Raw genomic sequence first — 288,358 nt, 5'->3', positions numbered from 1 at the left:
CAGACCCTTAGATACAGTTGCTAACACTTCTTTTGTCAAAGAATTATTCAGAAAGATGCAATAGAAATCTTCGGATAAAATTCAAAGAATTCTTCAAATGGGGTCCTTAGGAATATGAATGTTTCTAATGTCAGACATTAAACATTTAGAAACCCATCTGATTACTGTATTTTTAAGGGTAATATGGCTAGAATCTGGTCCCACATGACAAACCATTTTTAAAAGTGGATTTTAATCTGAAAAGTGGCCTATCAAAATTTTTTGGGGTATTAGGAAAAAAAATAAAATAAACAAAATCTGGAAAAGTAGAGTTAATATGGTCTCTGTCTAAAGCATCAGAGACATATAAAGATTACACTCAAGTGCACTTCCTTCCTTGTCATGCTTTCCTTGGAAAGGAAGCACATCTGCCTGGAACAGTACAGAGTCATGGTGTGCTCTGCTTTGTCTTGCTTGTTAGCTGAGGAATCAGGGTTCCAGGGAACAGCATATTTCATGCAGTCCAGATACATGTTTAGAAATTGTCTCTTGTGCTATTTTAGCTTCTTTTTCCTATGTCAGTACCAATTTTAATGCAGAAAATTTAATAACTTCATGGAATTTCAGAGCAGGTGTTTCATATAAGTGTGAAAAGATGCTGTTTCTTTGTTTTAATTGTATTTTTACATATTGAATTAATGATAATGTCAGGTTTCAGAAACAGTTATTCCATAACACTCTCTTAAAGAAAAAATAGTAGTATCTTTACTCTACTGTGCTTGGAATCTACCATTGAACCAACAGAAACAAAATACCAAACAGAATGATGGAAATAAATGGAAATCAAATATTAGGAACAAAAATCCAACTAATTTTAATGTAAAGTCTATGAGAATTTCTAAGAGAATTATATCATGTAAATGACTGCAATAACAACAACATAGATGTTGACACTCAGGTTTCTCTCTGGTGCTTTGTACCTGTACCTTTCTGCATCTTCACAGCAGCAAATGCACTTTTTTTTCTGTTTCACTATTTCCTCATATTTTTTTCTAGTGTGATAATTGTAAGAAAGAACCATAAGAACAAATCCCTGGTTTGATTTCTGAAGTGAATACTATGTATTATTTCCAGAGCTGGCTTTGCAAATGCTGTGCAACCAACAAAACTCTGTCACCCTCATTAAGATGTCTTTCTCTTAACAATTAATAATATCACTTAGAAGTTCTCTGGCTCACCTCCTGTCACATTCAGCTTGACTTTAGCAGCAGAGTGTTGAGTTTAGCAAATGGATGGAGCTGCACTTGTTTTTAGTGCAAAAAGGTGCATTATTTAAGTCAAACCTAACCTGCCAGTGATTGCTATGACTAGACTGTGGGGTCACTCTCACACTGCAATTGTATGTCAACATACAGTTAATAAACAAAGTGACACTTTGTGATTATTGCACAGCAAGTTAGAAGTGAGGTGAAATTTCCTGTCTTTTCTGTAGAAAATCTATGATGTCAGTGACACCAGCTTCCATTTTTTTTAACCATAAAAACTGAAAGAGGCTGGTTGGGTGATTAGATGTAGGAAAATTAGTTTTTGACGAAGTGTTGGCTAAACATGCCAAGTAAAATTCACCCCTACTATATGTCCATTGAGCACATGGGAATAACACCAAAGACTAAATTTTTCTAACCTTAAGCCCAAAATTTTCTTTTACTTCTTAACTCTAGCCTTCAAAAATCCTAACTGAAGTTCAACTTTTCAGTGTGCCTGACTCTTCTACATAGTGAAAGAACTTTGCAGCAGTGACTTTGAGGCAAATTGGCTTTTTAACACAAAGCGTATTAGCAGATGAGAAATTCTGTTGTCCTTTGTTCATGAAAGTCACAAGTGCTCAAGTATTTTGCTGACATCTTGCAGAATGGAGTCATCAGCAACACTGGAGTGGGAACATCCATCTCCACATAAACAGCTGAGGCTTTATTACTCTTTACAGATGGGCATTGTGTCCATGGCATTTCTCAATCCTCCTTCTAGGCAGGGAGGATTTGGGATACTCAATCTGTAACTAACCGTGACTCACCAAATCTTTAACTTATCAAGAGTGTTGTCAGATGTCCTGGAGACACATCCACAACTCAGGATGTAAAATGAAATACATATGCTGCCTGATCCATTTTGCAGAGAAGAAGTGAAGGTGCCCAGCTTGTGTTAGCTGACCTAGTTTCACTGATGTATATGGAGGTGGCATGATCTATAGCATCAGCATGTAGTCTGTGTGGTGTTTAGATTGAACATCTGGTCTTGTGTACTTATCAGAGGTAAGAAGAAGTAATAATTAGTCTGATATCTGGCCATACTATAGTATACTAGCCGTGTGCTATATGTGGTAAATGTTGAAGCTTCAAAAAGAATGAAGGAGTTCAAGCCAGCCTGATTGTCTCCTTACCCAAAGGTTCTTAAAGAATGTGTGTGACTCACCCTGTAAATCAGGTTGGAACTTTTATCAGTCAGTTTGGAACTTTTGCCATTTTACTGGGAGTATCACCATATTTCATGGAGACTGGTCATCAAATTAAGCTTCTACTGACTTGAAATATTATGGGAGGAATGAAAACATACCACATGTCATTGCTGTATGTGCTCTGCCATACCTTCCCACCAGCTAACCACCCTGAAGATATGTCTGTTTCCTAAGATATTTTAAAGTCAAATTCTCAATGTTATTGTTCTGGTGGGGTTTTTTTATTATTTATTTATTGTGCCTAGTAACTTCAAAGAATTATATCATGGCTGTTTGCATAGAAAATATTTTAGTTTCGTATACACATGGAAATATTTAAAATGAAATACTGGTTCAGATAGCTGGAGAAACACCAAGTTCTTGTTATGTATGCTTCTTGGTTTCTCTGTACAAACACAAATCTAAAGCAAACCAATAAGCATTTGTATATGAGCTTTCCTCTGAGCCTCTTTAGAGACCATTTCAAATCCACTATGTGTATTAAATTATGAACCATAACTTACTTCCCCATATCGAATCCAACATCCACAAGTAACTGTTCAGTTATTTAATGCAACTCAGATGAAAAAAACAGCACGTCTTATTCATGTCAAAAAGTATCACTGGAGAAAATAGTCCCCCACACTCAAAGCCAGCAGAATACTCAGCTTATATTGATGAGGACAACTCAGACTTTTGTATCCTATTGGATCACAGATGTTATAGGATCAAGAGAAATGCATACTGGCTAGTAGACATTTTTAAGCAGTTACAACTCTCCTTCTTAATAGAAGAGTACACTTGGTTTCAGAAGGCAAAATGCAGACATTTCGCTGACACCAGTTCCCCCAAACTCTTTCTTTTAACATCCCCTTGGATGTTTTCTTTACTTGAAGGAAAGCCAATATTCATATACTCCTTATAACCTCCTTTACATCTGAGGAACCCACAGGTATAGTTTTTACTCGATTGCTTTTGCTTTTGTAACTTCACAAACTTTGTTTTGTGGATTTGACTTGTTGTCACTGAAGTCTTCTTGGATAGCCACACTCATTTCTTTGTAAATAATGACTCACCATGATTCATCCTCTGACAGATAGTATTGAGAGTAGACTAAGTGGAATCAGAAACCAAGATGTTAAATAATCACCTCTTGGATTCATAAGGGACTTCCAAGAACCTATAACACAGTCTCTTTCCAACAGACTTAACAGAGTCAGCCAAAAGACTTACACATCAGGATTAGGTATTAAGTGGGTGTCCAATCTAAATCAGCATCCCATCATGTATAGAATGGATAAACACACCACTCCCAGTACTCAGCCTAAGCACACACAATACAGTCAGGTGAACTTCAGATTGTTTATACAGTGATTTTCACATGAATAAACTCTGGAATCTGCCCTGAGATTAGCTCTTCTGACTTAAAAGAAATGTAACAAAAATCCTTTATCTTTCTTCACAGGTCATATTTTTTTCATTCACCCTAGTGAGTCAGAGCTCTGGTGTTCAGCCTCAGGCCTGCCATAGCTGTGTTTAATGCAAGTTTCTAAGACTGGAGGACAAAAGTGGGGTTTTTTTTCTTAGTGCTTAAGGAAGAGGTTTGATACCAACAAAGATAGAATTCATATCCCACAGTCTGGTGGCTTTGTTTGAAGTGATGTGCCAACTGGGTTTAACATGAGGCATGTCCCATTAACCCTTGATATGTTCAGCTCCTCTGCTGACAAACTGTAAGATAGCCAAAATTTTCCTAGCCAGGCAGGCCCATGATGGAGCATTATAAACTGCCTTCAGGCCTGCTCTCCTGAACGTTTATGCTTCCATGTGCTTGGGAACCTGCTGTGTTTTCTGCACGTGTACAGCCATAGATCGTCCAGAATTTACAGCACATGCTTGCCTTGCCTGCCCTGCATGTTTATCATGATGCATGTAATTACACAGGTCTTTTAAAAGGTAAATTTGATATTTTTAATAAGCCCTTTGAATTCACTACTTCAGGTCATTTTCTAGTTATTGGCTGTTTGTTCATTATTTTGGGTATCTCTTTTAAAAATTATGACTGCTGTGCACTTACACTGCAATATTTTGTTTAGTAGAGGGGTTTTTTGACTTATTCTATTAAACACACTCTAAAATATAACTTTGTTTCCCCACATGCAGGTGTTATGAAGGTTATTTGTATCCTAAAGCTGTTTATAGTATATGCCTGAATGAAATTTCATATTCTCCTCTCCTTACAAATTAAAAAAAAAATTGTTATTAATCATGGTTTAAATTTGTCTATTTAATGCATCTCCCAGGAACTTGAAACACCTGCTGTGTTAACCTATGCCTTATAAGAATAGAGAGGTTATATATTAGATTTAGGCCTGTGGATTAAAATAAAGCTTTTCTTTATAGGAGTTCCACCTGGGAATGGCTGCTCTACAATTCTATAAAAACCATGAGAAAATTTGTTTCCAGCCCAAATGAGTTTATAAAATAGAAGACATTAACATGAAAATGTAACTGAAACAAAATTGACTAAAAAACTAAGTGCCATGGGAGAATCACAAATTTCACCCTGCCAATAACATTTTGAGACCTGCTGTTTTTCCTCTAGGTGTCCACATGGCTCTGATTTTCCCCTGATTAGAAAAAAACATAAACATTGGCAAAGGCAGTGAAGAAAGAGTGCTGACCCCACTCTGTGAACTAGCACTTGATGCTGTCGGCCTTGGTTGAGTCTCAGTTTGACTATAAAGATATATTCATTTGGTTTTAATTTGAGGAAATTTTATATTTCAGTAAATTCAAAATTAAACTCCCTTTGTTCAGATTAGTAAATTCTGACAGTTGAGCTTCACATAGATTTGTTGACAGTTAACCATAGCTCTGTCACTGCTTCAGTTGTCTTTTTTTCCTTAATATTTAAAAAAAAATACATAATTTTGTCAAGAATATTAAAAAAAAAGTAAAGAAAATTGGAGGAAATCTATAGAACAGTAAATCAACACTTTTCAGTTTTCTCTGTAGCTTGTGTACAATGAGAGAATCAAATTTAAGGTCATATTCACTTCTGTAGGCAGCTACTTGCAAGAGACCAGGTGACAAATTTAGTCCTAGAAAACTTTGGCCTCCTGGTATTGTGGCTGCAGTTGTTATTTGGCTAAGCTGTGGTGTTGGCAGTGAGAACAGATTTATGCACATAAAGCTGCCATTCTATCAGGGCTTTTATAACACAAAGTGCACTTCTCAAGTTGTACCTTGGTCTGAAAAGAGCTGAAAGAAAGAAGCAATTGAGCACCGGGAGAATGGTACCAGATGCTGGCCTTTTGACACCAACCAGTGGGCCATGGCTGAGCACTTCCTCAGCAAGCCCTGCTCTCAGCCACTTCAGCTACCTAAAGAAATCCTCATAATAAAAAACACTATCAAAACTAAGGAGTTTCATGAGCTCCATGTGACAACAAAAAGAAAAGGAGAAAAAAAAAAGACTTAACTAAACAAGAAGGTGATAAAACAAAGCATGCTGCTGTATTTGGATTCCAAGCTAGCTGTAGGTTTTTAAAGGACTGTTTTTACCTTTCTAACAGCAGTAAAAATCAGTAATTAAACTGAGCAGTGGGAGGATTGTAGAGAGACTCTGCTAACTAGAATCTCATCTAAATTAAGCACTTGGGATAGTCTTTAGGAGATCTGCCTTTATATCCCTGCATCTGCTTCTCCTTTTCTGTGCATCCTAAAACAAATATGTTGTTCATGTTTGAGTTCTTTCTCTGTAAAACAGGGATGATAATTTTAAATTTCTTCCGGCCTTTCATCTGTACTTTCTGCTCAGATGTAAGTTCTTTGGGGCTGAGTGTGTTTTTTATTTCTCAAATTCCACAAGGGTAAGGTGAAAAACCTGCTCATAAACACAGAGATGCACATTAGGAATTGACTCCTGTAATTTCAATTAACTTCTTTACACTTTTACAGTACCTTTTAGCCAAAAATCTCCAAGTAGTTTACAAACTATGACAATGCTATGTTCAACCTCACCATACTCTTATGAGTTCATTAAAAATTATTGCAGTTCTGCAGATGGAAAAAACAGGGGCACATAGTCTGTGACAGAAAAATCATTAGGCCACAGATTTTTCAAAGTGCTCTGTCATAGTGAATGCTAAAAACATCTACCATCCCTTCTCCCTTGCCCTCTGCAAACATATTTGCAAATAATTGTATGGAAAGAGAGTAGAGATGTGTCAAACAATAAGTGACACTTCCTCTCTAACAAAACCCACAAGCATATATTGCTATATTATTACAACACCAAGATGTAAATACTGAGTCATGAAATATATGGAAATCAGTTTCAATGGTAGAAGTTGAGCACACCCTTCCATGGTTTTGACAGAGAGAGAGTGTGATAGTTTTCTTTAATGGAGTAAAGGCTCCCTTATGTATCTATGTCAACTTCATCCTTAGAATTAGAGAAGGAGAATGAAGTAAAAATGGGTGACTGAAGAGCAGAAACAGAGTGAAGGTTGAGACATCCAATTTCTAAGTGTTGAAGTCTTCAACACTATTCTGTAGATTTCTACGCCAAAATAGATACAGTACTTACTTTCTTTTCCCTCCAAATTTCTTTTCAGAGATGAGATTAGATAATTATATTTCTTTGTTACACTATACATTCTTCATTATATTACATAAATCTATACCTTTGTTATATATTTTGCACTATATTACATAGTGTTTCTTCAGGGAAAGAAATTATGTCATACTGAAAGCTGAAATCTTGAGACCTGGGTTAAGTTCCTGCCTCTGCCATAGGCATCTTATGTCACTTAATTAAATCCTCTCAGGTTTTGTTCTTTTTTTTTGCTCTGTATGTTACATTATTCCTTCGAAAATGCCATAACCAGTTAAAGCTGAAAAATATTTCCTTCTGCTAAAAAAACTATTCCAGTACAACTCTAAATATGTTCATGTGTATTTATCCATATCCAAGCAATCAGCACAAAAACCCAAACTCATAAGTGTGTACATGTCTGCATAAGTTTATATATTATAGATAGAGACCATTTACTCCAGTGGGGGAATTTGGCCAGCTCTCAGACACAGATTGGTAGATATTTTCTGCTGGCAATGTTTCTTAAGGAAGAGAAAGTGAAGAATGGCTTCTACAGTTTGGACCTCTTGGAGAATCTAAGGCAGCATAATATCATTACGTAAACTGGAAGCAAGCCAGGACACCGGGGTTAACACCCCTGCTCAAGTGAAAGGAGCCAGGGGACCATTCACAGCTATAAAAGTGGTCAAGAGCCATGGTTTTAGGTTACATCCTAAATACAGGTAACTCAAGGACATTGCTAAATGCATCACATTGAGTACAAGCTTCACTTCTGTAGAATAGCATAGCATAGTTTTAATATTTATGAATACTTGAAGCACGCTTTTTCAGTCGTTACTCTTTGTGATACATAAAACTGAAGAAGTTAAAGGCAGAAAGAGAAGTTACATTATGTCCAAACAAGCATTCAGTTGTGATCCTGGCAAAACCACTGGGACATTTTCCTACTATTGAGAAAAACATCAGATATGGTTTCAGTTTTATTATGCACTGTTAGATGCCTAGGAAATAGAATGTGACTCTTTCGGTATAGACATCTCTACATGATGAGTATGTTTTCAGTTTGGTTTTCTGTCTTCTGTCTGTTTTCTAAACACACACAAAACTTGCTTGGGAATAATATGTTGTTGTGCTAAAAGCAGCTGTACAGTAAAACTTCAAAGCATTTAAAATTTTTATATAAGGTTTGGGAAAGAGATTAGTTGTTCTGTTGAGCATTTTCATTAACTTTCTTACCTTTGCTCAGGTGAAATAAGATTGTTTGGGATTCAGAAAATGCATGCCCTAAATGAAGTATACTCATGGATTTGTCAGACACCTTTAGATCACATCTAACTAGACTAACTTAAAGCAGTATTGACATACCTTCTGATGTAATTACCAATCATTGCAGTATTGCTTCAGGAAAGACAGGACTCCTTGTTTCCACACCACAATACTGTCTTTTGTGATGTGTTCTGGGTGAAGGGATTTTTTATCTCTCCTGATAGATTATGACCAGCAATGCAGGAACAGGGGTCACCATTCTTAGGTGCCCGTCTCTAGAAATCAGAACACTCAGCTGAGAAGTGGAGTCCTGTTTCTATGGTGAAGTCTGCTCCTCATTGCCTACATTATTTTCATCAACCTAGTGATGTTAAATGAGAAAATACTTTATGTAAACTGTCTAATCCTCTCTAATAAAATAGCTAGCTTTTACTGAATAGTACAGGGCTTCCTTAGCTGACATGAATGATTTTGCTCTTAAGAGGATGCACAACACTTTTGTGCTCTGTTCCAGAGCCACTGGCTCATATTAGTGTTGCCTATAAAGTGATGGGGACAATAATATCTCACAGTGGGACAGCTGTTTCCTCAGGGGAAGTCAGATCACAAATTGCATAAACTGTGGAGATGTGCAGAGCCAATTATACTGACAGAGAACAAGGGATGCTACGCACTTTCAGAGAGGAAATGACTGTGCAGAAGTCTTTGGAAAATGTCCGTGAGTGATGCTTGTCTTCCATGTATTTGAACCTCGTTGAATTTTGCTGCCTTTCCCTTCTTTCCCAGCCAGACATGATCAGTGTGGCAGCACTCTGGCATATACACCATGGAAACTTTAGTAGTCCATGTACAACTGTGCTCAACAGACACACAGGTGCTTCTGCCTGTACTTTCTGTCTTGCCAACACTGGCAATGTATTTTTAAAGGCATTTTTGGCAATCCCACTCAGATTTTCTGCAGCTAAATGCTGAGTGGAGCCCACCCAGCAAGAACAAGTACAATCATCATTGTTCCTTACTGACTTCCTGATCACTCTCAGCCTTTGAGGAAGAAGTCAGAGGGGTCATTTGAATCACTGAGGAAATGTTTCTGTATTAGCATGCTTATTTTGCTGTTTTGTAGCTTATCCTGGAAGGCCTGGGCACAGCATCTGGTGTGCAGTGAGGTCCTGCCTTTCCCCAGCGGTGCTGTTGGATTGTTGAGGCTCACGGAGGTCAAGAGACTGTCCACAAGGTCATCCAATGACTCAAAGCCTCAATTCAAACTCAGTCCCAGCATCTGCTTGACTCTTGATTTTTTGTTCTGACCAGGAGAGTCAACCGAAATTAATCGGTGGAGAATTCAGTGCTAGTTGGATTAAGTAGATCCTTTTATGTTTGTGACAATAGTATGTCAGTGCTTTTGTGATGAATAGAAGAAATCTGGTACGCAGCATCAATCCTTACAGAAAAATTCAGTCCTATTAGGATGATCAAGCTTCAGAAACTCAAACAACAACACATACACAAACAAAGGAGAGACAGTCTTGGGGCTATTTATCGATTCGTTCAAAGTTTTCTTTGCTAATAACTCTTGTGTTTCTGATGCATTTTCTGCTGTGACCAAGGTCAGCACAACATGGCAGAAATCACTCTGGTAGGAAAGAACAGTGTCAGTGTTGGTTTGTATCTTTCCTTTTTCTTTTCTCATGGTGTTTTGACCCTGGATGGATGCCAGGTGCCCATCAAGCCTCTGTATCACTCCCCTCCTCAGCTAGACAGGAGAAAAATATAACGAAAGGTTCATGAGTTGATAAAGGCAGAGAGAAATCACTCATCAATTACTGTCACAGACAGAACAGACCTGTCTTAGGGAAAATTAGCTGAATTTATTACCAATGAAAATCGGAGTAGGATAATCAAAAGTAAAACACCTTGCCCCGCCACCTGCTTCTTCCTAGGTTTAAGTTTATTCTTGGTTCTCAGCCTTGGGCAAGGATGGATGCATCTTGAAGCCAGCTGGTATTGGCTATGTTGGACATGGAGGCAGAGAAGCCACCCCTGGACCTCTCTCCCTCCCATTACCATTACCCTTGCTATGGAAACTCAATATATTTCTAAATATTTTTTTTTCCATTCTTTAAAAATAAAGGTTACACTGAAGTTATGTCTAAAATCCTTCTTAAAGTCCTGAAAATGTGAATATTCAAAGTTTGAGAACATAATGCTTCTTCTCAAAAGAGGTCTTTAAGGCACAGAAGAAAAAAAAGTACTCACCTTGATTTATGGATTTGTTATATTGCTTTATGACAATACACAGCTCTGTTAAATGTGGAATTGAGTTGCTATTCCATCAACAAGCTGATATCATCCAGAACAAATTGCTAAAGAGAAGAAGCTAGAACAATTTTTTTTTTGTTAATGGAGTTTCTTGAAGTCTGTCTTTTAAGCCATTAGACCTTTGAAGAAACCAGGAGTTTCAATCTTACTAATATTTATTTGTTTTTATTTAGTGAATGCTTTCAAGTTGTTAGTGTCAGTTGGATATAGACAGGAAAGAGTTTTTGGGAATGGGAGGTCCTATGAGGATGAAGTAACTTGAGGTCATGGGGTGTTTTTTCATAGCCAGCTCTCTCAAAAGAGAATTTCACAGGTTCATCATGTGGTATTGAGGATATAGCACTTTAAATCAAGAATATTTGTTTCTTTTGTAGGAAAGGCAGGTAATCTTACACTTTGCCTTTAAATACCACCTTTTCTTTCTGTCTTTGCTGGAGCCAAAAAATTGAGCTCTGTTCTAGATTAATCTCAGGGTGTAAATTACATGCACACAAACCATGAGAAATCTCACTCCTTTCCACTCTTTCTGGCAATAGTCCTCCCTGCATTCCTCCATAGATTTTGAACAGTGTGGGCATTTAAAACTCTCACAAAGCAACACAGCAAAGACAGTTCTGGGGAGAAAGTAGAGAGAAGTCACCTATGGCAGGCGTCTGTCATATTGCCTGATGCAATTTGGAGAGAGACTAAGTTCCTGAAATGATAGGTGTCAAGAGCTTAGAAACACTATAGCAGAGTTTCTAGGCCTTTGCAACCTGCTTTAACAAATAGATAATTTTGATAATATCTTTCAAACACATTTTTATGATTTATTTTTTGCTGCAACCACACCTTATAACCCCTTGATCCTCCTGCTTTTCGAGGTATGGGACTAAGTTTCAAGAAGTTAGAAGCATCCAAACTTTTTGTATTCTCAGATGATCCCATGCATAAATACTTCTCCCTCTTTAAATAAGTATTTTTAAGCAGTTTCTCATTGAACTTTTTACTAGCTGTTTTTAAATGCCTGGGAATGAAATAGTCAGCTTGCAACTAAGTGGCAGCACTTGTCCTGGAAATGAAATTCACATTGCTAAAGTGTTTATGGAATACCTGGAATGAGAGCATATAAATCATGGTCTCTCTATGTACAGTTCAAAAACAGTAATTTTAAACATTGCAGGTATTACAGTGAGTTGTGCGGGAAAATAAGGCACCATTTTATGAAGGTAGGTGGGATGGTACTGACAAAATTCTTGCCATGTGTACCAAAAAATATCTAATTTTATATGCACCTAAATAAAGAATACACTCAATCAAACTTCACTCTTTTAAAAACTTCAAAGATAGCACTTATCACAGCACTGAGACATTGGTGGTCTGAAGATCACACAGTCTCAATTAGCTCAATTAGCTCTCAATTTAAAAAGGGAAAATAGAACACCTTAATTATAGTAAGAGAAATAACTAAATTTCCATGAAGAATGATTCAGAGTTGAACAATTTTTTCTGTTTTTATGTTGGGAAAACAGTCAATTTTCTGTTCTTATGTTGGGAAAACAGTCAATCTTTTGATTAGTTTGATTTCTCTGACAAAAGATGCAAGTCAGATGAGATTATAATGATGTCTAGTCTACTAATTTATAAATTAATTATACATTTCCAGAAATGGTGTAGAAAGGCTGCTTTTGTGAATGCAGTTCTCAGCAGCCATAATCAGATGGAAAGAAATAGCAGTTTCAATGGATAGAAAATAGAAATTATTTGTCATAAACTTCATATTTGAGACTCTAAAAGAATGAACTCCACTGTAGAGATAAATATAACTTTTTATGGTATTGCTTCAAATAGCATAATTAGTTTATACTTTTGAACTAGAAGGTTATACGGAGTGTTTTTTGATTCTCCTTATCTTCCATTTTTTTATAAAAATGGACTTCAGTTTCAAGCCAAGAATACCTGAAGTCGGTTTCCACATGCTGTTCCCAATTGCTGCTAGATAACTGTTCAACAGGAGAGTATTTGGCTTCTCACTGTACAGTACATAAATCTTATGCAATTGCTGTTTCAATTTTTCTCTTTCCTTTGAACTTTTGAATGGAGGGAAAGAATTTCTTAAAGAGTTCAGTAGGAATGTCCCATTACAAAACATCAATCATCAAATGCCTATTGTACATGGAAAGTGAGGTGACTGTAATAAAATTGACATAACTAAGCAAGCAGCATCTGACCTTTAGGAGCCAGAGCTTATGATCAGAAGACCCAGTCTTCCAAACCTTTAGGAGTTAAGAGTTATCATCTCCTGCAAAAAATACCTCAGTAAATGAAGTGCTACATATGAATGTATGTGATAAAAGAGGTGGAATAAATTTTTCCCTGACCCTTAGTAGGGGAGTGTTGACAGAACAGAGGTAGAGAGTGATTTTTGAAAGGAAGGAAAAAAGGAATGTATCTTTGGGTCTAGATGGGAGCAGCTGCTCCCCTTATCCTACATCAGTGTTAAAGTAGTTGCTGTTCCTGCCGTGTCAGCCAAGTCACAACACAGAGTGCAATGCTGCCTGCAGTTGATCCAAAGACCCAATGGGTACCATGAAAATGCTATAGCCACAATATGAACATAAATCTTTTGCTTTGTCAACCTGTTTGCTTTTGTCTATGTTCTGTTTTCCATGTAGCGTGCTGTCACTACCATATTAGTCTTCTTGAGCTTGCCAGTTCTCCAAGTATTTCCAGGGCTGGTTAGAGGAGACAGAGCCACTGAGAGTTCTGACTCAGCATCAGGCTGCTGAATTAATGTCTTTTTTGTACCTGATTTTTTTTTTGTTTAGTTTCTCCCTCCTTTGCCATTTTATTTAAGAGGAGTCAACTATATACACAACTGATGCAGCTGATTAGTGCAAACCAAAACATTCAATGTTTTAAAACTTAGCAGAAGGCCTCAGCTATCCCTGGAAGGGATTGCCCTTCCTATTCAGGTGCTGCATACTTTTGTAAAAATGAGTGTCCATAGAGCAGGATGCAGTTGACCTCATGCATATACTTTGACAAGAACATAAAAGTTACAGGGTTATGCCAGACTCCTCCTAAAACTTTTGTGTATATTTATACTACTGGTCAAACGAAAATGACAGGAATTTAGAATTTAATATTTCCAGAAATCCTTGAGGCAGTTCTTTCCCCACATCATGGAGACCCTACTTAAATAATCTCTGAGTCAAATATTTAAGCTTTTGATTAGATAACCCATTAAGCCAATATACAATAGAGTTGAACTGCTTAGGGACTTTCATTATAAAGTAAAAATTTCAAATGTTTCAAAAATGTTCAATTTCTAAAACAACCTTACCAAAAAAAAATTCTCCAAAAGTTTGATTTTGATGTGCACTTAATATTTATTACTTCCCTTAGGTTATTCTGTTAGAAATAGTCTGGTGATTTAGGATGACTTGACTACTAGCTTCTGAGGTGGTAAGCAATATTTCCTTATTACTCCTTGATCTGTGAAAGAGGATGGAGATACCAGAGTGAGAAGAAAGTAGTAACAGTTAAATCTTTCTATTCTTCTACCTTGCTCTGAGAAATATTAAGTGCAAAGAAAGAAAAAGGGTAGGTTGCCCTCTCTGTGTTTTTGCATCCATCCCTCTGTCTCCATGTTTACACGACCTCCACTCCTGAGGTACTACAGGAGGATCTGACAGTTCACATAACAAATTCAGAGAGCGTTGTCTGGCAGAGAGTTACTATGGTCTCTGTTTTGCAAACAGGAAACTGGAACTAAACTGCAGAGCAGATCATCGAAGTAAGCCATAAACAGAGCAGTACATTAAATTCTTCCTTGGTCCATCAGTAAAGTTCTACTTGAAAGAGCACTTCAGGAAGTGCTTATCTGGTTCTCTCTCTACGTTTTCCCCAAACACACTTTTTTTTTCTCATGGAGCACAATATTACAAAAAAGATCTTTCATTTGGCCTGGCTTGATAGTGTTTGTGTTCGGGGCAGATTATTAAGTTTCAGAATTAAGGATATTTATATCTCACAAACAAGTTTATGAACAAAACAAAAAGAGGAACTAACCATATGCCATCTTCCAGTTTGTGTTGTTAGAGAATGTATTTCCAAAAGGTCTTTGAACTTGTGAGCTAACATGCATTTTTTACTCTGCAGATGTTCCAGCAAACTATAACCCAGCACTGCTTCTCTGGAGTGTGGTGTACTGTGGCTTTAATTCAGCCAAGTACAGCATGTCAAATGTCAGCTTGTTATGACAGCAATAAACTTGTGATTCCCTTGAAGCAGATGTTTTAATTTGTTAGGTGTTTTTTGGGGGAAAAATCTGCTTGCATTTAAATAGATGTTCAGATTGAGAATGGAATTTTCTTTAAAACATCTTTTCCACCTGTATGAAAACTGTATCAGGGAGGCTTATGACACATGTGTGAAGCGGTGAGAGAAATCATCACAAAGATGGCCAAAGGAGAGAAATCTCCTTCACACCTGAAAGATGACCTTTCTGAAGTCACTTCAGTATAGGAGTCAGATCTAGACCATGGAGGACTCTGTTTAATGCATTTCATATTGCACTGAAATCCAGAGTCTGCTGAGGCATCTTCTTCCTGAGGTGGTCCATGCTGCTGTGAATTACCACCATACTTTTCTGATCTTTCCCTTTTTAGTGTGCTATTGGTCTTACCCCTTTTTGTATCGATCAGTGAGGACTACAGTTTTAAAGCAAATGCCGAAGGAAAAACCTTTGATGGTTTTTCAAAGACAGGGAAGAATTATGCACCTGTCTGAGCTTCAGGTAAAGAATGTTACAGCTGTAGGAGTACTATTTCAAATAATTAATTGATCTCACTTTGCAGTGAAATATTGGACCTTACTCTGTCCTTAGCAAATGGTAGGATTTTCCCCAGGCATAAATTTGACACTAAAGTTCATATCTTGCTGAAACCACAAGGAAAGCAAAAATTTAGGGGACACTTTGCCACATTAAACAGTACAGAGACAGATGCACTCCAAAGATCAGTCTAGAATTCCTCTTTTTCTGGGATTCCATGCTTCACACGTGTTCATTATTGTGTCATATGTGTTGGCAGTTCACATTTTTTGCTCTAGTTCTTTATACAAGTTGGTGAAGCCCCGGTTGCTGAGGAACATATGCTCTTTAAATTTCAGACTTTCTTCCTTTCTAAAATCTGGTACCTCCAAAAAAAGTAAGAAAATTTAAGCCTAAAACCAGGCATGAACTTTTCTAGAGTTTTCTTGAAAGAAATACAAAACAAAATGAAACCCTGCTTTGTTTAATGAGTCTCTTCTGTCTGATAAAGTTTTTAGGAGTTAATTCCAGTTCACCTAGGCTTAAAACAATTCAGCAGAAGCAACTGTGCAGAGTTAAAGCCCCACAAACTAGCGTAATTTAGCCCAGTGTAGACTGATCCCAGAATCACACACTCAGCAGCGTTGTAGGGGCAATGTAGATCCATCAGGAATGGCAGTACAAGAATTTCTCCACATTATTTTGATTTATTTGTTGATATGTCTGCCTACTAGATACCCTAAAAACTAAGCAATGGGCCAAGTTACATGGTTGGATATCTCTTTTTTTTTCTTATGTTTAAACAATTCTTGCATGTTCTTTTAATTTCAAAACTTCTGACCATTCATACTTGAAAGGAACGGTTAAATCCTGCAGCAACAGCCACAGAGCCAGAATAGCCAAAGTCTTTGGAAAGAAACTTACCTTTCTTGTGTTTTGAAATGTGTTTGAAAGAAGAATTTGGGTAATCTGAAGCACTAATATTAACTTAATGGCAATTTACTTTGGAAACTTCATTTTCACCACATAATATGGCTAATATATTTCCTAAGACAGCAGACTTGATGAAAGACAGACTTTAAGGCGAGGGAACTCTCTCATTTCTGCTTTCTCCCTACCCAGGGATGCCCACACATCTGTGGGAGTTTGAAGATTTTAAAACTTCACTAAATGGATGGCCTCGCAGATCCATGCATCATTGCTGTTTTGCTAGAGTTAGAGTTAGAGTGTTTATAATTAAAAACCATGACATGTGACCTTTAGTCCATGGCCACAGCATAATTACATTCTCTTTACCTTATTTATGAACGCAAATCAAGTCAATTTAACTCAGCAATATGTTTACTCTGCATATTTTTAAAAGACATTTCTTGCCACAGCTTGTCTTTCTCTCAGCCTCCTGCACTTTGTGGTAATTGCAGAGCACGCTGTCACACTGGAATTGCAGGTATGGATAGTTTGAGTGGTGATGGAGTTTGAGTGGTCTGGAGATGCCTTGGATCTGTCAGCAACCAAAAGTGATGAGAGAATTTGAATGGCACAGCTTTTTCTTTGAATGGCTAACAATACTCCGAACGAGCTTTAATGAAACTGATATACCCTGGCAATAAAACGAATACATCTCAACTGAAGTTATTTGTGCTAGTCGAGGATCAAACTCCCAGCTTGTTATACAAAAGAGGAGACTGCAGGTTTTGGAAGGCTCTGCCCCCAGAACTTGTCTATGGAAAGTCATTATTCATTGTGCCTTTGAACCCACACCATGCCTCGAGGTAAACTCCTCCCAAGTGCCAGTGGATTAAATAACCCTTGTATGGAGGTACACAGGGAAAAGCAAGGGGACTTTCAACTGGTCGTTATCAATCACAGAGCACAAACAGTTTGGAGAAGTAATCAGTCTCTCTGTCCTTCACACAAAGAGGTTTACAACACCAGAGGAGTTTATTATTATTGCTGGCCTAAGATCATCAAAGTCATTTTGCTTCGTCTTGAACAGTAGTCAGAGGGGTTAAAGGGAGGTTAAACTGCCTAAACAAAATGGAAGCAATTACACAGTGGGATCATGGATGACTGTTTGCTTTAACCCTCACTGACAAAAAAGGTACTATAAGAAAAAAGTTTCCTGACTCTTCACAATCATTAAAAGCATCTGTCTATTTAAGTTCATGCCAAGCTTCTTCACCTAAATCTTCGGGGGAATGTCACTGCTTTAAACACTATCAGCTTCCTCACAGTTCCCCACACAGCCCCCATTCAGTGTCTGATCTTTGCAGCATTGTCATCACTTTCCAAGCCGCTGTGCAGGGCAGGACTTACATGGTGCTAGCGATGTGCCTGTAAAAGCTGTGACTTCGCTTTTCTACTTAGAGACTTGGCAGGAAAAGACAAAGCTCTGTGGAACAGCAGTATGATGGGGAATGCAGATTTGGCCTGCTCCAAACTTTAGATTGCAAGAAGGGGAATTGACTCTTCTACTCCATTCAAGGTTATATCACAGCTGAGTTGTCAAGCTTGGCCTTCCACTGACCTGCATGTGAGGGGATGAGATCTGCTCCTCACTAGTTTTGTTTTTTTCTGTTCCTCAAATATGGAAGGTAGTAGCATAAACAACTTTCACTTGTAGCATGAACACTGCTGCTATTGTGGGGCTAAATGCTGTATTGAAGTCTTTATTCCCTCTAGCTCCACCACTGTTAATTTTAAATAGTCCTGGAAACATGATATGTTTAAAGAAAGCATAGGAAAAAGGTTTTAATTCCATAAGCAGGCATTGAAACAGTGTTTATTGAAACTTGTCTTTCTGAAAGGTAACTAGGGCTTCTACAGATAACCCAAATGAAGAATTGCATGTCGAATTTTATCATTATGTAAGACACTTGCAAAATATACCCTGGAGGAATGTTACTGAAAATGCTTCTTTATTGATGTAAATCTTTGCAAAGTTAATGGTGAAATATTTCTGTGATCCTGTGTCACACCTCCAAACTTGAGGTGACTCCTTCAAAGAGTTCTCTGTATCCTGTGAAATGTTTATCTTGTTTGAGCTTGTTGCAAGGCTTAAGGAAAAAATCATCAGGGAATAGGACAGGAGGAAAGCACTGGATTTACAAATTTAAAAGAACTTGCAATTATATGGCATATCTTCTGTTGAAAAAAAAACCAAAAAACAACAACAACAAAAAACCTAAATCCCAACAAACAAACAACAAAACTTTTTTTTTTATAAAGCGTAAGCAATAAAAACAGCTTGTCGATGAAGCCAAAATGTTCAAGCACAAAAAAGATTTAATAGATTCACAGACACAGAACGAGGTTGCACAGAGATGAATCAGGGTCTTACTTCTCAAAACATTACTGTAAATGGTAAAGACTAAATAATATTCTTAGACAAATATATGTGCATCTCTGATAATTAGCCACAGCCTGCACATGAAGGAACATTTTTTCTGTCTGTCTTGCTGCAGATTTAAAGGAATGGAAAGCTGTCAGAGTCAAGGGGACTATTCTTTGTTTAAAACTCTAGAGCTCCATTGTGCTATTAGGACAGGCTTATCATTTGTGAGCATCTGCTATGAAAAGGTTGAAACAATAAATAAAAATATAGGTAAAGTAATCTAAAACTGCCCTGATTTGGCTGAGGTTCTGAGTGGATGGAGGAAAAGATTGGCACCTGTCCTATATGTTAAAGAAAATAAGAGTCTGATTTTTTCTGACTTGTCTGAGACAAGGCAGTATGAAGGCCTAGTGGAAATGTTACAATTCAGAAGCATTTGAATCTGAATAGTTAATACAAAAATGTCAGTTGCCTGTGTAACAGCAGTGTAGTATGCCACTTGCTTAATTAAATAAATTTCCTTTCCTTCTTCCAAATTAATAGACTACTGGACCATGTCATGATTTATGTATCCTCTAATGCTGGCTCACTAGATGCAAGGACATAAATGTGATAGTGCAGGCATTGTTTTACAGAGAAGGAGACAACTAGATATGAGAACACAAATAGGAAATGCTTCCATCATATAGCAAACCTGATGTCAAGACACTTTTTTTTGTGTCATGTCAGTGTAGTGTAGGGAGAGCCTTAATCTTTTTTTGCCTCCAAAAGCAGGATATCCAAAAGATGTGTGAAGCTGCACCTGAGCTAGGAAACCTGCACAAGTTCATATTCAGCAGCTTGTTTAATCACGGGATCTTTCTGTCACATTTCCATCAATGCTTTTCCCTTGTACAGTCCTAAAATATAAATTTTATTAGCCAGAATAGAACTGAAGGCTACCCTGGACGGTAATTCAGCCTGGCAGGGGTCAGTGGTGCTTAGTGACGTTCAGGCTATAAGTTATTGTCACTGTCTCACTGCTGACAGCAGAAAAAAGAGCGACTGAATTGCCCTGCATCTTCCAGTCACTGCTGCACCTCCTCCTGCTCAAACCACCTCCCCACTGCTGCCTTGCTTAAGTAAAAGGCCGCTGTAAATTACTGTGCTGTATAAAATAAACTTAGGTCAGAATAGGATGCACCAGGAAATGCTGTTGTACAGACTAAAGTTACTGGCAGGACTCAATCCTTGAGGCAAAGAACATCTCTGAGAACAGCATGTGGGTAGTGTATTCCAGTCTCCTAAAGATGAAATTTCCCAAACTTTCTCTGAGGAGAGATGTTGAGTATCTGATGCTGCAAAATTAGGTTACTCTCAGCAAACACTGCGTGTTACTAATTTTGCTGCTCTGTACGATCTGGACATCCATCTTCTGTAAGCAAGAGATCAGAGTGGTTGTGCTGCCTTCAGGATGAGGGACAGTATTTTTGTCCTTCGTTCTAGCACCAAGAGGATGTATTTATTTAGAAGAGAAAAAGAAGGAGTCATTTTTTCATTTGAGCTCTTTATTCCTGAGGCATACTAGCTTGTGCAGAGAGGAGAGATGAGACTTTTGGACTGCTCCCCAATAATTTGTTCGGATTTCATTCTTTCCCCTTAAATGGACAGGGAGGAAAAGACTGACAGATATTTTCAGGGCACTGCTTTGAATTAACAGTTTCAGTAGCAGCTATTATAAACAGCCAGTCTGGGTTAGGATTTCTGATCTCACTTTCTCTTTAGAAGCTCTGAGGCCAGCCAATCTTTTTCTTCTTCCTTTCTTTTTCTTCTTCTATTTTTTTTTAAATATTTTATTTCCTTTCACAAACTGATTCCAAAGGATTCCTAAACTATAAAAATGAAATTGCTCCCTATAAAATATAATTGGAGCTGCATTGTAGTTCAAGTGACAACCAGATGCTGGAAAAGAAACCAACAAACCGCCGGTCCAATTATATAAGTTTCTTAGTACTCACTGCACAAAGTCTGGTCCAAAAGAGATTTGCTTCTGCTAAGACCTTGCTGGTAATTTCTATTCATTCTTAACAGCCTTTTTGATAGCTTTTCTCCTTCTGTTTCTACATGTTTTCTCAATATTCAGACACTAAAACTTGTGTGTGTTCTGTAGGCTGGGAAGCAAATTCTGAAGTGCGATAGGTATGAGAGCAGTTTATATAAAAGCAATAGTGGCAACTACAGGGGCTGTATTCTTACCATCCCTTAAAACACACAAGCTACCTCACCAGGTCAATGGATGTCCATCTATGTCTAATAAATGCAAATCAAAGAAAATGAAACCACTTAGGTTTGCAGATCTGTATCATTTTATTGAGTGAAAAAAATGTGGGTTTCCTGCTAATTAAATATAGTGGGGTTTGATTTTGTGTACTGTGAAGAATTCCTGTCTCTGGCTTTGAGTGGCTGCACAATGCACCCAAATTCTGTTACAACTTTTCTAGTTATCTAAGCTGAAAACAGAGTTAGAAAATTTGCTTACTTCCAGGTGGTGGCAACAAGCTGAGTAGAATGGTTGCCCTGGCATTTTTAGCATCACTGAGCTGGTGGCAATTTTTTTTTTCCAAAGACTTGGAGTCTGTGCGCTTAGCTCCAGCAGTGGATACAGGTATAACAAGATATAGCTGAAATGGAGATTTTTGGACTTTCCATTGTCTAACTCCAAGTTCCTTCCATTTGGTCATTGTATGAATTAGTACCTTGACCAAGGTTAGTGAAAGGGACTGTAAAAACTCAGTGTAAGTACTGGGAACATTTTGATGAGAGAAAACTTTGGAAGTGATTAGGCTCTTGCAGTCCCAAGTCCAATGACAGTCCAAGTGAAAGTAAATGTCCTTTTATCAAGTGATAATTTCAAAGTCACATTCTTCCAAAGACAACTGGTATTACCTAAGGTCAAAACTATAATATAAAAATATAGCCTGGAATGTTTCAATTTATGCTTAGCATCAAAGTTGTTTCTGTATTACATATTTCTTGTAACACTGCTTTAGAAGCAGTTTCAGAGTGCTTCATAGGCATAGTCAGAGATGAAGAGCTGAGTAATAATTCAGTTGTAAGTTAATAAAGACATGAGTAGTGGTTGGATGGCTGGAGTCCCAAAGCAGGTGTCACATCCTGTGCGTGTGCTAAGCACGTGTGTGCCCTTTGCAACCACTGCTCTTTGGATACAACAGTGTAGTTTGCTGTGCTCAGTGGGCAAGTTCAAGGGCCTTTGGAGAGCTCAAGATTTCATCCTTCTCATTAACTGAGCATTCATACAACTCTCCTGTGTCTCTTGAAGCACACAGAGGTGACCGCAATGTCTTTCAGTCTCCGCAGGCCTGGAATAATACTTTTTTACTGAGAGGGGAGAAAATGTTAGAAATGGGTGAATGTAAAAAGAGCCTTTGGATGTTTACCTTAGGCTGCTTTTGAATGAACTTTAACAACCCGGACTGCAAAACCACAAACATCCAACTAACAATGAAGAAAAATCAGAACCACTTGTTTTCTGGTGACTGAGGTGACTTGGTATCTGGTGTCAGAAGTAGCATTAAAACAGGAAAAATAATTCTAAAAAATAAAAAAAAAAAAAAAAAAGAGGAAAAACAAACCAAGAAAAGCAAATTGCTTTGAATGGTCAACAAGACATGTGACGTTTCTTTGCAAGTGTGTATTTTCTATATGATATACACCATCTGCAGCATGAGGTGTAAACAACCAAAAGCAAAGTCAGGGATGCATTTGCTGTGTTTTTAACAGGACTTCTTGATTATTTTTTTATTTCATACTTCTTGATAATTTTAGCAGGGCAACTTGTTACCAGCAGTGCAGACCAACCTAACGCTATCAAATTTTGACACTGGAAAGACATTGTGTGTTCAGACATACATACACTTTGTACCTGACCTGTCTTCCTATGTCCCTCCAAAACTGTATGAGATTGGAGCTGTATCACGTTAAGCAATGTGACATACTTTTCATATCCCTGCATAACTGCCCTGTGTGTCCTTGGGAATTTGTCTTCTATAAAACTCTCTCTAGGTAAGGGTAACTAGGGACAACACCCAACCCCCTTTGGGGATTGGCCTAAATGATCTTTAACGATGCATTCCAACCCAAATCATCCTCTGTTTCTAAGCAAACAAAATCAGGGAACTCAGAATATTCAAAGCAGAATTTGGGATTTATTTTTAGAGTGACAGCATCAGCACCTGCATCTGGCTGGAAGTTTGAAATTTATATGTGGAAGAAGATCTTGCTTGACAAGATTTAATGATCATTCTGTTTACTTCCTTAAAGTCTCAGTGGTGAATGGTAGACATTTTTTCATTTGTCTTTTCTGATTCCAAATGCTACTACTGTCTTCAGCTTTCAGGCACAAGCAACTACTTGCTTTGATATCTGTAGGTCTAAAAAAAAGTCTCAGTTATGCACTAATGGTTCAGAGGTTTATATTGCAAATTATTTGGGGCAGGAATTCTATATTCCTTGGTGTGTGTAACATCTGAGTCTCTGAGGACCCTGGGTCCCAGTGTTCAGTGAAAACAATTGGAATATAATATTTTGCTTAACTGGGTTTTAGATGAGGCTGTCTTGTTAACTGAAATGCAAAATGCAAATAGAATTAATAATTTTTTTCACTCACCCTTTCCAAAGAGTGCCCATAATCAGAATGTTCTTTGTCTTAAAGTCAGTCATAAATTTTATGACAGCGTACATTCTAGAGAGCTTTGCACATAGACACATTTCTCTGTTGTCAATAGTGGTTTGTGTCACAGTGGGAAATTTGACTGCTGTCTTCAACACTCAAATATAAGTGGCAGAACCACAATTCACAGTCATAATTTTATGAATAAATTTACCTTCTCTTCAGATCTCAGGGAAATTACTTATTTTGTTTGGACTGAGCACAAGCTCTTTTGGATGGCTTATATTTAAATTCAAGACAGTTCATTCATATGCAAATACTGTGCCAGGGGCAAGTAGAACAAAGTAGCTGACATCCTGTTTTGCTACCCAAAGGCTGGTCCATGAGGCCATGTTTCCAGTCCTACTTAACAAAAGTGTTCCTGTAGCACTTGTTTCAGAAGTGAGCATACCATTCTCACATTTAAAAAATACCTGTATCCTTCCCTACCTTCTGATATGAACCATATGCCATGGACTGATGGTAATACTTTTCACAGGTCATCCTAAAATACACAGCTTCCGAAAGTCACATTCTTGTCCTTCCCATCCCATAAATTCACAGTGTAGCTAAAACACAGAACAACAGAAATACAATAAATCATCAAGATGGTTGTGATTGCCACAAAATATAACAATATCTCAGTATGAATCTATCCAGGATCATTTTTTCCCCCTCAGACATTCACGAATGCATCAGATAGAAACTCTTTCAAGTGTTTGCCAAGTGAATATAAATATGAACAGCTGGGGTTAGGGAGGGAACCTTTCCTTTTATTTTCCCCTCTGCTATGCATCAGTATTTGATTGGTTTGTTTATCTGCTTTTGGGCCTTTTGTTTTCTTGTTTGTAGATGTATGAATTTTAATGAACAGAGCACTCTGCTATGAACAGAATATCTGGAGACAGCACAGAGGAGTGGTTAAGAGACAGTGTCAGTGTTCAGGTTGTTTAGATCCCATTTCAAGGCCTCTCACCTCTCAAAAATCTCTTCATTCTATTCTAAGCATATGCCCATCACCAGGCTTTCTCTCTTCTCTGGTTTTGCTTATCCTGTTTTCGACAATTCTCTTTGTCCCTATTTTTTGCTACACCTAGTTCCACTGTTTGGCCTTTTCTTGCCATGCCCAGTTCAGGTCTTTTAACCCAAAAGAGTATAGAAAAAGTCAAATTTTGTTTAACCTAGGGCTTAGGAGACCACAGCAAAATTACCAGCTAATACACCTTTTTTTAATGTGGTATCCTTTTGCACATCCAAAAATGGCATAATTTGAAGCCCAGTGCTACTGGATTTTGAGTCAAATAAGTTAAGAATAAATGGGATAAAGCAAAAAACCATGGAGAAGAACCCTACCAGCTGTGCCCTCAGAAAATATGATTATACTGTGCTGGGAAGATGGTTCCCTTTTTCTTTCCATTTTTCTTATAATATTTTCATAAATGTCGACTGATGTCTTTCACAGAAAGGAACTGGGCTCTTGATCTGAACAGCTATGGCAGCTTTAAAAGTTTTAAGTACAGAAAGATTAGAGGAAAAAATGCAATGATCAAGGTGAGGAAGACATTCTATCTTCATTAAATAGCTATTGGAAGAAATCTTACAAGAAAAACAAAGCAAAGGGAAGAAAAATTACAAGGCTCCACCAAAAAATATTCCAGTTGTCTTGTCACATACCTGGTTTAGACTTATTCCTGCCAATAAATTTCTTATAAAGAGACCAAACTGAAACACAGATGTCCCATCTCATCAAATGTATATCATGACTGGCTTTAAGCCATGCTGGATTCTTACTCATAACTGATTGGGCATTTCAGAAATCCCTGTGTCTCAATTGGAACAAACAGCTTTAGGAGTAAGACTGTGCGTGACCGGGAGCTGCCCTTCAAATACTGCTGCTGGTTTTTTTCTTACCGTGTACACGTGAGGCCAACCATAGCCTGAATCTAAAGACACAGTGCAGTTGAAACCCAGAAGTTAAAACCTGCACAGCCCTGATGAAGCTGTGCCTGGACTTTGCAGTTCAATTTCACAGTGCTTTTACAACCATAGCAGGAAAATATATTGTTTGGCTTTCCATGTCCTTGCTGAAGAGTATTTGAGAGAACTTGTTCTCACTCCCACTCTTTGGATAGGCTGGCCCTGCAGTACACAGCTGACTTTGTGGGTCCTATGACTTCAAGTGTCTTACAAGAGGTTATACAGGAGCAGAAAACCTTTTTTTCCTCTTTTTTTCTGTAGTAACATGATTATCGGGGTGAACTTTTGTAGCACAAATAGTGCTTTTGTGGGGATAGAAAATGCCCCAGTAGGTTTCTCTAATCCTTCTTGAGAGAGACATCCTGGGGCAATCAACTCATTTATACATTCTCTACATTTTTCCCCCCCTTTTTCTTGAAGAAAGTGCTGGTTTGCTGCCAAGACCTGTTTAAGTGGTAACCTATGCAATTCATTCTAAAAACACTCATTTATCATACCCAAATTAATCTTGTAACAGGATAGCTGCTCTTATTTTCATTGTCATTTTGCCCTTTGGATAAGAGATCATAAACACATAGATATCCAACTCAAAGATTCTAAAAAGCATATATAAAAGAAGGAAAATAGGAATGGCATTGCTATAATTATAAACAGAAACAAGTAGACATACATCTTCATTTTTCACATATCACATCTATTAATAATAGAATGAAATGTAATTTGTGCTGAATATTGCTCAGAGTCTTGTGCCAGAAGCATAATTGTTTTCAATCAGATTGGTAGTTGGAAGGAAAAGGCTTTTTTTAAACCCACAGTAAACACAATTTATGCAAAATGATTAAAATATTATATATTCCATTTTTTTTCTGGAACACAGAATGCATTTTGACATGAAAAATTATATAAACAGTGAAGAGTTTGATATGCAACTACTGTACAGAATTTTAAAACTATATATGCACGCTGTTGTGTATAAAAAATAATATCTTGGCACTGGCAAGAGCAGCTTGCTACAATGAAAAAGTTATAGATGTAATTTTTTACTGCAAGCGCACAGCCTTTTTAAACCTATGTCTTGTAAAAGCATTGCAGACAAATTTAAATGAAGGGTCGAGGTTTCTGTGGCAGGCTTGGACTCTTGATTCTGCCTTTTTTGGGGGGGTGGGTGTAAAATTTTATGGGTTCTGCTCACACACTTAGAGGCTTTTCTCTCAAAGGACTTTCTTGTAGAGGAACACACTGCAAAATGTGTGATTTCTGACACCTCTCCTGTTCCCAGCAGCACAGGCCTAAATTTATGTTCTCTGTCCTGCATCCCACTCTGCAGGGACATGAAGAAAATAATGTCTTATTTTTCCTTCATTTTCCCCACACACCCCCTTTTCCCTTATGTGCCAACATATCTCTTCAAACTGACTTTCCTTGTCTGTGGATATTGGATATCTCTAAGTGTTTTTGGAAAGATGGTCCATATCTCCTTGCATAGTTGAAAGGGTTTGAAATTGTGGTTTTTCAAACAGACTTGAAAGTAGGAAGCATTCACCAAACCCACTAAACCGTGATTCTTTCCATTGTTTACAATGAGCTTCAGACCAAGACTCAATCTTCATTCTTCGTCGTTAATTTCTTTAAAAAATTAGTTTCTTCACTAAGCTGTGAGTTGTGATTCTTTAAACAGTTTATGCAAACAATTTTAAGCTCATTGATTTTTTATTTATTTTATTTTCAAGTGAGAATTTGCTTCTTTCTCCATCACTGTCTGCTCACTGGTTTGTCTGTGATGGGTCGCTGAGGTCAGTGGTACTTTTTCTGCTCCATGAATGGAACGGCTCAAGTGTTTGAAAGAGACTAATGACTCTAATAGCCAACAAAGGATGAATTTGCTTATGTATAAACATCTTTGTTTGTGTGCCAGTTAGGACATTTATGCACAGTACATCTATTCTCCCACCATAGGTGTATGCAAATTGAAATAAAGCTGGGGGGGAAATGGCAAATGGAGCTTGAATTTCAGATGGAGAGACTTGGGAGCAGCCCAACTCCCTGGCGTGGTACAGTAGGCGCCTCCGGTCCCCCTGTCTGTGCTCTGGGTTGCCCACAAAAGAAAATTGCTGCAGGTCCCATCCAGTCTGCATGTCGCAACAAGTCCCTAGTTAGGGTGTTTGGAGCAGAAGAACTGCAGGGCACAGCACCACACAGGCCCACAGGTCACATTATAATGAGCTGGAGATGATCAGAGAGATATTCTGGACACCTCCAATTCCTGAAAACAGCTTGAATGTGTTTCTGATGTGCATTAGAAAAAGAAAAAAACAAGCATAAAAGCAAAAGCCTTTCAGAAGTCTTTGCTACACCTCCAGAGTTGGAAATGCTGTAAAACATATTTTCCTATCATAAGGGTCTGCTTTTCAGTACTTCCTTCCTCCTCTTCTTTTTCTTCTCTCATCAGAAAATGACCACAGAAACCTTGAAACTTAAAAATATCATCAATACAGAGATGCTTCTGTGGAACATCTTAGTTTAAACAGGCTAGCACATATTGACTAAATTCTCTTTGGGTGAAAGTGTTCCAACTATATACAAAAGCAACCCTCTTCCAAAATTATTTTTCAATTGAAAACATTGAAATTATCATTTTTCATTCTCTTGTGGGTTATTTTCTTCTGTTTTTGCATAGTTTGAATTATTTGTATTGGTTTGTTTGTTTTCTCAGACATCTGATTTCTTTTTATAAGTGTATCCAGGCAAATGTTACATTAAAAAAGAAAAGAGAGGAAATATCTTACTTTAGACCAGAGACTACTTTGGAGGCAGGGGGTAAAATTTAACTTAGAATTATTGCTGCATGTCTGAGGCACAAGCAGCAAAAAAAAAAAAAAAAAAAAAAAAAAAAAAAAAAAAAAAAAAATTGCATTCATTCTGCATTGAATGCTTTCTGATATGTTTTTGTCACATAGCGCACTTCCTTGGTAAACCACAAAGCAGACATTGGACCTCACATCACAGAACCTTCTAGGGCTCCTAGGGCCAGACAAAGCTTTTAAGAAGCAGAAGTGGAAGCAGCAGTGAAGGACCTGTCAGTCAGGTGAGAGCATCCCATACCCAGCCCCACCTCATACCATCAGCTGAGGGCAGCACTGCTGAGGGTCCTTACAGAGGGACAAATGATGTCTATTAGTGCTTCAAGTCAGACCTGCCACATCCAAATATCTGTCTGAAGTGAAACATCTCATTGGAGCTGAGCAGAAACATTTTCTGAGATAAGCAAGATAAGAGTGCCAAGAGCTAGGACCACCATCTCCTCCAGCTCATCGGGATGCCTGTCTGCCTCCATAGCACATCCAAGCCAGTGGGCTCAACAGTCTGGAGCCCAGAGTTCCAGTCCAGGGAAAGCTTAATGTAGATATTGCCATAGAATGCCTTTTTTTTCTTCAGTAGTGGTGATTCCAAGCTTCCACCTACAGCCTGCTTTAATGACAGTACTGTGGAGGACAGTGACGCCCACAGTTTGCTACTAAGTCTGTTGTCAGCTCTCAAAGTTTCTCACAGAGTTTAGCTCAGCTATTTAGGGCTGATGAGATCATGCTGTTTAATAGAGCAGAGACCACATACGGATGATTTACCAGCACACTGGAGAACCACAGTTTGAAAATCGTTGAGCACAGCTAATCCCAGAACTTGATTCTGGCAGGTAAGATCGGTCACTGGAATTGCTCCTGTCTAAGAGGTGCAAAAAGCCTTGACTAAAGCAGTATTTTGTGGATTTACTGTTATGACTTCATTGATGCCTGCAGTAATGTATGGGAATGAGAGAACAAAACCAGCCATGATTACCACAGATCCTGTTTTTGGCACTGGTGCTTTCAGAAATGTACACTTCTTGTTCGGTACCTGCTCGCAGTTTCTCTGAAGATGTCTCTTTCTTACAAGCCTCTGCTATGCCTTGTCCATTACTGAATGGAGCTGTGAATTCCCCATAAGAAGGGATCTATCCCTCCTGGCTGAATGGATATTGCTGGCATTGTATAAACAAAAAACTAAAGGAGTTACTGTGATATAGGTGATTTCTCACAACTCACTGAGAGTGCTTGGTCATGCTGGGTGTTGAGAGAAGAGGATCTGGCTTTCTTGCCAGCTGTCAGTGAGCCCCATGGATGTTTCTGCATCAGAATTAGTGCAAGTACCTGTGCTGCTGTGGGTTTCCATGCAGAGGTGTCAGGGCTGGGTGCATATAAAGCACCACAGCCGCTGTGTTTGCCTAATGCTGTTCAGTGCAGATCCCAGCCAGAGCTCGGATTTGTGGCTGGGCTTGGAGCCTGCAAAACTAAGGATTCAGGATTTGGCTTGCATCTGTCTGTGTATTTATATGAAGACAGAAAAAGCAAATTCCTTACAAGCAAATACGAGTCAAAACAAAAACACTGTGAAGGTCAGCTAAGCACAGCAGTGAGATGATGTTATCCCAGCCACACTTCAACTCTTAAGCTGCCCTACCAGCCAGAGGAACTCCTGGGCAAAAGTCCTGAGAAGATGCCAGCTGGGAAACCACCCACCAACACCCAGCTGGCTGCTCAAAACAACTAGAGCCTCAGTGTTTGACACTCTGCTTGCTCCAGGCACAGCTGCAGGGCATAGCCCAGCCACAGAGCAATACCAAGGGCTTCTCATCAAGTTTTCCAACAGAAATACTGCATATGGGAAACACTGTTACAAATCCTAATTGGTAAAGATTTTATTTTTTTTTAATAAGATGAACAGCAATATTTTTAAGGCTAATATTTTTTTTTAAGCTAGCTGGCATAATATTAATCCAGCAAGTCAAACTCTGGTTTAGCGTTGCTTTTTTTTTCCCTATAAATGTATTGGTTAGCATCTCACTTTCAGCCAAGATACTATAAACAATTCACAGACACAGATCCAGTCCAAAGTTAATTAAGGCTGATCAAAGCTTATGTGCAGCCCTGAACTCCTAGTGCTGAGGATAAAAGCAGAGGTCTTTGTTAAGGATGTGGTGTCCTTGGAAATATATATCCCCTCCTTATTTGTTTGGAATTAATTTAATTTCATTGTAACCTCATGTCTATAAACGCCCTTCCATTAAGTAACAACAATCTCTATGCAATTCTTCTTGGAAAAGTTTTGAAACTGTCTAGAGGCATTCACCATAAATATCTATTTCATTTTTAGAGATGTAGTAATGTGTTTACTGTAGTAATTTTGAGAAGTTACATTGCATTGTGATCATTTTTCTTGTAGGAAGGCTCCAGCTTTGACCAGTTCCATTGAGTTAGGCACTGTACTTAGATACAATCAATATCTGGAAAAGTTTCCAGGCTACGTAACAAGACAAGCAGGAAGTCCTGTGCACATTCTACTGACTGAATGTAGAGACACCAGAGCTGAATCTAGAATTAAAATCTAAAGTCCTGGCAACAGGGCTCTCTGCCCACCCCCCCCATCCATTCTGGGGCAAAGCACCAGATGGACATGCACCAGCCACCTACACTTGTGTTTTTCAGGTGAATGAGAACCAGACCCAGCAAGGGGAGGAGAATTTAGCAAACAGCAGCTGTTGCAAATAATTTGCAATTTGCATGCTACATATTTGCTATTCTGTTTAGAGAAAGCCAAATCAGTTAAAATCTGGACTTCTAATAATACCCTTGTTTCTTCAATGGCAGACAGAATAAGTTGGTCATTCCTCCAGTATGCATCAGCTTTTTCTCTAAACTGGGTTGCCTTTAATAGATAGAGACTCTTAGTACAGATGATAGGGCACTTCAGAGTCCCTGGTAACAATTTTAAGTTGTTTTACTTCCTCACTATTGCAGGAAGCATTACCAGAAGTCAATCACCTCTGCATTACCAGAAGTCAATCACCTCTGCATTACTGCCTAACAGGTGCTAAACCATGCTCATCTTTATGACCTTCAGACTATTCTGGGCCTAAAGCAGGTTTGTTCCTGAAGGGCTGTACACAGAGAATGAGGATTCTCTACTCAGGGCAGCAGTTTTGTCCGTGAGGGCAGAATCTGGCATGGAATTGCCCAGCGCCCCCTCCTATGACAGGACAAGCTCTCACATGCAGGAGCCTGCAAAAGAGCTCTTTTGTGTTATGTACAACTCTGTACCAAATGTTTTACCCTGATAAAATGCTGATCGGGTTCTGTTTATGCTTATGTTGGAGGACAGCTTCTCATTAAGTTGGTGTAATACAAAATAAATAATTTTGGCTGCATATAGTTTTCTCACAGAAATGGAAAATAGAAAATCCTATATCCAGCCTTGCTCACTCATTGTGAATGGGGCAGGAAACCTCTCCAAAGACATCAAAATTGGTCCATTTTTCTTTTATGCCCATATACTAAATTAAACAGATATTTTGCTTTACTTTTTCTTCACTTTTTTTCATATATGAGTTTTGCCAATCCAGTTATCTTCCGGACAAACTCTCCTTACTCTATAGCGTGGGTAGTTCCTCACAGTATTTCCATCATGTGTTGAGGTAACTAAATACTCTATTCCTACTATTAAGATTTTTCAGTATGCCCCTGAGGGCTTGATAAACATCCCCAGACTTATTCCAGTGAGCACATGGGACACTGAAGGCCATCTCTGCCCAAAGCAGAGTTTCCATTTGGAAATGGAATATGATTTTGAACTGGGAACTCAGAAGCAGAAGGATTTTAATTTCTATTGTTCTTAGCCTTTCATTGGTCTTCAATTAGCCTTGTCAAGTGGAAAAAAAGATTATAGTAAAGTGCAAAGCAAAATGTCAGATTTTATTGCCTGCCAGGTTTTGTTGTTGTAATGGGAGCTGAACAAATTGGTAATGGGTAGAAGCCTTGTGCTCATAGTTACTAGAGAGACAAAAGAATTGGTGAACTTTGTGCTCTACCTAAAAAATCACTCTGGGCTATGTGGCTACTATTATACTGTGTAGAAATAAAACTTTTTTTCCTTAACTCTTGAAGCAACAGAGGTATTCTCCTCTGCCATGGGAAAAAATTAGAATGATTCCATCACTTTGTTAACAGCAAATCTTAAGTATTTCATAAATTGTAAATATTTTCCTTAGGTTATATTTAAGGAAATAAACCAAGTCCTTGGGTTTGGATGAATTTGCACTTAGAAAAAGTGATTCTATTATCTAGTGAAGATAAATGAAAAATTAGTTTCACTAGTGGAAACATGACACAACGAAATGTCCTGTCAAGTGTCAAATTTGAAATAGGAGAAAATGCAATTTTTTCAGCAGATTTTTTCCATCTAGATTTTTCTGAGAAGTCATTTTCTGCTGGCTTTAAGATTAATTTCTGGTTTTGTTTTCCGTTATAAATTACTTATTATCTATTAGTCCTCTCTTGCCCATAATCTGCAAGAACAGCTCTATATATGTGTGAATTCTTCTGGTGTTTTAATTGTTTGTGTCTCCACTGTGATACCATAAGTCCCTCATTTAGCATCAGCAGTTCAACATCCTTTGGAGCAAAGTGAACCAATGACTTAATTAACTTCCACTTGGGCAGTTATCTGCTCTGGGAACCTGCAGGAAGTATTATTCTATTTGAGGGTGACAAATGAACATACATGAGGTACCACACGCCACCCAGTGGGAGATCTGACAAGAAACATAATTTATTTCATTAGTGGTGCCAAAATGGGCTTTCAAGCTGAAAACCTAAATATGTAGCAGTGTCTTAGAAGAGGAAACAGCATGGGCTTTGTCTGAAATAATTGATTGTGTACAGTTCACAACATATATTTCCATGGGAAAGTTTAAGTTTTCTGCCAGTCTTCATCCATCATACTGAAGTTTGTTAGATGTCAACCTAAGTGGTGTATAAAATAAACAATCATAAATACTTTTGGATTTGGTAATACTTATCAATTACATTATGAAATATAGATTTAAAAGAAAATAACTAGCTTTGATTCAGAATTAACTTTGGGGTTTTAGAACATATTTATAATTGCTCTGAGTATTGTAGATTTCTAAACACGGCTACAGTCTCCAACATCCTTGGCTTTCTTCAGATTTATTGTAATTTATAGAGTAAAAGTTAGTGGCAGCCTCTAATTACCCACAGAACGAAAGTTTCCTGAATGAAAACGTGAGATCAAAGGGCATGAATAATAGCCTTAAAGGCATCTCCCCTTACACAGGCTACTCTTAGCCCCTCTGCTGTCCTTTGGTATAAATTAAGCACCTTAGGATGAATAAAACATGAAGCACAGAAGGTTTAGATTTCACAGAAGATGAATGGTTGGATTATTGATGGGAAAAGGAGCATGGGAAAGTATAAACCATGTAGATCTAAAAATTTTAAACTCTGTAAGCAATCACCTTCGCTTCAGTAATTTTTTAAAATTTATTTTTCGTCATTTTGTTCAAATCCTTTCTGTTGATAAGGCAGTTGGGTTGTTCTGTGTCACTGAGCTGCACTTTTAAGCAATCTCAGAAGCCTTTCACAGTTCATTCTGTTGATTTCAGTGGGCATATGACCAGGCCATAAAACCACAAGAGCAGTCACTGGTTGTTAAAAACCATACAAGCACTTACATTCAATTATAATGAAAAAGGTGCATACCTCTTGTGTCTCATGAAACTCAGACTTGAAGGTTGTTTGATTCCTCTTATATATAGCATGAATCCAGTTCCTTCCTGATGTAAAGTTCATTGCCTTTCACTAGTGTTACACATGCTGAATTTAATTCATTTCATATCCCATCATGGTATAAATGTGCGTAACTGTAGGAATTAGGAAAACAGGATCAAAGCCCTTTCTAATGTAGATGTTTATTCATAGACAAAGATTTTCCAGGATGAATGGGTACATGAGGCAAAAGCTGTGTGTTTTGAGCAAAATTCTGTATTTGCTTTCTAGGAAGAAAAAGTACAAAAAGAAAAACCAGTACCAGCTTTGGGAAATGGTAAAATAAAATGTTTCTCCATAAGCTGGGAAAATGGCTGACTCTTCATCTTGGCCTTAATTTGTTAAGAATCAAAATAATAACTTTCTGAAATTTAGACTTTTGAAAAGTTATTTATCTTGTGTTTACCTGAATTGAAAATGATCAATGAAAGCGGTCAAATGCCCAAATTACCTTCCTTTGTAAACCAGGGAGATGTATATTATAATTATATCTCATTCAATCCTATTACCCAGGTATCAGGACAGTGAGGCAAACCAGGAAAAGGGGCTCACACACTCCTTACACTTGATTAATGCGTGGGCTTTGAACAAAGCTCATCTGGTTTCCAAGAAGTTGATTCAGGCTTTGTCTCTCCTCTTAAGGCTGTTCCACTTTTTAGAACACAATTAAAAATTCATTGGCCTCGGAAGGGAACCCAAGTGTCTCACATCCCCTGGGATGGGTCTAACCACTGTCTTATACAGTCATTTTCACGCTCTCTTGCTGTCTCAATACATATTGAAATATTTTATGCAGAATGAAGGATCCTCTGCATGAGCAATGGAGAAAAAATGCATTCAAAGACTGCTGTAGATTGTGGTGGTTGCAGCAGCCTTGGAGAAGGGCAGAGTCCTGCCTTTGACCCTTGCCTTGAACTAGGAAAAAAGAGGTTTGAACCTCTCTCTCCTCATGCTGGAGTGTGCTTATTTTTGGAAACTGGATAAAAAAATAGAATTTTAAACAAAATTTTGCACTGTAAAGATCTTGTGCTACCTCTTGGGCTTTCCTCATTACAAATGCAGAAATAAATGCTATTTAGAAAATTGTAATGGCAAGGTTAGGGATCTGGGTTTTTTTGTTTGGGGCATGTTGAAATTTGGTATAAAATTTTTGTTCGGTTCCGTTTAGGCAAAAAGTCTTAGACTAACCTAAATAACACTTCTTCATAGAAATATTTGTTTTTCTTTAAAGAAAATAAATACATAATCAACTAAAGAAACAGCTCAAGAACATTTCCTTGCCTTTTCTATGCTTTCAAAATTTTTTTCTCAGGTCCATTTATTTGAAGGAAGAGCTGTGGGTTTAAGTTTTTTTGATTAGCTAAAAAATTGGGTTTTTTTTCCCCTGTGAAGTATGACAGGAAGAAGTACCATTTTTCAAGTAGTTTTAATCTTATCTATGAATAGGTGTAGTTGTACTTAAATTGTCATGTTTCAGGAAAACTTTGAGCTCCCAAAGCTGATGCAAAGCCCTCTGAGTAGGTGACAGTCTTTCTGTTGACTTAAACTGTCTATAGAGGGGAAGCTATCTGAGCTAAAACCCATGGTCTGAGAATTTGTGCCTGTGTAATCTACTTTATTAAGACAGAGGTTTACAGGAAGGAGAGATACCTCAAAGTTACCTTAATATTGCAGAAATTTGATTAATTATGCTTTGAAGTACGGAAACTTTTATTTACTGTGTGTGTTGTTTGGGGTTTTTTCCTCCCTGCTGTGGTCTGGATATAACACATTGATGGTGAGGACACTGCAGAGGCCAATGAATTCCAATCAATGTGAATGCTCAGAAGCCCTCAGCGGCCAAAGAGCTCTGGCAAACAAAGCCATTCTATAATGCATCGGCACAGACTTCACATTGCCCTGAGGAATAGAAAGGGTAGTTAGTTTAGGCAATCATGAAAAAATAAATCTCAAGGAGCAAATATTCTCACTTACAACAGTTTTCTGACAATAAGGCCATTTCTGACGGGAAGGGAGTTCACAGGTCATTCTTATTAAGTGCTTGACTGATTTATTTTAACACAACTCTCCTTTCTGCTGGAGCTGGGAGAACTGAGGTCTATTTTTCCTCCAGAAAAGCCTTCTAATGCTGTGCTGTGCTGCTAAGTGGAAAGGGTGAGCACTGCTATCCCATCGTATCAATTGCAGTATGCTTCCATCAATGCAGCCAAAATGCTCTGGAAGGGAGAATTCTCCAGCTTGAATCCACTCAGTTACTGACTCTCCCTGACCTCTGGAGTTTGCCAAGTGCTCTTTTAGGAACAGTTAGGTGGCAGTTGTGCTTGTCCTTGCAAACTGGATAACCTGTTCTCTCTACCCTCTGCACTTTACTACAATATTTATTTAAGGAATTAGGAACAGTCCAATTCTCCCTCTAGAAGATGCCAATTTTAAATTTGCCTTAAAGCATTTGTGATGTTTCTCAAAGCCAGACTGTACTGAATATTAAAAACATCATACGCGGTAATATTCCTCACTCATATTATAATCTATATCTTTTGGGACCCCAGCTTCACTTTTAATTACATTGTTACCCTAATTATCTTATTAACGTCCATCCCTTTATGGAAGAATAAAATAAAGGCTTTTTTCTTTGCTCCCCCGCAGCAGGCTCATGGGCACATATTCAGAAGCTATTACACTAATCATTACCATTTCACTGTTAGCTTCCACTTTGCCCATTTGTTTGCCCATATCCACTTGCTTCCTGCCACTTGCTCTCTGAGGCAGGGTATCTCACAGAGCTTTGCATGGTGCTGTCTTCTGACTGGGGTGCGTGGGTGGCAGAACTGTTACAGTGATTTGTTTTCCACATTATCAGTAACATAATTGCATTGTATTAAGTTGTAATATTTTTGCCAATGCATTTTCTTAAAATGCATTTGCCAATGCATTTTCTTTTCTTATAATCTTGGAGTACTGTGTAGCATCTCCAAAACAAGTGGGAGCAGCAATTTATTTATTAATTAAACAGATTGATAAATAGCAACTGAAGCAGTTTGGGTACGATAAAGGCAAATGTTCTGTCCTTTAGTGATAGACAATCATGAGCTTAACACACTTTGCAGAAATGGAAGCAATGAAAAGAGAATTTGATTATGTGTTGTCACTCCAATTCATTCTTCTCACTTCCCACAATTAGTTTAGGCCCTTCATCTATTCATGTCATCCATGCAACACTTCTACACTTGTTGTTTATCATCTCTCTCTTTTATTCCTGCTTTGCAAATGGGAAATTTTTGCAATATTGCTTCAGAGGAAATTATAGATCAGATTAGACAGTCACACTTTTTTTTTTCTTTCCTTTCATTTATAGCAAGAAGAAATATGAATTGAAATCCATGTTCATCAAAGAGAGCATTGGGTTGAGAACACTGGATGCTGGTTGCAGTAGTAAAGGAGTACAAGCTGAAAATATGATACAGCTGTGCAGATAGCTTTGTGATTATTTTGAAAAGCTGGCTATCTGCCCCATCTGACAGTCTGTGAGCATGGCAAATAATTTAACATTCATACTGCTCCTGTTTTGGCATTATATATATGAATCATGTGGTCACCACTTTCCAAATGGGTAGTAGATCAGAAAAGAGTTAATGACTAAAGTTTTGGTCATGACTTGTTCCATTGTTCCATAATAAAAAACATTGTAAAATTAAATATCAAGGCATAAAGGACATTTGTGTCATGACTCAGAGGTCATGGAGAGCTTTTTTTTCTAGGACATCTGAAGAAGTTATTTCTAACTTCGGAAGTTTCCTGAAGAGATGATCAACTGCTGAATGCCAGGCATGGTCTATGGATTCTTTTTTGACACCATAGGCTTCTACACACCCAAATAACCAGTCATTTACTGTCACTTCTGTGGGCTGGAAGAGAATATGCAAAGTCTTATTTCATCTATGCTTGAAAATTCTATGGAAGATTTGCAATTAGATTTTCTCAATTAAAATAAAAACAAAACTGTTTATTATTTGCCTGAAGTTTGGGTTTGGGTTTTTTTTTTTGTGTCACTGAAATATGTGAGAAGGGAAGCTCTCATTAAGTTACATGGTGAAAGGATGGTTTTTATCCTGCTGGCTTTATCCTCTTTGCTCCAGCAAGGAGGTGGAGGCTTTTTGTTACACTTACACCACTTGTGTTAAGCAAGTTTGAGTGTGAAATTCCCCCTGTGGTGTAGCACTCTTGATCCTAAGTCCACCTTGGGACTGTGCTTATGTGCTGTCACTTTGGAGCAAAGCTGATAACATAATTAGATGACGTGCTGGGCGATTCTCAACACAGCAGTGAGGCAAACCACCTCACCAGTTCTTCCTCCATGATTCAACATTTTCTCTGAGCACATGGGTGACCCCAATAGCTGTCTTGAGATGAGCTTCTCTCTATCAGCATCAAAAATTTGTCCTCTTAGAAAATCATGAGTGTCTGCTTATCTGAATTTTAGCTTTTGTTCTTTATTATGGCTGGACTAGAAAAAGTTAAAGGCAGGGGTTTGTGCAAAGACAGTTACAGTCAGACTTAATGCCAAGTAAACTTGGAGTTTTCACGGCAGGGAAAGCACAAAAGGAGAGTGAATACTGATTGAGCTAAGGGAGACATGGCCTGTATTGATTGCCTGCTTTGCAATCAGATACGTCATAAGAGCATGAGAGAATATCACATTTACAAACAGGGGCAGGAATAGGTTATCTTTATACCCATTAGTGCAATATCGAATTTCTTTCCTTATCTGCCCTATAAAGGAGCAAACACAGTCCAGGTTCTTGAATGCACAGGGAACAAGGAGATAGAAAACAGTGTCACCAGCCTTGCTAGTGACACCATGGAAGAGCTACCCTGCATTTCAGACTAAATCTTGTGAGCCACGATGCGACAACCTCTTCAAAGACACTGTGGGAATTCAGATGTCTCATCACTACCCAAATACTTGTCTGCTTATTTTGTCACACAAGGTTCCTAGCTTGCTAGCTGTTTGTGCAGAACACATGGATACACCTGCCAGACATTTCACATCAAAGGCATTGTAGAGCTTATGTTCCAAAGCAAATATACAACTGATAGCAAAACACAGCAATCAAAAGCAGACAGTTCTTCAATTTGATGCAATGTAAAAAACATGAATTTGTATGAACTACACTGATTTTATTTTTGTCTTCTACTGCTATACAAGAATATTCTTTTGATGATAATTTGAGCAAAGAAGTCTGTTGAAACTTCTGTAGTTAGAATAGCAGGAATTGTATAACAGTTTTGGCTTGTGGCGTTGTTTACTTGTTTGTTTTTGTTACTGGTGGCAAGTGGAAATGTTCATGTTACCCGAAGTGACAGGGAAAATTGTCAGTATTGCAGCAGTACCCATTGCCCCCCTCCATGAAGGAAAAATTTCTCCTTATCCATCTGAGAAAATTCAGCTTTGATTGGAGATTTGCAAAGTCAGTTGCTTAGGATTAATGATGTTGTTAAGAATCGCATGAGAGGCTTGGAATCCTTGATTCAGACTTTATCCACCTGATATACTCAATCTGTTTTACCTCTCTCTAAACAGAAATTTACCTGCCATATCTAGGATTAAAATAACTCCTGAGCCATACAGTAGACATTAGAAAGATTTTAACATAAATGGAAACAGCCTAAAATTTAAGGGATCACTTTAGCTTCCTGCTGTAGCAAATTCTATGTCTGACTGGAAGGTTAATAAAAGGAAATAAGGATTTAAAGCTTAGAAATTGAAAAATTCTTTGAAGTTGTCTTTACATGAGGATTTTTTTAAATTCAGTAGTTAGCTCTGTCAACATTTCCCTTTCAAAATATCATATTGGTGTGAAAATAGCAAGGAAAAAGGCACAATAAAGCAAAGGTTTTTTGACTGTAAAATTAATCTCCATAGAAATATAGAATTCCCAGCAGAAATGAGTAAGAAATCAATAAAAGTACTGAAGTGATAAAACACAATTGTCAGGGCAGGAGGTCTTGAAGTGCTATTTAGTCACTCTAGTGGGATTTTTTTTTTGTCTGCACACAGCAGTCGAATGAATAAGGTTCTATAGTATAGATGAAATGCAATTCATTTCATCCTCAATATACTAGTTGGTATATCGTTATCATACATGCACACATTAAACTGTAACCAGATAATTTCAAACACAGTTTTGAAACCTGGGTTGTACAGCTGGAGAATGAGGATTACATGGTTTAACTGTAGCCAGCAACTAATTACCATGCACTGCTTGTATAGTAATATTAAAAAAAAAACCCACAAAATAAAGAAAGGTAAAAGTAAAGAAAAAAACAAGTTAAAAAAAAAAAAAAAAGAAAAAGACAAAGAAAAACCAAGACAAGTGCTGCATAATGCAATTGCTCACCATGCACTGACCAGTGCCCAGCCTGTCCCCAGGCAGCTCCTGACCAATTCCCCCCAATTTCTGTACTGGACATGATGCTGCGTGGTATGGGACATCCCTTGGTCAGCTCAGGGCAGCTGTCCTGGCCATGCTTCCCCCTCAGATTCTTGTGCACCTGCCCACTGGCAGAGCCTGGGAAACTGAAAAGTCCTGGATTTAGACTAAGAATTACTTAGCAACAACTAAAACATGTGCGTGTTTTCAACAGTTATTCTCATATGGAATCCAAAACACAGCACTCTACCAGCTACTAAGAAGAAAATTAACTCTATCCCAGCTTTGTTATGTATGAAACCAAAACTGGGCAGAATTTTTTATTATGATCTGAGGAAGCAAAAATAGGAGGCTATCAGTGATACTTCACAGCAGGATCAAACCTCCAGTTATGTGAAATGCAGAAGCTACAACCTGAGCAAGTACTTTTGTTGCATTTACAAACACCTGAGATGTTGATGATGATGATGATGATGATGATGATGATGATGATGGAAGTAGAATACTCGCATATTTTAGACTCTTGGACTAAATGCCAATTTTTAAAAGTTAGATGTAGCTTGATATGACAGTGAATGAAAGGCCTGAAAACAATATATGAACCAACTGCAGCTGTTCTGGGAGAGATGTTTCTTTATAAAATGAGTGGCTTGAAGATTCATTGTCAGGAATATCAGAGGTAAGAATCTATCCAATCTACACTACCAGTAATACTCATCAGTGGGATTTAAAGAAGCAGAAACTGATTCATCCTGCACCAGTCATGTTTACCCTGGTGATGCTAATGCTACAAAAAGACAACTGGGAAAACAAATTATAGAAAGAGTTTGCTAGGGAAGTCAGAGTAACATTTTTCAAATGTTTTCAGAAGCAGTACTAAATATTTCTAAAGTTATCAAGGGTATAGGGAATTTTTTTAGATAAGATTAAATGGGTTGTCTGGGAGACACTTAGACATTTTTATTTTTGTGTTGCCCTGGCTCCTTTATTGCTGATATTTTAACCATGAACTTCAGTCTGTTAATCTACTTTTTTATGCTTCTCTTAAAACTCACTCTCAGATGGTCAAGAGATGAGAAATTATATTGCCCCACCTCTTTTATAACTTATAACTTGTTACTGCTGTATTCCTTCAAAATTGCCCAGAGTTCAGATATTTGAGTAAACTGTGCAACATTTAGCTTCTGGTGTTTTGAACTGAGCAGTACTACTTGTATCAGATACCATGTAAATTTAGCTCTAGCTCAACATACACGTGAAGAGACTTACTGAAAACACAGAATCGTACTTCTTTTCCCAGCAGAACATTAAAAACATCAGAAATCATTGTTAAAATAACTCAGAATTTCAAATACACATAACCTCTTTTTATTTATATTTTATTCATTAGTTGTAAATGATCTGAAGTGACCAGCAGCCTTTGACATGATGTCCCAGAAAACTTCCTGCTGTCCTATTGGGACCATCAGTCCCATTTATTTTTGTTTATGCCATGCCCACCGGTTTCACTGTGTCAATTTTCTGCTACTCTTACTCAAGTGACACTTCCTTAGGGAAAATGACCTTTTCAAACATCTCTCCAGGAATTGTAAAGACATCACTCTTTCTTTAAAGTTTGTGTACAGTTTCACCCAAAGTATGCCACTGGTGACTAAGTCTCACAACATATTCTCATTCCATTTTAATAAAATGGTTATTTCTCTTGGTGACCCCAGGTTTGTATTTTTTCCAGACTCTACTTTTAGTGTTGTTGTCTGTTTAGTGACAGACAGTCATTGTCTTCTATTCCCTGTGGAACAAATAACACTTCATGGCAGACTCATCATAGCACCCCACAAGTTAGTCATGCTTAGCATTGTTAGGAGCATAGCTTAGCATTGTTAGGACTCCACAGGTTTTTTATTAGTTTCAGGGGGTTTGGTGCTTCAGTTTGGGTTTTTGGGTTTGGTTGGTTTTGGTGGTTTTTTTTTTTTGGCACCATTTTCTTGCTTACCTATAACATTAGGGATAATATCAATTAGAGGTTGCATTCTATACCTATAATGAAAGTGCTTAAAATAACATTAACTAAATTCTGGCAGAATTTACTATGCAACAGGTTTCTATTAGATGTAGAGCTGGTTTAGCAAAAAATTACTTAGTACATGTGGCTACATGTTCAGCTGCAGTATTTTCTCTGAAAGTCATCTCCTGAGATGACTTATATTGTCAGAATTATATTCTAACACAAGTATATTTATCCTTACCAGCTTAAGCAATAGCATCTATGTGTGTTTTCCTTCAAGGTGCTGATTTTCCTTTATCATTAGCAGGAATTTATCACTCTTTCACTTAGTTTTGGCTCAGGTGGTAATCCCTGCCAATGTTCTTTACTTCACTGTTCACTTTGAGTTGTTATAAAATATTTTTGCTCTTCCTCTAAGGTGTTTTTGGACCATCACATGACTTTTACATGTCCTTTTGAATACATATATTCCTGTAACACCTTAGAAATTGTGAGGTTGTTTCCTTTAACAAAAAGCCCATGTAGAACTGAACAGACTCCCTTGCAAAGCTCTTGGAAAATTCTGATCCTACCATCCCATGCTGGTAACTTGGATGATTTCCCACAGTTCTATCTCAGATGTAGTTCTGGCAACTTCAGTCCTCATCTACCCCAAGACCTGAGTTTGTTCATGAATTGGCAACTCCATAACTTAGTTATAGACATTGTTCCACTACATGTTTGCCCCGACAGTGCTACTGTAGATATTAAATCTTTCTCCCTTTTTTATCAGTTTGACTACAAAACTTTGTATCTGAAAATCTAATAATTTTCAGGTTCTTGAACACTGGAACAGTTTTTCAGATCCCAATCTGACAGCAATAAATAATGGCTGACCAATTTCATGTTAAAAGGGCATACAGAGTTAGAAAGAATGAGTTGAAGCTTCTTATTGCTTATTGCTTAAGGTCAATGCCTTCTTTTGAGCAGACTGAATCTCAGTTTTGGCTAGTGGTTATGTGGTGAGTGTGATACATGAGCTATGGCTGATCATTTTCAATCACACTACTGTAAGTAGACTTTGCCAGAGCTCTTCCTAGAACTTTCATTAAAAAATTAGATTTCTGCTTTCTGACATATTAGGTATGTATTACTGTGTCTTTTAATAACCCATCAGTTTTAGAACCTCTTTAAGCTTCTCCTTGATAGTCATTAGATTTTCTTTGTAGAGTTTAACTTAGTTAGGAACATTTATCACAAATTTCCTGGTATGATTTAGCATTGAGAAGAACTTGGAAAGCTTTATGTGGCATCAGGCATTTCACTGATAACTTCAGCTTTATTATAAACTGCACATATACCTAGTTGTGTTAAGATCTAGTTGTGTTAAGATATGTTATGTCTGATTATGAATATTCAAATTTGGGCCACAATCTCTGTTTCTTTTCAAAATTCCAATAGCTCAGAGCTGTTAGTCATAGCTAATGTTTTATTTTTCTTTTCTAAAACAAATATTACTTGGACAAGCCCTAGAATTGTCTATAGCACAGATGTACAACTTGTACTATATAAACCAGCTATGTACAGCCTAAAGAAATACATCATTTAGTCCCTGGCCCCTTTATATGTTTTCTCTTTTCCAGGATAAGCTGGTAAAAGTCTAATGCGAGACAGAAGGATTTCCCAGATGATGCACTAGTCCAGGTCTCTACCTTCCTCAATAGTCTCTTAGGTCATTCTCTCTGTCATGTCATTTAATATGTGCATAATGAATGTAATTCCTTTTTTAGAAGTGATCTGTAAATCCATTTTTTGGTCAGGAAGGCCAGTTTTAATGAGGATGCACTGTACTTTGGTTCTGCACTTACACAATAAATCTGATATTCTTGGGAAGAGTGTACAGCATAACTGGAGAATGAGCACAGCAAACAAAGGCCTCTCATTGCTCATCATTTAGGAGTGGGTGCTACATCAGCTCAGTGGTGACAAGGACAAATATTCAAATATACCCAAGAAGAGAGCAGGGGAAGCAGACAGAGAGCTCCCTGAATGCCACCTTCTCAAAAAACCTTCTTTTCTTGGAGTTATTCTTGCAAGGGTGATAGGGGAATCACTCTGTTTTCAATAAAAACTTTATTTTTACTACCCCATGCCTCTTTGGGGAAGAAATATTGACCCAAGCCTTTAGCAACCAAAGTATATAAACTCTGATATCAGTGTTAATTATTCTGCTAAAGTTAAAACAAATTTAGATTTCTTTCCAAGTTTACATTGAAAAATCCCCCCTCGTTTTAAAATCTTTAAAATTATCAACTTAAAATTTAAAATTGTTGTGCTTTTGCTCAGATATACATGTTCAAATGATTTGTGAGTCTCACTGTGTAGGGTGGGAACATTTAATGTGAAGACAATTTAAGAACTTTTCCTTCCTATGTTTACCCACACCCAGATTTATTCAGCTACTGGAGCTGTACTGCTCATAGTTATTCCAGATTTCTTTGGCTCCACTACTGCACATGATTCCTTTATGTCATGGGACTTAGGGTATAAGTAACTGCAATACATAGATTATTCAGGGCAGCTTCAGAAGCTCCATGGTGGCCTGGTACCTCTAGCCTCAAAAATTAGAGGTGACTGAGAGGGCAGGGGGCAGGTTGGATATTGATAACATTATTTATCACAAGTTTGATTTTTTTTTCCAATGTTTTTTGTCTCCTTTTCAGGTATCACAGTTTCCTATTAAGGCTACAGCTCTTGCATATGGCAGGTGAATTATTTCTCCTGGGCATAAATAGGATCAACCTTCCAATCCTGCTGTATTTTATATCCATATCTCAGAGCCATCTCCACATACAAATGAACAGAGAAATTAATCTGTTTTTCAAAGTAAAACTGTAAGACAGCTTTTACTCAAGCAATCAGATTTCCCTGATATACACTATTAATTACTACTTTTCATTGCTTTAAGGTGATTCATAGAAATGTCACCTGACAGTAGTATTCCTTTTGCGTTACATTTACATAATTCACAGCAAATAGTTCACAGAGCATTTTGCTCTGCTGCTAAAAACTATTACAGAGAATATATCATATGCATTCTAAACACAGGTAACTAAAGGCTGAAATTCATATAAAACTCTCAAAAAAATAGTGATTAAAATCTTATTAGTATTTATAGAACTTTATTTGTTGTGAAACAGCCCAGATTCCAAAGGGTGTTGGAAGAAGACAGAGATTATTCTTTATTGTTGATTTTTTTAACTATCTGCCTCCCCAGAGCTGAAGGCTGTTTATTTCAGGACAGTAGAAACACAGAGCAGAAACAGAAAAGCTGTGGTAACAGTAGGAAGAGAGAATCTAGACATGATTTTCTTTTCTCCTGAACTGACTCTTCATGCTCCTGAGATATTGGGGAAACATTTTTACTTTTGAATAGTACGTGAAATTGAGTGCATGAAATGTTCTTCCTAAAAAACAGATTCAGTGAACCTAGGGTAGTTTTTGAAAGGGAATTTATTACTCACTGAAGAATAACATCCTTTTAAATACATAGTTAGAAGCAGCAGAAATACAGATAGCAGTGTGAACATTAAATCTTGTCCCATTCACTGTGTTGTGGATGCATCACCTGCTAATACATAATAAGAACATGTTTAGGCTTGTGCAGTTTTTGTTTCTCCTTTGACAATCAGTGGTATACAGATTTTTTTGTAGTGTGAATTGCTGTCACAGAAAAAGCAGAATAAAATCCTTTAAATTATAAACTCCATCTGCCTTGGCCACACTCTTTAGCTGACTCATGATCTGTAACCCATACTATTGGCTCTTCTGAGGTGAAGTTTGTGTTACTTCTTTATCAGTACATTAACCTGTCTTGTTCCAGACACTGCTGATATTCTGCTTTACATGTGTATAGCAAAGGCTGCCTTCTGGAATGAGAGGTGTCCCAACATAAATTGCTGAAATTAAATTGCAGCATGTCTACTAACTCCCAACTTCTGTTAAGGAGGCAGAACCCTCCTTTTCTCTCTAACACCATTTTCTTGGTTCCTGAAATCAGCTTTTATCTGATGCTAACTGTGGTAGTAAAAATCCCAAGTCGGAAGTGGATAACAGCCAACTCTTCCACTTGTGCACAAGATAAGTATGCCATTAACTATGTCTCCTAGAGTTATTTATCTCATGCAAGCAAATGAGTTCAAAGCCTTCCATTTACTGTTATATGATTGTAGATACCTGCTGTCAGGTCTTCACTGGTTAAAGCTGGGCTCTTGACAGGGACAGAAGCAGAGTATGGCCCACATATATAGATTTTTTGCAAAATAATATGGCAGCTGGTAAAAACGTATGCCCATTTTCTTTTTTCTCCTCACTCTCTAGGTGTATACAAAGCACAGTATCAGCAGCAGCCCCCTCCTTGACAGGTATGTGTCGTGTAAGTTGTGCTTTCCTCCATCAATTTGAGAGTTCTCAGAGACACAAGATGGACCAGTGTATAGAATACGCACACTGATTTGAGTTTATAGCATCTCATGAGAGAATTTCTTCATCTCTGTTTTTCCCATCATCTGTCTCTTTCAGACTTTTTTTTTCTTAGAGAATGTATAGGATATAGTACAAATATCAGCTCAATGCCAGTACGAACCACAACATTCTCCAGAAAAAGTTTCCATTTCTTTTCCTACCACTTGGTCTCTGAACTTAGAAAGCTAAGTTTTGGGGATTTTTATCAGTTCCTTTCTGCATCATCTTCCCTTTTGCTTCTGATGAGATTTCCATCTAGACTCTTTAGTGATGGGTAAATTGCTTCTGCACTGTGCTGCACTGACAAGAGTAAGGCTTCAGCAGTGAATAGTTACTGTGCAGTGGAGGCAAAAGTAGACCCAGAGGTGTTTTTTGCATTGGTGGCAGAGGTATGAGCTCACACATTTTTACCATGAACTAAGCACAGGCTGTGTTCACATAATCAGATGTTGCACAACAACTCACAGTCTCACAGCACTGTACCTCAGCCCTACAGCCTAACTCTCAAAACATGCAACCTGCTGAGTAGCCTTAAGATGTTCCATATGGCAGAAAAATCCCATATATATATAATTACCCATGTACTGAGCTACCTGTTCTGCTCCCCAGACTGTTTCCATACACCTGGAGCTGTTCCTAGGCAGGTAACATTAGTCCTATTAAAGCCTGATGTTCAAAGGAGCTTGCTACACCCCACTTAGGGTGAAAAAATACTCCTGATGACTTTAAATGCAGCTCCATTCCCTAAATCTTTCCATGTCTTGCTTTAACCTGAAATTAGCTTTGAATAGGCCTTTGGTGCTCTAGCTTGCATGAATGATAAAATCATAGAATGGTTTGGGTTGGGAGGGACCTAAAAAATCATCTAGTTCCAACCCACCTGCTGTAGGCAGGGACCCCTTCCACCAGGTTGTTCAAACCACTATCCAACCTTACCTTGAAGGGATCTGAAAACCTCTGTGGGCAACAGGTTCCACTGCCTGACCACTATCATCATAAAGAATTTCTTTCTAATATCCAACCTAAATCTACTTTCAGTTTGAAGCCATTTCCCCTTATCCTATCACCACACACCCTTGTGACAAGTCCCTCTCCAGTTCCTCTGTAGTCCCTTTGGAAAGCTGCACTAATGTCTCCCTGGAGCCTTCACTTTTCCAGACTGAACAATCCAGTTCTCCCAGTCTTTCCACACAGCAGAGGTGCTCCATCACCTTAATCATCTTTATGGCCTTCCTCTGCACCTGCTCCAACAAGTCTGTGTCCTCCTTGTGATGAGGACCCCAGAGCTGGATGCAGAACTCCAGCTGGAGTCTCACAAACCCCACACAATGAAACCTATGAGTGCAAAGGAAAGGTTTCCACAGAAGGTACCAAAAGTCCATAGAGAAATATGTTCCTTGTAATTTCAGATACTGAAAAGAAGGCCCTTCCTTATTTGTCTGCTTGCATATAGAGACCCCACAGGACAGAATTTTAAATCGCTTAATTCCCCAAATTTAAACCCGCAATTAATGCTTTCCAAGGGGTTTCCAGACATGGTAGCTAACTTTATTTGGCTCCAAATGTAATATTCTATGAAAAACAGTTTTTAGGACACCCGTTACTGCAAATTCAGGATCTTTTAATTTGGTTCAGATGGAGGCACTCAGAATTAATACATACTTTTGAAGATGATGGTACATATTGCACAAGAGCAGATGTGTCAAGGGGGCCTATGTAATATAGTTCTAAACTGCCAGCAAGAGGATGCTAATGATGTGATTGTCAGCAACTACATTGTTTTAATGTAGCTGCTCAGGGATTTTTACCTGTAACATGGTAGGTACAACCATTATAATGCTAAGCAAGAAAAATGCTTGAAATAACAATAACAATAATAGCATCACTTTACTCATCTTTAATCCAAATGTTAGAAAAAAACCAGATCTTTTCTAGATCATACACACATAAAAGATCTAGAATGTTTTATAACACAAATCAGCGCAAGATAAAATTGAGGTCAAACGTGTGAAGAAGAAATAGCGTGCACAGAAACTTGCAAACTATTTTTTAGTTTCCAGACTTGAAAATGACAGAGAAGAACATGTGGCAATTACAGAACCACTTTTATTGCTTTAAAGCAACATGATTTAATTGGTTTGATATAAACATAGGAGCATATCTCAACTATGAGCAAAGCAGTGTACTCAATCATGTTACTTTTAATGGAAATAGTCTTGAAAATAGATTGTATAAGGAACATTTGTCATAATGGCTGGTCTAACAAATCATGCAAGCACAACTAGATAAATAAGGTAATGTGTCCTGCCACTTGTAACTTAATCCTCCAGTGTATTTCATTAGAAGGATCTTAATTTTCATCTGAATGTCTCCATCTTAATGAGAATGAGACTAGAGTTTGGCTGGACCCCAGATCAATTTCATGCAATAACAACAGTAACCATCTCAAACTTTGCCTTTCCAGTAATTGAACTATATAATATGTTAAAAAAAAGAGGAAATACACAAACAACCGAACAACTTAATCTCTATCCTAAAATATACTTTGGAACCTTTCTTTCAGGAATCTTGAAAACGTGATCAGTGAAGAAATACAGCTTTTGAGGCAGTGGCTGTTTCAGATTCAAAATGTTGGAAGAGATTAGTGAAATAGCTTTTGCATTTTTCATGCTGATTCCACTGGAGATGTGCTGAAAGCCATAAAGATATGCTTCTTTCTCCAACTCATTTATTTCACATATACAATAATTTGCGGTCAATAAATCTAGGATGGATATGCATGGTGAGGCATTGGTGTGGCAAACGGAATGGATAATAACTTTATCCATAATGTGGTTGCGGTATTTTTATAATCAGTTTTGTCATGTGATATTACTGGAGAGTATCATCAACCAGTATTCAATATGAAACAAAGTTTTCCAAAGCAACACATGCTATGTACTAATTCATGTCATCAGAGATCCATCTTCTGGTCTGTGAGACTCATCTTGTGTGCACATGGCTTTCATGGAGATGACAGCACAGAGAAATTTGCTTTAACAGTTCTATAGCTGGGCACTCCAGATGGATCATTTTACCATAGCAGAACATCTTACCTGAAAACTCCTTCACAGGCCAGACTTATCTTGATTTTGCAAGATAAAACTTGTGGGAGGGTGGAAACTTCTGAGATCTTTAATGAGAAATAACAAGTTTAAAATAACAATTGCAGTAGAAATTATTAACAAAGTATTAGCTTACTTCTTTCATGTGTTCATTTGTATGTTTAGTGTCTTACAAAAAGCAGAATATTTAAATTAAGGAAGTTATTTCCTTAGAAATATCTGTTATAGAGGAAAATATTGAAATCCAGTCCTTTAAACAAACCAGAGTTTAATATTTGTCAAAAACAATTTACAGTTCAAATCTTGGTATAATGGTCTACTTACACATGAAACTTTGAGATTCTAGAAATCTTGGTCCTGCATCTAGCTGAGTTAGTCAGTAGGCTTAAGTTTAAGCAGTCTTCAATTTTCAAGTGCTATCAGCTATCAAGAAGGTAAGGTTTAGTTTACGCACCATCTGATAACCTGCTTCCCTAGATACCTATTTTTCCCAAAGGTCCTTCCTTGAAGTTTGAAGTGCACTAGAAAAGAAAACTTGGCTCTCGCTGATTCTGGATTGTGCTGTCTGTCCTAGTCTTTACAAAATTTCAACACACATAGGCACAGATCCAGCAAACCATGTGCATAATTTGAAACCCATGAATAACTCCAGTTAAAGCTGCCAAAGATGGTAGGATGAACAGAGAAACCACTGAATTTCAGAGCAAAAATACAGGATGAAACTGTATCCTCAAACATAAGACTGCAAACTTTAGAAGGGTACTCACTCAGCACTTGTCAAGAAGGATGTTGCTTTTCAAGTTATTCACATAAATCACTATGGTATCTGAAATTCATTGAACAATTCATGAGAAATATATTTGCATTTGATTTTCCTTTCCTTAAGCTTCTGTTTGTTGCAAATTTTAACTGCTGTGGGAGACTGGACTGAACTGTATATGCAATGTTTTCTTCTTAAACAGAATCATTAGACTTTTATCACCAAGCATTGGGCAGAAAGTGGAAATATTTTTAAAGGTCAAATCATAAAACTGTGAAGTCTGGAGGAATTTATCTCTAGAGAGTTATACCAAGTGTACCACTCCCCTGTATGAAAATTTAATTGATGTCACTTGGTTGAAATTATTATCTCTTGAGACAAAATTTGATATGACATTATGTAAGATATCAGAGTAAAAGGCATTTTTTTGGATCAGATTTTAAGCCCAGCTTGTAGAATCACAATTGGTCATTGTAAAAATGATTATTATATCACAACCAAGAGGATTATGATGTCAGGTGGGGAATAAGTGCAGAAGCAGATAAATTCTTAGGAAACAACAGTGATTCTGTTTTAAAACACTGTCTTCAGAAAAAATGACCAGAAGAAAAGAAGTACAGGGAAATAAACTGCACAGAAGAGTGCTTGTTTCCAAATAAGATATTTCATAAGTTTTCCATAAGGTGACAGCTGCTTTTTCAAGCACCATATTCTGCTCTCCGTTACATCAGTGTGAATCCAGAGGAATTGGATTTGAATTGTTTTTCTAGGGACTGACATCAGGGTAAATGACAGTAAAATTTGGCTTTAATACATTTTCTCAGAAATAGAACCTAATTATTCCCTTCAAAATAAAGAAGGGAGAATTACCACACATCATATGATGTCATGTATCATTCAACACTTTTGAAGAAAAATGGGAAGCAAGATTCATTTCAAGTATGGAGTGCTGTTTCTTTCCTGTTATCCTTCCAAATTTCACAATTTATTGTGAAAGCCCCTATTGCTGAAGGACAAAATAGACTTTTTGGGCACAAGGCATTTCTCCTAACAGTCAGGTCTGCCACCACAATAAAACCTTTAAGGACACTAATTCTAGGCTTAGGCACACTGTTCCTTGTTAGCCCCATCACAGAAGTAGTTTCAAGGTTCTTGATCAGCAGCTAAAAGGGTGTGTTTAGACCAAAATTGTCATTGGCAAACTTAAGTCTGACGGGGAACATTGCTGCAAATGGATAAAGACTGAGTTTTTGCACGCATCACATTTTGCAGTTTCATGTAAAATAACCTTCCTAGAGTGGCAGTGTTTTCTTTAACTTTATCCTGTGGTGTAGGGGGAAGGAGCAGAGTGATATTTCAGTTACTAAAAGCAAATGACAAGTAGCTTCAGAACCTAAGAACTCACACACCAACATGCTGCCTTCATTTGTATTCAAAAGATGCCTCAGTTTTTTCCCCATCACTGACTAGTCTGTGCTGATCAGTATAAACAATGGAATTTTTCTCTTCATGAACATATTTTTGTTCTGTTTCACTTGAAGGTAGAGACAAACATTAAAAAAAAAGAAGAAAGAAAATATAGAAGAAAAGCAATCTTCATAAACATTTATAATTTAAAAAAAAACCTGATAGGTAAAACTTTAAGAAAGAATTAAGATATTTAAGAATTTCGCTGAAAGATTCATGAAACTGGCACATGATGTTATTAGATTTAAACAGAAAGAAAAAAATAGCAAAAAAGAAAACCTGAGAGATTAATCTTTGAGATATTGTAAAGTGCAGGGGAAATGAAAATGGCTAATTATGCTAATTATGGCCTACTACCAATATGGAACATGTAATGTCTTTATGTGTGTATATATAGATACATATATCATATATATATATATATATATATACACATAGTGTACATATATACATAATGTGCCATATGAGTCCAGCCTTTTTCCATTACTCTTTTGGTAATTCATATCATATCATATCATATCATATCATATCATATCATATCATATCATATCAATCTCTTTTAATTAAACTACTTTGCATGAACAGAGAAACTGGCTTATAAGTATATAATTTTTTCCTTCCTATTCTGATGACAAGTCACTAAGGTGTTGCTAAGTAGCTAATTCTGGTCCAGAATTAAGAATTTCCACTGTTGTGGGAAATATTTACTGGCAGTAAATATCTTTGTCTTTCCATCTCCTCAGTTAAAGGGAAGAGGGCAGGCTCTGAGAGAGCAAGATGTTACACAGTGTCAGCAGAGCTACATTATCATACAATCTCCAACAAGGTGTCAGGCTGCCTTGGTGCAGCGCTCCTCCCTACATCTGGCCATATGTTTCCTTTCCTTTGCCACTTTTACACCTCTACCACTACTGTTAGTCTCCACTCACAGGGTGAGATGCTCCAGGGAGTTCTGAGCAGCTTCGTATCCTGCCTGGAGAGAAAAGAGGGAAGGGGGACTGCAACTGTTCAGACTTGGGTTTGACTACACTTTCTCCAAGACTAAGTACCAGTGTAAAAATCCTCATTGTCAGAGTCAGGGATGTTTGTTTTACTACCTGATGCTCTTTGTACTGATTCTCTCTGTGTGATCATACAATTGTCAGAGTACCAAAGTATTTGAAATATTTCTAGAATTCCTGAGAAACAGAAACCAAGCTAAGTTTTTAGTTATTCTCCTAGAAAATTGCTCTAATGGTATATGTATGTGCATGTGTCCAACCTACGTTTGGATTTCCACAAACAAGATTTATGTGACTGACTGGTTCAGCTCCATCCTAACTTTGTTTTGGATTTCAACACTTCAGGAGAGAGGAGTCTTTCTTTCCAATGTCTATATTTACCTGCCTAAAATATCATGGAATCTGATGTCAGAAAAGCAAATAGAAAAATAATGTAGTGTAAAGATTTTCTGAAACAGTTACAAATGCAATCTAGAGGAGGGATAAAGTTCCCCTCCCCTGCTGAAATCCCTATTCACTGGGGATTCAGAGAGGGAAAGAGAGTTAGTTAATGCTTTCCTAGAGCTTGTTTTTCTTTGAATTCCCCTCTCTCCTCTTCTAGCACACATTTGTACATATTGCTGACTCTAAAAGCAATCCCAGAGGTCAAATTATTGAAAGTTCAACCAAGTTTTCCTAAGTTATCACAGTTTACTTACCATTCCCAGTTTCCACAGGCTATCTGAGCAGTGATTAAATACCTATCAGTTTTGGAATCAGAAGCCATAAACTGACTCTTTAGCTGCTATGTTTGTGTGATATTGTTCGATCTTCCAAATACAATTTGCACCCACAGGCTCTATTCAACAGAATCTGACTTGCAATTTGTCTATGAAAAAAAGCATCCTCATGAAAAAGTTTTCTAGTCTAGAAAATCAAATAGGGAATATATATGAAGATGACAGTTGGTGGTTACATTTTTGTTGGGTTTGAATTTTTGTCACATACTAACGAACCAGTCAGCACAAGAAGAAAAAAAAACAGAGAAGAAATGTTCAGAAAATAATGATGATCTTAGCAGATGCTGCACACGCTTGCAGTTTGTGGTTAGCTGCAATTCACCTGGACTATTTAAAAGCCTGTGATGAATGGGAGGCACAAAAGATAGTGTTGTGTCTTTCAAGCCCTTGACAGTTGGCACTAAATGTAGCTAAGCAAAATTACATAGGGCCAAAAGGTTGGCCATGATGGATCCCAGATACAATAGAACTGGGGATTTTCTGTATACGGAGTGATAAGGAGGGACTTTTAGGGTTGACAGGAATGACTTGCATCCTATGACAAATGACGAGGTAAGGATGTGGCTGTTGGTATAGTACGTGAGAAATGCGGGATCAATTTCTCGTCAAGTTAACGTCTCAGTGTGCGGCCTTGAGGAAACCCCTCAGGATCACACCTTGAAAGGTATACAGGGGCCTAAGGATGCAAATCAGAACAGAAGACAACTTTCAAAGACAAGCAGAAAATCCTCACCTTATTTATGTCTTGTTTTCTTGATCATAGTAGTTTGTTGGGTTTTGTGCAGGAAAAGATGTTATGTATTGTCAGTTGTTCCAATTTGGAAAAAAGTGGGTGATAAAAGCCAAAATTGGATTTGACGGCCAAGGTAGCTGAATGTGTAACACATTTGTGTGTAATACACCTTGCAAGTTGTCTCTATAGCCAGCAGTGGAGAAAAGGACAGAACTGGTTTATAATCTGTCTTTTCAGAGATCCACCAACCATTAAATCTCTTGGGATAGATGAGCAAGTGATTCTGCAGCTGCTCATTTGGGAGGAGACCTTCCGCTTGATTAGACTTCCCCCAGCAAGCTGCTGTTTCTTTGGTTTTCCCTTTCCCTTTTCCCTTCCCCTTGATTTTTCTTGAATTGGCTTTTTTTTTTCCTGAAGAATTAGAACATCAAATATTTTTTTGCATTTCCCTCATCTCCTGTAAAAAAAACATATGTCCAGTATTTCCTCAGTGAAGGCTCAACAGCCAATAAACATAAGCAATTAGAGGGACAGAAGTCTCTGTGCTTGGAAGTTAAAAGACTTGGAAGTTTTGTTCAATTTGCATGAGTACCCTGGAGTTAATCCATTGAAAACAGAAGCTACTGACCCATACCAGGAATTGGCAAAAATAAACGTTTTGTAACTCATATTAAAGTCACATGCCTGGCACTGAGCTGTTAAGGTGGGTTTCTTACCATGGCTCTGGACATCACAGGTGCTGCACATCTGTGTCTGAGATGAACATCAGGCAGCAGAGGCCAAGGGAATGGAAAAAAATTGTTTAGGTTTGAAGAGCAATCTGAAAATGTTGCTGTTCAGACAGGCATATAACCTGTCTACAGAACAGGATGCAAAGAAATTTTTTGAAGAATTTAATGAGGTGTTTAATAGACCTGAATGCATTGTGAATAAAACACATCATACTGATACAGATCCCATTATGCTGCCAAAAGTACTAGCATCACACAGAGTACAGTCTCATTAGTCCTGAGAAATGAAGGAAAAGTTGATTGTGACAGGATGGCAAGATGCAGTGTTATTGAGAGAACACAGACACTGACTGGTGTGGTTAGCAACCCAATCACATTCAATAATAAGAAATGTTACAGATTTATGTAGATTGAGGAGATTTGAATAAGGCTACCAAATGCAACATAGCCCAAGGGAAAGCTGGGAAAAGACATGTCTAGACTTCCAAAAGTAAAAATATTTCCAGATCTAAATGCAAGCCTGTGATTTTGGCAACTCCAATTTCACAAAATTTTAAGCTCTACACCTGCACATCTCTTTTTGCCGATGCATGTTTAAATAACTTTGCTCTGTGATTGCTTCAGAACTCAAAAAGTGCCATTCAAGAGAATTTTAAATCACCTAAAAAAACAGGTGGAAACAGATACTTATAACTGCTCAAGATAATGCGATAATCATCAACACTGTAAAAATAATAGCTGATATCCAGTTCAGCAGGTCTGGCTATCAGAAGCATTTTTCTTCCCTGTATAGGCCTTTTATAGGTTTCCTCCTTTTTGTTTTTTTTTTTTTTTTCTTCCACGAGAGAAAGAGACCAACTGTGTCAGAGATAAGCTTCATGTTAAATAGATTCCAGGTCTAGATTCCTGTCTTATATAGGCAAAGGACTTGAACTTCAGAGGTAGTACTTCATGACATGTTTCCTTTAGAAGAAAGGCCAACATCCAAAGTTCCTCTGCATTGCTGCTTTTCCACAGCGCCACTTGATGATTCTTTTTACTCCATTAGCAGGTGCATGCACTGAAACTGTGTGAAAAACAACCCCTTTCATATGCCCAAAAGGATTATTTCTAAACATTCTTGTTCACCATGTTTCTAGCATGTTCCCACAATAAGTTTGTAGCATCCCACATGAGAGAGCGGCAGCCTGTGACATAAGGGTAAAACGTGGTAGATGATGTCTGGATATTCTTACAGGAGATTTTGCTTCTGAAGTCGTTAGGTTGTGACACTGAATTCTGGGTCTCTCACGCATCAAATGAAAAATGCACTTCAGATTGTTTTCTAGTCTAAGCCTCCTTTTGGACCAATAATGATTCAGTTATTTGAAAGTACTTTCAGAGAATTACTATATTTACAGCTGGAGAATTTCAGAGGGACCCTTTGCAGAACTGTAAACAATCTGCTTATCAAGCAATTCACCTGCTGTAGATAAAAATAGCCGGGAGTGTATCTGAGTTAAGATTTCACATTTCCTGCATGAGTGTGCTCTCTAAAGAGGTTGTTAGCAATCAGATGCAGAATGAAAAGGTTTGGGTTTTTTCTCTGATTTTAGACAGAAATTGCACACTCGACCCAAGAAATCTTTGTCGCAAAGATTACTTGATTAGTATCAAGTGTCAAAACCGGATTCTGGTAATTCCTGCGTAGTTTTGAGAAGGACCTGATCACATCCATATAAACAAGTAATGACTCATCCACACCACAGGAAACAATCCTAAAAACAGAAGTACATTTCTAAAGCACACTAATGACTTTCTTAGAGCAGTTAAGCTTTCAAGAGCTTCTAAGCATAAAATTCACAGCGAGCAGCAAGGTTTGAAGTAATCATGAGTCAAGTAACACTATTTCTGAGTAATGAGAAGCACCAAACGATGCCAAATTGTAGGTGATTGTTAGAGTAATTCTGCTTGGATGGTCAACAGTGAAAGCCCAGAACCATCCAAGTATAACTTTTTGTGAGATCTATCAATGTGAAGTTGCTGCACATATTGGAAGGTGGCATAAAAAACCTACAAATCATAATGCAACACAGCATGAGAGCAGAAATGTTAAACAGAGCTCACAAGGGCCTATCTGGGGTTTGAAACATAAAACACTATATAGAATGTCTTATAAATACCATTACAGAAAATAAAATCTGCAACAAATATGGGAAAACATGTAGAAGTACTATTATTCCTTTTGAACTTGCTTCCCAATAATAGAAAAATTCATTAAGGTAATAACAGAGGTCTTCATTTCTTCAGGGACTAAGGGTATTATCTGAAGAACTGAGAAAGTTTGGATTTTACTTTTTTGCCTCTCTCTAAATTCAGCAGCTAGATCTCTTTTAAAAGACCAAAGAAAAAAGGTGAATAGATTGTTATTTGAGAGTGAGTTGTTGCCCACCCTAAATTCCCAGAGTTGACGTTTCTGGCACTGGCTGTAAGAGCGTTGGCCAAGTCATTCCTTCCAAGCAGAGCCCAGTTTCGCCTTGGCAGAAGCACCATATGGCAATGGGTGCCTGTGAGATATAAAGCCTCTTCAAGCACCACTGAAGTGCTGCCATTGCCCCTCTCCTTATAAGGGGGTGCAGCATATGCTCTCCTGACTAGTTGATTAGCACTACTTAGAGCTAAATAGTAGAAGGATCAGGTTTTACCCTTTTCTATGTCTTTGGGCTATCATATCCCACAGAGGAAGGCAAAAAGTGAGTGGTCTCTCACATGAAGGATGTAGAAAGTCTCTGTTATCTCTCCTTAAATAATGCTGTATTATATTTCTCAGATGTAATCTTGGATAAGCTAGTGTTCATTATATCTAATCCATACATTTTCTGAGGAAAATATATATTGACTGAGGATGTGGTTTGTTTATTTGATTGATGTAAAATAGTCTGGAATGTTACACTTTCATTTGACACGAGAAAGATAGGTTTTTAGCTTTGTGTTATCTTCTTATAAGAAAAAAAATAAGTATCTGTGCCTTCTTTATGCAACTAGAAGTAAATTGAGTGTAATAACTTCATTGTAAAATGATGTGCTTTATAAAGTCCTGAATATGGTGCATCTTTTGTGTTTTGTTTCTAATTGTTTGCTCAATACAAAAGGATAATTCATTAGGCCAATTCTCCAAATAATCTCAAAGTGACACGAATTCCTTTGCAGAGTGAATGTCTGTAGCAAGTAATCCATGGAAAACAGACAGGCGTCTCTTGTCATTTTGGAGCTCTAATCCACTGCCTGGAGCATGAAAATGCTCAGGATAACAAATGTGGGAATGACCAAAATCAACATTATTTTTTTCTTTTCTTTTCTTAACAATGCTGCTGATCAATAGAATTGCTGAATCTGGCAGATACAATGCCACAGGATTAATGAATTAAGCTCAGGAAGCAGAAGAATTTGTTAAAAAGGAGAGGGGAAAAGCCCCTTCTTTTCCACTGGTGTGTGAATATCAAGCAATGAAAGCAGCAATGACAGAATTTTACCATAGTACCAAGCCTTGTTCTGCACAAGTCTTTACATTTTAATTAGAACTATACTGACACCCGCTTTTTCAACTATGAACTTCACTTCTAAATTGAAAACTATTTCCTAAGTGATGGTTTAGCAGCTAGGTCTGAACACAGAAGAGAGATGCTCTGTTTGTGTAATTCAGCATGTAGTGTGGTCACCATCAGTGGAACTAGATAATTGTTTTTTAAACCACAATAAATAGTGGTAAAAGGAAGGAAGAGACGCCCACTGAAATGCCATAGACTGTGTCACCATAAAGCACTCCCATGCTCTGGAAAACCGAAGAATGAAATACAGAGGGATCATCACGCTTTGATGATGCCAATGTTTTAGAAAAGTCGATTGCCACTGTTTCTGTCAATACTGCATTAGGAATGTAACACAGGGTACATATCTGTGTAAGACATTACATTCCAAAATACACATTGCATTGATATTCAGCACAGCATGGAGATTTTAATAAACCACCACTGACTAGAAGGGGTTTGCTCAGATATGTGGGAGGGGAGAGCTTGAGTTTGTTTATACGTTTGTATTTACACCTCCTTAAAGACCTCTGGGGATTTTGTGTGTCCTTTTGTCTAAACAAACAAACAAAAAATCTTTATCTAGTTAAATTGCACAAAACTATATTACAAAAATCACACAGTCCTAGAAATTGGAAGGTTTGGAACATTTTCAACTTATAAGAACACTTCAGAGAATAGTCGTGTGTAATTTATGAGCCCCTATAGACCTGTCCATGTCTTGAACTGATTGTTGAAGTGGGCTTTACTAGGAATTTCTTGTCTTGGAGTAGTGCTGGAGGTGGGGAGGGAGGGAGGTTAGAGGAACCTTCCCTAACAAGGCTTTAAAAGCTTCAGTGGTAAAGTTATGCTGATGGGAGATTTTGTTACTTGTTTTTAACTGGGAACAATCCGAAGAGGATTACGCTATGGGCAGGAGCTGTTATTTAAGTGGGTGGCAACGTCGTGGGCTGTGTTGTGCTGTTGTTGTTTTTAAAGTGGGACGTGCATCTTTTGATAAGAACTGTAAAATGGTTTAAAAAAAACCCAAAACCCCGAACATCCAACCAAACAAACCCCACATAACCCAAACCAAGCAAAACCAAACCGAACAACCTGGACAATGACATGAAACAGCTGGTGAAATGTCTAGCTCCGTGCCTTCCCCAAGCGCGGCGGAGCGGAGGTTTCTCTTCTCTCATCTCTGCCGCGATGTGCTTCTTTTTTTCCTTTTTTTTTTTTTTTTTTTTTTTTTTTTTTCCCCTGTAGCTCTTTGCATGTGCTGTGACAGCCGGGGAAGGGGGGTTGGGGGGGTCGCGCCTGCCGGCGCTCCCATTGTCAGGCGCTCCGGGAGCGCGGGCAGCGCCGGTGTCGCCCGCGCCCGGCGGAGCGCGGGGAGCGCGGGGCCGCCCCCGCCGCCGGGACCCGCCCGCCGCGCGGGGAGCGGAGCGGGGCCCGCCCCGGCCCGGCCCGGCCCGGCCCCGGCCCCTGCCCCCGGCCCGCGCCGCCGCCGCCGCCCGCACCATGCCGCCCCCCCGCCGCACGCCGCTCGCGCCCGGGGGCTGCCTCCCTTTCCGGCCCGCGGCGTGTGCGTGAGAGGGGCTTGAAGTTGCCCCGGCGGCGGCGGCGAGCGGGGGGCCGGGGCGGCAGCGGCGGCAGCGGCAGCAGCGGCGTCGGGGCGCGGCGGGCGCGGAGCGGAGCCCACCCCCATCACCTGTTACCTCCGCTCCCCAGGTTGCCTGAAGTTCCCCGGCGGCGCCCGGCAGGACGGGGAGCGCCACGGCTGCGGCTGGCGGGGACCCTACAGTGGCTGCTGCAGCATGGGCTGGCTCAGGGGGATTGCCTTGCTTTCCTTGGGAGTATTACTAGCAGGAAGAGTCAACTGCCAGCATGTGAAGAATAATGTGCCAAGGCTCAAATTATCGTATAAAGGTAAGTCTGTTGTTCTCTCTTATTCTCGGTTTTCCTCCGAACCTCTTTTCTCCTTGCCCCGTCGCTCCCTCCCTCCTCACCTTCCTCACTGCTTTTCCTTATCTTGCAAAGGGGAAACTGACATTGGAAGAAATTCCTGAAAACATTTTCTTGAAAAGCCCCTTCGTGCTGCGGTCGGTACCAGGCAGTTTAAACCCAGACAAAGAAGAGTTAGTTGCGATTGCAGACGAGGACTCCGGATCGTGCTGATCCCTGTTAGAGCATTTTTTCAGTCTTGTGCTATTTCACCGGACTTTACTCCTCAAGACGATGAGTCGCGTTTGGCCACCCAGCTCACCTCCCCCGTGCTGGGCGTGCAGTGCAGCCACAATTCTAGATCTGCTTTAAACATCATGGAATGGATAAAGATTTATATATTTTTTTTTTTTCATTTTATATTTTAGGCATGAAGTGGTTAATTTTCAAGTCATGAATATTCAGTTTGTACAAATCTGACAATCAGATGCCTAACATAAGCAGTAGATGGTGGGTTTGCCAAGAAACTATAAACTGAAAGGAACAGATCAGTCCAGAAAAGGAGGAGAGGACTGCTAGGCACCAGAAAATGCTGCCTATGGATGTTTAATGCAGTGCGATTTATTTGAACCAGTGTTGTTTTCGGTGTAGTCTGATGTGTGTCATTGGAGATCACAGGGAAGGTGTAACTGAAGAAAGAGAGCTGTGAGATTACGTTTATGTTTGAAATTGTGTAATGCCACTCACGCTGCAGTTGTCAGTAATTAACTTTTGTATAATAGTGCCAATATTAAAGGAGAACAGTGAAGTAGACAGGCTCTCCTCTTTATCAGCATAGTTCCACTCTAAGTACATTTTCAGAACAATTCATTAAATCTGGAGAATGTACAACTGGGAAAGAAGTTTAAAATGCAAGAGCTGTATTTTTTTTTTTTTTTAATGGAGAGCTGTACACCTAGGTACATACACAGGTCTCTGAAGAGCTGCCTGCTCATAATTCTTAGATTACTGATGGCTGAGAGAAGGAGCTGCAGCTACGGTTCTGAAAGGAGAGAAGAAAAATGACACATTGCTTTTATAGAGGGAAAAAGAGAACATGTGTGTGCATGCCTGGTCATAGATGTCAATCTCAGTTTACAGCATAGTGTCAGTACATCTCTTGCCAGTAGAAATACGTTTTCCTTCTTTTTTCATCTTTCTCGTGCTGCAAATGAGAGGGGGAAAAGTCCTCTCTGATACAGGGCAGGCGTCATTTCACACTCCAGATGAAATAAAGAATTAAGCACCTGCAAAACTTGGATGCTTTGTGTGAAATAAATGCATGTGCCGGGTTTCTTAAAGAAGACATATGTGCATATTTGTGTGTATTTAAACTTGAAAATATATGAATGAAAAGAACAGTTTAAGGGGTTCAGAGTCTGTTAATGAGAAAAAAAATATTTAACACAAAATTGACTTTTTTGAGTAATGGAGTCTAAAGAAAGCTTCTATAATAACTACATGTCATGCCAGAAAACTCAATAAAAAACTCTTAATTGCTTCCAAACTTCTACAATCATACTGAAACTCAGATTAGTATACAGAAGCATAAATTCTATAAAAACATCCTGTAAAGGGGTTTAATGGCTAATTAATTATGGTTTGGGTTTTTTTTCACCCTTTTAAAGTTTATCTATGACTCAAGTCTGCTACCCCTGCTCATATTGGCTAAATGCACAGAAACTAATTTCAAAGAGTTGCCAAATGTGACTGATGGTGATTTTCTTTTTTTCTTGTCTCTTTTCTCTCTTAGTTTTTTTTTTTCCACCCTGCTGGTGCTGTATCTGTGGACCCTTTAAAAAATATTTTGCTACCCCGCCGATTGGTTGTTTTCCAGTTCTGCTCTTGCTGGGATAAAGAGTCTCATTTTCATTTTTTAAAATATCAGATATCAAATTTTGCAGTATGGTCAGTCCTATATGAGCAAAACAGGAAACCGAGTTGAACAACAAAACTCTTTCATATTGGTGGGTCATTGTGCAACAAAAATGTGTTCAAATGGTGAGCAACCCTGTTTCCTATCTAGTGAAGACAGTAAATGTGCACTTAATCCAAAGCAAGTTGAAGACTTACAGGAATTCACACTGTAGCCTTTGATTCATGTATTTGACTTCAAACGTGTAACTCTAAAAATCAGATCAGTCTGCTCACATGCTTAATGTTAAGTTCTGTTAAATGCTTGGCCAGGTCAATGGGAGAATGCTGCTGCATTGATCCCCAGGTATGGGGATATCATTATTAGTCAGGGAAGACTAAGCCTCGTCAGCTGGTGCTTTTCCAGACAAATTTTGCTTCCAGCACAGTGCTCAGTGCACAGATCAATGTTAACACCTTGCGTAGGAACATCCTTAAGTGCTGTGGGTATTGAAAATACGTCTTCTAGGCACTGACAGAATACCTCACATGCTAATACTTATCTCTCTGGATATACTTCACTGCCATGTGACTACGTGATACCAAGTGATTCATCTCTATTTAAACTGCTTGCAAGTAGAAAAAGAAGCTACTCAGTTACTTACCCATTTGTCATCTCCATGAAGAGATGTCATTGAGTAAAATAAACTTACAATATTGGAAAAAAACCCAAACATGCAAGGTAAAAAGAGTGACCCAGGTGACTTCACTTTTCTGTGACCGTAGTTGAGCTTTCTTTTAAAGATGTATGCTTGTTTGGCTAAACAAGTACCTTGGAGCTAATCATCAGTGCTTTATTTCAAAAGAAAAACAAGGATGTATTTTAACTTCTTGTTTGTCTTGACTAATTAGATGTCAAACATGGTTAAAAAGCTCAGGCATTTGCTTTAAAAGTTAGCAAAATGAGTCATGAAGGGTTAAATCCCTGCCAACCTTGATTTCCTATGGTCACTTGCTTTCAAAGGCCTAGTATTAGCTCTGCCATTTCCCTGGATGCTGGACAGAAGTTTTGGTGAACTCCTGTTCTTACTTCCTCTTAGCTTCTTATCGTTCAGTCTTGCAGAAGATTAGAAGCATCCTATAGCACATGGTATGGGTGGGAAATGGCAGATAAAATGTTGAAATGCATACATTAAGGCCACATCTGTGATCTGAAAAGGTTCTTTCTGTTCATTGTGAAAAAGTGCTGGTTATTTGGTTTACATCACCTGGATTCTGCTGGCATATTAAAGAAAAGAAATTTGAGGAGAGCGGTAAGGAAATGCTTGTCCACCTGAGATCTGTGGTGAAGCTCCTGTTCAGTAGCTTCTGGGTTTTGCCCGGTACTTTATAAAGTTTCCAAGCATTTTCATCTTTGTGCCTGGATTGGAAAGGTTTTGCTCAGATGATACTCATGTCCTTATTTCAGTCAAAAGGAATTAATATGATTAAAAGCCTGATCCAAAGTTCATTGAAGTCACTAAATGCTGGATCATAGCCTAAATGTGGTAAAACCAGCCATAAAACTGAAAGCTCAGTTGAGCTCTTCAACCACTGAGCTCGTCTTCTTGTGTCCTTCCAAAGACTTTGTGTCCTTACTGTAGAGTAACAAGAAATGTCATTGTTGATAAATCAAAAGAAAAAGAATCTTCCCTTAAAGAGTGTAGGGGGCTTTGTTCTTGCCTTTTTTTCGTGTGTGTTTTTTCTAATATCATTGACTTCAATTCTGATGTTGGTTTTAAGTCTCTATATTGTGTCACCAGGTCACAGATTCTGTTCAGGAAACTCCTATTGAGCACAGAGTTCTCAGAAAGATGGTGATCAAGTTGAGTGTACGAAGTTTAAAACAATAAATACAACCTTAACTCCAGATGGATTTCTTGTATTGTTTATTGTTTTGTATTTTCTTTTGCTGTCCTCTGCACGGGGAGGTAACAGCACAAACCGAGATGGAACCAGCTATAGTACCCTTTAAATATAAACAAATAAGCCCAATGAAAGTTTCCATTAACAATTCCTTGATTTCCAGATTTTTTTCATAAAGCAGCCCTGATTTTTGCCTCCACATGAGTAAATCTTGTCAACCCAACTTTCTCAAATCCATCTGTCACCTCTTATTTGTCTATTGAAAATTACTAAATGCTGTAAGTATGTTTTGCAAGAGTACATGTGTGGTTCTCCTTTGTTATTGTTGCTCAATTGGATACATATTACTTGAGAAAAAGTAAGTGGAAAAGCATTGCACACAGATTTAGCTCTATTGCTCCCTGGCTTCAATTCAAGCCATATTAAAAGTAAGTGTCTTGTTTAAAGTTGCAGTGATAGTGACAACTACTCCATCCTTGATGTGCAGTTGATTTACAATTTTATAGCATGGATTTTTATCCAGATGAAATCCTGGCCCTAGTGAAAGCAATGGCAAAACTTCTGTCTGTTTCAATCTGTCCCATGTGGGGTGATGAGGGAGGAATGGCACCACACCGAATTACCTGTATGTACACTAATGTAAATATGATACCTGGCTTGTAGTTTGTTCACCCAGTCTGGTTGTAGTTGATGACCTGCCAGTGGGTTTGATTGTGGTTTTTCCTTTCCTTCAAACTTTATAACTCACAATTCAGTACCTCTACAAATATTGAGAAAGCAGGACAAAGTGGGAGAAGGAAATGGGGAGAGAAATATTGGCAAGGGAGCCTGTTTCTCTTGAGCTGGGACCAGTATTGGAGTTTGTCTCAGATTTCAAGGTGTCTGCTTAAAAACCTTTGCTTAAACTAACTTGTAAGAGTACTGTCTGAGGGAAAAGCCTCTCTGACATGCCTGAAAGTGAGAGAACAGCCCTGACTTAGGAGGAAGACTCTGAAGGAAAGTAAACCAGGGACATTTGCATCTCTACCTTCTACCATTTGTGACAAAATTTCTGCACAGCTCCCGTGCTCTCAGTTCAGTAGTGCAGGAGGCTGCAGGACAAGTGAAGGTACCAGATGCATCTACAGCCACGTCAGCTTTTTTTATTTGCCCGAAAATAATGAATCTTTCAGGGAGGATCTGTGTATTGGTCTTTCTATCAACTGGTTGATTGGGGTCTTCCCAAGACCTGGGAACTCTCAGGGAGATGGTAGGACTACCCTGCCTGGCTCTGACAGCTCACAGGCTGACAGGAGGGAAAAGCTGATGAAGGAAGTGCCTAAGCTCAGATCTTGCCTATATAGGGAAATTTTCAGCTAGCTAATTAGGGCCTGAGACAGGCAGTGTAATTGGAACAAGGAGGGTGAAAACCTAGCCCAGCATTCTCATTTTGCATTTCTAACTTTCCCATTTAATTTCAGTGGAAAAAGTGGTTTCTGAATTACAGAGCCTCCCTTTTCTGAGAAGCTGGAGTTCTCTATAATTATTTTTACTGTATGGTTTGCAAGTGACTGAATTATTCATGGAAGGTGCTGTATTGACAGCGATGGAAACTCTACTCTTTTGCTGCAGTCAAGGTGTGCAGCACTTACTTGTATTGTTTGTAACAGCATCTTTAAAACTCTGACCTAGTGGGGAATTTAAATATCCATAGTTACACTGAGCTCAGTAGATCTTCTGATATGTGAAATCTGCCTTAACATTTACTTCTATGCTTCAAGCTTTTGATCAGGACTGAGGTACTCATCTATTTGCTTAGAGTTTATTCAGGTGTATACTTATTCCATAACATTTAGCAAAACAGTATTTAAAATGAGAAACCCAATCGTAGCAGGTTGTTACAATGTAAATGGGTTATTTTTTATAATCTTTCCTGCAGGCGACTCTGTATGCACAGAAAGCATTTCCATGGAGTTCCCACCTGAAAAGAAACCATGAAATGATTTGTATTTTTAACTCATTCTTTTTTCTTGGAAGTGTTTTTCAGTTTTAATTTAATGCATTGCTATACTGTGATCCTTTTAATATGGTTTTGGTTTGCTTAATCACTGATTCTGCATATGGCCTTTAATGCCCACAGCTGCTGCTAGAGAATCTTCTTTATTTACTTCCTCTGGCCTACAGACTTTTCTCTCGTGTATACCTGGAACACTACAATGGAAGCGCCTGCAATACAAAGTTGTTCCAGTATTTTCAACATTTTCTTCATCAGTTGGAGCCTGAGTCGACCCCGTTCAATCTGAAGAAAAATCACATCTTCACCTGAGGCAGTGCCTAAGTGGCTGAGAAGAAAACAAATCCTTCTAAGTGGTGTCAATGGTTGTGACATTTTCCAGTTGTTTGAAAGCTAAAAAGGGTAAAATTGTTTTCAGGCTCCCACACACTTATTTTTAAGCAGATGTGTGGGGTGGACCCTGGGAGCTCTATGTCAAAGTTTTAAATGGAGGTACCATAACCTGTTACGGTGCTCTTGTTAACTAAGGTTACACGTAAAAATTGTTGCTGCTCTTGTGCTGGTGGGCGATTCAGCGAATTCCTTCCCTTGCAGGACTAAAGCTCCCTTCAGAAATGTCTGCAAGTTCACGGTCCTCCCACATACAGCCTTCATATAGGTTAGCTGCTCTCTTCCAGTAACAGCTGTGAATAGTGAGAATAACTGCGGGGATAGTACTTTTACTTGACTTTTCCTATTTTTTTCAAGTGGGATAGTGTCTGAATATACAAGAGAGAAAAGGATGGTCACAGCTGTTGAGAGCATCAGAAATCTTAAGAGTCTTGTAACCTTTCTCTTGCACCACAGGAGGTTCTCTGTGGTGTCTCTTTCTTTGTGACTGACACGGTCAGCCACTTTAGGCTCTTTTCACTCTCAGGGGAAGGAGAGGTACCTCCAGAGAGCTAATCTTGGGTTAGGCAGACTGAATGAGACTTTAAGGGTGCTCATCACTTGTCATTGACTGTAACAGGAATTAAGCTTCTTGTTCATTTATTTAGTTTCTTTCTCTCTGGGAATATATCAAAAGAAGGTACTAATTAACTGCTGTGGAAGAACTTAGGCTGTGTTCTGATCCTAATTTAAGAAACTGTTTTTGCCTAAATGAGTATATAAGCAGTGTAAAAATTGAGCTTATTTAACATATATACAACCTCACTATCTGTGATCTTGAGGTCATCTGTGACTCTGTCTAAATTTGCGCTAAACTTACAGTATAGAAAGAAATAAACAGCACTGCTACATTTTTCATATTTTTAAAACAATTACCTAATTTACTTCTCATGTTTCCCATGTCTTTCCTCCTTAATAAGCTCATCCCAAATCCAGTGACACATGCTGGAAGTGACTGTCTGGGGCTAGAGAGCTTTACTAATTTAATGGCTTAATCATTTAGAGCTTTCAATAAGCTGTCCCCTGGCTAGCTCCATTACCGTCTGAATGTTTCTGTGCTTTAAAGAGAGAAACATATTCAAGATTCAGTTTCATAGAGCGTGGTTTGCAAATAAAAATCCTTGTGTATATGTGCAATTCAAAGGACAGGTGTCTTTACCCCAAGTCTACATTTTTTCAGCTGAACTATTTCAATAGCGAGAGTGGGATGAAACCTAATTTATTAATTTCTAAAAATTCTAAATAGATTTAAAGTTTGGGGTTTTTTTTCCCCCTTTGGGGATTACAGATCCCCCTTGAACTAGACATATCTACAGCAATCTGTGAAATGTGTGAGCACTACTCTACTTTGTGACACATCTCATTTTCATCCTTTGCTGTTTGATAGCCAAACACAGTAAAGTCAGAAGTTTTTGCCATTCTTCTAATGTTTTAAAGTTGTTTGACATTTATTGGGCTGCCTGCTTATCTCTCCAGCTGGATGTTGCAGAAACTTTAGAAGCAAGCAGTCAAATAAAATTCTCATCTCTTATAAATATTTTCATGCAAAGTTGGATCTTGCAGGGAGCAATCTGAGGAATGAAGTAGTTATTTGCTTTCATCTAACTTGTGGAAGGAGGAAAAAGAAAGCTGTCCTTTACTCCTCACTCTAATGAAGCAAAGCTCATGTTGGTTCTGACGGCCCCTCTTCGCTCCTTTTGAAATTCCAGCCTTGTATGAGAAAAGGACACAAAAAAACTCTGTGAGATAATTTAAAGGATTTAGAGTTGCCTTTCAAGGGGGATGGGTTGGTGGTCTTTTCTAGAGGAATCACATGATAAATACAGCTCACAAGCATCCAAAAGAGCTGCAGAGGGTGCAGGATACAGCTTTCATCTCCAACTGATGCTGTAATAGCAAGACTCTCCTTTGCTAGACACAGATCCCATGTATGGCCAGGACACAGAATGAGGTCCCTTAAGATGAAGTGGTGATTTCAGGGTGTTAATATTATGTTGAATTTTTTCATGGATTTCCTAGTGCAACTTCATTACTTTTGCATGAATGCGTAGTCTGAAAGGGTTCTGACTCCTAAGGAAGCTCTTTTTCTCAAAGCACAACAAAGGTCATATCAGTAATGAATAGTGCTGATTTGTAGTATCTGTAGGCCAACTTTGAATGTCCTCCACTACACCAGGTCCTTTCCAAGATCTCCATCCTGCTAGGCCCATGTGATAAATCCAATTCCTGTTGAGTGATAGGAGGGACAGCAGAAATGATGTCTGGGAATCTGGGAAAAACAACTTTATCTTCAAGATTGCGTTTTTCCCCATATTCACTTCTACTACAGCAGATGCACTCTATCAAAACTTCTTGCTCTGATGGCCTTGTAGACAACAACATAAACATTGAGGTACCTGCAAATTGCATAGTTAGGAAATTGCTTCATTCTGAATTGCTGCTCTTCCAAGAAGTGTCCACCCAATAAGATCAAGTGTATATTCTGTTGTACAGAAAGGTGTGATAAGATTTTCAAAGAGCTCTAGTTGTCACTTCTCTGCAAGGTCACAAACATCAGCAAAGCAGTATTCCAGGGTATTGGCTGTTGGGTTATCAGTATGGTAAACATCAGTCTATGTTTTTGTTCCAGATGTGTATCCCTAGCTGTTTGTTCTCTAGCCATAAAAACTGACCTGCAACAAGCTGGCAAGAGAGATTTCTTGTCAAGTGAAAAAATGCAGGAATCTGTTAAAATTGAAGGAATCTTTTCATACCTCATTTTAAAGGAGTTTTATGAAGTAAAGTATTAACAACAATATTATATGTTGAAAATTTTGCTTTTCTCTGCAGCTTGTAGTATTGAGACCAAAAATTACATAAATTTCTGATTCTAATTGTTCAGATTTTTTTTTTCATCTGTAATGGGAAACTACCAGATAGTCTACATCCTTTTCTTGCATCCTTTTACAAATTTGTGTGTTTCATTATTCTTTAAACCTGAATTGTGGCTCACTTCTTTACTGGACAATAGTCATAAATCAGGAAAGTTTTTATTTAATCTCACTTACATCACCTACAAATGGAGGTTAGACATTAACAGAAACCCAGCACCACAGCTGATGATACACAGAAACTCTGTACTGTAAAGGCAATCAAAGAAAATACCATAAATGTGAAATCCTATTAATTCCTTGGCCGTTCTCTGTCAGCTTCTTCATGTGTAAAGTGGTATTAAGTGATTTCATGAGGAATTGCTGGAGGTCAGAGACTTGCCATGCTTATTCAGAGCTATATCCTACTCTCAGAATAATCCCATTAATGTGTGTACTCAAAGTTCAGTGAGAACTTATTTTTGATCAACATATAAAGGCCTTACTGGTGCTTTAAAGTGATTATAATAGTAATATTCACAGCTGTGTGTAACTGTGACATGAAACACATCCCTATTATTCAGGAAGCATATCTAAATCAATTCTATTTGGATTTCCAGACAATTTTAGACAGGAGCCCTTCAAAATGTTTTTTGGAATATTCACCTCTATCTCAAGCTAAACACACTGTGAAGGTGATTACAGATGGCTCTGGAGAAGAGCCTTTGTGTTTAGTCTTTGCAGTATTGTCTACAAATGGTGTGTGTGTGCTTCTGAGGTTCTGGTCAGTTTCTCTGAGTTTAAGCTAGGGTTTTTTTTTATCATGGCTGATAGTCATATTTTAAAACTAAAAGGGAATAAAAAGTGGTGGTGGGGGGGGGTGTTTGGTTTTCTTTTTCTTGTGATTATCAGACAAAACTTAAACCTCTCTTGGGGCATTTTCTCCCTTTCTACTCAGTCTGAGCATACCTTACCAAGCCACTGGTGCTAAACACTCCCTGGCTCCTTCAAGTGTATGTTTCCTTCCCAAGAGATTTTGGAGAAAAAACTTTCTCTTTCTTTGGGCACACATCCTTTTTTATGGCTTTCCATATCCCAAATGTTCGCCAACCTTCTCCAGGATGAGGGCAACCTTTCCTAGACATTTGGGGAAGTATTCAGTAATCAGTTGAGTCAGTTATAATTGCCTATCATTTGTGACTCACTCACTGGAAAACTGTCGTTTGACAGCCCTAGTTCAGACCTAATAATGAGGATAAACTGCTATAATAAATTCATAAGTAGAATTTTGCATCTCAGAAGATTCACATCCTCATTCCTAAAATAAATAAGAAAGCACCTGTTCCCTTTGTCAGCTTGGCCTATGAAAATATTGTGTTTCATATATTCCACATACCTTAAATGCAGCATTTAAATTTTATCTTCAGTGAATTATCTCAAGGAATGTTTTTCTTTGCTTTTATACTTCCCCGTGCCACTTACATGATGCAATTGTTGTTTTGAATAGCATTCTTTTTCCGTAATAACCTGACCATTTTCATGCCATTAATTAAGAAATACAGGGAAAATACAATTTTTTGTGTGATTTTGATGTACTTTTGAACTTCAGACACAAGTTGGTAGTTTAACATGTTAAACCATGGTGTCTTACTTGTCCACATGTTACATAGTTTTGGGGGTTGAGTTTTTTTTTTCTTACAGTTTTGCTGGTGCTAGAAGAGCCAAGTTCAGTTCTTCAGGTTGGCAAACAGGCCAGCTGAGAGCAATGGAAAAGGTCCTGTTTACTGGTGTCAAAAGACTTTTTCATATGTTTGCAGAGAGACAAATGTCAAGTGTCATGTGTATTGTTATAATATATTAGAAATTTTAAGCAGTTATGAACTATTCTGGTGTAAACCAAATGTAACATCATAACTGTGACTGCAGTGCTGCATGTTTAGACCCCTGATTCTGCTAATTGACATTTTACCAAAGGGAATGATGACATGTCTGAGCAATGCATCTTGTAGCTTTTTAATGCAATTTCCATAGCTGAGACCATAAACAGCCCCTTAAGGTTGTTTCTCATAACTGCCACTCTCTTAAAATTGTTTTCTGCCAGTATGTAGGAATATGATAAATACTGAATTTTGTTTCACTGTAGGTTCACCCCCATTACTATGCATAGAAACTATTTTACCTTATGCCAGACATATGGAAGTGATCAATGTATGTAAATTGTATGAGGAGAGGTGAAATACAGCTTTCTAGACAAGGAAATGTGTACTTATTTCTGGTTATAAGATACTGAGAGCACACCAGAAAAGACTTTTAAGTCTTAAGACAAGTTTTCATTTAAAAGTAAAAATTGTCAAGAGGGTAGAATAGTGATGATTTTTGATAATCACCATGAAAACACAGTTTTGACCTGAGCTGAACTGCCCAGTCAGATCTCAGGGTTTAAGAGGCAATTGCTTGCATGTGCAGGGCCAGGCCATGGACCTCCTCCTGAAATGCAGAGGTGAATTGTTCTGGGACCCACTGTGCTCAGTAGTACAAGGCAAGTTTCTTCAAACACAAGGTTTAACTGTTTAAATGTCTGCTTTTCATTTTCCTCCTCTGATGTCATGGTGCCCACAGTACAATGACTTGAGCCTATTCTAAAAATCAGGTTTTGAGGGGCAGAGTTATTTTTTCTGGAGGAAAAACCAAGAGCTTACTTCAGTTATGCTTTTCAAATATGTTTTAAACTTACTGTCCCCCAGATGGTAACTAAGAAATCAATACTTATTTTATGACTAATAGGCATTCGCTGTGCTCCCCAAATTTTTCATTCCAATAAAGTCGGATTTTTTTTTTTCATATTCAGTATTGCAGAATAAGAAACTAATCTAGAGTCTGGCAGGCCCTTATTCTAAGGCATTGTCATAGCTTTCATTCTGAGTTGAAAAATGGACAGATCATTGGGTTTCATAAATGTGTGGAGGAGCTGTCAAAGTTGCCATTTGCATGTGAATGGTCAGCTGAGGTAGGAAGGGGGGTATGTAAATAAATCTCTAGCTAGCTCCTGGCAAAGATCATTGCATTTCAAAGTACTGTGAAAAGCAGCACCATAAAACTTTAACCTATTCACTCGTATGGAAACTCCCACACCTTAAATTGATCTGCTCTAATAATGACCACTTGGGGAAAAATGAATCTTAAAAAGCAATATCAGGTCTCCAAGTACTATACATTTTCTGCCTCTTTTACTATTTCATAAAAGATAAGCTAAAAAAAGCCACTCTTCCTTCTCCCCCAGTGAAGGGGGGGAAAATAGGGAGAAAAAAACCACAAGATCTAAGCTGTAAGCAGATGTAGACCTTCATTGAAATTCTGGCAGATTAGTGTGATAGGAGTGAAAGAAATGTAAACGATTTGAGTATTATTCTGTATTATGTCAGTATCTGACCCAGGAGCCACCCAAAAAAATCATTACTTTAATCTTCCTTACAAACTGTGCAGCATTTCACTATTCTGTTCTGCTGCTGTGCTTCAGTATATGCTCAGCTAGGTAAAGCTGAATGTTGTAGTTTAAGACCAAATGTGTCCTTCAAAATACACAGTTCTTTGTGCATCCAAAAAGGCAAAAAAGTAAAAGCAAGCAGTAGAAAAATGAGGAACTCGGAGTAAAACAAAATCTTAATAGGCTCGGAGTCAGTTTTCTACATATTTTTTGTGCCTCATATCTGTGTAGATAGAATTGGCATGTGTATATATGGAGAGACAATGATTTACTAAGCCCTTGATGCCTGAAACAGCTTCAAAACCTGTGATTAGGTAGGCACAAGGGCTACAAAATGTTTCCAAAGTAAAGTTCACCTCCAAAATTGATACGGGTTATGTACCTACCCCTTGATAATGAGATAGCTTGGGACTGTTGCTGTAGTTTTAAAATTTCCCTGGTACTGTTTTGTAGTCTCCATCTACTTACCTTAAAATACCATTATGTATTTCATTCAACCTCCATATTTCAGAAAATAATTTATGTCACCTCTGTAATCATTTACAGTGCACTCCTTCTTTCTCACAAAGCTGCTGTGCACTTGTTTGGTCTGGTTACACTGTTCCAAAAAACTTACAAAGTTAAATGCAATTTAATTCACTAAATTTACAAAGGGCAGTTATTCAATGGCTGTAGGATTTGTTCTATTACATAATATTCCTGTAATGAAATGTGATTTGTCTTGGTATTTACCAGGAGATTAAAAACAACAACAAAAAAAGACTGATCTAACAAATTCCTATTCACATGAGTAGGAACTTTTGATTTCAATGTACCTGGCACTTGCAGTGTGAAGTGCCCTTTGAGATGCTATGCAAGTTATTCTTCACTTGGAAAATAATCAACCAACAAACCCAAGCAATTGTAGGGATCACTTGAAATTTTTGAGCTCAGTCCATTTAATGGGAAGAAAAGATGCAAAAACTGTTCAAAATGTAGTTCTACTCAAATGAAAGTTTTCATTCAATAGTAATGCCTCTTGATGTGTTTTATCCCATGTTTCTGCTGTGCTCCACTAGAGGAGCATTCCCTGCCTTGCTGTGGTTGGTTGTATCCTCATGTCCGCTGGGACAAAACATTAGTTAAAGTCACTATGAAGGACACTTAGTCTGGTAGGTATTTGAGTAGGAATATGAAATGTGATCTGATTTTTTGAATGGCCAGGCAATTTTAAACTGAGTTTTTGAGGAAAGGAATGTCATATCTTATCCAAGCCCTGTCCCATTTTCCCTGTTAACAGGTCTTTCCATTAAACCCTCTGTGCAGAAGCCCATCTGTGTGACTGTATGTGGAGCATACATTAGGCAGTTCTGCTGATTCAGGCACAGTAACGTTTGATAAAGTAATACCACAACACTGGAATGTGGTTTCCACAATGCAGCAGTTCTGTTTCTATAACCATTCCCAATTAATCAAAAAAGGGCACAGCATTGTGGAAACTTTTATCCTTTTACTGGATTATTACTTATTTATTGTAGCTATGGCTCCAGGCACTTTGAGTGAAAGTTGCTCTGACTGCTTCTCACATGAGCTCATTGGAGAGAGCCCAGGAGATCTCCCCACAGCAGGAGAATCCAGAGCTGCTTTCCTGCCACTCCAAATAGCTGCTAAGGCTAGCAACTGAGCAAGGAATCCCTGCTCCTTTTCAAACATCAGTCTGACAAAGTGGGACAGTGAGCATGGGGCCATGTGCTCCCTCACCCCAGACATCTTGTCAATGGGCTCTCAGTGCTCTTTGCAAAACAGCAAGAGGAATCTCAGATTGCAGCCACTCAGATGTAGCCACTTGTGCAGACACTTCTATTACCCTAAAATTTATTGTGGTCCGTGTCACATGTTAAAGAAACGCAGAAAGTCTCAAATGCAGTAGAGGGTGGTGAGGCAATAAAATTTTTCACATTTTATGATAGGTGTGCATTTAAAGAAGAAAGCAAAAATAATGTTTTCTATTAAAAATAGGAGCAGAAACCATTTGTGGCATAGGACCCATTGGGAAACACATTTACAAAGTTCTGGTTATGGTGCAGTTGACTATGAAGTTCTTTGGTAAGCTGTAAGGGGCATCAATTTAATTAATGAGAGCTGCTACTTAAATTATATTAGCAATCAGTGAACAACCCACAGAGTAGCTCATGAGTAAGTCTATGATGTCTTGGAACAGAGGCATCCTAATGCTTCTGTAATGCTGGCCATGGATGATGTTGGAAGGCAGAAATTGCATTATTTATTGCCATACATGCAAGAGATTCATATACAAGAAAGGCCACGTGCCGTAAGGGAGCCCCTGAGCCTGTTCAAGTGATAACTAAAGAACATGTGACCACCAGAGATCTGTACAAAACTGTCAGCCCAGTGGCTGAAGGGGTGATGTACTCCATCACCAGGGTATGTGGAGTGTAAAGGCGACATGAGAAGCTCCTTCCTTCTCCTGTTCTGTCCTACTGAGACCAGAAGCTTTCTCCCAGTTCACTACTCTTGCAAAAAGATTTTTTTTGGGTCTGGCTAGGCTCAACCTATCCCTCTGTGATGCCAAGCAGAGGGAAGAAACGTACCAAATTCTGAACTGTGGAAATATCCTTAGGTGCATGCATGCATTTATCTACATAATGTATACAAATATGAAGCTATTTACACACCCATACTTGGCCCAGATCCACAGACAGTACAAAATTACACCACACCCCACTGCAAGTTATTTTTAACTCCTCCTCAATGTAAATGTCTAGTTCATAATTAAGTTTCAAAATAATGAATGATGTGTTTTGTGTTTCAGTGGGTATAAATGTTTTCATTGCATAGTGAATGATTTAAGCATGAAAGGTCTTGCATTCCTAAATCTGTTACAGAATGTGGGTGGGAGGTGGATCTTTGCTCATACCAGGAAACAAAGACTGAATGAATATTTGTCATGATGTTTCATCGAAGCAGTATTAATGTTAGTTGAAGATACCTTGTAGCAAGACTGACAGCTTGCTTACTGTAAAGTTTTCTGAAAACTGGGGCATTTTAGTATTTGTAAGGGGTATTAACAGTGTTGGTACTTTAGCCACCCAGCCATGAGCCTTGTGCAGCAGGCAGTTAATTAAGCCAGAAATGAAGGAGATCAAATGCTATTAAACTGCCCCCCCCTAAAAAAAACCCCAAAACTCAAACCAAAGAACAAACAAAAAAAAAGTCTGAACCCAAAAAACAGCAGCAAAAAACCTAAACCTAACTAAACCCCCCCCCTCCCCCCCCCAAAAACCCAGCACAATTTTCTTTAGCTTTGACATAAGGGCTGCTAGGAATGATGTCTTATCCTGTCCTCATGTTCTTTCCTTCATCATTTGTGGCTGGTCTTCAGTATTAGGGTGGCTTCCTCATGAGGCTGCCTTTTGGTCTGGCTGGATAGCCCTGTTCTGGTGTTCCCATCTCCAAGATCAGCGCGGACATTTTGCCATAAGTTCATGTACTGAGTCCTGCACCTAGAGACAAGGTGATCCCCATGTACACCTGCTAAAGAGCAATTGCAAGACCAAGGAAAGAAAGAAAGAAAGAAAAGAAAAAAATCAACAAAGAAAAGGAAAGAAGGGAAGAAAGAATAATAAGAAGAAATAAAGTGTTGTTTTCTTTGTTTTTTTCAGCAGCGTCCGTATGACTTAATGGAATGTTATCCTTACATGCATTGAAAAAAACAGTACAAAACAAACCCCACAACAACAACGAAAATCCCAAGGAGAGCTATTTCTAATAAAAACATTACTCATACTAGGATCATAGCCCTGACCTTACATTTATTGGCATAAATGCAAACTTAGAAAGCTGTGTGGATGTTTGCCATATGCAAATCCATCCATCCATAAATCAGCATACAGACTGGAGACTGCACAGCTGAAGTGACTGTAATGGTAAATGAAACCTTTCACCACCAGGTCAAATGCAGTTCAGCATATGTGGTAAATGGAAAAGCACTATCATGCAGGAATTGATCTGTGGCGTGTGTAAAACGAGTGACTGACCAGTTCACACTGTTTACCACCACAGCTGGCTCCCCAGGTCAGAGCTGGCAGATAAGTTGGAGCTGCAGTGGCAAAACAGTGAAGCAACCTGGCAAAGAATTTGCCTTATGGGACGGTCTGGTAGTGTATTACAAGGATTAGGCAGGCGTTTTTCATCAAAATGAATTGTCAATGAAAAAGGAAGTTTCCGTTTGATCCAAATTTTCCACCAGTTCTATCCAAATGAAAACATTACTTTGGACGGTGGTGCTGATCTAAGGCACATAATATTATATTCATCTGACATAAACCTCTGTGTGTTCAGGGTAGCAGCAGGGTTTGTAAAATGTTTATGTGATTTTCTTGCTTTCTTGCCCATTCTTTTCTGAACAGGACAGTTAACTCTCATTAAAATCTTTGAGAGTACTCAGCAATCAGCATAAGGCTTATATGATAGCAGGATAGCAAAAACCATATAGCTCTGTCTCAAATCCTGGGCAAGAGGCCCAAATCAGGGATGAGGCAGGTTTATCATTTGTATAAGGTAGAGTTCACTGTCAGAGGGTGCCATGTGAGACAGGACACACCCAGAAGCATTTCCAGGCTTTTTGATTCTGGGATATGACTTGGCCATGGCTGAACTGTAGAGTGTATTTTTCCTCCTTACAATCTAAGGAAGCTGGACACCCTGACCAGGAAAAACATAGATAAAATTATAAAAACCAAGAGTCACACATTCCTGGATTTTTTTTTTTTTCCTAAGTTGTCACTCTGAGAAGTTCAGTATTTTGACTGTTTGACTTAATTTGAAAACAGATGTTGGAATATTGTAATTTCCCTTGAGACAAAAAAAAAAAAAAAATCCTTTTCTCAGCTTTCTTTATTTCTGCTATGAAACCGTGTTGTCACAGAGAAACAGTGCTTCGTAAAGCTCCTATGTGAGTTGTGAAGCTCCAAACCAGCTTGACACATTCAGCTAGGTGTTAATGTCAAAACATAGTTCTCAACATTTATTGCAGCTAAAACAGCATTAAAAATTTATGTCTGATTCTTTGATATAATTCAATATGTTATTTTAAAAATGAGTTATTGGTTATAGTTTGCTTAACAGAACATTTGCTCTACTTTTAAAGAATAAATCTTTTAAGATATTGATAAGTTGAGATATGTGTTTGCCTTCATGTTTCAAGGATGTTAATAATGCCAGGAAGATTGGTCTTGTGGCTAATGTGTGAATGGGTAGATGTTCTTCAGTTCCAGGATCTTACACAAACATTTTAAGTAATGTCAGACAATATTCCTGTGCCTCAGCTTCTAATCTGTACAGGCTTTTTGTACATTGTTTTATTTTCAGTGACATTTTATGTATTTTGAAGGCAAGGACTATGCTTTTGCGCAATGAAATTCTATCTGGTCTTTTCAAAAGAAGTAGTACAACTGATAAATAACAAGATTATTTAGTTCAAGGCTCAAACAAACATCTGAGCACTAAGAAAATGACTCTTCCTTTCTGGTATAAAGAAAGAAAAAAAAAATTTTGAAAATTCTTTAACAGTATAATCAGATTAATTCCACAAGTCCAAGAAATTTAGCTACTTTAGCAACTTTAGTTACATTTGTTGCCTGATACCTTTTTGACTGCAGATTTTTGCTACTGAGAAGTGAATGTCTTTAGGAACCTATTCCTTCTATGGGGATGGAAAAAAAGAGTGGTTTTAGTTAAAAAGGTTACTTTTTCCTTCTATCTTAAAGATTCTTTAAGTGATAATGCCACTACATATAAAATGCAAAAGCTGACAATTTTCCTCCTCAAAATTTTTCCCTTACAGTCTTTTTCATGTTATGCAATTCTCTGGATATAAAGGCTGGAAAATTATTCAAGTTTGTTACACACATACATTCATTCCAATATGAAGAGATATGTCTGTCTTACATTTCTGGTGAGGAGAAGCAGTTCCCATTTCATTTTGATTGGTGCTGAAACTCTTTATTTGTGTCTTTGTGCATTCTCTTTCTTCTTCCTTTTTTTTTTTTTTTTGATTTTTTTTAAATTTTAGTCTGTGGTTTCAGGTGTAGTTTGTCATATCAGTCGACTGGAACACTATAGATTATCAGGGGACTTCCAGGTGTCACACAAGAAGAATGACTGTTTTCCAAAACAAGCTGTGCAGTCCTCTAGGCTCTGGCATAGATGAATATGTGAGTGTTACTAGGCATAGAAAACAGTTCTGAAAAGGTAATCCCATGTTGAATTTGAATGTTAAGGAAACCACCTACTCATTCTGAGGGGCTTAACCTTTCTTCAGGAGGTAAGACTGGAACAATGGTCCTTATTTACAAAAGGTTTCCTTTATTTTCCATAAGGAATACAAAACCAGAATTTCTCCTGTGCTAGAGTTGCTCCTTCCTTGCAGTAAGTATGCATTGCCATTGTTAATTCATTCAAATACAGATTATTACAGTAATAATTAGTGACAAGTTATGTGTTATTTTGAAATAACACACATTATGGTTCACATCATGTCTTCAGAGACCCTAGCAATGTGTTGTTTCACATTGACAAATGCTAGAAAGTGTTTGCACTTATGAATAAAATATTCTCCATGCATTTTGACTTTCAAGTGTGCTTTGTGCAAGAACATTAGGATGTAGCCTCATCACAGGCATCCTAAACCTCTGTCACCTCCTGCCTGGATTACTGCTCCCCCTTCTCTGACACTTGTTGCAAGCTTTTGAAAAAGCATCAGTGGACTTTGATCACTCCTTTAAACTGGTTGTGCCTCTGCCTTGATCCATTTGAGGTTCTGGATGGGATTCAAGTCCTTGGTATTGTTCTTCGGAGGTGCAATCTGAAGCCTATTGAATTCAGTAAGAATTTTCCTACTTATTTTGGTTCTTTGCAGACCAGGCCACAGTCTTTAGTTACAGCTGATGTTCCAACATGCCTTCTCTTTCTGACCTCAACCCCAAGAGCTTGCCTTACCTGCAGGGACAGCCCAAGGTGTGATACTATTTGCTTGCCTGGGCTTAGTGACAAACTCTTTTAGGTGATACATCAACAGCTATGCAAGCTGGAAAGTGCTTTAACATACAGGAATGATGCAAGTGCCAATTTTTGCACGTTCGCTTGCCAGTTAAATGCAGCCCTTACTTTGGTCCCCTGGAACTGAGCTATTACGTGTGTGTGACAGCTGAAAATTAAGAATGGTAACATAAAGCAGTGTAGGACCTGGTGTTACACAAGCTACCTCAGGCCTGGAGTGAAATGTGTTGTGTCACTGTGTCTTTCATTAGACTGTTCAGGATGCTGCAGGTCTGCTGGGGCAGATCAATATTCAGTCCAAGCGTGGCCAGTGGAGCCTTTTCCATTGGACTGCTGGTGAATTCATTCTCACTCAAGAAATATCCAGGACTGTATTTTGTAGCAAAATCCAGAAAAAATGTGAATCAAATCATAAGCACATCTTTTCCAGTTCCAGTGCAATTTACCTCCTACATAATGTTTGAATATAGAAAGTATTTCAAGAGGAAAATCTCACATGGATTAATGTTTGTTGGTTGCCAAGGCAATAGTTTGGAGACCTCTCTAGCACAAAACAGATAATATTATAAGCAGAAGTAGATTAGTATGAGGAGAAAATTTATTGATGTGAGGGAAGACAATGAGTGAGTGTCTGTTATACCTTTCAGAGATCACATTAATTTTGCTTTGGTCAGTTTTCCACTCATTGACATACTTCTGTACTGTTACTTGAATGTCAGGAGAAGTCAAATTTCCCCATGAAGGCTGATGCCACTGTACAATGGAAAACAATATTTCTATGTGGAAAACCTGACAGTCCATTTAACAAGTCAGCCTTAAGGTAGGCTGGGAGCTGAGATGCTGTCGAAATAATGGTCATGCCAAGGTCATACTGTGACTCCTTGGGAGACATGGGAAAAGGACACAGCCACATGTATCCTCAGTTATTCAAGTCTTGAACAGGCAAAAACTAAAAAAGCCAAACTGAACTCAACCAAAACTAAAAAAAAAAAACCAAAACAAAAAAAAAAAACAAAAAAAACCAAACAAACAAAAAAACAAACTAAAAAAAAATTGATCTATTTTAATTATGAGGAATAAAATGTAAGGCACACTAGCAGGTGCTACAGAGATTGAAAGCTGACAAAAAGCAGCTGATATATAAAATGGAAAATAAACTCTGAGAATTTCTGTATTTATTTATTTTTAGCAAGTTGTGTCTTTAAATTCTCTTCTGTAATCATAAAAGAGCATCAGTATATTGAACTTTTCCAAACCAAACATGACCAGGGACCTAACCAAAAGAAGGCATCAAGACAACATTCACTCTGAATCATTTCAAGCCTAGTAAGAGATTACAAAGACATTTCTGACAGGAATGGGAGCTATATCCTGCGCAGTTCTGTTCCAAAGTACATCTGTACCAGCTCTTCCTCCCTCTTTTTATAGTCTACCTACCATCATGATCCAATCCATGTTATAGAAGAAGGTGTAAAGTAACCATGTTCCTTTATAGCTGAACATCCTTGACTTCTTGCCATTTACTACTTGGTTTTGTCTCTGCCATTGTACCTCTGCAGCTCTCTTTACAGCTCTTCTAAGCAAAGTCAGGACAAAGTGATAATGAATTTTTATATTCTTTGATTGACTGATTTCAAATTATATTCAGTTTTATCTTTACCCTTTGATATTTCTAAAGCAGCTCAGAACCTCAGTTTTTCAAAGGTAGCTTGTCAGCAGAAGTGTTGGATGTTTAACACCTTTGAAAGTACTGTCTTCTGAAAGACAAACCATATCAAAATAATACTGTTCATTCATCCTTTAAAAGTTGTGTGTTCTTCTCATCTCTGCCCCACACTATACATTTTTAAAATCATGTCCATAGATCACTTTTAATCAGATGTCCCAGTAGTCTCTGTGCCTTCTAGTGTATATATGCATGTGTATATTCTGATATATATATATTATAAAGTAAGATAAAAATATTTCAAGTACATTATATTGCAATGTCTCCTGGATAGTAGAGAGAGATAGAAACAAATAAAGAATAAAATAAAAAAAAAGAAATCTTGAGCCATTTACCAGAAATCCAAGCAAAACTTTTCAGACTTTGAAGCATATTACCTAAAGTTTTTTGTTTTTTTTTTTTTTTCCTGTAGTATTTTCTTTTACTTGCTGTAGTGGTTTTCACTGACCTGAAGAAGTAGCCATACCAGTTTTCTGATAGTTTTCACTCCACTGGATCAGAGGACTGCCAATCTCTCTTGCCATGAGATTCTATTTGCATCTTAAGTAAGAATTTTCTGTCTTATCATCTTGATTATTTGCTTGAGAGACTTATTATTTACCTGGGAGACTTTCAGGTGATATCATCTCACTGCCTTCATCAGAGAGATCTGGCAAGGTGCTAATGTTGTCTAGCATTTTCCAAGGACGGTATCCTTACAGAGTCTAACACATTTTGATGTGTAATTATCAGAGAACTCAGACTTGGGATGCTTTCTAACTCAACTGAAGATTTTACAATTTTTATTTTGTACAGAGGTTTCTTAATTGTTCGTTACTGTGGTTCGTACTACTCCTCAGCTGTAATTATATTGCACCAGTGGGTGTTTTCTCCTGCTGCTTCTGCCCCAGATGAATTCGGCATATTTTTCCCTGGAATGTGGGGGGCTGTTTCTGTTTCCATTGTGGGTTTGGGTCAAGGTCATGTTTGGCCAATCAGGAGACAGTGGCACCAGGCATGTACTGAAGTTAGATGTGTTTGCACTGCATAACCCAGATGTCCAGTCCTTAATCGTGATACTTTTGTTAGAGAAGCCTCCCAGCATGAATGTCTGTTATGGATTATGACTGGCTTTTTGCTGGATAAATAAGATGTGTATGAAGGTCACAAGGATTCCAGACAGAGCTGCCAGAAGAAACCTGCGTATTACAGGGCTCTGGGAAAGCAGTTTGAGTCAGGCTCCACTCATGCCACTGTTAAGATCCTGTGTATGCAGTGAACATTATATTTTCTTGCATGAGGGGTAGAAAATTACCCTAGATGTTAGTCTGTCATGCTTGAGAGGAAATGTATATAGGCATGTTACAATATTCCCTGTGATCACAAAACTCCCAGGAAATGCGTGGCATTATGCCAGCTGCATTCGGTGCAGCTGCAAAATGTACTCAAAGATCAACCATGAGGTTACCAAGACAGCTCATGTCAGGATGTTTTTGACTACAAAATGACTAAGAAAAAGGAACTCCTTCTACTGTTCTTTCTGTGAACAGGCATACTAAGCCCAGAATTTTGGAAATTATTCCAGTTATCCTGTCTCTGCTGGTGGTGTCTGATGAAGTAGGTGTTGACTAATGGTCAGGGCTAGCAATACATATGGACTGACATTGATCACCCTGTGGGGTAAGAAGCAGAATAGGACGCAGCGATCTGTAGTAAGATATACAGGCCTAAAATATTCCTATGGATGCAAATATAGTTTTTCTACATAGGTCTTGAAATAAAATAAGTTTTAGAAAGTAGAAATGGTTAATGTAAACCTTAGGAATATGGCCCTATATTGTAAAAATCCAGAATAAAGTGAAACCAGACACTGGATTCCCCATCTTTCTATTAAAAGCAAGTGCAAAAGGAGTGTATGGGCTTTACAATATGAGTTTTCCATAGAGGTTAAAGCAGCAGGCTCCCAGAAGTAGAGTGCAAGGCTTCAGACCAGTTTTCAGGAAGAGGAGCCAAGTCTCAAACCATGATTTGTACCTTCAAAACCAAATTAAACTTCATGTTTCAACTGTTAAGTGGAGCTAGTGCTATCAGATCATCTTTGAACCGTGTCTGGAGGCTAAAGGGTGAAAAGTATTGATATTTTTAATAATAAATAATAATGATAGACATTACAGATGATTTGTCTTCACTAACTTAACTAAAATTCTCTTGAGACAACTACACTGATATTAGACTCTGTTTACCACATAATGCAGTGGTTTGGAGGAACACTAAGTTAAAGAGGAGAACATTGGGAAGCCAAAGAATTTACAAAATCTGAAAATTAAACCTCTCTACCACAATTGATAACGTACCAAAGTGCCTGTGACCTAAATGCTGATCAGATAACATTAAAAAATGGAAACATTATTACTGAACAGTTAGACTGTGAATTCCTGAAAAGTTATATATCTCTTTACCAGGGCAAAGTTTGACATTGTGATATTACTTCTGAAAGTAGGGCACCTTGTGCAGCATTCACATGAACACGTTACACTTTTTTCTTAAATGTGTTGATTTTTAACAGTAACAGTTTGTTGTTTCCAAAGTCTAAAGGTATAAACAAAGCAAGATTTTGAGACAAAAGAGAACTTTTTTTAAAAAAAACTGGAAGGATTGGAAAATTATGTTAACATACATGTATAGACCTTCAAATCTGCGGTAGGGAGTAAGGACTCTTAAAAAAGAAAAGTATAAGGTTTTTGATAGATTTTGCAATACTATATGTTTTAGAACATTACTACTAGAACGTCTGGCTTGTGGGTGAAGACTGTGAAAAGGGCACCTTTTCACTTTTTTTGCGTCTCTTTTACATTGCCTTGGATTCCTGTTTTGAATTCATGTCAGGATCTGTATTGAAAATAAAAGCTCTAAAAAATAGAGTATAAACCAAAATAATCAGATATGAACTTCAACAATGTGAACCTCTTATACTGGGTGTAAGAGCCTATTTAACGGGATTTCTGTTCATCATGCTTTATAATTCAGTGTGATATTGTATTCCATCACCAGCAGCTTAATTTATTTCTTTCACCATCTGCTCTTTTTTTTTTATTCGTCCATGCCAAAAATTCAATAGCACTCAATGAGCAAAGTGAAACTATTCTGTATTTCAACTAAACTGGTTTTATGCCGTTGTTATTCAGAATATATTGGCCTGTTTCTTACACTGGTTTTGTTTAGCTAACCAAGCCTTTTGTTTTCTAAACCTGCAAAATGTGAAACAGTAAATACTGTGTGAGCTATTAGTGCCAGCACTTCTGTAGCCATTACTTTATGAGAGAAATATCAGGCCGGTTGTTTTTTAATTACAGGCAATAGCTAAAGCTCAATAAGTGTGACTGTCCTTGCCACAGCTCTATCCAGCCCATCCCTTGCACAGAGCAGGCTGAGCCACTTGCACAAACACAGACCAATAGTCAAAGCACTCTCCATGCCAAGCCTTGTTAATCTATCAATATCTCAAAATGTCCTTGTGTGTTCCCTGAGCCACCAAAATAATTATGTAAGTTTTGTGAGCTCCTAGAACTACAACTGTGCTCTCATTAACACCTTCTGTTCCTGTGGAGATGGAGAGATATTATGAGTCTTCAGAATACAAAGTATTTGATCAGACCACTTTGCTCAATACAGGACTAAATGAAAACTAAAATCAGTAACACAGAAACTTTCTTGGAGGTCTGAAATAGAGCAGTGGTAAGGACCACATCAAGGCAGTGCCCATCCGTCTGTGATAGGCTTACATAAAGGGTTTCATGCCACATATTGCAAAGAAATTATGGAAAATGAGTTTAGAAACTTGGTTTTGGGGCTTCCAAACTGCCGTTGCTGTTCTGGTCTGAATAGGTCAAATATATAATAGGTCATTTAACCATTCATGTCCCACAAAGCACTATAGTATTTAGGTTGGGTTGGACATTAAATTCTATAATCTTAATATAGAAGATTCTTCTTTCATATAACATGATGCCACTAAATTTCACATCATGGTATCTTTAAATTGGTACTTTCAGCTGACTAGTTCTGAATGACATGCAAATGGTAGAGTATATGATCAGTCAAAAAATGCCATGGCAGAACTTTCTTAGTTCTTCCAAGATAGGACTCATGCTCTTTTGTATAAGAAACAAAGGATAATAAAACATGTTTTACTAGGGAAAATAGAACTAGCTGCACAGAATTCCTTTCCACAGGCACTTATAATTTAATACAATTCTTTCTTCTACTAAATACTATTACTGTAATGCCAGGAATTATGTTGGATTTTGGGTTCATATCCCAACTGTACAATTCAGGATATGCTTCAGACCTGTTTATTCAAATAATTTTATTCAGACTATGGCTAACAAAAACAGAGAAGCAATTTAAAGAAACTTGACACAGGTTATTCTGAAAGTCTAGTAGGCATAATGATTAATATTTCCAGGAAGGCTGATGATTAGGAAAAAATAATGATATAGAGAAGAGCTTAGAGGAAAAAAAAAAAGAGGAAAAAAAAGATGGAAAAGTAGTCTTACTGAAAATTATTGGTAACCTAAACCATCTGAAAAAATAGTGTTTGCAGTAGAAGCCCTTAAAGTTATAACAGAAGTGAAAATAATACAATTATTAAATTAAGGATAATTGTGAGATAAAATAATGTGATTGATAAGTGGCTGTTGTTTTTCCTCTCTGATTTCAAACAGAGCACAATATTAATTTAGGATTCATCAAACACATGTGATGAAAGACGAAGAACTAGTAGGAAAAATATATTGTGCCTTACACAGTCATCAGTATAAGATGTAGCTCTTTGTCAGCTACCAATTTATCAGCACTGAGTGCTTGCCTGCTGCACCTAACAACATCCTCATGCCAACAGTGCTGTTTTCTCTTCAAGTCTCATTTATCTTCCTACACAGGTCATTAAAGTTTGAACCTGCTTGCTTGAAGTTGTGTCTATGGTTGCCACTTTATCCACCCCCACAGTGTTCTTGTGCTCCCGAGATATCTTTATTTCAACAACAGCAGCAGCAAAATTACTGGCATTTTCACTGACAGAAAATTGGGGAAAGCTTTTGTGTTAGTTTTCTCTCAGTTTATAATTTTAACTGGATGGAATAGTTTTCTCTGAACTACAGTTTTAGGGGACTTGATCAACCTTAGAGTTTCTTCTGTCAGCTGCATAACACATGGCATGCATACACTGCTATTATCTTGGGTATCTTAGCTTGTTTTACCCCACTGATTCTGCTTTAGGTGCCTGTGTGCCCTGACAGAAAACCCTAATTCATCATTGTGATTGTTCCTTCCTACTTGAGGAAAGAAGTTTACCATGTAGACTGCTGTAGAAGTGGCATGATATGTATTTTAAACAAAAAAAAAATTATGCCTGTGTGAAAACAACAGTAAAAGAGTAAGTAAGAGCTTGCTTTACCCTTATAGATGATGACAGTGGGCAGGTGTATCATTAAAAAACCAGAGTAATTTAGGTTGGAAAGGGCTGCTCCTTTCCAAAAGGAAAGTCCTTAGGTTTAACATCCAGCCCCTGCCCCAAGCAAGGCAGATTAAATCAGGTTGTTCAGGGCTCTCTTCAGGCAGCTTTTGAGTATCTTCAAGTTGGAAATTCCAGAGCCTCTCTAGCCCTCTGTGCCAGTGGTTAACTGTCTTCACATTGAAGAAGCTTGAGCTGGTTTTTAACCAAAATTTGTTGTGCTGACTCTTGTTACTGGGCACTTTAGTGTCAACCTTTTCTGCAGCCTCCCATTCAGTAGTTCAAGCCAGCAATAAGATGTTGCCATAGCAGACAACCAGTGTGTGTATTTAGGGATCAGTACTGCAATATACTGTAGCAGAAAATAATTGTAAAGATTACAGGAGATCAGCTAGTACAGAAAGTGCCAGCCCAGTTTCTGACTCGGAAAGAATAATTATGCATGTTCTGTACTGATATGCTGACTCCTGGATGACATACAAACTAAATTCCTTGACTTGAAAGCAGACAGCATTTAAATCTAACATAATTCTATATTATTATTATTTTTAATAAAAATGTAACTGGATTCCTGTAAAACGTAGGTATTTTAACATTTTCCTAGTTCTCCTTTGTTTTGATAGACACAGTGTGTATTTTGATTCCATGTCTTTTTTCCTAGTATTGTGCTACTAGAGTTGTTTGGCACATGACTGTTCCAAATGACTGGCTACCTGTATTCCATCTCTGGATCACATATACTGTATATATGAGATCTGATTATTCTGGCACTGCTGGGACTGCATCTGGCTTCTGGGTAACATCACCTCTTCCTGAACATAAATTGCATGGAGTGAAGCCAACAGTCCCTCAGTTCCTTCATGCTGTCATTGCTCATTTTGACTTCTCTTTGTGCAGTGTAACTTTTGATACCAATACCTTCTTACCAGGATGGACAGTGGGGTTATTGTAGCTTGTGTGTCTGGTGTAGAATAACTTAATTCTTACAGTTTTCTCTTTTACTACACTGCTTAGTTAGGTAAAATGAAAATAAATCTTATTAATAGTAGAGACAGGTTTGTTTCTCATTCTGGCTCAGAATTCTGGAGATGCTGAAGGAAGACAGCTGGTGTAGATATACAGTCCAGTAAGTCAAGGAATTGAGGAAGAACATCTGTAGGAGATACAAGAATATTTGATTTCAACAAGGCAGACATAGAAGTGTCATCTACTCTTAGCCCAATGACTTAAGAAAAATTTGAGAACATTACTATATATTATGCCCTTTGGAACAGTATGTAGGAGTAATTCAGAGGAATCTGAACAGGCAAACTGACTGCTCTGTTCTCCACATGAATACTTTTTAATTACTGGAATAGGCAAAAAGGCATAGCAAAATCTAGCTTCTGTGGCACATGTCTTTAAATGTGGTAAAGAGGAGCTCAGGTGTGCCTTATTAGAGCTCTAAAAATATTACATACTCAAAGCATTCCAAGATTTCTTGGCTTTATGAGACCACAGTTGGCACATATCACATGGAGTCAGGCTTTATTTCCTCCTGCCTTCATTTGATATCCTTTGTTCAGGAACCCAGCTAGGAGTGTTCGTCTCTCCTGGAACCACAGTACAATTTTTTTTTTTTTGGTAAGAGAGCTTTTACTCTCTAGCAGTTTGCTTTTTCATGCCATGTATTCATAAAGATTTCCTTTTTAGTAGGTAAAATGATCACTTGAAGAGCTATGGAGATTCCTAGTTTGTGCTATGATCCTAATGATGATGTTACCCCATGCTCTATTCTATTTCCCAACTAAAAATCAGAGGTTTTGATTTTTATTGGGTCATCTACTTCACATTTTTTGCCACAATCATGGAACTTACTTTCCCAAAGGAAAATTAAACAGCAGAATTCTATTTCTTTTTAAAAATAGTTTAAAAGAATAAGACATCTTGAGATATATCTTCTTCAGATTGTTGATACAAATCAAGTTGATGCAATACTGATGAAATACAGGTTGATTACGTCTATTCTAGACAAGGCTGGAGCTGTGAGAGCTCAGATTTTGAGAAGCCGCTGTCTGAGAAATTTTCATGGGAACTATATGGGAATCAGTCCTTTCCACCTAGTATAGTGCCTTATCAGATCCTGCAAGCTTTTAAAAATACCATTAGGAGCCAGATTTCCATTGTGAGGATTTGCTCATCACTAGAACTACCATCCATGGAAAATGACAGTAGAACATTTATTAACCTTGAATAAATCTGTTCCTTCAAAACATATCTCTAACTGTTGCTATGAGCCCTGCTTCCACTGCTGCAGAATCTATCTGGAGTCTGAACTGTCAAAGGAATTTAAGACTGGTTGAGCCTGCTCTTCCCTGTATACCTCTGTGTGTGGGAGTCAGGAGAGGGTGAGATCATTCAGTGCTCAGCAGAGCCCCAACAAAGACTCCTGACTTATGGGGTCTGAACTGACATTTGTGGGTTTAACACACACCCCAGAGTGAAACTGCCAGAAACAGTCTCTTCTCAGCTGTTCTTTGCTAACTGATTCTTCTTTTGGTATCTCTAAGGTAACTGGAATCTTTGTGCTTCTTATCTTCTAGCACATCAAATATATCAGGTAATAGTTAAGTCAGAGCAATAAGAGATGAGATGCTGTGTCAGCATGTGGGCTGCAAATGGAACAAAAGAGTTTTCTTAAATTCAGTATGTTCTGAAAATACAAAGTGGCAATGTTCAGCCATGCAGTAACAGGCCATAAAAGGAAAAGGACTTAAACTCTTTACGCTGCAGTTCTTTTGTCTTCTGTATCAACATTCCCTTGTTTTTTTAATAGCCACAACAAATTACACTCTGAACTCTGTAAGTACCTTCACTATTTCTTCCAGGCTATTCTTCTGCAAAATAGACTGTGAAACCATGTTTGTTAAGTCTCATTGTGTTTATGACTGTGGTGCACATGCTGTCCAGCAGCTGGAGTGAGATTTGGGGAATGCTGAAGTCAAAAGGACACAAATCTTTCCAGTGTGTTGCGATTGTTACTTAATCACCATTAAGGTGATGTTTACCTGTGTCCCATTTATTTGCTATTTACCACTTTGTCTCATGAAATTTTTTCATGTGGATCTTTAATGTGGTCATGTAATAAGCATATAGCACTAATACATAAAGGACTATTTTGTAGAAAATATCAATCCAGAGGAACTATTACCTGTTCATGTTTGCATGTTTTATAAATGCTTTTACTTAAAGAGAGATTGTGTTGTGAATATGAGGGGACAACAAATGAAGATGTGATAAGTAGACTAAAATCTACATAGCTATATTGCCATCTATTATGCTATTTGAGAATCTGGCCAAATTTGGATCTGAATTCCTATATTTGACATATCTAACATGCATAAACTGTAATACATTTTGCATTTCAGTCCTCTTTTAGGAAAAGCTAATTTGCTCAGTAAAACAGAAGCTGTAGTATTTATGCTCCACTGTATCCCCCAGCTGCTTTACAAGGACCAAAGTGTGCCATATTTCCTGTTGCCCATTTGTTTGCTTTCTGCTCTTACTTACTGTAAGGGAATTCTTACCCTCAGGAATACCTCAGGAAAAATCAGCTTTAAGATGGATTAATAAGTTTTGGAGGATTTTTTTGTTTGTTTTAATAACAAGAGGAACTTGCGAATAATGTCCTGGGGGTTTTTTGTGTGTGTTTTTTTTTTTTTTTTTTTTTTTTTAAATCCTAATTTATCACCATGAAATCAATATATTAATATGCATAGGGAAAAAATATGATTGAAAGGTTCTAATTCAACCTCCTGCTTAAAGCAAGATTAAATTCAGAATTAGATTGGGGGTTTTGCATCTAATTGTGTCAAGTTTTGACGATATCCAAGAGTGAAGACTGTAAACTCTTTGGTTATTGTTGCAGTTAAGAGTTTTTTCTGTATATCCCATTCAGCATTTCCCTGACTCAACTTGTGCATGTTACCTCTTGTTCTTTGACTGTGCCCAACAGGTAATCAAAGGCAACACTTAGATCACCCCTTAGCCATCTCTTTTTCTCCACAGACATTACTCACTCAGGCTCACCAAGTTCCAATCTTGTGGTGCTGTGTCAGCCTGAAATGGCGCTTGGTTTTTGTGGTTCAGCACAGTTCAGGTCAGCACAACTTTAGGATTTTTTGCTTCATGTCATGGAGATAACCCACAATTAGGATAGTACAAGAAAGGTTTAAAACATTTATTTCAATCTTGAAACTCTTCTGCACTGCCCAAATAAGTGACTGACAATGAGACTTGGGTCCTGTTGTTTATTAGATTGTGGTTAGATCTCTGCATGAAGGGGAATGCACAGTGTAATTAGTATTATTAACTGGGAAAATACAAATGTTTACTAAACTGGCATCTAATACACCTGGGCTATAAATTATGCTTTCTTTCTCTCGCACAAAATTCTCATCTTCATATTTACACTTAATGGGTACTCCAATGAATCAGACTCTGGAGTGGAAGGATTGGACACAATTAAAGTATTAATTTTAGATAGTAATTGCCAGCACAGTTAAATGTTGGTTTATTTAAATATAGCCACCAAATTATGATGGGCTCTAATGTATGGGAGTGAATTGTACTCTTGTTATGTTCAGTGAATACTTAGCTATATCCTTTATGTAAACATCCTACTCACAGTAATCCAGTAAGGACATAAGGTAGAGTCTGTTTATTTTAAGAGGTAAACCACTCAGGATTATACAGGAATTAGGATGTGCATGCATATATGGAGGTTTCCGATGTGAGGAAACTACAGGTTGTCCATTTCATTCTGCTTTTACTCCATGGTAAAATGTGGAGTGTATTCCCCTACTTATTGAACAGTCTATATTCCTGACTTGCAGAAACATTTTAGTGTGTAAAATATAAATTGGGATTTAAATTCTGAATTCAGAAGAAAGGTGTGTTAAGTTTTAAGGCTAGAAGTCATATGTTTCCTCATAATAAATGCCTAATTGTTTGAACACTAATTAACTGCCTGGTATTTCCTGTGATAAATTGATGGTTTTAGTTTCTCAAAATGTGTAACACTCTGGATTGAAAGTTTGCATGGTGAGTGTCTTGCTTCTTTCTATTTGGAAATTTTTGGCCAACACATTCACTTGGGATGGAATCTGTGACTTAGAGCCTGGACTACTAATAAGTCTGAATTCCAGAGAGGAAACCTTTCTCTCCTCACACAACTGGAGAATTCAGCAGCCCATTTCATATGCAGAAGTATCTTGCAACCATTAATTACACTTTTTTTTCCCTGTTATTTCTGTGGCATTTTTGAATCTCTTGAGCAGTATGAGGCTGGATAAAGCAGCAAGGTGAGGTCTGTGTGTAACACCCCTACTTCATTTATTGCAGATTCTAGTCTGATGAGTGAGACAGGGGACAAAACAGATTCCTACTATTCTCAAATATCGGGGGTTGATGAGTCAGATCAAATGCCTATTAGTTCAGGGTAATTTTGTTTTCTCTCTTCTTGTGCCTACATAAGTTAGGAATCAGAACAGCTTCTTTTCAATTGAATCATGTAGAAACATGACATGGATTTTTGCCTTGGTATAGGTGAAAAGCAGTTTAATAATTCCCCATTCCAGACCAGCATTTGAAGGGTGTGTAGTCATTAGGAGAAATAATGAAAAGCTCAAAAAGAAAGATAAATTTGATGTTTCATCCATTCTGCACATTGAACAAAGTAAAGATAACATACAAAAAACATGCATTTGAATCTGTCATGATAATAAATGAATATCTGCAGTTAAAATACTGTATTCCAGCTTAATGCTGAGGTCTCTTTTGCAGAATAAAATGGTAGTTGATTAATTTATATTCTTAAATATAGGCAGACTTGATCTCTTTATGGAGATCCTCAGGGGCACCTCGCAACTTCCACTGACCTACATTAACACTTATATTCAGCAAACTGCTTTGTGACATAGCTAAAGCTTGGGCCCAGATCAGGTATCCAGGTTAGGTGTAGTGCACACCGTTTGTTATTTTAGCATTATTTTGAAATGGAGTTCTCAGATAGCATGGCAGACAGCGGGACATGCAAGGAACGTATTTGAACCAACACCAAATCCTGCTTCCTAAAGCCCACTTCAGCTCAGGTGAGTTGGACTAAGTCAAAATAGAAAATTCACGCTGCTTATATTTTCCTTACAGAGATCATTGAAAAGCATGTCAGCTTGAACGTTTAATCACAAAATGAGGAATGGACTTGGAGCTCTGTGCATAAGAGTGTTACCTAGTGACATCCATTGGGACCCTGTGTTTTAGCTTAAAGTACATACTTTAAAAAAAAAGTTTCTGAGGTTATAAGGGTAAATGCTTTGGAGGAGGTTCCTGAAAACATAGGTCCTGTAGGAATCATACCCTTAATCCATTGGCTTGATGCAGTTTTCAGCACAATCAGTAAAATCCCACTGCCTTTGCTTGGCTTTGGATTAGACCTCAAGGGTCACAAACTGGTTGAACTAAGCAGTGGAGCAGATGCGAGCTTCCTCAACTTGCAGACCTTTCTACCAGATTCCTGTTCAGACTTGTTAGCATCTGAATCTCAGGAGAGCTTTCTGGAATATACATCTGCAGAAACCAGCAAACGTGTAAATTATTCTCTTAAATCTCAAAGTTTTACTTCTAAAAAGGACAAAAGTAACTTTCCTTTTAAGGAACTCAGTACTACGTTCACTTACACCTCCAAGCTTAAAGACCTCCTCTTTTGTGGGGTGTTTATGCACTCTTTATGCAGCTGTCATACAACAGTTTAATTAAGCAATACTGCACTGAAACTGCAGTCAGCCACTATGGCCAGGGTATGTTTCCTCTGCCCACCGTGGAGAGTTGGCTGTTCTAATTTCATTTGTTCAAATTAATGTGTTAACTCCCTCTGAGGAGGTAAGTAGCATGTCACAGCTGGAGGCAGGACCTTTGCACATGAATCCTTTTAGTTCATAGCAGGATTCAGGCATGCAAATGTTGACATTTTGAAATTGTTTCCCCAGAAGGTCAAATTAGTATAACTGGCTACAAAAAGAAAACACATCTACCCTGATGCCGTTCATAATTAGACTGGCTAGAAATAAACCCAAGTGTTTGCCATTATACTCAAAGCCGTGTCAACTGCTACTGGAATTACATTTGTTTATGGAAAAAAATAAAACAAAAGACTTGATTTTGAATATTTCTATGACTTTACAGGAAACAAATGGTTGAAATAAGTTTTGAAAACTTTGTAAAAAGTAGTGTATTTGTTGTACACTGATGCACTGTTTTCAAGACTGTGAGATATCTATTCCTGAAGGTTTTCAAATATATATGAGTCAGTAGAAAACTTCTTCATCATCAGGACACGGAGTCATTTTCCCAGCTATCTTAGAAGTATGAATGTGGTCTGCAACAGAATGTCACGATGCTGCTTTGCAATGTCTTTCTTGGGTATTACTTAGTCTTCATACATTATAAACATGTAGGAACTATATTATGACATTAGTTTATTCCAAATTTAATCAAAATCTTGCTAGACAATAAGAAGTTTTAGAGACGTGTTTAGTACATTTCAGTTAAAGTTTTTAACTTACATCCACATCTGCTGTAAATTAATTTGGGTGTACTAAAAGCAATAAAGCAATAGTTATATCAGTTTCTAGTCTGCTAAAATGTGGCTTTAGAATTTATTTGGAACCACCCAGTGCCTACTAATTTGGAAACACTGAATCAGTGTCCTGTTCAATTTTAGGTGAATTGTAACTTCAATTTTTTTAATTCTCCCTCCCACCCCAAAATCTCAGGAGTGTACCATTAACCACAATGTGTTAGTGTATGAGCATCAAGGAAAAATGTGAGTTCTCCTTTAACTTTCAGCAGGGATTTTGTGTGAATGTTCCTCATCTGTCAACAGTGACTCATGGTATCTTGGATCAATGTGGGCATTTGGAAGCCTGTGTGGCAGTTGACATACACATACACTGGAATATTGCACCCAAAGGAGCATTCTTTTGGAGGGAAATTAGTAGAGTAGCCAGTGGAGCTGCCGAGAATGAATAATATCATTGGGTCTGGAAGGGGAACTGGAAAGTGCCCTGCCTTTTCCCCCACAACATTCCAAGTTTTAATGCGCCCTTTACATGAACCAAACTTAAACTGAGGCTACACAACGTGTGTAAGAAATTCATTAAATTCACATTGTGCTGGCGTGGCAATATGGTGCCAGTGGACAATGTTTCCTAAATCCAGGTGAAAAATGGCCCTGCTTCAAAACGTACAAACATACATAAAATGCAGAGTGTGGAAAAATAAACTAGGTTAAAATTTACAGTACATTTTGCAAAAATTGTTAGATATTGGTAATTCTCATTTTACATAGTAAAGATAAGAAGGCAAACTCTGCTTTCCATTTCACTGTGCCTGGACCATTTCACTGATACCTTCAGTCTACAGATCAGTCTCTAAAGGCTTCTGTTCTGACAGGGACACAAAGTAAATGATATGAATGTGAGCTCTGAGTTCTGTCTTCGTAAGAAAAGTGCAGTTTTTGTGGCTTGAGGAAAAATAATATAATGATTCTCATTTATATTCCAGTGGAGCTTAGGAAATAAAAATTTCCATTATTTTTCTTTCCTGATCCTAACACTAAGGATAACGATGCTATTGTGTTGATGCAAGAAGAGCTACCATTTATTTAGAATGATGAGACACCTAGGATCAGTGGTGTAGACTAGATCACCTTTCTGCTAGTTCAAAGAGAGTAGAAAAGAATAAAACCTCTGGAAAAAGATGGATATTTAGCACAGCAGGCAGCCACACCAGCAGCCACACCTCCCCTCCAAGTTAATTTCATTGAACATACTATTGCTTGGTTTTTGTTACTTTTGGAACAGTATTTTAATTTTTTCTAATTTGTGTGCTTGTCACCTCCCTCTTACTGAGATTTGCTGCAGGAGGTGGGAGGAGATGGGGCTGGACATGCTGCAGTTGGGCCCTGTCAGCTGAGAGCAGCCACCAGGAACCTGCTACGAGCCAGTTCAGGTGGGACTGGCGGAGTGGTCTTGGAGTCAAAACATCATAAAGTTACTTTCAGTTGTCTTTGGATCCCCTTCTGGGGCTGCTCTAAATAGAGGCTGATGTACCAGGTGATTTGTTGTTCAAACAAATCCAACTGTATTTACATTGACTTGTCTTTGAGCAAGTGAACCTGTGCTCTGAGGTCAAGCACCGTGAAATTGTATCCAAACCTCATCGTGCATTAAGCGCAGCCAGACAGGAGGTGCTACCTGAGTGCTGCTGATAATCCACTCACTTTTTCTCTTCCATCTCTACTGGAAATTGTTGATGGGTCTTTCTGAAATTCACTTAAAAGATCTAATATGGACAAGTTATTTCAAAACAAAAGGCATTTAAAAGGAATTAGGGGTTGAAATGCTGTTACAGAAACTGAATTCAATCATTATGAAATTATGCTCTTTGCAGATACTTCCACTCACCCGGGAAGGAGCCCAAAGGGTTGAGGAGGGGAGGTGGAGTGGGGAAGAGGAAGGATGAGGGAGGTTCCATGGCCAGCTGAGAAAGGAGTTGCAGCATTCATTTTGCTGAATTAGATTTCAAGTTTTGCATCTTCACTTTCCTTGTCAAAACTCAGGTCATGGCTGCATTTTTATCCACACACGATTAGGAGGGAAATATGTTGTCTCCAGCCACAGCCAAAGCAAACACACAGTATGGTGTTTCCAAAACCAGGGTTCTCCACAGTAGAAGATAACAGGGTTAGGTCAATCAGAGAGTGACAGTTCCCCAGAATACTCTCGGAGTTTTCTGCAAGTTGAATTCCTGAACTTGGTGAGCTAGAGGCTGAGTCTCTAAATTTAATAGCCTCTTAAAGTTTTCTTTTTCTTGATTTTGCCACTTTACACCTTGAAACTATAACCAATTTTACCATTTACAACAGCCCATGTCAAGAATTTCTGCAGCTTAACTTTGTGCTGTGTGCAGTGGATTAAGACAAATTTTGGGTGATTTTAAAACTATTTAAAGCTCTTCACACTGTAGCTTCTTGGTCTTGTCAGAATTACTGTTGCAAGTTTGCTTCTGTTTAGTGAAATTGTAGGTAGAAATGCATTCCTCCCTGCCCCTTTAAAGTATGCCCAGAACCCAAAAAAATGAATGTAGAAATTGTAAGGTTTACTTTCCATTTTGAATGTAGCAGTTAATTATAAATTTCTTGTTTCTTATTTGAGTGTGTAACAATTATAAAAATAGTGAAAGTAGATCTAATTTGGTTTGTGTAACTTGAAAGACATTTAAAATTTTGATTGATAGAGCAGTATCAGGCATGAGAAAATTCACTTTGATTTGAGATATGGGGGTTTGCTGCTGAATGATTAATTATGTTTATGACATTTGGCTAGAAGGGAAAAACTGGAAATTCCTTTTTGATGCACAGAAGATTGTAGGTGCAAGTCGGAACATTTGATAAATAATGTTTACTAATTTGTTCTAATGAACAATAAATATATTACACACATTGCAGAACCACCACAATCAGAATGTTTTATCCATGGTGTAAATCCATTGATTTTCATTAGGATAAATTAAGAGCAAAATTGGGCATCATCACTTTATTTTGGCATGGAAGTCTATGCGAGGAGTGTCAGGGGTTAGAAATCCCTGCTGTATTTTGCTGCAATTAAAGTGCACAGTGGAGCTGTGTGTATCTGTATGTGAGCTACACAGACTGCTTAACTGCAGTCATTGATTTCAGCCCCTTGCTGAAACTCATCCAAAACCTCACTTACAGATTAGAAGAAACAAGAGCTATCAGAAGAGAGAAGGATGTAAATCCAAGCATGAGTTTTACTCATCCATTCTATTAATGTTAAAAGACAATTCCTTAAAGTGCTGAATATGTGATAAAAGTCAAGGGTAGATCCATTCTGGAAAAAACAAAATTTTAACAGGAGTGTTGATAGCTATGTCTGAAATTAAGAATATGAGGTCAGTGATATGTATCCATATATGAAAACCTGGACACAGTCCATCTAAGCCAGCTGCTATATAAATTACAATTATTATAATGATTTACCTGCTAGCAGGACTCACCCAAGGTCCTTTTTGCGTCTTACTAATCAGAGGACTTTGAAAAGTTGTTATACAGATAGAGACAAGAGTTTCACACATGATTTTCGAGCATAAAAAGACCTTTTTTGAAGCAGGTCAGTTGCATCTTCCATCATAAGTCTGCTGAAAACACAAGTGTTACTTATTCTATTTTGTAGTTTTGCATATGCAACTAGATTTCCAGGGAATCTTCCTAACCCTATTGTGCATATTAAATAATTCACCTTAGTAAATAATTTGTGCAGGGTTTATATTGTCAATTCAGTAATAAAAATAAAATGCATCAGAGAAGGACTTTATAGAAACATTGGATGGTTTGTGTTTAAAGAGACCTTGTAGATCATCTACTTCCAAGAGTATGGGACACCTTGCCATGAGCAGGAACACCTTGCACTAGACCAGATTGCTCAAAGCCCCATCCAACGTGGCCTTGACCAGTTTCAGGGATGGAAAGTTTCAGTTTCATCCACATCTTCTCTGAGCAACCTGGGCCTGTGTCTTACCACCTTCATAGCAAAGAATTTCTTGCTCCTATCAAATCTAAACCTGCCTGATTAGTTTAGATCTCATTTAATTTCAGATTGAATCTACCTCTGCTGGATTTCCTCCATCCCAGTGTTTGAAGCTGGAGAGACACTCTCCCTTTCAGCCTCTTAAGCCAGTGAAAACACTGACACTCTCACTTACTGATGGCTCACCCTCTGCAGGTCACCCTCATTCTTATTTTGACATCTAAATCCTTTACAGACCTACCCCATTAGTCTTTCCAAGAGTCAATGGTAGTTTGCTTGTCAAACAGCAAAGTCACACTTGAAAATAAAACTACCAATCTTTTAAAAAATTTCCTCTGATATCCCTCTGAAACTTAACAGCTCATATTTGCTAGTTCTTCTAAATGAGCTGACTTATTTTTGAAGTACATTGATTTGGTATCTGAAAGCAGGATTTCTTTAAGAGTTAAAAAATAATACTTTTGCCCTGGGAAAGAAATACACTTGCATGAGGAAGGGTTTTATCATAAATATAACTCCAGTACACATGTGAACATTGTTGTTACTTTTGATTCCTAATTGTCCATGGTGTGTAAAACACAAAATCAGTCAGCGTAAATTGCACTGACTGGGTTTGTGACTTTCAGGTTCAGTTGTTAGGAGATTCCCTTTTCAGAATGGAATTTTCTAAAACAGCATTGTATTTAAGTAATTTTTTAATGTAATAGGCCCCAAATATCCTGACAGGTTCTGGCATTATTCAGTCAGTTTTATGTCTGAGTTTTTGCTCAGAAATAATGATTCTTTGGAAGATGAACTGACTTTAATAATGATAAATAAATGAACCTAAAATTTCTCAAATTGTACTTGTACAAAAGTCATCGTGTAGACATTTTGTCCTTCCATACTGTATACCTGACTTGTCATGATTATGACAGAATAAAATCATGTCTTTTGAGCTAACTTCGAAGTAGCTTGCCTGAGAAAACACCCTAAAAATTCAACATATAGCTTCATTGAGTAACAATTAGATGAAGAGCAAAATCAATTAATCTTTCCTGGCTTCTTAGCCAGTGTTGTTGGATACTGTGGGTAAATAAGTGAGTTTCAGGGTAACTCAGGTGCACTTATACTTCAGCATGGTCAATGTCTTGAGCAAGTAGCTGTGCCTGTAGAGAGCAGCAGCTCTTTTCCTGCCTTGCTTTTGTTCTGGCAGAAAAAGTTAATGAATTCTTTCTTTATTTGGGAACAGTCAGTAAATAGCAACTGTGCTCTGTACTGCACTTGGACCCAACATGTAGCTCAAGCATACAGAGGATGGGGTGTGACAGTCTTCCCCCCTCATTTCTGCTTGGAACAACTGTCTCTGTTAGTCCCTGCAAAGGTGATTGTGCCTCTGTGCTGTGATATTTAATGAGACAAGGCCAGTGCTGTTTATAGATAAGGTAATCACTCCTTGAAGTTACAGCTACCCACAGTTTTACTTAATTGATAACCAGTACCGGTTCTGCTCGCTGGAGACTAACTTCATAGAAGTATCATAGAGAGAGTTGAAAATTGATTAACTTCTAACTAGATCTGATAACTGAGTTATTTAATGAATAGGATTTAGTTGGCTGTTTACCTGTGCTAGCTCAGATAGTGCAATTTCAGGTCACACAGTGCTACATTGGGCTAACCAAACTCAGAGGGCTGAGTTAATACGCCTGCAGTGTTTTTAATATTTGAGTTGGAATGTTTATAAACTTTGCACTAGATCATTATTTTACCATATTATTGCCACATTTTAAAGAACCTTGATAGTTCTAGATCTCCTTAAGATCTGGGTGCTCATTAGTATGATGCATCACTTTCATTATTTCTCCTGAGCAGTTCTTATAGCAGCACAAATGGGAGGTAACAAAGATGTTACCTACTCAAATCTCAAGACAGGTGAATTTTCCCTTAGACAGACAATGTCTTAGTAAAACCAGACTATGGTCTCCTTTTGCCATCATATATTCTGGCCTGATGCATCACACACACACAAAAAATGCTATAGGTAGTATAGGTAATGTGAGTCTGTGATTGTGTAACAATGTTGGGCTTAAATACTTGAGAAGTTCATGCTTAAATGTATGCCATAACCTTTCTCACAAAGCCAAATTCATAAAATGGGATGTTATAGTAATTTTACAAATGTATGAGATCAAGCATTACAAGTCTTTGTTTAGCTCATAGGTTAATATTCCTCATGTTTTATAAGAAAATAGCTGAGCCATAGGGATAATCTGGATTCACTTTCAGAGACCAAAAGGACAAATAATACAAATAATAAAGGGAAAACAGGTTGGTTTTAAAAATGTAAATGTTTTATGTCTTTGAAATATCATGTGACCCCTTCAATTACACAAACCAAAAACACTTTAAGGGCTGTCATGTAGCTAAATAGTGCTGACATTAATGAGCTAAAATCTTCTCTCACTTTTACAGTATAAAAAACATATGCATCAGTATTTTGAAGCCAAAGGATTCCATGCTTATACTGGTGCAACTGAAACAAAACATGGGTGTAACATTCCTTTATCCAGGTATCTGGTTTTAATCAAACTATACTCCTGGCCCTCAAATTTTCTTTGCTGCAGTGAAAGGTAGGCAGGAGTGTTTCATTTAAACTGCTTGGTTTACATCACAATTGCACTAAAAACTGTATATCTTGTCCTAGCTACCCCTAATTGATAAACTGTAATAATTCCCTGAACTGTGTTTCTGAACTACATGTTCTCTCAGAAGCAAAAGTTTTGCTCAAAAACAAATATGGCACTGTTTTTTTCTCCTTTTAGTAGAGTTCAGTGAAACCAGGTGATTGGCAACTGTTATGATAAGGTAGATGAAGAGGATGAAAGCTAGGACTGATTGAACAGCTGTGAGGGGCTCTGTTCCAATTGTATTTTGATTACTGATAAGATAACCCTCCCTTTTCTCCCAGTGATTTATCTCATTCAAATTACAATAACACTGAATTGCCATCAACAACAAACCCTGCGTAGTTTCAAGTTTCTGTAACGCAAGTGTAGCAAAAACCCAAAGGTGCTGATTACAAGTTTTCATGTTACGTTTCTAAAAATGGATAAATCACTTTCTGCACTCTGTGATCTCATACACTTCATAAGCCTGTTTTTTGTTTCATTTGAGATAAAACTGATCACATTCTGGTATTTCCAAGCAGCATAAGTTGTTGGGGTTTTTTTTTGGTTTTGGTTTGGGTTTTTTTTTTGGGGGTTTTTTTTTTTTTAGAGGGGAGGGTTATGATAATGGTTATGGGTTATGTCTCATTAGTCTTCTGCCCCTAATATGGAATCAAAGACTTACTGGCAAAAATAGTGTGGAAATGTTGGAACAGTTTTGAATATAACTGAAAGACATATAATCTGACCAGTTAAATTAAAAGATGTCACAAAGCAAATGTTTCTGCAATTAATTTTCCCCCTCCTCAGGTGAAATGCTAAAAGGAAAAAAAAGGGCAAATTAATTTTCCTTGTTTTGTTTTACAGAAGTTTGAATTGTATCACAAACTGTTGGCAAGTTATTTTTAACTAGGGTGGGTGACTGAACCATTCTCCTCACTAAGGTCCCAGTGACGTGTCAATGAAAGAAAAGAAGACGAGAAACAATTGCGGTATTAAGTAGTTAAATCCTAGATGAGGGGGAAAGGAGTTGTTATCCTCCAGGCTATTGTCCATTTTACTAAGCATTAGACCTGGCATGGGGTCAAGCTCACCTGATTTCAGACTAGGGTCTTCCATTATATATGGAAATACTCCACTGAAGTGTCTCACTGTATGACAGTCATTGTCTCGTCCAGGTGGGGACTGGACTCCCAACAAGTACGGTGCCTTTTCCATGCTTATATTGATGGTTTTGCCACATAGCTCTGCTGGCTCATGCCTTGCAGGAAGCTCTCTTGATTTCCTGCCAGTCCCTGCCTTTTCCATAACTATTTGACTGGGGCACAAGTCACCATCTGCACTCACAGCAATGAAATGGGGAAGCTACAGGAGAGGTTGGAAGTTAAAATACCCACTCCTTTTCTTACATGTATCTAAGAATTCAGCAAATAATTACTCAAAGAGTAATGACTAATTTACACCTGGGATTATTTACAAAGATACACATACTGATACACAGAACAGGCACAATATGCATCTGTGTAAGCAAGAAATGCATGTGCAAACATGTGGCCACCTGATCCTCTGTAGCCAAAGTAGAAGCCTGGCGAGAGAAGAAGGAAATGTTCTAGCATGACGTTGTGGGAGGCACTGCTCACAGTTCAGCAAAATCCCTGTTTGATGGCATAATGGCATTGACTCATCTTTTACCTACTACTGGGAGATCTCCAGCGAGATCTTATCGCTGCTGGCAGAGGAATGCAGGTCGAGAGTTTTGTGCAACCAGCAACCCACTCATTGGCTTCAGGAGCGTGTTGTGACGAGCAGCACTCCCTGTATGATCCAGTCACTCTGCAGAGTCACCAGGAATAGGACAGGACCAGATTTGAATCCTGTTGAGGAAACTAGGTAACCTTCCCTTTGGATTTTAGGGAATTTGATGTGCCCTTTTGACCCTTATCAACAAAAACAGTCTTGGATGGTGTGTGTCATTGTGAACTCTATAACAGGGACATAGGCCAAATCCCACAAATTTTCTACGTTGTTACACAGACAAACTCCCTCTTGCTAAAAAGATTACAGGTAGTTTGCCTGCTAGTAGGTAAGTGAAAAGTAAGATGGTTTTCTTTTGTTATGTTCTCCTCCTGACAAACTTCACTGAGGGAACACAGACATAAAACAAGGTTTACAGTGGAATACCAACCATGGATAAAGCAAACTTCAGGATCTGCATGACTGTATTCATCTTAGCTATAGCTGTGGTTTTCTTCTTTAATGAAGAAGTGTGATAAAAATAAACCAAATCTACATTCCTTGCGCATGCATATCTCCATGGATTTCACAGCAGGAATTTGGCCCTCTGTGTGTATATATACTATTAAGTTACAATTCCATTAGCAAATTAAATAACCACATATTAAAACGAAGGCGAGAGTTAGGGACTGGTTTTCTTCTGTAAATTTGCCAACTCTCTCTGGCAAAGTGAATGTTCTGACACAAGTCAGACTGGATCAACAGACACATCAGTTAATAGAAGAAAGACCATGCAGAGTCTACAGAAAAACACATTGGGAAAGGTCAAATACTTCAGGCTTCGACACTGGCAGAGAAAGGAGACTAAGATGGAGCAAGTAAGTCAGGAATGTGAATTAAAGCTAGTTGAAGTGGTTTTTAGGGGCATCTAGCCCACAAACCCCAAGAAATTCAACCTCCATCTGGTTTCAGTGATCATCACATTCATTATAATATGATTATTTTTTAAGATATGGTGCATTTGAAACTTAGTTTTGGTCACCTGCAACACTTAATAAATGTGGGAATGAAGCAGCAATAACAAAAGCAATGACATCTCTTTTACCCGCAAAATACCACCACCCACTTTAAATCTACCTCATACAGCATTTCACAGACAATGCTAGTTGTAGTGTGCAGTGGTTCGTTGTATGGGGCTCATTCATTCCTGTCCAAAGCTACAGGTGTGACTACAGCTGAGGATGCGTCAAAAGGAAATGAGAAAATTATCTCAGGGCAATTACTGAAGAAATTCTCTGGGAAATTACTGAAGAAATGGCGGAGCAATGTTAATCTGTGCAATAAAAATAACTGCACAGATCATAGAGGAAGTAAAAAAAGGAAAAAATGACTTTATGAATGGGCAGCCTTTACCTGTCTGCATAGAACATATCTAGGCCAACATTTAATAATAAGAAAAAAACCCAGAAAATATTTAGGCTATGCTAGTAGCTGGTATTAATTTCATTGATTCATTGAATGCATTCATCATTTCCCCTTGTCATTACAATGCAATCTTTGTTGTAAATCTTGGTTTATGTTATCACTGATCATCCACTAACCTTGCCAGCATGAGTGATGGACTCTTAGTAGAATTGATGGATGCCAGTGCCCTTCTGGGATTGAGCCCTGTCTTTTCTCTTTCTCTCAGTAATAGACACTCATTGGATACTGAAGACACTGGATCGTAAACATTTTAAAATTAATGACTTTGAGAAGGTGGAATACTTAATTTGTGTTGATTGTGCAAATGCCATTGCTTTGCTCTTCAACACCCTGTTCCAGGGTGGCCTGTAAAGCCACATTCATCACTGAATGAATAAATATCAGTCAGAATCAACAGCAGAGGAACTGCAACAATTATTTAGGATTTCTCCTCCTACTTGTGATGTAGCTCAAATCTACCTAAATAAGTAGTGATTGAGAATCATCAACACACAAATGACATTTTTCTTCTCAGCCTATATTTTCAACCTTATCCCTGACAAGGAGAAACCTGATGTCACATGCTTTAAAATGTACTGCTTGGAGCATGTCTAGACCTAATCTTTTGGGCAACAGATCCTGGAAATCCAGTTGTCATCTGCAAAAGTCAGTAATGTGACAATATGACACATACTGAATTAAAACCTAGAAGAAATGTCCCATTCTTAGAGAAGGAAATGGAATTTCGCTTTTAGTTTGACTTTAAATTACATGTTCATAAAAAACCCGACAGTGTTTGGGTTGCATGCTCTGAAAGTCACAGAAAATTACAAGAAAAAAAACCCTACTATATATTTCCCTGCACAGTCACACCTGGTCCTTTTAAGTTTTACTGTGGAGACTTATGAACAGTGAAGATGATGATGTAATTTACTCTTGGCCATAATAAACCTTAGACTCCCATGCTATGATCTCACATTTTTCATGAATATTAGAAAGAAAAGAAAACATCAATCACCATCTGTAGATGTGAATATTTAGAACTCCGCATTAGCAAAATCATATCAGGCTTCTTTTAAGCCAAGTAGCTGTGTGCCTAACTGATCTCGTTTTAATTTTTATCAGTTTTACCTTTGTGTAACATCGACTTAGGCAGACACTTGTCTTTACGCTGCAGTCACAAAGGGCAGAATCATATGTATACGAGTTCAAACCAACAAAGATGAAAAAAATTACAAAGGTTTTTGACAGCTGTATTATAAGAAAAATGATCAGATACACATGACAGCAGAGCATTTCTAGCCAAGAGAGAGTTTTAAGACAAGTTAAGCAATCAATCATCTACATCACTCACTATTCAGCGAGTCGACATTCAACATCTGAATCAGTCATTACAGAGTAAAGAGAATTAGTAAAGTCTCTTACAAAATGCAAATAAGTGAACTGGAGGACAATAGAGTCAAATTCTAGAACTTGGCAGGAAGCCATAAGAATTATTTTGACAAGACTGCTTGAGGTAATTCGATTGTTACATTTAAAAGAAAAATACTTTTTAAAAAGTGAGCTTCAGTCTTGAGCAGTACAATTTGTGATATAAATGTATAGTTATATTTAGTGACAAAAAGTGTAGAATAAGGAACAAAATATGGTGTCTGCTCTGTCTGCTTTGCTGCACTGCTACATGAATTAACTATTTTTGGTGGTAGTGAGAGCTTTTCCAAATAAATACAAAACATACTAAAGCTAAAAGCTATCTTAAATGGTATGCAACTAACAGTGTTTGTCTTCCTTGAGTATGTTGCCTACTAATGTTTTTGCAGAGTTTCAACCTGCTTCAAAATCCACCTGGTGTAAGTGAACATCAAAAATAGGTTTAACATCTGCAGAGCTACAAAGCTGCAGGTGTGAAATTCTGTAAAATCGTAAGTATCACTATTACCTCGGTCCAGAAAATCTCCACCTAACATCTTCCTTGTTAATACAAAAGAATGAGTTAAAAAGAAGGAAAATGAGTTGAAAATTAGGCAGAAACTTTTAACAGCAGTTTCTCCCTGATTTCTATCGGTATATGGGATGCTATCTTATACTCAATTCTCAATTGGAATAATGGTGGAAAATGGGAGTGATCTTACTGAAAACCAAAAAGTCCTAGAAGGTAGCTGCACTGTTAGGTGAATCCTCGACATGCAGGCATTTGGCATGTGGTCTGAGAGGAGTTACATACATCTTTGGCTTGCACATGTGGCAGAATTGATGCAGACATTACATACCTGAAGCTCAGGCCATGCTCTCTGGCCATCAGCCCTTGGGATGTGATGTATTCACTCCCTTTCTCATCTGTCTTCATGGCTCCATCAATGGAGCTGCTCCTGCTCCTAAAGCTGGATGTTTGCCTTCTTAATTCACAAGCTCGGGGCTTAAACCATGTAGGATTTGTCATCACCAGGAAACTTTCTTATTGATGACTTACTAATGAAGAGGTGCCTTAAAATGATAGAGATGGTTTGGTTTTGGTCCTGATATGAATATAGGTAGGCAGAAAGAAAGTGCATTCTCATGAATATTTATACCATTATGGTCTATATTAACTTATGGTAAAAATATTTTTCAGAAAAATGCATATGACTTTGTTAATATTTGAATAGCTAAGATTATTCTGTGGATCCTTGTACTTAAAAAAAATCTTGTCCATGCAAATGCAAATCTCTGTGAGGAATATCAGAACTAGTAAATTGCTCTTGAGTTTAAAGAGAAGGAAGCTTACTTTCTCTAGTTAAAGTCTTGTTCCAAGCAAGGGAGCAACATGCTGCCTGTGTGAGAAAGCTCAGAAGATAATACATTTAATAGGTGCTACATGTTATTTTATCTCATCAGCTAGTCATTCTTATCCCTTTTCTCATAACTTAGAGATCTTTGTGAAATGTTTTTTTCTGCTGGAAATAGATTTTGTGTTTAGATGTGGTTATCAGTCAGTTATCCCCAGGTTTATCCTTGCAAATCTCATTGATTGAACAAAATTGAACTTTGTCCAACAGTTGATGAGCTACATGGATAGAACTTTACCACCTAAGAGCTCAAACAGGTTTTAAATTGATTTCACTGTTGTTTTGACCTCTTTGTAGAGCTGAATCTCACAAGATTTATGAATGTTTGTTCATACCAAACATTCAGGAGCCCAGGTAAATAATGCTTTCACTTGTTTCTACATCATAAGCACAAATTCCTAAAATGATATCTGTATAAGTCAAAATAAAAGTCTCTATATCATTTAACCATATTAACAACAGAAGTATTACCTTTATCTTACAGAAATGTTGGAATCCAACAATGTAATCAATTTCAATGGACTAGCTAATAGCTCCAGTTACCACACTTTCCTTTTGGACGAAGAACGCGGTCGGCTGTATGTTGGAGCAAAGGATCACATATTTTCTTTCAACCTGGTTAACATCAAGGAATATCAAAAGGTGCGTTCATTCATGTTCTGTACAATGTAAATATGTACTTCGAATGTTAAAGACTCGTTATTGCTCAGACTATGTTGTGCACTGTTGGAATTAAATAGTAAGTGTTTGGATGTCAGGAGTACTGTTACGACAAAAATATTTGCTGACTCTATGAAAAGAAATTTATAATGAGCCTGTGACCTTTGACTATATAATCTACAATATTTTCTTTTCAGACTACAAAAAAGAAGTAAATGATAAGTGAATAATCCAGCTATTTCCCAAACAAGACATACTTTAATGGCAACTGCTAAAAAAGCCAAGCATCTGTTGTGATGGTTTAAAGAGAAAGGCCTTACTGCTCTGTATTTGTCTGCAGATAAAAGAAGCTATTTAGGAGTCCAAGTGTTGATTTTTCTTCTTTAACTCAGCACTTGTAGGCACTCTGCTCTGCTGCTTTTGAACCAAAACAGTTCCAGTATTAATAAAGGAGGAACAAGTCCATTAAATATTGCTGTTCTTGATGGAGAGTGTAATTTTCCAGTAAAAGTTGGTCACTAATTAAAAGCTGACAAGCAGTTTAGTGTCATTCTTTTATTGGAGTCCAAATAAATAATTAAGTTTTCCTTTATTTTAGTAAGACAAAATGCCAAAAAGGTAAATAATGGGATGGAGGTTTGATTTGTTATATTAAGTATTTTAATGGCACATTTTAAAATCCAGAGAGTACCCTTTTATGAGAGATATATTGCTTCAATACCCAGGGATTATTTTTTTTTCTTAGTGTTCCTGACCTTTTGGCCGTTTGACTATTAGCTTCCTAAGATGATAGCAATAAATACCTTGTGTTTTCTGTTCAGAGGGAAGACAGGCTATTCATTTGTATTCTCTAAGGATAAGAGGATAAAAGGAAAACTGAGTATTTTCTTTTCTATTCTCTTTAGAGCAGCTATAAAGGAAACTAGCTATTTATTTGAATTCTCTGAGGGATCAATAGCTTAATGTGCAAAACATCTGGAATAATTAAAGGAAAGAAGGTGTTTCCATTGCAGAAAACAGCTCTGTAGAATGGGAGTGATTGTATTTTACATACTTACATATTCAGATACTTTTAGAACACTATTTGACTTTATATACAAATATTAATAGATTAAATAAACAACTGTCAGTTACATGGAAATGTACGTTAGCAACAGACTTAGAGAATTTAGACTACATTTAAGAATAGGCAAAGGTCTTTAAGAGTTTGGGGATCTGTTTATTATAGATAGGAGAGTCGTGTAAGACACTTCAATCAAAATTACAATGCAGCCAGTGCTGCATTTCAGCTCAAACTTCACCAGTTGTTGCTTCTGCCATCTAAGAAAACTCCTCAGGTTTCTGTCTAAATGCTGATGGCAGCATCAAAACTCAAAAAGCCAAATTTTTTGATGTACTAAACCCAGTTTGACTTAGCTGTCTTTTAAACCAAATTAGAGGAAAAGGTTTTACTGTGAAATTAAGGAGAAAGAACATTTGTCTTGAAATATACTGGTTTGAAAAATACTCAGATTTTTGCCCAAAAGTTGAACTAAACTTGAACCGGTCCTTTTGGGATATCTGAGAAGTTTGGTTAATGTTTTTCAACCTAGTAAATTTAAATTTTCACATCTCTGCACATTTTAAGCTGAGAATAGCAACAGGAAGTTGTGGGAATCCTCTGAGACAGAGAATGTGCTCATAAAATTTTCAGTCTTATTTTATAGACTTACAGTGTTCAATCGCTGTTTGGATTTCATTAAGAAAATTTTGAATTTAAAAAATGTTGCAAACTGTATGTTCAAATATCTTCTACAACATCTCCTTTGGCCCCTTCAGTCATCTGCAGTCCATCTTTTTTTTTTTTTTTTAATATTTTGCCTTTTGCTTTCTATTAACAAACTATATTGAACACCAAGACTGTAATCCAGACTTAAGGCCATTCATATTGCATTATCTGGGCTCCCAAATGAATAGCCTGGCATTTTATGGGAAGATCATGTTTTATTCTATATGTAATTCCTAAAAGCTTTTCAAAGAAACATGAATAATTGACTGTGAGGGTCTCTGGATTTTCCCTGTATGAGGTGAGATCCATTTTCTCCTAAGCAAACACTACAGAAAACCTAGATTTAGGATTAGTGTTAGGATGGCTCTATAGAAACAGCATAAACATTTCTATTTTGATGGTGCAATACTTGTCAAATACCATGATTCCTTTTTCATTATTTAATTAACCGAACTGGCAAAAGAGTGAACTGTTAGATGCACTGAAGAAGCAAATACCTCATTTCTGATGCAGGGACTCTAATGTGAGATTGTATTTCCATTTTGTGAGATTTAAAAGATTAAAAGAACGCTCAGTCAATGGAGAGCCAACCCTCTTATCATTAGGACTGGAGATTCACAGCTGAAATTCACAATGCAGACATCAAGATTGATTTTACAATGACACCTATTATTCCTGTTTCTTTTCCCAGTATTTCATTTCTCTGTTGTCAAATTTTAAGAAAGAAAAGGAAATATGGAAAAGAATGGGGTGAAGATAAACTGGATAAAGGGACTCTGTAAGCATTTGGCTTGCAATTTGTGAATGCTGAAGCATGAAATAACACAATGTGATTTTTGTTTTGTGTCTTTAGATTGTTTGGCCTGTATCACATTCCCGAAGGGATGAGTGCAAGTGGGCTGGAAAAGATATTGTGGTAAGTACAAATCTTTTTAGCTTTTTTTTTTTTCTTTTATAAAACATTGTAAATATTTTATTATATCCTACTGTGTTAATTCTTAAAGTATTTTTCCTACTCTGTAAGGTCACACGTCTGATCATAACTTCACTCTTGAGTTTTCTCAATCCTCTTATATAGAAGGGTTATTATATTACCAAGGGTTTCAATTTATAAATGGAAATCATGCAGATGAAATAGAATTTATATACCAAAGAGAAAAAAAAATCAGTAAGAAAGAAAAAATATCAGAATGAGAAATAATAGCCCTTGCATACTCATCTCCTGATGAAAAGGTACTTAATGTTTTGACCCATTTTTGCCCTGCTCCAGGTCCCAGTTCTCAAGGGAGTTCCAAGAAGTGCTTTCTCTCTGTAGCATCTCTCTGGAGCCAGTGGGTTCTCCAGAGCCCTTTCCTGCATGGAGTTCATAGCAATATTGAGGTCAAGGTGGTGTAAACATTTTACATCAGTTTTGGTGCCTCAGGAAAGATGCTGCTACACCAGGCATCATTTTCTGAACATTTTCCCTCATTCCTGTGTGCATCATATTCCCTATATTTATGAGGTAAGAGAGACATAGCCAGTAGCCCCCAAATAGCAATCATTCCACACTGACAGTAACTGTCTTCTTTATAAGAACAGTGTGGGAAATAGGGCTGAAGAAGGGGGAAAAACAGATAAAAAATACATGTATGCAAGAAGCCAAACAAATACTTGCATAGCAAAGCCAAATGGGAAATCATTGTGGTTGCCAAGGTATAAGTGAGAGTGGAACTTGGCCCCGTGTGTATATGCTATTGGCCTGATTTTCAGAGATGATTCTGTAAAATATTCATAATGCCAACCATATGCCTCTAGAGAGCTCCATTTGAATAATTTCCTAGGTCATAATAAAAATAGTCTCATCAGTCTTTACCTAGGCCATAGAGGACAGTTGTCTTCAAAAAATGCCATCTGGGAACAGTAGAGGTAGATTGGGTAAAAAGTAAGAAATATGGGCTAAGCTGAAATGCCAGATACCCAGGCTATCTCATTACACAGAAATAATGCATTTAAAGTAATCCATGCTCATGTCCACAAATAATTTTCAGAGTACTTTGCAAGGTGAAGCCTAGAATATTGAATATTCAAGGTTAAAAAAAGGGGCTAGTATTAAATATATGAGCAAATTGATTAACCTTCCTGCTTTATCTCATATGAAGTATTATGATATTACATTAAGTAGATTTTTTTCATGACTGGAGCAAAAACCTAGAAAACGAATAAGAGATTCAGTACCTAGCATGAAAGTATATTCTTATTTTTTTAAATAATTACTTTTAGAAATTCACCATAGTAAGAAAGAATATGCTTTATACATTTCACTAAGCTAATTCTAATTCAGCTTAGTTGTTTAAAATTGTAGAGACACATTCTGGAGTAAGCTGAGGAGTCCCCATCTGACTGTAGTGAGCTTGAGAGGACTGCTTATACTGTAACTTTTATTCACCTTGATTCTTTTGCTTCCTGTGATACTAGGACAGCTACACCTGCTGATCATGAGCAGGTGAAGCCCACACCACTGTGCAGTGCAGTGTGTGTGTGACCCTGGCAATAGATCCTGTAATGTTAGATACTGTAAGGTTGTTTGGGGTTGTTTTGATTTTTTGGGTTTTTTTTGGGGGGGTTTTGTAGTGTTGTTTTGGGTTGTTTTTTTTTTTTTCCTTGGGAGTAATTTTATGATTCTTTACAGGAGTAGGTGAGAAATTAAATAAGCATGTAGGTGACTATAAAGAGGTAATACATATCTTGATGTGATCAGAACATTGTCTTTAAATATTTAGAGCTACCATGCCAAAAGACAGTGCATTACAAGCAACATATTTAATGCAACTTAACTTTAATTACACATAATTAAAAAAAATCTTATTTTTCCTCTTATTTATTTCTTAAAGCCATTGTCAGTACCTTGGGAGTGTGAAATATAAAGGCCATAAAAATAACTCAACAAACTCTCATTAAAGGGAACAGGAGAAAAAGGGGACAAAGTGACATATAAAACAGCTTGATTATAATACTGCTTTCAGCATGTACCACTTCTAAGATATTATATACTCCTCACTTCTGATGGTTCAAAATTTTCTACATGACAGTCTATAATTCTGCATTGAGGTCTTTTTTTAAAAAAATCCTCCTTTTAATTATTGATCTCCAGGGTAAGTCGGTGCTGAAAATGCAACCCCCACTAATGGGCCAGGTGCGCTGCAGCAGCTGCAGCACAAGCACAACCCCAGCCCTGCCCCACTGCTAACCTCAGCTATGACCTCTGAGATTTCCTCTCATAATTATAAGAGGTAATTCAGCGTTGTTTTCACTCCTTCAGAGGGATTCCTTATCCTGATGCTGTCAGTCATGCCCGTCTCAGCACAGCAGGTTCGTGGCTCAAGATGGTCCACACGGGATTTGAGGAGAGCAGCCAATGGGGCCTATTCCTGCTCTTCTGCTGCCCCTTTGTTACTTAAGCAGTCATTTTAATTTGTGTTTTTAAAGGACTTAGTATATGTTCATTACTTAAGCTTTACTCACTGTTTAGGTAGATAAAACTTTTAAAGTGTGCTTTGGATTTTTTTCCATATGAGTAAGCTGAGAAGAAGTGCTGAAAGACTCCCCCCCAGCTATGCAATAATTACTTAAAGCAGAACTTCTCTGAAAAAGGTTAACTGCTAAAATACAGATTTTTTTCCAATAAAATCGTAATCACTGACCCATGTGAGTACTTTGTATTACAATATATTTCCATTTCCTCAGTATAGAGTATCACAAGCACCAAAGTAACATCGTTCATGAAAAATTAAAGGCTATAAATAATAAATAGGATATTTGCTTACGTAATTCAACTAAATGAGTAATTCTGTGAGGATTTCTTGCTATTCTGGACTTCACTGTCTTATTTGATCTATTCTGGTTTCTGTTAGTCCTGTGAATATTTCTTATGATTCCTGACCAGACCTTGGTAATGATCAAAGAAGACAAAGTCTCTACAGAATAATTCTCAGCTTTTATACTAAACTTACAGAACAGTCATGCTGCTAATCATATTCCTCACTGGTGAGCCTCAATATTTCATTTATAAATACAACAGTCACTTACAAATGCACATGACAACCTCTGCAGTAAATGTGGGATAAATAACAGGTAACTAACAGAAAAAAAAAAAAAAATGTCACTACAGTTCTATTTTGACATTCCTGGGATATCATAAACCAGGAAAGCAGAGCTTGGTGGTTTACAAAAGTTATCAGAAACACTAGTTAGTTTTGCAGGTAGGCATAGAGCAAGGATACATTCCTGGCTGGAAACCTCATTCAGTCCTTAAACTGTTAATTTGTCATTGCTTTGAAGGTTTTGGCTGCTTTGGCTGTTTAGTCAATACATCTCTGCATTAGATTTGCACTGTAGCAGTAGTTCACAAAATACACAATTAATCAGAGAAATTCCTATTAAGGGGTACAATAGGTTTCTATGACCTGAAAGCTTAAAAAATGTGTTACTGAAGGGCACCTTAGGGTGTTACTTTCAAGTATGATTTGACTATCCAATTTATTTAGCTACTTTAAAAGATTTCAGGTCAAATTAAATTGTTGAAACTGTCCCTTCTGGCCTTGACATGTATAAATGTATAAAATTTCAGTAGGTGCTTTAACAAAGTCACATAGGACAAGCTGCACGATGACAGACACACACTTTGCACAGTGTGAGATATCAGCTTCTCCCTGGATGTTTCTGGTGAGAAATATCAAACAGATACAAAGAGTACCAAGTACTTTTACTTGGTACCAGCAAGTTTCTACATCTGCTCTGTCACATGAACATAGAGTTACTCCATCCAGGTCCAGAAAGAGTTGCACTTGTGTGTACACAGCTGAAGTGTACCAGCACATTTACATGTGGGTAAGCACTGACTGTATTATAATAATAAAAGGAGATAGGCATCTACCTGAGCTATTTAATTGGAATTAAATTTTACCTAGTTAGTATCTCTCACCTGATTCCAACTGTGCTTAACTTTTTTATACTTAATAGTTCTCTTGACAGCAATTTGGAATCACTTTAGATCAGAAACCTGTTTCCAGTGACAAAACTGCAAGGCTCTTCACACATATTTAATGACATAGCCATATTCTGTGCATGCTTCTTTGCATTCAAGTGTGGCTAGCACTTGATTATTCAATTTATTGTTCATGCAAGTAGAATCAAATGACTGTAATGTAATTCACCATCTCATTTGTTACAGTAATATTTAAAGTGAAAATGTTCATATTTGATCTTAGTTTATGGTTTCTTTAAAGTTTTCCATCCCCTCCCTAAAGGAAGGCAGAGGACTGATCTGTTGGCTTATGGTTCCATGAGTGTGCAATGATTTAATTTGGAAAGAAAGAAAGAAAAAACAAAAGAATCCAGAAAGTAAAAAGTGACTCAACAAGTGTCCCTCAGCCATATCTGGTGATACTTTGGAAAAAACATAGTTGGCTATAATTGAACACGAGTCCCTTTAATTCATTTTATTACTGTTGTTGCCTTAGGGAAAATAGAAGAACATAGAGGCAGAAAGTAAAAGTAATTATTTTCATCTGTTATTGTAAACAAAGATCTGAAGAGGGAATCTGAAAATTAAATATACAATACTGGCTGGATCTAGAAAGCATGTTTCTAAATTCATCTGACAGGCACAGTTTTTCCAGTCAAATTACCTCTGGCCCTTTGGATCTGCCAAAGAGAAGTTCATTCCTTTCTGTCAGGGTTCTTCCTTTGGAAGACATCTACAGCCAAACTTCAGCTTTTCTCCCACCAACCTTCATTGCCATCCCTTTTTCCTTTCTGGCTTCCTGTCACACCATCCAGCCTAAAGACCCAGGATGCCCATCCAGCCTGGGGAAAAGAGAAAGGTAAATGTCTCCTGGGATGAGGGGGAAAATGAGTAAAAATCCAAAACAATAGGTCTCAAATGAGTTTGGGCACAGAATTTATTCTCAGTACAAACTACTAGAAGAAGAAAAGTGTTTTCTGTGACGTGTAAGATAAATAGTGCTGGATCATATTCCTTCACACTCTCAGCTGTCCAGTTAGTATGCTGGGTTTTTCAGCTTGAGGGCTGCTCACCCCTTCTTCTTGTCTGTGTTCTTTAATATGGACACAATTTCCTACCAAAGCATTCCTTACTATTTGGGAGACGAGAGAGTGAGACATTTGTAAGCAGTAATACTACAGCATTTGCAGCTGTAATACTGCTGCTTTGGAAAACTGCTGTGCATAGACTACAGACAAAAGAGAAAGATGGGGGGAAAAAACCTTCAAAACCTACAACCACTTCACTCAGAGGTGGACTGGGCTTGGTAAAAAAGGAGTTAAGGATATTGGAATCTTTCAAAGTCCTGTGGAGCTCTCAAACAGACCTGTCCCCCCAGGAACTTCTGGTTGTGCCAGCTACAGTTCTTGGATGGACCCCCACAACACACCAGCATAAAGCCTTATTTATAGCGTATTTCAGATGTTGATCCTGCACCTTGTGTTCATTAGGCATTTGCATATATTTCTTTCTATGAACTGACCAAGGAAAATCAGTTACTGTAAGGTAATAACTTGTGTCCTTATACAGAGGAAGAATTAAGTTGGCAGTTGTTCATATTCTCATATTTTGCCCATTTATGTATCATGGGAAGTCATTTAAGTCTTTCAATATGGGGGAAAAATTGATATAGATCAAGGAGAAAGCTAATTTTCCGATTTTGGGCTCATTTTTCTGTTATAGGTGTGACTATAGAAATTTGCTTCTGAAGGAAATTTAATATTCAACAGATTTAATGCAGTCCTTCAGGAATGTTTTCTTTGTTGCTATTGAAATACAGAGTCAGAGTTAGAAAAGGGAAAATAAAAGAGAAATTGAGGCAAAAAATCTTTCCAAAGTTATGTGGTTTAATTTTCTATCAATATGTGTTCCTCATGAGCCCTCATTTGGCCTTGGCAAAGTCTGAGAATTATTTATGGCTGAGTTTCCAGCTATTGCTATTTCAAAATGTTGTTGGGTAATTCCATGTTATGATTTACTGCACCCCAAGATGGACAGAGTAAATTTATTCTTCATACAGTTCTTTCTAGAAAAACACATTAACTGGATGACTGGTAGAAATGATAGATATATTTAGTCTCTGTTTTGTTTCAGAGCTTCAGTCTGAAGCTCATGAAATTAAAGAAAAGCCTTTTCTTTGGTGCCAGTCACTTTTTTTTTCTTTTTTTCTTAAAATTGTTTCATGTTATGTGTATTTTCTTTTTGATTATCTATTGTTTCAATAAAAGTTAAGGATCTGTCTGCTCTGAAAGATCACATATCTCAGTTCCTCTATACTCAAGACGTGGTCACTATAGAATTATTAATTTAGGCCACAACTAATTCTTTCTGTAGTTCTCTTGCTTAAAATACCAAAAATAGGTCTACTAAATTTCTCCCTGCTGCACACAAGTTAAAATATTATCTTTCTTTCTTCTGTAGTAACTCAGAGAACTAAAGGGAAAGCTCTTTAAATAGCCTAGGAAATAATATACTATTTTTTCCTCTTACTTTTTTTTTTGTTTGTTTATTCTTCTTCTGACTGAATGGTGGAATCTCTGTTGTTTTAAATAATCTAATCATCTCTTATTCCCTTAGATAACTCCTTTCGGATTAACATTTTCCAAAGACTTTAGGTTACTATACATTCATCATAAAAAATATATATAGACAGAGAAAAAAAAATCCAACCAACAAAAAGATAACAAAAAAACCCACCAAAACCATTCAACAAATTCACATTTCAGCAATTTCACTTGGGTGCCAAGTTTTTACTGAGTGGGAATTTTAAGCTTCTGTCACTTAAGGTTTCTCTGGTTTAGCATCTCTCTGTGGTGTCAAAGCAGTTTATCCCCACAGAAATTTCCAGCTTCCCACAGTAAGACACGTGTAACCTCCTAGAGTAGCTTACACAGTGTATTTATTTACAGTCATACACACTGCTAAGCAACTGCCCCTTGGAGATGCCACAGTCTTCTGCTTCATTTCAACACTTCATGGCTTTACCTTCACTTTCAACACAGAAGTTTGGAGTGTACTTATCTGAGGTGGCTGTGAGTGGAAGTCATTAGAGGATATGTCTATACTGTGCTGAAAAAAAAGGCAAGCTGACTGATCTATAGCCTTCATATCTTACGTGCCTGTAACAGGCTTGGCAACCTGTTTGTCTGAAATACTCCACCCAATTAGCAGGTGTTGATCCAATTCGGAAAGGAGAGGTGTAATCTGATTTCTCCAGGAGACAGGTGATTACTCCACCCAGATGGAAGAGATAGATGAGAGAGACTCCTTAGATCTAGGCTGTGGTTGCAATTTAAATTGCTGCTGGGCTTGGTGAGACTGCCTGAGCTGGAACCCAATATTAGTGTTCATTTCTTTGCTAATAAAGCTGTGCTCATATTGTGGGGCAAGTTTACTCTATAGAACAAAAGAGATTTTTAAAAGCTATGGTCAGAAAAGAACTGACTTCTGCTTGACCTCAAATATTTTGAGTTATTTCTAAAATACTCTTCTGTTCCTTAAATTAATTTATTCTATTCTGTAGGAAGTGCAAACTGCTGAAAAACAGAACAATTCAAAATAAAGGAAGCTTGCTAGAACTCATGGAAAGGTTTCATGTACAACAGTCACCCTATGCCTGCAAAACCCAAAAACCCACTTGTTTCCTGGACTGCATCCATAGAAGACTTTGGTTTGTCTTGTTAACTGTGCATTAACCAGATGTAAAAAAAAAAAAAAAAAATGACATTGTCATTAAATCAGGTATTTTGTGCTGAAGCCTTTTCTTGGCATCCCTCTAGCTGTTCACAGGTCTGGAAAATTTATTATATACATCTTCAGAATGAAAATTTCAGGGCTTGATACATGTCTTGTAGTTTGAGCATACTGAATGCAGAAAAAGTTGTAAAAATTTTACTTCCAAAGATCACTGGGTCAAATGGTTAGTGCTAATGACAAAGGTTTAGAGGTCTGATGTGTCAAGGGAGGCGTCTACAAAGCATGGCTTCTAATGACTTCTTTTAATGGCTTCTGGATTAAGGTTGTTTTCAGGACAGACCCTAGGGAATATCCCACCCAGCTCAGCTACCTCCATGCTTAGCCTTACTGGTAAACCCTGGGCCAAATGACCAAATACCAGTGGTGACCCAGATTTGCAGGTGGGTAGGTAGAGAGGCAGGGAGACATTTTGTGTTTTGCCCTCACTAACACAAAGGCAGAACCAGAGAAGCTTTCCATCTGCTGTGCAAGTGTGCTGACAGTACAACTGTTTGCTAATATGGCTTGCAGTTTTCTGGCTTGAAGGAATTGGGATATATCTGCCTTTTTTTTTTTTTTTTTGCTGGCTTTTTTTAATCATCTGCTTTCTTCTCTTTTCTTGTCTTGATGCTTTAATGGTTTAAATTCATGCAGACATCCTGCAACTTGAGTAAATGATACACTTTAAATATTCTCAAGAACTCTTATGTCAAAAAATCAGATAACTGGCATACCTTACTTGGAAAGATAACTGGAAGCACAGCATATATCTGTACACAGTATACATCTGAACTACACAACCAAAAATATCTTATCAGCCATCATCAGTCTGAAGTTTCTCAGGGCATATCTTGTCAGCAGAGGAAAATTTAGGTATAAAACTAATCAATGGTTCCTGTGCAATGGTGGCAGCGGTTGCCATGCCTAAGAGTAGAGTCATTTATGACATCTCCAAAGGAGTCAGATCCCCCAGATCGCAATACCATATAAAGTCCTGTAGATCACAGCCCTGCATAAGGGCCACTGAATCTGGGGATCTCTCAGCTTTGAAAAATTAGGTGAAATCTTGGTTTCTATTGGATTTGTGTGCATGTGTGTATGATGAAATGCATGCTGCTTATAAGGCTTTGAAAAATGAGTGATGTAACTACCAAGAAGTAAGTTAATAGAGACCCCTTTCTGTAACACAGACCCCAATACTTCAACTGCTCAACTTGCTTCACTCAGCACTGCAGACTAGCTTTTTCAGAGGGTAGGACTATAAAACATTGATCCTGCTAATTGCAAGGAACAGTAATGACAAAAAGGGATGTAAATGATGGTATTGATCCCAGCTGCAAGGGGTACACAGTCATAAATCACATTTGCAAACGTTTTCATGCCAGTTGTCCTCCCCAACTCTAAAATCATGCACCTGCCTATACAGGTTCAGCTGGAAGGTTATCTCATAGAGTACAGGTGCCAGGCAGGATTTCCCCACCCATTAGGGCTTGCACACAGCTCCTAGTACTTGGGGACTTTCCTGTTCCTGCCAGCATTAATGCAATAGCTTTGCAGCACTGTTGCCAACCAGCTTACTCCAGTAAAATAAAATTTTAAAAGACCATTTCATTTTAACAGGACTCAAATAATTTGCTTTGCTCATTGCTTATTCTGGCCCTGTTTAAGCCAACTGTGCAGTTGGACCAGTAGTTTTCCAAATGTTACTGTAATAAAAAAAGGGACACAGCAATAATTTTAAAATAATGTTACTGCATTTTACAAAATCTTGCACCCAAACAAGAGGAGCTGTGAAAGCACACGTGGTGCAGAGCTCACCCTGAAGAGGCCTCCTCACCCATGCTTACTGACATGTTGAAGTCTTTCCCAGGTCTAATTGAGAATCCATCATCTGTGTACACAGCAATCAAACGTATATTTATTGCACTAACACTTCGGAACTATTTTCCTTGAAACAATGCTGCTCCATGCTGAAAAAGATATCTGCCAGTACTGACTGAACTGATAGCAGTCAGCAGTAGCCCACCAGCAAAAGAGAGAAGTTAAAAAGCTCCCTGATAAGTCCAGAATATCTTTCAGCAGTGTGATAAATTTGAATGACAGCAGTAATATCAGGGATTACTTATTCTCCGTGGATATCCCTGACCTCATCACTTGAAAATTCTACTAATGGGACAGAAGAAGGAAGAAAAAAGTAAACATAATAATTAACCTCATGCATGGGACTTTATATGAAAGCTGTCCATCCATTTTGATTTAAGACAAAACACGTATTTATTTTGCTTGTCTAGCTGTTAGATGATAGTTCTAAATCCTCTTGTCCATCCAGTTCAGACAAAATCTTATGATATTTTAATCACTTGGCTATGTGGGAAGACTGATATAAAGGAAGAATGTATTACTGGGTCTGATGCTTATCTGGATTAAATCAGCAGAAAACTGTTGAAGCTAATTTAGATACTGTAAAGGATCATTTAGCCTTCTACTTATTGCCCTGCATAATCTGGCCATTTGCATTTGCTGCAATATCTGAGAAGCAGTATGGACATCAGTATTGGTTTAAAAAAAAATGAAACCACTTTCTTAAAATAAGGAGAAAAATCTGGATATTAGTTAGTCACAGGGACTTATCCTTTGACTTAAAAGATACCATTAAAAAACTCTTCACTGCATTAGTAATCCAGATCGAAGGACGTAACTTCCAGGCTTCTGGAATAGAGATAATTACTGGAAACTCATAAAACCCACCTAAATTCTGTTTTAATTTTCATACACGGAGCAGATGTTTTGACAGATGGATGGACTTTATTTTTGTAACTGTCCGGGAAAAGTCTGCATAACACAGCCCAATCAGTGTTACATATCTTTACTGTTTGTTTTTCAGTCTTTCTGCATTTGGCTCTTATTATTTTGGTTGCAGACATTTTCTTTGTAATTTATTTTTTCAGGCTAATCTCTCTCTGCATAAGTCCTTCTATCAACTCGATGTATAAATATTAGAAAACTCTTAAAAAATAAATCTGTGTGTTTGGTTTGTAAGTCAGATACATTGATCTTCATATAGTGGGTGCCTTTCTGGAAAACCTAATTAACACTTTATCTCCTCTTCAAGACAGGCCCTCTGCCCTTATAGCTGCCACAGAATTTGGAATTAAAATTTTGAGTTAACATACCTGTCCAGAGACACACTGGACCTCTTTGACTTTAATTTACACTCTGAATGTAAGTGACAGTCTAATAATTCCTTAACTTGTTTTACAAGTAGGACTTTAGCACAGGAGAATTTGCAGCTGAGGTAGTGCTGTGGCTGCATTACCATAGTATGATGCAAACTCTTTTAGCCACTTTCATTTCAATAAATCATCAGCGTGGAACTGAGGATCTGAACCCCAAAACTTCCTCAGTCTGGTCTGGAGGAAGTGTAAAAATGTTTATGATACCTGAAGTTCAGTCCTTTTTCTCACTCAGGAATGCCCAGTGGACTTCTGGGGCATGTCCCCTCAGGTGGCCAAATGTACCTTTAACTCCCAGATGGAAGTTAGAATGGCTTCATTTGGATACCCTGGTGCACTTATGCACCACACTAACCCCAGGAAACCTGTGGGAGCTGCTTGGGCTTTGGTGAAGGTTATGGTCCACATTCCTTCAAACATAGAAACAAACTGGATTGTGCCTGAGGTTTGTGGTGACTGCTTCAGCTACTGCACATCACCATTTCTTTGGCCATCCTTTGTTGGTTATTGGCAATCATGCCATCACAACTATTTGCAGACACAGATCCAGCAGATCCAGTCATATACATTAAAAAGTAGCTATCTAAAGAAGTTCTCTGCGTCAGAAAAAAAAGAGGAAGAAGACCTTGCAGGCTGTGCTAGAAAGTCTCAGATGTGATTTAGGGATTTAGTTTCTTGGATTTTAAGATAGAAGCACTTCTGTACAAGGCCAAAGGCAGTACCTACAGCTCTTGTGGAAACCTTAGAACATTTATTGAAATATAAATGAAGATTAATCCTCTCCAGGGGTAGGTAGATAAATAAATGGGTATTTTTGAGGACTGCAGTAACTCCCACATGATGTACCTAATTTTCCCTTTGAATATCTACTTCAAACATTCTATGCCATATGCAAGCACTCGTGCTTTCTGCTCTGTGTATGTATATATAAACTCAAGCTTTAAGGCATAAACCAGTTTTTAGCTTCATATAGACAAGAAAGTTTTCCTAATATTAAACTACTCACTATAATGAACAAGACTATTAGGAGCAAGTATTTATAATGATTCACTGTGATGATCCCAGTGCTCCTCTTCTTTAACATTTATTTTCATAACCCATCCAAGTAATACTTTCCTGCTTACAGAGAACTTTTCAAAAGTTGCATTAACTTTTATTCATATTATTAGGCTAAAAGTATTTAAACTCCCACAACACCCTGATCTGAGTTTGCAAAAAAACTTATTTCCACATGGAAAATAATTTTTTAAAGTCTGATTTTCTTTCTTCATCTGTTTTACTTGACAAAGAACAATATCCAAAGGATATTGATATGTCCAGAATATATTCCCTTTGAACAACATCCCTTTCTTGGGGAAAGTAAAAATGGATACAAAAACACTGGGCAGCTGGACTCACATACAGGCACTGTGTTGAACTTCCCTGAGAATTTGTTCCTTACAGCTTCTGCCTCTGGGTTACCTCCTCTTCCTCTGGTGGATGCTTTCTCCTGTCTGCTGTATTTTGTGAGACGCTACATGCCTTTTGTTGTCTTTGTCTCCCTTCCCGTGCCTTACACTCTGCAGTCATGCAGTGAGATGCCTCCTCCCACTGGCACAGACCTCCACACCAACAATACAGCGCTAGCCTGGGGGTCTGGCAGGGGGAGATGCTGATGCCAAGTGGGGCAAGCCCAGCTGGAGACACCCAAGTCATTCCAGGCCTCCAGCCAAGGGGGCTGGGGAGCTGCTTTGTAGTTGAGTTGACGTAGCCACCAGTGTCGGGACCAGCAGAGCTGCCTGCCAGGTTTCACAAGCAATGGTGCCTGAATGCCACTGAGGCAGTTGTCCTGTGAGAGCAGGAATGGGGAAACAGAATGGGAGTGGGAGTCAGTCACCCAAGTCTCACATGGTGGCACACCCAAATTGCATTCGGTGCACACACACTTTCCCATATACCTTCTTTGTCATACCTATGTGCTGAGATTTAGAGTCTCTGCAAATCATTCAAAACTGTTAAAGTTGGTTTACTACAGGTTTGTGGGAAGCTTTTTTTGTCCCAGTGTCACATAAACCAGGAAAACCCAATATTCACCAAAGCAAACTCTTGCTAAGTTCAGAATATCAAAGGACCAGACACGACATTTCCACACATAATGGTGTACCTGTGCAGCTGTGCTTGAGCACAGTTAGACAAAGGAAGGAGTCTGAGAGGGAAATCAATGTGCCTGTTGCTATTGTTCCAGGGAGAATAGCACCGTCTCCCAGGCAGGGCAGAAACTTCACTTTGAACTTCCTGAGTTGACAAGGGCTTAAATCAGAACTGTAGCTTTACTTTGATGTCATTTATTGTAGTTTAATACCCCTCTTTATTTATTTTTTTACTACCATGTAAAATATATAAAGAAACCTAATCTGGTAGAGAGGTGTATGAGAATTTACTGAATAGACCTTAATGGTTCCTTTATGCAGCTATAAAACAGAGGGGAGCTATAAGACCAGCCTGAACTGGACTAGGAACTTTAAATGTTAAATAAATGTATTCATCATAGTCAAAGGTTTATTGCTGTAGGTATTTGTCTTCCCCATTGTTTAACTAGGTTGTGCATTTCTCAGACATCTAAGGTAGAAAACACCCTGTACGAGGAATTAGGTGAGCTTGAAAAGAAGGATGAGTAAGCTAAATCTGCTTTTGGAAATACATTGTAAATTTTAAGTCACTTGACTGATATTTACTCATTTACACTACTGTCAATCCTGAACACTGGATGTTCAAACATGGCTATGATAGGGTTAATCCACCTTCTCCCACAGGTTGATCTGGACTATAATAATAATTCAGTGAAGGTGGTGATTGAACTTCTCTTAATTTCATCTGTAGAAATCAAAGAAGACTCCTGCCCCTAATCTAAGTAGGGTTTTTCTATCCCACCTTTACAGCATTAGCTATCTAATACCTTCTTGCTGTATGTTACAGATAAGCTGAACAGCCTCAGTGGGTTGGAGGATGGTGTTAATAACACCAAGGCTGTGTGTTCAGGCCCATGTGGGCCATTCACTGAGGAGCTGGACTTGATGATCCTTGTGGGTCCCTTCCAACTCAGAATATTCTGTGATTATGTGATTCTGAGTGCATATACAGTCAAGGTGGTGTGTTGCTGTAAATCAGAATAATTCCTCTGAAATCAGCACAATTTACTCACACTGGCTCTAGGTCTAGCCCATCTACTCACAGCATTTTGTCTGTGGCCACCAGCCTCTAACACTTCATGTTCTTCAGGTAGGTAATTTTAAAAGCTTTAGTAAAGGGTAGTAGTAGATCATAAAAACATTTTTAACATCATGATACATTAAACTTGACAAGGCAAAGCACTGTCCTAGAGAAACAGTATTGTGTTTATATAACGCCAGATACAACTCTTAAGTGAGAAATTTCTCATTTTTTTAATAATGCACACACATCATTGCTCAGTTTTAAATTATATGGAGTCAAAGTCAGACGCTCCATCTGAAACACAGAATGTCAGAATTCAAGAAAGGATCTATTTCAATTTTGTTAATGTTACATGAATTTGGGGCATTTGCCCATTTTACTCTTGTAGGCATTAAATTTTTAATACACTTTCCTGCATTTTCCATATTTCTCTTACTTAAAGCAGCAAAGAACAAGGGCATTAATAAAAGTATAGAAATGTATTTTTTTATGATTTATACCCAGTATTTGATTAGTACTCTATATGACAGTGGAAAGCAGTCTGTGGATAAACATAAATATAATGTATGCTCATGCTTATACTTGTGTGTGAGAAGAATAAGAATGGACCAGAAATTGTGTGCTTTCATTAAGAAAGGTCAGAATGGAAAGAATTAAGAGTAACATCAATCTCTATTTCTTTCAATTTCCTGTTGGATTACCTTAACTATCTCTTACGTTTTCTCTTCCATCTCTGTTGAAAAGATATCAGCAATAAGTCAGGGCTGCAGTAAGATCCTGGATGCTTTTCTCTGGGTGCTTTTTTTAATACATTGCCATTATCTGTTATGCAAATATACAATAAAATTGTAAGAGCAAAGTCATTCCAGCACAGTCCTTTGAGTGAGGCAGGGAATCAGTGTTTCATCTGTGTAAGTTCATTGCTTTTCCCTGTGGAGGCCTAAGGCATGCCTCAAACTGCACATGCATTTTCCTGGCAGAGGCTTTATTTTGTGTTTGGGAGTATCTGGTTTAATTAGCAAGTGAGTTACAGAGAGGGAGGATGTCAGTCAAGGAGATTTCTGTGGGTGCAGTAGTTCAGGTGGTGTTTCCATGGGCCCTCATCTACTTGGAAGGGTAGAGTTGAGCAGTGATAAGCTGAGCAGTGAAAAGATACTAAATACACAGAGAAAATTTTTCCTCATCTTAAACACAGACTTTACTGAAAATATTTAATTTCATTGTTCTTATTTTCCTTCTGTTTGAAGTCAATTTTTTTCAGTTGTGTCAGTAGACCAACTTGCAGGCATTGACATATTTCTATATTAGACCTGATTGAAATAAAATTATTAAACAAATGGAAAAAGTTGTCATCTTGACTATCCATTTTAATAACATTAAGTATTAATAATGACAGTTTTGTTAACAGATAACAGATAATGTTTGTACTAGGGACTGTTAGTGTTACTATTAAGTTTTTACTTGCTGAGAAATAAAATAACTCATAATGGATAATTTACTTAGGAAGAAAACATAAAGTCCAAGTCTTGAAAAGCTTGTATTCTAGGGGCTGTCAAAGATTGTATAGAAGTTTAACATATGTATTCATATATGTAAGAGTGGCCTGTAGATACAGGCAGTGGGGGTGAGGCAGCATTCATATGATTGCTAAAAATGCTGTATCAATGACTTAGTTTTCATCAACTCCTTCCATCTGGCCCATTTTTCTTCTAATTGTTACTTAATTGAATACAAGCAAACAGTTGGTCCATTTTTCTTCATTATTTCATTCTGACACATTTCTATAAATGGGTTTTGTCTTACAAACACAGCAATAGCATAAATTACAAAGATGAAGCGTGTCTGAAACAAAAACTAGGGGTTTTTTTCTGTAGTCTTTTCTTTGGGGTTGGATGCTTTATTAAATAGCAACCAAAGATATTTAAATGAGAAATTAAATCAGGCTATTTATTAAATGCTTAGCAGTAAACAATCTTATGAACAGCATGAAATGATCACACTTTACAAATCATTCAGCCATATATCTCTAACACAGAAGAGCTCCCGTAAGTCAGAATCACTGAATTAACTCTATGAATATTTTTTTTTCTCCTTTTCTTTGCAGAGAGAATGTGCTAATTTCATCAAGGTGCTTAAGGCTTACAACCAAACCCACCTGTACGCTTGTGGAACAGGGGCTTTTCATCCAGTCTGCACCTATATTGAAGTTGGAAGCCATCCTGAGGTAAACTATCTTAAAACAATATTTTTATTTTTCCTCTTTTTAATCTTTTTTGGTGTTTAGCCATGATCTCTTCCTGCCAAAATGCATTCTCACTAGTTTCTGTGGCTTGGGAAGCAGATCTGGTAAGACCTGCTCCTGAATCAGGTGCTGATGTGCTGATTGATAAATCACAGCAGTATCTCTAACTTTTCTCCCCTGCACAGCATCTCTTCCCCCAGGGGGCTTAAATAAGTATAAGTAAGTCCATTCTACCTGGCTCATGAAGCTAGAAAGCACTAGTTTTTTTGTAATTGAGACAAATACTGGGTATAAGAGCCACTGTATTTATTCTGGGCCCATCACTGTTTTTAGTTTCCTCCCAGTCAGTACAGTCTGACACCACCTCAGCTTTCTCCCAGCTTAGAATTAAAATAGTGTCACACCTTCATAAATCTCCCTTCTCAGATTTGTCCTAACATACTGGGAGTTTTTCATTTGTCACCTAGGTTTTGTTTCCTTTTTATTTTTGAAAAATAAATCACTCCCTTTTTGCCCATTTCTTTAATCTCTTGCTGATTTTTGCTTAGTATTGCAGAATTCTTGCAGTAGCTCTTATACTATTTTGTCAGTGATCATCATATCCAAATAGATGAGCAGAATCTTCCCCAGTAAAAAGCAGAATCACTTAAAGGAAGTCATGGGACTAGGTTGGTTTTCCTAGCTGAAGATTTGACTAGAACATCTCTGTGCTGCCCTTCAATACTTCTTTTCTCCAGACCAGGCTGTCTCTTATTCTTCTGTTGAGTATGTAATATAAATTAGTCTCCTTTACTGTGTTTTCTGTCTGGCTTACATGAGTATTGCTCAATGGACTGTTTCAGTTTAGCAGTCAGACTCCTGATGTGCTTTCAGCATTTATGGATATGTTTTACTAGTGAATCCATAATTGTGTTTCTTGTAGCTTCTGTGAACTTCAAAAAGGCAGCTCTTTTAAGTTACCTTATGCTTTTGCAATTCAGGTTTGCAGATTTCCTTGAAAATAAAGACATCATTGTTGAATGAATGATGACTATTTCTTCTCATAGAAAAATTAACAGAGCCTTTGAGTGTTGACTTCATAGTCTGGGAACTATTTTTCCCTGTGAAAATGTCTTTTGATATTTGAAACATAAATCTTTAAAATGCCTTAAGAACAAGGTTTTGAAGGGATAAGGGAGCTGCAGACCAGAAAGGGTTTTGTTCATATTCTTTTATGCTTTATTACAATGCATTCTTGGCAATTAGTGATTGTCTCTTGACCACACACAGTATGTCATTGCTTACTGCATTAAACAGATTCTCTGCTTCCTGAGATCCATTTGGGAATTGGTAGACATATTAATTAACTCTAGTTCCGTAAGATGTGTGTCAATCAATCCTTGGCTATCTGCCAAGGGAATCTATCTGCACAAAGATAGCTCGTATGAGGTCATTTACTTCCACATTTGGCTGTTTTATTGCTGTACCATAAAACTAACACACACTTTATCAAGGATTTATAGAAAGGATGATCAGAGATGAGAGGCCAGATCTAACCTTGGTTTAACATTCTGGGTTTTTAAAGTCTTGAATCAGTGATGTGTTTGGCCCTGGAGTGAAAGAGGAGTCTTGTTTTAGCTTCTTTTTAACAGTCCCTAACTATAAACAAAATCTAAATTTTTTTGGAGGGTGTTTTGGTTTGGGTTTTTTTTTTTTTTTTTTAATGTATGCGGTAAGTTTGTAAGTCTACTTTATCCTGAATCATTCTCATGACCCTTGGTTTCATCTTCGCAAATGAGGGAAATCAGGAGTGTGTTTACCTGAATTGCCTCAGATACCATTGGCTTTTGTTTTCTTTTTCATACTTAAGATATGAGTGAAATCATCTTCACCTACCCTTCCAGTTGCACAAGTTTCTGTGTCCTCTGAATAGTTGTACAGGAGGGTTTACTGCTTTCTCAGGTCAGGTCTGCCCATGTGGAAAGAAAGTGAGGCAGGCAGGATGCAGTGTACCCACCTCTTCTTGGGCTTTCACAATCTAACAGCCTGGGTTCTGTCCCTTGAAAGGGTGAAAATCAGATGAATAAATTGAATTTATTAGATCTGCAGTGAAAAATAATCTGTCCTTTCTCTCAGCTAGAGCCTGCTTCTTCCTGTCCCATACTACCTAGCCAGGAATTTCAAATGTGCTTCTTTTGTGGGAGACGAGGAAGAGGAGGGTGCTTGACTGACAGCAGCTATTAGAGACATCATGAATGAGGGGGATACAGTCTTAACCCCTGCACTCCTGCACACTGCATCTGTGAGAGCCAGATGGTTTATGTTCTTGTGTCAGACAGCAGCACTGGACGTGTCAAAGGGCCATTGCTTCCGTATCATGTAGAGTTTATACCTCCCTAGCATACTAAAGAAGGTAATAATATAAGCAGAGACAGGCAGTTGATTATGAGTTAAAAATTGCCATCTAAAATACTTCCTCAAGATTTCTTTTCTGCCACAACACTTGTGGAAAATTAACTGATTTCACCATCTGCTTATTTATTTTTCAAGCACTTACAAAGGTAAATGTGAACTGATTAGGGGAATAGTCAGGGAATGTTACCTACTCTCTCATACGACTGCTTGTTTATCCGAGCTTTGAATGTAACCCACCTGCCTGAATCCAAAGAAGAGGAAATCAGTGTCTGCCAAACTGGAGAGGGTGGAGAAGTGAAATTTAAAGAAAAGAGTGGTAAGTGATAGAGGAGACTCTGGAAGCAATTGGAGTAGGCTGCAGGAGGCTAGAACATGGTACAATTTTTATGACTGGGAAAAGGAAATAAATTACTTTGTGTGACAGTTATAAAGTAATGGGAATATGAATTGTTATATCTGTTGAATATGTCTTTGATATGAAGCAGTGTATCACAACCCCATTCCATACCTGAAGAAAATAATTTCTGGTGATGGAACTAGACAGGTTTAATTGAGTCTGATGAAGTACAGTATCAGAAGTAATAATAAAAAGCTAAAAGGATATGAATGGCATGCTGTGCATCTGATTAAAAATGATGTGCACAAATGTATACAACCTAATATGTTGTGAATTACACCGCAGTCTGAGGAGTAAAGCAGACTAATCTTCGCTTAAATCCATTCCAGATGTGTAAGCTGAATAACCACAGTATTTAGAGGGAAGAATAAAGTTAATGTTTCAATAGGCTTTAAGCACGTAAACCATGAGGAAGCAGGAAAGAATATATTTAGTGAGAACATAGTGTGTGGATATGCAGAAAATACCTGAGGGCAGCCAAATGTAAAGCTTGATATCATCCATTTTATGTGCATGAGTTTAGGGGAGATGACCTAATGCAGACACCTATACCAACTTCAGGAATCTGGGGCTAAGCAATATGTGGCATTCTGTCCTTATAATGTGATATAATACAAGAAATCAATTACCAGACAAAGCAAGACAGTGATTAGTAAAGCTATGTTTTGCACCCACTGACTTCTGAGAAAACAGGGCTGGATGTGTAGGAGTGTTGTACTTAACGGATGCAAAATTGAACAAGTCAGATCTATGCTGCAAAGGAACTAATCCAACTGCAGGGAGACACAGAGGTGCATTAAACCCCCTAGAAAATCACAACAGGATGCAGAATGCACCTGCCTATGCATGCCTGAGCAGGGGGAAGGAGCCCTGCTCCCTTTCCCCGGGGCTCCCTTTGGGGTAGTTTGAGTGAACCAGCAGGGAACAGTCCTGCTTCAGTAAGAACAGGATTTTCCATTTACTTAACCCTTACACACAGGTGGAGGTGTACAGAATGCCCTATAGTACCTTTTTAATTTCTTTTAATGCTCAGACAGGCATTGCAAGCGTTTTACAAAATTGTTTGCCAGATCCTCAGCAGGAATACATTAGGGTTTCTTCAGCAGAGGTAAATCACTTCACTGTCTGAAGAACTAAACCAGCTTCTTTTATTGTCTCCTAAGTCCAAATTTCTTGTCATTGTCCAACAGATTAAAACTCACTTTTAACTGCATGAACTTAAAAGATCTGGGATTACTTTACTTGCAGGTTATTTCTCAATCAATAAAGAAGGTTTAAATTCAGTTTAGATTTATGATGTACGTAAAACATTAAGTTATTGCATATGAAGTTATATAATGCTACCACCTGTAACATATTTGCTTTTTCCGGACTCTGTGTGTTTTAAAAATCTTTGGTTCAACTCATAAAATTTTGCTGAAATATACTTTCCACTCTTTTTTATCCCTTCTTTTCTTCATATTAGAAAGAGGTCCAGAGTGCATTTCCTAAGTAATGGACATCCTGTTCTGACACATTTATGCATCTATCAGTTTGTCTCTCTGTATATATTGCGTATATATAGTGATGGAAGAGTATTTTTTCCCTGAAAGAATGGCTTTGAAGAAACACACTAATTGAAAGATCAATGCTACTACTGGTACTAAACATGTTGTGTTTATCTAATGTAAAAAATCAGGATGAAACATTGATTTCAGTAATAGTAGATGTGGCATAAATTAGCCTGATTTCAGCAAAGACAGCAGACCTGTGTTAGTTACATCAGTCAAGATTCTGAGCTGTGGTTTTAAGTGAAACATTAGAGCAAATGGTTTTTTAAGTTAAAAAACAACTGAGACTAGTTTTCTTTCCATCTAATTGACTATACCTTTATATGGGATTTATATGCTTATATAGAGAAAGTATGAAGGAAAAGGATACTGTTAAAGGATTGTTCTCATTTGAGTTTGAACTGTGTGACATACTCACTTTAAGCATCACTATAATTACAGATAAATGCCATTAAAGATGATCTGGTTTACAGACTGCAATAGCCTTCTTTAGTTCACAGGTGCCTCAACCTTTCAAACTTCCAGATATCCTGTTACTATAGTACAGAAAAACAAAACTAAAGAGACAGAAGGTACAGTGTAAGTACCTTTTAGACCACTTCTTTCCATTGCTTGCATAGTTTTACCACAGAGAAAAAGAAAATGTCTCTTAGATCTTTGAAGACTGATGTACTTCACCTTGTGTTGTAAAAAGCTGAAAAATGGTTTCTGCCATACAGGGAAATCCCAGGCACTAAAACATTTTGCTTGTAGTGATGTTCTTGTCTGTAGAGGATGGCAGGTAACAGGATAATCAGTGCTAGGCACACATCTGTTCAGACACCTTGCAGGATCAGTGGCCAAAATCACAAAACAAAGGGGCTGGATTCCTCTGGAGGTGATGAGACTGTAAACCATCACTTCTGCTGCTCCACATGACATCAATTTCCAGTCCCTTAGGCTACCCTGTGTGAAAATGCTTCACACAAAATCAGGCTTTCATACATGTACAGTTTACCTCCACTTGTTAAAGAAGAATAAATCTTGTCATAGCTATCACCTTCCTAGCATATTTTAAGTATATAGTTTTATATACAATTATATGTAGCTATATCTAGCATATAATTCTTTTTCCAAGCTATAATTCATTATGGCACTGTTTGGGAAGGCATGTGATATGTTAACTTTTCAATGACCAAATTTAACATTTACCAGAGTAGAAGGATAGAGCATACAACATGACAGTCCTTTCTCATATGACAATCTAAGTGAATAAGTTGTTCTGGTAAGGTCTGACAAATATTTCAGTAAGGAAACCAGGATATGTTGCTGGAAGGTCACCATCATGCAGAAGCACACATTTCTTACAGTCTGACTGCTACGTCCTGAATGGCACCTCTCATTACATTGCATTATCATGTGATAAAGTTACAGAATTAGAAGGTCAGCATAAAGAAGTAACTTGATTCCCATTTAAAAGACTTTTTGAAAAACTCCATAAACCCCTTTGTAAACAAATATTAATCAGGGTCATGGTTAAATGCTATTATTAATGAACACCTGTCTTTGAATACACTGCAGATCTCCTTTGACTTTAGCTGTATTTTGAACACTTGCTTTGCTAAAAGAGAAGTTAAACCAGGAAAACTCAGATTTTTCAAAACTTCATCTTGTCATCCCCAAGCAAAATATATTTCCAATAAACATTTGTTTCCAGAGCAGATCCTTTAAAGTAGGACTATTAGGCTTTATGTGATAATTTAGCTGTCAGAATAGTTTAATTTATGAAGTAAACTTCTCTCAACTGAATAGCACACGTGGCAGCAATGGCTGACATCTTTCCTACCCCTCACTGTTGGGAAAATCTACAGAACTGCAGTGGATATTTCATCCTCAGCAAAGTGGGACACAAAAACCAAAAATTTTGAAATTTTTTTCCCTGCAAGTATCTTATTTTATCAAGATAAGAATCTATTTCCTAATAAAAATGATAATGCATACTAAACTGTTAATGTAAAAACCACAATGAAAGTATGATAAATTAAATATGCAGCCACTGTTTTTTATCCTGGTATATTCAATTAAGGAGGATGTGCCTTTTTGACAGATGAATGCTTGACAACTAGCTGATCCATTTGACCTTCCATTTTCCTATTTAAAGGTGTATTTGTAAGAATAGGGATATTCCAAATCATAAGTATGCAAAGGATGTGGCTCAGTATCTTAAAATTCACATGCGGTACAAATACCATTTTTGGAAGTGAAGTATTTAGCAAAGGGGTCATGCTTTAATCACTGACAGGAAATATGAACATTGTAGGTTTTCAGCTGTCATTTAATGCATCCAGTCCTGCCCTTGCATATTTCATAATTACACCTAAGCAATTTGGAATATATTTATGTCTAAAGTGACAAAGCCAGTAATTATGTCTGCGGCTTACTCTGAGATTTACAGGTTGAACATTTACATGCAGGAAATGAAATCAAGTTTTAAACTAACACAAGTGAGAGCAGTGTGGTGGCTATTTTACTTCTTCACCTTTATTCCTCAGTCTAGATGGCTCAGGGTAAAATGGAAGCACAGTTCTTTAGTAAGTCATACTGAGAAGAGGTGTAAGATATGATGAGAAACAGAACAAAGACATAGAATTTACAACTGCAAGGGCCATTTGTTGCACAGCAGAAACCACCAATGAAACTCTAATCACTATTCAAGTCTGATCATTTCAGTTATTCAGAAACTAACTTTTGTTTAGGACTTAATAAATATATCCAAATTGCTATGGCAGACCTCCCAATTTATTCTTAAGAAACCAAGCCAAACCAAACAGAAAAACAAACTCCAGAACAATATTAATTTAATATTACTTTATACAGATCTTTTAAAGAAAATGTAAGTGGAAGTCACCCTGCAAGTGATTTTCCAGCATTCTAGAGTTTTGTTTTAATTGTACCAAATAAAAGTCTGAGATGAGGGAGAACTAGTAAGGATATGGTCTGGAGACAGTGTTGATGTTTCTGTGGATCTGGTCTGATCTCTATAGGTATGCAGTGGGACAAAAGGAAGCTTGGAATTGGCAAGATACTGCATCCTGTCCTGCACTGTTGGGAAAAAAACAACTCTAACAAAGTAATTGATAACATAGACTTTTTTTTTTTTTTTTTACATTTTCCCAATGCAGAAAGAGTCCAGTGTGAGTAATAGTGTCAAATTTGAAGCCCCAGCCATGTAATGAGAGGAATCTCTGCAGTAGAAAGCTTCCAGTGAGATAACTGAGGAGACCATTGTTCCCTCACTGTACACGGCTTTCGTCCTTGGTGGCTGAGCAGTGCTGGTTGATTACAGTGGAGAGCTGTATACAGTGTGCCACAGCTGAATGGCTTCCATGAATAAGAAACCAAAGCCAGTCGACATATTCATTAGGTTCAAAGAAATAAGTCTCAGTACTGTGGGAAAACTTTTGTTTATGTTGCTGGAGGGGAGAAAAAAAGACTGAGATAGAGAGAGACCTCCATGGAAGTAAATTTGTGGAACGGAGCATGCACATGTGCACACGCAGAACCACTGGGTGGACTTTCACTGATACCACATGTGATGTGTTGTCTTGTGAGTCCATGTCTTAAAACCACGGGTAACTTTGAATATGCTCTGATAATGAGTAATTCAAGTTAAAGACCCTCTTAGGATCTGTATTTAATTTATTCTTTTAAAGTATGGGGTGTTTTTTTTCTAGAACTATTTGTCTTCAGTGGAGTTCCCTATGACTTACCCTGGAGTAGCTAAAACTGAGGTGCACTTTTCCTTTTTACAGTCACAGGGAAAAAATGCTTTAAATTCTATCACTGTTAGAAGTATTACTCAGAATTTTGTGACTACTTTAAGGAAATTAACTTTAGCGATGACTACCAGAGGAGCTGAAAATACACCCACTGTTTGCATTTGGATGTTCATTATTTCTCCTATCAGTTAAAGGATGTTATAATGAATTATTTATTCCCATAATGTAAATATTCCCACTGACACATGGTTACCTTACTTTACCATGAGATTATACAGTTTTCCTAATTCATTACAGACATAGATTGTACTTTTAAGAGGTATGGCAATCATACTAAAATGTCGATCCAATTTTCTGGGTGGGAATATTATGTTGGCTCATCAACAGAGCCTATGATGTTTCTAGTAACACAGAAGTTCAGCATTTGGGTCTTGTTAGAGTAACAATTGAAAACATTAATCCAACTTCACAGTCATGCAACATATGCAAAATTCATCCACACACCTCCTGAAACAAAAGACAAGTATGGCTAAATCCTTTGATCTCTTGACCAATATGGGGAGAAAAAAATAAAATAACAAACCACCATCTGTTGGGAAACCAATGTCATAAAAACAGTGGAAAGCCAGCTTATAGCATAGACTGACTTAACTGAGGAAATTACTTATAAAAAGCATTATTTCTTGATATAGAGGCACAGGAGGAAACAAAACTGAAAGAAGGAGTTGCCGAGCTCAGGTTTGGATAGATGAGCATCAAAGCAGCATTATTCATTGTGGGATTCATGTCACAAGGCTCCAGTTGACAGGGGCTGACCTTATGAAGAAGAATGATAAATGTGATTTCTATCACTGAAGGAAGTGACTGTGTTGTGTTTGTAGCTCAGTACCAATATCTTGTCAAATAATCCTTAAACAGCCAAGGTCACAATGCACAAGGTTTTAGCTGTGGGTGATGCTCCACATACAGACCACAGTGCTGTGAAATGCTGAACATCAAACTAGCCAGTTATATTAAATACTCAGACATGAGAATCTAATGAAGGCCTTATTGGTGAACTAATTTCACCGGTCTTTGCCTAAAATTTTATGACAGCTGGCATGCTGTGGAGTGCCTTTCAGGCATTTTTTAAAGTCTGTGTGATATATTTAACTCTCAGAGACATGTGAGTCTGAAAGCACTGCCTTTTCCCATGCTTTCAGACCAACCTAATATTCATAGTTTCTGCATGTTCACATTATATGAGTTTAATGGTACACTGCCATGGTGACTGGCCTGCAGTTAGACTCAGCAAGGGCCCAGGGAGGCTGAGTATGGCCATGGCACAGCCTGGTCAGCAGTGATGGAGACGTTCATGCCTGATCTCGTCAAAACCTGTTTCTGATGTTGCTTCTGACCGCAAGACTCTCACTGATTCAGAATTCCCAAAAAAGGGGGAATTTCCCCAAAGGAAAAATGAGAACACTCATTGATGTAGAAGCTTTCAAACAGATTCATGAAAGAAAAGTCATTTTTTCCAATGGAAGGCCGCCTTGGTGTGCTTTCAAGTCCCTTAGACATCTCTTTTTTTCACCAGCAGCTGCAGTTGGCATGACAAAAGTGGCTTCTCCACAATGATTAAATCTTACCTCTTTTTTGATAAAAAGCAAAGCAACTGCAGGTGAAACTGCTATTTCTGTGAGTAAACAGCAAGACAAAGGTATTTCCAGCAGTTGCCTGGTGGAACAGGAAATAATTGTTCTTCTCCTGCTATCTCGACCATCCTCACTTTTATTTACAGACTCATGTTGATACTAAAAAAAGCCTTCATAATACTTTCCAGATGCTTCCTTACCTTTAGAAGATTTTAAAACTGAGTCTCTTCTCTACCCTGTTATACAAGGACTGTCTTAAATTTGTCGCCATCTAAATTAATTTAAATCATAAAATTCCACTACTCCATAGTCCAGTAAGAAAACAGTATGTATTTGACTAGTAGTTAGTACTTTCCTTCCTAAGGAAAAAAATTACTGAATCATGTAAGAAAGTGAATAAGAATTAGTCCCATATATGCCAGACACAGAGAGAAGATGGCTGGAAGAAGGATCTCTGCAAAACAAGAGCAGATATAATTTACTAACTGTACACTTTGTAACTTTGCTAAATACCCTTACAAAGAATGAAGAATATATTTCCTTGCCAGTATACATACAACCTTTCATCTTTTTTGCATGTTTTGCTGGCATAAGATTACACAAATAAACTAACAGTCAGTTACATCAAGATCTCAAAAGTCTTATAAGAGAAAAAATCCTTCATCCTTCTTTAAACAATGCTTTTGTGAGTATAGACACCATGTACAGGGATGTATGCTTGATTGCTGCACTACTACCTCAGAGCAGGAAGAAAATGCAGTTTAAGGAACATGTCATGGCTTAGACAGACACTGTGTTTTGTGCAGGGAAGGAACATGGGACTGTGCACAGAATTATCTAAATATAACAGATACAAAAGCAGTGTGTAGACATAAATAATTATCTCCCTTTTACATTAGTCCATATATCTTCTGCCACAATGAGTTAATCAATTTACTGCTGAAATGCTGTGGGAGATAAAGAATAGTTTTGAAACAGGTAGTGTTTTAAATATTTGTGCTTGTCCCATATGCCTACAGCTTGTGTGATGCTGGAAATCAGACTAAGTGATTGCAGCAACTCTTTCTGTTCTCAAAATCTAAGAATAAACCCACTGGAAGTCACTTAGAAAAAGAATTGTTTACTCTTCCATTCATGCTGAGTTCCTGCTTGCATATCTTGTAACAACTTGTTTTCTGTTTATGGCACTTGGTAAGTCTGGAAACGTGCCGGCTTCTCTTGGAGCTCCTGAGCATGAGCCATATAGAATCTCTGCATCTTCCCTCAAACATCGTTCCTGTGAGAGAAGTGTTCTGTGCCCTTCTGTTCCTTCCTTCACCTCTCCCTCATTCATGTAAGAAAAATAATGTAATGAGTATGACCTGACTCAGATGAAAGATATTCCTCTGACTCGTTAATGCCTCTGTGGATTTGGAGTAAATTAGTTTATTTCCTAACTCATTTCATTGGAAAAGGGTGAGTAACTTTGCAACATTTCTTGGGAACTCAAGGGAAGACTAGTTAATGCCTGCTTTTTCTTTCTTTTCAGCTTCTGTGTTACTTGCTGTAGACAATTCACATATGGTTTTTTTTATTTTTTCCCAGAAAAAAAAGCTTTGTTTTTAAAAATATTTCTTTTCTGTAGCTCAGTGAGTCAAAAATAATGTGAGAAACATTTGGATGAAAAAAACGGTCACCATTGGAAAACTTAGCTAAAAAGTAGTATTGTGCAGAATAAATAAATATTATCATGATGAATTCACGCCTGTTAGAATTGGTGATGAATTGCTATGTCATCTAATCTGTTTTAATTTGTGTACATTTGCAGTCATCTACAAGTCTGGACTGTCTTCTCACCTGTAGTGATATAAATCACAACTAGTGATTCTTGCAGTGCAGCATTAATTTACATTTTAATTATTTCAGTTTCAAATCTTGGACTGCTAATTGTAATTGTACACATTGTTCATCCCTACGCAATTTCCTATTTAGAGCTCATATCAGCTAGGTCCAGAAGAACTGTCGTACAACTTCTCTCCTGTATGATTGTGTATAGTTTAGTTAAGAAATGCTTCCTGATTTATGAAAATCTATGGATTCCTCCAAGTTGCAACATGGTCACATTCAGAGAGATATATTAATAAATGTCTGCAAGTACATAATCAGATGAGAACACAATACTCTCCATTAATGAAATATGATCCATAATGAATCTTGCATGGGAGTGCTAATAAATACCTTTAGGTTAAAGTGCTCAGATGTCACAGTATAACAATATCTGTCTTAGATGTGTATCATTATGGCAAGTAATCAAAGGTTACTTAGCTGTTAAATGGTTACCTTGGAGGAATCCTTCAGCAACATGGCTTCAAACATGCCTTCCCAATGAAATTAATTAAGTAAATTAAATATCAGCCTTGTAGTAATTATTATATGTGCAGAATATCAGGCATATAAATATATAATGTTATTGGTCAGAGGACTTGAAGATGCATCCATTTGCTATTAAGCATAAAACAATCTTGGTTATTCTTACATGTAGAGTAAAGCTGATACATGTTAAAAAGAACAGTGACAAGACTGATGAAGAGAAATGGAATGTCAAAATTAACACAGTGATGTTCCATGTGCTGCATAAGTGCAAAGCTCAAGTAGCAGCATTCTGATGAGAGAAGTATTAAAATTCACTTGGTCTTTTTCACACATCTGCTGCTACATGGAGTTAAAACCTGCTACCAAATGACTTGAGTTTTGCTAACAGTGCAGTCTGACTCATCCCAAGGATGCTTTCAGGGATTACTAAGTTGCTGCCTTCTTCTGTATTTAATATAAACCACACTAGAAAAGTTGAGCAAGCGGCTTGATGTGGATATAAACATTTTTCACCACCTCTTAAAGTAGAAATATGACATGGGCCACATCAGTGACAGATTTTGACTTAAAAAATAATTTCTTAGCATTATGTAAACTGGCAGTGACAAATACAAATAAAACAGTACATTCTGCTTTTTTATTCTTTGTTTAAAGAGAAACAATCCTTTAGATAAATAGATCCTTCATCTGAGACCTTTTCATATGTAAGCAAGAAGATGTAAAGTTCAGATCTCTGCTGTCCTCCTGAAACATTGGCTTTGCTCCAGGCAGTGATATTATTAACATACCTTAAGTTTACTCTTTAAATGTTTTGCCTAATTATGTCTTCTGATGAAACAGAAAAGAAATAAAAAAAAGAAATATGTGTTATGCTGCAGAAAGCTTTACTCACAACACAGAAAGTATCAGCTCTGAAAGTATTAGCAGCAGGAAAGGAAACACGAAAAATTCACAACAGAAATCTGGGGATTTTTCATGTTCTGATTTTCTTTTTTTTTTTAATGCCAGTGAGATAATTAACAGTGGTGGCACCTTCTTATCGGTAATGTGGAAAACTGCTGCACATTTTGGTTGAGGATAACAACAGTGTTTGGGGTTCTTCTCTAGTTCTCAGGCTTCTGCCCAGGGCAAGTCGTTTGGCCTTAATTGGTTTTGCTGTCTGCAATTCAGATTTCTTAAAAGTTGAAGCTTCAATCATTGTAATGTGAAAATGGTCCTGTGTCCCTGGGCCAAAAAGAGTACCCACAGAAGGTAACTAGAAGTGATGGAACTATTTGTCTGCCAGATAATCTTTAGATGCCCCTCTGCACACTTACGGGCCAAACCTACAGGAAGTTATCATATGTAGGAGTGAAAAAAGTCTGAATATTTCGATTCTCATAGAATTGGTCAGTTCTCTGTGCTGTAGCTTCTCAGATAATACAGATTTTTACCTCTGGCACAGTAAAAATATACTGATTGATTCAGCCTGGTTCCAAACCTGGAGACAGTTTTTGGAGGATTAGTAAACAAACAGTCTAAGAGAGGAGAGGAATTAGAAAACAAACAGTGTAAGATAGTAAGATTATGTTTCAGTGAATTCTTTTGCCCTGCGGTATGAGAGTTGTTTTTTTTTTTAATTTATTTTTTTTTAATTTAATTAAGTGTTTTAATTACAAAGCAGTAATCAGAAAAACAAATGGCATTGATTACTTTTTCAAAGCAGTGACTGTGATAATTTCATCTATACTTCCAGCTTGTTTGAAATATGGAACCAGCATAAAACCTGAAAACATTTGCCATTTGTATAAATCAACATTATTCTGTGTGGCCAGTGTTTATTTACAAGCTTGCAAAGGGTTTCATAAGGGATATTTGTGCACCTACAATACAAACCATGTGTCAAACAGCAGAAAATTGCAGAGCAATAGCACTGGGTTTTTTCCTTTTACTTGATCCAAGTTTCATTTTTTGTTTGGCTAATCATCAATGGTCATGAAGGTGATATATCAACAATAGCCATGGTGGCATATTTAATCTAATTATAGTTGTTTGAGGTGCTTAACTTCATTGACTCTGAATAACAATTTATTTTATTCTGTTCTAGCAAACCTTTCTGTTTATGCATTTCATCATCTTTTGTTAAGAAACAGGGATCTCATTTCATTATTTAAGTATGGGAGTAATGAAAAAGTAAGTCTTCATCAACTTACTGTTTCTGTACCAAGGGTCTTTTTCTGGAATACTTACCAAAGAACAAATCCCTTGAAGTCTGTAGAGTATAGTCTAGACCATTAATTTTGATTCCTAACTAAAAATCTGTGAAACTTATATTGCATTAAGAATACGGAAAGATTGGGTATAATTTATCATAAAATGGTTTGGGTTGGAAGGGGTGTTAAATATCATCTGGTTCCAACTCCCATGCCATGGCACCTTCCATTGGATCAAGTTGCTCAGATTCCCATTCAGCCTGGCCTCAAAATAAAATTACTGCTATTTAACATAGAAAAAGGCCACATTCTTCCAACAGGTATAATATAATAGTCAATGATTCAGACTCAAGTACAAGATTTAGGTATTCTTTAAAAGACTGGTGAGGATAAACGGAAAATTAATGGATAAAGTTGACTTTGTTGAACCTCAGGCAAGAAAGGAAACTAAAACATGAGAATTTGGACAATGAAGTGGAAGCTTTGATTGTGAAAGAGCTCTCTGCATGACTTCAGGCTTGTCCATAAGGAAACTTGTGAATGAATTCTTACAAATTCAGTGCAAACCCCTTCACAGTTATTCTCATTTCAGTTAAAGTAGCATTTCAGATCTGGTCTTAGCTGCTTGAAAGTAGCTGAAAATAAGCTGCTTTTAAACTGAGCTCACTGTGACACAGAGTGCATGTGTTTACTGGAATCTCATTACATTCAAACATAGGGATACAAGTCTGCAGATTAGGGCTTGCCCTGAAAAGGCTGCTTAGCCTTTCAAAGGATTTTGCAGGCAAGCAAGCTGGAATACAAGCCCTTTCTGCTTGTCATTTGTAGGTTTGTGGATTTGGCTTTTATTTCTTTGTGCAAATGTGTTTTCATACAGACAGTGAAAAGCCATGACCCTCTGTAAAAAGGATTACCTCGAAGGGAGATAGTAAGACTACAGTGTAAAGGATGGTTAATGCAGAAATGCTAAATCTTGCTGTACAAAGATTATAGCACAATAAATTTTTTAACTCAAGGTACTTTCCTGACATTAAAAAAAACCAGTCACATATCAGAATCACAAAATAAAAGTCTTCAAGAGAGGCCTAAAAGAAAATAAAGGAAAATATATGCTATTTTTTTGTAAAAAGTTGATACAGAATCCCTTAAAAATATGCTTTCTTTTAGCTGACATGGTAGTAAGTAGTTTAGATAACATTTAGTGACTTAGATATTATTTCTACAATCAGTGTATTTCATGGGGTATTAAAGATAATAAATAAGGAAATACTTTAAAACAGATAATAGAAGAACATAAAGAAAGCTAAAGATTTCAGTTGCTTACAAAAAGCCTGGCATCTTACTTATATGGAGCAATGACCCACTGACACATGACCCATTTGAATAAGAGGAATCAAATCCCAGTGCAGAATTATTTCTTTGGAGGTAAAGTTCCCAAAAAGAAGAGGGGTGTTCTTTAAACTTATTCCTAGAATTTTTTTCTTTTTGTTTTTCTGAGTAGTAAGCAGTGTGGTCAGAAAAAAATCCAGAATTAACCCTTCTAAAACTTCCCAAAGATATAAAAGCAATATACTTCGGGGCTAACTAGGATTTCAATTACTGCAAGACTTAAACTGGGGCAGTAGTTAAATACCTGTGGTGAGTCACCCAAGCTTCCCTACCTGTTTTTTTCTCTATTGGGACTTCTGCTTCTAAATCACTTGGTCTTCTCCAGGCTCACAAGACTAAAGTAAATTTCCAAAAAAAAAGGGTGTGATAAACTGCAACAGCAGCTGCAACTGCACCCAAAGTCTTCACCTAAAAAGCAGAAATGATGTTGTAGTAGAAGCCAGTTTGTTGAACAGAGGGGAAAAAAAGGTTGGATTTGAAGGTTTGTGCTTAATGTAAGGAGGATTTTAAATGTAGTAGCCATCTGGTAAGAGGTGAGATGAGATCTAACAAAAAATATAAAAAGCTACCACTCTCATTACATAGATGAATGAATGAACCATCATACTGAATTTAATTGCAATAGCTAAACTTTCAGGTTATTTCATTAAAAAGAGATGGCAATATTTTTTCAAGATATTTCAGTGAACAATTGGAGACAATGAATATGAGTGCTGCATATCTGCTTTTAAAGTTGCCTTTAAAGCTGAATCTCTGATGCACTGTCATCACTGACTACTTTCTGTTTTCTGTAGAGCTAGCATTAGGCTTTATGTGCCAATGTCGAATTAGAGCATTAATTACCTATGTAATTAAGTGTCCAGTAAGGTGCTTTTATAAAAAGCAGTCTCAAAACCTCATTCAGAAGGAACTTGAGTAAATTATTTCAATGTTTTCAGGGAGATTGCTCATATATGTGAAGTAAAACTGACACTGACAATTTTCAGCATTTAGATGCTTCAAAAGAGCAACTTAGTTTTGAGTTTTGTAGACTCTCCATAGGCAGCATCACAGGCAGGGCACTCTGAACAGCTAAAGGAGAGAGATTTGGGGTTGCTTATGGTGCCAGAGAACACAGGTCTTGAAATGGAAGGAAAAAGAAAGTGAGAAAGATGAATAGATGGCAGCAGGGAAGTATGTTGGAGGATTGGAAGTGTTCCAGATTTTGCTCTTTCTTGATGTTAAGGCAATTTATTCCCTACAGACTTAGATTACAGCTTATTTCAGTGGGTAGAAGTTGTTTTACCTGATTTAATTCACCTGAAACATACTCAGTTCATATAGTCATCCAGCCTTATCCTTAGACAATGTAGAGAATTCTGCATCTTTAGAAACAGTTCTTATCCTTCCCATCTACCATAACACCTGAGACACTAATGAAATAAAAATAATAAAATAAAATAAAATGAGACAGCCACTCAGAAGCAGTGCATTTCAGAAAAGTTCCTGGATATCAATTTATATTTCTCTGAACTAGAAAGAATAAAATTATACATATTGCATCCAAGAAGGGAACTCAGGAAACAGTATGAAAATTGAGTTACAATTTAATTGTACAATACTTGAGGCAAATTATTGTCCATCTTAAACAATCCACACCAGCCATCCGAAAACAACATGGACTTAGGTATTCTGTCAAACTTAGATTTTAAGGTTCACTCTTGACATGTAAATCTACTAGAAGTCTTTGGGGTTCTTCCACAGACATTGTCACCAAAGACAGTTGATCAAATCCTCATGCTGAATATTGTATAAATAGCTGAAAACTAATGTGATGGCAAGGTAGATAGCAGTCGAAAGGTGGGAATGCAGCAGAAAGAAGAAAACAAATGGCCACTGTAAGCAAGCCTGGTCTCTTTTGCATCCTGTTATTGTTACTTCATTTTCTATTTGCAATTTGCAGTTATTAATTTTCCACCAGTAATCTTCTACTTTAGCTGCTCTGTAAGCGAGTATCCTCATCATAGTGCAATTTGGAATAAATGAGTTTTTAACTTCTTATATTGGTTAAGAAGATTAACAGTGCAGAATTTAAAACCTGTGACCAAAATTTGATGAGATGACTTAAAATGAATGACATTTGAGATAGAAGGAGGCTTCTGAATACCAACAGACAAAATCCAGACAGCAGGAAAATAAGGTTAAAACATTCTATCTGAAGCCATTTCGCAAAAAAAAAGAGAGGAAATGTGTGACATATGGTATCAAGTGAGGCACTTGAAGTTGAGTCTAAAAATATTTAAAAAGACAGCTGTTAGTTTGCATGATTAAAAAGGGGAAAGGAAGGATATTATGATACATCAAGAAGTAAGGAAGTTATGAAACCAGAGGTGGACTTGTTGGATGTTTGTTTGCATTTCTTATCCAGTGGTTTCTAATGTTTTTATTAAATTTATCTTCAAATTCAACCTCCACCTCTATCTTCCGTTCTGTTTCTCCCAGTGACATCAGTGCTGGCTATTAACACAAAAACTGGGTGGATCCTTGAATCCTGAAACCAAATCAAAGAACAGTTTAGGGAAAGATATAATTACATATCAGCTCTTCTTCCCTACAATATGTTTCAATAGATTAGATTATTTTAATAAGCATTGGAAGTGATGGTAACTTTTAGAATAATATTGCCACATCAATCTCCACTGTATGTATATAAATCATAGAAGTCAGGGAAAAAAAACCCAAAGTTGTCTCTATGAAATATTGTTGTATGTATTTTCTGATCTTTATTCTAAGCTAAATGACTTAACTTCTTTTAAATATTTATTTATATGATAGTTTGGTTAATTAAGTTGCTTTAGAGCAGGAAATCTGTGAGAGGGATTTTTTGCTTCCACTGCTAGTTTTTGTAAAACTCCAGTGAATAGAAAACAAGTGGCAATTTGCATATGGCAATTTGTCCATGCATGGGGAACCCAACAGAGATATTAGTTGGGAATCACGGGGAGACTAAAGGCTAACTGTGCACAAAAGCTGATGTACTCTCCCCATCACAAATGATCCTTACCAATTTTACTTGGCACATTGTGCATAGCTTTGCATGTGCTGAGTAAGCTCAGTTGCCATTCGCTTGACTGGGATTTGAGGCAGGACTATATACTTTTGTTTATGGCACTGGGCAAGGCTCAGGAACTAGAACATTAGCTTTTTGCTTTGGCATAGATTTCTTGGCTAAATTACCTAATTTCTCTCTGCCTCATTTCATAAGAACAGTCCAATCTGTTCAGACCAAAGGCTCATTTAGCCCAGGACCTTGGTTCTCACCGGGTCCCAAAATGAATGTCAGCCAGGAGAATGAGTGGCGAGCAGGCAGCAGTGCTTAGTGATATCGTCTCCCAGGCTCCAGCACTGCTTGTTCAGGGATTTCCTGAACCAGGCGTGGAATCTCTGTGTTTAATGCTTTTCAATGACTTGGTTTTGATAAATTAGTACTGGCATTTCTTGAGCTCATATATCTTTTAAGTATCCACAGCATCCCAAGCCCTACAAATTGCAACATGGGAGGAACATCCCTTTATTTTATTTTAAACCTTCTGCCTGCCAGTTTCTCCTTTTGGAAAAAAAACTGAGAGTACTCTTCTTTTCTTCTTATTTCCTTCAATGGGTATGTTTTCTGAGTTAGAGGACTGTAACTTCAGGCAGTACTGAAAATGTAAGAGTGCCATGCATTTAAAGAGGCATAAAGACACTGTTGGTTTTGTTCTTTATTTCATTCCTAAAAACTCTGTGTGTGAAATTTGCTTTTTCTGACTGTTACTGGGCATTGATATCATTCATTAAAAAAAAAAAAAAAAAGTAATCACAACTTTAATACCTTGAATTTGATCTATTAAATATGTACTGCACTACTGTTTCTGGAATTGTTTTCTGTGAAAAGACACAAAAGGAAACCATGAACACAGCTTTGCATAAAGTGCACAAGTTGTTCTGGTCTATTTTAGCTGAATAGAAACACTGAAACATGAGAGGAGAGTGGCCTGGACTGAATGGCTTTTGGGGAAGATGCTTGGTTATTGATATGAGAATAAAATGCCAATCTTGTGATTTAACTTCTCTGCTACCACTAACACCTCCTGAAACAGGAAGATAGCTGGGCTATTATGCTTCAAATTCCATTTGTGTTAATTTTAATGCCTTCATACAAAAGGAAGGGAAAGGGGAAAGATGCACATCATTCCCACACGTTTTCTGAGCATCTCTAAATGCACAGTGTGGCCCCAGTGGACCTTTCTGGCCCTGTGAGATTTGTCTTACAAGAGATCCTCCAGCACCTTCCAAGTTTTTGGTCACTTTTCCTACAAGGCCATTATCTCTTAAGTTCTTCCCCTTCAAGGGACTTTCATTTCAGGAACCAATTATGGTTAACAATGTTTCAAAAACTGTCTCCTATTTCTCAGGGGCCTGTAATCAGTGTTCAAATCTGAGGTAAACAAAGTTTTGTCTCTAAAGAGAAGATAAGCTTAGCAGAGTTCAGAAGGTGCCTCAAACAGCACAAACACCTTCTCCTGTTGAAATGTTTACATCCAACGTGATACAAAACTGAGCAGCATTATCTTGCAGATGGTCTGAGATTTTATTAAATAAATACCAAGGCATATGTTTTTTACCTACCAATTAGGTTCAAAATTTCCAGATCCAGAGCTAAATTAAAGCAAGGAAACAGTCTAGTTGTAAAACTAAGACAAGAAGCAACCCAATAATTTAAAAGTTATACCTAAGTTGTGGATATGCAAAAAACATATGGGTCATCCTGATATTTGTTCTTCTTGATAATCTCCAAAACTGACTTTGTTCTTTAGTTCTGTTGGCTTTCATTGGGGTGGCACAATCATTGCCGAGGAGAGAACCCAGATCATTGTCTAAAGGTGTCTTTGCTCATGAATAATAAATTAAAAGGGTGATTTGGCACAGCAGGTGAGATGATTAATATTTCAGGGATTATTATTTTTGTTTGTGGATATATGTGTTTGTGTGTAATTATACATTTCTAAGATGAACAGCTAAATGCAGTTAAACATTTACCATTTATCTGAATAAATGCAAATGAAACTTGCATTGTAAAACAAGTAACTGGTATGGATTAAGAACACACATGATTTTTCTTCTCAGTGTTTATTGCCATTACTTTAATGATGACAAAAAGCAGAAGGGTGGTGGTATAGATGCAGGTTTAGAAATCATATATTCATCAGTTCAAACCTTTTAAATTGACAGTGATGGAGAACAACTGTTTTAATTCATACTCATTTGGAAGGATTTGCCATGACCTCGAGTTAACATGTAAACATGGCAAGGGATATGAGAAAGATTCCTCTGGTGTTCACTGAACTTGAAGGGAATCTTTCTGTGACTTCAGTGGGCTCCATGCTGAAGCTCTAAGAAATGGGCCAGAGAAGATACCCATGAAAGCCTCAGGATCTCAGCACATCTGGAATGTGGTGTTTAGTGCTTTAAGTGTACTTAACCCTGTGCAGAGCACAGGTCCTGCATAACTCAGTTCATGACCACGACTACTCCTCACTGTGTCTGTGATCTGGTGGTAGAGGGTGAAAAATGAAGTAATCAGAATTCCAGCTTTCTTTGTCAAAAAAAAAAAAAAAAAGCAAAAAAAAAAAAGAAAAGCAAAAAAAAAAAAAAAAAAAAACCCAAGCAAAAAAAAAACCCCGGTTGATGTGTTTGTTAGGTTTTTTTAACCAACAAAGTCAATCTATATTATGCTGTACTAACCATACTAAACTATACTGTACTACACTACACCATACTATATAATGAGCCAGGATTTGGAGTCAAAGTTCTGTTAAATGAAAGGCTGCATTTCTTTTTCAAAAATATAAATATCAGTAATTGGGTTACCTGGTTGGATGCTGATTAGCCCTGCTGACACAGTGCAGTCCTATTTATGAATGTACATATATAGATACATGAGTTGAGTGTGTCAAATATTCTTGCCAGTGTCACTGACTCTCTCACCTTCTGGGGACTCCTGGGTGCTAGAAAAGAAGGAAAGATAGTGAAAAAATAAGTGAATTTTAATGTGCTTTTTTCAGTCACCCTGAATCAAAACCACTTAAATCCATCTGTTACTGTGTCAGCGAAGTTTTTGTTGCACTGGGAAAAGAATATCGAACATTCTTGACTTTTTTAATAAAACCCCCCAACCAGTATGAGAAATGCATTGCTCTTAGACACAGTACCATGAGGAATAATTGCAACTTGTCACAGAGAGAGGTTATAATTATGTCTACTGTTAGTTATGTCTCCATGTGCACAATAGAAGTTACCTTTTCAAATGCATTGTTCTCTAATGCAATACCAGTTATTAAAATTTGACGATATTATTACTTGATAATGAAGAAAAATGAAATGAGGCTGCAGAAAGTCTGGGTGCTGTAACACTGAAAGCACGTGGAGGGAACAAAGAGGAAGAGAAGTGCCTATTGCAGAGATTTCAGATCTGAGCTTTGCCTCAGGAAAAGCAAAATTGCCCAAAGGGTCAGAATTTCAGCTTCTGTATTTCAGACTTTGTTTATGTCTTTTTAAAAATCTGAATACGTGTCAAACACTGGTCTAGATCTGATACTTCATAGGCACCTCTGCATGAAATGCTGCAAATCAGTTGCAGTATCTTAGAGACAAAAACAAAGCTTAATAGTGCTGTGATGTACTTCTCTGCCCCTTTGTTACTTGCACAAATTCTCTGAAAGTATGCTCATAAAGTCTTATTTTAGGGAGAAAGAATTAATTGTATTTTTCTAGGCTTGCTCCTTATTCTGTCACTCATTTATAGTCAGATTTTTGAAACCTTTAATTTAGGTCATGTGTTCATATAAGAGACTTCTTCCTGGGAATTAAAAGGCAGATAGGATAAAAAGCAGTGCAGACATATGCCTTCATTTTCAGAAGTGACTAACAGCTCCAAGTATCAGAATTTTAAATTGCCCAAGAAAGTATTTGCTGAAAATCAGAGCCCTTGAGCAAGTTTTAAATTGGGTGCCCAACTTATGAGTGTGCAAAATCACTTGGGAAATTAGAAAATCTTGGCCATATGCTTATATGTTAATACCACTTGACTAAGTCCTTTCTGTATGTTGCTTCCCTAATTTGCAGTTGTTTTTGTGTTGTAAATAAGATATCCTTGACTCAGACTGAAAGTTCCCCCAGGAAAACTGAAGAGCCCTTCTCTTGTTAAACAGCACCCTAATTACAGAAGCAATTTTACAAACAATCCCCTGGGGAAAACATTTTTGTTCTCATCAGGAAGGCTCTTGAATAAAATAACACCTTTGCTAACTTCATTTATTTACAACAGGACACAAGACTGAGGCTGGGTTAGATTTATTGCCATTACATCACTGATGCTCAGTAATTCATAAAACATTGGGTCTAGGAGTCAGCACTGCTGTTATTTCCTCTGATGCCTGACCTCACCACAGTCTAATAACATACAGGAAATCCAGAAGACAAAGGGGGAAAGAAGTGGTCTTGAATGCTAAAAATAACTATAGAAAACTTGTACAATCATGTAATAGAGTATGGTCCAATAATTTATTTAACATAATAGTAGAATCTGCTAAAGCAATTAGAATCTGTTCCAAATGTTTTTAATGGAAAATATGTTAGGGGCAAGAATAAGAACATTTAAAGAATGGATACGTTTAGGTTATGTAGTTCAGTTATGTGTACTGGTTTTAGGTTGGTATATCTTATTTCTTACATATGCAGACCACTTAACAACTTGACTAGAACAGACAGTCATTGTATGGTGGTTATATTTCCAGAGGTCATCCTATATGAGCCAGACAGTATCTTAGGTGATGTATTACACTTGACAACCCAGAAAGTTGCAATACAAAGGCATTTAATTCTCAGTGTCCTCTGAGAATTATTCAATATCCTTGATGGTATCTAGTGTCTGGTATGCCATTGGGATGACATTTTTGGTGTCTTTACTAATCAGTCAAGGTTAACATGTCATTCACGTTAACTGTGTGTTTGGTTTGTTTTGAGTTGTTTTCTTTTTTCTAATCACTCTATACTTGCAGGAATTTCTAACACAATAAATAGTATAATGACGCTACAGTGAAACTAATCTCTGCTCATTTATCTGCTGTAGAATTAGAACACATTATCCAAAATGGGCAGAAAGTTAAAATTGGTGCAGATAGATAAATGACATCATCAGGGAAAAACAAAACCAAACCCAAAAAGCTGTTGCATGAAAATGAGGTAAGTCTAGTGAATTTAGTTTGTGAAGTATTGCAAAAGCAAGTTCACAAACATACGTATCTTTTTTGAACAGCTGCTCGGTTTGACTGTGCCTGCCCTCCCTTTTATTTACATATGTTGCACAGTAATTTGGAAGAGGCTATTATTAATATAAGTACCAATATTAGTATGCAGACTGGTATGTTCAGGTGTGAACAAGTCTTCACCATTTGACATTGGCACTTGGTTTCTCTCCCAGGCGGAAGCAGAAGCACTTACTGATCATGAGCTAGGAATAATGAATAGATTGAACCAGCTGTTCCTGAACAGCCCAGTTGGCTGATTTCCCTTTCATTAAATTCATTGGATTATAATTAGATAGATAGATAGATAGATAGATAGATAGATAACATTTCCCTATTTCCCTTTTTGCAAAGGTATATGGTAAATTAATAAATATTGATAGATTTAATTTCAGAAGAAAGCAAAGTAATGTGGGGTGTTTGATAATTGACTGAAAGACAGTTATTGAGGGTGAGTTGTCCAAATTCAGTCTAGGGAGACAGGTTTTCAAAACTTGTGCTTTCCAGAATTGTCTACGGCATTTTAAGGCATCTTTTGAAGATCAGAAGCTAGGAAAACTTTCCAGTAGAAGTGATGTATAGGGATAAAAGAAGAAACAGAAACCTGTTTTTCTTTCATTAATCTACAGAAATGAAGCATGGAGCCGGTTATGATCACAGCAGCTCTTTTGTTTTGATTTCAAAAATAAGACTTTCAGGCACCAAAATGCCAGTGAATATCTACAGATATAGAGGAAAGAATATCTCTTGAGTCTGAAGAAGAGAACACAGATTAATGCAAGGACTGTTTGAGAGGTCTTGTAGTGATCAGGAAACTGAGCAAACTGCCTGTGGGAGTCACGGAGAGCTGGGCAGATCTTCATAGCTCATGATCAGTTTTGCAGGTAAATACTCCTCAACAAAGTTCCTTCTCTGTGCCCTTTAGCACAGTACAGCACAGCCATCCCAGAAAGTTTCAGTTCCAAGTCCTACAGAAGCTAGAGTCCTTTCTTTGGGAACACTGTTTCACTAAAGATCTGTCACTTAGAGTGATTTCCTGTAGGATTTTAAAACTGATTTTCATAATTCAATTCCACTAAGCCTCAAGTTGGAAAAACAAAATGTAATAAAGGTGTTGCAGAGTCCAGTGTCCTCCAGATGTTGCAGGTAAAACCCTATAGCACATGGAGCCTGAAGATGAAAAGTCAGAAACCCACTGTGTGCACTTATTTTCTTTTTTCTTTTTTTTTTTCTTCTAATAATTAATGATTTAAAGCAGTTGCATTATTGTTTCAATCACTTTTCACCTATTTCCCTAATGGTTACCACTTGCCTCAACATTTACATTTGTTTTAATATTTGTATTTTTTGCATAATTTCTCACATTATATTTATTTGCACTTGCACTTTTTTAAAAAATAAGCATTCCATGGGGATAAATTCAATAAAAGTTTCTCATTAAAAGTTCTGTAACAGCATGATTCCCAAACCTGAAACCAAAGTCCTCATATTTAACAGTTTTCATGACTCAATAGATTAAGTGTGAAGTAGGAAATATAATAACAATAACAACATAGCCATATCCTGCACAGTTGTTTCACTTAAAATTATTCTTAAAAAGTAACATAATTCATAAATAAATCAATTCTCACAGAGTGAAATTTGCTCAAAAGCCTCTCTGAAATAGCCTTGATGTAGTTATTTAATATATGCACAGATAGTTGTATGGGCAAGAGGTGAATCAGAAATTCACTGGTATTAATATATTGGAAGGCAGGAGAAAAAAAGAAAAAAAGGAAAAAAAAAAAACCCAAAGAGCAAAATCATCAAGTTTCTGTTTTGTAAAAGTCTCTAAGGTGTCTCTAATCAGCTACCTCTGCAGTGTTCATTTCAGAAAGATTCTTAGCTCAGACCTAACTTCATATGAAGGCTCCTCTGTGGTCAATGATGAGATCTTGCCCTTGGGAGCTGCAGTTCTGAGCTGCTCTGACTCCTCATTCAGATGGACCTGTAGCCTTCTGCTGTGACCAGGGCAGCAAATTCAGCCACCTCAACTAATACCTCTATGTAGAGGGGAGAAATCCAAACCTTAACAAGTCTGAGTCTTTTTCCCTTGAGTAGGAAGTGGAGCTTTGCCTTTTGAACTTTCCAATACTGAACAATACAGAGAACAAAATATTTCTATGCCAGCAACTTCTTACTCAATTAAGAGACATTGCCACTGGCTTTAAAGTCCTCCAATGCACAATAGGTGCATTGTTATACTCCAGGCACTCTGGAAATCCTTTGGAGCTATTTTTTTTTTCTGGGGTTTTCGGTCAGGAGTGTTACTTTTGGGGTTTACCTTCTTTTTTTCTTGATCAGTTTCTTTTATGACATACTTCATCATAGCACAGCAGAGTCTGTGTAAATAGTAAGAGGAATGTCAACATCAAAAATTCTCACAGCTATGGCCAACTCTACTTTTTTGATTAAACAAAAATTATGATAGTTCCTAAGGTTCTTGGCACATTGCATGTTTCTGGACCATTCTTTGTTCAGCAGCTTCTTGTGAAAATCATTTAGTCCCTGAAAAATACCCTGGAAATGTACTCCTTTCTATTTGTGGTTTGAGGGTTACAAGAGTAAGGCTATGAGTTCATTCCATTGCACTAGAATGGCTGGGGAGCTTCACTGCTGTCATTCCATGCCTAATAATTTAAACCAGTAGTAATTCCATAGTAGCTGTACACAGTCCATCAACAAAGTCTATTCAGATCATTTGCTTGCACTGTGTTTATTGACCAGCAGTGGTTTTGCTGCATTAGGCTCTGCAGTTCTGGGATGATTTCTGCAAGAATTACCAGAAAAGTTACATAAATAAAATCCCCCTGAAATTCAGCAATTCAGTCAGTGCTGTCCAGACTTAGGATGGTAGTTTAGTGCATCCTTGCTGGCCACATGTTCACCTGCAAGGCAGTAGTACTAAACTGGGAAATAATATATATATATATATATATATATACACACCAATAACAGCTAATTTGTCATATCCCTTATCTTTGTTATGTGGAGACAGTACTGGATGGGTTAGGTATAGGCAGACATACAAAAATATTGTTTAAGAGGTCATCATACTGGGTATAAATATATATATATATATATGTATAAATAGATACAGAGTTGTTATGTTTATGTATATATAGCATTATGTTTTATTGGCTCACTGGCTGACTGAAGTTTATCAATAACAAGATGTGAAATGCCTAGTCAGATAGCAAGGTCTTGTCACCACTCAGTGTCATGATGTGACACATTGTTTCAGTATTTCAGCTGTTTGGAAGCAGGTCTCTGGGGCCTGGAAGTGGCAGAACGTCAGGAATCACAACAATTCTTTCCTTCATTTCCAGGACTGAACTGTAGTTCTTTTTGGCTAAATCTTGCCATCTATCACACTGTCTGCTACAGGAAAACATATGTTTTAAGGAGCTAGAAGCATTATCTCCTCCCATGCAAGGCATTTACTAGGTGAAACAATTAATGTCATACCATGATCCAGCAGTCAGTTGTTCTCTTTATGGGTTTGTGGAATTTCAAGACCTAAACAATCTCATTTTCAGTGGTTTTACTATGGATTATAAAGAAGCATCAATGAGATATAAACTTAGTGTTTAATAACCCATAAAACATGCCACAGCAAGGTTTTTAGCTACAAGGATCTGTAAAAAAGGTTTGAAGTGCATTGTAATATCCTTTTGGAATGCCAATGCAACTGATGAAAGGGTTTAGACAATAAATTGGGCTAATTGCTGAGTTACAAAGGCCTTTCTTTGAATTTTGTTTTTCTTTTTTTCTTTTTGCATTTCTTGAAACTTTTCTCCCACCTGGCAATCTTGCTTTGTCATGAATTCCTGTCCTTGATTCCGTAATATCCCTCATAAAACTTTGCAACATTGAGCGTTTGTTTAATACAGAGGGGGTTTTGCTGTCTATGGCTCAGGCATTTGCTGACTCACTGCAGTACCATTCTTTGTATTCAATTAACTGCAAAACCCAAGAAGCAGCAAAATTACTAGCTGATCAGAATTTTTCTGAAAACAGTGTGCATTCTTTCCATCTGACAGCTCTTGTCTGTGCTGTACAAAAGAGGGCCACATTGACATAATCCAAAGACCCCCTAAATCTCTGAGAAGAGCCTTGTTCTTTGCTATCTCCAGGCAGACTGATGAAATTTGGGTGGAAATGCCACAGACAAGTCACTAGTGTGATCAAATACCTATAACAAGTCATATTGCTTCCTAGGCTTTTAAAATGGCAGGTGGTATGTAGAAAAGATTTTATTCCTCTGTTGCCTTTATGTTCTGTTGGTTTGTAGATATAGGTGGATTGATTTCAGCACCCAAAAAGCTGTTTGGGCAAGTTGCCCTGTTCGTGACAGGTTAGACTTCCTACAGCATGTTTATCAGACCTCTTGGGGCCTCAGATTAACCATGATACATTTATTTGTCACTTAACAATGATGTATTTATTGTCATTATTACTCACTCATAAATTTGGAAACTTACAGTACTTGTCTCTTCATTGCTTTTTAACTGAAATGTGAAAACACTGTGGGATTTTCCTTTCAGGCCTCTTATTTCAGTTGTTTTATTCCACAAACACAAGGAGAAGGGTAGATCATCTCTGATTTAGGTTGACCTGGGTCTCTGCTTGTTCTTGCCTTCTACACACGAATATCAGTAGAGTTACAGTGACATAAGCCAGAAGAATACAGTCAAAAATCAGATCCTTCCTACAACAAATCACTTTTCACATCTGTTTCCTATTTGTCTTACAATGACACATGGGATTATTTTGGGAATATATTCTGCTTTAACTGTCATGCCACTGACTCTGTAGCCTTATCAGATATAAATTGGTATGCAGGTTGAGCAATTATCATCTACTAAGGAGAAATGCCAAGATTGTGCCAAATGCCAAGAAATGTAGATTGATAATAACATTTTCAATAATGGCTTGTAGCATTAGTGCCATCTTCTATTATTGCAGTTGAGGTTTAGCATTCTCATCAATTTACTACGTTTATTTATTGTGCAAGATCTAGATATGGACCCTACAGTAGAATTCCAGAAATGCTTTTCTGTTTGGTTATTTATTCATCTCTGGTTAGAAGGAGAAAAGACAGAAAACTGGAGAGAAGCAAGGAATGTGTCTGGATTACTAAGAACCAGAAAGAAAGACAATAAGAAAGAGAGAAATGTTAATACTGTGTCAGATACTACAGATACAGGATGACTGTATAAACATAGTCAGGCAGGCTACATGTACAAGAACATGACTTAGAAGATTGTGCTTGAATTCTGGGATCAAACTTCACGAAGTTGTGTCCAACCTTTTTAACTTACAGTGCAGTAAGCCATAGATGGCTATCCTCCTAACAGTTCATTCTCCCTTCGTGTTTTTCTTCAGTGAATGGAAGGAAATGTGAAATCCATCTCACGTGCTTTTGAAAATATGTAATAAATGCACTCAGATACGTGCTTCTGTGATGTAATTGAACAAGCCTGTAATAAAATCTGTAGTCTGTGGCTTACAGAATCATGGACACAGTGGGTTTAAAATAACACTATTTGGAAGTTTGGTCCCTAGCCTGGCCCATGCGTGGGTTCAGTATGGATGAGCAATATAGTGAAGGCAGGGAGCCAAGGAGGATGCTGCTTCCAAGGTGGAGGTCGATCTCTTCTCTTTGGGGCTCCTTGACTTAATTAGTGTCAGTGCAAATTAACCACAATGCAGGTGGAAAATGGAAATCCAAGGTTTTTCTGAGGTCTTCACAAGCCTTCAGTGAATATTGAAGACTTCTGTGCAAAAAGCATCTGTTCTTCTGGTTTTATCCTCAGTGCAAAATGTAAGATAAACATACTATTCAAATTGATTGGCAGACTTGGTCCCCCAGTTAAAATTAATTAAATGTACTGAAAAGCCCATTGCTTTGGATTTATTTACCTTCATTTGACTTGGTGTTGACTGAGGCCCTTTTTAATCTTGGTTTATATTCCCCTATGATTTGCCCTCAGCCTGTATATTTTAAAAGTTTCATCTCAAGGTATTGAGTAGTAATAATAATAATAATAATAATAATAATAATTGCTTTCTTGATGCAATTGAAATTGAATTTGAGGATATAGTCAGGCTAGGAAAAGCAGAATTTAGCATCATGTTATGTACTAACCTATAGTGATGGCACATTTCAGAAAATAATAGTCAGTAAAAAATAGATTTTATCTTTTTTTCAGATAAAAGTTTCAAATTTCTGCTTCTTCAGTTACCGTTACTCAGATGTATTCTCAGTGAAAGCAAAAAGAATTCAATAAACCCATGAAAATTAATATGAAAATAAATGATATGCAAAGTGGAACAGAAGAGACACAAGCTGTTTATGTGTATTTTTGCCTTTGACTAGGATTCAGCACAAACTAATTAGGAGATGGGCACTTTTAGGAGATCCTCACCCAATGCAATTTGACTTCCCTGAAGCCACAAACCCCACTAGGACTCGCATACACTGCACTCTTCTTGACCACAGTTCAAATTACTTCTTAGTTTTCTTTAATCAAATAATGTTGCTTTTACCTTCTTTTTGCATTTTTTTAAATTTTAATTTATTTTTTTTATTTCACAGGACAACATTTTTAGAATGGAAGAGTCACATTTTGAAAATGGGCGGGGGAAAAGCCCTTATGATCCCAAACTGCTGACAGCCTCACTTTTAGTAGGTAGGTGCCACATAACAAGTTCAATGAGATGTGCATTCACTGTAAATAATTTGCCAGTTTTCCGCTTTTTTTTCCTCCTTGCAGCACTTACAATAGGCAATTGTTTTATGCAATTTATTTCCAGGTTAAAGTAATTCTGGTTTAATACAGTTGACCCAAGTGTCCTGAGGTGTAAACCAAGGTTCAGGTGTCATAAGAGCTGCTTTATACCCCTCTGGGACCTCGATTCTGCTAAGTGCTTTTCCTTTTCACATCTTGGTAGAGGCATTTTAGTCACCCACTGACAGGCTGGCCACACTGGTGGCCACACAAGCACAGCTGAGAGCTAAGTGAGAGCAGGAATAAATAATTCCTTATATCAGTTTTTCTGCTGAGGAATGTCTGTCACCCAACTATACCTTGCATGGAAGCTGGAGATCAATTAACAACCACTGGTCTAGACCCTAAGGTGATGGTTCAGCTGAAGAGATCTGTCAGATAGTAAATAAAGTTAAATTCCTGGCCAGATCACAAAGAAATAAATTAAGTGTTTCTGAATTGGTAATACTTCATTTCATGGAATATGTAAATACGGAGCAACTGGATTGTGTCAATCTAATTGAACTAATGCAATTGATTTAATTTATGTAATTGATTTAACTTATCTAATTAAATTAAATATGTTCATTGCTATTACTTCACCTTCACAAAAAGGCAAAAAGATGTTTTGTGAGACTAAATTAGAAGGAAACAGATTCTTCTTGCCCTACACCTCTGCTTAGGTGTAGCCACCTTATCTTTACCATCTTTACATGTAACATTCTGGCAATTTATTACAACTTCAAATTCAACAATAGTTTGAGAAAATTGGAGATTCTCATATCTCAGAAGTCTTCAGGAAATGACACATAATGAGATACATTGGTTTATTCAGGCCTTTGTTCATATTGTTAGCCTAGGGCCTTGCTTACCTTCTGCCCTTATTCTATTTACTTTGCATTTAAAAATTAAGCTATTCAAAACAGACAGCAACAAAAATTTAGTCCTAAGTGTGCCTCATTTCCTGATCTTAAAGGCCCATAATGATCCCAGGTGATGAGCTAACCTGGGGACACACACTTTTTAACAGGAAAAACAGGAAAGACATCCACATCTTGCTCCAACTTGTACCCTGTACAAACAGAAAGAAAAAAAAGTATGTGTAAAAGGCCAGTGTATAAATTGGTGCCTGGAGCAACTTGAATTTGTGACAGAGCTATTCTCAAGCGAATAGCTTTACTATTTACTTTAATATACAATAAAGAAGAGAATGATGACAAGCCAGTATTACATGGTATAACTGGTATGCAACTGCACAAAGTCAACAGCATCTAGCTTTTCACATTCCTTTTTTTTTTCTCACTCAGTCCATCACAAATATGATTATCTTACTTCCCTTGGCTGAGATTTCACATCTTTAAAACATCTTTGCTTTCTTGAGCTTGCTTCCTGTCACTATAATTTTCACTCCATGTATATTTTCTTCTAATAAAGAATAGACTGAGCATGATCATTTGTTTTCAATCAGGCCTCAGTTAGAGCCACTGGGTGTAATAACACAATAGAAAATGGTGCAAATTGAGCATTCAAAGCCAATGAAAAATTTCTGCTTCAGTCACACAAAACTCAGGGTGAAACTAAAATTAGCATTCTTGCATCCTGAACACGAGCAGCCTTCTTTCTCTGCCTCCTTATAGTTGCCTCACAGCTACACTGCATTACTTGTAAAAAGCACAGCAACAATTACTGATTATGATGCTGCATTTCCTGCGACCCTTTTCTGCAGAGTGTGTATTGCAGAGGGTGTATGCCAAATTCACTGCTGGTTCTTTGCCTAAAAATAACTTCTCTTTGCCAGAAAACCCTTGCTTTTTATGGTAAAATGATGACCCAAGGCAAAATAATTCCCCCCCCCCCTCCAAGCAGTTGAGAAACAGGGGATGAACTGGCAAAGCAATGACTGCATGGAGAGGTTTGGTCCAGCTCCTCTCCAAAGCAGGGAGCACGGGAATGAAGCATGGGTGGGCATGAAGGCCAGAGGAGCCTCTTAACCACAAAGGTGTCACAACAGGGACATGGATACACTGCTGCTTCTCTTCTCCTTGGCTGAGCTGTAACTCAGCTACTCCTGGCCCTTCACGTGGCAGAATATTTGTCCTCGTAAGTGAACATGGTTTATCTAAGATTTAAGAGGGCAGTTATGCAAAAGAATTTCCCAGCATTCATTTAAATACAATGTTATAGTTAGTAATTCAAACTATCAGGAAAGTAAAAAAAAAAAAGGTTGAGAAGAGTATTTTAGATGGTTACTTACAGGAGGGAAACATTATCTCTCTTCTTCATCAGAAGCATTAAACAGATATTTTGCAAAGTGTGGAAGGAGAATATGTTTTTGACACCATAACTGGAAAGTAAATTTTAGGTAAGTGAAATGTAGGAATTTGGGCAAAACATGAATGTTATTTTGCAAGAAAAGTACCTTCAGGTCTTTAATAGCCATTAGTACCCAGGAGGCATATTCTATATTTCAGCTGAAACAAACTCTTACCAGTGTAAAGAAGATCTTCAGTTTTCCCTCTCTCCTAAAAAAATTAATAGTATTAAAAAAAAAGAAAAAAAAGCCACACTAAAGCAAAATGAAAATAAACAGTTCATCATTATTAAATTGTTCCAATATTTTTCCAGTATACATTCCTTGTTCCATCCACCTGCAAACATTTTTCATTATTTTTTTAACAGTTGTTCATTAAAGTTGGTTAGTGCTACCCTACTCTAAAGTAAATGTCAGCTGGGAACATGATACAAGTAGTTCCTAGTAATGTAAGACACTGTGCAGCCATTCCCATCTCTGTGCTGCTAACTAAACAGTCTCCATTTGAGTGGGTTAATGCATGAAATGTAGAGACTAAGAAATCCCTGGGCACCACTCACAAGTATGCCAGGGCAGGAGGAAAATGAGAAGCAGCATGGTTTCCAGGGAATATAATCACAGGAGAAAATATCACTGAATGTGTTAGACTAAAGGAATTGTATTGGGACAGTTGAAAAAAAAAAAACCTTCAGAGAAGGAAGCAGCATTGTCCCAACAACAGTTTGTTTAAGGAAATGACCATTTGGGATTTTCAAAAGCTTAGGTTATCCAGAATCCTCAAAGCTTTTTATGCTCCTGTGTCTCACTGTTAGGTTTTTTTGTGTTTTGGGTTTTTTTTGGGATTTTTTTTTTTTTTGTTTTGTTTTTTTTTTGTTTGTTTGTTTGTTTGTGGTTTTTTGTTTTTGTTTTATTTTTCCTTTTACAAGTCACAATTCGTTTTAGATTTTAACAATTATTTATTTTTTCATTTTTAAAAATCAGTTTAGGTGCCTTAATGTTCCCAAATATGTATTAATATGATCTGAAAGACAGTGGCTTTTCACTAGTTAAGAACTTCAGTACTCTATTTCTTAGAAATTAGCTAATAAGTACATATGAGTTTCAAGATTTTAAAATTACTGTACTTTCTGGGAAGTTTTAGTTATTGACTTCAAAAGAAGTGCATACCTCTATGTCTGAAAAATCTCAGCTTTAGTGAATAAACCTTTTAACCAAGGATAGATTTCATTTGTGAACCCTTTTACCATTGAGAGCAATTGTGACATTCAGGGCTTGGTTTTGCCAATATTTCTCATTCATTCAAATTCCTAACTACTTCAAAAGGAAAGTTTACAGTTTTTTACTCTCCACAAATTATTTTCTTTCAGAATACAATCTTATTTAAAAGCTGAATAGAAACAATTTATCAAATAGATGCATATTGCATAGTTTTCAACTTCTTTGTATCTCATGACCTTGGGGAGTTATTCAGAGTTCTGTGCTGTTTATGTAAATGGTTCCTTCCCTCCAAAAATCAGCATTACTATGGACTTTTAACTGTTGCCTCTTTATTTAGTAAAGTCAATATATGTATCTCTGATTACATTTGTGTGTCAGCAAGCTGCTCCTTTACAATAGGTGTTTTTTTTCCAACACATATTTTTTATCTATGCAAACAACTGAAGGTCATGTTCTAGACAGTGGTTCCTTTTTGCTACTGGGATGGAAATACAAAGTGATTAGTTTTTTCTTTTTTTTTTTTCTCCTTCATTCTTTCCCTTTGATAAATGTTTATCAGTTTTCAAACTATTAATTTCCACTTTATTCTTAAAGTCTATAAAACTTCTTTTAAAACTGCTGACAGTAGAAGTAACACAGTGAAGACTATCAGTAACATTAAGGAATCATTTTCCAGAGTAGCAATGAGTAAATTTCAGTCCAAAAGAAGGTATGCACAGGGAAATAAAGATGAATGTACTTCTATCTAGACAGGAGGCAAAATCCTCATACAGCTTTTGCATAGTACTAACTCAAATGATGTGCACATCTGGGACATGACTTGAGGCTCACCCTGAATTTTGCAAAAATTATCTAAAGCCTTACAAAAATAAATGGTATTCCTTGGTATTTCTGTCTGGAAGAAGTCAAAATACCCTTTTTGCATGACTACAGCAGATTAGTTCAAACTGCAGGCACTGGTTTAGTATCATGAAACTTGGAGTGGCTGTAGTAGAGATGATAGAAAGGTCAGACAGTTTTCTACAGACCCTTCCTTATTTGAAACATGCTGAAGCCAGTTATTGGCAAAACTTTTATCCTGTCACTACTGAAGAAAAAGTATGAGCCACAAGAGCCTTGTGGTGTCCTCTTGGGTTGAGCTGAGTCCAGCCTGGAAAATATGTTCATTTCCTGTGGTGTTTATATATCAAGTTAGAAACAGAGGTGTCAAAAAGACCTTACAATTCTAAATATTTAAAATATACAATTTTCATTAGTTTTCAAATTGTATTTGGTTAAATTTTAGCAATATAGTATTAAATATAGATTCTTTTTCCTTGACTGATTGACCTTTAGATCTGTTGATAACTGAGAAGAAAAATAGGCCTTGTTGGTTTTTCCTTTCTGCTTTGATTTCTATTGATTTATCAGAACTCACTGGGAATTGAAAGACAAGAAAATGAAGATAGGGTTAAAGAAAGGTTAAGCATAGCATCAAAGCCCTTTTCACAGGCAAAAAGGTTTTATGATCTTTAGAATCTCAGCTGCATACTCTGTACATAATAATAACTACAATTAAGTGATTGTCTCCCCTTCAAAAAAAGTTGAAAATGACATAAAAGAATGGTAAATCGTTAATTAATGATATGCTGTTCTGTTTCCCTTCTGATTACACCTCCTGCTGGGCATGACTGGTCTATTTGCTTCTAATCTCTGCCGTGAATTCATTCAATTCCACGCCTTTCCACTATCATGTTTTCACCCTTCCTGACTTTCACAGCTACCATATGGTTGCAGAGCCACTCTGGGTTCAGTCAGTGATTTCATGGTGTCAGTGTTCAGGAGAAAAGATGCCAGTGATATCCAATAGGCATGCTTGGATCTGGTTGTCCTGCTCTGGAAATACCTAAAATTGCCATGAAAATTATAAACTTGTTCCTAAAGGAGTATTTTAAAATGAGGATATGGTAGAGTTCATCATGACCATGAAAAATGTATTACCTTAGCTAAAGAAAGTGTTATTTTATCCTCAAACTTGTCTTTTTCACAAGGGGCCTGTGTAATATGGGTAGTTTGAAAGTAGTAGCTGGAAGGAATAATGCTTTTTAATTCCATTTTAACAATATAGGGTAGATTATCTAATTTCACATACTGATGTAGAACACAGTCCTAAAAATGCATTTCTAGCATTTTTGATTCAGTGATTTCATGGACAAGCTGTAAATTAATGTCAGAAAGATATGTGTTGTGCTTTGATCCCTGTTTCTTTTCTGTGGGTCTCATTGCAATGTCACTATTATTATTACACTCTCTTCCAGCTGGCAGGTATCTAACTTGACCTGCTCCTTAGAATTTAGACAGTTTCTCTCTCTCCCCCCTCCTCTGTCTCCTCTGTGGTACTTCTAGCTGCCTGAGGAGGGACACACTGGCATGAGGTTCATCTCCAGCTAGGCTGTGTATGTGCCATTTATGGGCTGAAGTCAATTTTTAGTTCAGTTGTTCACTGTGAAATGCATGGGGGTCAAGGTAGCAGGGAATGATCTCGTTTATTCTCTCCCTTAGCTGTTGCCCTTTGCCAGTACCACAGTTACAAAGGTGGCCAAAGGAGAAAGGCATGTTCTGTCTTTCCTGTAAAAATATACTGTTTTCTGAGGATCTGCTGAGAAAAAAAGAGAGTAAAGAAACAAACCATAACAAAACAGCAACAAGAGGAACAAAACAAAACCACCACCAACAACAAATCCCAAACCAAAAATGCAACACAAAACAAAAAAGCCCCTCAAACCAACTAAAGTAAAAACCACTTAATTTCTAGGAAAAATTGAAGGGACCTAAGGACTTTCTGAACCAAAAGTGACTGAGCTGGACTCTTCAGTTCCCAGAGTCACATAAACCCAGCAGGTTGGAGGGTCTCCAAACCAAACTCCTGTTCTAAAGAGGGCAATTTCACAGTCAGGTAGGTTTTCTGAGGCTGCATGCTCCTGCCTGCTAGGGTAGGTGCACTGGCTGCCACTGTTCCAGACTAAGAATTCAAACATATTTTTGCAAAGCTCACCAGCATTCTGCAGATACAGCTCATTTGTGAGAGGTTACAATTAAGCTCTGCAGTGAGAAATTGGGTTTAATCTCTATTTTCAATGACAATACGTTGCATATGGCTTGTTATTTTATAATTTACTCATTATCCCTATTAGTGAAATATGAACATATGACAGCTTTCTCTGACTTGCCATGACTGGAAAATTGAGGAATATTGCTTACAATTATGTCCTCCCACAGATGGAGAACTATACTCTGGCACAGCAGCAGACTTCATGGGCAGGGACTTTGCCATTTTCCGAACTCTGGGGCATCACCATCCCATCAGAACAGAGCAGCACGACTCCCGGTGGCTAAATGGTATGTAAAATGTACATTTCTCTGGTTACACTCATCCAGCCATTAAAGACTAGCACACAGCTCTGTTCCAGCAACATCTGTGACATATACACTCCTCTTTTATTTGGGGCAGAATTCTGTCTTAAACCAGTTAAACTAATCAAAAGTGATTTATAAAGAAGCATTTTTTGGTTTAATTACACTGAGATTTGTGGAGTGTGATTAAATTTAGAACACACACAGACATGCAAGTTGGATGTGAGCAGCACATTCATGCAAGTTGGATAGAAACTCAAGGCTTGAGGCATCAGCCACACATGAACACAAACTAGCTCCAGAGTTTTGGGCAGGATTGTGCCTTGTACAAGGTTTAATTCTTGCTGGGTTGAAGGGGACACTGGCCACATCCAGCAGAAAGTCAACCAGCAGAACCTCATAAGCAAGCCAAAGTTGTCAGGAGTTTGGAAAAAGAGAAGAGGGTCCAGGGGTTTACAAGTGATTTGGTTTCAAAATATCCAATAGTTTAGCAAGGCACAATAGCTTGCATTATTGTATGGATATTAGTAATCAAGCCTGTGGTTGTTTATTTGTATGTCTGAAGAGGGAAAGATAGTTTCAGAGAAAATTTTATTTTGGCTTCATGTACCAATATACTTTAGAATGCATCTGAGTACTCTGTCCAAGTTCTACTGAAGTCAAATTGCCAATAGCTCAAATGGAATTACACTTGGCTTTAGCTATACAAGGATACAAGCATTTTGGAAATGAGAGTTCATTGTCTGAAAAAGATGACATTTAAATTAAGTAATACTAACTGTAGTTGCTGAGTTAATTTAAATTGGAATTTTTTAAGAGTTAACTAGCTCTGCTTTTGCTGTACATACTGCTTGCACCTGCACTCCTGTTTTTGAATTCACAAATTATTTTATTCTTAGACATTTTTTGCTCCTAGCCATATTATTTATGTCTCTGCTGAGGTTCAGGCTTTCTTATGTGGTTTTACAATTTAGTGCAAACTGTTCACGCAAATTTTAATGTGTAAGAGCAGAGTATGTTTTAAAACTCAGTTTGTTATTAGCTAGTCAAGACCTTCTAGTATCAAACTGGATGTCACATTAGCTGTATATACAATCCATAACAACATCAGCCTCTGACTCATAATTAAAACCACAAGATGCTCTTGCAAGTTGGATTAACTCTATATATAACATACATTGGATACACGTATCATGTAAGTGTGTATATGACAAGTTTATGAATCTGATGCATATCCTGTTAAATGTAGTTTTGCTGCAATTCATGTAGACAACTATCTGTCTGGAGAATAGATTCAGGACTACAATGTTTCAGTTCTACAATCTGTGTTTATCCAGTAACACAAAAATTGTATTCATTGGGTTATTTTATTATGACAGTAAACAAGATTTCTGGTCTTCAGGAAACAGTAAAGTACAAGGGTTATTGACATACCCATCTATCTTGATACCTGGTAGAGTAATAATGTATTAAAGATGACCAACATCAACTTTAGTTATGATAGTCATGATGACATTTTAAACTCAGTCATGCAAGCAAAATCTGCTTTTGTGCAGTAGATTTGCACAATGACAGCTGAGTCAGGAGGATTTATGCAGTGGGAAAACACAGGCATTGTCCACAGGCCCTGTACTTCACTGCTGAATTTGTGTCATTCCGTTGTGGATTCGGTTATCAGTCTTTCAGCACCAAATGTGAGAACTGCTTTTCCCAAATTAGCACTAAGGTTACATCTGACGGTGCAGAAACCACAACTGCTTTGTGCTCAAGGTGGGGAGCTGATGAACCTCATGCTTTCTTGAATTTAAGTATTTTACAGAATGAACATAAAAATAGAAAGCATTTTTTGTATCCCAGGGTGAAGGTGATTTCCAACTCGTAAGTAAAGTTCTTGCACTATATTCTTGTATGGAAAGTTTCAAACTTAATTTAAAACAAGATAAGAATCAAATTGAAACCTTTAGAAATTATTCTCATAACTGTCCATAATTTAATAGAGAATGAGCCTTAAGTACATTTTTGAAGTCTCTCTCTCCAGTGCAACTTAATACATTTACCTTCCTAATATGGAAAGATTGGCCTAAAATCTGCAGTACAACATTCCTATTGGAGGCTCTGAGGCTTTACTGTTAATTTCCCAGTGATAAGATCCTGGCAGCCTTTTCACACAGCTCTCCTAATTTCAGCATCTAACATGGAAATCCAAAATTGATAACAGTTTGGGTTTGAAACTCTGCAGGCATGCTGGTCCTTTGATTATTGTTTTTAATTTGTCATTTTTCTTCTTAAAATGTAATTACAAAAGAAGCTCTGTGTTTGCACGTTGTTAAAGTGGATATGTTTTTAATGAAACAAGCTCTCATTGAAGATTGAGATGTTCACTGCTTTCTTAAAGATCTGTACAAACTATTTTTGAACCTTAAGTTTGTAGACCTTTATAAATTTTTTAGTAAATACATGGATTTCTGTGTAGGGGTGGGTTTGCTTTCCTAGTTGCTTTTTACAGTGTGTTTAGCCTCAGGTAAAAAAACAGTATTCTAAGGGTCATATACTGAAAGCTGCAGAACAACAGTTCTGATCAAACTTAGAGAAAAATTCTTATCTCCGTAGAGTTTAATAGTTAGGTGGTGAGACATCCAGTTCTAAGTCCTTGCTAGTGTTTACTTTAGTCAGAGCAGGAGCTAAACTGCTTTTTTTTTTCCATGTTGAGGCTAAGGTCAGAGCTGACAGGGAGCAGAAAACACAGCTGATTGGTACCAAAAATGGAGAGGAGAAGACAGTTGCACGTGAAGAGCTTGCAAACTTTTCCCAGAAATTATCTGCCCTGAGCTGGCATAAAAGTAGAATAACATTACACAGAGTGATTGAGTTTTTGGGATTTAAGCAGGAACAGAGAGTTCCTACAGACATCACACAGTCACATTCTGGACATGCTCAACCTTCTTACAGACATTGCATGTTTTGGGGAAGAGAACTCTGCCTGGCTCAAGGGAAGGTGCTGACCAGCAGCTCTTAAAGACTTCTTAAGTCTCTTAGAGATATTAAATGCTCACAGGCTTCTAAAGTTTTCATTTTGTATAAATAATTAAACAGTCACCAAGCCAAATAAAACAAGGGAGACTGATTCTATAGCCATGTAGTCAGGGCATTCATCTAGAAGCTAGGGAACTATACATCAGTCACTGTAGCAGTGTATATTTAATTATTGATACAGAGCTGGCCAGATGTGACAAGGAAGCATTTGCAAAAACACAGTAAAATAAGCTGGTGCTCAGGGAAGTCATCTTGGACATGAAAAGCTGCAGTTCAGTGCCCCAGACTGAGTCATGTGCTTTGTTATAAACCATGTTCATGCACGCATCAAACATTACTGGCTCCTCTGGTACGTGCATGGAGTTTTCTCTGCACAAAGAAGCTTTGGCAATCTTACACAGTCCCAGTGAGGGTCAAGAATTGTTTTGAACCCTCAGAAAAAAAAATTCTGATGTTGAAAAAAATCTTCTGTACAGCTTTACTATAAGGAACAATGGCCTTGATGTTACATATATATCTTACAAAGTCTTGCCTATCTGCAAGTATGTGATGCCCTTGAAATTTGCCATTGCCTCTCATAGTTCAGAGGCATAAAGTTATTTTGAAGAAGCATGGATCATGTCCTGCTTCCATGAACTGCTGCAGAAGTTGAAAAAAAAAGATGAGTAGAGGCCTGTGCAGGTGGGAGCAGCTTCTCCTGGTGCCAGGGAGTTCCCTGCTGCACAGCAGGCAGTGTTTGCTGTACACCAGCCCCACGCCTTTGTGCAAGGGCTGAGGGCATGGCTGGAAGCAAGAAGGCAGAACTGGCAGAGCAGATGCTGAGCAAAGCAAAGGCAATGCACCCAAGGCAGTTTTCAAGCTGAAGATTAGAGGAGTGGAAGGAGAGAGCTTAAAGCTGTGAGATCTCATCTTCTCTGACTTGAGCACAGGGGATCTGGCCTTAAATTGTTAACATTTTGTAAAATGAATAACAATAAACATTTATTTTAAAAGCAAAGCAGGATTGGGCTGAGCAAAATCTGAAAGGAAATGAAATCACAAAAGCTGCATTAGGATAGTATTATGAATCTGGTTTGCACCCCAGAAATACTGGCCTCACTCACCCTCTTTACTAGACCTGGGGTTAAGAGAGATTGTCAGTCTGGATTTCCAGACTTGGCTTGGAATTTCCTTGCTTTTTATGGGTTTAAACCACTCTGTGATATTATTTTAGCATACTTTCCATGGCTTAATTTTTAAAGTGGAAAAGTAACTGTGCTTAGTTCCCTGAGGTTATTGTCCTTGGTAATCTTTACTTTACAGTTACATAAACAGCTGAGAGTTATAGAAGCTGAGCGACTGTTTAATAAAAAAGAAAATGCCCTCTTAAATTTAACAGGGTCCAAGGCAGGAAACACAGACTTGATACTCTCCTGGCATTCCAACAGAATTGTAGACATCACTTTGTGTTGTTTCCACTTCAGATACTTTGTTGAATGTCCCAACACTGGCATTACACATGTATGATTTTGAGTATATATGTATTGCACAGTAGACTAATGTATGGCAACAGAAAGAAAAGATTGCAGATAGTTTACAGGATTTTTACCGCTATAATAAAATGTGTTAAATGTGTCAAAAAGCTGGAAATTAATTACTCTTGCTGAGACTTGGGTGTGTACATATTCTGATCCTTGAACCTATAGGTTGTCTTCGGTCAACCACACCAAACCATTTTCCTAGCTATGCATAACCACTGATGGTCCCCTCTGCTGTGCCACTCCCTTGTTCCTAAATGCCTTTCTAGCTTCCCATTTTCCAGCTCACCTCCTACACATTCTCAATCCAGATATACAGCATGCAATAAAATACAGCTTTGGAAAGGGGTCACAGAACCCAACCATCCTGGTACCTGGGATTGTTTCATAAAATACATCTAAGATATTATTGGAGGAAGGAGGTGAGGGATGCTACAAATACAATAAAACTCCATCACGATAAGATCTATTTAAACAAAGGACATTAAAAAACCCAACAACTGTGAACTGCATATTAATTTATTTAGTCTTCAAATTAGAAGTCTTAAACTATGATGGGAATGAAATCAGAAAAAGCGGTCCAATAGAAGAAGTCAGTGAGGCAGCCTAGCTGGTTTTAAGAGGAACTCAGGTAACATTTTATATGTTGCTATATAGCACACTTGTCTGACATCCCAAGAGACTACAGTGAGTAGACTAAGAAGTCTCTTCCAGGTCTGCATTACCATGAATTTACAAGGACATATTTAAACAACCTTATGAGTGAAAACAGTGAGGGAATTTTTTGTGTTTGTCATTTTTTTTCTGTTGTTCTTTTGCTGTTAATTTTCCTGTGAAAGGATCTCTTGCATTTAAAATAGGCATTTCTATATTTGAACAGCTGATACATCCTATCATGCAGGCTGTAGTGTGGACTGAGTTCCACACTTTCCCACCACGGCTTACAGAAGCATGAACAACTCCGACCCTTGTGGAACAAAACATGTCCATATATGCAAGTCTCATTTCTCACTCAATAAGTCCTCCCAACCCACCCCCCCATTCCCACTATCTTCATTGCTAAGAATAGTAATAAATAATTTCACAGTGATAAATTCTATGTGTGACAAATGCTAATGTCACCTAACGCAATGCTAGGAAGTGCTCAGAAACTATGGTGACGGTGGCATAATACTGTGAACAGAATGGCACACAAACTTAATTTACAAGGTTTGGGTTTTTTTTCTCCTTAAGTCTGTAGATCCATATTTGAGAGATTGAGTATGAATTTTAAGTTGTTTTTCTCATTGCAATCTAACAAGCTTTATCTATATACATATTTTGCTACAACCAATTCTTTTTTTCTTGGAAGAAATGTAGAATTTCTGAAATCAGAAAATAAAGGACTTTTTCTTATTGTTATTACTTGACATTTATCCTGTCCCTAATCTGAAATGGTTACAGTTCAGGAAACCAAAGGTCCTGCTGGACACTTGACCAGAAGATACTCACGTATTTGAACCAGTTGATTCAGTTGAACCTGTCTGAAAACTGTTCCCTGTATCTTTATACAAAGTAAGAGAAGCATTTGTTTGAGAAATCAAAGACCAAGTAGCAATTAGAATGTACTTAACAGTTTCTCTGGATGTAAGAAAGGTCATGAAGACGGTAGATGGAGACAACCAGAAATTATAAAATCTTCCCATCAAGTGGCCTAAATGAAATTATTTGAAATCATTCTAGGAAAGAGATCTTTCTCATTCTCTATCCCTCCTATGCCTCCAAGGATTAGGTCATTTTCTTCATTAAATATCAGTGCTGTGGATGATATTTTGTTCTGTTTACGTTGAAAAGATGGTAAAAGTAGCCAAAGGACAAGTTTCGAGGTTGGAGTGGAAAAAGCGGATAGGAAAGATGAAGCAGCAGAGAACATTCTCCTGGTCTGACTGCATATTTTGAAGGCTTCCTGACACTAAATATGACCTGGAGCAGGAAGACTTGCATCAATAAACATATTGGTCTGAGCTATAGCCACAGTATGCTCCAGGAAGTTCGGATACAAGTTAGTCCAGAAAGCTGACTTAGGATATGTGTATATTGCATGGTTAACCATGGGCTCATTTATGGGTTTTAACTTGGTCAGCCATACTATCCACACCAAAAAAAATGCAATAGCTGGGAGTGTAGATTAGAAGCCATGCTTTGCTGCAATTCATTCATTCTGTGACTCTCTTTATAGTGCATATAAGATCAAAAATAATGGTAGAGCTTAGAGTTCTTTGTTCACTGTTTCCAGTGGAGACAAGAGAAGTTTCTCTGCTGCATAAAATTCAATTTTAGGAAAGAAGTTCATAGTTCTCAAAACAAGCAGTCTGGGATATGACCCCAGTCCCAATCAGATCACTGCAGCATAGTCTTTCCAAAAAGAAACTTGCCAGTGATGGACAGTTTAAGATCTGCACTCACTCTTATGCACTGAATTGTTCAATCGGTGATGTGCCTTTAAACTGCTAAATGTTAAGGTTTTTATTTCAATTGTGAATTGAAAGGTCAACATATCAACATATATCAACAATATAGCAACCCAGTAAATCCTGATGAGTCTCATGTTGGGGTGAGATCTGAGAGTGCAGACATTCCCATCACCTTCTCTGGAAGGCAATTGGATGAAAGAGCCAGAACAAGCTCTGGGGAGATTCTGGATGTGGATAAATCAATGTACCTCTGTACTGGGTAAAACTGGTGATCTCATTGAGATGTTCAGATTCAAATTTGATGATGCAGGTGAGTTGATTTCTGTAGTCATCCTTTAGAAAAATAAATCCAAGTCTGATCTTCTTTCAGCAGCAGGAGCTGTGTAGAAATCCATCTGCATGAGCACACTCCAGGAATATAGTCAGTTGGAGGAGTAGGGCTCTGTGCCCTTACTGATAAAAAACACTTGCAATTTTCCAATTACCAATAGTCCCAGTGATATTCTATCTCCTCTGAAAAGTGTTTTTTCTTTTTTTTTTTTTTTACCCTAAGAGAGAATATTTTTTCTATGGACTTGTTTCATTGGATGACTTACAGAGTTGGCAGTAGATGGCTTTGTAAAGTGATGGTCTGCCCACTTAAGGTGATAAACGTAGTATATTATTCAAGCAGTGGCAATAACCTCTTCTAGAAAGCTTTGTGCACTACTTTCAGTTAATGTATGATTAAAAAGATCATTTCTATTTATATATTTATCTATCTATCTATCTATCTGTTACCCACATGCATCACTTCATAGGAAGACTCTCCCTTTTCCCTGGAGATAAATCTCAGTAGGAAAAAAAGAGTAATTTGTCCAGAAAAGGTGCAGTGTTCGGGTTCTAAATTTGCATTTTGCTTTGCTTTTGGTACAGAACCCACTTTAAATTACACAACACCAGTTTCTTTGTAATTATCATTTTTGCAGAGGTCCAAATCAGCTTAAGCAAAAGGAAAGTTCAGATTAGGTGGCCGCCAGATTCCAAAGACAAAGCCTCTGTGTTATAGACCTTGCAAATTCAAGTAGGTTTCCCATGATCTCTGTGAGAGCTCATCACAGCTCTGATGCTTGAAAACCAGTGACTTGTAACTACCAAATTGTGCCTCCTTTCTTGTTCACAAAAGTCACTAACCAGTTTTTCAGACAAGTTAAGCAGAAATCTGTTTGTAGGAGTCACACAGCAGAATACTAATTGATTTAAACAAAGGAGGAGTGGGTCTGTTACAACCCCCATTATTGGGATATGACATACATCCGAATTTTCTTTTTGCATTCTTGTGTTGTTTTGTGTTTCTTTCCTTCTGCTCTAGCCATCAATTTAATGAGTGATGACCCTGTCAATACCAATTTCCTCTTCTCAGGCCACCATGTTCAGAGTTTGGTGGGCATTCAATAGAGATTTACTGTTGACTGGGTAATTTGAGTTCATGTGTGTGGTGAAAAATTAGTGAGGAGAATTACCCAGAAAAGTGGATGCCATGACAATGCATGTCACCATGGTGTGACCAGCTCTGCTGACATAGGCTTCAAAAGCTCTCCCCCTGTGAAAATGGGGCCTGTTTGCAAATTAATTAGTTTCTGGCAGCAGCTTGATTGTTGACCCAAAGTTTGTAGAGTGGAAAAACAATCAGATTAGTGTGTTCAATATAAAGGCCCAGCGCGGCGCTCGAGTGCAGTTTGCCAAACTGCTGAAGCCGTGAATAGAGTGAAACAAATTCTTCTTTGAGAAGCCAAGGCAAAGGTTAAGTGTGATGTGACTGGAGCACGCTGGCCGTGGGGCGGTGGGGAGAGAATTAAAGGTTTCAGCCACACAAAAATAGAGAGTGCTGAGCGAGTTGCATTGAATTTAATGAAATTCACAGCTTCAGACGCAAAAGTGTTTGGCAATGTTTTAGGCTGTGTTAAAGGGAGAAATAAGATGGCTTTGTTTTAAGAAGTTTTCTTTGTATATCCATGTGGGACACCAGGGACTGAGCCTCTAAAGGGTATTAGAGAGACTTCCTGAGCCTACACACTGTTTCTAAGTACCTGCAGACTGAGGTTTGTACCGGTTCCACCCACTCCGCACCACACACTCCTTTTATCTCTAATGATTAAATCCAAGCTTCCCCTTCATCACCTCCAACATTTGAGTTCTTCTTTTAAATAGTGCTGGTGTGGGGACAAATATATTAGAAATCCATACTAAGGAATAAATGACTGGCTAAAGGTTGTTATTGAGGTAGTGAGTTAAAAGATAGACCCTAAAAAATACAACAGGCCAGATCTGTAGCTGATAATACATGACAATGACCTCTATGCAGCCAAGATCTGATTTCTGATCTCATTGTGCTCATTTCATTTCATTATTACTCTTCATTCCTTTAATGGCTATTTTTTTTTATTTATGCTTGCCCTTCATCATACATTTTTGGCATTCAGTGTTACTATCACTCTTGTAGTATTTTCTTTATGTCAAACAACCCCTATGCATATTTAAAACTATTGTTTTCCCACTATGACAAATAGAAAGAAAGAAAATACCAACTATTGTGAAGGAGCCCGTGTTCATGGGCAGTTGAGGTATCTTCTTTTGGACCAATGTCTTAGCCCTATCGGCCTGGATCGGAATGCCTGGCAGACTCAAGAGAATGGGCCTTAGGAAAATATGAAGGGCTCCACACAGCCCACCACATAGCCCTCACTCCATCAATTAGCTGAGATGCCCAGCAGAGTTAATGATGTGAGGATATAGCCCCTTAGTCTGTTCCTACCTCTTTCCCCCATTCCATAAAATTCCAACTCTTAGCCTGCAACCTATGCAAACTCTGTGATTTGTTCTCGGTAATGGGGCTGAACCTACCCCCTTCACACTAACATTCCTGAACCGTGAATTGCTTGTCCCAAAAGGCATTTAGTGTTGCTTGCAATTAACACAACTGATTGCTCAAAGCCGGCACCTGAGGTGGCATGGAGCCAGCTGGAAGCATAATTGGCTCCTTAGCTGGAGAAACATCCACTTCACAGTGGAGTCTGTGATGACGGAATTATTAGTTCAGAGGAAGCCAGGTATGTGAATACCTGTTCTATGCATTAAAGCCTCCACTAGCTCTAGACACAGATGAATTATCACAGACTCAAAGCCTCCCTTTCTCTCTGTCTCCGGAACTTCCCCTTCTCTTTGTTCCTGAAATTGCGCACATTTCAGCCTGAATATTTGTAGGGCTGAGTAATTGCTTTTGTTCTTTGGGTTATTTAATTACAAATCTCAGTAGATGACAGGTCCTCTGCTCTAAAGGAAGACATCACATTTGCACAGTTACAGAATCCCAACACAAATGTGTGTGGCAAATCAGTGACTGCAGATTTATTCATGCCCTCTGGGACCTGCACTGCCTTTTCAGCTTAGCATGCAATATGATTTAAATTACAGCTTGTGCAGAGCTGTGCCTTGGGATTACACTCCATGTTTCCAACTGTTTATAGTTCAGTGAGCTTTAACCTCTGTGATTCTGAAAATTAAATAATGTCACGGCTGATATCAAACTGATGGCTGGTACTAGAATGCTAAACACTGTGTAGTATTAAAAGCCTATTTTTACAACAAAGTGGAAACGTCAATGTATTTAAAACATTGATAACACATTCAGGTAGTTCAAGAATACAATTCAAAAGTTACACTAGCAAGAATGACAAAGCTAATATTAGACTCCATTATTAAGGATATTGTTTCAACTCCTGTATTTAGCAGAATTGTGGCTGTGGACTTCGGTGGAGCAGGACTGAGCCTAATACAGGGCTTTGTGATGACACAAAGACTGTATAAGATCAATAAATGTAGATAGAACATCTGCTGTGGTTAAATCCACATTTGTTAATTCCTTGCAGAAGTTCCATTATTTCTGAAATACTGTTGATATATCAAATGTTACATCTTGAAGACATTTTTGTGCTGTAACTGTGGACATCTTAATATTTCTGTAGGCTTTGAAGAGGAACAGAGGAAGCACCTAATTAGAAAGCTCTGTATTTAATATGACATGTAATTTCCCTTCAGATTACATTCCATTATTTGCAAAGGTTTAATTGATGAAAAAACATTTAGATTTTTTCTCCATTTAGTTCTGCAAACCCATATTTCCAGGCTAGAAACTGTTCCAGTTCCACTTGAGCCACTTCACCATGTTCCTCCCCAGGCTCCATCAAGGCAACACTGTGAAACAAAAGGGTCAAACTGATGCCACCAACAGCATCATTTAGGCCACAGACCCTCATTCATGACTGTAGTGTAAGGAAGGGGGAACAGGAAAAGAAAAGGACAAATGGGAGAGACAAATGGATACTTATTTTTCACTTGTAAAGGCAGCATGTTGGACTAAATAACAGAAAATAAAGAATTCACACAATTTTAGTTATCAGATAATGATGGACAGATCACAGACACACAAAATGTTTGACAAATGGTTCCTCATTTGATGCCTTTAAATTTTGACAGTAGAATAGAGCCTGAACCTCCCATTTTGCTGCATTGCCAAAGTGATGCTTCTTTTTCCCCTTGACCTTTAGAATGCCCTAGACTATGCTATACCCTATACTATGTCTATATTTCAGGCTTCAATGTCCATCTTTTAGTTATCAAAGTGATGTCAGAAGTATCCCATCTCTTAATATTGCATTGGATTCCATGGGTTTGTGTAAATTCATCCGTTTTTAAAAGTGGCTGTTAAATTTGATTTTTTAAACATTTTTTTAGCTAAGTGCTTTTACATACCATATGGTAAAAAAAAAAAAAAAAAAAAGTATGGTAAAGTGTATAGTAACATTTAAGAGATCAAAGTATGAAGGTGATCACCAGCTAATAGTTGATAGTCAGAAGCAGTGAATGGCACAGATGATGAGCTGGTGTACAGATAACACTTCTTTTGAGAATCTCAATATCAGTCTCAAATGTAGCAGTGATGTCCAAAAAACTGTTGAGAGTGACCCACCAAAACTGAGGCTGATAAGCCTTTTTTTTTCTCTTTTTCCCTCTGGTCTGAGATCATTGTATCACTGGTGTCTATATGGTGTCTATGTGTGAATGTTTCTATTAGTAAGGTGAGCTGCCTTGTAGTATTACCAGGGCAAATTACCTCTTTCAAAGGCAAGGGTTAAACTGTAAATCCTTGAGACAACCATTTGTTGTACAACATCCAGCAGAATCTGATGTTCCAGAACACTTAGAGCTACCACAAATGCACTCAATAATTGAAGACAAAATAGTTCCCTGTCTGATTTACCTTTTAAAGTGATAAGTTGGCCTGTGGTTTTGTTGGGTTCCTGGATTATGGAAAAGAGTATTTCAACATATCTTTATGTATATAAATTTAATTTCCTTTTGGTAGGCTTTAAAGATTTCTGTTCAGATAAGTACAGCAAGATTTGTGGGAAGATTGTGTTAGAGAATTTGGTATAAGCAGAAACAAGATAACCTTTCAGAGACAGCTTTTGTACAGATGATTATTCAGAAAGAAGCAGAAGAAAAGTTACTTTGAAGATTGGATTACATATTTTTCCCATTCGCTGCAGAGGTCTTATGAAATAGTTGCAAGCATTCAGTGATAATACATTGTATCTGTTAATATTGCCACATATCTGAGGATTGGTGTTTATTGATTTTTTTTGTTGCTGTTTGGGCAAAATTCAATATCCTTGTAAGTCAGAAATGTTCTGCTGATGTCAGAGAGATTATTCATATTTCCTGAGCTCTATAACAACATTTGTCACACTGTAAAATTTGGTAGTCATGGGGCACAGCTCTCCTCAGTTACCCACTCCTTCAGTTTCTGTGTCCTGTTCTCCTCTTTCTCTAAAGCAACTTCCAGTAAGGGCAGAAAAAAGCTCCATGGGAGAGGAAGGTACAAAACCTCTCTATGTAGTATTTTATGTGGACTTGTGGATCATCAGCTTTTTCACAAGATTGTGTAAATGGGTTGTCATTATCGATACTCAGTTCTGTTCCATGTTTGACATACTGTCAGCTTTAATATTTTGTGCCAGACCTGTTGGTAGAAAGCATTCTTTTAAAAAAAAATCCAGTTTCTGGTTTATTACAAGGTCTATATTTTTTATTACATTTCTTTCTTTTATTATTTTTTAAATACTTCTGTTAAACTTTCTGCCAGTTCCTCTTGCTATGATTTATGTATCACAAGCACAGTCCCCCCTCACTGCTTTTAAAAAACACAAAAATTTTGAGTCTGAGACAATGAAATTTTCATTCTTAAAAGTCACAGAAACTACATCAAATATTTTAAATTTTTTTATGTCAGTGAATAGTAAAAATTAAAGTAGTGAAAATAATAAAAGAGTTTGTTTGTACAGAATTAAAGTATAAGCCAGTGAAATGATGTTTGAGAAGAAAAACTTTCTGACAGTGCAGGTACTATTGCAAAACTTTCCTATCTGAAGCAACTTCACAGTTTTCATCTCATCTGTGCTATCAAATACCTTTTTTTTTTTCTTTTTTAATGAACAGAACTAAGTTTCACATTAACAATGAATGAGTACATTATTTCAGTCGTGTAAAACCCTGTTAATACCTTATGTTGACTGAAGCTAGATGAAGTTGGAAACACATCATGCTCACATGACTACTGAAAGAGGTTGTCATAACTGATGCTATCACACTGAATACCTTAGGTTGTGCTGAGGGGTTTTGCTTCCTCTTACAGATGCCATATTGCATTTTGTGTTGCTGTGCTACACTGATACATGAGCTAAAACCAGTCATTCATCCAGCCCTTTCCTCAGTCTTTGCTGCCATCCCTCATTAATCCTACTTTTAATGGATTTTGTGTCAAGTTGCTTTACACTAGCTGTAAAAGTTCATTATACCAACAAAATGTTTCTTGTAGTTTGACAAAATTACCTCAGTTCTTTAGCCAAATCTAAAGAATTTAACAAAGAAATTAAATTACAGGAGATTGGAAAGGTTAGGAAATTGCTGCAGGAGAGTTCTCTAGTGGAGAATGAACATCCCTCACTGAGAGTTGAGACTATGGTAGTGGCCTGTCCAGTTTTTGATGTGACATCAAGGAGGAGATTTTTTTTACAGCTACACAATCCCTTCCACACACTTCAAATTGAACCTGGCAGTACAAAATTTGGAGGTTTTCTTCCTGTTTTCAAAATATATTATTTTTGACGCAAAGGACATATTTTTCACTTTTTTTAGGCAGAAAAAAGTAATATTTCTGTGGGCAAATGGTTCTGGAGACAGGGTTGTGCACTGCATGGAGCTGACACAGAAATATTACCTTTCAGGAGACAGAGACTGAAGATATGCTTGTCAAGCCAGGGCTGTTCAGCTTTTGCCAGTTATACTGCTGAGGGCTGTCCCATTTTCCCTACACTGGAATATGTTTGCCATGTTAATCCCCAGCTATTCCTCACACTCAGCCAGGTATTTGCCTCCTGCAAAGTGCTGTGTCAGGAACTTGGCTACAGCATATTCCCTCAGCCTTCCGGACACCTTCTTGTACCCTTAATTTACAGGTGGCAAAGAGGAAGAATATTCCACCAAGACATAAACACACATCTTTCAGCATTCTGAAAGGCCTGAGAAAATCACATTAATGAAGAGGAACAGGTTTTGGTTTCTGACTGCTAGGATCAACTGCCATAAACTTCTTCAGCATCTCCAGGGACTTGTGCTCCACCTGTGAATCTTCAGAGCTTACAAAAGGCAGGCCTGTAGCATGGCTTTATATGCCAAAAGTCTGTAACACCCCAAATCAGAAACATCTTTTGTCTTCAGTGCCTCCATGCTCCACTTCCTCCCCTAATACATCACGTCTTAGCATAAAGACTCTGGTATTTAGTTCTTGTCAGTCATCCAGAGCTCTAAAGATGTAGGTTACACAGTTAAGGCACAGGCTTTCTAGTGTTTTTATTTCCAAATATCAATGTCAAAAACTTCAGATAAATGACTGAGAGAGGAAGAAACAGGCTCTTAGCTGGAACTCTCATTACCTTTAAGAAGTACAGAAAATTGAGATTAAAGTATTCCTAAATGGAGACAGTGTGCTGCAAGCCTCACTTTCTGTTCTGTGATGGACGCTAGTTTTCTCAGTTGCCCAATTGCTCTCTCTGAGGGACAAGTAAATAAGTTTAAAATTAATTGTGTTGATAGATATACAACAACCTTAAAACACTGTCAGTAATAGAAAAGAGGTGTTAATTTTGCTTGTTGTTCTGTAAGGAGATAATAATCACCTCTTTTAAATTAAATAGGGTGGATGGATCATAAGCATTGTTTTGTGAGAAATCTAATTTATGTTAAGCATTAAGCTATAATTTTACTGAACTTTTGTATTCACTTTTCTTCACCATATAATTAATCTTTAACAAGGAATCAAAACTATTGTTGTCTCTTTAGAACAAAGGCTTCAGAAACTGATAATTGCATCAGAGATCAACATTTTCTCCCTTCTGTTTTCTGTGGGAGCTAAAATGTCATTCCCAAGATATGCTGATGCTGAATTATGCCTCTAAGGCAGAGGAGATGAGGGATCTTGGGGTGGTGGCATTGTCTTGTAGGTACTGAGGGACTCATTTATGATACTCTAGAGGTGCTGAGCACCCCAAACTGAGGTTGTGCTCCTCTTACCCTGCATCACTGCCAGCCCCCAGGAGGGTGCCCATGGCTCAGTCCCCAGCTTGTCCTTGCCAAGTATTCACTTCTGCTAGCTGCCCCCAGCATGGAGCCTGAATGCTTTAGGATGTTGCAACACACTTGCCCTTTTTTTGCTTTTGCCTCAAATACAGATCAGTAATTCCTTAAAAAACTCCATCATTTAAATTCAGTTTTATCATCTCTCACAATGAGAATGGTACATGGATGACACTTATGGTCAAGCCACTGTAAATGCCACAAGGGCTAGACTCCAGTTTCTATATGTTTAAGTGTACCATTGCAGAAGAATTTACATGTGTAAAAATATGGTGTGTCTTTTTTAATGCACGTCTTTTGTGTGTTACATTGCTGCTGTACCCATGTATTGAAATGACAGAAGAGTGATATGTTGTTGCTACTTTTAATACCTTTCATCCTTGAAAGTCTGTAATCTCTTCATGTCACACAAGTCACCACTGAAGCATAGCAGTTGGATTCTGCAGAAGAAAGGTTTGTTGTTTTGAGTTGTTTTTTTTTTTTTTTAATTATAAAAAGAGTTTGGATTTTTTTTTTTTTAATACACTATTGAAATTGAAAGAAACGTTAATTTAACTTTACACTTATTAACGTGTTTTATAATCTGTCTCACAAAAATTGCCTTAACTTTAAAAAATTGATAAAAAATAGGATCCCTTCCAAGAAGGAGAAACTAGCTGACATAACTAATGCACTACTCTAAGATCATCTTGACTCAAAGATAAGCCATTTGATGATTATCATCAGTCTTTAAAACTCTTTCTGATGGGAATTTCCATTGCAAATTCAGTGAGGGACCATAGGGCTTCTTACCTTGTAATAGCTGCTGACAGCTTGATCATGCATGGCCTGCATGTCACACATCCTCCTGATTTTGTAAACAGCATCTTAAAATGACATCTTTATGGCCTGTCCTTTCTATGTTAGCATCTGACAATAAGTTACCACAAAACCCTCATATTAGCTCCATAATAGCCACAAGTTATCCCTTGTGCACACAGCATTCCCACTTTGAGGGTGTGGTCTGATGCCATCCATGTTATTGAGGAGCTTCACTAGAAGCAGTGAATCCATGGGGGCTCTGCTGCATTTTCCTGAGTCAACAGCAGCAAGAGAAATGTGAAAGTTGAGGAATTTAAATGAAGGGACTTTGAAAGAACACCACTAAAATCTTTGGTGTTTTGTAAACTACATTCGAGTGTGTAAAACCACAAACCATCTTAGCCCTCTCATCACCACATATTAACAGCTTTGTCCTCTGGTGACCTTGCTGAGGCAGAAGCTCTGCTCTGCACATTTGTGACTGGAGCTGCAAGTCTCCTCTCTGTGGGTAGTAGGGCTCACAGTGAGAACAAGTCCAGATTTTGTGAGGACAGTGTTTGGCTCTCTGTGCTGGGTCTCAGCGGACAGGTGCTGTACATGGTTATGAAGCCTTGAGTAGCTGTCTATTTTTGTTGTTCTTAAAATTTTAATTTCATCTTCTCTAGCCTTCCTCTCCTCAGGGTCCCAGTCACCCTCCAGTACTTTTCATTAAATTACAGCAATTGCAGTTTTACCAAGCATAAAATTTCCCTAGTTTCCTAGAATTTTCTTCCTGTGAACTGATAAATTAGTCATTTTGACCATAAATATACAATAATAGGGGCATCCAGTTCAAACTCTTTACAAAGCATTTCCTAGGAGAACTGCCCTTTGGTTCTTGTCAAGTGATGAAGAGATGACCCCAGCTTCTGTTCCTTCAGCTTACTCAATCGTGACAGCTAAAGGTAATTTCTGTGCCTTCAAGTTTATAGATCTTCATTAAAATGCTAATACAATTCACTTAGAAAGCCAATTTCTGACTTTTATTGTTTCCTGCTCTTGGGTGTGTGTGTGTGTGTTTGTGTGGTTATTGTTGCTAAAGAGTAACATTTGTTAAAGGACCAGTGCAGATCGATTTACCTTCGCTTTTCCTCAACCTGAAATGCTGAGACAGGCAAAACATGTTTCCATTACTTAAATAAGCAAACAATGGCAAATAAATCATAAAGGCAGCTGGACCAAGGTGTCGTTTCCATAAAGAGCCAGATTTCTCAGAAAGGACAGTTTAGTGGGCTGCTGTCAGTGAAATGTCTGCAGAGCTGATAATTGCAGGAGGGCACACAAAGCGGTGTACAAAGATGTCATGTGGAATCTAAGAAGTAGCACCACAGACAACTGGAAAAAGGAGATTGAAAAAGGTGTGGGCTTTAATAATTTGCTTCTTAAAGGCTGATTGTTTTAAATAAAAATCTAAGTTTTTATTTTTAGCTTGTTCACTTTGGCTGCAAGATCAGAGAAGTGTTTCTAGCTGTAATTTTATTTTGATCATGTTTATGCTGGGGCTTTGTTTCTCCTTTGATCATGCTAAAACACGTTTCAAAAATGTTTGTTTGATGTATGCTGTTTTCTATAAGCAGTCTTCCACATTGTCTGCCTGTGTTTTTTAAAGGCAATGAATCATTGCAAAATATTTGCTGTCAAATTATTTCTTAAATCCATTTTCCCAAAACAAGCTTTCTGGACTTCTAACCAATGGGAGACTGCTTTCAAACAAGAAAGTGTTGAACTCTTGTTACAGCATTTCTGAGGGCTCCGTGGATTGGAGGCAGTTTTAGGGTTGCAGAATACTCCATAATTCATACTTAGAAATTTGAAGTCATTCCGTCTATCCTCAATAGCTGCAGTGCACTGACTTTTATAATTGTTACTGGTGAGTTTGGATCAAAGTCCTACTTCCCATTCAGTAAAACTTACTTGAAGTTCATTCCAGCATTTCTTTTGTGGCTGTGTTGTGTTGAATGTATGAAATAGGTCAGCCTTGACTGAATTATTTTAAACTTCCCATGGGGACCCCTTGATACCAAACCTGTTTAAATTTGCAGGGTAAGGAAGGGCAGTCTTGATACTTGAACATACACATTCATGGATGACTTTCTTTCTTCTGCTGCATGAGTGGGCAATTAGGAGAGTCAAGGAGAAGTCCCTAATTCCCTCATCTGTGGATATCTCCCTTCCAATCCTCAAAGAAGAGCAATAAAAAAGTGCTGTGCAGTCCATGGAGAGGGCTGTGTTGCGTGACTGCCGGCCATCTGGCTGATTGATTCATCAAGACCCTCAGCAGCCAGTAGTAAGCATGGTCTGAAGCCCTGGGGTTGAATGCAAGTGTGCATCAAGCCTCAGGCAAGTCAAACAGCTCCTGTGCTAGTGAAACAATAAGGAACATATTACAGATCACTTGTTCTTAGCTTTATAACCCATGAAATTATCAAGCACTTTTCCCTTCCTCTTCCCACACATGGTATCATGATGTTGTTTCTGTAACCATTACATTCATTCTAAACAGAAATTAATCTATTTCTATATCCAACAGAACACATGTAGCCTGCTCTTCATTTATTTGGTTCACTGCATAGACATAAATCTGTTAGATGGAAGAGGGGGAAAACCCCAAGCACCACCAGGTAACAAGAGCAAGGGCCCCATAACATGAAGAACCACTCTTTTATTGAGTAAAACATATTGATTTAACTAGATGGCAAAACAATCTGAGGTGTGCTCAGTAAAAGTGTTCAAGAAAATCTGTTCCATGATGTACAAAGGATGTGTTTCTAATATGACATTGTGTGACTACTTCATTTTCAGGGATGTAGTTAGGATTATTAATCACTCACTGAAAATCTGAATCCATCTCAGATGAGCACTGGTAAAAGTGTATGCAAAGCATACTCACATATGCTCTAGCTGTGGCATTAGTTTTATCTGCCTGGCTCACAACCCTCTTCTGTGCTATCACTCTGACAGAATAATTTAAAATACATATTTTCATTTTATTGAACTATTTTTCTATCGTTGTGTCAGTGCTGCTTTAATACTAAACTGTCTTACTATTTCTGGTTCACTTACGAAATTATGAGAGGGAAAGAAAAGAATAATAATATGCTAACCGAGGGCAAGTTTATATAACCAGTGCTATATCAGCAATATTTTTGACTCAAAATGGAGCTCCCCACAGTGTCTTCATAGGCCAATGTAAAGTTAGATTTTTGACACCTGATAATATAGTGATTTATTTTAGAACTTGATATCTTGTGATTTACAAAACCCATTGTGCTAGAAACAAATCATTCAACCATTTGGGAATGTGTTTAGGTTTTGGTTGAATGTTTTTTTTACTCTTTGTCGTTAAGACCTTAAGGATGTAAAAACAAGATATTCAGAAAAGAGGTTCTCCAGATCCAGTAGCCAAGAACATTGTCTTCTAATGGGTATTCACTTTCTCTGATGGATCCTTCCCCAGACTGCAGTGCAGATATTTTCAAGCTGTAACCTTTGTTTCTTGAGATTCAAGCTGCTTGCTAGTATATCACATAAAAAATAGCCGAGATATTATTTATCTTGGGTCTCGTGTCAGTGTAACTTGAAGGCTATTAAATGCATGCTAGAAAGAAAGGAAGGACGTTTAATAGCTTGCATTACTGGGGTTGGGGGTGGAGAGCTTAAGATCTCAGATTTTTCATGTTCTCAGATATCTAAAAATGTTTATTGTAAGAGACAATAGGTGGTAGACATAGTTTCACAGAGATCTGTTGCATGGCCTGTGTTGTTCAACACGCTCATAAATAACCTGAAAAATAGGTTGAATGAGAGGTTGGTGGTTTTTTTTTCACATGAACCTAAGTTATTTAACAGAGTAAGACAAAAGAAGACTGTGAAGGATCACAAAAGGATCTCAATGCAACTGGGTAGCTAAGCAATCAAATGTCAAATTAAATTATTCTTGATGAATGATGTAGTGATAAACCATGGGGAAAACCATGAGGAAAACATGTCTATCTTCACATATAAAAGAATGGGCTATGGACAGACCATCAATGAAGAGTGGGGTTCTGGGTAAATTCCATGACAATTTCAGATTACTGTTTAGGAGCTGTCAAATCCATATTAACTGCTAGGAAATAATAGAAAAATAAAAAGAAAAAAGAAAATCAGCAACAGAGAATTCAACAAAGAGAGTTGCTCCTTGTTAAAGAGCGTGCTTCATCCACATCTTGATCACTCAACATTTTTCCAATACAGGAATTGAGAGGAATAAAATGAAGTTATTAAGATTAATGTTCAAAACACAAAATTAGAAGTAAATTATAGTTCATTACATTGTGTAGGTGAGGAACAAATTCCAAAAGGATGTGCTGAATTCTGGAAATTTGCATGGATTCCAGAAGAAACTAGACAGATAACTGGATTGGAAGTCTATTGAGAGTTAACTAAGGACACAGTAGCAATAATGCTCAGGGAATCAGCTATACTGAAGAAAACTGAAGGAAGAGACTTTATTCTTGGAGACTATTATTTGTAACCACCATATTCTTTCTTGTCTTGAATAATTACTCCTGGACAATCTTGGAGGTTGTGTATTGATCTAACTAAATTTTGGTTTGAGCCAGCAGGGTCATCCTTCTTGTACTTTATATATATACACACACATGTATGCACCTACATACACAAGTACATGAGAATATATACATATATATACACACAGAGTACATGATAATACACAAACACACAAAATCATGCTGTATATATTCATATAATAGAAACATCTAAACTTCTGTGTGCATAACCTGTCAAAGTATGTTGCTTAAAAACACTGCCATCCTTAATAAGGCAATGGATTGCACAGGCCAGCTAGTGCAAACTGGCAAAACATAGCAAAGTTCATTATTTCCATGACTATATACCAATCAACATACACTGAAAAGATGTTAATGCAGACACTAAAATAGCTTACAGTTTCACATAAGAACAGGACTCTGAGTAGTTAAATATAGTTCTTCTACAGTTAATTATCCCAGCAGGATGTAGAATGGTTATAAAACAGATTGGTGAATCTGTTGGATATGCCTTCTTTTTTCCAAATATAGTGAAAGATACCAACTGAAGTATCTCTGTAAAACACAGTGATGAGCCAGATGCACCACTGGTATGAATTTATTGATGTGAATTATATAAAATTCTCTCTTGCAAAACTTCTTTACAGTATTTTTTATGCAACTCATCAGTACATCCACATTATATGTATTTTCGCTGGTTGATGTATCTTTTTTGCCACCAAATAAAGTTGTCATTCTTTTATTAAGAAATAAAGTTTATGTATATAAAAATAATACTTTACAAAAATAGCAAGAAAAAGTATTTCAACAATTTGGGTAAAAATTCTAGAGTATATTTCTCTTCTGAAAAGAAGACAAGAATTTGGGAATTTGGAGTGTCATGTGGAAGTCATATCAATCAAAATGTGTTTTTCAACTTAACTTTTTTTAACAGTAATGCACTAACAATTTTCTAGGTGCATTTTTTTTTTTTAATTTCTAAAATGAGAGCTTTACATTTGTCTCCATAATTCTTTCATTTTAATTGTGACTTATATAGAAAGACTAACTGAAGTCCAGACATCCAAAGAACAAGAAAAATGTCAGTAATAAATACATAGAATTATGAAACCATGCTGCAGTGTTATACAAACATTTGTAAAGAGATTTAATAAACATGTAATTGCTCCAATAATAAAATTAAGATTTGTTCATTAAATACCTGTAGCAAACACCTCTCTGTATTAAAGATAGGAGGAATGTAAATATCTGCCACATATTAGCAGGTGATGATGTCCCTAATATTTGCCATGGGATGCAATTATGGGGTTTTGGGAAGAAATATGACAGTTCATTTATGTAAGGAAGAGAAACGATCCAGCTTGTGGAACAGTAACATACACAATGGCATTGTCTTCTCAGATCCCAGATTTGTCAGTGCTCACCTGATACCAGAGAGCGACAATCCAGAAGATGACAAAATCTACTTCTTCTTCCGTGAAAATGCAATTGATGGAGAGCACACTGGAAAAGCCACTCATGCCAGAATAGGGCAGATCTGCAAGGTCAGATGATGAATTCTTGGTGTAATACTGAATGCACTTGCAAGCGATTTTAGAAACTGCATTTTCTCGCCTGTGAATTACTCAATATTAACATTGGAATTGTACTAAAGCAGGGGTCATCCCAAGAGAAAAATAGTGAGGGGATGACATACAGAAATTAATACCATTCAATTCTTCTTTTGGGGGCAATCTTCACAAACTCTGATGTTTGTGAACACTGATGTTTGGTTTAAAACTCTGATGTTTGGTTTAAAAAGTCATAGGTATCTTCTGAGGCTTAGAAAATGTGTGCAAATGAAAGTCTTTTGCAGGAAATGTGATACGTCCAGGTAGGCCAAAAACATTTGAAGAATTTGCTTTTTAAGTGTTAATACCTTTCCCTTCCCACATTAATGAAAACCTTTTAAAACAGAGGCAAAGGAAGACACAGAAAAATAATTGTTTAAGGTTAGCTGTAGAAATGGGCAGCCATTCCAAAGACCCTTAGTGACTGCAAGATGAATCATTTGTCCACACTGATAAATGTCCAGATGGTTTTCTGAAAGACTTCCAAAAACATTTCTGCTAATGAAATTAAAAAATGTTGTAGCTTTGGCAACTGTGGTGTTTACAGTAAAATTTTCTGTTAATCCATAAGCACAACTTCAATTTACAGCCTTGAATTCAGAGGTTCCTACTTTTAAACCAATTACTCCACAAGTATGAAATCCTTGGGACCCTTTGTTTCTACATTTTGCACATGTACAGCTGACCCTACTGTTCTGGCATTTTTGTCTACTTTGTTCCATTGCAAGTTTCATTTCTACTTTGTTGCTACCCAGTTAAGCATAATAAACACCCTCAGCTTTTCCAGGACATGGTAGACTGGGAGCTTTGGAGCAAGATATTCTGCCAATTTCTTTTTTCCCAGTGTTGAATATGTATAAAGTTATATAGAGAGATTTGAGGGTTTCTGTTTTTAAATTATGGACTAGTATGAAATATGACACAATAAATGTAAAATAAAAATAATTCAGATTTTGTGTCTTTGCAACATAATATTGCTTTTGTGCACAGAGAATGAATTCTTCTCTGTTGTTTTCTCTAAATGTCATCTTATTTGCTGTGTTTTCTCTGTACTCTGTTGATACTTCAAACAAACACTGTTGCTAAATATTAATGCAAAACACTTTTGCTGTTAGAATGACTTTGGTGGACACAGAAGCCTTGTTAACAAATGGACAACTTTCCTCAAAGCACGTCTGATTTGTTCTGTGCCAGGACCCAATGGCATTGACACACACTTTGATGAACTACGTAAGTAGCAGAAATGGCTGGAATATAGAAATGTCTTCAGGTATTACCTCTATGATTTTAACCTGATTTTCTTTTCTTTTTCTTGTTACCGTTACAGAGGATGTGTTCCTAATGAACTCAAAAGACCCTAAAAATCCAATAGTCTATGGAGTGTTTACAACTTCCAGGTACAGAGCATATCATTTTCTTGCATGGAAACTTGGGTGGCTGCTTGTTTTAGAGAGGTCTCTTTGTTAAAAGTATTTTTAAAAAACACAAAATTTTCTTAACCTTTGAACTGAGAAGGCAATGTCAGTAAGAAGTAATGAATTAGGTTTCTTTCTTATGAGCAATGTACATCATCACCCTGAAGCTAGCAAACACAAAGACTATCAGTTTCTCAGGCTGTTCTTGCCATTGAATTGGCTTTTTATAGCAGGGATCAGCATTTGTAGCCCTTTCCACACAGATTTGGAAAATGAATGCAAGCATAAATAAACTTGTTTGAGGGCAGTGTAAAATAGGAAATCTGTGGAGTGAGAAATTGGCTAGTCAAGGAGATATTAATAAAAAATACTGCTGAAATCTGGAAAGTCTAATAATCTTTCAAAAGTTCTGTTATTGAATCACATATAACTGTGACTTGAATGTTTTTGTTACATTGTGCTTTGACTGAGAACAAAATATACTTGTAGCTTTGGTCTGAGGAAGGTTTGCAGTACTGGTTGTATTGCCACATTTATCTGTGAAAGAAACAAGTTTTAGTTTCTAAACAGAAAGAATGTTTCTAGTGATACCAGGCACAGAAGAGGAAGATTTACAAGTCCTTACTGTCTCCTGTAAAAAAATGTCACGGTAAGAAACAACACTGAAGTTTGCACTCGTGCTGCCCAAATGACGGAAGAGACTGCTAAAAAAAAAAAAATGTGGAGTGTAGGAAAGAATTGAATAGTTCTCTAGGGAAAGCCTTACTGAAATTTACTCAAATATGGGCTTTGGCCTTCTGGGGACAAGATGTTTTAAACAGTGAAATAGCAGCCATCTGCTAAAGAAAATGTCTGGGAGATCATATCAGTTTTGCTGAACTTTCACAGGAGGTGAGTGAGGATTACTCTGAGAGCATGTCAGAGGTTTGATTATCATCACATGCAATAAATTAGAAAGCATCAAGCTGCTATTCCCATAGCTCTAGCACTTGATTAAATCGACTGATAATTTAAAGAAACTGATTTGATTTCTTCTCCCTTCATTTTCAGTAATATCTTCAAGGGATCAGCTGTGTGTATGTACAGCATGACTGATGTCAGGAGGGTATTTCTTGGTCCCTACGCCCACCGAGATGGCCCAAACTACCAATGGGTTCCCTACCAAGGGCGAGTGCCATACCCACGGCCAGGAACTGTAAGTACCCTAGGAAATCTGAACTGGGAAAACTGTGGAAAATATTTTCACACGTTGCATGGTCCTTGAGCTGAGATCCAGGAAAGAAACTGACACAGATAACAAAATGGATGGAGTGGCAGAAGGGAAAACTAACAGTTCCTCCAGGTCCAGAATGTACTGATTTTCTTGTAACATATGAAGCTGCAGTAACAACTTGACTTGGATTTTAATTTTGGCATTCGTATTAACAACTTCAAAAGAAGTTTTGGTAATGGCTGGAGAATTTTACTGAAAGTCAAGTGTTTCATAAATTAGATTGCATTATCCTTTCCTTGGAATTTGGTTTTTTTTTCCAAATATTGGCTGACTGAGCCATTCTTACTGAGAATGAATGGAAAACAGAGAATTTGCGTCACTGTAAGGAACTTTCAGTCAACATTAAATCTAGGACAGTGAAACAGATATTTCTGCAATAGATAATAGAATGACTACAATAGTTTCTAACTTCCACTGGGGATTTTTAAAAATATCTGGTTTTACCTGATTCTCTGTTTCTGACTTATAAATTATTAAAATATCAATCCATATAAGACATCCATATTTCAATTGATATCACATTCTAGAAATATTTAACTGCCTCTGAAATTTCCAGTAGTCTAAGAAGATGGGACATTTATGAAACAAGCATTAATTGTGTACATTGGGCTCACTCCTTAGCTTGTATAAGTCAGCTTGACCCATTTATATTGAGAACTGTCATTGCAGAAAATTACATATATATGTACACATGTATACATAAAAATGTATATGTATAAATAATATATATGTCTGCAACATTCTTCTCAAAGTCTTCTTAAATATAAGGCACAAAAGAAAGCAGGAATAACTTTGCTTCTTTAGTTCATCATACTTTCCACTTCTCTCTGGTATGTTTGAAATTGTCCTTTCAAATCTGATCTTTCAACTGATATATATGCTCAGCTAATGAAAATTACTTCCTAAGTAAAAGAAAACAGTGGCTCCCTGACAGCTGGATTCCTCAGCACTCCTCACTCCTTCACTGTGACTAAAGGAATTTCTAATTTTTTCCAGAGTTAAAATATGAGATCTGCAGCATAAAAGGGTTTTCATTTCTCATCTGATGGCGAAGCTTTTTTTTCCAATTATTACAGTTAATTCTGTTATGTCAGGGAGTTGGGGTTTTTTTGAAGTTCTATTGTGTTACAACTCTAGAAAAAGTGAATGAGTAGATATTTTTGGTATTCCTCATATAGCTATTTTCACCTTTTCCGTTTAACAGATTTACTGTTCATTATTCTGTTCCATTATACTCCTTTTTGATTGCAGTTTCAGTTAACCTTTCTGAACAAAACCAGATACTAGATATCATGTAGAACTATGGACAAATAAGAATGTTGCATGCTTCTATTACAGAAATAGACTGAGATAAAGAACTGACTGCTGTACACAGGCTCTGTTGCATTCATTCCTCTGAGGAGATCAGATGCAGCTCTGTTGAGATTCTAAATACACAACTCAAATGCTTGCTCTTGAGACTGGCAGTTCTGTGTCCTGAGACACAGTTCTGGCCTCAGTTCTGCCTGGCGGTTACTCCACAACTTCTCTGAGGGTCTTGATCTGAGTTGTATATGAGAAAAGACTAACTTGATCAAGTTCCCCAGAATAAGCAGAAAAACAAGGGCCAGAACCCAGCCCTTAAGTGGCGAAGTGAACTAAGACACCAGAGCCTTTGTCAAAGTAAGGAAATGCAGTTAGGTTACAGATACTTTCATTTCTGGCTACCCTATCAGAATGGAGTTTACCTTTACAATTTCATTGCAAAATGCTTTCATTAATATTTACAAAGTGCAAAGATGTTCAGATTCCACCATAAGCTGTTTTCTTGCCTAAAATCAAATGTAATCCCAAATTTTACAGGTCTGCTTAGCCCCACAGATATAGTGCAGAAGGCCATGCCGCTGTAAATGTTGTTAGAGTGGCTGAGGCCTGCAGTTTGTCCTAGCACAATGCCAGGACTCTAATCCTGGGTTCTGCCACTTCGAAAAAAAGAGGAGTGCCCTCACAGTTGCTAAAATCATTCTGTTGTATTAATAGGATAAAACTGAATTTTAAAATGAGGTGCATTTCTGTCTGGAAAGAAGCTTTTTGTTTATAAAGTGATGAAGTTGTGTGTGTTTTCAATGATTTGAAGATCTGCTGAGAATAAAGAAGAGAAAGATTTTTGAAGTTCCTCAGATGTCAGACCTTTGGACTCCTTTTCCAAGAAATGCAGAAAGAGATGGGAGAAAAAACCCTGATCTTAGATTAGAGTAATTAATTTTCAGATTGCACTGCAGTTAAACAGTGTTGAATTATCTCAGGAATTTAATACGTGAGGTGCCAGTAAACTTCTTGAGCATCTGGTGATTTGCCCAGTATGAGTAAAACAAAACGAAAGTAAATGTTTTTTAAAAACCAGAAAACTTTGTAAGAAATTCTACATCAGCTTCACATGCAACAAAGAGGTTTTCATGCTTTCTTTTTTTTTTTTTTTTTTTTTTTTTTTTTTTTTTTTTTTTTTTCCTTTTTTAATTTTAAAGTATCTGAGAGAGGAGAGAGGACTTTTGTGTATGCCTCATCTTAAATCAGGTAGCCCATCCTGAATTCCTATCTGACTTTCTGTGATTTCAGCTACAGAGCTCAAGTTTTCTCTGCTTCATGGCACCAAGAGTTATGAGCAAAGAGCTTTTTCTTCCTACCAAAATGTAGATACTGATTTGTTCTGTTGGATTCCTTACTGGGCCTAGTCCTGGTAATGCACTTTAAACTTCACATGTAAAGACACAGGGTTACAGCAGTTTTTTTATTCTCAGAAAAGCAGGGGATCTAAAAAGTAATAGGGGTCTCCGAATTGAGAGTCTTAATCAAACACACAAAATTATGACTCTAATTCTAGCTGTATGAATTTTCTGCACAAAGTACATTTTGGTCCATAGAACGATAGAATATCCTGAATTGGAAGGGAACCACAAGGGTCATTGAGTCCAGCTCCTGGCTCTGAACAGAACAACCCCAGGAGTCATACCCTGTGTCTGAGAGCATCGTCCAAATGCTTTCTGAGCTCTGGTACTCTTGGTGCTGTGACCACTTCCCTCGGGACCTTGTTTCATATTGCTGCAAGTAAAATCCTTTGTTAGAAAATGAGCCAGGAAGTAAGTATTCAAACAGTTGAAAGACAGCTGAAATTCATTTGCCTAAAATTGAAATGAACATTCATTTAGTATTTTTTCAGTGTTTGCCAAGCTACAATTAACAATACACAATTCTTGCGTAGTGATTTTTATACATAGAGTACTTTAGAGCTATTACCTAATTAATTGTTATCTAATTAATCCAAGTAATTAGTATTGAACTGTAGTTATAATATTAATTGAGATGTAAACCAAACTTAAGTGTAGCATTTGAAACACTATTTTTGAGACAGACAATAGTTTGGCCAATAACCATGAAAAGTCCATCTATTTTTCTCTTCATAATTTTTTTGTACAAAAGAGCAAGAACATATAATGATAAGAAAAAAGTTTAAAAAAATCTTGAAAAAATAAAATAGCTAATTTGCTTTCTGCTTTTTCTGCTCCACATGCCTTAGTCAAATATTCTTCTTCCCTCCTCTCTTCCCTTCCATACAAACAGAATGCAGGAATTTGCTTACTAACAAATATGCCAGCAAGGGACAATTTACACTTTATATGTCCATGCTGGAAGTGTCCCTTTGCTGAGTACAGCAACTACTCTTTTTGACATTGATTTTTAAATTTCATTTCTGTTGAATTATTAATAATTCGGATCAAGGTGATAGCAAAGACAATTGATTTCTTCTGTTGAGCATCCTGCAAGGTCTGGATTCTTGCTTAATAAGATCTTGTCTGCTGGTTTTTAATTTAATTGGAAGGTTTTTTATACCTGGATATAAAGGGCAAATTATCTTGGGCATTTTAACAACAGTTGTTTATATTTGAAGGTCAAATACTGCAAAATAATTAATTTCAGCTGGGATTCAGTGTTTTGTATGTCTTCAAGAGTTATCTTAACAGCAATTGGGATCCCCAAGATCTTTGACAAGTATCTTTGACTTGGTGTCATTGTGTCTCGTTTCCTTCACCCATTCAACAGTACTAATATACTGCTAATGCTTATGTTAATGTTATAGGTAACTGTTCATTAAATACTTATCAATTCTATAGAAGAGATGAGGGCAAATGGTGGTGGTCAGCCACAGTTCTTGAGTCTCCTGATGGGGAAATGTAGTAGCTGAAAGTGGAGGAATACTTCCGTGGCTACCAAGACCGTGGTCTTGCCTCTCCTTTCCAGCCTCTGGTTTCTGCTTACAGTGAGAGAACATAAGCTAAATGTGAAAAGTAGAGCCCTGTGATTCTCACAGATGAGAGGCAAAACTGTCTGGTCCACCCCTGGGTATATACAGGGGAAAAGTAACTTTTTTCTGTCTTATAACATGGGACCAGATTCATCCCAATGGGACACCAGTTGTTCCTGCACCAGCTATGCAGGACAGTGAGGAGTTACTGCAGCTCCTTAATGAGATCCTCTCACCTAAGAGTTCACATGGACATTATGATGAGTAACACTCACAGAAGGCTTGTTTAGAATCAGAGGGGAGAAAAAAGGTACATTTAAGACATGACTCACTAGAATTGATTTAGTGTAACGGTATCCACATTATTGGGACTACATGGAGGACACAGAGTTATTGAGACAAGCAGGGGTTTGAAAAGTCAGTAGAACAGGGCATTGTCCTAGGATTTAAGGATTTGGTTCCTCACATAGCAATTAGGACTTCCAGTCAACTTCTGAAGACAATGCTTTGAAACAAAGATGATGGTGTGGTAGATGAATAATGTGGTGGTTGACTCTCACAATTAAAAAGCAAATATCATGTATATATGTTAAGAGAAGTTTTATATACTTATAGTTATGTTTTACCCATCCTTGCATTGTTATGACGGGGTGGCCTGGGTTTGGGACATTTGGGAGGGTCAGCTCATTACTATGGCAACATCTGACCTCCAATCAAGGTTTAAGGAAGAAAACTCCACTGGACAGTGAAAAAAAGGAGTTGATGGACACAACTTTGGGAGGGACTAAAGGGTTAAAAGGTGGAACATCCTTTGTGTGGATGAGCACATGGTGGGAAAGATCCTCTGCTCCTGGAGTCATAATATTTTCTCTATTCAGTCTTCTGTTGTATTTTTGATAAGGTTTTAATAAACCTTTTACATTTTTTGGAAGTGATTATAATTTCTCACAATGGCATAATTAATTAATTTTGTGTTGTATACGTAACCAAATACTGAATTGCTTGCCTTGTATTGAATGATTTAGATATTTCAGGATTTCTTCCTTCTGACAATTAAAGACTAATACTAATCACAACTGGACTTAAAAGCCTTTTGCACTGAAAAGGAGTAAGAAAAGTGATGTATGAGGATCTTTTCCATTCTGTTAACCATATTGGTTTAAATCCAAAATAAACTAAAACATAGAGACTATGAGTGACAGAATTAACTTTTGCTGTCTGTCACAAAACACTTAGATTCACTGGCATATTTAATTATAGATTGCCGTAGATGGGGATGATAAATAATAAAATGTAAAACATTACCCTTTTTTTTCCCTAGTGTCCCAGTAAAACATTTGGAGGTTTTGATTCCACTAAGGACCTTCCTGATGAAGTTATCACATTTGCCAGAAGTCATCCTGCCATGTACAACCCAGTGTTCCCCATCAACAACCGCCCAATCATGATTAAAACAGACGTGGATTACCAGTTCACACAGATCGTGGTAGATCGAGTAGATGCAGAAGATGGCCAGTATGACGTGATGTTCATTGGCACAGGTGAGAGGTCTTGTATCTGCACTGTATGCTCCTCCAGGATTGATGGAAATCTAGAGCAGATAAAAATTCGTACTCTGAAAGACAGAACTTTGACTGAAGAACAGTGTAAACCTGTGAAAATTTGGGGCAGGACCCAAAACTGTGCATGTGGAGAGGTCTTTGTTACAAATATTCACTGTTGCAAGTTCAGGCCATAGCCTGCACAGCTTAATTCTTTAGGAATTTTGCCATCTGGATTAAGATCAAACCACCCTCTTTCCAACTACTGCTATTAGGGATTTTTATTAGAAATGTCTTGCCTTACTAATTATAATTTAGTATTAAAATGAGGGGTTTGAGGTACCCATTTTGAAGTGCAGCTTAAAAAGTATTAACATGAATGAGGCAAATATCCAGGTATGGCAAAAGTCTTTTGCGCCTTTCAAGTATTTCAAGTATTGCCTTAAGATGCTCAGCCGTTCAGCCAAGAGGGTGCATCATTTTACTTAAGATGAAGATATCTGGCACAAATGGAGTGTTTTCAGAAGAGCTGATATTCAAATAGAAAGATGATACCCTTTCCAAAGCATTTGCAGAATCATACAACTTGGCCATCTTGGAGAAGTGTAAATATGCACTGAGAAAAGACATTTTTTCCAGAAAGGTAATAATGAGAAAGAGTGTCCAAAAATTAGCTGATATGCATTTTCTTAAATTCAGTGGTTTCAAAACTCTGCTGAGTAGCAATTGGATCTCATGGATCTGTTTATTCATCTGTGAAAGTTTCACATTAGTTAGCTGATGTTTCAGTTATGTTGAATAAAACTGTTTTAAACTTCTACTGAAGATAATTACTAGTAATTAGACATTGGCATCATGAAGCCAAACCAAATCAAACCCTACTTCTTCTTTTCAGCATTGGACCAAAAAAATACCTCTGTATCTGTCTTATAACAGTCCAACTTTTTACATACTTTAAATACAGTTCTGGTACTCTAAACCTGGGGTCAGATTTCCAAAGCAATAAATGTAAGATCTCTTTCATGTTGATGCCTGAAATGTGTTATGAGTCAACTGAGAGCTGGTGAAGCTTTGTGTACCAAACACAGTGCAAGCATAAAAAGTCAGAACATTTATTGCAGAAAACACAGCTCTGCAGGAAGGGTTAAAGCACTTCAAAACTGTAAACTGAGTTATTAGATACCACTGCTACAGCATGTTCTTGTATAAAACATGGAAAAGTATTTTCATATGATTTTACACAACATATATTTTCCGTCACACATTGGAGACCTCAATGTCATCCACAATGAACAGTGTTTGGTGCCTTTCAACAAGTCCTCTATGACCTGATTTGGCCCACAAAAAACAAATTAGTGGCATACATGGTATGATGCTGAACAAACATAAGGAACTTATTTAAGTATATTTCTTGAGCAAAAGAGGTGGCATTTTAACTCTCCAAAACTTGGCCTGTGGGCTAAGAAGGATACATTGGTTTCTGCAAGGGAAAGCAAAAATTCTTCCAGAGATTCACTGTACTTTCTTCAAGACTTCTGTTAAGAGTAAGATGGAAAGTAAGACAGAAGTTCCTGTCTGTTTCAGGCAGTGCAGGAAGATTTGCTTAAAACTGAGCTCCAGTTTCTAGATAGTTACCATTGCATATACTGGTTATTTAGTTATTATTATGTCTAGAAGTTCTTATGTAAATCAGTCAAGCAAGATCTCCCTCTAAAAGAACCTAAATGATAATTTTTACCTCTGAGTTTAGGGTTTTCCTAAACCACTAATATTCAGGTGTGTGGTAAATGCTCAGGATTCCATCCAATGCTGGTGATAGCCCTGCCCACAAACTATAAGAAAAGTGTTGAAACATTATTACTTGCACTTGCCAAAATATATTTCAGTACTAAAATCCCATCTTTCTAAGTGCAGAGTGTCATTATTTTTTGAAATACTGCTTTTGCCCTTAGAAACCATTCTTCTTCCAGCAGGAGGTCATACCCTCATGGGACAAGAACAAGCATTACAACACCCATGCCTGGAGCTGGAGCACAAAATCTGCTTCATGTTCCTCTGAGCTCACTGTCCTTATTGTGGTTTTCAGAATCAGGAAAAGGTGTCTTCCATGTGGGGGGAATGGTAAAGAGGCACAACTGAGGCTCTGCCTGCCTTCTGCCAGAGAGCTGCACTGAGCCAGCTGCTCAGAGTCAGAGGAATCAGAAGCAGATACACAATCAGCATGTATTACTTCTTCCCAAGCAAAGAACTAACTGGGAAGCAGATTAGGGACTCTAGTCACAGTCCATTTTCCCACTTGGTGATCTGAACCTACGACAAAGCCAGAATTATGCTCCCTGGGGTATGACTGGGTTTTTCTGTGCAGGTCTGTCCCATCAGATTAGATAATATTTCTCTGTATTTTCCCATTGCTGTTAGAGCAATCTACATTATTCCCATGTGCTGCTGAACTGCAGTATGTTGAAGAAATACTTTTTTTTCCTTTTCATTGAATAACTGATGATAATTGAACACAACATAATTAATAGCCATCCAGTGTGGTCACATTTTCCGTTCCTGTGGGGGAAATCTTGAGCTGAGCAGTTTCTTTCCCACTCTGATTGTACCAGTGTGTTTCACAATGAAAGTAAAATCCTATCAGCATGCTTGAAAGTAATCAGAAAAAAACAGGATTTCATGCATATCCTGATGGTCTAATGTTTGGCATCCTTTGGCACAGATAAAGTACCTCTGTCAGTAAAGCAAATTAATAACAGTAATCTTATCTTACTAAGCAGAGCCTATTGATCCTAAAGGAGACGCCTGATTCTGTTTGTGTGAAATTGTTTGAAATACTACTCTGTAAAACTTGATGTAGAAGTGAGATAAAGCTCCACTTTGGTACTTGTGGCCTGACCAGTGTCTCCACAGTGATTAACTCAGTGTATCTTTGACCTCAGAGGCTTTCTTGAGATCAGGCAACTGTAATTGTTGCAGGAGCTGCTTAAAAGTCTGACCTTTTGTTGAAACAACATTATGGGAAACTTGTGTCTGCTCAATGCCCACTCAGTGTGTTCTATTAAAAATCTCCCGTTATTTCTAGGATATGGCATTTCATGGATTGTGACTGAGGACAGTCCTAGTCCAACACAGAATAGAGTTGTGACACTGCTACACTGCTATATTTATTATGTCAGAGTTCCCTGTTCTTCATCCATAAAATGTATTTTCCTCAAAACCACAGTCATCATATTATCAGGATAATTAAGGAAATTACCTCATCAATTAAATTACAAATATAACTACTGTTAGATTATCTGTTATTCTGATTTACTCTGTAGTAGAAATGTGGAATTTCTTCTTATTATTTTAAAGTTTAAATTGCATTTGTTCTGAATCATTCTCAATATTTTTTGTTTTAAATATAGTCAATTAGTAGCAGTGATCATAATCAAAACCAATCATAATGAAACCCACTTACCTAGTATATTTTACTAGCTTAATTTGTACATGTAGAAGCCTAAATAAAAAGAAAGATGTTCTTTGCTTTGTTGTTGCTTTAAGAAATAACTGTTGGTTTGTGTTTTTTAAAAGAATATATGAATTTGTAGCTAATGAAAGAAATCAGTGATGTACATATTCCAGGGGAAAAGAATTTTCTTCTCTCTAAAATTCCAAAAATATGTATCTAGAAACCAACATCTGCTTAAAGGGAAGCAGATGGAAAAAAATTAAAAATCTCAGTTCTACAGGATATTCCAGGTTTTCTAGAATATTTAAATACAAAATCATGCAAAGTTAAGTACCAGAATTTTCTTATTGAATCAATAGCTTTTAAGTTAGTTGCCCTATAAAAACATTTCTAATGCATGTGATCTCTTTGTCTCAGTTTTATGTGTATTTTAGATATAGAAATAGAGAGTTGTCATATTTTTATTCAGAAATTTCAGCTAACACCCACAAACTATATATACTTATAAAATGTATATATTTATGCTTTTGTGTAATTGATGGTTAAGTTCTTGTTTTAAGAATGTCGACCTTTATAGTTATTTGAGAATTTTAGCCACTTAAGATGCCTTGTGTTTTCCTAAACCATTAAAGCTGTAGGATGTGCTACATGAAGAGTCCTTAGGGACATAGTTATTCTACCTGTGATACATTTACATGGCACTACACTTGGCTGGTTAAAAAGAAAAGTTGCATACAGATTGTTTCCATTTCAGAGAGTCTGCAGTGATATGTGCCAACCTAGAAATGGTTCTTTGTGTTTTTGTTGTTTCCTGGAAATTGTGTTCATAGAAACAAAGAAATAAATTACAGATGCAGAAGCTCAATAACAGAGATGGTTTTTAGTCTCAACCATGTTCACAAAACCAAAGGCTGTGGCTCTGGAATTTCAAGTGCTGCCCTTGTTCATTTTAAAGCTTGTTGCAAAACTCAAAAAATGTAATTTGATATAATACTAAAATGCTGGCACACGCCAATTTCTAAACCAAAGGCACCAATTGTATGCTTTTCACCCCTCATTGAAGAACCAGCATCTTACACACAGAGAAATACAGATGCCTTAAGGGGCTTATACATCTTAGGTACTTTGTTTGACATAGAGAAGATCGCAGGTACTTAAGAGACCTAACAGGTTCATCTGTCTAAGACGTTGGTCCAGGTGGTTTTATAGCCATACTGCAGTATCTTCACATGCATTTTAAGAAAGAAAAACATCATATTCAAAATGGACTATAAAACACACCTGGGTAAATTTAGAGCATTTCCTTCCCCAGTCATGAATCTGTCATTTTATACTGTCACTTAAATAGTATTTCAGTGCTGTCTATTCCTTAATAACTATAATAGCATGCATTTTCTTTGTGGCATTTTGTTAATTCAAATACTTAAATGTCCTACTGAAATTCATTGTTTTCTGAGGTTATTTTAAATAGCAGTTCTTTTGAATGAGTGCTGAGAGATAAGTAGCTTCATAGTCTTTATATGTGAAATAATTATATACTACAAGAAATTCTGGCTGCTACAAAGCAGAAGTATTCATCTTAAGCACCTGAAAACCGTTGTGGTTTTTTTGTTTTTGTTTTTGTTTTTGTTTTTGGTTTTTTTTGTTTGTTTTTTCCCTTTTCAAGATATTGGAACAGTTCTTAAAGTGGTTTCAATCCCTAAGGAGACTTGGCACGAATTAGAGGAAGTCTTGCTGGAAGAAATGACAGTCTTTCGGGTAAGTGCAGCTAAATTTCAAGTGTCAGGTTGTAGATTTCTCTCTGGACAGCTGCAAACTCAACTTCTTGCAGTCTTGCCAAGGAATAGCCTGGCACACTCCTCTAATTAGCTTGTCATTTAGAGACCCTGACACTAGTCAAAATAAACTTTCAGTGCGAGCTGGAGGTTAATGATAAAAGAAATGGCAATCTGGGCTCTTGTTCAGTGGTTTAAAAAGTAAATTAGTATTTCTAAATCTTAGAGCTGTTGCATGCTGGAGTTAAATATCTACCTGTGTGGGTCTGGGAAAAATGCCTGTCTGTTTTCTCCCACAGTGATATGCAAGATATGAATTTATAATTGCATAAACTCTCAAAACTATTCAGACTATCAGCATATTGTAACTAAGAAGATACTTTAGGTAAAACAGTGATCTGTCCAGATTTCTTATGCTTAATAATCTGAGGAAAAAAGTATTTCTATTTTCAAAGGTCACTTTGGGGTCTCGTTTTCATGGTTCAACACAAGGCACCATAAACACCCCCTAACTCTAATACTTTTTGGTGAAATCAGTCTTCTCCATTTTTCTTGTTTAAGTCATCTAAAAAATGCAGCATCCCGTAGGCAGCCCTGCAAGGCAGGGGTGAGTAAACTTTTCAAACACTTCCCAGACAGAACCCAGGGATGTCTCGTGTTTTGTACACAACAACGAATCATTTACATTCCCCACGTTACTCTTTCTGTCAGTGCCATTTTATGGCACCATTTCCCTGTCTCCAAGCAGCTGGGGGTTATCCCTGGCTGGGAGCACAAGGTTGGTGTGACAGTGTGAAGATGCTGCTTGCATGCTCCAGGACCTCTTGTGCTGACAGGGACCATGCCCTGGCCCTGCCAGGGGGCCCAGGACCACATCCTCATCAAACTTCATTGCTATCCCTTCACCTTTTTTTTTCTGAGCAGAGACAAGATAGCTAAACAGAGCTTCTTATGGGCATTCCTGCTGTTACTGGTACTAGTCGTGCTCAGAAACCTCTGTTCTGAGTGCAAGACGCCTCTAAAAAATGTGTGTCCCTGTTCTTGCAATCCAGGGGGTTTTTTGAGGACAGAAATCTAGGGTACTTTTTTTTCTTAACATTAAAGTAGAAACTGTGAGAAGAAAATGAGACAACTTTTTTTGTTGTTTTTATACATGCAAAAGTCATTGCATGAACACAGAGTAATTTGGAAATTGTTGATAATATATGAGTCTCTTCTCTGAAACAGGTAGAAGTGCCATGGTAAAGGAGATAAGAAAAATATAAAAGTGAAAGAAGGAAAAGAAATGGAATTAACTTTACTTCAGACAGGTTTTGCAGAAGTAGAATAGTTAATGGCAAATTCAAATTTGGAGTTTTACTTTAGATGTGCATTTTTTCATTGCACGAAAGTATTTTGTTGTTCTGATTTACTTGAAAGCTCAATTATCTCTTTAGTCATTCATTTAAGCCTTAAAGAGGGAATTTATGTATTTCAGTGGTATGAGCAGAATTTTTGAGCATAAGATATGAATCTTTCAATAGGGAATTTCCAACAGATTTTACATGTACCTCATCCAAATGTAAGTTTTCTTTAGTTGTAAAGAGTATATGTGCATCATGAACAATGTATTTTGATGTTAAGCTGCAATGTGCTGAGTACAATGTTTTTCATTTAAAATTCCACAAAGCTGAAAGTCTTTCATATCTGTTACATTGATAAAAAATGATTCTTTAAGCCCCATTTGTGCAATATTTCTCTGAACAGCTGAGCAAACAAACTAATGAGTTCAATTTTCATTCAAATGTTACATTTAATTGATGATTTCTAATATAAGGTCTATTAACCCCTCTGTAAAGGCAAGTCCATGCTTACCATCCACTGACCCATATCAAATTCTCTCAGGATAAGTAAGTTGAAAACTATACAAGTGTAAAAGCTTAATAAGTACTTTATTAATGTACACAACCAAAAGTATGATGTGTAGGATCAATAGCAGATTTCTTGATGGAATAAAGTTCATACAGAATTGAGTTGCACACAGTCTAATTATGCCACTTTTAAAATTAAAATCCATCCAAGAACCTGGACCTAGAAGTTGTAACAGTTGATTAAATGATGGATATTCCAGAGTGCAAAGAACCTCTTGCTCATTTTGGTTGCATGCTCTGAAAATACATATATCTTCTTTGTAAGTGGAGCAGTTAAAAAGATTATATTTGGGATTAAAACTTGTTCTTATTAATAAAATTTCATAGGAATGGGGTTTTCACCTTGTTATACTTAAAATGAGTTGCTTATTTCAGTGTTAATACCTTTAATAGATAGTGTCTATGAATTTTCATAAAGCCATTATTATTTTCATATTACCTGGGAAGTTCTTGAAGTGCAATTTTAGTATTAAGTGTAGATAATAATTTCAAGATGTGGAACTAATGAAAAAGTGATCACAATTAACTGTATTATAATGGAAAAATCTACAATCAACATAGCAATCAAAGATGTACCCAGATGTGTACATGCATTCTAATTCCTTTACAGCTAAAAATTATTCCACTGCAAACAACAACAAGGACTATTACTAGAGAGTTTCTAGTTTAATTTCAGGGTTTCTACCTTGTGCAAATAGTATTATAATATACTTTTTATGTTTATAGCTCATTTTATATTTTAACTCTGTTTTTCCCTAGGAACCCACTGTTATTTCAGCAATGAAGATTTCCACAAAGCAGGTACTATGTGCACAAATGTTAAATCCCTTTCAAATATTTATTGGTCTCTGTCTTCTCGAGACAGTAACTTGGCAGTCAGCAGAGACATATTAATTGCAGCAGCAGCATCCCATCCCTTTACATAAACAGCAGTAGTTTCTCAGGAAAATGTGATGTGCAATGGGGAAAGGAAAAGCCTAGTTTGTGTTACTTACTGGTAAGGTGGAAACTAAATACAAAATAACCAGCTGTATGGTGGCTCTCTAGGAAAAAAAAAAAAAATTAAAAATCCACATTATAGAATGCTTCCATGTCAGAGAAACTGTTCAAAAGGAGTGTCCAAACTTGGTGCCTTTCTTTAATGGGACTAGTTCTAGTCACTGTAGAATAGTCTAGTACAAAATGCAGATGGTGGAAGCAAAGGATGGAAATGAGACATCCTGCTGTCTTTCTGTCCTATGCCCATTCCATTGTCAGATGTGCATCATTCAGCTTTGACAAAAGATCAACAGATCTGATGCAGTCCAAATTTTCCATGGCCTTCTGGTTCAGTGATGTGGTTATGACAAGGGTTTCACACTCCAAAATTTATATTTCCTGCTTTCTGTTGAGTACACGAATAGCTAACTGCTTATAGAAAAGATACATATTCTAAAACAAGACCATAACTAAAACGAACTGAACTTCTTGATAGATTGAGGTAAAGTTTTGTCTGACTTACAGTAAAGGTGATTCCTGCATTTCTAAGCAAATTTGTGAAGCAGTTGATAAATTATGTGGTTGTGCAAAGAACATAGGTTTGCAGTTCAGGAATGAAGTGGGTATTAGGGGCCTATCTTCCAGCTTTGCCTGGAATTAGGTGGATGGATCCCAGCCACTGTCATTTCCTGTCATTTCCTGTCTCAGGAGTCTGAGACATAAAATGTAGTGTCAAATTTAACTTTTTTTTTTTCTTCTTTTTCATACATGTGCTGATCTGGAGGCTAATTTGGTAAATATGAGGAACTTCTTTTCATTCATGTCATTTTCAGGAAAGAGGAGATTTGGTATTACTTTCAGGATTAGGTGCACTAAAAATTGTGCACATTACAAGTAAAATTTAGTAAATTCTACCTCACTCTATACATTATTAAACAGAAGTCAAATTCATTCTGTAATGGACAGAGCCCAATATTATATTTGAAATGCTGCATATTTAACTCTGAATTCACTGTCTTTAGGAAAGTTGTCGGAAAGCATTCATGTATTTGACAGAAAATGTTTAGGGGGGACACTGTTCGAACAGTTTACCACCTAAATCAGCAAAAATGGCAGGACAAAGAGAAAGGTACTATTGAATACTGGGATATTTAAAAACAGACCTGTCAAGTTGTATATATGCTCACATCATACCAAAATGCTCTGCTTTGGATTATTTTTATAAGTACATTCCCTTAAAGCAGCCAATCATATTTGAAAATTGACCATGCATTTTCATACAGCTTTTCCTCCAAAGCATCTTTAGTTATTCAGGAGAGATTACAATTTTCCCTGAGTTTTCTGAAAACAAATTTACACTGCTAAAATTGTCTGAAGCTAAAAAAGAGCATAAACCACAAGTTATTCAGGCAGAGTAAAACTCATGAAAAATCAACCAGCCTCAGGCTAAAAATGACAGAATCATGATACACTATGACAAGCTTTTGGCAGTATGTATGAAATTAGTATATGGCAACATGTTTCCATTTTACATTTATGATTTAAAAATACTGTAGTTCTATAACTCAGACACTTTACTCATTGTGTTCTGATAAACAGGGTGGTTTCCATATAAACAGCACAATAATTCTATGCATTTTGGAAAGCCAGAGCATGAAATGTAAATAGTAAAACCAGCATGTTCTATTGAATGCCTTAAAAATAATCACTTCATTTTATTTTTTCACTAACAAATCTTTCATCCAATTATAAAAACATGGTACAAGGAGTTTCTCCTTATTTCTAAATGTTTTACTACTCTGGTTGTTCAAAGCTACCTCTTTTGCCATCATGCCAATATGTTATGTTACAAATTACTCTTCCTAAAGACTAAAATCTACAAATTCTTCAGAAGCGGAACTTAGCTTAGGTTTTAAATTACATTAAGCATTAAAGCTCCTGTCTTTCTCTCTCTCTCTGTGTATGCATTTGGCCCTTGAGCAAGAGTGGCTTTGAGTAAGGAAATTTAGCTTTTATGTGCGAGACTAAGCCTTAATACAGTCTTTCTCCACTCTGCTGTCTTTAACTCACAGGAATCATGTCTATATTTTCTCACTGAAGCTACACATTCCTCCTGATTGTGTTCAGAGCCCTAGGCTTGTGTAACCTTATCAATTAAACAGTTTATGCTTTGTTACCAATAGACACAAACCTTCAGAGCATCCTTGAGCCACTGCAACACCCTGCAGCTGCCTCAGCTCACAGTTCTGTGGGAGACATGGTACCTCTTGGCTTTGAGCCTGCCAGGTGAAGCTCCATAATTTTTCCCTTATAAACATGGAAGCAGGCCAAAAAGTCCAACCTGGGTTTCAATCAAAGGTAACTTTTTGCAGAGCAACCTCTCACCTTTTTCTCAGGGTCAGCTTTGTGATGCTCCTTGAAAAAGCTGTTGTATTTCTTGCGACATGGGAAAAGGACAAGAAGATCCTTAGCTGAACAAGTCCTTGTCTGGTGAATTGCTACAAAGAGCTTTGTTTCTCTTGTATAAGATTTTCAAGCAAAGGCAAGGCAGAAATATCTTAGTGACTACTTTTGTAGTACCAAGTACTGAATTTTATTCAGAGATAAACATTTCTGTCCATAGTGAGCATATAGAAAGGACCAGCTCAAAATGAATATATCACTTAAACAGTGTGGTGAACTATTCTGCATTACTTCCCAAGACATTAAATTAATCAAATGGTACTTGAATCTCATGCTCCCTAAAGTTCCTTTAAAAATTCTGTGTAAGTTCTTCCTCTTAAGTATTACATTTCCTGCATTCTGTTATCCCTTTGTCTGACTTTGTCTGGGGAAAGGCTGCTTTTTTTTGGGCAGCACTGTAGGGCCTACAGAAACCACTGGATTGCTTAAAATATTAGTGTCCTCAGTTTTTCTTGAGTTCTGATACTTGTGCAAGAACTTTTAGAGGACAACTTTTTTTTTTTTTTTTTGACCCTCTGGTTTGATCTGATAATCTCATTCATTAAATTAACAATGTCTTGGAAGAGACAGCTGAAAAGGCAGTTTGACTGTGGTCTGGCAAAGTAAGGTCAAGCCATTGATGCAAATAATTCTATTTCTATTTTCTGAATTTCATACTGCCTGGATTTTTTATATTGTTAGTGTCCAGAATAATAATCACCAGCTGGAGTCTAAAACCATGATCAGAAGAGCAGCAAACAAGGCAGCAGCCTTAAGGCTGTGCAGCACCTGAAACATATGCTGCAACTCACTGACTGAACTATGAACTTATCTACAAGGAATATAGTTTTTAAGTAACCCTATTTTGGCCTCATTTTTTTTCTTAGGTTTCTGGTCATTCTTTAATTCTAAAGACATTTATTAGAAATCAGGGAGGGGATTTTTATAAAATAAAATTGGTTACAGAGGTACATAGGAAACCATTACACCATTCTTTATTTTCCCATGTGCATTCTCTGGGTTGATTTTTATATTAGTTGCACTACATGTTCCTACATGCTTATACAGATATTAATGCCCCAATTACACAGGACTCAGATCAATACCATCTGGACATTTAAGATACTTAATTGAAGCTCTAATTTGACCTATGCTGCCTCCATAATCAGTAAAGGGAAGAGGCGTCCCTTGAGAAGCAGTTAGGTCACCTAAGATTTGGATTGCTGCTCTTTTTACTGCAGGATGTAACCCTAAGGTGGGTACTTGATTAAGTCACTTCAGTTAGAGAGGATCAGCTCATCTTGTCTGTTGCCTGTCCTCTCTTCTCAAGGCTACAACACTGATGGTATGGGTTTGTACAGTTCAGGCTTTGTGTAAAGCCCTGTGTGGTCAGAGACTTTTGCCTGGAGAATGTGGGCTTACAACCCAGCTATGAAACTATAATAGATGGAAGCAGCTGCTTAGTAAGGGTTTAGTTTTCAATCTGCCAGTGAATTTTCCTTTGGGGCTTTCCTTGTCATATTTTCCTTGAGAAAATACTGGTGTTTATATAAATGCATGGGATGTTTCTGTTACAATTAATATGTCTGTATAAACTGCCAAGCTGCTGTCTCTGAAAGAAGTTAACACAACACCTCTTATGAGTGTTTTTGGTGTTGCTACCTCCTGTTATCCAGTGCTCATTATGTCTAGCTGGTAGGTTACCATAGCCATCTTCCATCCCTGAGTTCCCTGAAAATGGTGCCTCTGGGACATTGCAATGCAGGAAATGAAGAATTCTGATAACATTTCTTGAAATCCTATTTTTTCATACCACCTTTATGTTTTCAAAGAAAGAAAAATTAATACAAATTTGTATTTTCTTCATGGGTCTGCTTGTAGTAGGACCTTGAAGAAAGGTATTCATTGGTCCACTGTGGGTGCTGAGTGACAAGGTTTGATAGCAAAGTGTTTCCAAACCAGAAGTATTATACCCCTGAATTTTTGTCTATCTATTTATTTAGTGTTCCCCTAGTTTTGCATCCCACTAATATCTGTTTTCTTTGTGAATTATTCCTAATCTGAAATATCTTTCTTTGGACTTTCACATGGGATCAGATGTTCAGTTTTCTTATATCCCTCTGGGGGCCAACTTCCCTAGTGGACCACATGAATTTGATATCAGAGAGGAAATTGAGAGAGACAAGATATTCTATTGTGATGCCATGCAAAGCTGGATTTCATTTTGTATGCATGTTTTTTTTATTTACTTCTGCATTTGAACTGCATCTTCTACTCAACACTGGTTTTTATCCAAAATAAAACAAAACCTCTCCCCTTACTAAAGATATGTTCCAGTTAAATCATGTGACTTATAGAAAAGATTACAAAACATTGGAATTACCAGACATAAAAAGAAGTGCATGCACTTCCAAACTGAAATATTGTAGCATCAGTCTGAAATAATTTACTTTGGGTTTCCTCCTCACACACATAAATTGAGGTAATGCTTAGGAAATGTATGTTGAAGGTTTTCTTTTTGTTCAAATTCAAAAGCATGTTCTCCATTGTGTTCTGTCACTGACTTTGGGTGTTTTCCCAGTGATATTTTTTTTTATCCTGGGGACAATTCTGTTCTCATTCCTTTAGTATACATCAGGATCATGGTCCTCTATTGTATTTGGAAGGATCCAAGCAAATGATTATATAACATTTTTATGCTTTCCTAGAAAAAGAAAATTGTAATTTGCAATATTTTTTAGCTGTTCCTTTTTTTTTTTTTTTTTTTTAATTTTTGCAACAGCAACAGCTCTACATTGGCTCAGCCACTGGAGTTTCACAGCTTCCTTTGCACCGCTGCGATGTGTATGGAAAAGCTTGTGCTGAGTGTTGCCTTGCAAGGGACCCTTACTGTGCCTGGGATGGCTCCTCCTGCTCACGTTACTTCCCCACTGCTAAGAGGTAGGGACAGTTCTGCGTGTCTGCATGGTTTGCTATTTGTTTTAACTGATGGTCTCAATATGACTAGAGGGCTTTGGAGATTTTTTAGGAGATGGTTAACTGGAGCCCTTTCTCTTCCAAAGAAAACATCGTTGTGGGAGCTACATGCAATATGAAGTCTTGGTTGATTTAAAGTGACCACTGCTACTTCTTGGGCTGGCTTAAAAAGCTCCTGTAGGAAAACATTCAGACAAGAGTTGTTTCTGAAAATAACTCCTAACTTTATATTCATTGGTAAACAGCAAAAAGAAAAAAAATAATTTTCTCTAACATGAGGAGGGGATTCAAAATAAAAAAAAATCACTACTTGCCCAAGTAAATTACCCTGCATTTTTCATCAATTCTGATTCAAGAGAAATATTTCTAAAATATTTGGACATCAATAGAAACTTATCTTTTTTAGTGATATATAACATTATTGTTACTATTCAGAAGTATAATTTGTATGTGCTGATGTGTGTTCAGGTGCTGCCGGATCAGAACAACCACTGGTTTACAGTCCCTCTGCACTGACGCTAAAAGCTTTGCAATGCAAACATTGGTGGAAAGCTGACTCCACAAGTCAAAAATATTTTTTATTAAAAAAGAGTTATCAAAAAACAGTTTTATTAAAAATGTACAAGTCTAGTTGCCTGATCTGAAGGTTTAGAGTACTAATTTCTTTGTCTCCCCTTATCAATGGAAGTCTAACTCTAAAAGTATAAAATGTAAACTCTAAAAGTATACAAGCTAGTTACTGAAGATCTCCTGGCTATTGAAGTAGAAATTAGGAATAACTGAATAGGTAAACATTTACAAATAGAAGCAGACATTGGCGTAGTTTGATATTCCCTTGATAAATTGAGTAAAATGATAAAAAAGTGCTCACATGAAATTGAATATGCCAGACATCTTGCACGTATGAAGAAACAAAGCATGTAAGGGTTTATATACATAAGAGTTTATATACATTAAATTAATTGTAGCAAATACTTAGCTGAGAGTGTCAGAATGCCAAATTCCAGGTTTCAATTGCTTGGTGAAGGAGATGAAATGTGGCAAAGGGTGAGAAGTTGACTAAGTGTCACAGAGTTTCAGATGGAGGGAGTCAAAATTTTAAGGTTTGCATTACAATGGATCCTAAACAAATACTGATGATGACAAAAGCGGCTCATAGAACATCAGCTTCTATTTTTGCACTAGGAAACAGAATTAGTAGGAGAAAAGCTTTTTGTGAAATTTTTTAGAAAATAAAGAACCCATCCCAAGAGAAGAGCCACTCAAATTTTCTCAGCTACATGGGCTAAATTCTTATTTTTGCTGGTAGCATGGCAGTTTCTCTGGAAGAGGAAGGAAAGGAGAGGGAACAGTGAGGTTTTCAAGGAGAGTCTGAAAGATTGATTTGTTCTAAAAAGTTCTTTAGTATTAGAAATCAATATGGTTAAGTATTGCCTCTGAGCTCAAGGAGAGGGAGCAGTGAGAGGGAACAGTGAGGTTTTCAAGGAGAGTCTGAAAGATTGATTTGTTCTGAAAAGTTCTTTAGTATTAGAAATCAATATGGTTAAGTTTTGCCTCTGAGCTCAAGGAGACAGTAAGATCAGGAGTCACTGAATCACTGTTTTCTGCTACTCTCTATCCCTGAACCTCATCTTTTCTCAGCATTCCTAGCACACATTCCTACTCCCAGCCAATCTCAAGATCCATAGAGCACATCATCCCATCATTCCTCTGCTTACACTGATGGAAGAAATAGAGCTCTTTGTCTTTTCCTTATCTCTTCAACTTACTGCTGCAGATGGAGCTCATGTTGGCAATCAGGGGTAAAGTGACTGGGACGTCTTCTAACAGGGATTAAAGGGTGGGGGTTACTGAGGCCAAACTGTTGCACAGCTACAGGAAAAACTTGGGGTGCGGAATTTATTTTTCTGGAGGCCACTGTGAAATAAAAAGTTAGTGCTGGGAAGCTGGGATCCGAAAAGTGCATAAGAAAAAGCTGTTGTCTCTGCCACTTCCCCCCAGTTTTCCTTTGGCAGCAGCAGCAGAGTAGAGGTCTGTGTCACTGGGAGAGAGGATCCTCTGTTCACCTGGTACCTGCTGTACCTATTGCCTCAAGCCAGCTCGGAATGCATTGATGACAAAATCAGCGTTGCTGGAAACAGCTTAAATGTCAACATTTTCCTAATAATAAATTCTTGTAATTTTAGGCTCCAGAAATATTGGGAAAATGGATTCCTGAGGCAATTGTACAGATGTTTTACTTATAGTTTGGTTTAGGTCTTGGGGTTTTGTTTGTTTCTTTTTCTTCTTTTTTTTTTTTTTCTTTAATGAGATTTTCTTTCTTTGTTGATTTTACAAGTCTAAATGACAGTTCAGAGCTCCTGTAGTGTGACCACTTCACTTTACCCTGTGCAGATGTGTTCTGGTTCATATTTCATAAATCATTGTGTTGATACAATGGTGATATATGCAACATTTTTCTGAGATCCCAACTAAATATTTCATTCAAACTCCACTGACAGTAATATGAGTCTTTCTACAGACTTCATTTTTGCAAATTGTATCCTATAAATATGCTGTTTCAAAATCTAGGAAGGGATAGCAAAATTTTATGGTTCTTTATTTCTTGGGTGTGATTTTGTCATTGGTAATGAGTAATATGAAGATATTGGAAATTATGATTTGTATATTTTTTAAGCATATATCATTCAGCAGAAGATTCCTTCTTACTAAAGTGTGCTAAGATGTCCTAACTCATTGTCCTGGTTTTGGACAAATTAGGGGAAAACACCTCCAAAGGAGCCCCCTATAGGAAACCAAACCCTCCGCAACCTCCCCCCCACCACCGGGTTCGGGAGGAATTCCTTCAGAGGGGAAAGTGGAAAAAACTTGTTTATTAAGGCACAACGAAAAAACACTCCCCAGCACAAGAGAAATAGCCCAAGATGACCACAGATGTTTTCACCAGTCCAAGGGGGTTGAGCTCTATCTCTCTTCGCCGCAGAGGGTACGCAGCTTCTTTCGCAGACCCCGGGGGAGCTCCTGCCCGGAGTAGGTCCGATGTCTTCGGGGGGGGGGGGGGGAAAGGGAACAACGGAAACCGGGAAAAAGGGAAAAAAAAAAAAATGGCCAAAAAGCAAGCCAGCGAAAAGCAGAGAAAAAAGAGAGGAAAGCAGAGCCAGCAAAGCAGGCAGCCAGCAGCAAGCAAAGCAGCAAGCAAGCTAAGCAGCAAGGCAGCAGCCAGCCCGGGGGTGGGGGGGGGAAGGAAGACAAAACAAACTGAGGACAGGGAACAAAACCACGATTGGGATAATGAGCATGAAAATGTCCTGTCCCCACGACATTCCACCCCTTATCCCATATCGTGAACATGTTACTGAACTTCCTTCCCACCTGCTCAAACCTTCCACACTTACACATTCCCTTCCATTCTCACTTGCTCTGACTTTCGACATTTACACATTTTCTTCTGTCCCATGTCTGTGTGGTTTAATGTACAAACAATGGCAGTAACATCCAGCAAACTGAGATGTTTGCATATGAGTCTCACCCCACAATCAGGTCTCCCTGAGGTACACATCGTGTTCTTCCATCTTTCTGCATTATCCACCATGTACAACCTGGTCCCTGAGCAAAGACAATCCCACGAATGGGTTTGTCTGTACTCGAGGCAGAATTGATCCACACTGTCCTCCCTAACAAACCTCTGATATGTGCCACTGGGACTTTATCTCCGTCTACTATATTCAGGGACTCAGACTGGGCAGGACCTGCTCGATTGGTGGAACCTCGGGTGTTAACTAACCAGGTGGCCTGTGCCAAATGCTGCTCCCAGTTTTTGAAAGATCCCCCACCCAATGCTTTCAAGGTGGTTTTTAACAGTCCATTGTACCTCTCTACCTTGCCTGCAGCTGGTGCATGGTAGGGGATATGGTACACCCACTCAATGCCATGTTCCCTAGCCCAGGAGTTGATAAGGCTGTTCTTAAAATGAGTCCCATTGTCTGACTCAATCCTCTCAGGGGTACCATGCCTCCAAAGGACCTGCTTTTCAAGGCCCAGGATGGTGTTACGGGCAGTAGCATGAGACACAGGGTAGGTTTCCAACCATCCTGTGGTGGCTTCCACCATTGTGAGCACATAGCGCTTGCCTTGGCGGGTTTGGGGCAGTGTGATGTAGTCAATCTGCCAGGCCTCCCCATACTTGTACTTGGACCACCGTCCCCCATACCACAGGGGCTTCACCCGCTTGGCCTGTTTGATGGCAGCACACGTCTCACAATCATGGATAACCTGAGATATACTGTCCATGGTTAAATCCACCCCTCGGTCTCGTGCCCACTTATAGGTGGCATCTCTACCCTGATGGCCTGAGGCATCATGGGCCCATCGCGCTAGGAACAACTCCCCCTTGTGTTGCCAATCTAAATCTATCTTTGACACCCCTATCTTTGCAGCCTGATCTACCTGCTGATTGTTTTGCTGTTCTTCATTAGCTCTACTCTTGGGGACATGAGCATCTACATGGCGAACCTTCACAGGCAGTTTCTCTACCCGGGTAGCAATGTCTTTCCATTCTTCAGCAGCCCAGATTGGTTTTCCTCGACGCTGCCAGTTAGCCCCTTTCCACCTCTCCAGCCATCCCCACAGAGCATTGGCTACCATCCATGAATCAGTATAGAGGTAAAGCTTCGGCCACTTCTCCCTTTCTGCAATGTCTAGGGCCAGCTGAACGGCTTTGAGTTCAGCAAGTTGACTTGATCCACCTTCTCCTTCAGTGGCCTCTGCGACCTGTCGTGTGGGGCTCCATACAGCTGCTTTCCACTTCCGATTCATCCCTACGACGCGGCAGGAACCGTCAGTGAAAAGAGCATAGCGTGTTTCCTCTGCTGGCAATTGGTTGTAGGGTGGAGCCTCTTCAGCCCGTGTCACTGGTTCTTGTTCTTCGTCTGTGACACCAAAGTTTTCACCTTCAGGCCAATTTGTAATCACTTCCAAAATCCCAGGGCGATTCAGTTTACCAATACGGGCGCGCTGCGTGATGAGGGCAATCCACTTGCTCCATGTAGCACTGGTGGCATGGTGGGTAGTAGGAACCTTTCCTCTGAACATCCACCCCAGCACCGGTAGTCGGGGTGCCAGGAGGAGTTGTGCTTCTGTACCAATTACCTCTGAGGCAGCTTGGACTCCTTCGTAGGCAGCCAAAATTTCCTTCTCTGTTGGGGTGTAGTTGGCTTCAGACCCTCTGTAGCTCCGACTCCAAAATCCCAGTGGTCGGCCTCGAGTCTCCCCAGGCACCTTCTGCCAAAGGCTCCAGGACAGACCATGGTTCCCGGCTGCAGAGTAGAGCACATTCTTGACCTCTGGTCCCGTCCTGACTGGGCCAAGGGCTACTGCATGAGCAATTTCCTGCTTAATCTGGGCAAAAGCTTGTTGCTGCTCAGGGCCCCAATGGAAATTGTTCTTCTTGCGGGTGACCAGGTAAAGAGGGCTCACGATCTGACTGTACTCAGGAATGTGCATTCTCCAAAAACCTATGGCGCCTAAGAAAGCTTGCGTCTCCTTCTTGTTGGTTGGTGGGGACATAGCTGTGATCTTGTTGATGACATCCGTAGGAATCTGACGCCGTCCATCTTGCCACTTCACTCCCAGGAACTGGATCTCTCGAGCAGGTCCCTTGACTTTGCTCCTCTTGATGGCAAAACCGGCTTTCAGGAGAATCTGGATTATTTTCTCTCCTTTCTCAAACACTTCTGCTGCCGTTTTCCCCCACACAATAATATCATCGATATACTGTAAATGTTCTGGAGCCTCACCCTTTTCTAGTGCAACCTGGATCAGTCCATGGCAGATGGTAGGACTGTGCTTCCACCCCTGGGGCAGTCGATTCCAGGTGTATTGCACTCCCTTCCACGTAAAGGCAAACTGAGGCCTGCATTCTGCTGCCAGAGGAATGGAGAAAAACGCATGAGCAATGTCAATAGTGGCATACCACTGTGCTGCCTTGGACTCCAGCTCGTACTGGAGTTCCAGCATGTCCGGCACAGCAGCGCTCAGTGGTGGAGTCACTTCATTCAATGCTCGGTAGTCCACAGTCAATCTCCATTCTCCTTCAGATTTACGCACAGGCCAGATGGGGCTGTTGAAGGGTGAGTGGGTTTTGCTAACCACCCCCTGGCTCTCCAGCTCACGAATCAGTTTATGGATGGGGATCACGGCATCTCGATTCGTTCTATACTGCCGGCGATGCACTGTCGAGGTCGCAATTGGCACGCGTTGCTCTTCCACCCTTAGGAGCCCTACTGCAGATGGGTTTTCTGTCAGTCCAGGCAAGGTGTTTAATTGCTTAATGCTCTCTGCTTCTACAGCGGCAATTCCGAAGGCCCACCTGAATCCCTTCGGGTCTTTGTAATAGCCGCTCCGGAGGAAGTCTATGCCCAGAATACATGGAGCCCCTGGGCCGGTCACAATGGGATGTTTCTTCCATTCCTTCCCAGTCAGGCTCACCTCAGCTTCCACCAGGGTCAGTTGTTGTGATCCCCCTGTCACACCGGCAATGAAAACAGGCTCTGCCCCCACATATCCCGATGGTATTAACGTACACTGTGCACCAGTATCCACTAAAGCGTTATATTCTTGTGGCTCTGATGCGCCAGGCCATCGGATCCACACCGTCCAGAAAACACGATTTTCCCATGCCTCTACCTGGCTAGAGGCAGGGCCCCTCTATGCCTGATTATCCTTCTTTCCTTGGGCATATGTCTTGGAGGTTCCCTCAAGGGGATCAGATGTGTCATCATCATACCTGGCTGTTCGGCTACGGGCAACTGGGGCTGCTTTCCTTTTCTGACCTTCCTTCAATTCACGCACCCGTTGTGCCAGAACAGCAGTAGGCTTCCTATCCCATTTCCTCATGTTTTCTCCAGACTCACGCAAGAAGAACCACAACTCAGCTCGTGGGGTGTACCTTCTCTCCCCAACAAAGGAACGTCTGCGTTGGGTGCCAGGGCCTCTAATTTGCACAGCTGAGATTTGGAGGAGGTCCTCCTTAATCTCTTCCCTGAGTTTCTTGCGGCTTTCCTCTATTTTTCCTTCTAATTCCTGCAGTCGTGTCTCCACAGCTGCAATTCTGGCATGGGTCGGGCCATGTACAGCATCCGCATATGCCCGAAGCTTCTTTGCCATATCAAGCACAGTCTCATATACCTCCTCCCGCTTCATGATTGCTAGAGCAGAAGCGTATTCAGGTGGCCCAAGTCGCACCAGTTTTCTCCACATTACAGGTGTGCATGGTACAAGGTCCGGATTCCTAACTGTTATGTCTTCTGAAAAAATGATCTCCACCACTGCCATCTCCCTCAGGCGCTGGATCCCCTGTTCTATGGTCTTCCATCGTGTCTGCTGGACATAGAGGTCATCGGCACACAGATATCTTTGTGCTACGCTGTCCAGGACCCGTTCCCAGAGGCTTTGAGGGCTAGCGCCCCTCATCATGCCTTGGTCGATGACAGGATCATGTGACAGGGACCCCAAATGCCTTGCTTCAGTGCCATCCAGAATGGTAGCCTCCCCTGCCGCATCCCAAAGGCGGACCAGCCAACTAATTATAGATTCGTCGGGCTGTCGCCGATAATCCTTCCTTAGGCCTCGGAGGTCCTTCAGGGAGAAGGAATCAATATTAGCCTCTGATCTGGTGCCACTTGCTTTGACTCCTGATTTTATGTCAGGAGGTGTTGAGGGTCCTTCTCCTGCATCGTACTCATCATTGTCATCCACGGGTCGATTGGTCTTCTCTGTGCACTTTCCACTTCGTGTGCTAGTAGCCACGGCCATTGGTTGAGGCTTACAGTCTGGTTTAACTACTGGGTTCGAACCTGGGCTGTTGGCTGCAGCCTGAGTGACTGGGATTGCTGCTGGTTTATCTCCCTGCCCCCCTTCCTCTGTCTGCTGTCCTACAGTATCGAGCAGAGTACGATAAGCATATGCCAGGGCCCAGCTCACTGCAATGATCCTTTTCTCCTTGGGGTTATCCTGGCATTTCCCTTTCAGATACTTTGCCACCTCAGCTGGGTTCTGGATGTGTTCGGATGGAAAGTCCCAGACTACAGGATCAGAAAACTCCTTTAAAATTTCGCCCATATCCTCCCATTTCCCGCACCACTCAGGATTTTTCACCCTTGGTTGTACTCCTAAATCAGAGGTCTCACCAGCCCCTCTAGAAATCTCAGCCTTCATCTTATATAAACTGCGGACAGTATAGAGAAAGGTTATTAAATTAAATAACAGAAAAATGGTATCCTTGGCAGTCAGGGAGGACAGGACATTTCCTAACAGAGATGTAAACAATTCGGAGGAGGAAAAGGAAAGCAAAGGCTGAAGAACCTCCTCCCCCATAACAAATTTAGCACACAGCCACAACCACGAGTTATACATTCCTGGAGCCGATAACAACATTTTTAATAGCCCCTTGCAGAGTATTACAGCCAAGCCCAGCCCGATAAATATTCTCGTTAGTGCCCCTCTGCTACAAAAGCTACGTATTAGGGACAATACCGGAGCTACTTCTGGATAAGAAAATAACTCCAGGGACCATAAAGCGATCAAAACTTCGAAGAACCCTAATGACCACAAATAGAGGCAGGCTTTCACTCCCAATGACATCATAACTTTAAAGAAAGACATACCAATATTCCCGCAGAACGGTTAAAGCCAAAAATATTATTAGAATAAAGTTTTTTCCACTTCGTCTGGGCCTCCCCGTACGGGCCACCAAATTATTTGTCCTGGTTTTGGACAAATTAGGGGAAAACACCTCCAAAGGAGCCCCCTATAGGAAACCAAACCCTCCGCAACCTCCCCCCCACCACCGGGTTCGGGAGGAATTCCTTCAGAGGGGAAAGTGGAAAAAACTTGTTTATTAAGGCACAACGAAAAAACACTCCCCAGCACAAGAGAAATAGCCCAAGATGACCACAGATGTTTTCACCAGTCCAAGGGGGTTGAGCTCTATCTCTCTTCGCCGCAGAGGGTACGCAGCTTCTTTCGCAGACCCCGGGGGAGCTCCTGCCCGGAGTAGGTCCGATGTCTTCGGGGGGGGGGGGGGAAAGGGAACAACGGAAACCGGGAAAAAGGGAAAAAAAAAAAAATGGCCAAAAAGCAAGCCAGCGAAAAGCAGAGAAAAAAGAGAGGAAAGCAGAGCCAGCAAAGCAGGCAGCCAGCAGCAAGCAAAGCAGCAAGCAAGCTAAGCAGCAAGGCAGCAGCCAGCCCGGGGGTGGGGGGGGGGAAGGAAGACAAAACAAACTGAGGACAGGGAACAAAAACCACGATTGGGATAATGAGCATGAAAATGTCCTGTCCCCACGACACTCATAATTTTAAAGACGTTTTTAATCAGAGAAAGATATAAAAATGCTCATCTAGCTTTTTTTTTCTAAGAAAGAAAGTTTTTGCTGTACTTCACACAATTAGTTTCAGGTTTAACGTTTCAGTAGCTTTCAGTGGAAAAAAGTATGGTTAAAATCTTTCAGGCAAGAGGATTCAGTTGTGCTTCTGTGAGAACTCTTGGTATGTGCTAACGCTGGGCTGTTAGTGAGAGCCTGCAAATAGGGCTGGTGCAGAGAAGAGACCTGGTCTCTGCTGCAGAACAATGGCTTTTAAAAATGTGGGCTGTTGTCACAAGGGAGGGACCAACAGGGCTTTTTACAAGGCTACTTGACTTTTGCATATCCGTTGCTGGATACCATAATCTGAAATCGCAGCATTGTTCAGCAGCCTAATCCTCTTTGTTCTCCTCTAATTTTGCAAGCCCTCAGGCTTTCTCCGATTCCTAAAGTAAAGTACTCACACTTGAAACACATCTTTGTTTGCCTCGTTCTTTTTTCCTTTCTTTTTCATTTGAAACGCTTTTCTTTAGCTCAGTTGAATTTTGTGTCACAGCTATTTAAACAAAACTACGAGCAGACAAAGACAGAAAAAACATGCAAAACAAAACTGTATTAAAATGTTCTCTTCAAGGAAATACAACATTTTTTTAGCACAGATCAACATGTTTTTCAAAAGAGCCAGTAGAATTCAAACTAGGAGAAGAATATACTGAGTTAAAAAGACATTCAATCAAAGGTAGAATTCAGATTTAAGCTACAAAAGAATAAATGGCATTTCAAAATCTTCCTTTTCAAGTTTTTATTTTGTTTTTTCTAAAGACAATTTAGAACAGTTTTGTAAAAGGTTTTATCAGAAATGTTTCAGTAAAACCCATGGTGGCTGAAATTATCTACACTTTTTAATTTAGATTTTGTAGAAAATACAGCACTTTACCATTCTTTCAAATCCACCCATCTTAACGTTTCATCTATCTAAAAGATGCTGCCATACTCAAAGTATTCTGTACTTGCACAATTGTGTACTTTTGATACATGTTTAACTCTAATATATATTCTAATCCTTCAGCAGTCCCTGTATCTGTGAATCAAGTAATAGATTTATCTGTGACCAGTATTGCTCACACAGTTAAAACAGACTTCATATTGTATTTTATTTGGTGTTTATTTAATACTTATAATTAGCATTGAACATTATTTATTTATTTAGTATCTCAGTGCAAGAGGTATGTATTTACCAGTTTCTGAAGGCTTCACCTGTAAGAATAAAGCCTGAGTCTACAAAATGATAATGCACAGAATATAGTAGTAACAATATGATTTCCTTCCTAGTGTTGTTTAGGTGCACTTGTGACCTCTGTCACAAGTGAATGTTCCATTTGTTGCTGCTGAGCACTGGGAAAGGCACTAACAGATTTCAAACGTGATCTTTGCAGGCGCACCAGACGACAAGACATCCGAAATGGGGACCCGCTCACCCACTGCTCAGACCTGCAGCATCACAGTGAGTTACGGGCACAGCTGAAGTGCAGCTCATTTGTATGTAATTTACAGACTCTGCACAAGTAGGGTAGGAAGTACGTGAATGATTTGTTGGTGAAATTGTCTTGAACATCTGCAAAAGATGAATATAATACATCATTATCCCAATTTAGATAGCTTACAATGGCCTGGATCAGACACTGAAGTCTATTTGGGTTTGGTTTTTTTGGTGTTTTGTTTTTTTTTTTGGTTTTTTTTTTTTTTGTGTGTTTTTTGGGTTTTTCTGGTTTTTTTTTTTTGGTTTTTTTTTTTTTTTTTTTTTGGTTTTTGGTTTTTTTTGTTTTCCTCAGATAAACAGTTTAAGCATTTTAATTTTCCTGCTTCTCTTCCCTGATAATACCATACCATCACATTAGGCATATTATATCAGAAAAGAATTGTATTTTCTTCTTGACATCAAGAAGTATGTCCACATCCACATTGCTGTACATAGTTTGTGTAAGATGATAACAAAATCAAATTACAAATCAAATGTGTTTGTAACTATCTTGGCAAAATATGGAGTGACCTCTGTTGTAAGTGTCACACTAAAAGCTCTGAAGATCGGGATGTTCTTGCAGCAGGCATATCCCCATGTGCTTTCAGCATGGGTTTTCTTAGACATATTTTGGTTTGCTATTTTGTCAGCCGTTTCATTTTCACAGTGTATTGATCAGCTTCCTTTTCTGACCTGTTTGACTGACAAACTTCTCACAGTTACTGATTTGTTGCCAAACTTTTCAGAAGACCTTCACTCAGAAAATTAAAAATGTCCATTTTGCTGTAAGGGAAGGGAATACTTAGGCAATGCTTCCCTCTGCTGGAAAAAAGTGATTCCTCATGATTGTGACACATCTACAGGAACTTTTCACACAGAATATTCTGAGTTTGAAGGCACCCATCGAGTCTTGCTTTTAATTGAATGGCCCATACAGGGATCCTCAAGCCCTCAACCATGGTGTTATTAGCACCATGCTCTAACCAACTGACCTAATCTCAGGGTTAAACCACTGGGAAAACAAGAAGGTGACTGAAAATGGAGATACCTCAAAATCCTCTTGTCTTTCCAGTCCATGTAATAGCAAAAAATGGTAAATAGTCCTAAATGTTACTTTTGTGTTAGCTATAATTCACTACCAATAGTAGTTTTCTCTATCTTCATTTCAGTCATTTGAAACTCACAGCTGACATTATTATGGCTTTTATTTTTACTTCTGATTGTCAGACTCAGGCCAAATTGATCAGAGGGAAAAAGGAGTTTTGAAAGTGCATAGAACTTTTGAAAGTTTTGAAACTTTTGAAAGTGAATAGACTGTGGTCAGTATATAGTTGTCACATTTTGAGAACTCATGAATGCAGAACTAGTTTAGATTTGAAATAGTCAATTGTGACTAGTAGAAAGCTCACAAATTTCCCATTGCATTACATCAGATAATACTTACACAGTGAAGATAAGACCATCCTTATATTGAGAATGAGATTTTCAGTTCCACAATAGGAAAGTTTCACCAGGCACTAAACACTGATTTTAATACCAGCAGAAGCATTTCTTAGCTTTATGTTTTTAGTCACTGAACATTTTACTCCTGAGCAAAACTATGAACTGGTCTACTACCACAGGTCTCTTCATTTTAATGCTCTACAACCTTTGCTAGCTGTGCTTTATACAACTGTAGATCTGTTCTTTATTTTCATAGATGAAAAATGCATTTCAAAACACTTTGAGTTTATGTCTTCCAATATTTGGTAAGGATATATGTCTGAAAAAAGATATTTTCTGTCCAAAGGGAAGAGAGTATTCCAGTTTCACAGTAATCCAGAAATGCAATTTATTCATTGATACAATCATGAGAACTCAAGGTCTGAACAAATTTATTATATGGTAGACTTGATCAAAAGGAGTTTTAATACAACTTTGCCAAAATGAGCAGAGCAAATATGAAACAAGATAAGACAGCAGTACAAAGATCAGTAAGTTACCAAAAATAGTGAGGGAATCCAGTTGTGGATCCTAAACTTGAAGGATGCATTGTCATAATACTTAACGAATGTTTTAGATTGGTCTTAAAAGAAATTTTCTCTAAATCACCCGAGTTGTAAATCTATTACATTTTCCTATATTTACTTGTCATTTACACATGATCATACATAGTACAGATGACTGCATGGCCTATAAATTTCCTATGCCAACTTATGCTGAATTTTTTCTTTGTTTGTGACCAGTAGTTCCCTGTACAACAGATGAAGAATTGGTTTTGTCTATAGCCAAAAAAAAAGCTTAAAAAATCATTTACTACTTGTCTAGAGATTCATTTACAGGAAGTGCCAATTGATTCTCCATGTGAACCAACAAAACTATTAAAAAAGAATATTGTCTTAGTGTATAACTTTTAAACCAACTTTGCAATCAGTCTGAAGCAGTAATATTTTTAATAAGGTTTATGTAGCATTTTCAGTTGCTCTTTGATGTAAATATATAAGAAGTATAAAATGACTGCACAGCAACATTAGAGAGAGCTGAGGATCCTTCACTGTACAGCTGTTTGCCCAGACATTGATGTTTAAATCTAAAAGTGTGGTCACCTTTGTGGCAGCATAAGGAGAATGTTACATAAAGTGTAACATACTAGAGCTATCAAGAAATAATAAAGTTTGGGGTTTTTTGAAGAAGAACTTGTTAAAGAAGTGGTGCTTTTTTTTCTAATATGATTTATCCCAGGGGAGGTTCAAAGAATCACTCTGAATTAAACTGTATTGTGAGATTCATTCATCTGCAAAGCCATCTTGGTATAGGTACTTAGCCTTTCATACTTCTTCGGTTATGTCAGAAATTATGTACTTAAAGGATATTTATCAGAGTAGTAAACTGATACTGCTGTTGGGTTCATTTTGGGAATTACTGCTTTCAGACAGGATTTTGGGCTGAATTTCATTACCAACTTCATGACTTCTATAATTTTCTAATTCCTCCAGCTGCTTTTCTGAACTTCTTAGACTTTCATTCTTCCATCCAGTCTCTTCAGCTTCTCAGTCCCAAAGCTGCATTCTGATCCTGTGATTATTCCATCACTGCTTACTTTCTTGCACTCCACATGCTCAATATTACATGAACTTCATAGACATTTCTGCACCTGCCTTCTGCTCCTCCAAATCATGGAAATGGAAATTGAAGGCTCTCTAAAAGGCTTCCTCTCTCATTGTGTGTCTGTCACCCATATTGTGTTTTCTGTAGCTGTGAAGGAATGTAAAGAGGACTTAACCCAGTTGCCATGGTTTTCTCTAACACATTAGAATGTCATAGACCAGATCCAAGGAAACAGAAGTTTGAAATGGTGTTAGAGTGCACAGTTTCTAATAAAACTCATTACTAGATTCTTAGATACTAAGAACATTCTAGGTACCTAAGTTTTCCAGCATAAACTTCTCTATATACTTAAAAATATGCTGCTACTCATGGGCCATAGGACTTTTACCAAAGAAATACCTGTTTTTGTCCTTTTGACTGATATGTATGATTTAGAAAACTGCCTCCCCTGGATCTGTTCTCCCCTGGAGAACGGTGTAACATGTGCTCTGCCCCTGTGTAACTCACTTGAACTGAGCCATGTTCAGGAAAATAGAATGAAGTGGAGCTGCAAGCCCCCTAATGAGTAATCTGCTGGTTAAATTGTCCTTTTAGGATGCTGGAGATGAGGACCCACAGTTCACTTAGGCTTAGAAATTTGACTTGATATTCCTACTTCCAATACAGATACCCAAACTATCAGATTGCTATTGTTGAAGATGGGAGCCTGGGAGAGGAATTGAGACAGAGCATGCATCCTAGGGTGAAATCCCTGTGATTCCATTCTTTATTATGGAAGTCTGTAAATCACTGCTTCCCAGAAACACATCACTGGAGCAGTAACATATGTGTCCCAGGCTATAAAAGGGGATATTTTCTACTGTCTTATGCTGAAAGCCTGTATGTGCTGCCTGTTGTGGATCCCAGTTCAGATATCAAACAGCTTTTCTTTGCGTGAGGATATCTGACTGCCTGCTCAGCCATGTGAATTTTGTTCCTTTGTAAGTAGAGCATCTCACTTGAAACAGAAGAGTTCAGTACATCAGTCAGCCATTCACAGTGTTAAATCTGGACCCATCAGTTATCATTTCCAATCTTTATCTTATCACTTCTAACTTTATTCAGTTAATCTCTTCACATACTTCCAGTTCCTCTGTTTCAATGACACAAAATCACCTGTGTTCCATCTCAGACCTCACCACCTTGGCTAGAACAGCTGTTTTACCCTTCTCTTGCTCCTTTGCTTTCTGATTCACTCCTTCACTGCTCCCTGTCTTCCTGACCCATTGCTGTACTGACATTCTTCACGGGAATATGTTTTGTGAGAGAATTCATAAAAGTTGTTTCATTTAGTTTTTAATAGAACACCTCACTCACTTGGTTAAAAAGTCTGCAATCCAGCAGAGGGAAGGCAAGCATTTCCTATTTGTTTAGTGTTAATAGGCCATTTGATGTTTACTGAAAACTGGGCAAGCACCAATCCTTATTCTGCTCCACATCCCTTGTGCCATCGTCTCTCAGGGCTGAAAGTCATGATTGACAGTCACATGTGATTCTGTATCAGCATAAGTCAGGAGCTCAATTTTGCTTTTACCTTTGTCACAGCCATCTAACAAACAGCCTGTGTTTGCTAAACAACATGGCCAGTGGGATAAAGGCACAGTTGGGAGCAAACAAAACTGGACAAAGGATTGTTCTTTAAATAGGGTTTTAAATAGACATCATTTTCCTGTTAAAGCATATCAAAACTAGTTCCTTAAAGATTCCAGTGCTAAAAATCACATGTGAAAAATGGAAAGAAAGACAAAGAATGACAACGAGTCAGGAAACCTCATAAGACCAACACAGTGTTAAAACAGCCTACCCATCCCTTCCTCCTCATCTACTCTTCAGGATTATTGTTCTGTTGCCACTTAAGTCCATACCAGCATTTCAAAGAGCTAAGGTGGAGAGTTGAAACATGATGCCTTAAAGCCTCTGCGGTATTGGAGAAGAGTCAAATACCATATAAGTCCTATAGCTATGTGATATTTCCAGCAAGTTGATGAATATCTTGAAACATTGTTGTTACAAAAGGAAGTAATTTATTTAACTTTCTTTTTCCCCTCCGATAATGTCTGGTTTATTAACCTCATTACATTTCCATAAATTATATCAGTATGAGAGGAAATGATTAATTGAAAATCGTTTCCTCAAAAACATTATTCCTGGTCATTAACAGTTTCAGCAAACTGCAGTGCCATATAATCTAAACACATTATTCTACTTTTAAATAGCCTCATGTTTTATTACTTTGCTCTAAAGTATTATGACCATAGAGCCCAGGAGGCATCATTACAAACATTCTGCAGCTACACCCTGAATTTTCTCATTGCATACAGTTTGCTCTTAAAAATTCTTGTCATGTCCTAGATGTTTTCCTTGATGAATAAGAATGAGGCTTAGAAAAAAATTCACAATTAAATTCATTAACTTCACATATTGAGATGTTAACAGCTGTTAAGATGTAAAATACAATTAAAAAAAAAGAAAAACAGTAAGCTAAAAAACCTATCATGGGCCCTTACAAAGAGAGAGGTGTTGATGGAGATTTTTCAAATGGTATACTGATATGGGAAATTTTTTTTTAAAGATTTTATCTTTGTTTTTATCTAAACAAAAAAATTACATAGCAATTAAGGGTTAGTTTCATGGTATTTTTTTTCTTTTTTCCTCGTGCTTAACAGATAACCCAAGTGGTCAGGCCTTGGAGGAAAAGATTATCTATGGAGTAGAGAATAGCAGCACTTTCCTTGAGTGCAGTCCTAAATCTCAGCGTGCCGTAGTCTACTGGCAATTCCAGAAGCAAAATGATGATCGCAAAGAAGAGGTACAGTACAAAAAAAAAAAAAAAAAAAGAGATGCAACTAATTTTCTCTATAAAGGTAGAATTCAGTCCGAGTCTTTCCCAAAATAATTTTAGTTGAGCAGAACTTCTCTGAAATATATGATTTCCATTGTTCTTCAGTATTCTCACTCATATTACCATAAAATCCTGTAAGGTCCCTGATAGGTTTTACAGATTGTTGCAACAGAAGGATTCATATCCTCCACTTGCTCAGACTCCCTGCACATCACACTGGTTTATATCAGAGATCCCAGAAAAAGAAAAAGCTAGCATTCTATCCAACTGTCACCTGAAACATCATACAAAGATTTTATGAACTAAAATATCACAAAGGCCTTAAAATTGCCTTTGGGAAAAAGCTTACCTAAAGCTTTCCCCTAATCATATTGTTTGACTGAAGCACAGTCTGGCAGGAGCATCCCATGTACTGCATGCTCTGAGACTTTACTGCAGATAACATAGTCAGAATGAAGAACTGAGAGCTGTAGTGGACACAAGATTATAGAAACTTGTATTTTTATCAAAAGCAGTATTTTTAGAGGCAGAAACACTTATTTTCCCTGTTTGCATTACACTAAGCTGATACTTTATTTTTCTCCTTTTCTTGTCACCAAGATTCTTATGTTATTAATCACCCAAGTTTTCAAGTTCTATCGAGCCACGTCACACATATCTTAGGAGAACAGTCTACGCTGGTAGGTAGGGAGGTCAAGCTGGGGAACAAAAACTTTTTTGTTGGATTGAAGTATTTGCAAGTATACACACATATATTTAAAGCATGTTCAGAATCTATACATTAGCTACTTTAAATATTTTTGTTTTGTTTGAATAAGTAGTAAATTATTAAGAATTTATTCTCGGTTGAGAGAACAGCAAACAGGTCTATGCACATGTCTGTTCTGACTGCAGCAATATGTGCATTCAGAGAATGAAGTTACATTCGAGATATGAATTAATTCAGAAAAAAACCACAGTATTTTGAACAGCTGCTTTTTGAATATTAAAATTTTTAGATTTGATCCTTAGTTGCTTGTTTGTAAATTTTCCACTTAGGCAGAACCCACTTCTATGCATGAGGGTTTTTGTAATAAGGAACAACAAGAAGACAAAAAACCTTTCCTGCAAATGGATCTAGATTTGACTAACAGATTATGAGACCTCAGTAATACAGCCAAATTAATCCATGTTTACTCTGCTGATTATAGGCTCAGATCATCTGTAATCTTTCCAGCAACTCCATCTGACATAGTTGAAACAGATCTTTGTTCAGCAGCGGTAGTTACTAAGGAGTAAATTCCTAATTCCCCAAACTCTTGGCATTATATCAGTTTTTCCAAAATATTTGAGCCTTTCATGATAACAGATGACTGGCATGTGTTTTCCATTTTTGTGGGTTTGGGAATTCTTGGCCAGGTCTTACCAGTTAAAAAGAGCAGTAATAAAGAAGTAGCATGGTTAGAGGATAATCTGACACATGTATGAAAAATAACCATTGAAATTACCACTTTTTCCCAATACAGATAAAAATGGGTGACCACATGATCCGGACAGAACAGGGCCTATTGCTACGAAGTCTTCACCGGAGAGACTCTGGTGTTTATTTTTGCCATGCTGTGGAGCACGGCTTCATGCAAACCTTGCTCAAGGTGACCCTTGAGGTGATCGATAATGACCACCTGGAAGAGCTGCTCCATAAAGAAGAAGATGGTGATGGCTCCAAGATCAAGGATGCAACCAACAGCATGACCCCCAGCCAAAAGATCTGGTACAGAGACTTCATGCAGTTGATCAACCACCCCAATCTCAACACAATGGATGAGTTCTGTGAGCAGGTTTGGAAAAGAGACCGCAAACAGCGCCGGCAAAGACCTGCCAACGCGCAGGTGAACACAAATAAGTGGAAGCACCTACAAGAGAATAAAAAAGGTAGAAACAGGAGGACCCATGAATTTGAGAGGGCACCACGTAGTGTCTGAGCTACATTACCTCTAGGAACCTCACCCAAGTAGAAACTTGTATAGACAGATAACTGGAAAAAAATGCAATATTCATTAACTTTTTCATGGCATTATGTGGATGTTTACAAGACTGGAAAGTTCAAACAGTTTCCACTAGGTTTAAATAAAATCCATTTCTAATTTTCCTAGCAAGTCCTTCTTCTCTGCTCTGATTCTAAGACCAGAAAGACCAGAGTTTCAAGGATGATAACTCACCTGGACCTAGGTTACTGCTCAAAAACTTCTGCAAGTATTCAGCAGGCAAGTTTTGCTTTCTCTTTTGACAGAGATATAAAGAAAATAGTGTATTTCATGTTGTCATCTTACACGAAAGAAAAACAAGTCCCACCTTTCATCATCAGCACTTCCATTTCTAGACTTATATAAAACTGCATGAACTCATTAAGCTGATGAACGTCTAAACATGTGATTGGACACAACGGTTTTGTTCTTGTTTTGTCTACCAGTTCTCCTGTTTATATGTGCTAGAAGAGGAAAAAACAACACTGAATGAGATTGATTGTGGAAATCTGAACAACATAAGCCATCCATCATCTGGAAGAAAAAAAATGTGGAGTACACTGGCCTACTACTGATGACTTCTTTCAGCTTTGGTCTAAAGATGTATTTTATTAAAAGTATAATTTAAATGTACCATGAAAAAATATGCAGCAATCATTAACTCCTTTTTAAAATAGATTAGACTTTTTGTCTTAGAAATATCGTACTTTCTAATTATTGGTTTAGAGGAAAAAAGACAACTTCCAATTATGACTGCTTTACTCTTTTATTTGGGAAAACTTCCAGGGGAGCTGGTCACAGTGCAATTAACCTCCTCCCCTGTCAGTAATCTATATGACATGTAACTTCAAAGCAATTTTAAAACTAAGCTATTTTAACATGAAAGTCACTGTATAGCATGGAAGTATTTTGCATTCTGTTTTTCTAAGTATGGTATTTGAAATTATTCAACTTGTTAATACCTTGCTATAGATTGAACCAATGAAGAGGAGAGCATTGATTTTCAGTTGTATATTTTCTTTTAATTAAAAAAACAAATAGCATTAAAATACCCTCTGCTAATTACACTCTTGCTTTCTCGGTTTGTATTTGTGAATGCCAATATTTAAATACTGATGCTCATAGACTGTCGTATATCCATGAGCAAAGCTCACATTCAGTTTAAGGAGTTGTGTTCCCAGCTCTGTGGTAGAGATTTGTCCACACTACTGACTCTCAGTGCTCTGTTCTTTCTGTGGGCCAGATCACCGAAATGCACAGAAACAGCACTAAACAGGCCACATAAATAACAGCCCCAAAACCATCTCCCCATTTTAAGATCTGAGGGACAATTTTACCTGTGGGTGAAATCTGCTGAAGTTGTAAACAGGTGAAGTTCAGCTTAAAGACTAGTTTATACTAACAGAAAATTTGGCCCTGCACTTCTGCCTTATTCAATATACAGGAGAGCAACAGAGTGAAACAGACAATGTACTTACATCATGAGTGTCAGTTTAGGGTTATAAGTAGTGGATTTATTCACCTCAGCACAGATGTGCCTTTGGTCCCCAGTTCTATGGTGTCCAGTTCTTTTGAGATCATCTTTCTCCAGCCTCCCATATTTTATCTTGGTAGAGTCTGTAAATGACATAATTTCAAGTAATGTCATTGTGGGGAAAATTACTAGAACAAAATCCTTAGTTTGCTAAAGGAGCTTTTATATTAAAGTATGTCTGCACTGATGACTGATCTGTTTTGTTGTTATTCACTCTGTGGTATTTTATTTATCAATTTATTGCTACACTATCAATCAGCCTTATCAGACACAATATAACACATCTGCTGTGACAGCATCTCTCATAATGTGCCCCAGCCTCCTTACCACTCACTAATTCAAGTATCCTTCTCCTTAGTGAAGCCTTGGCTTCTTGCCTCTGTAGAAATTGGATTTTCGCTAACAGCCGAGTTACTTCAGTCCCCTTTGAATCCTTTGGAGAGGATGAACTTGCAGGATTTTTTTGTCATTTATTTCTTCAGGAAAGAAAGTCATTGAATAGGCTAGGACAAGGCTGTAGGGCCATGATTTAAGAAAGCACTTGGGAATTTATTTTAAAAGCAGCTTTAAGTCTCTCTTATGTTTAACCTGACTCTCCTGAACTTCAGTATGCTGGTAAATTCCCATTATATCATGATGTGCTGAATATGGATGAATTAAAACATATGTTCAACTGTGTACTTTTCTGTATAGAAGTATTAATTTTTCAACTCAGCTTATGGTTGATTTCTGAGCACTGTTGTCAAATGAATTATTTAATTTTAATTACAGAACATTCTTGAACCTTTTGTGAAGGTCTGTTGTCTACCATATAGTTACTACAATATTTTTTCTTACAAAGGGAAACAGTTTTAAAATAAACCTCAGAAAATTCAGTGGGAAATTTTCTGATTGATTTCAATAGACCCCAAATCACTTTGTTTCCTTTTTTACAGATTCATGGAATTGCTATGTAACTTTTTTTCTCTTCCATGTTCATCATAGAAACTGGTTCTATAGGGAAAAAAAAAAATGAACCAAAACCATCCTCTTTCACAATGCCTGAAGAGGAAACATATTAAATAAAGTCAGAATTCTAAGATATGTTTTTCTGAACTGAGAAAGATAATCTGTGGGAACAAAATTATAGAAGTTGCAACATTTTTACTATCACCTGGCAGTCTCATTGAACAATTGATATGATCATATCTTACAAACTTCAGCCCAGTCCTCACTGACATGAGTAGTCTTGTTTAAGTTTTTGTATTTGTTTATATAAAGAAGAGGGCAAAAGATCAAGCCAACAGTGGAAATTTTTTATTTTTAGGTTCATGTTATGGTCAAGTTAAAGCAACATTTAATACTGATGTGAAATGAACTTCTTTTCAAAAAGCGTAGGCCTTAATGAACTAACATATAGAAAGATGCCCTGCAGCTTCAGTAAGATTCATACCCCCATTTATGTCATTATTGTTAAAAGCAACATAAAGTTTGAAAATAAAGATTAAAATGGTATTTCTTTAAATGGCCAATAAAACCCTTTAAACCTCTAGTTACAGACTTTAGAAGAAGTAAGTAAAAAGTTTTTAAGTAACTAAAAATTGTTTAAGCTGGAGAGAAATAAAGGATTTCATTTATAACCAGAAATATCTATTTTCATTGTTTTAAGGTATCCATCTGCAAGGAAAAAAAATATATTTAATTTTATTCTTATACATCTACTCTTTGCACTTGCACAGATCACTGAAATGGGAATTCATTCTATGGCTCCTAAAAACTGTATGGTTATGTTAAACTATAACATCAAACTGAGAAAACATGCATCTTTGCAAAACAACTTTAAATCTTCATGACCCAATAAAGTCACTATGTAAAAAAAATTAAATTAAATGCATGTGAATGCGCATTTACTGTTCCTTTTTATGTATTATTTAGTGAATATCAATGGTATGTGTTTAATAGTTCAGTTTTTGCTACCTATACATTAGTCAAAAGAGATGTAAATATTTTTGACTAGATAAGGAGGTACAGTGTAAAGTACTATTATCTAGAGGTACTCCATTTTGGTGTGTTCAGCAAAATATTAAAATGCAAGATTTTGTCACACAGGTGATAAGGTGGTTTATTTGCTATACCAGTGTCTGAGTTGTGCGCTTGTTCTTTAAACGCATTTCTCACTGGGTAGTAAATAATTCCACTTCTGTATTTATCACTTCAATTCAGATGGGAACTAGAAAACTGGAGAGAAAGTGTAATGAAACTGCTGCTGTAAATTATTTCTTTTAGCATGTATTCAGTTGTTAAATAAACATTTCTTCCAAATATTTGAAGTTCAGTGTCTTGACTGTTTACACGGAAATGTGCCCTGTAACCTCCATGAGCATATGGAGTGCATTGTTGTCAGTATAATGCTATCAATGTGTATGAGCTCTGTTTATTAGGCCAGAAGGATTGCTATTAGTATTAATGGCATTTTTTGTTTCTTTTTTGAAAGCTGCAAACTAATAAGCCTGAAATGAAAGGCATGAACTTATCTTCAGCCTATCTTTTGGCACAGCTGCTGAGCTTGTGCAGATAAAGCTACGCATATACACCCCCACTCTCCACTCTGTCAATGAACCAAACTGTAAATCAGCCTGGAAGCCATGTGAATATGAGCAAGTTGCTGTACTTGGTGAAATTTCACTCTGTGCAATGCTAATGGCTTAGGACAGCTATGCTGCTTCCCTTTGGAAACTGGCTTGCACAGAAAGTAAGTGGAATAAATCAGGTTCTGTCTGTTACCAACATACTCTTGTATCCTTAGGTAAACCTAGTAGCTGTTTGGAAGTGCTTAGGGGCTCCATCTAAAAGTAATATGCTGTGGCACTAAGCATTGTGCAAACAGCTAATAAGACAAATGGCTGTTCTGGAAAGCATGAAGTTTAAATACACTAGACAAGAAGTGGAGGAAGGAAAGTATTGTTATTTCCATTTGGCACATACAGAACTGAAGAATCAACCAGTAGTACTGAGCTGTCACTAAACCATTCAGCCTCGCCCATGGTCCTTCCTGTAGAGCAAGGATAGAGGAGTCTGGTTAAAAAGGGTACTGTAAGGATATTTTATGGTTGCTACTGGTTTCTGAAAATGGAAATAAGCCCTCAGCAGCAGCCAAGCAACTCAGTGGGTTACAAAAGATGCTGCAAATACAAAAAGGATAAAATGAATATGGCAAGCCATGAATCCGCTAATTGAAAAAGCAGCAATTTTGTATTTCTGTGACCAGTGCACAGCTTAGAAATACAGAGGAAGACCCTTGTTTCTGGATGCAGCCACACTGTGTCCTTTGCTAGAATTCCCTGCAGAGCACAGCTAAAAGTATCTTCTTTTACTACAGAGTAGTATCCTCTGTTACTACACTGTACATTGCCAGGAATGTACAAAGCCTAGGGGCCACCTTCAATGACAATAAGTGGGAGGACAGAAGTAACATTTCAGATGTTATGCCTATATGTTCTTATATACACATGGGCAGATGTAGATATACATTTAAACAGCCAGCTTTCACTGAGATGAAATCCTCTTTTCTCTTAAGGATTTGAGGCTCTAGATGTAATTCTAATACATCTCTGAATATGTTTGGTGGCTTCGGCTGTAAATTGTTATAAATGTTTCCTCTGTGAAGACTGAAACACACTATTCTGTTTCCTTACAGGTCACATTCACTAAGCTCCCCATCAAACACCAATTTAATGGCAGGCAAAGTTATGATGTTTTTTCCAAAGCATAAAATAAAGGGACTATTATCCCTAGAATGCTCCGTAACAGGATACAAGCAGATCAGAGTATTAGTGATTCAGCCAGCTTCTTTGCTTCCCATAAATACTTGAATGAAAGGTTGAGGAGCTTCATAGAAAAACTAGAAACTGTGGAGAAAAGGCTTTATTTGGCACCTTTTTGTCTTGGAATTTATAAAAGGTTGACATTTCGGAGAACTTCAGGATGATGCGGGCTAAATCTCAAAGCTCTAGGGAAGCCGTATCCAAAATGAAAAGGTTTCACGTAGCTTAAGAAAACCAACTCCCATTTCTCTCTTAGCAATTTTTCACCCCTCAGGAAATGGGCTTCTGCTTGCCTCAATATTAACCCGAAGAAGTCATGATATGGTTTCTACAGTCCTTGTTGAAGGTTTTCTTCAACACACCTGGGGAACCCCATTTCTGACAACCAGCCCTCCTTGAGCAGCTTGTCTTGTGACATCTGTTAATACTAGGTCTAAAAACGTCCTATTCTCATGCACAGGTATAAAATCAGGCCTTGGTGGGCAGCAAAAAACATGTCTTCATTGAGCTATGAGGTACCATGTGAGAAGATTCCTGTCAGGAAGTTTTAAGGGATGGAAAGTTTCTGGTCTGGGGGCAGTAAGGGGTCTCTGAGGACCTTCCAGCCAGAGCTTGACCCCCACATCCAGGACAGGGCAGGCAAAGGGGACAGCTGGGGCAGCTCCAGCCTCTGGCTTCAGACACATCTCCTGAGCATCAGCCCCCAAGAGGATCTGGCTTGACACAGCCCATGGGCAGGGTTGTGTGGGATTGGAGATGGAATTCTGCAGCATCCCTGGGACAGGCACAGAGTGCCAGGGGCTGCAGCTGGGTCCAGACCAGCTGTGGGCAGGGTGGGATGAGCCCTGGAGTGGGCTGGGTCATTAGGGCTGCTGAATGCAGTCAGATGAACCTGGTGCTTGCAGTCAAGGAGGCTCAAACACCCTTTCTGAATTGCTTTTAATCACCTGAGGTCACTTGTCTTCCACATTCAGAGTCAGTTCTCTGCCTTCTGAAAGCCTACAATAAACCAACAGTACTGTGACAGCACAATTTGCTTCCAATTTGATTGGATCAGGTTAGTTGATGTTGAAAGAAAAAGGTAAATTTACACCAGACAGTTACTAAGGATTAATGTGCACAGGATTCTAACACTTTTTCTTTGATCAGAGACAACTTCATGAAAATAAAGATCTGGCCTTCTCCCCACATGTGAGCCTGCCAGGTCTGCCTGTGCACAGCCACATTCCACAGAGCTGCATCTGAAGCACCTGGGACAGGTTTTGAAGGATGAATCTGATTTCATGAACAGGCCCAGTAGTTTTTCAGGCCATTCCACCTTACAGCCTGGTGTAAATTAAATCTGATCCTGTGTCCTGGGAACAAAACTTTTTTTTTCACTTCTCAACATGGGGTACCCCTGCAGCCTGTATTACTTTTATGCTTTATCCAAATATATTGTATTCATTCCTCTGTGAGTTTCGCGGTCATCTTTTCTTGTAAGCATGTTAACATGAATTATGATTGTTTATGCAGAGGCAAATGGAGATGCATGTTTCTGCATGGAAAAAAGATAAAAAGACTTGGTAATTCTGTTAGATCTACTACATGAAGTAAATATCAAATATGACTTGAACTTCTCATTTCTTGCTATAGCTGCAGGCAGGAGAGGAAAAGAGCACACAAAAGAAATACAGATATTTCAGCTATATTGTGCAGTCATCATTTCCTTAAGCCCTTAAGTTTCATATGACACTTTCTTTCTGGACTTGTAGCACTACATAGAGAGCATACATTCCTATAAACTGCTTTTGCTGAACAATACCACACTGAATAGCTCCATAAATCAGAACAAACAGACAGACTGTGCCAGTTCCTCTGAAGAAGGCTTAACTTACTTCTTCTGTTTGTTATTTTTATTATTATAGCAGGACTGCTGCTTCTCTTTTTGTAAGGGTTTTGTCAGCACTTTTATTCTAAAGCTCTATTGTTAGGGCTTTATAATTTTGTCTGCAAGTTAAAGATTTAAGTATCAGCTTTTAATCAACAAATAATTTTACATTACTTTAAAATAAATTGCTAGACTGTGATCAAAATTCCATTTTGAAAACTAAAAAATATTACAACTTTAGCCATGTCAGGTAGCTGTTTTAGTGACTGCACTGCAAAAAAATTATGAGTGGGATAAAGCTTAGTGAGCATAATGAAAAGCTGCTCACTTCGCTGGACTTTGTTTTAGAAACATCTGTGTACTTATCAGAGGTCCTGAATGAGACAGCAGCTTAAGCACATTCTTCTCTAATTATTTGTGACTTAATTACACGTGGCTGTTCCTAAGGTGTGTCCTGGACTAGAATGTTTTCTTGCTTCATGCCTGTCTCTTCATTTAAGCTGATTTGTAGTTGCTGTTCTATGTGAACATAATGTAGATGTCCACTACAGATGAATAAGACTGATTGTGCTGTTTTGCATTCTAGATAGTTAAGGAGAAGTAATGTTTTTTGCTCTGTAGTATTTGAAATTTAAATGATGGAACTGATCTGGATCTGTTAGAGCACTGTGGAATTTTTCACTGTATTTCCCTTTAGTAATGAATGATGTGCACACACCACTCTTATAAACATGCCAATGTTTCTAGAAATCAGCAAGTTGTATTTTTTGTCTTTAATGCTAACCCGTATACTTAGCTAGATCCTCACCCAAATAAATAAAGCTGTGTGCTCCAGCACCATTTCTGTTGACTGGAATCCATCAAACAGTCAGGGTACTGAAAGGTATGAATTCAATCCTTGTGCTATTCACTATGGCTCAAAATGTTACTTATGAAAGCTAAACAGTTCGATGCCAGTGTAAAGCAATTGAATATAACAGGGCTTCAAGCTATGACAAATGTTTCACATCTGTATCTGTGATCTTCACAAGCTGGAGGGGGAGAAACGTCTGAATGTAGGAAAATTAAACTACTTGTAGTTAAGTTCACGGTTGCATGTCAAAACAGCAGAAAAAATGCAGCTGAAAAAAACCTGCTTTGGACACAGAGTGGATCACAGGCATGCTTGGCATATAATGTTTGTCTCCTAGAAATTCTCCTGTTTGGCATTCACTGTGCTTTCACAATATGTTGGCAGTTGTACATACAGTTGCCTGACAGAAAAGTATTTCTGCAAATATTTGGATCTATTGTTAACACTAAATCCTTTTTTTTTAGCTCTTGGATTTGGAAGAAGCTGAAACCTTAAGTAGAGCTCCAGGGATATTTCCAGGTATGGTGCCATCACAAATTACAGTTTGCTTATAATCTCTGTGTAAATCATGACAAATCTTTCAAGAAACTTTAAAGGGTTAGAGGTGGTCTGTGGATGGGAATGAAAAATACCACAACATAATATCTGGATGCTTTTTATTGAGAAAAAAAAAAAAAGAAAAAAACACATAGTTTTAGTATAAAGAGAAAACAAGAGCACAAATGCAGTTTCCCTTTCAATTCTCACTGTCTTCTATTTATTTTTATTTTATTTTTATATTTTGTCACAAGTACACATGTTGCTTCTATTACAAGCATTGAACATTTTTGTGTTCCTTGCAAGCCAGTTAAAAATAAATGCCACTAAGTAAAGAAATGCTTACCAAGTCTACAAAATAGACCGTATAACTGTTAAACCTTGACTCTTACACTAGTTGGGTCAGTTAGATTTATATAGTAGAACCAGCACATATACCACAGAGGTAATGTGATCTGTTGAGGAATACTCACTCTTTTTCTCAAAGCAAGGCAGTGTACCACTATTTCCTCCCTTCAACTGACTTCCCAAAGTGGAACTTAATTTGGTAGTGCCAAGGAATTGCATCCTTAATCCTTTATTCCAATGACTCCTACCAGACAGCTGATCCTGAATGAAGCCTGCAATATTTTACGTCTGTCACTACTTCAAGCCAGGAATTTACCCCAACACCAGAGACCTCCATAAAGATTTATCCAAATCATTAAAATAGTATTAGAACTACAATGCTAAAAGAATTGAAAATGTGAAACATTTCCATAATACATACAAGAAGCAGTTACAATTACTGGTAACCTCTATAGACCCAGTTTTCTATGAGAAAGATAAAGGGGTGCATACACGTGCACTGGGCTCTTCCAGTTCATTCGAGTGTTACAGGCATAATGAACTGCTAAAAACCAGGAAAAGTTCTTGGAAATGAGTGAAATCTGCTTCAATCATAGCTCTTGGAAATTCCACCATTGTCTTTAATGGAACAGCATCAAGCCAGGATTTGTATTTCCTACCATGGATCACTAAAAGGCACTTTGCGGCATTCAAAGTCAGGCTCCGTACGGAAACCTGTTTTGGTAGCAAATTAAAAGAAGGAGGTGCGGAAACAGTATTTCTGTGAAATGAAATGAAGCTGCATTTCATTCTATCAAATGAAGCTGCTATAGATAAGACATGCTTTAGCCCTGATTTTGCATTTGAATTTTAGGTACAATGGCAAGAAATGTTAATTTGAACTCCCTATTTGATTCACATAAAAGTTTACATTTTTTTCTCACTCTGGAATTGTGTGTTAGTCTGTGGTCACTCAGAAAGGTGACTGACAACACTTTCAACACCATACAATGACCCCCCAGATCTCTGCAGAAGATCTTGATATTTGAAATAGACTTGGAGAAGAAAACAAGAGAACTGTCAGTTTTTTATATAAACATCTCCAGGGAGTATAAGCTTCTAGTATTACCAAGAAGGATATTTTCACATCATAAAAAGAGCTCAGACTGAATTTTAAGCCAGCTGTTTCAAGTCTGGGTTTTTTTCTTTCAGCATCTTCTTGGAAATGATGCTTTATAAAAATGGATTAATATAGAAAGTACAATACTTGTCTTAAATAATTGATGTGTGTCACTCAGTTCCATGTTGCAGAAGAGAAGTACAAGTTGCCTCAGAGAAAAACTGTTCTTCGAGCGTAGTAAGGAGATAAGCTGCTCACTTTGTTCCTAGTGTTCATTATAAGATACCTCACGATTTAAGCTTTCAAGGCCAGTTTTCTCTTTCTGGAGGAATGTGGAAATGTAGGTTGTTTGGATATGTTCAGGGCTGTTCATTCAGTTAGAATTAGACATAATCATGTTAAGAGCTTTGAGAGGCTGAAATAAATCTGCAACACATTAATTAGCTCGTAGATTATTATGAAGGTACTGCAAACCAAGGTGTCCTCATGCTGGACTGCATATCATTTTGGATAACATGGTAAATTTCTGTATTATTTTTATGAAGTAGGCGTGTTTTTGTTTATCTGTTTCGTCAGATAAATGATGGTTTAGGCTGTATATTAGTAAAAAATATCTTCACTGAATGGATTGTCAAGATTCAGAACAGGCTTCAAAGGGAAGTGCTTGAGTGGTTAAATCCCTGGAGGCATTTAAAAGATTTGTAGATGTGGTGATTAGAAGTGTGGTTTAGTGGTGGACTTGGCAGGATTTGGTTTACAGTTGGGCTTTACAAAAAGACATTTTCCAACCTAAATTACTCTACAGTTCTATAAATTCTAAGTTGCAAAGCTTCACTATTAAGACCCAAGAATTCATTTTTTTTAACTCTTCATAACATAAGAGTATAATGAACAGTGATCTTACCCAACGACCTGTCTGAAACACTGGTAGAAAGTCAATGTGGACATAAGACTATAACAAAAAAAAAAAAAAAAACCCAAACAAATACAGTGATAATTCCTTAGAATAATCTCCTACCTTTCAACTGTTTGATATCTGATAAATTAATATAATGACCTCCTGTTAGTTTTACTGGGACAGTCCTTGAGTAATCCATCTGTAGTCATCCTCTGTTTGCCTCCTTTAAGTAATTATATTAGAAAATTTACCTAGGCTTTGTTTTCTACCCCAAATTTCTTATGAAGTTTCTTATTTTCCAACCTCTAATTTCTTATGAAGTTTGCTAATTGCATTCTGTCAGTCTGATATTCTCAATGTATTTCTGCTTAAGTTAAATGCTAATTTGGTCCTTGTTTCTGCCTTAATAATGTTTGCTGTAGTTTAACAACTGTTCTGCTTCAAATTGAATAATCTGATTCTTAAATAAAAGATCCCAATGTACACTCTATGTCTCCACATTGAGAAGTATTTTGCAGGTAAATATATAAACATAACTATCAGATATTGAGAAATAACAGATATTTAAAACTCCTGTGTAATATTCAGTGCTAGTTTTTATTTACTGGTATATTGCAAGATTGTAAAAAGACTTACAAATTACAATATTTAATCATACAATACACAATTAAGAAGATGACCTGTACCAAGATGGTAATTACAGCCTAAAGCAAGAAAGAGCAGGTCAATACAATAGTCAGCTGGGAAGAACCACCAGACAATACTGAGATACTACTGATTAGTCTAATGATTGCTTTATCACAACAGCTAACAAGCTATTGCTGAGCATTGTCTCATGAAATGCCAAAGACATTTCCACTGAAGACTGTGAGAAAACCAATTGCACAGCTGAAACTCTGTAGAACAATGCAAAACATGGGATTATACGTCTTCTATCATTATCCATTTTATTTTTATAAGTATGATGGGAAACCAATTATGATGACAGCTGTGATAAGTCTTCTTTAAAAATTATACTGATTATGTCTTGTTTCCCATTATCCATATGAGGAATAACTAGAAAGAAAAATAAACCTGATCCTACATGCACAGTGCAGCCTAGTGTCTTCCTAATTCACTCTAACAGCTGTTTAAAAACAACTGAATTCAGTGAATAATCAAGTTAAAACTATATAAGTAACCACTTTGTTTCTAGAAGTATGATTCAAATCAATAAAAATAGGATTTTTTAATGTTGTTTATTATATGCATTGTTCTTCCTACCTATGTAACTTCCAAAATGCCCTCATGGATTTATTGTTTTGGGTATGAGTTTATGTGTTTTCCGTGATGGGGGTGAAGGTTGCAGTGGATGTCAGTGTATATATGTGAACATTTAGCACATTGCCCACAATCAGAATTTGGGATTGGAATGTAATAACAGATGACTGAAAGAGGAAAGACATCTGTATATATTTGAATCCACAGTGATTATTTATCTTGGCGTTTGTTCATAACTAGTAGATTAAAAGTACCTCTTCCATAAAAAGTCAAATAATTTTTTAACTAAATAGAAGGATTATTTATTAGATCCTTATCAAGCATTTGCTTTTAAAATTTATTATTGAGACAGCCAAAATTACTTCAATATTTTATTAAAAACCATGTATGTTTTTCTTAACTTCTTTTATGAATGGTCTTTCATTTCATGGGCTCCTTTTAATATTACAAGAAATGGCACAGCTTTTTGTAGGGAAAGAGTAATCAACTGAGGAATCCTTTTTTCAAAAACTTGAATTTCTCCAAGAAATCTTAGTAAGCATTATTTTCTTCCAACTGTTTGGGGCTTAGAGTTATCATATCTTGACAAAGATAAATGTTATCAATTAATTTATTAATTATAAGCAATCATAGCAAATTTTTCAGACATATAATGAGAATGGGACTTGATCTATAAAGGCACAGAGATATCCTATTTATTCATGCCTTTGGTAACAGGTTTTTTTCTTCCTTGTGTCACATGTATAGGAAATAGTGCTCTCACTGCTGTACAGCTGAGAACTCAGGCCAAGGGTAACCCAAGTGGATGGGTAACAGTGCCTGAGTGCCTCAACCAGAAAATGAACCCAGCTTTTCCAAGCCTGAAACCACAAAACTGTTTGTTCTTCTTTAGTAAATGGGTTAGCAATATATATTTCCACATGCTTTGTGTTTGCAGTACCCCAGAATCATTCACAAAATAACCTAATCATCTACAAAATTACCTAAATTCCTTACCACAATTTCTGTTTGATATGAAACTAACTACTTTTTTTTGTGTGTGTATAATATAGCCTTTCAATATTTTTTTTTATATTCTCACTCATTTTATAACATATCTTATTTCATAGCAAAAATTATATGTGGTATGAGCTCAAGCCAGCTCAGTTTAAACTACTCAGTGTCTTTCAAACATATGAAATATATTTGATCAACTATCTGGGAAATATGATTTTTCCATATGGCTTAATTTTCACATAAGGGAGTTTAGTGTTTCTTTGGCAAACATAATATGCTCAGACAATTATAATAGGTAAAGAGTTGCAAACCAGAGAGTGGGAGAAGCAGGTGTCCAGCTGGATTTTCACATAGGAAGGTCATGAAGGTCACTGATAGTGATGAGGTCTCAGAGATTCCCAAATCTGTATAAAGCTATTCCTTCCTTTCCCAATACACTAATCTCTTATTACTCTTGATAATCCGGTGACTCAGGAAGCAAGGCCTGTTTTTTTTCCCTTTTGTTTGTCAGAAGCAGACTGAATGACAACAATTTTCTGAATTACTATTTATTAGGGTAGAACAAGAGCGTTCACAAAGGTCACCACCCAGAAGAATATTCATTCATTGATGTATCAGTGTTTGTCTTCCTGCTGTCAGACTAAAGTCTCCAGAGAACAAAAACATAATGGTAGTAAAATTTACAGCCAGGTATGACTTTCTCCACTGCCCTAAAATGGGAACATGAACAATTTGATACCCTTGTCTGGCAGAGAACTGAGTGATGTCAGCCCATTATAAAGGGAATACTTGATGGTCACTTCCTTCTGCTTTCCATTTCCCACAAAGGGATGACTTTCATCCACATGAATTGCTTGATCTTTGTTAGTTGTATTTTATTCTCTCTTGCCTTTTTTTCTGTTTATATGATTCAGCTTTAGTTATGATCCAAAAGAAGGTTTTTCTGGGTGTTTTCCTCCACCTGTTCTCTTTATAAATTACCCTTCCCCTCATGATGTCCTCAGCTACCTCCATCTGAAGATTGTTCCCACAAAAGAGAATGCAACCACTGAAGGGAATTGTCTGAGGAAGAAGAAGCTGGAACAAATAATATAGCCTTCTTTGATAATTTTATTACTGTTATTTCTCATTCTCAATACAGCAGGCTTGGAACAACTTGTAATTATTAATGAATACTAAAGTCACTATGTTAATTGAGCATTGTAAATAGTACTACTTTTTGATTTCATAGAGGTAGTATATGAAGAACACTATACAGATGCACAGAACTTTTCAGATAGCCTCAGTTAGCAGCCTCCATTTTCAGATAGCCTCAGCTGACAGGCTCTGATGTTTTCAGATTCAGCCTTTGGTAAATCTGCATCTGGATTTTCACAGTAAAAATTGGCTAAAAGGAGGAACAGTGACTATCCTTTCTCACATATAATAAGAGAACCCACATCCCTCCAGAAGTACTGCCCTTTGAAAGGAAGATGAGAGCTAGACCACATCTGAGATCAGTTAGGATTTGAGGAATGACAGACAGGGACACGGTTAGAGAAGAGGGAACAGATCCAGGACATAAGAATCAGAAAGATACTGCTCTATCTCATTAATGGGATTTGCATTATGTCTGTTGTTAAGAAGTTCTGCTGTCAAGCAGTTCTAAATAGCCACAAATGAAAGTACAGCATCAGGTGGAGGAATACATTCAACCTCAAACCAGAAAAGAGCTGAAGAGGAAAAGATGGGCCACCAGAGCCCTGTAAGGGAGAAAGCTGCACTAATGAGGGTCTTGACTTCGTGTTGACAGGACTCAAGAAAGATGTGCAAGAAGGTATTTTCTTGCACATAAAAAAAAAAAATCAGAATGCTTATTCACTTCCACATCATGTTACAGGATAAGAATAGTAACAGCCTTTCCCTTATTATAACAATAAATTAGGTAAATTAGTTCACTTAGCAAGACAGTGTAAACAATCTCAAATTCTATCACATAAAGAGTGGAGGTGTATACCTTTGCCCAAAACAGTGGCATAGTAAAGACATCTTATGATCTTGGCACTGGTTTGTTTAAATTTGGAAGAAAGTATCATTGAAAAATCAAAGAAATAAAAGAGGCAGAAAAAGTAAAAGAAGAAAAAAACATTTAAAAAATAAATTCTTGGAATGTGACTCAGAAATCCTATAAGAAACACTAGCTATTTTCAGTGCTATATGTGGTGTTGTTTCTAATTATTTAACTCTTTAAATACTCTTGTGGAAAACAAGGCTTTGTACATTCTTTGTAGATTATAATTACATTTTAAGACACAAAAAAAAATGGAAAAAAAAAAAGAAAAAAGTAAAGGAAAATGAAAGGAAAAATTAAAAAGGTAAAGGAAAAGGAAAGGAAAAAGAAAAAAAGTGAAGAAAAAGGAAAAGAAAAGGGGAAAAAAAAAGAGAAAATGTTTGTAGTATCATTGATGATTCATCTCACTCAAGAGAAATGATGGCTTGAGGTCTGATCTTGAACTGGTGACTACTCCAGTAGTCTAGATTAAGAGGCCTGGTCTATGTTAAAAAAAGAAAACTAAAGGCTGAACTTTGATGCAAGTGGTTAGTTGCTTTCACAGATCCCAGGCACTACAGGTTGGCTCAAAATTTGAATAAGTAGCATTTCCCGAAATGGAAATTTTTATATTCTGGTTAGTCATTGTATTGTAAACACATTTTATTATGTGGTAAGAAAAACAAGACCAAAGGTCAAAACTATTACTAATAAAGTATATTTTATACATATTTGGTTTACTCAGTTATGTGTCCTTTATAATCAACATCACTGCCCTGAAGGAATATGTTATTTATTGATGACTTAAAGTGCATTTTCACTATTTTTAAAAAATGTTGTTGAAAAAGTTATCTCTTGTCACTGCCAAACCTTCTTGCGCTTGGCCCAGCTGATGTTTATAGTAATCTAGGATATTAAGGGTGGAAAGAGATTTTTTTGTTACTTCCATAATGTTTTTTCACCTATAATTTATAAACAGAAGGTTTGCTATTAGGCAATGGCACATAAGATCTGATGAGATGTTTTTAGCCTTAGGCAGAGTGCAGGGTGGATGATAGATTTGCCTCTTCAGGTGAGGTCTATTAACAGAGTCACCGAGGGTATGGACCTCTTTCACTAGGCACAACAGGCATGAGCCTAAAACAGTGACAGTGGCTCAGATTTCCTTTAGCACTTCTTGTGCACTGTACTTTGTGGTGTGCTTGGAAAGAAGTTGGTACGTGCTTTGGATATGTCTCAGTGAATGGTTGTTGCTTGTCTGGGGTTGTATTTCAGACGTGGTAACTGCTCTTTGAAAAGGATATTTTTGCACTCACTAATGCAGAGTTAGGCTCCAGGGTGGCTTGTCTTCAGGTTGCATTGATAAACTGAGAGAGGATTGTTTGCTCTCAGTCTCAGCTGTGCTGAAGTGTTGTAGTAACTTGTGGTGGAGGATTTTATATTCATCTGATTGTGCTTTCTGCTGTGGCTCCCTCCGGAGGAACAGAAGCGATAGCTGCATATTCTACAGGCAAATCCAAAGCTCTCGAGAGGCAGCCACCTGGCCAGGCTTGAAGTTTTGAACATGTTACATCTGCAGCATAATATAATACTTTACCATGTGCAAAACAAATGCACAGGAATGGAAAATCAGTAAGTATCACAGAAATATGCATGCAGTATGATTTGGATAGAAACATTCAGATCCTGACATCTTCATACAATACGTAAAAAAGGAAATAGTCTTCACACTGTGGTTTTAGACATCTAATTTAGGCAGCTAAATGATACCCTAGGCACTCTTCTCCACTCAGCAGAGGTCTGGGTCACTAGTTCACTGCCTCAAGCACCTCATCTACATAGTTCAGCTGAAATGGTGTGAATTCTTTACATTGTCTCAGACCTTCACCCCATATGAGAACTATGAGATACAGATACTGAATGTTTTTTAAGTTGCTGTGTCTCTTTCCCAGTAACTGACATTTCATTTTACAGGCCTAAATGAGAGAAGAACATGCTTGTGTAGCACACACACTTCATTTTGTGAAAACTTTATTTTGCTAAGAATGTCGCTTCTATGGCAGAGGGTTGCCATAAAATGGAACAAGTATGCATAAAATAGAACAAGTATTTTCTTGCCTAGACTAAGACTTGGAAACTTGTATGTCATTACATTATTTGATGCAGATTCTCCTTCACTTGGAACAGCAGACTGATGTTTTTGGAGCAAGGCTTTTTCAGAGGTTCATGAAGAACCAGGAACAGTTTTGCTTGGGATTTTTCATGAGCTTGCTGTGTGTAGTTGCCTTGTTATGTGTGTATCAGCTCTGGAATTACCACCAGTACTAAAACATCTAATGAATTTCCATTACATGACACACACAAACAAAGGAGGGTGAAGAGCTCATTCACAAGCAGATTACTTGTTCCTTCAGTGGGAAATGGATGGGGAGACAGGGCAGCAGTCTCCTTACTAATCCTCCCTGATTAAGTGTCCTTTCTCTGTTGGGAAAAAACTTCTATTAAGTTCTAAATAGCAATGTGAAGCCACACAGGAACACGCGGAAATCTTTACTGACCATGGATTTGCTCTAGTAGTTCAGAGAGATGAGAAGATTTAAGAATAGGCTCTACTTCCTCAGGGCTGAAATGCCAAACACCAAAAGGTCAGCAGACAGCAGCACGGTAAATCAGAGAGTGATAATATTTCTACTCACAGGGTGACAGACACAACAGGGAAAGCTTCTGTGCCAGCTGGAAGAAAGAGGTCATGACGGAGGGATATCTTGGCCTTTGGCAGGGGAAAGAAACTTGGGAGGCGTAACTGAATACACCAGTGTCCAAGGCAGTAGAGATGAGATTTCTTCAGCTATAATTTTACTGACATGCTGAGAACTGCACCAAGATCACATTTGTTACTGAGGTGCCTGGATCCTACGAAGATTTTTTGCATTTGTAGTATGTTAATCTGCGTGCTCTGACCTACCCTTTACCTCCATTTAGTCATCTGGAGAAAGTCATCTTACAGAAGCATGAAGAGATCTAACTATTGTAGAAGCAGTAGATTATTGTTGTTTCAAAACATATCTTTCTCATACAAAGATTCAGTATCAAAGTTAGTAAGATAAAATTCCACACTGATGTCAGCAGGTTTGTGGGAATGACAGCAATAGGATACATGGCATCTTGGCAAAACTCCCCAGCTGTTTCAAGGAGAATGTGGAATTGTACAGGGAACTTTTGGTCAGCTTTTTCCAAGAAGTCTGGAGAACTTATTCCCACCTGGGGGAACTCGGTCCTACCGACTAATTTGGAGAACAGGAAAAAGGAAATTGCACACTGGCGGGTTTACGGTAGACAATGGAGCAATCTCCTTATTGCTTAAACATTCAAGCTGGATACTTTTGACTCTACCTCTCTTTTGTTGTGGCACTCCCTTCCTCCCCCAAAAAGCTGAATAAACATGAAAGATCAGCGGATGTATTACATTTTACACAACAAAGTGTGGCTTTATAGGGCTTTGTTACATCTTGAAAAGATTAAGTGCACCTGCATGTGAAGAGTCTCCATGCCTCTGAACAATCAGGCAAAGGTACCTCGGTTACGAAGGGCACAGGCCAGGGACACACTTGGGTTGCAGGTTTGTAACAAAGCTTGTTTAACCAAGGTTGCAGCCTCTAATTTCTAAGGAGCAAGGCTGCCACCCAGTGGCTCTGCTCTAGCACAATACTGAATTTAACAGCAACAGGTTTGGAGAAAATGTCATGTTTTCTTGATTTAAATGGGGATCTGTGACTCTGCTAATTTCTCTTTTGTTTTAATCTTTAACACAGATAACACACCAGCAGCAAACTGCATGGAGAAAAGAAAGGTTATGAGCTTACTCTAAACCATCGCTAGCTTTTTTTCTTCTTGACTTGGATTTAAAATTTATAACCTGATAATCTTTCTGTCTACATGAAACAATAGATAAGCCCCAAATAATTTTTTAAAAATTCCTCTCTGTGAAATAATAGTGTTTCATTAGTGTATGAATAACAATTTAAAATGAAAGACACATTTTTGCATAATTCAAAGCTGGTAAGAATAATCTCATTCTTCAACAGGCTTTGAATCAGGTCCTCTTTGAATAGAAAGGAAATTTGAAGTTATGCAATATGGAGGAAAATTATCATGCATATTAAATATATTCATCTCTGGGGACTGACAGATCTACAGGTAGCATTAGAAGGAAATTTCCTGAAGTTTATCCCCTTGCAGATCCACTCAAACATAAATGTTTTTATCTACTGAAAAGCTGAAGCTCGGGCTGGTGGATAAGGCAGAAGAATAATCTGCTCCTGAGGCAAATCATATAAATTCCCTTTGCCTCCATTTCCCTCTGTCTAAAACAGGGATAATGCTTGTCTAGCTTCCAGGCAAGATGTGAGATTCAATGCACTGTGAATTACAAAGGATTTCAAGCTCCTCAGAAACAAGAGAGCATTTGTGTACTTCTTAATACTGTTTATACAAGACAAAAATCTATCAAAGGCTTGAAGGAGGCTGCATTGCCCAGCTTCTTCCACTTTGCTTCTCCCCAGCTAATATTTCTTAGCAGACCCCCTGTCTCCCAGGGCACCAGTGAAGATGGGGGTCTGTCCTTTTTAAGTGTTATTATTAACTTCAAGTACTCTTGTTTCAATAAGCTCACTAACAAGGATGAATCAGTCTGTTTAGTTTAACCAAAAGAAAGCAAAGACATTTTCACCACAGTTCAGGGGCTCCTTATTGGGAGACAGAATTCAGCTAATGAAGAGCTCTCGACCACAGACTGCAAAATTATAGTAACATTCAGTACTAAGATGAAATAGGATAAATTCAGATGCAAACTAGGGCATGAATGCCAGCAGTACGAATGCTCAAGAGCCAAGCTAGAGGGAGTTGTGGTACATTCAGAGTCAGGACAGATGTTTAAACCAAATATAGATTTTTTTTTTTTTTCTGGAAATAATTTATTTGGAACATTAATTTACTGGTAGAAATCAGATAACCTCTTTTATCCTACAGATCAAATCAGACTATCACAAGGCTTTCTGACCTTAGGATGTGTTAACACACGGGGCAGTTTTTAAAAATTGATTAATTGCTAGAAATACTTGTTAGGAATAGAAGAAATTGTTACAGTTGATGAAAGGAAAGAAGAAAAACATTTAAAGTAAGTTTAAAAATGGAAATACAGTCTAAGGAACAGCTGCTGACTGTTATTGGGAATTAATAGAATGTTCACAAATGTGTCATATGTGATATGTCAAAATATTTCAATCAGTCATGTATTTAGTAACACAATTAGGAATGCGTGTTTTTAATGGGAAAAAAAAAGTTACTCTGAAATTTTTTACTTTTATAATTCCTATAGAGAATACAAGGCATCTTAATGTATTCTTTTTCTTCATACAAAGGTGGACTATTAAAACTTCCAGCATTTTCTGTTTATGATGAGTAGCACTTATCTGCCATTTCCTCCATCTTTTGACCCAACCCTTCAGAAGGAAGAATCTGATTAGGGAGTGAATATTCCATAGCTGAAATTAGTGAAATTTTTGATTTCAGTATATTGGGAGGATAGCATTTTTTCTGGGTTTAGGTAATTTTGAGTGAATTTACCTTGCTTCTCTTTGGACATGTAAAAATTGTGAGGCAGTTGCGCTCCACCTTCTGTTCCCAGCACAATCTAGATTAGTAAGCCCCCCTATGATGAAGTGTCTTACTTTACTCAGGGTAGGTTTCATTCACTCAAAATAGATTATTTTTGAAAATTTTGGTCTATTTTTATTCAAATCCTATATAAATCCTTAATTATTTGTTTTGGGTTTTGGTTTTTTTTTAATTTTCTTTTGTTTTGTTATGTTTTTAATGTATTACACTTATTAAACATATAAGCAAAGAAAAAAAAAAAGCATTTTACCTGTCATTTGTCAAAATCCAGTCCCTTTTACTTCGTGTGGTAATCCTATTAATGAGCTTGAAGTCATTTAAATAGAGGGCTTCCAAAAAAACCTCATTTGTAGGAAAATTGGAAAATTTAACCTAGCAGAATGAAGCAGCTCTATCTTTCTCATCCAAAATTTACTTCTCAAGAATTACTTTACAATTGCTATACACTGAGAAATTAATGCCCATTTCATACATCAGTAATTAAGTATCCACGTAAGTTGTCAGATACCAATACTGCTCTGATTTTGAAACATTATTTCTATCCTTAAATACAGAATTCTCTCTAATAATATGCTCTTATGCTTATTTCATTGGTCAAGCTACAATCATGTTACAGTTTCCTAAAATGAACAAGTTACTTGAAGTAATTGAATTTAACTGTACAAATTATAATGCTTGTTCAACATAACTTTACCAGCACTTGATGTCTATATTAATAACAAAAATGTAAAAGATTATTATTTTGAAGAGCAAGCAAACAAAAAGTCCAAACCAAACCAAAAAACCTGCAACTAATTCTGACTGCTGCACTATAAGGAAGGTGCAAATGGCCTTCCTTACACAAAGACCAAGATTACAACAATGATCTCATTTTCCTTCTACCGTTTTATGAATTGTGAAGCATTATTCTATCTGTCTGTTCCAGCTGGGCTCTGGAACAATAATGTGCACCTGAATAAGGACAGCAGAACCTGGTTTAATTGTGTGCAGTTTTAGCTCCTCATGGCAGCCTTTCAGATCTGTGCAATGAGAACAACTTGGCAGATGCAGCCACACTTAGATAACTTTTATTTTGCACTGTTTTTCCCTTATTACTCCGTGACTTGTTCTTGCAATACGGGATAGTCTCAGCTGGAAATTATTGCAGTGAGCAAGAACCCCCTCTGGTGGTAATCCATAGCCCCAGACAGACCTTTGCTTGGTTTTCCTTGTTTTTTTCCATTAAACTTTATTATCTATTTAGGACCTGGGGACCTTTAGTTGTTTAGAGGTACCAAGGTACCACATCTGAGTCTAAACTCTTAAAGCAGCCTCTGCCTCTATGTCTCATGCATAGGGCACAGCATAGCATTCATGAGCTCTCATCCCCCCTGGATACACCTCCTGACTAGGGTCCTGAAGCAAAGGGTGCCCTTTGATCTGTCCTCCTACAGCTGGGAATTATACATATTTACATATATAAAAGGTCTAGTGGCCTTTTATGATCAGAAGAAGCCTTTTAAGATGTGCCTGTGCCTTCTGCACAGAGCTAAGTGTTTCTATCTGCTATATGATCCAGTATCAGTTTGCTGCCCCATGACATGACCAGTGTCATGGGAGTTTGCTCACTAGAAAATTAGGTATTCAAGACATCTGAGATCTTGGTCACAGACTCGAAAAGCACTAAAGTGTTGAAGCTGACCAGACTTGCAGGACAGTGAAGACATCAAATACTAACTCTGAAAGCCCATTTTATTCTGTCATAAATCTCCATATAAAGCTGACATTTTCCTGAGAGGTTAACTGGTAAGATGCTTCCTAGAAGAGATCTATGACCTATCAGGGAAAGAGCATAGACACCTGAGAGAATGCTCTTCTCCTGTTGGATTTCCAGGGGTTTGAGTGCTTAACTTTGATGGTTCCATATTGTCAAATGCCATCTATAGGTACTCATACAGCCCTTGACACTGTAATGACCAGAATACCCAGGTGACTTGGAAGGAAATTCTACACATCAAAAAAAGTTCATAGAAAAAAAACACGTGGAGTAGCACATGTGAAACCATCCAAATGTGTTTAAAATGTAAAGCTATTCCAATACATGTAAGGGACAATAAAAGAACTATTTATCTTTGAGTAAAAAGAGCAGCTGTGAAAACATCAGCTTTTCTCAACAGGGGCTTCTTCCAGGTGAGCTCAAATATTATCCATAAGCATATCAGAGCTGAATATTTATTTTTTTGAGATTTACCAAGTAATTCCTATGGTTATTATTTATTATTTTTAGACCTACTTGAGTTTTTAGATTTTTTTTTTCTTAAAGGCTGATAAATTTCAACCTCTGTTAAACTGAAAAAGGAAAGCTCATGTATGGGGTTTATCTGTTTGATTTTTTTTAATATTATGCAGAATATCTTAAGAATAAATTCTATAAAAGCATAGTTGCACCATTTATTTGAGCTTTGCTAAAAATCCTCTTAAGTGCAATCAAGATGTGAATCTATGAAAAAGACAACTTTTATAAAGATTACATTCTGTCCAAGTATTTCCCTTTTAATAAAAGCTCATTTTTATGGAACAGGAGGTTTGAGCAGTTGTACCCAGTTGTGATATTTATTTTACAGTATCACTTAGAGATTCTGGCTGAAAACTGAACTGTACTAAAAACACATATCAGTTTACAGTAAATGGTCATACTTTAAAAAAAAAAAAAAAAACAACAACAAAAACTATGCCTCAATAATCTAAGAAAGAAAAATCCCTGGGTATATCTGGGGATGAGATATAGAAATATAGAAGAGATGACAGAGTTTTTCACAAAGTGGGCTTCAGAAAAAGGCCAGTCTGACTTTTTTGAGAACCTTTGAGCACATATAATCCTCACAGATGTGAAATAAAAAAGGCGTGATTTTTTCAAAATTAGCACCTTAGGGAATTTGTCCAGTTCTTTTCAAACAGCAGGAATGCGTAGAAATGTCAGTCAATATTCTACATCCAGTCAAGTACTGTAAATAAAAATAAAAAAAAATCATTACTCTTTAAAGATAATGATTTATCTTACACTTTAGCCTGATCCTGCTTTGTACTCTGAGTAGTTATTGCTCCTTTGGTTTGTGTACTTAAGTTTATAATTTTTATTACCACACAGTGCCACATTAACTTTCCCTAATACTGTAGTTTACTTATTCTGCTTTATTTAGAAATATCTTGTTGACACTAGATTTTGGCTCAGTGGCCTAAAGTTTTACTTTTCTTTCTCCCAGTTTTCTAACCACACTGTGAAGAAGAGATGGGATGTAACTGAATGCCACCTGGCTTTTGAATGTCTCCAAAGCTTTTATCTGTTCATCCAGATGGCTCAATTTGCATTGACAGTTTTTGTGGCCACTTCAATTAGCTTAAGCTGCTTCATGATGCATCCAATTATCTCAGTATGCATTTAAAAAGAACCTTAAATTCAAGAGCAGGTTTTAAATGCTGGAAGGAAAATAATATCACATAAAAAAAAGCAAAACCCCCAATTGTCCCCAAAATATTTAAATATGCAGTGATAAATTTCCAATCCTGTAGGCTACATAATGTTAGATGACTTTGTAATATATTATATTATATTATATTATATTATATTATATTATAGTATAGTATAGTATAGTATAGTATAGTATAGTATAGTATAGTATATATATAAAACTTGCTGTGGTAAAGAAAAGATCATTAATCTTTTTAATGTTTTCCTAACTTGTTTTTTTCTTCTTTTCTTTAGATTGTAGCACATTCAGCATTCTGAAAAGCAATATAGCAATACTACATATAGGCCATTGTTATGTAAATACCCATATGGAGTGAATTTTACTTTTGTGAAGGTTACTGTAAAAAGGTTAATTTTAGATCAGTTTTTACTAATATAGAGAAGATTGTTGTTCGACTGTGGTGAAATATATTTGCTTCCTAAAGTTCAAGGAAAACACACTGGAATTTTAAAATTATATTTTGAAGATTAACACAATCCCAAATATTTAATGAAATAAATTTTGCACGTAGTAGGAAAGCAGTCTTCTTCATTATAAAAGAAAATAATAAAAGGCTTTGGGTCAGATTGATCAGGAACACATTTTTATTTTTAATATGATCAAGAAAATGCTTTGGTGTATCCCATGTAATCAATTTGTCGTTAGCATGACAATGCCTCATTTACATATTCCAGCATTGACTAATATGGCACTTATACTTTATCAAACTTACACCATGTCAAATCTGCTGCAAATGTGTCACTGATCTGTATCACAAGTTCATCATATCCAAGAGACTTCAGATTTACCATACATTCCAATTAGCCAATTTTGTGAGCTAGGTAGGAGTTTCTCCTGGAGTTCTGATCTATCACCAGATAAAGATTCCTGCTCAAAATTTTAGCTTACCACACAAATTGCTAGAGGTGAAATGTTACAGTGTGATTTCAGTGAATCATCCCATAATCTCTGCTTCTTTGTCTTATTTCAACTACATTTCTCCATTAAGCTTATCTTAATTGTGGAGGTGCTATTCGAGTTTTCAATGAAGATATACAGCTGCTTTTGTGTTCATAAACAATTGGAAAAGTAGAATGGAGAAGTGTAAAAGGAGCAAGGAGAAGAGATAATATAGTTAAATTATTTCGGCTTTATTCTGGTTTAAGAATAAAAATATGGCAGTAAGATACAACTTAAGTGGAAGGGAATAGTCTGATTTGTAATTTGATTGAGCTGAAACTGTGTTCCACTGCCCTAAAGTATTTGTTTTTGTGTATTTGTTTGGTTTTTATCAACCAGGACTGTGCCTGGTTTTACCCACATAAAATGGAAGATGTTATAATAATGAACAGAAATTTCTTAAAAAATTAAAGTGGACAAAAAGAATACCTTACATTGATAAGAGTAAGGAACAAATAACATGACTGGTATTTTTCTCCTCTGCCGCTCCAAAGTGCATTTCACATCCCTCTGGTAATACTGTGTCATGTTTTAGTTTGTGATGGATTTGAAAAAGCTCCCTGACCAACAGTTTCCACTAGAAGGTGTCATCTCCTTAGTCATGTCTGTGTGACTATTGATGTATATGTAAGTCATTATTGAGACCTACTCAGATATTGTATTGCTCCAGTTTCTGGTACAGAAATCAGATAAACACACTGAGAGAATGATTATTTTTCAGGAAAAGCATAATGTGACTAGAATTAGCTTAACTAATACAGTTATATGATTTAACCAGAGGTTTCTTTTAATGATCTGATTTCCTTATAGGTCTCAATTTTTAAAGCCCTGTCTTAGTCTTTAAAGGATGCAAAGGTAGTAGAAAGTGCCCAAAGGAGGGTCACAGAGACAGTGAAGGAACTTGAGGGGAAGCCGTATGAGGAGTGTCTGTGGTCATTTGGTCTGGTCAGCCTGGAAGAGACTGAGGGGGGACTTCACTGTGGTCTGAACATCCTTGTGAGTGGCAGATGAGGGATAGAGATTGATCTCATCTCTGGTGACCACTGACAGGACCCAAAGCTGAGTTAGGGGAGGTTTAGGTTGGATACCAAGATAAAGTTCTTCACCCAGAGGATGTCTGAGCACTGGAACAGGCTCCCCAAGAAAGTGGTCACAGCACCAAGCCTGACAGAGTTCAAGGAGCATTTAGGCAATACTTGCAGGCATGTAAAAGCAGTATACTACATTTAATAAAAAATATATCCCTACTTAACAGATCAGAAAACAAAACCTGTTCCCATAGATTTACAGACAAAAGTGGGACAGCTTTAATCCATTTTTAATTTGCAAGCACACAATGAAAACAAAACAATGGAATTTGATAGATCATGCAATGAAAATTAGTTAAGCAAAGCTACTGGATGTTTTGTTGCCATAGGCTAAGAACACAAGTACACTGGCTCATTGCATGCTCAGAAACTTGTTGAGCAGTGGGAATTTGAACATGTGTCTGAGCCTTCTGTGCAATTATTTTATATCTCACATTGCTGATTGATTCTGACTAAGCAGTTTTCCTTTCTGTTGTTTGCCATGTGCAGCAGTATGTGTTCATTCTTCTGTGTTTTCTATTATACACTCTTTATTCCTCAGACTTCTTTTCATCTTTCAAGGTCCACACTGTCCCTTCTTAAAATTCCTGTTTTTAAACAGTGTATTTGCCCCGGCAACAGACAAAAGAAGTCCACCTCTTACATAGCCAAATTGGAAAAGATCCCAGAATAAAGAAAACATTAAATAGAGCAGAAAAAAAGTCACCATATGGATGCTATTGGTGCAGAAGGAGAATAGCCAAGTGCACTGTAGAAATTCCCACTTGGAAGATACAAGGAAGCAGCGTTTGTTTAGCTCGCACTGCTGCCCGTCCAAAGGACTATCATGACCTGTAAAGTAAACCCAGGAGGTTTGTCTCATAAAGGGAAACACAAATATCGTAAATTCAGTCTTCATTGTGACCAAATGTACATGAAGAATGAATGAAAAATTTGGAGAATCCCTCTCAGTGCTACCATATGTGAAAGAACAAATCAACCCAAGACCCAGCTAACTCAAGGTTATGAGGCACCTCTAGTGACAGACATCTTCAATCTAGAAATAAGTTGTAGAGCCAACAGCTGGTACAAAGGCAAAAATCATTTCAATTTGGACTGGAAGAGAGACCCATATATTTAAAAACCAATTAGCCATCATTAACTACCATCTGACTAGCCATCGTTAATCATATTTTAATAATACTGGTACATTTGCATCTCTGTGGGGATCACATTGAGATCATATAGGTTCCATATTGAATTTCCCAGTGAAATATGTAATGAACTCTGAAAAATCACAGTAAATTGCATCTTTGAGATATAATGTTAGGTCTGGAAGAGGATGGAGGGATGAATGAGGTATGAATCCATGAAGATGACAGATGCTGTACTCTGTGAGTGAGGAAAGAGTCTGAACTTTCATTTAAAAAATTGTGAAAGAAAATCATGCGGAGAAAAGAAGAGAAATCAGAATAGTCTGTGCAGCTGACAGTCGCAAAAGGAAAACTTAATCTTTGTCTATAATTTAGCTCTATTTTACAGTAGAAATGACTCACTACCATATCTCTCTTCTGTACTGAGCTGAAGTTCATTGTGGTCTCAGAAGTTGGTGGAAAATAAAATTTTGGTCCTTTCAAAATGCATTGTCACTTTTGGCTCAAACACTGAATTTAAGGATGTGTGTTTCTGTCACAGTATTCTTGTTGTATAACCTAGTTTTTTTGTAAATTGGCTGAGAAAAAGATTCAAAGGAATGTTTTGAAGTTGAATAGGTGTTACACTAATTGGGGATCCACATACATATTCTACCCTTTTTTTTTTTCACAACTTCAAAACTGGCTTCTGATATTAAATAACATCTCAAAGTCTGCTGCTGATCTAATACTTAAGCATGATCTTCAAAAAATATCTCACCCTTTTTTGATGAAGATCAAACAAGAACCTCACTTTCTCAGCCACCAAAGAAGTAGAAGTGGTTTGTGTAAGTACAAAAATACTGCAGATCATAAAATAGTGGCAAAAAATATAATCTTTCTAAGCTTTTAATGATTAAAACTAAATGCAATCTGGTTAAAAAATCCTTAATATGGATTCTAACATTTATGATTGCATTCTGTTTTTACATTAATTGTCAGACTACAAAGGTCATCAGTTGCACTTCCCTGAAGTGAAAAATAGCCACAGAGAAATGTTAGGTCCAAAATCATTCACAAGCATTTGCAAGTTGTCCCATTTCCCTCACAGTACCCTATAATCCCCAAATCACCCCTGCTGAGCAAGGACAAGTCTGAAACCACATTTGTGCTGTCCCAAAGATCAGGCATTAAATGAAAACTGAATACATTAAAATTCAGTTTGATTAAAGCATATGGACAATATATTTCAGTCTTTGGTACTGAAAGACCTCAGCTTTGAATAGTTTTCTCAAAATTTGGGCAGGTATCATTTACATTCTTCTATACATTTAGCTGCAGGTAAACAAATCAGCTAAAGCAAGCAGCATAAGGAATCACTCAGTATTATCTGGCTTAACAGAGAGTACATATAACTAGTATATGGACAGACAAAATAGCACAACACTTTAGATTGTATTAATTCTGCCTGTCCAATGCAGAAGAGTTTTAAACTTGCTTTATTTTTGTTTTATATTTCTCCTGTGTCAATACTAGGTAGCAGTTAGGACATGTCTGTACTAGACTCCATGCTTACCAGAGCCCTTAAAATCCAGGTATATAATGAAGTTTGGACATTTTAATAGGCTACACAAATAGTGATTACTATATATTCTTTCTACAACTGTTAGTGAAAAATTGTAATTGTAATTTAACCCTTTTTTCCTGAACTTTGTTACTCCATTTAACTTCGTTTTTGCCGCAGTTTCAAGTAAATCAAGTATAGCAATATCAATTCCATACCAACTATGTAAAAATTCAACTTCTGAATTTTTTTTAACTTGAAAATTAATTTGTGTTATTCTAGAAATAATGACTTCTTGCCTGGAGATATACTTGCATCTTAAAACTTGATTAGTTCTATGTCTTTCTGAAGTCGTGCAGGGAAATTCACTGTGGCTGCTTTGGCACTCTGAATTAAGTAAATGCCAATCACTATCTGAGGAAGTTTATTTTACCCACTTCCTTTCTGTCAGCTGGAAGCCAAGAAACTCAACAGTTCTTTGTAAGATGAGATTTAGAAGCTGCTCCAGTTTAAATCGTTCTGGGTTCATGTTATTTTATTATTTCAGTCAAGAATGGTAATAATTAAATATCTATAATAATTCTGTAATAATTGTGCTATCAGGAACATGGTTGATATTGAAATTTCAATTGAAAATGTTATTCCTTTGTATAACATAGACTGTACTCATTGAAAAAAAAAAAAACTTTTTTGAAATTTCATGTATTTCTAAACATGTAATTGTAATATACAGCATATTGGCCCAAGCCTATTTTTATCAGGCTAGTTAAAAGGCTTAATTTGTTTGCCAAATTGGAGTTCTGATAACTGTTTCCCATTTTGATTCAAATAAATTCTTTCAAAATAAGGGATAAACTAAAACAAAAACCAAAAACCAAAAGCTTTCAATATTTTGAAACCATTTCTGATTTTGTAAAAATCAGAATCTCTCCAGTTTAATGGCAAAGTAGAGATATTAAATTTAAATATACATTCAAACATATTAAGACAAAATTCAGTATCTGTAATTGTAGCTCAATGCACATGGATCACTTATCAAAGTGTTACAAGGGTTTATTTGTCTTTCTAAATTCCATCCATCAGGTGTTTTTTGTAAATTAAAAAGTTCCTGAGTACAGTAATAAAAGAAATGACATCCCAGGCAAGGTTTCCACTTGTTTAAGGGCCTTTTCGAGGAAAGAAGGGGGGCTTTGACATCTTGAAGCTGTACTTGTAAAAGGTAGTAAAACAGAAGAGAATTTTTCACTATCTGATATCAGAGTTGAACATGATGTGGCTGTGGATTCAGACTGGAAAACAAAGCCTGGGCTGCTATAGCTCCTGCTTCCAGGGCTGTACTGCCCACTGTCCTTCAGCCTCCAGCCGCAGTAACCACAGGTGAGGACAGATTTTCAGAACTTTCCCAACTGGAAAGTTCTCTGCACTCAGCAAGCAAGGGAAGATGAGCATCCTAACTTTTGCCTTCATCCTCAAGGGAAGGAAGATTTTTACCTGATTCAGAGTACCCAGAACCAGGCATGTGGCTCAGGAAGACAAACAAGCCTAAATCATAAGACCAATATCCAGAGCAGACTGTGACTTTCTGAGGGATGTTTTTGCCTTTTCTGATAATGCTGCTGCAGTGTCTCACATAGAATATTTAATGTTAATCATCCACCCTGAAAACAGAAAAAGCAAGGATAAAGAGATCCAAAAAGATCAAAATAGGCTACAGTTGGTACAATTCTGCCAGAGAAACATGTCTAAGACATCTGGACATGAAGTAACATACTACATTTTATTTTAGCTCCAAGAGAAAACTCAAACAAAAAATCGCGACTGCAGCAAAAATTCCTGAGGAGAACTACAGAGGTGATATTATTTTTATAAGCTTACATTTCAATTTCAGTGAATGAAAAATTCAGTGCAACGTTCATCATGTTTGTATTATTGCTTGGAATCATGCAACAGGCTCACAGAGACACTGTAAACACTGATGGGGAGCAAGGTTCCCAGCTTCTTACCAAGTGGTGCAACTGAACAACCATCCAAACAAACTCCTGTTAAATTGGCTGAAGCCAGGTCTCTGATGAGACATAGGAATAAGATTTTAGGTTCCATAAAGAGCACTGTCACAGCTCAAAGAATCCTCCAGTGTGCTGAAGAAATGGAGATAAGGGCAGTGTAAAGGCTTTATTCATTTCCAAAAGCCATAACATTTCTGGTATTATCAAATTGAATTATTTGAGAAATTACATTCCTTTAATAAATTTGGTACAAGCAATAAATCCAGTGGTCATCCATCTTCCAGTTTATAATGTTAAGACTTCTGGGAATTCTAGTAGAATCTCCTGGGGATGTCAGAAGGGCAAATCTGTTGCATCCTGGAGTCGCCGCACAAATCTAGTTGCCATGAGATTTCTTTCAGTAAGAAATCTTACACTCCTATCCTTTATTTCTGCTTAACATCAATACATATACAAACAAAAAGATTTTTCTTGAATTTTGCAAAACATTTAATATTAATATTTGCTTCTAAGCAGTTGGATTATCCAGAAGTCATATCTATGTTTCTGTTGATGCTTTTTCCACATCTCAGAGATGCCAGTACACAGCCTACAATTCAGCAATCAGTAGCCCACAGTCCAGCAGCTGGTGGCCCAGCAGACTGTGACCCAGAAGTGCAGTCTAACAAGTATCTGCTTGGAGAAAGTACTAAATTAATCACTGCAATCCTTTCATTAGGGCTTTGAAGGCTTAGGAAAAAAAAATAGTTTGGTGATCTATTTTCATGCTTCTTTTTTCCTGCTGTTTTTAAAACTAATGTTTTACTTTGAATAAAAAATATCCTATGGTCTGTGTTAGAAATAAAGAGACATTCTTAGAATAAATCTTTCTGGCTTGACAATCTCTGCTTATAGAAATAAAGTACAGCATTTAACGTTGCACACATCCACCTCTTGACACTTAGAAACCTTTGATCTATTAGTTCATGCATTAATGCAACAAAAGATATTAGTTCCTAATATGTGTACCTTAACTTTTTCTTTCATTATTCATTAAATTTCATTTTCCTTCCACTCAGCCTCTTTTCCACCTTTTCTTTCCACCCACCCAGTCTCTTTTCTTGATTATGATGGACTCCTGCAGTGGTGTGAAAATGTTAACAGAAAAAATATGTCACTGCATGAGTAATATTTTGTAATTAATTGAAAACATTTTATATGATTTATGATTTTTTACAGTTCAGCTACAGCTTCATATGAAATGGAACCTACACAGCAAAGGCATAAGACAGAGGGATGATAGACCATTTCCCTTCAGAATTCTATATTTAAAATGCTGGTGGAAGTTGTTGCTCACAAGTTGCATTTATCTGTTTCTGAAAAAGAGGAAATAGATGCAAACTTGAATCTACCTATTCACCAAAGACTTTGAGATCTTTGTCCTGAATGATAGTAATCAGAAACATATGTAGGATAAACATAAAGGGCAATCTGTGACCAAGTGTTCAATAAAAAAGGTAACTAAAAAGATCAACTTTCATGATTCATGCCACTGTATGTACAGAAGTCCTTTAAGCAGCCATCCTTAGTATAGTATATCCTGAAAATACCATTTTTTTTACAAGTAAAATAATCCCATATTTTTTCTTCCCTTTCTTCTTCAGCAGTTCTAGACAAGCCAGTATCAGATTTTCCCAGTTACTGTAAGAAAATCACTTAGGAAATAAATAGTGGGCAAGATTTATTAAACTTTTTCACAGTGAGTGCAAGGTACATAACTTGTAATTGAACTTTTCCAGGTCATTTCTTCCATGTCTGTACCTCTCTTGTCTGTCAATAGTATGGAGTACGAAAGTGTTGCAAATGCCTTGCAATCAAGCGAGTATCTCAAGTGAATTAAAATGCAAATGATTTTGTCTTTGACATTTGTACTGTTTCTTTCTGTTCCTTGCCTCTAATGCAATTTTGTGACATTGTGGAAATTTCTGGGGACAGCTAAAGAGACTGATTTGGTTGTCTGGTCTCCTGCAGTTGGTTCTCTCACTCTCCTATAATGCTAAAATACACCAGGTATTGAGTTATTTCCTTCTGTTCATACTCGCCAGGAGTTTTTCTGAGGATATAGTGTATTTCAAGAACACTTCTGGATATTCAGAAAATCTTAAAATTTTTTTTTTATTACTGTCTTATGATGGAAGCCAAACAGAAACGCAAATCCTATCTTCTAAAAGGATGGAGTAATCATAATCACCAGAGGTTTGGATCACCCAGGGGTCTTGTTGAAGCACAAGCAGGTGACTGACCAAAACTGCCTCACAGGCCACTTTGCTAAGAGGTGACTTACTCAAACTGCATTAACTGGTGGTGCAAGTCAGGGCTGTGAGGCACTGTAGGAACAGATGACAATTAGGGTGATGCAGGGAAAGTGCAGAGAGGTCATAGCTCCCAAAAAGTACTACAGCAATGGCTTCTTGAATAAAAACTGTACATTAGCAGTCTTCTCAAATCCCTGGGTAAGTATCATCTCACTGTCTGGAGATACTGCCCTGAGTCCTGGGCTCAGGAACTTACCACTACTGAGGGGCAGTACTTAACCACAGCCCAGAGCAGGATACATTACTGGAGGCAGACTTGTCCAGCTGGTTAAGCTTTGTATGTCTGCAAAGACTCCTTTTTCTTTGCCAGTGTCAGCCTGTAAATGACAGCATTTCCTGCTGAGAGCCTGTGTTTGGGCATGTATAAAGGATGAGGGCATCACATTTGCTGTGATAGTGGTGTGCTGTAATTTTCTTTTTCATGGAGGTACATGGGAAGTGGCTGGATAGCAGAATGTGTACTGAAGTTATCACTTGGTCCAACCAGACACTGCTTTGGAGCATCAGGCAGCTACACAACACATGCTGTAGACTTAACAATCCAGCCCAGTGGGAAAGTGATCATTTTCTGACCAGTTTTATCCAGTTCAGAAAGAAAGGTCATGTTTACCTCATATTGTCACCCATTTCAAGGTAAGCAGCAATCACAGGATTTTCTTAATTAGGACAATTTTTTGCTATCATTAAAATTACACCTTCTCTTTATTTTTTTTTTCTTTGTCCAGAATTGTTGGAAGGCTTTTCTTTGTGTAGTTGGATTTTTTTGTTGCTGTTTTGTTTTTTTTTTTCCCCAGTTCAATCTAACTGGAAAATCTTTCTTTCAAGGTTGTCTCTAAGCAACACTCATCAGAGAAACAAGTTTGCATCCCTGAGTCAAAGCATATAATGAAACACAGCTTTCTCTTGAGAGCACAGTGCAAAAAAAATAAAAATCACCTTTATACACTAATATTTGTTTCATTCAGATTCTGTCTGTCTTGGAGAGACAACCCTGATCTGATTGTCTGTTATTAAAAAAGTTTAAAAAAAATAGGATCCCAACAAACAGGCAGAAAAGCAAAAAAAAAAAAAAAAAAAAAAAAAAAAAAAAAAAAAAAAAAAATCACATTTTAGATGTGGTCTGAGTGAGTCCCATGGAAGAACAGTCACACTGCCCTGGCAGCCATCACTTTGCAGTCCTTATGCACCACCTTGAAACCACCTTGAAACAGAGAAATCCAAACCATGACCAGAGCAGCAGTGCACATCTCTTTGCAGATGTTCTTCACAAGCGTATCAGTACATATGTAAAAGTGTACTGCTATATCCATGCATAACTACAATTTTATTCATACGTAATATATAGCCCATCTATAACATTTATTATACATCTCCTGTGTTCATTAGAATTGGTTAACTAAAATTTGTGCAAGTGATTGTGACAGGGTCAACAATGTTTTTCAGATATAATAGAACCCATAAGTTTAGCAAAGGGTGAAGATTTTTTTTTAATATAAAAGCATTTAAAAGTGCTTTTGATGCACTTAATGTTCCCTTTCGTTACTGTTCTTTCCTGTTTCCTGATATTGATTTACATCTTTAGTGACCCTCATTGGGTACAAGTCAGCTAATTTTTGCTGCAGCTGTCACTTAACAGGAACTGTGTGTTGCACATCACAGATTAATCACTTTTCCAAGATATCTATATACTGCAACTTAATGTCATGTCAGGCAGAGGAGGATACACAGGAAATAGACTTCAGAACTCAAAAAAGTCTTTGGATTGCACATAGATGCCTTGTTGATTTATCTGATTCTTTATTTCATTGTATTTCAGATACAGTGATTTTTCTGCTTGCAAACCCTTTCTTCATAAGGTAGCTCAGCTTGGTAGCTCAGAAAACTCAGGATGTTTGCATTAAAAAGGGCACAAGATGTTCTAAAAAATCTTAAGAGTCACAGCAGGTAATGGTGAACTTCAAATCTTTTAGCATTTGGCTTTGATTGAGGTAAGACTCAAACAGCTTGGGTAGGTAACTGAACCAGTCTGACATCCTGAGTTAGTGATTTGAGGTTGGGAGTCTCCATTTTCAAGCTTCCTCAAAATACTTTTATCCTTTTGCTGTGTTCCTGGCAGAAAGTTACAGAAGAACAAGCTCTATTCATGCAAATGACAAGGCATCTGTGGTTTCTTTGCTACAAAATATTATTGAGGCCAAATTATTACATGATTTTAAACAAGACTCGGCATTTATATACAAAGCAGAAAAAATCAGAGTGATTCTTCTAAAAATTAGCCCATATATCCTGCAACATACAAAAAAATTGTGCAAAAAAGGTGAATCTTAATGAATGGCATAAATTATTGCTTTATAAAAAGTGATCAGTAAGAGTTGCCAAAGGAGCCATTAGGAAATACCAGTAGCTTACACTGTAAATATAACAAGTCTTCTACTACTGCAACACTTCTTTTTTTCTTCCCTCTAAAGTTGTTTAAAATGTTGTCGGACTATTTTCCCATCAACACTCATGTGTGAGTAACACTAATTAATGGAGAAGGTGAGTGGGAAGAGTTGAGTAGAAAAGGACTCATCAACTTCCCAAGGCCATGGCAGATCCATAATCAAAAATCCAAATGAACTTTGTTCAGAGAAGTTTCCTGAAGGCTTTACCTCAGGAAAACTTCAACCATGAAACTATTTAGGAAAAAGAATACACATAAGTGAACAGATATTGTTTAAATTGTTTAACCTCCTTCAATTGAAAAAAAAAAATCAAAACAAAAACCCCTCAGAAAATATTCAGTTTTATCAAATTAGTCCCTTGCTTTCTTTGGGCACAATGAGTTCTTTCTTCACTGTCTTAAATACTTTTTCCTCCTTTATGCCTCTAATATGGTGTATCACATATCAATCCAAATAGTGCATGGTAACAGAAACAAAACTTCAGAAAAACATAATGAAGCCATCACTATATGGCTCTTACCTTGTGATAACGAAGAGCCCAAAACTGGATTAGTAAAAAAACTTTCTAAAATTGTCAGGTGATGCAGAAAGGAGTAACCTGGGAAGTTTAGAATCTAAGCTTTGTCCTTCCCTATCGAGTCAGCAAAGAAACCAACTCAGTTATAGTGTAAGGTTAGAACTCTCTGCATTTTGGTGATATCTCAAACCTAGGGTACCACTCAGACTGTGTCCTGTGTTGAGAGTTCAGTGGGAGATGGTTTCTTACCCCATGGTTCCCCTGCAGCTGCAGGGAATGCAGGGCCTGTTGATCTACAGACAAGCCCCTGTGTGCAGCAGCTCTGTGCAAAGCTGTAAAGAGAAAAGATGCCCCAGAGCCTCTCTTCTCTTTCTTCTTGAGGCATCACCAAAGTCTCCATACCTGTCCCTTTATGGTGGCATACAGACACTTTACATAATTTTCTGAGGAGAAAGCCTATGGCTATGATAAATGCAAATATTTTTTTTTTTCTAGAAAAGGGGCTTGAACTGGAAATTGTTTATAGATACTGCAGAAATGAAGGCTGGAGACAGTTGGGTGTAGAAATGGCAGATTAAAGTGTCCATGCACATTATTCATTTCCCTGCTAGTAATTTTCTTTCTGTTTTCTATCTTCTCATTTTTTGATTGTCAACTCCACAATGAAATTTCTGGTTGATTTAAACAAGTAATTGGGTTAATTTAAATACACAAAAATCCAGGATGAATACCCAGAAAAAACTCCTGAGAGCAAACCAAGAATTCAGCAAAGACTCCCAAGGGAAGCTGTAGAAACTCTGTTACTTGGGAGTCTTAAATTAAAAGGTACTCTGGGGAACAGTTTTAGGAGATGGGCTTAATAACTTATTGAGACTTTCCTATCATTAAGCCTGGAAAGGCAATCATTATCACTCAGAGTAGAAGCATGGTTCATTAAAGTTTATAACAAAAGCTGAAGTACCTACCTATGTGACATGAATGCTGATCAAACAGAAAACACCACCAGACACTGAGGGAGCCCCAGCTCTCCTTCAAAGAGTGGGAGAAGAAAGGTGCAAGATGAAGTTTTGTTCCTTCTGCTGGCCCATGTCGTTCTTGTGCACCTCACGTGCAGAGTGACCTGGGGGTTTGTGCAGTTACATTCCATTCACCTTTGTGAGCACACAGGGCTGCATGCCCATGTTGTTATATTTTCATGCTCCTAAAAAAGGTAACATATTTTATATCAGTGATTTATAGCCAGCTCATCAGGCTGTAAGACATACTTCAAAATTATGCTAAAGAAAATGGGGAAAAAGAAAGAGCAGATATGAAACCAACTTGGTGAGTGAAAGTTCCAGAGTAAACATTTATGTTTTCAAATTTATGAGTCACATTTTTTTAGTCTGCTGTACTATCCCCTCTTCAGATTTAGGCTTTCTCATCCAAGACAGCTGATGCTGGGGAAATTAACAACATCTGATATCAGCTGACAAAATGTGGCAGGATCCACTTCCAAAACAGAAGTCCCTTGTTTTGTCTACTTTAAAGAACTCTAAGGTATTTCTGTACTAAGATGTGTGGATAGGGATTTGGCTTAACATTAGAATAATAGAACTGTCACAGCTTTTGTAGACCTCATAAATCAGTTAAATATAGGTCCACAAAAACATGTAAGAGCCTCACTTCTATAATTTCAGACAGACTTAACTGTCTAACACCCTGAAGGATCAAATATTAATTTCTTTGTGCCTAATTCTATATGCAGAATGGGGATAGTAGTACTTCTCACCTCACAGGATATAAATACATCAAGATTTAAGACATTTCAGCCCTGTGTCAATAAACCTATATAGTCCCTAAAAGCTTGGTTGTGCAGTACATGCTGACAGTAACACACCAAATTCTCTGGCCCACTGACTCTAATTCTGCATTGCAAATTGTGATAACAGACTCATTTAACTCAAGGAGAATTTTACTTAGACACTGTCATGTTCTTACCATGCTACAGAAATATTAAGCAAGACTTAAAGAAGATTTAAAGCAGAAAATACTAAATTTTGAATGGATAATATAGAATTAAAAAAAATTTAAAACATCTTAAAGTAATGAGTTAGTCAACCCTGAATCCTGCACTAATTATAGCTACCTGCCACTACAAATTCTTCAGTGTCCAGGTACCATGCAATAAAGTACATAATATCTATTTTGATTTGATTACAGTTTAATTTTCTACCTTAATTACATCAGGCAGAGCTAATCTGACAGTTAGAAAGCTTTATGCCCAGTAATTTTATGTAGGGGATTTAATTAAGCCTGAGGAATGGTGTTTTAGTTAGCTACCTAATACTTACTGCAGTTGGAAATTCATAAATTGACTGGTGCCAGAAGCTGTGTGATATTTGTGTTTTTATCAGGAAAGAAGGGCATGGTACTTGTTTTGCAACAAATCCTCACTGAAATACGAAATAACCCAAAAATCTGTGCAATGCTGATTCAATACCTGTGCCTAGAAAGATCTAGCAACAAAAATCTTTCCTGACTGGGGGGACTTATTGCAATGAGACAAGAGAACAAGAGGAGGCAGATTTGGCATGTGAGTGCTCAATTGTTAACATGCCAAATGGCACTCAGCGAGACAAAGTCCAGACACAATTTAGGGTATAGCTTGTGTTAGGGACTACTTAGAGCAAAGCAGTATGGGAAAACTTGCTGTGCTGGTTTTGGCTGAAGAGAACTCATCCCTGGCCACATGGATGTGTGACATCTGAGCTGTTCTACTTGCTCAGGGAGCCCAAGAACAGATTTTGGCCTGTTTTCCTTACAACCATGAATGTATCTTCTGGATGTGCTCTCTGCCTCCTGTCTCCCCTTTCCTGAGCCTGGGGAAAAGGTGATGACAATAAGAGCATGTTGCTAAGTGAACTTGGCTCTTGTGAGGTTTTGGCAAGAGAGAGGAGATAACTGGCACCAGAGGCAACCCTGACTTCATTGCCCTTATCCTTTCTGGTAGACCAGGTGCCCTTTCTGTCAGCCACACACTGCAGACTTGCAGACACCCCTCCCTGCTATAGAGCCTCAAACTGTGCCCACAAGACCTTGCTCTTGCACCTCAGTTAGTCTCTCCTTGTTTTCCCAACATGTCTCCAGTTTTGCAGCAGCTGTTTCCAGATCTCCCAAGTGCCCAGTGCAAGTGCACTCATTCCCTATCATTCCTGGGGACTACTGGCACCTATTCCACTACAGAGCTCTTAGGCCTAAGTAACAGGACACCTGGAAGACACTAGTCAATCATTTTTAATGTCTTTGGCTCCAGAGAGCTGGAAGAACTGGTAGTTCTGGTTTCTTTTGAATTCGGTAAATGGGTTGGGTTCTTGCACAAGTTTGCTAGAGGATTACAAAAAGCCAGCAGTTTAACAGTTGTGCCTCAGGCTACTGTGAAATACAGCAAGTACAGTCAGCTATTGAACTTATCAGTGCACCTATCTGCTGTTACCAGGTGTATTTTTCAATTGAAACTTAACAATAAAATGTTTGGAGACTACTCATTCAGCTCACAGCAACAGCCTTGACCTGACCACAAAAGCCACATTTTTGCTCCAGAGGTTGAATTTTACATCCAGTAATGAAAAAGGAGATATTTTTTTAATTTATTATCCAAGTATTCTGCTTAGGAAACATCCTTCTGTGGATGTCTATAAAGACCTGTTTGGAAACACTCCCTGAAATTGTAAAAATGAAATGCATTCAGAAGAGCTTCAGATTTTCTGGACTGATACAGGGGCAAACTCTGCAGCCACATCAATTTCAGCTGCTGCCATGGTAGACATCATAGCTGAAGTCTAGTATTTGGAGTAGAAATTTATAAGATCCAAGTATGTAGAAAGGAAATTAGAGACTGAGCAGGTAAACTATAACTTATTTTGCAGTAGATGCTAAGAAAACACTGTTCCTAGTGTGTCATCTTTCAGAAAAAAAAAAAAAAAAAGACTGAAATATCAGAAAAGAGCTCAAGGGAAATGTTTGAAGAGCCTTTTCCTTGATGACCTAGCTAAATTATCTTTGAGCGATAACATTTTTTAAAATTAAAATTACCCTGTAATTTCATTGGTTTACATTATTCCTGATTTCCTTTCCTGAACATGGCATGTAAGTCTGATGGCAAGCGATGTCACATTGACAATCCTTACACATAAGGTGAGATACACAATTTGCAAAGTGATTCATAGTTCTATTTGTGAAAGATAAAAATAATAATAAAAATACTGTATTATATTTCATTGTGATTCTTACCAAATGTAACTTCCAGGAATGATGTCACCATTTTAGCCTGGAGTTCTTGGCTGACCTGGTAATGCCATTTCTGGAAATCTAAAAGTAGAGTAAAACATGTAAGACTACAAACAATTCAGCAGTGTTCGATAGTTTTGTGATAAAGTAGATAGATCATGCATAATTCCAGTCTATTTCCTGCCAAATGTTAAGTCATATTGATGTTAGGTAAGATACAATGGATTTTTAACTCATTGCTTCAGAGGATTATTTCTGCACTTTGTACTAATTGTGTGTGTGCCTTTGTGGGAAATACAGTTCTTGTGTAGCATGTGGCAATGATCACACCAGATATTATTAGTGAATTCTGCCCCATCCAAATAGTTCTGAGCAAAGTCTTATACTCTAGAAACAAGAAAAATTGTTTAGAAACATAATTCTGTGGTATGTTTCATGTTTGTACTCCCTTTAGCATGAACAATTACAAGTACGTAGAGCCATATTATAAATAAAAGTAATGTTGGAACAGCAAGGTGTCTGTGTGACTAGAAGTTTTTGTTAATGCCATGGAAAAAGCAACACTGTGAGTAATATTTCATAATCTGGCTATGAAGAAATTTTATCCCTGGTTTCCATTAGTTTACTGAAACTTGAAAGATGGTACCCCACTTCTTCATTTACTTGACTTTCATATTATCTCTTCTAAATAAATAAATAAATATTTGTATAATATGTTTTGACTTTATGAGTTGGATTTGTTCCACCATAACCTAGAAAGAAAAATGCAAATGCTAAGATTTTGGAGAGGTATCTGAGAGGTATTCTGCTGTAGCTTGAGGCCTTATTTTATTAGAAAATGTTTTTTATTCCTATTTGAATACTTTTTTTTATTCTTCCTATTTGCTTTGGAAGTTTCATATTACTCTGTTATACAGAAAGAACAACTCTATAAAAATTGTTATTGTTATTTTTATTCAAAATAACTTTATGAGAAATTCTTAGCATGAGGACAATCTTATCTATACTGCAATAAGGTTGATACATGTCTGGAATCCTGAGATTCTTCACTTGTAAGAGGCCTCTTTCTTCTAACAGGATTCTTTCTTGTGGAAATACCATCTGCTACATATCAAGCAAAGAACACTGAAAAAAATATTCATTTATCAATACTGACCATCAGATCCAGCTGTAAGAATAGGCCAAAAATAAAGCTATTTGCCTAAAAAGAGACATCTGAGAGCTTGAAACACCCCTACACCTGCTGCAGAGCTGGAGTGACAGGTCAGGGTTATCAAGTAACCTGTACCATCAGGTGGAGATGCATTCAGCCTCTACACTGAGATTCAGCCTCTACATGATGACAAGGCCGAGCTCTTTCTGTCCAGATATTTTATCCTGTTACTGCAATAAAAGATTTGTGCTATTAAAAGCTTGGCAGAGTGTCATGCAGCAACATGTTGGTGAAGATGCAGCTTCAGGCTGCAGAGCTATACGAAGTGGGGTGAGAGGCAGAAATGCTCTGCGATGCTTTCAATGGGACAGGGCAATGTAGGCAATGCAGGAGCATAGGTCAGCCAGGAAAGGGTTACTGTCTACCTGCCTGGTGTATGACTCATGTCTGGAACTAAAGCTGGCCTCTTGCTCTGGGATATGAAATACAAGAGAAAAATTGTCTGGAAAACTGTTGCATCATTTTGTTACAGCAATAAATTGTTTTCTGGGAGTAGGGTCTGAACCAGTGCCAGGTGTGGTACTGATACCTTCCTGAGTGAGTGTCCTCCACCCAGCAGAGCCAGAAGTAAGCAGGAATGACTGTGGGTTCAGGAAGGGCAGACAGGAGGTGGACTGCAGGAGGGGAGTCAGAATGAATTTTTTCTAAGCAGAGGACAGATTTATACAGGGCAATGGCAGAACCATCTTGATGATGTCTGAACTCCAATCATAAACAAATGGGGAAGTTTGATCAATTTGTTCCTATGAATATTTCATAAACTTCACTAACCCGAATAGTTAGTGTTTGCATAGTAAAGCTCAGCCCCTTCAGCACAAATATGCTTCTGAAACCTTTGAAGATTTCGGCAGAAGTGACCATGTCTGCTTTCAATAAGGGTCAAGGGAGCAGATGTGTGCATCAAAATGCCTTCAGAGACATCAGCCTTAAACTTTAATCTCATTGAATCTTGCTCACTGCTTAGATTTCCCTTCCTTATAATGGTCAGAAAACTCCAGAAATTCACCATTAGAATGTCCCTACCTTGATCTAATTTTTGGAGGAGACATTTCCTTTTTTTTTTTCCTTCAATCTTCTTTTGCACAAGTGGCATGATCTCACCTGCCTTTCTCTGTCCTGCCCTTGTCTCAACCATCTAAGTAACATGGGTTGCTCAGCCCTTCAGAAATCCTGCCTAGGTGCCTGGTACCTGCAATCACTCTGTGAGTGACTAGATCTTGTAGGATATGGGGAGAATAGCCACTATGGGTTTTGCTGGGCTAATTCTCTCTGCACCATCAACATCCCCAGACCAGATGTTATCCCTGCAGAAATCTGCTGATACTTGTACCATAATGACTTTTTTGAATAAGCACCCACTCGTAGCCACCTCCTCAAGGAAGTTCACCAGGCTACCAAACACATCTTGTAAATTCATGTGGTTCTTATACCATCAGCTGGATTGGTCCAGTTGATGCTACTATTTGTGTAACTAGGCCCAATATTTACAAGTATTTTGGGAGCATTAATGTTATGAGTTATGTTTTCAGAAAGTGCTAAAAGTTACTTCACAGCAAAAATTACCCAAAATTTAGAGTCACTTTTGAAATCCTTTTATATAAAAAACGGGACAGAAGAAACTGTTTCCAAAATTTGGGGTATCACAATGGCTAGAGGTGAAAGTAAATTAAGTTATTGCCTTTGTCAGGCCAACAAAAAGAGGATGAGAGCAGACCTCCCAAGAGATTGGTTGATATTAGTGGAGGCAGTCTCTCTTGTGTGGACACAATTGGCTGAAGGGGGAGCCCTTTGGTCGGAATGGCCCAACACAGGCAGATCAACATGGTATCACAGAGTGGTAACTACATATGGATTTAATCTGCCACCAAACCCTACGTGCACCTGCGTCAGTTGCTAATGTAATTCACCACATCAATTCAGAGTTCAGTGAAGCAAGTTTCTCACAAAAACTAAACCTTCACCTCTCTTCCTTTTATTTTTTTATTTTCCTCTTCCCGCTTCAATGATTTTAATCTGCCCCAACTTTCAACACCTCAGTCAAGCAGTCCTGTGATATCTCAGGTTTAATACAATTTTGCCTTTCAAATATAACTACAGAGGTATTAAGTTTAGCTCACTAGGGTTTTCTGATCTATGTGACTGTAGCTTTGCAAGCATCTGTTGTGATGCACTAAATAGTTATTTAGTTGTTGCTTTGCACTGGGCGATTGGGAATTTGCACGGGGTAGTTTTTCTGTTGCACTGTGTCACATTGGTCTATTCCACATGCCTTTCCCCTCCCCCTGCCACGTCTCAGGTGTGATGAGCTCTCCCTGACCTGTTCTCCCTCCCCTTCTCCTCACCTGTGTCCCATTGGATGGGGCCCCTCAGCTCTGCCCCACCCATTTTTCCCTGGGCTCTCAACCCCAGGAAGAACACTCTCGCTCTCTCTCTCTCTTGGATGCCGTCAAACACCTCGGCCTCTGTTACCCCCTGAGGTGTTGCCTGGATCTGAAGTGGCTCCTGACAATAAACAGGATTTAGTCCTGAGGAGAAGAGCACCTTTCGTCTTTTATCTGTGCCCATGTAGGATTCCCACCCCGTGATCTGAGGGGACAAAAAGGGAAACTCCTACAAGCATCCAGTTAACCAAAAGCACTGCTAAATGAGGAGCATTGTTGGCTTTTTATTGATCCAGACAGTTCTGCCTTTAAAAATAGGAGAAATACACTCTTACATTCAAACCTGTACTGATACGTACGCTATAATTTTTACAGGTCCAAAAATGGGACAGGAAGTATGGAAAACACTATTTATTTATTTATTTATTGTGAGGAGATTGACTGGTTTGGTTGGAGAACATGACTTGAAGATTTCCATAGAAAAGAACCAAATCCAAAAGCCTTTTATTAAAAAATTGTTTGAAAGACTTCAGTTACTTTTTTATTGAATGAGTTATATTTATACTTTGCTATATGCAGGAACTCAAGTTTCAGACTGCCAAGAGCACAGGATGGGATCCTGTGGTTATTGGCTGGTCTACCCTCCAGTACAACAAAGTCGTTATTGATGCTTTTACTTTTGAAATGGTTCAGTGTATCCGCATCAACCAACACTGGTTTGTGTAAATGGCTCAGTCTGCCCACACACGCCACTCGCTAAATTCCAGACACTGCTCCTCCCTTTCTACACTGTGCTTGGTGTTATTCAGGATATTGCATTTTTAATAGCTTTTTAAGGAATAAAATTCTATTGTATTCTGTTTCTCTTATTACTATGTTTGTAAAGAATCCTGAAGATTCTAAACAAAAGTTGAAATAATTTCAAAAGGCATCAAATGCAGAACATATTTTTATCAATTTTTTCCCAAGTTTGACAACTTCTTAGATACTTTATTTATGATTTGGGAGATGGTGGTTCATCTCTCTGCTTTGCTGTAAAACTGTTTGTATTATCTTAGGCAAGTCAGTTAGGTATGGTGAAAAATGAATATACAACTATAAATATAAACCGAAAGAATATAGAGAAATCAATATGAAGTGAGAATAATTATATAAAACATAGTAATATATCTTATATTGTCACAAACATAATATTGTAGCAGTTACCAATATATACCACATCATAGTGAAGACTATGTTATAAGACAAAATAAAGATTAGCACTGAGAAGCTATTTGAGTACTAATCTCTAAAAATTATTAGTAATCAAATGAGTTGTATCTTTCAGGGTTAACTGCATCAAACCCAACTGAGTTCTTAAAAAAAGCTGCATTGTAGTTGATAGTTTGAATTGCTATCTTTGCTACCTGTTGAAACAGCTACTGAAGGGCAAGCACTGTAAGGCCACACTGAGCAAACTGGTTGACCTAACCAAGTTATATTTCTGTTTAATGCTGTTTTTTAAATGATAGAGAAGTTCTGCTGCAGCAGACTTAAGATACTGCAAAGTCCACTTATTGAAATAATAATTCCTGGACTAAGCACTGGCAGAGAGGTTGAATGAGTGTGAAATATTGGCATATCCTGGACTCCAAGGATAAGATTCATCTCTCCAAATTCAGACAATTTGATTTGTTCTACTAAGCTGTTTTCTGGCTAATGAAAGACACAGGCACTACCATCTCATGTTGTAATAATTTTCTATGGCTTCTAGACCCTTTTCTCTTTTTCCTTTTGTCTCTGAGGGGTCAGACAAAAAGTCTACATTTTAGACACTTAGAGGGGAAGTAATGAAATCCCATGTTCTTCTTGCTTAGAGATCAGAAAAAGACAACTAGAACCTACGGAAAATAAGTTTGTAACCACCCATCACAGAGCTGAAAAAATCACAGTTTGTGTACTTGTGCTAATGAGGTCTGTAAAAGACTTACATGCTTTAACTGATACTCTTGGGATAGTCTAAGTGGCAGAAATGTTACTAGAGGATAATAGGAAAAAAGTGTCTCTAGAAATGCTACTTGCTGCCTTTTCTGTATCTCATTTCAACATTGCGTGACAAGCCAGTGTTGCAACTCTTTTTCATCTGAAGCTATCATAATACTTTGTGACAATGGATTCAGTTCATGGGGACTGAGAACACGTCTTCCTATTTTATCCGAAGCATCATGGACTTGGACTTGGAATCACTGCTGTCCTAGAGAAAATCCTCCAGGGCAGCTGGAGAGGGGTCATGCAGCCTCTCCTGCATGTCTTTGTCCAACAGCATGTGTCTGCAGGCTCTAGAAAGACTGCCAAGGCAAACTAACTCACTCCATGTAATCTGACAGCCATCGGGAGAGGTGCAAGGACTTCCTTTACCATGCCAGGAGGCTTCCTTCCAGGCTTTTTCCAGATCTTTGGCCAAATACAGACATGTCAGGTGATCTAAAAAGCAAAATTCATTACTCCGAACTTTTTTTTTTCTTTTGACCAAAAGTGGTTCAACAGTCTAATATTTTTTTAAATTTTTGCTAGACTTAAGGGTCCTTGTTTTGTCTGAAAGGAGTTTGATCAAATGGCAGTTCTGTGTAATAAATAAAGGACTGAAGACATAAGCAAGGGGAAACAGGCAGAAAGAAGAGTTTTTTCAAAATGTGTAAGTTGAATTGAAGGGCAAGATAGGAGTAGTTTTTTACTAACTAGTCACTCAGCAAAACTCTCTGCAATTCTTTTACACTTATTTTCAGCTAGACAGGAAAATCAGCAGTGATTCTGGCAACAAAATATCTCAGAAGGATCTCTTAGTGCAAAATGTATTGTAGCATAATCCTGTTCTCACTGGAGTCAGTGTCAGACTGCTACAGGACTGCAGGGAGGGGAGAGGAGGGATTTGTTATTCAGATAGCCATGCCATTAACATGTTCAAAACATAACTTCTCCTTGAAAAGGGAAACCCTACTGAAGGATATGTGGCTGTCTTCTGGTCATTTAAAATAATAAAAGGTTTTCCTCCATCTGTCTTCAGTGACTTACTTCATCTGTGTGAATTTTCAGTCCTTTATAGACATGTGAAGAGAGTAATTTTGGTTTATCTTAAATTTAGTTAATGTTATCCTTTAAGGCATTAAAACACCTTTGAAAATCTGTACCAAAGTAGAAACACAAGAAGAATTTTGATTGAATAGTTCTGATTCTTGAAACAAGCACAAACAAGGAAATCCTGATTTCAAAGACAAACCTGTTCAGCAACATTTTCCTGATAAGGAACTAAGTTTTTCGTGTTTCCATTGAATTTCAGTTGAGTTCCTTTTGTCTGCATTCAGTAGGTTTTGGACCTGTGTTTGTTTTTAAATAATATGTTGAATGCCTCTTGGTTACTTCTGTAGGCATTAAAGGAATGCAAAGAACAAAGAATAATGATAATTATTTGCTGTTCTCTGGAAAGGCTCAAGAAGGTAATTTTATTGAAAAGATCTGTAAATAAGTCTCCAAGAATAACAGCCAGCATCCAGAATATGCCTGGGGACTGTGTCATAGGAGTGACATTTTCCACAAACTCATCAGTGAGGTTCTAATAGCTGTTTTCTGTTTAGCAGAACACTGCTCCTCTGTCTTTCAAAATTATTTCAGCTTTCACTAAGCCTGACAATTCACTTCTTTTTTTTTATTATCAGACTGAAACTGTACTTTATTTCCTCCATTATAAGACACTGACATTTAGAATCAGAACTGGATCACTATTTTCTCTAAAATAAATCCCACTTATAAAGTTCTATGTATGTATGTAACAGATAAATTATTTCTTGACCCCAGGGGTGAAAAGTTTTCTGAGCCTCGATGCTAATGCAAATCAGAATCAGTTCCTGAAAAACAAAGATACTATCTACAACTACTTAAATCTCTTTGTTCTGTATATCACGTCTATCAAGAACATACAGACTAACCTCAACCTAAATTTGATTTTCAGCCATGGCTGGCTTCAGTGTAGTTGTAGGGAGAGGTGCTGTGTTTCAGTGCAAGGTATTTTGTTCTCCCTCATCTGAATTATAGAAACATTTGGTCACCCACAAAGTGACCATTTTAAAAGTTGTAAGACTCTTTAATCAATAACGTTTAAAAAAGTTCTAAAAAGTGTTCTAAAAGTGGTTTCTATTCTTAAATTGCTATAATAGCTCCAAAGCTACATGAGGGTCCTGAAACAGGTAATTAATTATCTACTGGTTACCTTTCACTTGGAAATCTAGTCTCAACATTTTGTAGAGGATGCTGCATGTTTTGGAGGGAAAAATCTTATTATTCTGGAAATGAAACTATTTTAAACTACTATAGGCAGTGTTGGTCTCCAAAAATATTACTGTCAACACATGAAAACCATAAATTCATAGAAGAGCTTCAGAGCAAATGATAAAGGAAGTAAACATCCTTCTCCCTTATACACTATCCTTCAGCAGTCTTTTGAATTCACAAAGAACTCTAAGAACTCTTTCAAGTCCCCCCCCCCCCCCCCAATTATTGGCAGTAAATTCAAGATGTTCCTCCAAAGCAATATTAAAGAAATATTCTTTGTATCAGTTCTGGCTGCTACTTTCTGTATCAATTGAAGAGACATCCCATTGGCATGCCTTAATTACAATCTACAGATAGCCTGGACAGAAACTTGTCACACAAAAATGTGAAAGCCTGATCTGATTTCTACCAAAAAATGTGTAAGCTAGATCTAATTTCTACCAAAATCTTTGGGCTACTGTGTTAAAGGCTGTAATAGTTTCTTAACTTTCATGCTTCATTCTTATTAACGTTAGTTAAGCTCCCATTTGCTGAGCATGCTGTGCAGTATTTTGAAATGAATAGAAGATTCATATTGACATCACGGGATTAAGTGTCACTAATGTGTAACCAGTTATTTTCAATGCAAGTATAGCAACTAGCAATCTTATCAGAAAAGATATGACATTGCACAACATATTTTTTGGTGTCTGAAAACATTAAACAGGCAACTTCTTTACAAAGTATCTGGAACTGCAATTTCTATACTTAATGGTACAGTATTTTTAAAATTCCATAATAAAATTTTATAGAAAATAAATAAACACAGAAGTTGTGTTTATAATTAAAATATTAAGAAGAATTGAGTCAGACCAGGCTACCACTAAAAAGTGAACACATTGCTAATACAATGCTCTTATGTTAGTTTTTTGCCAAATTCTTCTGGGAAAATTCCTAGATTTGAACTTTCTTCCTAATTTTAAACTTTCAAGATGAATTCCAGAGATGTAAAAGAGCATAATTTGAAGTGAAATTTCTTTTGCACTACAAAGTTACTCTCCTTATCAATGTGAGTCTGAAAACTAGTCATATCAGGAATATTTGCTCAAATATATTGATACTTCATAACTCCACCATTAAAATGAATAGATCCATAGCAATAAAAACTATTTTTGCAAAGTACCATAGACTCTTTAGGTAAGTCATGTGAAACTTTGTTTCAAATGACTTTCAAATTATATTTATCCATGTCCCATCCTGCTGAAATACTGCAAAAACACTATACTCTCAACAAGTCATTTTTCAGGTTGCAATAATACTTGCTTCTTAAGAGATAGTTACAATATTAAATGTGCTGCTGCTTTCTTAGCTACCAGGAATTGCTGAGTAACTCAAATGTATCGACCGAGTGATGAAAACATACCTTACTATGGTGCTGTGTCACAGAGATAAAGCCATGCTGCTTTTGGGGCATGACCTTGGTGAAATCCTTGAATTAGCATGCATTGCAAAGCAATTTTGGGCTGCAGTGTAAAATAACTAGAAATTACTATTATTATTATTATTAGTAGTAGTAGCAGTAGTAGTGCTAGTAGTAGTATCATAATAATCAGCATTATTGTTTTCATCATTATTATCATTATTATATTGTCATTATTATTATTATTATCAATAATAATAATTTGATAGGACACAGAAGGAACATAAGAAAGGAAAAATCCATTTCACACCTGGATGCAACTAAAACTCTAAACAGAGATATGTGATTTGATAGTATTTAGAATGTACTCCTAAAATAATACTGTATTTTTATTGTTTGTTGATTTTTCTTTACCAATATATCTCATCTACTCCAATAAATCTTCCATGAAGATTTTGCAATCTAAAGGTCTTTAAGTCCTACAGATCTGGTTAAACTGGCCTAACCTGTCCCAGACTGGGATTAATCCTGCCATTTTATAATTACACACATGGATATTGCTACCCAAGACTGACATCCTATGATCTCTTTTTAGTTAAAGGAGAGAACCTGTGGTGGTTACCTGCTACGACCTCAAGCAGTCGAAAAGCGCCGGCTAGCGCTGCCTTTGGGAGGCCGTAGCTGCCACGTGAGTGGGCACTCCAGGGTTCAGAACATTCCGGCGTGGGTAACGCAGCTTCGGTAGCTTCATGCTGAGAGGAAGCGAAGGGACAAGAGAAGGACACTTTGCTTGCGAGCCTGAGAACTTTTATTCCCCCAGGCGTGGTCGGAGTGAATTGCCCTCAGCGCAATGCAAGGCAAAATGGTAACGGGACAAAGGAATCCATTAGATTAAATAGGGGGTGGGAGGACAGGGGTGAAAATCTGCCTCGCCCTATAGGGACAGATGACAGGGGAGTGACATGGATCATAACAACCTATGGGAATATAACAGAGGTGGGTACAGTGTTCTGGGACAAATAGCAGTGCAAAGGTGGGGTGATTGATGCAGAACTTTCATAAAGAATCAGGGAGTGGTTACAAGACTGACACCCCGACAAGGAGTGAGCACCCCTGACTGACAGAATCATGTAAGGAGAAAACTGTGTGAGGTGAGAAGATTGACATGTCTGAGTGACAAGAGCTCCTTTGGTAAACAACTTGGAGCAAACCACTGTGAGGGGTACAGAGAACAACCTAACTAACATTTATAAAATATCTGACTAAACCAACCCAAATGACAACAAGAACTGCAGATCTCCAGGAAGGATTAAAATTTTAGGATAAAATTTTTTAGATATTAGCCAGATATCTTGACCTCTTCATTTGCCTCTCTCTACCACTCTTCAGTCCTAAATCAAATTCTTGTCTCTACAGATTCAGCTTGGAAGCATGCTCTGGCACTTCTAGGGTACCTTTTATCTGATCTGTGTTAGATGTCTTCAGAGTGAGATGAACCATGCCCTACAAATATCTACTTCTCTCCATTGTCTATAAACAAGATTTAAATGACTCCTTCTGTAGGCAGCTACTTTTGGCCAGATGATTGCCTTAGCACACATAGCTGGAGGCAGAGTTAGATCATTTGAGAATAATGAACATCCCCTGTGGTTTGCACATCCCCTCTGGGGCTGTATACAACCTCACATTTATTGAAGCTGTTCTCATATAGGTTAGCAGCCAAACTGGCACTAGGATCAAGGGAGAACAGAGATACCCTAAATATCATATTTCTATTTCTGGCCAGTCCTGAGAACAGGTCACATTCATTGAATCCATGCTTTATGAGATATACATCTGAACTCAGGATAAACTTTATCCAAACCCAAACTTTGTCACAGGATAAATTCGTGTGGTGTGCCAGACCCAAGTTTGATGCCATTCCAGTCTGTAGAACCCAAGGATGATTTTATGAAAGTTTGGCCAAGTTTTAGATAAAGCCTAGACAGTAGAGACATAAAATATAAGTTTGTGGTGTTTTGTGAGGTGAGGGGAAATTTTAGGGGAAATCAGACTGTCTTTTCACAGAATTGTTTGTGAAAACTATCAAAGAGCAGTCTAGCCATTACATACTTATTTTCATTATTTGCTAACATTAAGCTGTTAAGGAAGCTTGAGACAATGTGATGACTTACTAGTTTTTGGGTTTTTTGAGTTTCTATCCCTCATTAACTCCATCTGCAGTTCTTCAAGCAGCATAAAAGAGAGTATTATGATCTTCATATTAGGCAGATAGAAAACAGAAGGCATCAGAATGTTTCCTAAGGATAGCAAACAGGCCCTGGAAAAATCAGAATTGCAAAACCTGTTTTTTTAAGCTCTAGGCCAGGCTTCTTTACATGAAACAGCACCCCTTACACTGGAACTAATATAAAGTGTGTGTACATGCATTCAAGCATGTCTAAATCTTCAGGAAGTTGACATGACAGCATTTAAATTTCCAGACTAAATTATATTCCATTTCCATTGCATGGTGTCATAAAAGCTGGTAGAGAATGTGTTTTCAGGCAATGAATTGCTTTCAGTGACATAGCAACTGAATATATTCCTGACAAAATTGTATAGGTTATGAGGCTGAGCAGATCCCAATGAGGCTAATTGACCTGAGTTGTTGCTGAATTGTACTAATCAGTTCTCAATATATTGCATGGCAAAATTTAATGCTGTAGGCTATGTCCTAAATGATTTTTGCTTCATATTACAGGTGTAGGCATAGATACAAAATAATATAGTGTTGTGACTTTACTCCTCACTCAAGTTGGCAATATTCAAAAGCAGAGAGTGAATGAAAACCCAGCTAAAATTAAGTGTTTAGAAATGCGTAGTTAATGAAAAATAAATAAGGGGGCAACTGAGAGCATACTGTTTTAGACAGGTAGAAAAATGATTACTCTTTGAAGAATGAAATTATTGAAGTAAGAAATGCAGGATATGAATCATATAGTACAGTTGCAATAAACTCAAAAAATCAGCCAGTAAAGGAACAGAACTATAATAAACTATCTGTATTTAGGGGACTCCAAAGCTTCACACTTAACAGCTCAAGAGCTTTGTACTTCACTTTTAGAGACTGCTGAACTCATTAAAACGGTTTGGGAAAACATCTTTAAAGAGCATTTAAAAAATGAGAGCTTGCATATGCCGAGCATTACTCCATGGAGACTTGGAAAGGCCAGGAAATAGGCTCTGCAGAGAGGCCACCTTGCACTGTGGGCAGTATGTGCTGTCCCCAGGCTGCACACAATCCCTGCACTGTCAGGAGCAGCTGCACCCATCCTGGTGGAAGAGTAATGGGAACTGGGTTGGACTGGAGCTGTAATATTAATTTCTTCCCTGGCTTTCTCTTGTGTGAGATACAGTAAAGCAGCCACGAGATGTTTTCTGCATTTCACCTGTCTGTGTGTCCTGAAGCAGCTCAAGGGAGATGAACAACACATCTCCCTGTCCACATATGACATTCATGTTGCAAGGCAGTCATTTGAAAGTCATTCTGTCTAAGGTAGCACAACTACACTGTCTTTAGATTAGGCTGACTTGCACTCCAGGATTGATTTAAGACTTTGGAGCCAAGTGGCTTGAATATCTTTAACTGTACGGTCTGTGCAGCTAAAGCTTGACAGGGACACTCTTGGCTTTCCCAGAGCACAAGTTAGAGCACAAACCAAGACATGGGCAGAGAAGGAACAAGGAGTTTGCACTTGAATGTGAACTCTAAATTAAGATCTAAACTAAAATCATAATGCAGATCTATTCTTACCTCTTCTTTAACACTTTTAGATTTATAAATAATGAAAATTTCAAAATTGTAAATTTGTTATACTGAAACTTTACATGCACTTTTCATAAGGGTTAAAATGTGATTATTTTACTGAATTCAAAACATACAAACCCCTTATTTTATATCTTTGTATTGTAGAAAAAATATTTTCTTTCTAAGCCAGAGAGTTTTAGACAAATATAAACTAATGTGTAAAACCTCCTATTCTCCCTCAACAATGTCCTTAACAGCCTGTTTATTCCCTTTCCCACTTTAACATTGTCTCCTGTATATTGTGCAAACCCATCCACAAAAGCAACAGCCTTTCTCCACTGAAGTTACTGCTCAGCCATTTCTGCTGCAAGTCTAAAGTCTCCAGTTGCTTCCAGTTGCACACAAGCACCCATGGAAAGGGTACATAATGATATCAGTGTTTTTCCTGCCAGGTTCTCCACTCTCTCCTTACTCTTTCCTATCCTTTTTGATTTATGTTGATCTCCTACATTACTAGGTTAAAGATTGTGTCATTTGCAGTATTGCTGACCTCAGACACTCAAAAGAAATGTGTTAGCTCCTGAATAATAGTGAGCTTGGTTTTAGAAATATGTATTTGCATGATCATGTTTACATTTTTTATTTGCCCTCTTAAATGTTACATGAGGCTTTACAGTTAACATTTTATCCATGAGGTGAGGTGGTTTTTACATGAAGGCTGAGATTCTTATATAAAAATATTACTCCAGGAGCTGAGGGTTAGAGAAAATATCAGCTATCCCCAAATCCATCATTAAATTAGAATACAGTATTTATTTGTGCTGAGGCGACATCTGTTTGAATACTAAGATTTTACTCTATCATTATTTATCTTCCAGGATCCTACAACTCAAAATTCTTTTTTTGTCTGAGTGCTTTGTCCACTGATCAAGAGATGATAGATTCATAAAAGCTGGCCTACTGATGAAGTTCTTCACTCTTTGAGGATGAGGAAGAAATGCCAAAACTATTACCCTGTCAAAGTCATTCTGTACTTCGGCAATTAGGTATGAAAGGAAGAGTTCAGTGCAAGTTAGCAATCTTTTGGCTGATTTTGTTACCACAGCTGAAAAAATGGGTCTGTAGAGAGTGAAAAGAGGTTTCCTAGATAAGACTGATTTTTTTTTTTTTCATGAAACCCTGTGATGTATACCTCTGAGAGAGGTCTAGTCTCTGAGAGGAGGCTAAGTGTTAGACCTGGACCTCAGACATGATAGGAAAATTTTGCTGCTTCCAGTGAGAGTGCATGTAAATGTGAAAAAAAATACCTCACATGCCTGTATTACTATTCTGTATAGAGGATTTAATAGTGGAAGTCTGGTGTTATGGTGCTAGCAAGTTCAAATTTGATTTATGGCTTTCCTTTTTAAGAGTGGAAGGGAGGGAATCTAACACATTGAATTCTTGAAGGTGTCTAACTAAAAAGAACAGCCTGGTAAAAGTAGCTATAAGCAAATATATTTTCTTAATTCCCTCCACCCATTTAAATGATAATAAAAATTATGGAAATTTAAATATGGGTTTTTCCTTCTACATTGTCAAACTAATCCCATGTATTTCAAATACTTATGATTAAAATATGAAATAATACTGTCATTAATTTTAGTGATAATATACTATGCATAACATCAAATATATGCAGCTTATAATTTTTTAGGTACAAATGAATAAATATTAGAGGTCAAATCCAAATGGACAAATTTCAATTCTTGGCCAGAAAAAATTACAGGAAAATCAATATACAAGGTTTAATGTGATTTTAAATCTTCCAAATATTGTAAAATACATGGAAGACATGTAGGATCTTTGTATGTAGGACCTTGTTACTTTTGCTGCATTATGCAGTGAAGGTTAGTGTGGAAAATCAATGTAGTGCAAAGCTATAGAGTAAGTTCTTCCAAATAAAGATCAGGTTGTACCATCAGTGAAAGTCCTTACATTCACCCCTTCTATCAAGTTATGCAAAGAAAACATCTGGTTGAGCACTCTAGATGCAGCTCTGGCATGAGAGCCTACACATTATCCTGCATGATGAACAGTGCAGTGATTCACAGCAGCAGAAAGAACATCATTATGTAATTTCAAAGAAGAATGGGTAACTGATGTTTTAAATTATGATATGACAAAATGATTAGGCTGAGTGGAGGTAAGTTACATCCAGTATCTGGCAGTGGAATCCAATTTCAACTCAACAGCAGCAGTGCTCTTGTGAGTACTTAAAAAAGATAAAGATCAAAAGGTGGTGGGTTAGGCTATGGGAATCTTATAGATAAAATTCCAAATCTGGATGAGCAGCTTCCAGTTGCTCTTAGCTTTTTGGCCTCTTTTCATTCCATCCAAAATACATCTGCAAAGATTTTTTTATGTTGCTCTTTCCTTCTTTCCTTACATATTAAGTTAAAGTTTCTCTTCCTCACTTCAAAACACTTCACAGGTCCACCCCTGTTTGCACCACTGCCCTCCTCACCTCTTCCTCTCTCTGCAGCCTGCCAGCTCTCCTTTTCTGACTGCCCTCTTTGTCTTCCAAACCTACTGAACATTTTGCATCTTTATTACTATGCCACCCTGTAGCTCTGGAACAGCCTGCTGATTATTCCAGGCCAAACAGCTCCTCTGCTGCCTTTAAAACCTTCTTTGAAAATCCCTCACACTTATGTTTTGGTATGTCAGGGAACAGACCTTCTTCCCTTGAAGTGATATATCGAGGGATAACTTCCATGTATAATTCCTGGCAGCCTGCAAACACACAGGGAAGGAGATAACAAGTCAGAGTTCATGAATGAAGGTGTACAGGGTCTCAATATTCAGCAAACTGCCACAGCCCAGGAGTGAAGGCAATTTAAACAAGTGGAATTAAAACAAGATAAAGGGTGTAGGGACATGCTCACACTATTTGTTTCCCTCCTGATTTTATTTAATTTAAACCATAATTTGCTTGGAAGCCAGCATAAAGAACTCTAATCAATATGTGACATAAACCAGCTGCTATCAATTAATAAATTACTCACTTGTAGCACTTTCCATCAGCACATGTGAGAACATTATACAGGACTGTTCCTACTTTGAAGAAGGGGAGATTGAAGCACAGAGATGTGAGGTCCATTTCAGACTACAGACACATCACTCTGTAGCAGAGAAACAGAAATAAATCCAGGTCCTCTGAATTCCAGTTTTGAGGCCTATCCACTACAGTATGTGACCAGCTGCCTGGTGTATCCTACTTCCTAGCAAAGCTTTATAACTGTGGTAGGTAACAAGAGAACAAAATTCACTGATCAGACCACGAGGCCAGTTGTCCTACCAGCTTAGGAGAGGTTTAGGAACTGGGCCATAAGGTTCAGAAAGTAAAGCACACAAAAAATTTTTTTTCTTTGCCCCAACCTCCTCACTAATTGAATTCATATTTTTATAACATCTCAGTAACTAAATCTCCTAAATGGGTTTTTTCCTCTAAGAATGAAATGGAAGTCAGAAACATTTCTTCATAAAATGTTAAAAACAAATATCCATCTCTTCAAGGATGAAGAGTCATTATCCCCAGTTAGTGGGTCCTGCCCATTGCTTTCTAGTTTGGATGTCTAGATTCAGTAAGAAAATGGTTTTGATTTGAATGCTATTGGAGCCATTAAGAGAAAAATATATTTGGAACATGTGAAAATGAGATAATGTGCTCACTTACATTCATTTATGAATTCCTGTAACATGGGCAGAAATCTGAAATGAAAGCACCCATTTTAGGCAGCTATAAATAAACTGGAAATGCCACCCTGCTGAGGGAAAGAGCTCATGGGGCTCTTTATTTTTGGTTTGCCACTGAAGAAAAGCTCTTTCCTTTCACATGTGCTTTACAATGAAACTGTGTTCAGGCTAGATAGTGTTATAAGGTCAATATATATATATATATATTTGGAAAATAAAGCTTGTGGAAGACATATGAACAATTTCCTTTGTTTAATACAGAGGGTTTTTTGGGATCTCCTAAGAGAATGTATTGGTGGTTTGATTCTGAGAATGAATAAAAACATGACCTTTTGAGAACCAGAGGTTAATCTAACACAACAGCATCCAGAGGAGAAGTTATAACTTCTCAGGAGCCCCACAGAATAGCCTGAGGTAATAACTGGCAAACAGTGAAGAGAGTGGACCAAGTAGGATAAAAACATTTTATTTTTGATAAAAAAATATATTTCAGGCTGGCATGTAACCTTGAATTAAGTAAAGGTTACATACACTGTCAGGAAGTTGCAAGTAGGTCCTGTGCTTAGGTCCCTTGGGTTCTCAGGCAGTCAGGAGCAAAAACTAGACATTCTATGACTTTCAGGCTTTTTATTAGATGTTAAGATGGACATAAATAGTTCAGTCTACCAAGTGAGTTTTATTTTTACATTAAAGACATGGCTATTGACTTTTTGCTGTTCAAAGTTAGTTTCTAGAATATGCAGTTCATGCCATAATTAACACAGAGAAGCGAGCAAAATCCCTGTAAAAGCAGAAGTGTAATTGAAGCAGGTAAATCCGTATCCATCACAAGAAGCGTGGCCAGCAAGTCAGGGAAGGTATTTCTGTCTCTCTACTCCACTCTCATGAGACCCCACCTGGAGTGCTGTGTCCAGCTCTGGGGCCTGCAATACAAAAAACATTGTGGACAGGCTTAAGTGGATCCAGAGGAGGCCACAAAGATGTTCAGAGGGCTTGAGCACCTCTCCTGTGAGAAAAGGCTGAGAGGTTTGGGCTCATTCAGAAGGAAAAGAGAAGGCTCTGGAGAGACATTGAAGCACCTTCCAGTACCTAAAGGGAGCCTGCAAGAGAGCTGAAGAGGGCCTTTTTACAATGGCATGTAGTGATGAGTGTAAATGGCTTTAAACCGCAAGAGGGTAGATTAGGAAGAAAATCTTTACTGTGAGGGCAGAGAAACACCAGAACGGGCTGGGCAGAGAAACTGTGGATGTCCCATCCCTGGAAGTGTTCAAATACAGTTAGACTGGGCTTTGAGCAGCCTGGTCTAGTGGAAGATGTCCCTGCT

General features: G+C 37.5%; 1 protein-coding gene across 1 annotated transcript; it reads left to right on the top strand.

Annotated features, from left to right (window-relative positions):
* Positions 1 to 60,894: 60,894 nt before the first annotated feature.
* SEMA3A (semaphorin 3A) lies at positions 60,895 to 233,346 on the top strand. Its single transcript, XM_053942375.1, has 17 exons — positions 60,895 to 61,123; positions 108,765 to 108,922; positions 111,562 to 111,624; positions 128,017 to 128,136; positions 158,785 to 158,878; positions 165,744 to 165,863; positions 188,406 to 188,548; positions 189,730 to 189,844; positions 189,942 to 190,011; positions 191,080 to 191,224; positions 196,903 to 197,122; positions 202,240 to 202,331; positions 205,018 to 205,059; positions 210,461 to 210,618; positions 221,450 to 221,517; positions 227,325 to 227,467; positions 229,006 to 233,346. Exons 1-17 carry the CDS (start codon positions 61,012 to 61,014, stop codon positions 229,459 to 229,461), a joined length of 2,319 nt encoding a protein of 772 aa, XP_053798350.1. The 5' UTR covers positions 60,895 to 61,011; the 3' UTR covers positions 229,462 to 233,346.
* The last annotated feature ends 55,012 nt before the right edge of the window (positions 233,347 to 288,358 follow it).

This window comes from Vidua chalybeata, chromosome 5, assembly GCF_026979565.1.
Source record: "Vidua chalybeata isolate OUT-0048 chromosome 5, bVidCha1 merged haplotype, whole genome shotgun sequence".
Classification (NCBI taxonomy): Eukaryota; Metazoa; Chordata; class Aves; order Passeriformes; family Viduidae; genus Vidua; species Vidua chalybeata.
This window is presented reverse-complemented; position numbering and strand designations above follow the sequence as displayed.

What these genes read in the sequence shown, in the direction of transcription:
- SEMA3A (XM_053942375.1), top strand. Translation starts at nt 61,012, where the DNA reads ATGGGCTGGCTCAGGGGGATTGCCTTGCTTTCCTTGGGAGTATTACTA. An exon ending in GGGCTGGAAAAGATATTGTG is followed by an intron (nt 111,625 to 128,016) that starts GTAAGTACAAAT and finishes TTTTCTTTGCAG; the next exon opens with AGAGAATGTGCTAATTTCAT. An exon ending in GGAGTGTTTACAACTTCCAG is followed by an intron (nt 190,012 to 191,079) that starts GTACAGAGCATA and finishes CTTCATTTTCAG; the next exon opens with TAATATCTTCAAGGGATCAG.